Source organism: Zosterops lateralis (assembly GCF_965231275.1).
Source record: "Zosterops lateralis genome assembly, chromosome: Z".
Lineage (NCBI taxonomy): Eukaryota > Metazoa > Chordata > Aves > Passeriformes > Zosteropidae > Zosterops > Zosterops lateralis.
In genome coordinates this window covers 33,660,761-33,894,927 of record NC_139800.1, presented here as the reverse complement: position 1 = coordinate 33,894,927, position 234,167 = coordinate 33,660,761, and the positions used below count along the sequence as shown (strand labels likewise).

The 234,167-nt window shown below is 38.2% G+C and overlaps 2 protein-coding genes across 6 annotated transcripts; one reads left to right on the top strand and one right to left on the bottom strand.

Moving 5' to 3' along the window:
* Nucleotides 1-11,050: 11,050 nt before the first annotated feature.
* ADAMTSL1 (ADAMTS like 1) lies at nt 11,051-182,802 on the bottom strand (the record flags this gene model as incomplete). Its single annotated transcript, XM_083883570.1, has 29 exons — nt 11,051-13,496; nt 15,337-15,557; nt 16,436-16,545; nt 19,598-19,805; nt 22,854-23,034; nt 24,039-24,239; nt 35,627-35,761; nt 37,577-37,756; nt 42,279-42,407; nt 45,963-46,090; nt 52,233-53,373; nt 54,626-54,779; nt 56,300-56,479; nt 62,087-62,297; nt 79,865-79,994; nt 83,874-84,175; nt 92,909-92,993; nt 96,836-96,983; nt 98,320-98,524; nt 101,568-101,618; nt 110,598-110,736; nt 111,271-111,382; nt 119,144-119,301; nt 122,198-122,272; nt 129,001-129,127; nt 145,705-145,941; nt 156,051-156,096; nt 168,479-168,606; nt 182,746-182,802. The coding sequence occupies 29 exons, from the start codon at nt 182,800-182,802 to the stop codon at nt 13,390-13,392; spliced, it is 5,286 nt and encodes a 1,761-aa protein (XP_083739696.1). The 3' UTR covers nt 11,051-13,389.
* On the top strand, nt 119,730-151,349 carry LOC310922769 (uncharacterized protein). 5 transcript variants are annotated; one of them, XM_083883571.1, is made up of 5 exons: nt 119,730-119,811; nt 122,685-122,734; nt 141,388-141,641; nt 143,451-143,520; nt 150,727-151,349. In XM_083883571.1, the coding sequence occupies exons 1-4, from the start codon at nt 119,781-119,783 to the stop codon at nt 143,518-143,520; spliced, it is 405 nt and encodes a 134-aa protein (XP_083739697.1). In that variant the 5' UTR covers nt 119,730-119,780; the 3' UTR covers nt 150,727-151,349. The 5 variants fall into 5 exon arrangements, 2 of the variants coding, with proteins under 2 accessions (XP_083739697.1, XP_083739698.1); XR_014592484.1 differs by lacking the exons at nt 141,388-141,641; nt 150,727-151,349; XR_014592485.1 differs by lacking the exons at nt 141,388-141,641; nt 143,451-143,520; nt 150,727-151,349 and adding an exon at nt 131,445-131,654.
* Nucleotides 182,803-234,167: the final 51,365 nt, after the last annotated feature.

The window sequence follows — 234,167 nt, the reverse complement described above, 5'->3', positions numbered from 1 at the left end:
CACCAACATCGTTGGAAACACCCAAATGATTGGAAGCACCCAAATGAAAAGCCAGCCAAGATGTGTCATTCTTTGGCTCAGCTTAATAAAATTACTGAACCATTTAATAGCTCTTCTATAGTGAAGGAAAACTATACGCCTTGGCTATGGAATAGACTAAAACTTATCACTCATGCTCCAGATTTTCCCAGCAAAACCAGTAGATTTCTTGACTATGTTTCAGCCTCATCATGGCCTCATTCAGTCACAGTTATGCAAAGCTGTCTGGTCAGGCCCAAAGCAGCACACTCTCCTAGATGCTAAAACAACCTACGCTGCCAGTTACACACCAAAGGGCATTGTTAGATGCCTGGCTTGTTATGAAGACCATGCCCAGTTACATCTTTGAGAAAACTGATACTGACAGCTTGATTTTCTTTGTAACTTTGTAAACAAGTTGCTGGTTTCATATTTGGAGAACTCTTAAAATAAACTTAATTCCCTGGCACTGACTTTTTCTGGTTAACTTGTATGAGTGAAGAACATAAAATCCAGGCACAAGACATTGAATTTTGTTTCTCTGTATTTTTTTTAGCTTTTATCACACGACTCTTGCTCATTAATAGAGAGATGTCATCTTCCTGAGACAGTAATAGAAATATCTCTTAGTAATGAACTTTATTATTGATGTAAAGAGGGTTCAGCTATGTCCAAAAAACCAGAGGTAAAACAGGTAAATTGCACCATGTGAAGTTACATGTAAAAGTCATTGCTGGAAAACAAAGTCTGAGATCCAGCTTTTTTCAGTATTCCCATCAAAGAGACATACAAAAGGTACAATTACTGGATAAATGTTATTGAATATTGCACCTTTGTAAATTGTGCCACTGTGCTGCCCAGAACTAGGCTATCAGATGGGAGGTTTTTGTGTCAAACCTACTACTGTAGGCTGACGCTTTGTAAGAGAAGTTGATCAGTAAAAGCTCTTTGCTTCAGGGCTCTGGATGGGTACCAGAAACATCAGAGAGTTGAAATTGCTACAGCTCAACCAGCAGCTAGAGTTGCATTATGTTTTGAGTAAGGCCAGTATTATTTTATCTGACCCCAACTGTTAATTTCTGTGTCCAAAGTGCTTTCAGTAGGCTTATGATTGTTCTATCAGCACTGAAACTTTCTGACTTCAAAAGCACATTCTACTTTCCTAAATCCTTCTCTCCTTTACTCCTGGAAGCTCTGGCTGTTTCCTGAGTATTTAGCTCAAGTGCTAGCTAAAGCTGCTACATGCTTGATGATTCTTGTGGACCCCTTCCAACTCATATGGACATTCTATTTATATATGATTCTATGATTTTGTGAAAGGCTTGTGTCTAAGCATCAAAGCCGCATTTAAAGGAGGAGATGATTTTCTGTATAGAGGTATTTTAAAACTTTGGAAAAGCTTTGAAAGCTGTTGGGATAGAAATTCTTCCTAAGTGCTGGCAGTGTAAAGCCAAACACATTCCATCTGAAAACATTAATGCTTAACCCTGAGGGTGGGAAGCCACTGAACAATACCTTAGGGGCACGGTGCTTCACTTCAAGTCCTTGAATCAGTCCTAGAGGCCTTTTCTAAATATATGTCCTAGTTAAATGAAAAATTATGTTCCTTGCAGCAGGAACAACTAGGCAAATTTCTACAGATTACACTGTGCAAAAGGGCCAACCTATGATGACACTTATGACTTTACACAGCCTTCAGAAATTCAGTAATCTGTATTCTTTGGTGAGGTATTGACCTAGAGTATGTATGCTATTTTATTTTCAGGTCTTCCTATTTTACCAGCCAGTTGTCTTGAATCTTAATTTCTTTAATATTGAATTTCTACAAGAAAATACTTTTTCTTCCACATCTCTTTTTATCTAGTTGTTTTTCTGATTTTATTTATCAACCTGTAATTCTGTCAATTCTGAAATAAAATTTATATGAAAAAAAAAAAACCAAACAGCTGAGGCTGCAGCAAATATTGTTCTTTTATGTATAAGAGCTCTCCAACTGTTCTTTCAACTTCCAACTGTTCTCTTTGGTATGAGACTGGCAGGGAACACAGAGCAAGGAGAATCTAGTGTGTAAATTTATCTTTATTACAGGTTTGTGTGGATCTTCTTTGCTGGATGGAAGTTAGTCTTATCAAGCTCAATAGCAATTCAATATGCCACTTAGCACTACTAATTGCTGGGTTTTGAATATTAACAACAGGAATCTTGATTTGCAGTGGACCAGCTCACACCAGCATCAAGCAGACATGACTGGTTTAAATCCAACATTTGCAGAGCATAAAACACAGGCTCGGAGGGCTTTTTTCTGTTTTGTACTCCTATGTGTTAAAAACTTATTAAAATCAATATATGATAACACTAAAGAACAAAGTGATTTCTGTTTTGTGACTGAAGGTGTGGTTCCACAGAAATTAAGGCTGATTAAAACTTATGCTGCTGCAGTTTCACATTTTGTTCTTCTACAGATGCATGATTTCCCATTGTCCCTCTTTTGGTAATAACATTAATGCTGTCTGACTTCATGATGGGCTAAATCAGAAGGCTTACCTGGCTGGGTGCAAATCAATGTTTTAGTAAGATTAAAACCCTTTCATTTAATTTCCCTGAATGAATGCATGACACAGATGTGCAATTATCAATGTTGGTGCAGATGGTCAGTGAAGAATCACATGGCTCAAGTAGCCCAGACTTGACTTGGCAGTCCTCCCTTTGCTCAGTAGCGCATTTAAAGTAAAGCAACATGTTTTATGTCTAAAGTTTAATTTTGTTTGAATTAGGCAGTGTCATTAGAAAATCAGCATAAAAGAAACATAGATAATTATATAATTATAATTTGGAATAGAATTGAGGTGTTTAAAACAGAAAATAAAGTTGGGCTGCTCTACAGTACACAGGATATGGCTACTGTTTTCATGCAGAATGAGTTCATGGATAAAGATGAGGAAAAGGTATCTTTACCTAATGTTCATGCCAATTTAATTTTTTCTTAGAGTCATCACATTCTCAGAAAGTGGGAAGTACAAGTCAGACAGCCTGAGAAAGAGCTTAAAATGTCACTGAACTGCACTACAGGCTTGTGAAATTGCTTTTGAAGTCACACAGTGGAGGAGGAGAAAAATGAAACTATACCTGCATGCATGGCAGCACCAGGTGCTAGAGCTAGGTAAGCAAGAACTTGTTCAGAAATCTCTCAGATGCTCTGTAGAGATCTTGTGTGTTTTATGGCAAAATATGGCCCAACTTCTAGTGTCAAGAGCAGCCTTGAAGAGCTGATGGATGTCAACTGGACCCAATCCATAGGGAAGTATGTTGCCTTCCTGGGGCCAAAGTAAGAAACATCCCAAGAAACTTCCCATGCTGGTACGGCCAACTGATTATCACCTGCTGGTGGCTTTCCAGGTAAGTACTGATGACATCCCAAAAAGGCAGCTGTGGACAGTCAGGAACAATCTCGGAGCCTTGGGGTGACTGGTCAAGGGATCTGGAGCACAAGCTGTGTCCTCTTCTGTCCTGCCAGTTGCAGGAAAGGAAAGGAAAGGAGAGGAAAGGGGAGGAGAGGAAAGGGGAGGAGAGGAAAGGGGAGGAGAGGGGAGGGGAGGAGAGGGGAGGGGAGGAGAGGGGAGGGGAGGAGAGGAAAGGAGAGGGGAGGGGAGGGGAGGGGAGGGGAGGGGAAGGGAAGGGAGGGGAGGGGAGGGGAGGGGAGGGGAGGGGAGGGGAAGGGGCAAGGGGAAGGGGCAAGGGGAAGGGGAAAGGGGAAGGGGAAAGGGGAAGGGGAAGGGAAGGGGAAAGGGAAAGGCTGCCTTTCCCATGGTTTGGATTGGGTTAGGGAACACCCAGGCAAACCTAACATTTGCAAAGCCGTGGGTCTGTCAATATGCATGCAGAAACATTGAGAGATCTAGCAGACACCATAACTGGGTTGCTTATGGTCATCTTTGAAAGGTCATGGAGAATTGGGAGAGGTGCCTGAGGATTGGCAAAAAGCAAATGTCATCCCAGTCTTCACAAAGAGCAAGAACTCAGGGGCCTACCAGCCAGTCCACCTCACCTCAGTCCCTGGAAAGGTGATGGAGCACCTCATTCTGGAGGCCATCTCTATCCATATGGAGGACAAGAAGATGAGGATGGAGTCAGCATGGGTTCAGCAAAGGGTGCTTGGCCCATCTAATTGCTTTCCACTGTGAAACAACTGTCTGGATAGATGGATGAGGGGAGAGCAGGGGATATTGTTCCACCTGGACTTTGACAAGGCTTTCAACACTGTCTCCCACAACAACCTCACAGGTAAACTCAGGGAGTGTGGCCTGGACGAGGGGACAGTGAGGTGGACTGTGAACTGTCTGAATGGCAGATCCCAGAGGACTGTTATCAGTGGCACAGGGTCTGGTTGGAGGCCTGTCACAAGTGGTGACCCCCCAAATTCAATAGTGGGCCTGGTACTGTTTAACTTCTCCACCAGTGACTTGGATGAACGGGCAGAAGCCTCCTCAGCAAGTTCACTGCTGACACAGAGCTGGGAGCAGTGGCTGATACCCCAGAGGGCCGTGCAGCCCTTCAGAAGGGCCTCGACAGGGTGGAGAGGTGGGCAGAGAGGAACTGTCTGAAACTCAACACAGGCAAATGCAGGGTCCTGCACGTGGGAAGGAATAACCCCAGCCACCAGCACAGGCTGGGGGCTGATCTGCTGGGAAGCAGCTCTGAGGAGAAGGACCTGGGGTTCCTGGAGGACAGCAAGATGCCCATGGCGCAGCAGTGTGGCCTTATGGCCAGAAAGGTCATTGGTGTCCTGGGGTGCATCAGGAAGAGCATTGCCAGCAGGTTGGGAAGCTGATCCTGCTCCTCTACTCAGACCTGGTGGGGAACATCTGGCATGCTGTGTCCAGTTCTGGGCTCCTCAGGACCAGAGAGACACAGAGCTGCTGGAGCTGGTCCAGTGGAGTGACAAAAATGGTTGGGAACTGGAGCATCTCTCTTGGGAGGAAAGGCTGAGGGAGCTGGACCTGTTCAGTCTTGAGCAGAGATGACAGACAGGGGACTTCATTGTGAATGTCTGAAGGGAGGTATCTGCAGATGGATCCAGGCTCTGCTCAGTGGTGCCAAACAATAGGAGAAGAGGCAATGGGCACAAACTGACACACAGGGAGCTCCACCTGAACATGAGGAAGAAATTTCTTTACTGTGCAGTGACTGAGTACTGGAACACATTGAACAGAGAGGGTGTGGAGTCTCCTTCACTAGGGATATTCAAGAACTATCTGGACACAATCCTGTGCCATGTGTTCTGGGATAACCTTACTTGGGCAGGGAGGTTGGATCAGATGACCCCGTGTGGTCTCTAACAACCTGACCTGTTCTATGATTCTGTGATTCTGTGACTTTGCACTCATGATGCAGCACAAGATAACACTTCTCACTCAGTGAACAAATGGATGGAAAGAAGGAAATAGCTGTAGTCAACATCCTACTTTTGAAGAATGGATAATGGCATCAATACCTAAACATTGGCTGAAGTACAAAGCCTACCACCAAAAAGTGTTTCAAGAACCAAAATGAAAGGATGAAACAAAGGGACTTTGTCCTTTGGCAGGGTTGAAAAAGGCATGAAGCATGCAAAAAAGAACAAGGAGGAATATGCTAAGCAATAATGGATGAAAAATATCACTGTCAAAGACAGTTACTTCACTGGAACTGATTACTGTTACTATTGTCAATGACAAATGTCACCTATGCACAGAACAGTTTCATACATGTACATTGCACAGGCTGTTTGGAGGGATAGCTTTTACCTGCATCCCTGAAAACACACCAGCACTACTGATCTCCATGCAAAGAACAGTCTGTTTGGAAAGTCTTAAGCACAAAAGCTGAATTAAGGAGACGTGCAAACTAAATTTTAGAAGCCAAGCAGCTTAATAGAAGGTTACGAATGTTTTCTTAGCTAGAAGGAAGGCAGCATTACAGTTCCTCATTGGGAAAAAGCTGAGCAAAATTACTTAATTAGTCTGTTCTCAGTGGGAAACAAAATGAAACAACCTCAGAAAAAAGTCACCTGTAATAAAGGGGAGAGATAAATAATCAATTCAGTTTTGACTTGTATTATATCAGCCTTTCAACCACCTGTGTCTGCAAGGACTGCCAACCCCAGTGCCTTACATCTACAGGAGGTATTTCAACTGGAGAAGCTTTGCAGCTGGCAATAGGTGAGAGGTCAAAAACCCCAGTAAATTATGTACTTATGGTCTAGAAATATGAACCGGCAGCAAATTCATGAAAACTTTACCATCACAAATTCTAAAAAGGGCTTTACCCAACACTATAGATTACTTAGGAGAGTCAATTGTCAGCACCTCAAGTGTTTCAGAACTATTCAAGTGTTGAAAGATAAGTGGTATGCTTCAGCAAGAACTGAGTGTGTTCATATCACAGAGGGAAGCAATATAGATCCTAGGCATGGTATTCACAAGATAGGAAGCAGCTGAATTTAATGTGTGAAAAAGCAAACCTTTTCTTTGGAAGACAAAATAAAAGATCTTTCCTGAGGCATGGATATGATCTCCCTGAGGGATCTGTTTTATCTCAGTTGGAAGGAGGCGTTTGGGCAGAGAACTGAGTTCACTAGGATGTGAAACTTCCATAATGAATATTCTGAACAGTTTACTTTTGGCTGATCCCTCTAAAAGTCACTCTTCTCCTCTCTGTAGTAGTGTCTCTCTGCCTTCTTCCCACTTTGTAAGCAGTTTTTTTTATGACCTGTGCCGCTCTTCTTGTCTTGTAGGGAAATACTGCTTTGGCGCAATCTGATTTTCACTTCTCTATGTGGCTGCATGTCTGTCCCACATAGGTTTTTGGCTGCATTCAGAAGAGAAGGAATAGAGTAGCTCTAAAAAAGGCAATGCTGTGTTCATATCTGCATTCTCTGTTTCCACTAACTCACTAGATCTGCCCTTGTTGGTGTGAACTGTCCCCAGACTGGTGAGAGGGCTCATGTGGCAGTGGCAAATACCATTACACAGGCTCAAGCATACTACTTTGCTGGGCAAGCAGGCCACTGCTCTGCTTTGCTCTCTGAGAAAAGAAAAAGAAAAGAAAAAAGAGAAGAGAAGAGAAAGAAAAGAAAAGAAAAAAGAAAAGAAAAGAAAAGAAAAGAAAAGAAAAGAAAAGAAAAGAAAAGAAAAGAAAAGAAAAGAAAAGAAAAGAAAGGAAAAGAAAAGAAAAGAGAAAAGAAAGAAAAGAGAAAAAAATGCCTGTGGGATCCTCTCTGCACAGCTGGGTTTGATTTTCTGTTGTTTGTATGTAGCGGGTTAACAGTGAGATTTTTCTTTTTTTGGTAATAAAATCACTAGGCTGTATGCTATTACTTGAAAACTGACTCTATGAGTGTTTCAGAAGGTGAAGTGTTTTAACAAGCATCTACTAACATTACTGGCCATTTATTCAAACTAATAATTTATGCTTAAAAAAACCCCAAACCAACTGGCATGTTGAAAAGTGTAGAGGGGGAACTCTGCATATAGCCCAAAATAAATTATTCCTCAGTCCAATCATTAAGCACTTCCTTAAGAGAAGAAAAACCCATCCGGGCTCCTAACTTGGAGAGCAAGCTGTTTGTGGCCTGTCTGGTGTAATCATTCTGGTTGATTATTGTGCTTTCCCACTCTCCCTAAGGAAACATGCAAGATCTTGAAGGAAGACTACTTTATAGTACTAAAGAGTGCAGTAGTAGTAGCAGTAGTGAGGGATTTCCCATACCCATGCCATCCAAAGCATGTGTGGATAACTACATGCTTACTATGGAATTATTCACATCCTGCCACTGCTTTAAGAAAAGAGTATGCAACCAGAGTGCAACCCTCTGGTGTCCCTTTTCCTTTTAGCTGCAGAAAACAGCATTCTTTTATTTATAGCTACACAAATATAAAGCCTTTCTTTGCAAAGGCTTTAAAGGCTAGACAAAATTCTTGCTTCTCCCTTTTTTCCCCTCTCCTGAGACGTAAGCAGTGTGTTAACAGGAAGGATAGAGAAATACAACCCAAACTTGCCCTGCTTGCAGAGAGGAGTCTCTCTGCTCAGCTGAGGCCTCAGTTAATGCAGTCCTGCCTGCTGTGCTGCACTCTTCCTAAAATATCACGGATTTAGCCAAAATTAGCCTGGTCTGTCAACACAAATCCTGAGTATTTATGTGTCTGGGCAAGTGTGGAGGCACCCTGTGAGACAAGAACAATGCCTCTGGTGAAGGAACAAGCATTTTACTTGTGAAAAAGCAGATGAAAATAGAAATAAGTCTTTCAAACGGAAAAGGTGTTGATATGCGTCTTGTCCTCTTATCCTCTTACGAATCTGGATAATTTGGGTTGCAATTACTGAAATGCCTTAGTGAAAAAATTATATGAAAAAATAATAAAATGACTATGTACATGACCAGATTTAAGATTTTATTCTGACTGACTGGAGAGAAGATGTTGACTGGAGATCATGAAATGCAATGTAGGTGAAATAACGATCAACTGATGCTTTTGGTGTGAGAAATGTATAAGATCAGTAGAAGGAGATCTGATTTTCCCCTCCTTCAATTTTGTGCTAACTCAGGTATTTGACAGGGTTTTTCATTTACTTTCTGCAAAACCAGACAGTTAATATGTAACACTATATATATATACACCTTTAAAAAGAGGATGAAGGGAATTGTTAAATCAATGATCCCCAAACTGTGATTTGCAATTAATATGTACAGCCATAGTTGGCAGTTCTGAGCTTCCCATCTGCATACACTGCTGGTCTGAGACGAAATTTGACATTCAAAAGGCTTTGAAAACATCTCTGTTAAAAGTTAGGTAACTGAATGAATTAAGCTTATTTACTCAACTGCTAGCTGAAATGATCAGACACTCGCTGAAAGCTGACATTAAAAACTTTTGAGGAATTTTATGGTTCTGAAAAGCTGATAAAGACTAAGCTTTTGGTTGACTTTCTTCTACAAATAGAGGTATCAGGTGATGCTGATCTAGAATAACTGAATATATTTATGAATCAGTGTTGGCATGCCAAACAAATGGTAAGGCTTTTTTGTTCGATAAGATAGTTTGCAAGAGGAATCTTAACTTGAAATTAAACAAGCTCCAACTGCAGTCCATATAATTGCATCTAGATAGCAGAAAAAAGATTCATAGCTAGAGGTTACTTTGGAAAACTCTGGCTTCTATTTTTTGAGACCATTCATGCAGACACAGATGCCTGGAATAGTTCAGTTTTACTTACCTTATCACATAAGACAGGCTGGGAGTAGATCTTCTTTTGGGGAACCTTTCAGCACTATATTTTTCTTTTTGGTCCAGAACTGTTTTTCTTTCATGAGGAAAATTAGTCAGGAGAACAAAACTTGAACCTTGCTTTTAAGGATTTGAACGCTTTTTGACTTGACTAATAGCTAAAGCCATAAGCATAAGAGACAATAATTATTCTTTTGAGAACATATACAAACCTGTTCATTTTACACACACAACAGCTTCTACACTTGCTTTACTGAAAATGAATGATGAAATTACCATTGCCTTCAGTACTGTTGCTTGGAAGTCTTATGTCTGGTCTTTGACTTGCTTGTCTGTGTGAGGTGTTATTTGCCTGCAGTTTAGGTATCAAAATAACATCTGCAGGAACATCACACGATGGAAAATGTCAATAAATCAGAACAATATTGCTGTTCCCTTTTAGCAGAGACATATTGTTTGTTTGAAAAGGGCAGCAGCTTAGTTTCCAAAACTTAATTTTTTCCTTTGTAAAGAAAAAATGCTTTTGGCTTTATTAAATTTTTTTTCACATTTCCCCTCATAATTCAGACCATTACCACAATTCCTTCTGCACACACACCTGATGCTTCAGGTAGCTGGCAGTTCCATTGCTGAAAGCAGCAGCAACCTCTAAGGAAAGACTGAATTAACAGGTGTTTCTTCAAGCCACAGATTGCTGAGGAAAGTTATGTCTTGAAGCATTGCTACTTAAAAAAGAGGAGTACGCTTTTATTGATCTTCTTGGTCCTTGGACCAGCTTTATGCTTCTGCAGGAGCACTATGAGCAAACCATTAGCAAATAAGAATAAAGCAAGCATTAAAATGTATCTCCAAGACAGAGTGCAGAATCTTGATGACTGGAGACTTTTAAAAAGGCAGGTACATCATGTGTACTTTGTGTAACAGGTGTGTGCTGCTATCATAATACAGAATAAGGACAGAGAACTCCAACAGCTTTGCTACTTTGACTTTTGTTTAAAATTAAAAAACAACACGTCAGACAATTGTAGTTAAATAAGTAACCTGCATTACTTGTACAAAAAGTTCTATAAATACAAGTTTACTGTTTTGTTTTCTCTTTAGAGAAGGAAAGCATCCTTTTAAAAAATAACCAGTAATCCTTATATTACTGAGATGCTGCCAAGTCACAATTCAGAAGACAGACATGTGAAATTAAATCTACACTGTACAGAGACAACACAGTGGCTCCTCCAGATCAGATCCTTTGTGTTTATCCCGTGCACAGTTACACAGATACAATGGAACAGGTGATAGCTTGAACATATTTTGCTTTTACAAAAAAGAAAATACTCCCCCATGTTGCATTTTGTTAACTAATGTATCAAAACTATCCATCACATCGTCATCATCATCATTGCTATTATTATGTTATTAAGGATTTGTCCTTCATTCCATGCATAATTATAATTTCACAAGTTAAAAAATCATTCCTCCCTCATTTCATAATCTATAAAGCATTCTGTGCACAGTGAAGCAGATCCCCAATTAAATGCAAGTGCTATTAAAATTAAAAGAAATACACTATTACTGTTGATTTTAGAGGAACAAAATTCTGGGGAGATTTAAAAAAAACCCAATAGTTTTATCTGAACAAAATAATGTACAATTATTAATATTGCACTTTTTATACAAGAAATCCTAATAAATATACAGAAAAGATATACATTTACATACACAGAAAGTCATTATTCTTTTTTTTTTTAAATAAAAAGTTGCACTGATGCCTATTTCTTGAAGACCCATTTTTACCAAGAGCAATAACTCCTAGATGTGTTTTAAATAAGCCAATTTGAGACAGTTTAATGTCATGAACCTGGTACTGACCTCATTAACAGATACCCAGTTTTACTGAAAAATCCACATCATGAAAACTGTAGTATAGAAGAACTTGAACAAGATTTCATTAATTTACCCCAAGGCACTAACTCCAACAGGAGTTACAGGAGAGGCACAACTAAGCCTTTCATTTAGAGAAGGTCTTGAAGCAAAACCTGAGATCAGGTAGTTTAAAGGAGAAGTACTTTAAAATTCTTAAACGCTTTTCTTTGCAGATTTCCCTTTTTTTTTTTTTTTTTTTTTTTTTTTTTTTTTTTTTTTTTTTTTTTTTTCCTGAGCAGAGCAAAGAGTGCCCAGGAACTGAAATCATGCAGCACTTCATTGGCTGAATATCCACTGCAGCTGACCAGGAAGAAAGACTCACAGCCTGCATGCAAAATCATGCTGTGACTGTGATGTTTCAGTCTCAGTTTGTAGCCTGTACCTTTGGGGTGTTATACATGGACTTAAAGATCTGCTTTATAGTACCTGTTTTGTTGTGGGAGGCAGCTGGAAAGGAGCAAATTTTTTACAAATTATTTACATTAGTCCAATGAGGCTGATGCTAAAGTCATTCTGTTTCAACTGAATAGTAACAACATGAAAAATCAGAATAAAGCTCTTTTCTACCAGTTATCCAAAAGGCTTGGTTGCCAGGAAAGAGAAATTTCATGTTAACAAAATAAAAAACTCCACTTCCTCAAGTTCTTTTTCAAAACCCCAGGTCTGAAAGTACCAGAACTTTGGGAAGTAGTATGTCTTTTTTCTAAATAAGTGTTAGTAGGATGCAGTATGCTAACTGTCTCCTCTTTGTCACATACAATTTCTGTCTTTCCTGCCTATGCTCTCTAGGGAACAGCGTTTGCAGGTCTTTACTAAAAGCTGTCAAGCAGATCATACTTGTTCTCCTGCTGGTTAATTATTAACATCACCACTGCACCTCTGTGCTGAGGGCAACCCTTCAATCCCCAGTCCTCCCTCACAAGCTCAAACTGGAAACATTTTCAGGTGTATTTTAGACTCACTTATGTTACAGACCATTGTTCAACTTCCCCAGACTCCAGCTCCTCAAATATCAGGATGTCCCTTGCCTGGGGTAGGAAGGAGAGAGGAGTTTAGAAGTTAAAAAGGCTTCCAATCTTGGTAGGTAACAAATAAGCTTATAAAGCAAAATCATGTGCTTGTGTTCTCAAGGTAGTCTAATGGAGATGAGAGCTGCTCAGCAGAGAGACCAGGGGTTGCTGGCTAAATGTGAGCCAGCATGTGCTCAGGTGCCCAAAGTGGCCAATGGCATCCTGGCCTGTACCAGCAATAGTGTGACCAGCAGGAGCAAGGCAGGGATTCTCCCCCAGCACTTGGCACCAGTGAGGCCACACCTCAAATCCTGTGCTCAGTTTTGGGCCCTTCACTACAGGAAAGACATTGAGGTGCTGGAGCATGTCCAGAGAAGAGCTACAAAACTGGTGAAAGATCTAGAAAACACATCCTATAAGGAACAACTGGGACAGCTAGGGTTGTTTAGCTGGGAGGAGACTCAGGGGTGATCACACTGCTCTCTACAACTGCCTGAAAGGAGGTTGTAGTGAGGTGGGGGTCAGTCTCTTCTGCCATGTTTCAAACAATACAATAAGAAGTGGCCTCAAATTGTGCTGGGGAGGCTCAGATTAAGTATTTGAAAAAAATATTCACTGAAAAGGTGGCTAGGCATTGGATTAAGGTGTCCAAGGTGGTGATGGAGTCACCATCTCTGGCAGTGTCCAAGAAGAGTCTGGATGTGGCATCCAGGGATAGTTTAGGGGTGGGTATAGTAGTGCTGTTAATTGGTTGGACTAGATAACTCTGAAGATCCTCTTGGACGTTGATGATTCTGTGATTCTGTAATATGGTGCTAAGTTTTGACTCTGGTCCTCTTCCTCACCTGTCTCTTGGTGTGTTCCCCCAGGCATGTACACAGATTGAGGGGAAGCCCCACTCCTCTCATACCCATTTCTTAGTGTCATGGGTTTGTCTGACTCTTTGTGGTCTACCCTCACGACCATGTTTATCTGCATACTGTCTCCCAGATGCATAGAAGGGAAAACTTGTCAAGTCCCTTTACAATAATGATTTGTTAAAGGGCTGGTTTTTTTTAAAGGGAAATAAATAAATAAAATTAAAAAGATCATTCCATCCAGCTGTATTTTCTGCAAAAGCCTTTGCTCAGTGACGAAAAGGCTGTGATCCCCTTGTTCCTCCATTTTCATTTCGTCTGTCTTCAAGATTTTCCACAAGTCCCACAGCAACGTGACTTAAATTGGGTGAGCTGGCAGAGTTTGAGCTGCTTCACTTTCTCACAGTACCTTGTGGTGTCTCTGCACTCCACTGCCAAAGGGGAAAAAAGAAGAAGAAATGCTGAGGAAGTTATGAACAAAGGATTTCTTACCTGAGAACATATATCCTTGGGTGGCCAAGAGGAGAACCTTTGTGTTGGGAGGTCTTACTGTGAGCATGAGCGTGACTTGCTGCAAAGACCAAAAGTGGACTGCAAGTCCACAGAATCAGTGAAGAGTTGGTGGGTAACATTTGCTTTCAGAGCCTGGGGAAAGGGCTTCTGAGGCTGGTCCAATACTGTCAGTTTGTCATCTACCAGCATTTTAGAAAAGCTCTATGAGTTTCCTAACAGTTAAACCAAAGACGAAGAACTAAATGAAACTGGATACTTGTTTTAATGGAGTAATTCAGAGATACTTTGGCCAGCTTTCCACATCTGACGAGCCAGTGTGGAACAGACTGCCACCCCAGCTGACTGGGAGCTGTCTTGTGTTTTTCACAGGTCAGAAACGCAGCATGAAGATGTTAAGACACCTTTTGAACTCCTCTAGGGCTTAGGTTCTGGTATCACTTGTACAGTTTTTGAGGCCCATGGCCTCTTGCTTTTTAGTTTGGAAAACTCTCCAGTATTATATGTTACTATTGTATATTTAATATAGAACAAGAACTATTATATAACTGTCCCTGCAAGACCTTGGGATTTGGGACATTTCTGTATAGCAGAAAGAGGCTGGAGTGTAAGCAAAGGTCCTGCTTGATACCTGTCACCTCCCTCATTGCTTCAGCTTCCTTTAGAACCCTCCAAGCTCATGAGAAGTCCTGTGTAGTCCACTTTGTCTTTCCTGAGAGGGAGCACCAGGGCTGGTGTGTATATAGGCAGGCATATGTGGGTTCTGCTACTGCATCTGCAATGACTGCAAAGCAACTGGCTTGCAAAATAGAGGATGCGAGCATAATTTCCAAACAGCCACACTGTCTATTCTCTTTTGTTCATTCCATTTTTTATTTTTAAATTAGTGACTTTTCTAGTCCCCTGGCAGGCCCAATTTGTTGCTTGTAATCTCAAAGAAAGCAGTTTTGCCTGAGGATTTCCCATCATCCACCTACACACTGGATTTGGACTACAGCCGTAAGTCTGGCTGTGATTTGGGTTTTTCTTTCCGTCTGTACCATTAACTGAAAGTTAATCACAGAATCATAGAGTGGTTTGTTTTATAAGAGGAAGATTATCTAGTTCCAACCCTCCTGCTGTGGACAGGAATGCCTTTCACTGAACCAGGTTGCTCAGAGTCCTATCCAGCCTGTTCTTGAAAACCTTCGGGGATGGGATATCCACAGCTTTTCTGGGAAACCTGTCCCACTGTCTTATCACCCCTCACAGTAAAGAGTTTCTTCCTAATATCTAGTCAAAACTACTCTTTTTCAAATTGAACCCATTCTCCCATTCTGCGACTACATAGCCTTGTAAATAGTCTTGCTCCACCTTTCTTCTAAGTTCCCTTCAGGTACTGGAAGGCCACAAGTAGGCCACCTAAAAACAGGGCTATACAATCCCACTCCCCTCAGCCTTTTGTCATCCTACAAGTGCTCTCTCCCTCTGATCAACTAGGTGGCCTACTCTGGGCTTGCTCCAGAAGACTGCATGAATTATTTCTCATGCTGTTAGAAAGGGGACATAATCCCAATTGGTGACACCATTGCCAAAAGCCTCTACTATGGGCAGTATTCCTCTCTGGGACGCTGAGCTTTAGAGGCTGGATTTTGCACAGGTCTGGGCTGGAGGTTCCCCAGGATGCCCAGCTGCAAGATCCAGTGCTGTGTTTCTGAGAGACGACTCTCCCTTTTTTCCTACCCCTGCACCACTCTGCCTCCCCTCCTCTCAGCGAAGTACCATTTTCACAGGGAGTGATGTTGCAGCGCTGCCAGTTTGCTGGCCTTGGCCTCCAGGAGCAGTGGTGCTCCATCACGGGCCTGTTGGTGCGGATGTGCACACAGTCCACACGCCGCGACTGGAAGCCGTAGTTTCCGCACGTAGCCGTGCAGACGGTCCACAGGCTGACCCTCCAGTGCACACCACAGACATCAGTCCAGCAGTTCTGGGTGCTCAAGGGCCTGTGGGCAGGAGGGAGAGAGGGAGAGAAGGATAGCAAACATCACATATCCCACTCAGAGCACTGTATGGATCAGATCTTCAAAAGCTGCCAGGTGAGGCCAGCAGTTTTGATCTGCTCTCAAGGACCAAACCCTCAGTGGGTGCACACTGGTACACTAACACCAGGCTAAATGACCATTTGAACTGTTTAAGGATTTGGCTGAAATGCCCTCTCCACAAAGGGCCAAACCAGAGATCTGCTGAAAGGTGAAATGAGTGGTGACCAATGTGGTCCAGCAGGACTTTGTAACTTTTTTATGGCTTTGCAGCCAGTGGGAACAGAAACAATTCTCTGAAACCCTTCTTTTTCTTTCAAGACAGTCTCACAGAAGATGTATAGGCACACTTGGTTCATATCTATTTGTCACACATGTAGTGAAGAGGCATGAGTGGGAGCCAACAAGCCAGTTACATTAATATTCAGTCATGATCAGTCATGATTTTCATACCTGTTTCACGTAAAGTAAATATCTTTACGATGTTGACATTGGAGTTTATCGGTGGGAAAACAAAACCTGTGGAGACCCTTTTTTTTAGAGTTTGTGTTTAAATAAGTGAGAATACTGGAACCTTAAGAAGATATAGCACAGTCTTGCAGTCTAGAATTGGCATGAATAGAAGATTTTCCAGTTTTTGATCAACTGGTCTGAAGCTCCTAGGAACAAATAGGGAAGTCTGGGCAATAAGCCTGTTAAAATTTGTTACACATAGCTGTACAGGTTGCACCATGACCTCTTTGTCACATAGGGGAAACCCCTAAGTTTTCAGTTAAGTCACTAGTCCATTGAATATCTCTGAATAGGATTGTGGGTTCAGACATAAGACCTTTCTGTCCTACCTTGGTAAGGAGCTGCATTGATCAGATGACACATAAGTCCCATCTTTAGTCTGGCAAAATACCTGTCGGTGCTGTACAGCCAGTCGTGGTCCAATACAAGGCCCGTTACACTGCAAACACAGAAGGTTAACTCAGGGGAAGTAAAAGACAGGGCAAGTTCCATTTTTATAAAACTGCTAGTGAAATAAAGTGCATACTGTCGTTCAGAGACTGTTGAGGTTTCAACTGCTTTCTGCACCTCTGGAGGCTTTGAAAGCTGACTGTGTAGTCATTTTCTGCTCTATCTCACTCTCTTCCAGCAGCATTTAAACTACATTTATGTATCTGCTCTGTAGATTCATTACCTCTCCTCTTCAATGATTTAATCTATAATAATCTGTTAGGGAAAATTAAATGCTCTTGTGCCATTAGCCAAGGGCCTATGATCCATACAGGAAATCTCAATACATTACTTTTACTGTGCATTTTGCAGCATGTGAATTGGCCAAATAACTAAGAATGCATTGAATCAAGACATATTCCACTCCATTTAATAATTTAAAAACACTGAAGGACAATAGGAAGCAGGAAGCATGAGAAGCACAAAAGATATACAAGCTTGCTCCAAAATTGAGGCTATACTAACATATTCAAGCTTAACAATTGCCTTTCAGTTTAACCTCCTAACCCTCTCCTTTAGTTAAAACTTAACTTCGTTTAGTTATGCTCCCATATGAAGCACGAATTTGTGCTATTTTAAAATTACACCAGCTATTAGGAAACTGTTTTTCTAAGCATCTGGAAATTATATCCAAGAACAAACTGAGGGCTGAATAAGGGATCATTAGTGTGAAGCAGGAATTTTTGCCAGGGGATGGCTGCTGACTGATCCCTCTGCTACGTCCTCTCCCTCTTCACCACACTACCTCAAATAATACGGCCTCCTGTTATTTCTTCCCTCTCTGACAACTGGGAGAGAGAAGCAGTGACTGCCAGGCTTACAGCTGGTTCCAGTCAATTGTCTTGTTGGAAATGTCACTCCCTGGAGTGTGTGGAGCATTTCTGTGATATCTGCAGTGGCTAGCAGTTCTCATCACCAGCAAGCCTGAGTCACGAGCTTAGAAACACCATGGGATTACACAGTGGAGAACAAAATAACAAGAACATTAAATGAAGGAAAGAAGCTAATTCTAGAGATAAGGGTAGAGCAGGTAGGCTGTTTATTTTCTTGGTGAACTGGGAAAGTTGATCACTACACCAGTGCAATGGGTGACCTTGAAAGAAATGGAGTTTAAAGGACTCCTGGTTATATGTTAAAAGTTTAAAGTGTTAAAATCCCCTTAATTGTTGTATAATAAGTGTATTAATGTTCTAAATAGTTTGTAATTGTAAGTCCCTGTAGTGTGGCAGTGGGGGCCACCTCCGTGGTCTCCCTGCAAAGGCAGGGGGCCTGTTTGCTCTTTGAGAACCGACGGTCCCGCTCCCTGCGCGGCCGCTGCCGTCGCCTCGGAGGGGACAAGGGGTCTTGTTGTCCACGCCCGCGCCCCCACCGCAGCTGTCACCACCGATCCCACCCCTGCGCCCCCGGCCCCGGGTCAGCCCCGGGTCTGCCCTGCAGCCGCCGCCGGCGCCAACCGCGCGGGTCCTCCCGCCACCACTGCGGCCACCACGTGCGCCCCGTCGGCGTTTGCTGCTGGCATGGAAACCAGTGTAACACCCACGAAACCCCGCTGCAAACCAGAACATACTCAAACCAAAAATCTCCAGCCGAGACAAACCGATGCAAAATCCGGACCCACAAAAGACAGCACTGAACTGGCTATGCCCTAAAGTGTTAGTAAACAGTTGTTTTTGTATCTCGCTGTAACTTAAAGTGCCTGAAAAGGGGAAGATACCCCTGGAGCGGGCTGGCCCAAACGAGCTCTAGGAACACCTGCGAGGGCGGGTTCCCGGTTCTGCGGTGACCAAAACTGCAAAGCTGAACAGAACCTCCTCCTCAAGGGTGAATCGGGCAGAGCAGCCAAGGCTCAAACCATCCCTCCAGCTACCCCTTTGAGAGCTGATCAATAAAGGCATTTTAAGGAGAAGACATTGTCTCCTGCCCATTTTTAACAACCTGATACTTCATAATACTACCAAGCAGGTCACTGATCCATGGAGCCAGTGGTACATTCCTGACTCTGTGACAGTCTTTTGGCTTGGAGACTGGGCAGTATGCAACTATATGGAACTTGCCTTTTTTTTTTTTTTTTTTTTTTTTTTTTTTTAAGCTAGGTAGAAGAAATATTATATGATACTGCCCAGAGAATAGGTCTAAAATTCAGAAATTAATTCTGAACTGATTGTCTCAGCTGAGTATGATGTCATGGGGAACAATATAGCTCATAACAGTTTTTCCAAAGATGATTCAGTCCTTTCCTGAAATTTCATAGGGAGTGGAAATTTTCTTCTTTGATATAAAGTGATAATTCCAAGCTTAACTTGTAATACAATAACTCAGTCACCTTTCAAGATTATACGGTGATGTTTTCAAGTAGTGAACAATAATGTGTTCTGGTAGCTGAAGGCCCTTTTTACTACCAACATTATGAAAAAACCTGATGCAATGCAATCTGCTAAGAGAGAGTTTGAATATGTGCAAAGCAGCAGGAAGTAGTTTGAAAATGCTTTTAGCCCTTCATTCTGCCTTTCATCATGAAGCAAGTCGAGAAAGCTCACACCTTTTGGTATTCTCAGGCAACATCAACAACTTTGTACAACTGAATTATTGTACAGTCCTCCTGCCTTGAACCTTATCACAACTGTCAATCCTGACTCCAGCCAGGCAAGATAGAAGCACTCTCACTGGCTGGTAAGGGGAATTAAGACTTGAAGAAGGCTATATCCCAGATGTGTCACTAATCACTGTAACGAGGAACTGCAGACCTTTCTGCTGGAAGACAAAGGGGTCTGCGGTAACAGCCCTTTTCATGAGCAGCATTTCTAGTGATTGTGAAAAGCTACAGAAATCCAAGCAGGCAGTGCATCATATACAGAAAGAAAGAGCTGAACAAATTAGCATCCACTTCAAAAGTCTCCAAACTATAACGTAAAGATACTAGGTTGAAAAATCACTACCCTCATTTTCTCTTTTTTCTAGCCCACACGATGGGACTGTCCTTGGAATGCTACTTAGTTCTTTACCTGGCCCCAGGAAGAGGTTGCCCACTCGACACAGGGCTGCCTGTTACAGTTCTGTGTGCCCACAGGGCGCTTGGACATCTGGGCACAAGCCTCGTTTGACATTGGGACAGAACTGCCTTTTGCTGTCAGGCGCTGGCACGTCACTCTCCGTGTCTGTGTGCCTCCACCACAGCTCCGTGTGCAGGGAGACCAGGATGTTATCATCCACCTGGGAGAGAAAGGAGAGGAGGTCAGGGAGCAGGCACATGCCACTGTCTGCAGGTTTCTTGGTATGAACTGGTCTTTAGCAATTGGACCAAAGACAGGCAACAGTGGGTTGGCTCATTTACGGTGTGATTCTGGAACATCTGAGTGTCTCAGCCTCCCATAGTCTTCAATGAAAATTGTTTAGAGGCTGAAAGCTGAGAAAACTGCAAATTTTTCATTAATTTATCTTTCTCAAGGCTCTTAGGGCCCAGAATTAATTTTTTAGTCCTTAAAACTGTTTTTAGAGGCTTAGTAAATACTTGTAGCCCTGGCACAGGGGCTGGGCAAGTCTACTTCTACTTCTACCACAGTGCCACAGAGGCCTTGGTCACAAGGTACAGTCACAATGCTAGACTAGCCCACCAGTAGCACTCCTTAGTAGGGAAAACTATCTCTGTGTAATTGCTGGAGTAGCTCACAGGCCACTTCAAACTTGTGAGAGAACAGCCAAAAGCCTTCTGGGTCCTGCTGGTGCCTGCCTCTATTGTATCCCTGACAGCTGGCATAATCCAGAGAGGCCTGAACTAAGCTCAGGAACAGTTAGCCCAGGGAAGGAAGTACACTGTTCTTCTTTCCTCTTGAGCTCAGACCATGCATTTACTTGCTGAGGCTCTGAACCCCTGTTTACAGGCATATAAAAAATCCAGTCCAACTAGCTAAAACACTGTAAATAACAGAAAATAATAGTCTAATGCATTTTGTCATCGTAAGGATCATTAGGTGGAACACTCATGGAGTTGTCAGGTTTGAGAAAATTTTGGGTGGGAATAGGGAGAATGCAACTGATTGCTAGTTTTCTGAATGGTTTTATGGTCAAGCCAGCAGTTTGCCTCATTAAATTTATTGGCAGGATTTGTGTGGTTTTGAGAATAAAATACTGCCTATAACATCCCTCACTAGCAGTGTTTATGATTACTTTACCAAATAGGCAATAGGCATTCTCCAGTCCCATGGAGAGACATCCATTTCTATTTCTATGTCTTCTGCAGGTGATTAACTCCAGTGGTCACAGAAACAAGTATAAACAAACATACTCCCAACTTGTAAAACAAGAAGACTGGTACATTTTCATTCAGTTTGGTGAGGCTGAACCTGCAATTTCCGCACTGCTTATAAAGCTCTGGTCTGCATGTCAATCAACTTTTATTTCCAAACTTACATCTCAGCAGTTTCTCAGGAGTTGAGGGAGGATTTGGGGTTGTGTTACAATTCAGGAAAGGTATAAAAAGACATAAACCATTCCCATGGAATTTATTGTCAACAGCAAGGAAAACTGCTGCTAATGAGCGTGTTTCGTATTTCATCAAATCTCTTTTGGTTTCTTTCTTATGACTCAGCTGGCAACTTGGAAAACATTGGCCTGCAAAGAAGAGTAGGAATATATTTAAAAAGGTAATTAGAAAGAAACTTGCAATATGCCCAAGACACAGCCAGGGTGGTGAATCTGGCCACTTCTTAACAGGTTGCTTAGGACCTCTCCTTGCCTCAGCTTCGACTGTCTTTTTTTAATACAAGTCCTAAATCACTGTTGAATGAGGGAGGTTGGACTAAATTTCTCTTGAGCTTTTCACTACTTTTATGTGCTTGTATACTGAAACATAACATGTCCACATTGGAAATAAGGGAGAGGTGAGAGTATCACCATGAAAAATATGGAAAAAACATGTTTATGCATCTCAGCCAAGGAGATACTGAATTGCAGAAGCAGGGCGTTTCTAATATGGAGGAAGCATGATGTTACACTGACTCTGGATAAGCTCAGGATATACATTTCTTTGCAGCAAAGGGTGTCAGAAAAAACCCCAATAATTTTGTGTGGGGTGAAGTCAGAGAATCATTTATCTTGGAAATGACCTTTAATATCATCAAGTCCAATCATTAACCCAGCAGTTCCAAGTCCACCGTTAAACCATTCCCCTAAGCACGGTATATATACAATTTTTTAAAATACATCCAAGGATGATGACTAAATCACTTTCCTGGGCTGACTGTTCCAATGTTTGGCAACCCTTTCCATGATGAATTTTTCCCCAAATAGCCAATCTAAACCTCTCCTGGTGGAACTTGAGGCTGATGACTTTTGTCTTGTCACTTGGAAGAGGAGGCTTCCCCACCTTACTACAGCCTCCTTTGTAGAGAGTGATAAGGTCTCCTGAGCCCCATTTTCTCCAAGGTAAACAACCTCGGCTCCCTCAGGTACTTCTCATGGGACTTGGGCTCCAGACCCTTCACCAGCTTCTTGTCCTTCTTCTTGCTTGTAGTGAGGGGGCAAAAATTGAACACAGTACTTGAGATGTGCCAGAGGAAGACCTAGGTGTGGCCAGAAGTTTTTCAAGCTGTCCTGGCTCATTTGTGTTTAGCAGTAAGTAAAAGCCAGAGAACTACAAGGGCAGAGAGTTACAATTCCAAGGCAACTACAAACTAGAAAACTCCAAAAGGAGGCAGAACTCAGCCCCCTTCATGCCCTCTATATCTGATGAGAGGTGCCCATTTTACAAAAGATATTCCCACCCTGATAAGGAAATTCTTTGCAACTGCAGCTACAGCTACAGTCCTGCCCATATTGATGTTCAGGCAACAAAAGAACTCAGAATTAGACCACAGAATAGCTGCTAAACTTGGCTTCTTGTCTGATATATTGTTGGGGCAAACTGCTATGAAACCATGTGTAACACGAAAAAGAAATGATCCTACACTTCCTGGGTGACACAATTTCCATGCGTTCAGTGTTCAGAACAGGTATGATATTTATAACCAACATAGGGTGTGACTGGAATCACCCAAGATATCGCAGGCTGTGAATTCTCTTTCTACCTTGTACAGTTGAAGTTTTCCACAAATAGTGCTACAAAATCCCAACTGTCTGGATTAAGCATTCAAAAACTCCCTTTTAGTCATGACTTCTCCAAACAGGCACCAGGGAAGCTACAGTGGTGTGATGTGTTGCACAAAGAACTCTTCCACCACATCTCAAATCCATGTAAGATATTTTTACATGAGACAGACAAACCGTGAAGGGCAGTCTCTTCTGTTGCATGCCATGGGCTGCAGAGGTGGCTTGGGTGTCTCTCCGCAGTATGATGCATTGACTTCGGCCCCGTCCAGTGAGCACCTCAGCTGGGGCAGCTGCAGCCCCCTGTGGCCGCAGGAAGCTGAACAAGCTGTCAGTTTGTCCACTGACCACCGGTACTCTGCCAGGAAGTGTGGGAGAGGCATGTTAACACTGGAAAACTGACAGCACGAGCTTAGTTAGAAAGGAGAGAGTTGAAGATGTTCTCCAGGATGAGATACAAGGATTCAGTGAAAAGGAGATACCTACCCTTGCACCTGATTCAACCCCCTGACTGCCTTTGGTGGAACAAACCCAGTTTTTTGGTGCTTAGAAACATCAGGCATGGAAAATTAATAACATGGTATGGCAGTTAAGTAAAACCAGTTGCCAGTGAGCATCTATATTTTTAAAGGTGTGTTATTTAATGAAGATGTGGTTAGCTGTAGTTCCCAGCAGTATCTGTGACACTGTGATCTTGAAACACTGTGTTTCTTACCAGAGAGTTCACACAGATCATTTGTCCTGAAGATAAAAGTGGGAGTCACAACACACTCAAAATTTTATAGCAAAATTGAAGGAAAAGTTAAATTTTTCACTTCTTCATCACTGACAATTGGAGCAAAGAAAGCTGCATAGTCTGTTCCAACCCAGCTGCACCACAGTGTTCTGTGGCTTTATTGTCTTCGTTTTATTTTTAGAAAATCTCTAACAAAAACAGTTCCAAAACTTTCAGAAGTGAAGGGTTTTCAAGGAAGAAGAGACTGTGAAACACTGACCTTCATGTATTGATACAAAGGCTTCTGGTTTAAGGAGTTTAAACTCTGCCACCTCTGTCTTGAATTTCTGGACAAGAAAATAGTCTAGGCTCAACATAAGTAGAGCTTGAATCAGTGAAGTGTGTTTTATGCTCTGCAGGGCAGAAATATCTGGTGTCATTTTGGTAAAGTAAAACTTAAGACACTGTAAGGTACCCAATAGTCCTGCAAATCTATATCCATGGCAATAAATCATTAAGACATCTTTTTCCTGATATGTGTGGTGGTGTTTTCCAAGGGGAGAAATTCAGGATGAGAAAGACAGTACAGAGAATACCATGGCAAGAACTTTCCAGGGTGAAATGCACGAAACTGAAGAGTTAGTTACCTTGTATAGCCAGGGACATGAGTTGTGTAAGTGAGCCAGCCTCATTCTGAGCAAGGCAGCTGAATTCACCATCAGTGAAATCACTGACGTTGAGGATCTGAAGAATCCGTCCTGCTGCCAGGAGTTGATGTCGCAGAGTGAGAGGTTCACCAGAGTAAAGCCAGGTGATATTTGGGGTTGGATGCCCATCAACAGCACAACCTGAGAAACAGGTACATGAGAAAAACCTGCTCAGTACTAAACCTGGTACATGCTTTGAAGTGGTCAAAATTAGGGGAAATAGTCAATTCCAATCCCATTTTCTCCTCATTTTCTCATAATGATAAAAAGTAATTCTGTAATAAGGAATACCTTCTCATCATCCAGAATAAAATCCAAAAGCTGGATAATTTGCAATATGGAAAATCTCTGGTCAGTTTGGAATTATTTATATCAGACCTTCTAGGGTTCCCACTATTTTTGATTATCCTCATTTTGGTATTGAAGAAAGTGGGATAGGGAGGTTATAAACCTGGAATAAAGTAAAGGACCATGCTTGAATGTGCAGTACAAACACAACTTTCTCCAAATTTCTTATGTAAACCACAGGACCGCCTTCCTCTGTCTCATTCTTTTAAAAAACATTTAATGTTATTTATTGTTTGTGTTATATTAAAAGCCAGAAAATTTTTGTTACACACACACATACACACACATGCACACACACAAAATAAAAAAAAAAAATCTGTTTAAAACTGTAGTGGTCACCAATTTGAGATTTCCCAGCCAATGCACCAATTTATGTAGTGGGCTTAGTGCTGGCCAAATGCCCATGCACCCACTAGAATTATTTACATTTTCTGATGTGAGATAGGACTAGGCTAAGCAAAGCAGGCTCAAAACTTTGAAGGGTATAAAGAAATCTTTATTAACAAGACTAAAAGAAAGAATAATAAGATTCAGAATAAATCTTTAAAACACTTTTCCTCCCCACCAACTCATCTTTCCTTTCCTACTGACAACGTAAAGAGACAAAAGCTGGCACTTTCAGTCAGTTTACCGCTTCTAGAATAGTCTTTCATCAGTTCACTTAGGGAGAGGAGTCTCTCTTGCTATGCCATGGAGACTTCTCCACAAGGAACAGTTCTCTTGTGGTTTTAATGTCACAAAGAATCAGCCACCCAGGAAAATGGAAATCTGGTCACTGTATGAAAGTCCCTCCCCTCGACTTACAGCTTTACCCACAACTGTTTTCAAGGGCTCAGTCTTTAGCTTATGGGGTGCACTTTTAAGGATGAGCTGTTCAAAAGCAAAGGTCTTAATCACTCTCATCTCTCTCTCTGTTCAAGCTTCTTACTGGATCACAGCAACTCCAACATCTACTTTGCTTCAGTATAGATGCCCTTGCTCATGTCTACAGTTTGAACATTCCATCCCCCCATGCTTCTTCATGAATCACAGGGATATTCTAGTGTATCATAGTCCATTACCATGGCCTCACAAAAGAATTTCAGCCCAAGACTAAGGCATCTTCTCATTCCCCTCCCACCTGCGACATTTTTTACTGTGGTTCTCATATCAGCTGAACACTTTGCCAGTTTCATGATGAATTGTGGGAAATTTGTTAGACTGGTGTAAATTGGGAAAGACAGCTAAGTTGTCTTGCCTATTTCCTGGTGAAAAAAATAAGAACTAGGTGATTTCCATAACATAACTCATCCTCACCAATTGCAAGGGTGGGGAGGCATAAATCCTGTATGTGAGGGATGGCATATATCACTAGGACTGCTTGTGGTTTAAACTTGTCCTGTGCTGCTATGCATGTCACTGAAACATGAAAAGTCTCTAAGTTTCTGAAAATGCAATCTATTTTGATGGTTGATTGATTATACTGAAGCTTTATATTGTTTTGTTTATATTAATATGTATGTGCATGAATGACTATACTGTATATAAAATCCCTTCTGAAACAACTGTCCTGTACAAACAAACATAACATATATACGTCAACTTTCATACGAGCACTGTTCAAAAGGAATGGGATAAAAAAGGGAAGAGTACGAATTTAAAATACTAAAAATAGAAGACTCTTCTAAGATGAAGGAATAATCCATCAGCTGATGCTTCTTCACTGCCATCTCCATGTAATTTGATTACTATTTAGTATTTACTGAGACAAATGAAGCTGTGAATATGAAGTCTCTGTAACTCACTACACAATTAACAGATGCTGCAACATGACATTTTTGTTAATTCTATTCCTTCCATTCTTGTTTGTCCACCTGAGGAGAACCTTAACTAACATATACTGGGCGAGTACAGTTCCTACAACAAAATAGCATTGCCATTAATCTTCTCAGGAAGGTTGAAGAGTTTGATTTTCAAACATCATTAAGATGTTTGAAAGAAATTCCTTAAATCCTCGAGATTTAAGGAATGTGTTATTTTGTTTAGGAACCCTTGTGATCCTTTTGGTTATACCTGTAAACTAACACTAGGGAACTGGGCTCCTGTAGTCTTTACTTTTGTGCCTTTTGCCATTAATCACACCTCCAACTACACTACTCCTATGACAGAAGATACTCTCCTGTCCAGCAAAACTGAAGTTCTCTTATAAAGCAGAAGGTCTCACACAAGACGGAAAATGCCAGTGGTGACCTGTGGCATGCCCCAGCAATTTTCATGCTAGGGGAGATTCAGGCACTGGGGAGAAACTATCTGCTGCTTAGGAGGATAAATAGTGGGGGTCTCAGTGGGGGTCATTGATGCAGTGAGAGTCATGCAGCTGCATGAGTCTTTGCTAGTCAAACCCTGCCTGTATCCACAGTGGGGAAGGGTGTGGGATGGGTACAGCTGCCCTTTGGACTCATTCACTCTGTGAAACTGGTATTTCAGAGAGCAAGGGCTCCCTGGAAAAAGATTGACACACACGTTAGAGACTCTGCAGTCACAATGACAAAGTCACACTGGAAACGAAATAGTAAATGCAGATAAATGCTTAAAAATCAGGAAAAAAGAGGGGGAAAAGGCAGAATGACAGAGTGCAAACTGCCCCCCCTGGTTTGCCTCTTCCCTTTTTAAACTTTTATTTTTAAGGGTGAAGAGTCTGATATTTGTTTTATTTTCTTTGGCAAGATCTAATGCAGTTTTATCCTTGGCAGTTATCTCTACCCAGCACTCCCTTCCTGACAATAAAGACACTGCATTCTCTGCTGCTCAGTACTTTTGCCTAATTTTGTCTTCCCTCTATTTATTCCTTCTGTTTCATTTTTTCCACTCTTGTGCTGAAAAATAACTCATGCTTTTTCCAAGATACTCATTCTCAAGTAAATGAGTGACATGAAAGTTTTCAGCCTTATAGTTTAAAGGTTGCCTAAGTTAAAAACAATGGAAGACAAAGGAATATGGAAGAAATTAACAAACTTAAAAAGTCGCTCTATAGATTTTGCCTAGATTATTCAAATTTTTTTGTAGTTTAATTATCTTTTAAGATAACTGTAGTGATTTCCACAGGTTGGCCTATAGCCACAATACCTGAAAAAGGCATGCTGTGAGCCCAGTTTTATTGTTTGCATTTGCAAGCAGTCTGCAGACCGTAAATGCAGAAAGCAGAAAAGTCAGTTTGATGTTCCACACAGAGGAACTGAACCTGAATTCAACATGCAGATGGTTCTAGTTCATGCTGTTTTTCTTTAAAAAAAATTGTCAGAAACAACAATATTATCTTCTTAGTACTATTTTACAAGTCTTATGCAATATTTTTTCTTCCAAAATGTGTCTATAAAATATTAGCTAAAGGAACAGCCACTAATCAATAATATGGAGGAAGACTCCCCAAATCTATGGCCTAGATATGCACTACCATGAGTAATTATTACTTAACAGTAAAACTTTACTAACACCTATCAATCACATTTCACAAGTGACATGTCCTATACATTTCCCATGTGTATGAATTCATAGGCTGTGGGATAATATTTTATGGATAGTAAGTGAGAACTAGAGTACAAGAAAATCACATGTTCCATTAATATCTCCTTCTCATCTTCCAGGAATAAGTTTAATACCATTTAATGCAGATTGCTAACACATTCTATTTCCCCAACAGCTGTGGACATTGACTGTTTTATCCTTTTGAAGTTCAAAACTGATCCCTATAATGACTAAGAAGGAAAGCTGGCTTTGTTTCCAGACAGCAGAGCTATTGCAGAGCTTTTGGGTATTGGAACCCTTGGGAAGATGATCAGGGAATGCATTTTGGGACTGAGTAGCTGAAGTTCTGGCATGAGAGGGCATTTCTCCTTCAGTCCTTCTTAAGTAGAGAAAGAAATATTGCCTTCATCCCCCCTTCCAAAGATTAGTGGGACTCTGAATTCATTCAAAGCTAGGATGAGCCACCAATGTACAAAAGCTTGAGGTAGAAACAAAAATCTAATAAAAATGATATCTTCTAGTAGTGAAATTATTAATAGTTCAAGGATAACAAGGGGGTATTTGGAAAGAGAAGACTGATGTTCCATGCCTACACTAACAGTTTCTTGAGAGGAAAGAATAAATGCATATTCCAGGCCAAATTCAGCTCCCCATTACACCTTTGTAATTGTTTCTGAATGACTGCAGCTGCAGAAAGGCTCTGGGCTAACATGCTAATACTAGGAGAACAAAATACAAAGCATGCACCACTTTGGCACTTTCAGACCTGATAAAAACAGCAAAGCTGTTGATTTTAGGATTCCTTTTCTTTTTGGCAGCTTGATACTGTATGGAAAACAATGGTAAAAATGTCAAGTGAATTTTGCAAGTACTAAATACATTTGAAAATACAAATCAAAAAAACCTCACAGCACTGCCTTTAAAATAGATCTATTCTTAAAATATAGGATATTTTCATGACTTCATGTTTGTCTAACAAATAAGTCTTTAATTTATTGTTGACATGATGATTAGGCCCAGGAGATGCTTGTAGTATTTATTAAAGATGGAATGTGGATAAAGACTTCAGGCAAAGATCAGATCAAGATTTTGTATTTCTGTTTTATTTTACTGAACTCTAACAGATAAGAGTTGTGGACCACAATACTTGGTGTTAAAGCAATGAATGTAATACTCCTACAGGACTTGAAACACCGCAGTATTTCCACTCTAAACTCCACATTCAAGGAAGTAAAGTCTGCTTTCAAAATAGACACCAGATTAAGGATGAAGTGAGGAACACAATGCTTGGAATAAACTGTGGAGAAGCCACAGATCAATCTGAATAGATACAAGTTGGTGCTGAACTATTATGTTATGGCTGACACTGTGCTACTGTGTTCACACTATGTAGGTGAGATTACTGGTGGTGAGAAACACTCCCCCAGTTTCCTGTCACAGCTTATTTTCTCCTTAGCTGACTGAAAGGAGAAATGCATGTTAAATGGAATGGAGTCAAATTTCAATTTCATCCTGTATCTAACATAAGGATGAAAAATTGACAGGATGTATCCAGATTTTAAAATGAAATCAAAACAAATGAAGGTAGGTAAGATCATGTTTGAAAGTCACATGTACGTAACACCCGTTTTGCTGAAGAGGCAAAACTGAGAGATGTGTCTTTGTAGCTTTTCTTGTGGGGAAAGATCTTTCAATATACAAAAAAGTGATAGATGTTTAACTGTTTGCTATTACGCAAATTGTTTCTCAGTGCCTTCACACACTGAATGAAATAAAATTTATAAAAAGCAATGTAATCTGAAAAAAACCCTGAAAGAAATAATGTTTGTATAAATACAACTTCTACTTGTAACTTTTTAAGGCAAAGCGGATAACATGAATTTATACTAGACAAGGAAAACCATATGTTTAGGAACTTTTGAAATAAGCCAATTCAGTTGATAACGGTATCACTTAGAAAAAAAAGAAGGGCTTTTAAATAACTATTTATGGCTGCAAAGGTGCAGTTGAAACATACTACAATAAACATATGACATGGTTTTAAACAGTTCTCAAAACATCTAAACTGGTTACCCAATGCCACACATGTTGGTATGAGATATCACTTACATAGCATTGCAAATATACAAGGTATTCAACAAAAATTGAGTCAGGCTCATTCCTAGCTCCACAGTAGTTGTAAAAAAGGTTCCCAAATACACAGGCACATGGTGGGCCCGTTAAAAAGCAAGGGAATTTTCAAGCTCTGGTAGTTAATACTTGGTTGTCAGACCAAGTGTTTTCTAACACTTGGTCTGACAACAGAAATGCTACACATGTATTAATAAGGACTCTTCGGAACACAATCAGCAAAGGCAAATCAAAAATCAACGCCTACAGCAAATTCAAATAACCACCTAAGGTAACTCTGATAGGTTTATTAAGTTCATGACAAAAATGGGAAAGGAGTTAAACTGTAAACTTCAACCCCACAAGTTGAAGTTTCACTGGTTAACTGTCCCGGTTAACTGTCCATTTATGGGAGAAAAATGGCAGTCAGATGAGACTTGTAGAACAAGTGCTGAACAAGAATACCACAGGAGCTCAACAAAAGACAGAGCAAGAGCTGGCACATAGTGCAATTACCAAGTTGCAAATATCAGTGCTGCTGTAGAAATTTTTATATATTTCATAACCCAATATAACCATGCTACGTTTTGAATCAGGATCTCAGGTAATTCCCTGTGGCACTTGGAAAATAAAAATTGCAGAGCAGAGGAGGTAGAGGGAAGACAGGTTTGGGAAAGGCAGTGATGCTTGCTTCAGAGAGGCTGTAACTTCTGTCCTTCTGAAGATTCAAGGACTATCATAGAGGGAGAGGTTGGTTCAAAACTTGTATCTGAGAAGTCCTGTAGTCAACATGTCAGAAATTCCATAGTATTTCAAACTCCCTTACTCTAGAATAAATCTCAAGTTTTGCAAGAGTCTAAAAGATCTTTTATGTGAAGGAAGCTGGCAGAATGAGCAGTCTCCATATCAGGAGAGTGCAGCAAGTCTGACATTGCTATTTATCCACCAAGATTTGCTGTCTCAGTGGAGCTCTGTATTACTTTCATTATAAAAATATCTAGGTCAGTGATTCAGGTAAATCTTAGAGATGAAAGTTCAGGGGCTGCAATTCTTACAAAAACCTCAAAATTCAGCATTTTTCGCCCCAGGTGCCAGTGATATTGTTTTATGTGGAAGCATTTTCAACTGCTACTGTAGATCAGTGGTTGTCAGATTAGATCATTCATGGCATAAAACAGCAGGCAGGAAAAAACCTCAAAGCAGCAGATTGCCTAGACTCTTTTGACTCTGTGTTCAGAATTTGTCTGGACTAGTGTCTGATTGACTGAAAAACAAACACTCTTTTAGTATAGTCAAAATGTTCAACCATTCAGAGCTATCATGTAATTTTTAACCCAAAATGTACACAGTGTCTATATGTTAAAAAAGCTACACATTTCAATACAATACTACAGTGTAGTCTGACATATTTCACTGTAATCTGATGTAGAAGGAAGATAGTGAAACACTCTATTAACTTTATACAATATTTAGGATGTAATCAATATGATAGTGTCTGATGAGGCAATTAAATACAAAGATAATGGCATAATCTTAATATTAATTTTAATTCTAGTCTTTCCAGAAAGGTTGTGTACCTACCTGGAAACTCTCACAAATATTGTGACAAGGCAGACTTTTCATTGAGACAAAAGTTGAAAGGAATAGATAACACAATTAAAAGGGCAGAGTATAATATCAAATAAAGTTACTTAAAATTATTCTTTAGCATTAGAACTTCTTTTCAAACATGATGGCCAGTTTATTACAGAGAATGAGGAGAAAAAAATAACATCCTGCAGAATAACTTCTCGGATATTCACAATTTTATCTGAATCCTACTGCACAGATTCTGCAGCTGTCTTCTTCCTTAAGGGGAGCACAGATGCCACTTTAGCTGTACTTTGTAATGATTTTTTTGTTTTTTTGCTGGATTTGTGCAGATTGCAAATTATTTTGCACTTCTGCTTCAAATTTTAATACAGCAATAATTCCCAAATACAGGAAAATTTCAAACAGACTCATGGTAGAGATGGGAAGAGCAAAGGGGAATTACAAGAAAACACACTTTCAAGAAGATATACTCTTGCTCTCAAGTATATCACCAAACATCAAAAGAAATTTCTAGTGATGAGATCAGTTGTGTTCATTGGGATAATTTATTACTTTTTACACTGATTTTGAACAAGTGTCAGTCCTATGGGAGCTAGACATTGTGGCACAGTACCTAGCAAGCAATTGCAGCATCAACTACTCTGACTGTGCTTGAAAGAGTTTGATCTTGACATTAGTCTATATATCTGATCTGGTTATTCTCCTAAAGTAGTCAACAGTACATTTGGCTCACTATAATGCAACCAAGGACATGCAAAAACATCTTGGTTAATTTTTCTGTCCACTATCATGTCTAGATAACACTTAAACCTACCGGTAAGTACTAATTACAGGCTTGAAGGGATTCTCTCTGAAATTATTAAAACACCTCACCCCATCCCGAACTTTAGGCTTTGGCTCCAAGGCAGTTGGGCTTTTTAAATAAGTAATTCATTCATGCTCAAAAGGCTGGCCATTACAAGAAAGGTGACTCTTTTTTGATTCTGCTTTCTGGTTGATCCTCTTGGAACCTAAGCAATTCTACTAGAAAATGAGAGAGATATACTACTGCCAGTAAAAAAAAAATGAGATGAAATACAGTAAATTTGGTACAGAGAAATAATTTGTATCTTTGAAGTGAAAAGTTTTTATTATCACTTTGTCTTAAAAACAGCTGCATTTTGAATATTGATATTTGCAGAACAAGACTTTGTTGTGCACCTGGTCATCCTCTGAAGCAGTAGTGAAATTGGCAGCAAAGCTGCTCTGATTCTGTGGTAATTTGGGTAATGTATAAAACCAGAATGAGAATTGCTTTTTAGGACTATGTTTGCAGTGCTGACAGTAAAATCATATTCAAGTAATCATACTTTTATTGTGAAGGCACATAAATGACTGCTCAATGACCCTTGCAATGAGAAGGAAAACCTCCAAACCAGATATCTGTCTTATGACACTGATCTCTATTGTCTGCAACCCCCCTGAAATTTAAGTAGAAGAAATGCACAGTAGATGATTCCAGACAGCAAGTTAAGAATTTCACGTGGTTGAGATGATGGTGGATGCACTGCACAAATCCACTTTGTAAAATGTTGTAGTTTGTTTAAGTTCCATTGTTAGTAGGCTGTTCTGTATCCCCATTTCCCTGAATTAATGATTTTGTCCTTAAAGTTGTTTCCACCCCCTGAGCTGCCAGTTGCACCTAACCCAACCCCTTTTTCCTGAATGTTCTAAGTCAATCCTTCCCTTGGGCCAACCTCTGTCTAAATCCATCCTGGGCATTCCCCTAATCCTGGACACCCCCATTGCCCCAAGTGACCTGTTCTCCTCCCACTGTTTTTCCTTTGGTTCCTGAAGTCTGAAACTCCTCCTTGTTCTTCTCTCACATTGGTTAGAATTATGAAACCAGTGTTTAATGAAATATTGACTCCCACTTTTCTTAAACTTTGGCAAAGCCATGCATGACTTTATCTAGGTTTCTAACATAATTTTTCATCTTTGTTATCTTTAACTCCTGTAAAATAAGATTACCTGGAGCTTGCCACTCGTTTTCTTCATATTTCATTCTGTTCCTTTGCACATATCCTGTTTTTCTTTGCTACTCAACAAATCCTCATATTCCTAGATTTCCAAATACATGTCTAATTCAATGCCTTTTGAGTCCCAAGAGATACTAGTGCCTAACAGTAGCACAGCAAGGGGTCTTATGCATAGCAATTTATATACCCACAGTTCTTATACGGGACATCCAGAGAATGTAGAGCCAACACCTCAACATAATAAATTATGAAAGACTTAGCAGGATTAAAGTTGATTGAGTGTTGATTGGAAAGAATCAATGGGCAACTTTCTAATTGACTGGATAGACCATTCCATGCTGATTTTTTGTTAGAAAAAGTGTCTGAGAAGAATTTCCTAGGTTGGCATAATAATAAGGCTCAAATTCAAACCAGTAAAACCCCAATGAATTTGAGGGAACTGCCTCAAGAATGAAACTGGTTTGCTATTTTGCAATTACAACCCCATGGAATTTCCTTGCCCATGAAGTGAAGCAGCAGCAGGGTACAGGGCAACATGGCCAAATGAAATTGATCTGGACGTGGTTGTATACAGGCAGTGCAGAGCACCCTTTGTCATTCAATTACTGCTTTTAAACAATAAAAACTGCCTGAAACTCCTAAAGACCTCTTTTTGAAAATCCGAGAGGAAATGGATGAAATAGGAACATGACCCAGTCTTAAATCAGTGAGCACAGTAAAACCATAATCAAAATTATTTATTCAATGCTAATAAATACCTATGATATTTTCCCAACTGAGGATTATTTCAGTGCAGCTTTTGTGCAAGAAGAAATGTAATCCAGAGCTGAAGGCTAAATGCCATTGCGAATGTATGCAGATGTATGCAGATACTTGGAAAACTAAACTACAGAGAACTAAAAACCTAAATAGAATATGTCCATTGTAAAAATAAAATCTTAAAATCAATGTGAGGAAAGAATGCTTTTGAAGGTGCAGAGATGTATTAACACCCAGGACAGCACATCTGCAGAATCCTTGCTAAAAGTTTCAGATCTCTATCCCTAAAAGAAGAAAAGATAATTCTGAAATTGTAGGGCTTGACAAATTTTCATGTAGGCAATAATGTATTCATGAGAGAAGCTTTTTTTCTATCTGAGCCTGACAATTAATATAGTTCCAAAGCAGCCTGTGAAATGAAATAGTAAAAGAAATATACTCTGAAAATTAGAAGACAATGAGAATCTCTTTGAAAAGAAATCACACCCACAGATCTGAAAGGAGTTTACAGGATATAAAAGAACTTGCTGTGTAAAGAGGGTAAAGATATATGGAAGGCAGAAAAGGATGAAAAGAAAAGCATTCATTGGGGATGATTCCCTTATATGGCTTCATGCAAAAACTGGTTGTGTAAAATAAGAAAAAGGAATAAAATGAAGAGATTAAAACAGAGAGCTTGCAAGATCAAAATGTGTAGAGAGGGATAGGCAAAACTATGGAAAAGGCTCTGAAGAAGGATATACAACATGAGTAGCAGGCGTATGGCAAGGTGACTACTCAAATGTTGAAGAAAAATTGAAACAGAACCATCAAGATTTCTCATTTTAGATCAAGTAGCACACTGATCTGCTATGTTTCTGTGCTGAATAAGACTGTGAGTCCCCCAGGGCAGGGACATCTTCTTATGGGGTGCTGTATATATATATATATATATCAAAGGTGGCACCATGGAGCCTTTGTTCTTCATGCAGCTTTGGACTAATTTGGACTTTTTAAGATTTTTAAAAATTAATTTCTGTGGTCTAAAAAGTATTTGGCATTGATTATGACTCACAATGAACTATTGGTTTGATGTCTTTTGCCTCAGTGCCCATGTCTGGATAACCAAATCCTTAATATAATGGTTAACTAGATGCATAAATATAATATGAAGTCTAAAGACTTTTAAATCTAAAAAACCTGAAGCACTTGACTTACCTATGAGAGCAGAGCTCCCTGGACTGACAGTCAGTTTTGTTCCTGAAGGAGAAGTCAGCACTGAATGGGTGGTGGGCCCAGCACTGCTAAGCACTTCTGTCAAATCTTCTAGGTAAGGGAGAGGTCGTGGAGGCTCTGGTAACAAATTGTGAGAATGAAGTGATAAGCAACACTATAGCAGAAAACATCTTGGGATGTAGATCCCTCCTCTCCTATTCCCCCCCACCCCCCAACCCCCCAATATATTGCTGCAATTTTTACTGTGCTGCAACATTGCCATTTCAGAGGGGAAGATTACGCGACTTTGGATAACTACCGAAACTCCTGTTAGGTAAGGTGCTGGAGAAATTATTAAAATAACATCTGGATCAATGACCACAAACTAAAAAAAAAAAATCTTTGAAGGCTACCACAGCATTCTAGTTGATCCTATTCATATGTGATAGAGTTATATGGTATCAGGAGATACAGCAGCTTGGAAGAAAAAGCAAATGTATACAGCATAGAAGCCAAATCAAATGTTCATGACAATTAGTGAAAAACTTTTAGTGTCTGCTACAACCTGGATCAAGCCCTAATTAAATATGGTTATAATGCTGCCAGATCACGTGGTATACTTAGGCAGAACTCCAAAGGACTAAGAGTTCAGAGCTCAACAGGATCAGTCTATGCTGAGAACTCCAGGATTTAGTTGTTTACTAATCACAATGCTATTTTAAAATTTGAGGTAATGCCTAGCATTCCCAATTCTGTTTGTCATGAAAATGATGTGATATTTGATTGAAATGAATAGTGGCTTTATCCCCTTTCAGTTAGATCATGGAGCACACTATGCAAGTTTTCTACTGCTGATAGCATTCAAGAGTACAGGTCAGGGATGCCTGAACTGTTCTGTTTCATCAAGGAGCTAAAAGTGTAATTTGCTTACTAACTTAAGCAGCTTGCATAACTCACAGTAACTTACCATCTTTAAAAGCTAAGCTATTTATAATGATCAGAAAAGGATTCAGAGATCATCTGGGAGTCTTTATTTACAGGCTGAAACTCAGCTGATTTTTTTCCAGATTATTTTTTTAGACTGAGATTCTAGAATCGATCTGGATTAGAAGGAGAAAAGTGTGAACCTTCATCTGGTATTGTCTGAAAGTGAGAAATCTCACTGTTATATATTCTCTGGAAGCTCACTACTTATGAAAGATGACAGCTGTAGTGGATGCTGTAATGGTGTTGCCTCAGTTGTGGGGAATAGGTTTCAAAATTTGAGACTTCACCACCAAATGCACCACTAAAGTACTTAAAAAGTCTGGCTGGATCATCCATCTGCCAGGCAAGCAGAAATGATAGACTATGAGTTACTAAGAAAGGAAGCACCTTTCTCACACTTCCAGTTCCCACCAGGTACCACTTCCACTCATATTTCACAACCGCCACTCTCCTTCAAAGCCCAGATGGCCTTTCTGTCTGGTGTTTAAAAAGACAGGGGGAAGTAAAATTCACCATTCACTGAACTTGGGATGTACTTTTTAGAAGTGCACTGGTTTTATGCACCTGTTTTGAAGTGGGTCAGTATCACACAGCCTTGAATGGAGAGATGGCTCAGTGAAAACAGAGCACTCCTCAGGGAAAAAGTGGCATTACTCTCATTTTAATATACTCAAATTAAGATATGGTTAAGGAATGCTTTTCTTAGCTAGCAAGTCTGAAGAGTTAAACTGAGTATCTTGGGACTGGGAGGTGCAACCTCTGTCCTTAGATGTTTTCTCCTTATCCACTTTCCTTTTACCACCACCTTGCTTCAGCTGATGCTACCCAGAGTACAAATGGAGACTGATGCTTCTCTTAGAACAGGGCTGCCTGCATGCCATTTCCTCTTTCCACAACATCTGATTAGTGCCAGTAGCTACATTAGTATTGTTGCAAGTCCAAAATACCAAAATACCCTGGACTTACCAAGAACCAACAGCTGTGAACTTTCAGTTACTTCCCCATGAAGATTAGCTGCCTTGCAGGAGTATAACCCCTGATCTGATAGAGAAACATTTGCTATTAACAGCAACCCATCACGCAGATGGTGAGTAGAGGACAGCTTGACCTTGTTCTTAAACCAAGTAACTTTTGCTTCAGGAACACCTGGAAAAACATTGGCAAAGTGTAACTAACACAAGTAAGAATTACAAGGCAAAAAATACTTGTAAGGCAAACAGTGGAAGAAGAGATGAGAAGTTCTTAGTGAGGGCTAAAGAAAAAGGGGAAGGGACAAACAAGATTTCCTATGGCCACAGTCCTTTAGAGCAGTGACTCAAATAAAACTAAATAAATACAGAGACAGACACAATTAATATGCTCCTTGTAGGCAGCTGCTCAGACAGTCCTAGTCTAGAAAGGCAGATTCCTCTGCACTTCACTAGCAGCAGATGAAACTGGTTAAAAGTGAGATCCCCTTAATGTTGAGGTATTGCTGTTGAGTCTAAGAAAGGTGCACTCTGCCTACAAAATGTCCACCAATGCCACAAAAACGTTTTTCTGATTGTATTCTACAAGTGGGTCCTTCCTTGTCTTCAAGGAAGTAGTATTGTGTAGTGTTTCTACACTAACAGGAGATTTGTAGGTACAACTGTTCCTACAGTTTGCTTTGGGGAAGATGAGCAGTGTATGTCAATGAGCAGCAGTTTAATTTTCTTTTGAGCTCCCATCTTCAATGACACACGCAGCCTCAAGAGGGGAACAGGAGACAGCCAGCACAGGGACGAGCAAACGCATCATGTTGCCTCACTGCCGCAAGGGGTAGCAAGAGCATTTCAGTTGGCTTTGTTGGGTAACAATGGATACCAGAGGACAAAGGGCTGAGTGTTTCCCTCGCAGAAATATCGCAGAGATGCAAAGTCTGAGAGGTGCCAGCTGGAAACAGAACTCACTTTCTGGGCAGGCAAGATTTTAGGTAGTGAGTAATTACCCAGGTCTATTATTCTTCAGCTTTCCCCTCCATCAATTTACGTATATGCAGCGTAAAAAGCCTAACTGGGATAATAGCAAGCAGGATTGTGTAAGCCAGTTGAGATAATTTTGCTAAACTAGTGGCTCTGGGAGAAATGAATCATTGCAATACAAGTTTCTAACGGTGGTGACTAGTTTCCAGTGCCACAATATTCTTGAAATAATGAATTATATTTCACAACCTGGTATAGCTGATGAATAAACATGGGCCATAAATCAGGGCAAGAACATAAAACTTCCAGCATGTAGGTGAAATACAGAGAAAAGGACTGTTTAGGAGAACTGAGAGAACTGAAAATTAGAAAAAATTGCAAAAATAACCAAACCAAACCAAACCAAAAAAACCAAAACAAAACAAAAACAAAACCCCAAACCAAACCAAACCAAACAAACAAAAACAAAAACAAACACAAACAAACAAACAAACAAACAAACAAAAAAAAAACCAACAAAAAAAAAACAAACACACCCACCAAAAAAACCCAAAAAACCCCCCCCCAAAAACAAAAACGGAAAACACACACAAAAACAACAAGGAGATAAAGGACGGGAAGGTAATATATTTTAAGCCACTTCTCCAAACCTGTTCTGACTCAACAGTCACAAATTGTATATGACATTTTGCAGAATGCCCTATGAACTAGATTTTTAAAACTGGTTCCTTCTTACATGTCAAACTGTATTGTCAGTAACAGTCTGGGCCATATTGCTTGAAGCTTCTGGTATGCAAATGAATATCTGCACAATTTAAGCACTGAAATCAACTGAAAACTCCCTACTGATACTGATGTGATCCAAATTGCTCTCACATTCTATTTTTAAGTGAAATGGCGCAGAGTAGTCAAGTTACCCACACCAAAAATGCTGCTGGCTTTCTGAAGCTTGGAGCAAATCCTCCAGCTGGGAATCACAGGCATCTGCAAGACTCCTGAGTGACTTTTGGGTGGGAGTTTCCCTAGGATTAGTTTTGGAGAAGTCTGGAACTGACCACAATCACCTAACAATAGTTAAAAAAATACATTCCTTCACCTCTATCAACAAAACAGTGAAGTTATGTCAAGTGGAATATTGTTGGTTTTCAATATTGATCAAACCCACAACACTGTCTTTGTGGTAAAACTGAAATAGAATTTCAGCTTGACATAAATCATGTCAGGTGCCATTTAAACTCTAAGGCATCAAGATTGATTTTATTTTCCCTTGCCTTTTAGTTAATATATATACATTTCAACCAAGCAGACAGATTTTGACAGTGATTATGCACTGAGGTTGCTTATGCAACAGAGGTTGAAAAGCAATATAAATTTACTCCCTAGGCTTTGGTCGCATACTCTTCTATTATCTTTTATTTTTAAGAAAACTTCTCCAGGTTTATCAACACCTGTCAGCAGCAAGTGTATATTTCTGGCCCTTGACAGAAGACAGCTTTAGAAAATACCCTAACTGATCCTAAATATTCCTCTTATAAATATCTATTCTGCTGTCTTGCTGACGCTCAGTAAAGGTGTGTCCTTACATGAGCTGAGATACCAAGATCCAATACATGCATGGTCATACAGCACAGTGATAGAAACACAGGTTATATTAATGGGATTAACTGTCTCCAAACTCTGAGAACAACTCTCACTAATTGTGCTGGCTCAGGACATCCTGACATGACTAGAGAGAAAGTACTAGAAGGAAAAAAACTATAGCTTTACAAGACTGTATGAAGAACTGTTTTCATCCAGACAAGTCTCCCCTTATTTTATGGATATACTGGTTTGCTTTTTAACTGTGTTAACTTTGTTCTCACATTCTAATCTATTTTTTATTGCCAGATGTTATTGCATGTTAATTTACTATAATTCAGTAGCCATTTAATTGTTTATGTTTTCTGGGGAGCTTTAGCAAACTATACAGATGTAACATTCATCTACTCTGAAGAAGTCTCTAGGATACAACACATTTGCTGACTGCCGAAATAGTGTATGTTACTCTTATCCTTAGAATTGATTGTTCTAAGGATGATAAAATAATAATAAAAAAAGGCTGGATAATCATAAAGCTGATGTTAAAACAAAAAATGCTTATATTAGAAGGAAAATTGCATCTATTCTCATACTATGTTAGAGGTTTTATGAGATGGTTCATTTTCCAGGTGTAGGCAAAACAGTTTATAGAAATTTCTGTTCTTGAATCATTTCTCAAGGTGGTTTTTTTGTAATTGCTGTTGAATTATTTTAGTGTTGAACACTATTTTTACAAATTTGGGATTCTAGTGCCCATAAAACGTATCTGCCCTTGTTACTCAGTCTCTTATTCCCTTTATAACATCCCACCTTGTGGTTTATGATTTTATGATAATTTTAAGAGCTTAATCTCTGGTGTCAACTTAATTAACATTTTCTGCAGAGGCAGTAGCAGAAGATTTTTTTTCACCCATTGAGAAAATTAGAACTTAAAATTTCCTCTGTGTCATAGAAGATTCCAATATACAAATACTAGATAGCAAAAAGCCTTCTAGATGTGAAGACACTGCTAAAATTTTCCATTTTGGATGTTATCATAGTGGGTGAGTTTCACAAAATTGCTAGAGATTCCTCTGAGAAAAGACTTTCAATCTGTGCCCCTAACCATTTTGTGCTTATCTCCTGTAGTTTTCTGATATTAGAAATATTGTGGCAACTTTGTTTAGTCACATCCTGTTGTTTTTATGGTGCTTTTATACAGGAGAGAAATAGCTACACTTCTTAGATTAGCAATAACTGTTTGTTCGTTATGTGTTTGGGCAGCTAAGAGAACCCAGAGAGAGAAATCTAAAATAATTTGTGTTAATGTAATATTTAGTCTCTTACACACAATGTCCATGCAGATGAGCATGGTGAGGCTTGGGGAAAAAATAGGTATCATTTTCATCTTCTTCCTTGAAAGCTGCTGGACATCAGTCTGATTACAAGAGTGTCACACTATGCATAAAAGTGTAATGAATCCATGGTATGGCCCGAGGTCTTTAGAGAATTCCCAGCTCCTCCTCCTAATATCAACATCATTCCCACCAGCAGCTGTAGGACTGCCACACACAGATAAGGTCAGCCTATTTTGGTTACCATTGGAAGGAGACAAACTGTCACTGTAGGACTGAGAGATTTCCAGTCTCCGACTGGAAAACAGTTTTGGGGAAAATCCTGTTTCAGGCCTGCACTTCCAAGATGAAAAAAAAGGAAAAAAACAGAAAAAAAATAGTGCTAGCATGCCTTTAATGTAAAATAAGTTTGGCAGGAAAAGAAGAAATTAGCTGAAGTGATTTTTAAATAGCCTATCAGTGATAAAGGTAATCAGTGCATGCTTGTATATTGTCACCAAAGATGCCCAACATGTAGCCACATGTATCAGCTTTGCTCATCCACACCATACGGTCTCTTACAATGATGCCTGTCACATTGACTCAATATTTTTTTCAAGCCCTATTTTCTTAAGCCACTACACTTGCTTTGTTTGAGATGGATAAAAGGAGGACAAGTTCTATGGTAAGGATTAATGGAAGCAATGTAGTTTGCCCAAGACCTAGGAAAACCTTGCAATTTCACTCAGCTGCAACTGGAGATACCAATTTAGCAAAGAATCCCCCACAAATTTATAGCCAAAGGCACCCGTGCAGGAGAGAATAATTTTTTACCTGCAACTTGGCAGTTAATGCTAACATTTGCTTTCTGGATTGTTTTCAGCATGCTTCCAATATCAACAGTGACAGCAGGTGATTCAGTGTTGATCATGGTAGCTCTTGATGCCTTGATCAGTGGCTTTCCTGGATAAAAGAAGCACCACAGTTTATCATACCAAGCACATTGGACTCATTGAGATTGGTGGGCTGGAACACTCTTTGTGAAAGTACACACAACAGACAGGAGCATAAGGGAAAATTAAGTGTGAGGCCACCTGCTTTTTGTAATATTTGAAATGTGTCACCAAATTCCATGGGTAAAGCTTTCTTGAAAAAAGAAAACGCACACTTGAAGCAGAGACAGAATAGCATTAAAGACATACGGACATACAGGAGAACCAGCTGAATCAATAAACACCAGCACAACTGGAGGTGCAGCAAGATGCTTGTCTGGCACTGAAACTGCACTACCACCCTTTGGTAAAGACCAAACACAGGAGCCTGACTGATGGCTACAGGCACAGCAGAGAAAGTTTAGAGTAACATGCAAGCTTTTTTTACACATTAATCATTGGTTTCCTTAAACTACAAGGGAAACACTGGGGTGGGGAAGACCAGATCATAACCAGAAAGTTTTCTCATAATGGCCAGCACAAGAAGATGAGGGATATAAACTGTATTAATGCAATACACTGTTATTACACATTTTAGATAAAACAAAACAGGTTATCTAGTGGGAAGTAGTTTATCTCTAATAGAGCTACTGCTTTGCTCACAATAAAGAGTGCTTTCAGCATTAGTGACAGCAAGTCAAGGTATTTTGCTGCTCTTGTCTTTGTGGGATTACTTATGAAGCTATCCATCTTCAATGGCTCAACAAGCCTTCTGCAAATACTTTTGTAGGGCTACTGTAAAGGGATGCTAACAAAACAGGCCAGAGGTACCCAAGCTTAGCTTTGAGAGAGAGAACTAATACAGCAGAGCTGACAAGAGCTGAATTAAGGCTCTCCCCTATCTCATAGAAAGTGCTCTGCAGTCAGGATGTTGCAGGAGTAGCAAGATATAACACAATTGCTTTAAATGGGATGAAGCTTGGGTGGTTTTGGCTCAGTGTTGCATTTTCAACGATATAATTTTCCAAAAATCTATAAACACCTTTCCCCCCCGCTCCCATTTTAAATAAATGCTCAGATGCCAAACCAGATATCATCATTTGCCTCCAAAAGCTGCAGTTTTAGGCTAATGTCTATTTCCAGCTTTATTTGTATGTTAATTTGGTGCAGACTGATGAAGAAAAGATGGATGTGAGAAAAAGCATTTGATTTCATTGAGCTCATGGAGAGTTCTGAAAATTTAATTCAGCCTTATATATAAATCTCTCTATATAGCTGTATTTCCAGGGCTTTTAAAAGATACCATTCATCTGGAAATCCTGTCATATCAGTTTGGCATTTATTTTGTACATTACCCTCTTTTATTTTGGTGATTTTAATGCCTAAGAATGGCTAAGTAAAATATTACATTTTATTGTTGAAATACCCCCAAAAGTTTTGATCCTTTTTGGCAAAGTCTAAAGAAAGGAAAAATTCTTCAGCTCCCCATCAGCCTTTTATTTTCCTGATTGGTTTCCATAACCCCACCACAAGATTAAAAATATTTTAGCTATTCAACACATAAATGAGTAGGAAACCATTGAGAAAACAAAAAGGAGCATATTCCACTGTCTTTTTTTTTCCATGCATGTGTTAAATGAATCAGAAAATTCTTCAATGAAATAATTTTTCTGCCCACTCTTGATTCCTCTAAAGATGATCTCAGCTTTCCAGATTTTTTAGAGAAAATACTTCCATTATGCCAAAAAGATTGTTACTTTGTTCCAAAAACTGCTTTGTATTTCACTTTGATATTTATGGCCTCATTTTATAGGCTGTTCAGCCTATTTTGTGTTGGATGTGAGATGCAAATGTAAAGAGTTCCTAAGAGGAGTTCTGCTTGAGTCTGGGATGCATGAATGTTAATTTACCCTAAAGTTTAAATTATAGCTTTGATAATTAATTATAATTGAAAAGCTAAAAGTTTTCCTGTGCCACATGTATACCTAACACTTCATTCTTTACAGTGTTATACAAAATTGTTTCCACAACATGTTGTACAGAAGTTATGGCTTTCGCACTCACTGGAACAATGTGACAGAGTAGCAGTTTTGACTGATGATTTTTTAATCTCATTTTCAGCTTCATGCTGGTGCAACATAAGAGTTTTAGTATGGAGCTGCTTCTTCTAAAATTGGACACTACTCTAAACAGCAGCACTGCTACCATGCTGCCTGGAGTTCAGCAAAGGTACTTCTGATAGTAATAGTGTAAAAAGGATCATTCTCTTCAGTTTTGCCTACAGGTAATTTGTAGCTCTGATGCAGATTTTTTTTGCTCTGGAAGATTCACCTGTTCTGCTAAAGGACAAGACAAGGGCTCTTTCTAGTTGATTTACTGATCTTATAAGCATTACTGTTATCCACTATTGCCTTCTACATTTTTTTTTTTATGTTTCTCTTAACTGATTTTTTTTTCTGTATTTGGTGTAAAAAAATTATTTTTAAAAATTAAAGCTTATCAACAGCTATTCCTTCCTCTAGTCGTACATGGATACAATGGTAGCTGGTGGTTGCTGCCTAGGCATTGGAACCTTCCAAGAGTTTCCACACGCTGAAACAGTGGAATGGATAAGTCTGCAAAATCAGTAAGTTTTCCAGTGTTCCTGGCATATTTACCTTTTCCTGGGTAATAAATAGGATCTTCCTTCTGTAAAACCTCTCTGCCTTGTCACAATCATTAGCTGTCATTGTTCTGTTCCCCTCTTTCTCAACAGTTCCTCATTCATGTTTGCTGCTCCATTTCTGCTAGTTCTGATGTGGTTTTGAGCCTGCTGGCTCTGCCAGGGAACTGTGAAGAAGCTGGATTCATACTTCTATACTTCTAACATCTTTTGCCATTGTTTTGTTTTGTTTTGTTTTGTTTTGTTTTGTTTTTTTTTTTTTTTTTTTTTTTTTTTTTTTTTTTTTTTTTTTTTTTTTTTTTTTTTTCTGGTTGAGTTTTCTTTAGAACTGAATTCTAAACCAGCACAGGATATTTAGTCTGCTTTAGAACCTGTTACTAGAGGAATAGAAACATGGAATCTAAATTTTTGAGAACCTCTATTTGCTACAATTGAAATAGTGTCAGCCACACTTGTGATTGAATATGATAGGGTGTTTGATCCTGCAAAAGATAGCTATTGAAAGCAATTAGACAGCTTGGGAAGTTTTCTGGCTTGCCTAATTTACACCTGAGTAAGTCCTACAATTCATCTGTTATACTTGAAGAGATCAGTGTTAGGTTTAAAATGAAGCGGAGAAGTTGGAAAGCTTGGACTGCACAGCCCCTTATGGGCTGCCAATAACCAGGATAAGCGCTGTTTTAAGTGCATGTCAGATGCAAGTGAGAAAAAGCATGTCTTGCAGAGACACATAAACCTCACAAACTATCCATGGAAGCTGGACAATGCCTCAGGTTTTTGCAGTGCTCACACCCTGCGTTTTCACCAGCGTACTTCTGTTGACGTGTTACTCAGCTTTAGCAGCCATCAGTTCCCCCACAAACAACTTCTGTCCAGATTCACACAACATGGACCATCTTGCAATCAGAGAGGTTAAACTATTACCTGCCAGGGTGACAGCAATGGAGACAGAGTCAGATCCCAGGGCATTGGATGCATTGCAAGCATAGAAACCCACATCAGATTCCACAGGTGCTAGAATTTGCAAGGAGTCATCAGGCTGAAGGAGCAACCTGGCATAAAGAAGAAAGAAAGAAAGAAAGATATAATAGTCCCTTAGTCTATGTGAACATGACCATATTTACTGGGAATTTTCAGGCTTAGGTAATGTTTTTTATAAATGAGACCTTTAGGTTATATTTAAAAATCTATGAAGAAATTAAAATTCTTACACTGAGACTGTAAGTTGTGATTACTTAAATTAAATTTTAGTCTCATTCCCAGTTCCTCTACTACTGATATATGTATTAAAGAAAGATTGCTGAGTAATTAGGACATCTATGCAATGAAACCTCTGCTGTACCACTTCTGCATAATACTGACTGAGTTCCCTAGCATTGCTGTCTTCCAGTTCTGCAACATAGGAATAGCAATAGTAAGAAAAAGCCACATTATCTCAAGGGAAAAATCATGAAACATGATGAAGCTATGCAGAAAGAATTGAAGTGAACCATAGGTTCACTGTTAAAGACTGAAATGGGTTCAGATTCTTTTATTGATGGGCAGCTTGTACAAACTCGGCAGTCTTGATTATTCCCTAATAGTCAGTGAAGATAGAGAGGAATTCTCAGCTCCTCCTTGGGCCACTTTTCTTTCCTCCGCCAGTAAGAGGAGCTGAACATGAGCTCAGTGTACTGCCTATGGTTAAATGGAATTAATATGGTCTTAGTGGTCTTATGAACTGCTTCTTTTCATGGTCTGGTTTTGCAGTGGTATAACTCATAAGGTCCTGACATACACCTGTTTCAGTAAGAATTTAATCCATGGATTTGTGTCAATGCTTATGTACCCTTATTTTAATCACACTGTGTTTCCTGATTACTGCTCCTTTCTCTGAGCCTTCTTTTTAGCTGAAACTGTTGATAAAATCTAATCATACTGTTCTCATCAGCAACTTTCAGCAGCTGTTGCTGGTAAACTCTCAGTTGAGGCTGTGATTCACAGTGGCAAGGGTGAAACAGGGGGAGGGAGATGCCTGCAAAACACATGCAATAAAAGTCTGCTCACACATCCTGGAATTGATGAGTTTCTTCACACTCCCATCCCCCCATTAAAAACTCTTGTCTCATGGACCAAAAAGCCACAGACACTTGATTTTGTACAACACTGTGGGTGGTAGATCTCTAAAACAAACCAGATTATGGCCACCCAGCAAAATCTATTATAGGAAAAAACTCCAGAGTTAACATTTTTTTTTTACCCTTTTGTGAGTAATAATAAAAATAGTAATTATCAATAAAAGAGCTGCCTGTTGTTAAACAAGTTTTGTACATGCTTATAAAAATTCACATTTTCAAAGAAAATATTAATACTTTTCTCTGCTTGCACAGCCAAAAAAACAGTGGCTGAAATGATTCCCTTCCCACTTTTGCTGTCAAAGATGTTTTTCTTACCTCTTAGTCATAAGCAGGGCTGACTAGATAGCCACTGCTAACAGTAACAGTAAATAACAGCATTTTTTACTTGCAGAATTAATGTTAGCATGCATCAGTATCTCACATGTAAAGTTTTAGTTTAACACTGACTGCTTCAATCATTACATGAAATTCATTAAATCTTCAGAAGTTGTCCCAAATTATAACAGCCTGTAACATTTAAAATTCTATGTGTTCATGTCTGCAAATATAGTATGTAGGCAGATCTTCTAGTCTACACCAAACTAATGCTCACAAGACCCCTAAAATAGTATTAATTAATTTTTTCTGACATCTTCGGGTTGAGGAAAGGTCTTTCCTAATAATACACCTTATAAAACACAAAGATGAATATTTTGTTTGTTGTTAATCACCTCTTGACATAAACCTCTCTCTGTCAGCTTAAGTCCCCTCAAGATCCAGCACAAATATTATTAAAAATAGAAGTAGTCCAGGTAGATACTTGCCTTTTTAAAAAAAATAAACTCCAACACAGCTCTATCCTTCTATCCTCTCAACCCAAGTTTTAATGTCCTTCTCCAGAAACAAACATACTGTCCTCTTCTTTTCAATAATTCTGTTATTTGTGCATCACAATTTGGCATAGCTGCTTTTCTTGAAAGCACATCCTTTATTATTATTCTTTGTAAAGAATTATTTTGGCTGAATTCCCTATTTGCTCATAGATTGCTATTTTTATTAGGTATTGAGTTGCTTGTCAGGGGTGGAAAAAGAAAAACCAGCTGTAGCAATTCTTTATGTCACCAGCATGTCTTCAGATTCTCATTTATGGACTGAAAATAACACAGCTTAATTTTAATCAGTCTCATTTCAGTTGCTCCACACTACATTGCCTCCAACACAAAAAAATATTTTGTAGGACATATATCAATGTCCTGGGTTGCAGTGTAGGATGTACACAAAGTATTTATTCTATCACCATCTTCATGAACTGTTGAAACCAGGTGGGGCAGTGATTTCCCAGGCCCCCTTCCTTTGGGCTGTCCCCTGCTAATGGCCCATTAACGCCTTGCCCATGACTCACAGGTAACTCCCTCCAGGAGTTATCTCTGTTTAATGGGCCATCAAGGACCCACTTCACAACTCAACATCCCATTGTGAGATGCTCTGCCCAGGGGGAGGAGCCAAGCATTCCCACCTGGATATAATCTGGGATTTGGGACAGTACAAGTAGCCCTTACCCACTGGATTCCCAGAGGACCAGAGCTCCCAGACCTTTCTACAGGATCACTGCTTCAGGAAGAACACCTCATCTGGACTGCTTCCACCATCCTGCTCAGGCTGTATTCTGACTCTGTCAATGATCCTTTGTGTTATTGCATTTATTTTATTTTATTTTTACCTTTTTACCTTTCTTCTTTTTAAATTATATCTCTGACTTGGAGCCTCTCACTCGTTTTACTTTCAAACCACAACAATCAATGACTAAATCAGGCAGCACCTCGCAAACACCTAACTCTGTACCACTTACTGCTCACATGCTGCTTCATATTCTTTTATAAAATTTCTTTTTGTTTTAGGGAAGTTGAATTATCAAGTACCAATGGATCCCCAGTGACAGAAATTGCAGCATACTTGCAAGGCTTACTAAACAATGCATAAATTCCTCAAAGATTTTTCACTTTTAAAACTGATTCCTGAAGAACTTAATCTGAATATTCTCTAAAATAAAACATTTTCCAACATATACAGTAGTCTAAAAACATTGGTATGGATACTAGTAGACTCTGAAATAGCATTCAGGGCCCATGTTGATGTTGACACTTTAACCTTAGGAGAAAGTATGGACTCTTCTGTTAAATATGCACACAGGCTGAATATGCAGACACAAGTTGGGGAACCACAGATATTTTCAATTCTTTTGGCTATTTGTGTCATATGTTTTCATTCTGTTGAGTAACTGAAAAACAGCACTTTTGAGGGTCATATGTTATATCTTTTTGTAACTATACTTAGACTAAAGAAAATTAATCTTTGCAAGGATAGCCAAGCAATAGGAGTCATAATTTTAGGTGGATGAAACAGCTCATGGAATGGGGAAATGAGAATAAAGGTATACATCAACCATCATTACTGGACATCATTAGCTTAGACAAAATCCATGGCCACAATGTGTGAAAGAGAATGCTTTTATCTCAGTGGTTTATATATACAAAAGAGGTAGCTGTCACCCAGCCTAAAACCAGCAGCCTATACTCTAAGAATTGTAATACCAACCGAGTACTTCTGAAATCTCAGTATATTCAGTAGGGTGTCACCTGAGGAACTTCAGCACTACTTTCTGGCCATTCTCAGCAGAAGTGTCTCTCTTTGATACTGCTACAGGAAAGCCCACCTCTATTTATTTTCATATTCCTATTAAGACAGAGGTGGGCTGGAAAATCCTCTTCTCCATTCCATAGCTGGCAAAGTACAAAGAAAACAAACTGCAGAGCTGAAGGAGAGTTCAAGCATACCAGACCCCACCACATGTTTATGTCTGTGGCCTTGCAGTTTACACCAGTATGCTGTTCTTCCATTGACACAGATGACTGACAAGCAGCAAGAGCATTCTGAGACAAAACCAGAATACTGCTCTTAAAAAAACCCAACAAAAAATCCAGAAATTTTTTTTTTTTTACACACCATGATTTCTAAACTTCCATTAACTCCAAAGATATAGGTGTTAAGTTACATCTTAATCTCAGATCTTGGTAATTTCCTGCCCCACACACCAGCCTGTGGGAACTATAAATGATGAGTACAGAAGGAATTTCATCAAGCGGAACCTGCCTTAACATTTAAAGAAGAGTTATCAATGACTCATGCCACTAACTGGAAAAGAAATTATACTTTCTTGAGACTTTCTGATAGAAATTTTGAGCACACACACAACTGACTGATAATTCAGAAACAAACCACAACATTCAGGGCCCATGGTCATTTCAGCCAAACTGAATGGGAAAAAAAGATTGAAAAGGAATTGTGAAATTATATATAAAAATATCTGAACTGAAATTTCAGGAATCATAGAAGTGTCTTTTATTTCAGCTAAATTAATCTACTTGTTGTGACACCATCACAGCTTACAGGGTGTGAAATAAACTTGCCAGTTTCTCATGACTGTAATGTCTATTCCTGGTATGTGAACTTTATGTGATGTCCCTTCCCTTTCATGGATACCACAGAAGTTACAGTCATTTCAAGTAGTGAAAAAACCCTCAATTTAATGGCTCAATTCTAATGGGATAAAACCACTAGATGACAATTTATATATGAAACTTGTTTTGGGGGCAGCCTATAGTAATTTTCACAGGTGTATGTCGAAATGAAGGAAATCTGTATGTCCAAGTCGTGATTATGACTACATGTGATTTCCACCAGAGGTACATTCCTGTTCTCAGTGACCTCTACCCATTCAAAAGTTTTTTTTTTAATGTTAAATTTAATATATTAGCCTTCAGATAGAGAGGCAAGAACCAGGAAACTCAGATCATTATAGAAGTGATCTGATTTTTTCATTGATTCAATAGTCAAAATAAAGAAGGAGCTAATAAATTAAATTCATAACTGTATAGAAGGGGCAATTTTACCTATATCAAGACTTTACTGGATGATCCAAGGGCACCACACTGGAAATTAATTTTTGTCTTGACTCCATCTTTTCTCATGACCTTATGATTAAACGTATTTGTCTTAGCTGAGGTCAGTATCTTGTGCAGAAGTAGTTGCTAACAGATCCCTGGACAACTTTGTTGTACTGTGTTGCTCATTATTACTGTCTTTTCCTGTTCTTATATACTGATTTCTCACAGAACAGAGCCCAAGCATACACATGAGAAGAATGTATGTTATCAACACAGTTAAGCATATAACTTGTACTGAAAATAACCTCTTCTTCTGTGCTCTTCCACACAAATGAATGATGTGGAGTGATTGGAAAGTAAAGGCTACCTGAAAGCATTTTGTTGTGTCAGCTCCTCAGACTGCACTTGGGACCAACATTCCAGAGTTTAAACAGATGAGGATACACCAATTTACATGAGAAGACAAATGCTAAATGATCAGTCTGTTCAGATGATATCTGTAAAGCTGCAGATAGCCATGAAGTGTATTTCCACAGTTTACAGCCTTCATCAGAACATACACAGTAAATGGTGATTGTAATGCCCTTTGAGGTTTATCCTAGGGCAATTTAATGCATGGAAACATATGTGTAAGGCCAAAGCGTCATCTCCTCCATCTTCTCTTACCACAACCATGTCTGTCAGGCCCTCCTGGACCACTAGGAGAAATGTAATTTCAGGTCCAACAGAGCATGACAGCAACAATTAATGACCAGTTTTCATATCTCAATATCAATCTTCATAGCAAAAATCTCTGCCTTCAGAAGACAAACTAAGGCTCCCAATCTCTGGATGAGGAGTGTTCTGTTGACTTAGGACAACTAAAGGACATAAGCAGGCGCTTATGTCCTTTAGTACTTTACAATCCCTTCTTTTTTATTTAAACAGAAGCAAAGTTCCTGTCTGCCACACTAGTCTGACCCACCATCCAGACCTTGCTGAAGAGTTACAGTTTACCCCATTTACCACTTTACATGTACCTGCCCTTCTTTCTATTATGAAATCACACAACAGCAAAATATGGTTTTGTCCATGGGACTGACAGGCAGCAAAACATGGAGAATGATAAGTGAAAATATCAATTATTTTCTTAAAAGTTAAATAACATGCTTTACCTATCATTGTATTTTACTTCCTCTCCATTCTTAGCCCAGCTGATGGTGGGCTTTGGGTTTCCCACTGCTTCACAGTGAAGCAGCACACTCAGTGTGCCACTTGCTAGGACCACTGTCTGTCCTAGGTGGGTGACAATCTCTGAAGCAGACAGTTGTTGTGCTGCTGAAATCTTTCGGAGGATGGCAGGCTTTTGATGAGGCCTGTGCAAGCCATTTGCCAGGTCTACAGAGGCGGGAATAAATGTTTCAGCAGATGATGTCCTCAGGGAGCTGGTAAACCCAGACACATGTCTTTGGAAAGGGTACTCCACTGAGGCTGAATCAACTTTTCGTCTTGATGCTTTGAGGACAGATTCCTGGTGCTCCAAGTAGCTCTTGAAAACCTCATGAGCCAGCTTCACAACAAGATGCTCAGTGTAGATATCTTTAAGCTCCTCAGGCTGCTGTGACAAATTCCTTATGATATCATCCAAGTGTTTTTGCTCTGTGACCATAGTAAATGGCAGGCTGTGCTCCCGGCTCTGGTCCTCTTCTGAGGATGTGTTTCTCTCCATGGACTCCTGGGCTTCCCAGGACTCCAGATTTTCCCCTGGCCACCCCCTGAGCTGTAGCAGCCTTGAGACAATATTGTCATACCATCTGCTGGGGTTAGCAAGGTGCCCTTGCTTTTCAGCCTTGCTACCATTGAAGACAATCCCATTGAGATGCTTATCCTCTGTTTGCAAGGCATTGTTTAAGCCAGCTTTTCCCATTACTTCTTCCTCACTAATACCAGCTGGCTGCCCAGCAATGATCTTTCTGTTGCTTCCAATCAGTTTAATTATGAAATTCTCCCGGGCTGGCCCTGCTGTGCAAGTGTATGTCCCAGTGTCTGAAGGCTTCAGATCATGGATTTTCATGAACCCATAGGATGCAATGGTGATGTGAGCTGAACTGACAAGCCTCTTGTTATCCTTCTCCCAGGTGATCATTGATTTCCGGAACCTCCTGGTAGGGCATCGGAGAATTACAGAAGTTTTGGGTAGCAGGTAGGCATATCCACCTACAATGAAGTGCAGTTTCTTCTGCTTCCTTGTCTGAATGTAAACTTGCTTTACAGCCATAATATGGGGGCTTTGCTTATGAGCTGGTCTGTTGTGCCCTGAAATACCATTATATAATTAGTGTGATGTGATACCATCAATCAAAACAAGCAGTTTACATTGTTGTGGGCAGCATTTCATCCATTACACAGTATTGGGAAAAAATGGCCACCAGTTGCTGGAGATTAAAATAGAACAATCAAAATAGGAGGAATAACAAGACACAATTCAGGAATGTAAAAGTAGCTTAGAGTATATGCAGAAACCAAATAGCCAGGGATAAAAGCTTTATGGGAGAGGGAAAACTTGAATGGAAACATAGTTCTTGTTGTTAAAGTACTTAAACAAAGACTTATTTAAGAAATGCACTGGATAGTCAAGTGTTTACCATCCAAACCTTCATAGACAACATTTATCTTGCAGCTCACTAAAATATGGAAGGATGAAGGTCTGTCTACCTCAAGGAGTAATGTTGAACAGAACAAAACTCTCTGGGCTAGGCTTAAAAACATGATAAATATTATTAAAATGCACTAGTTCAGTGTGTCCTTCTGGTTTCCTGATCTCTGTGTCAGAGATCTTAATTATGAAGTACTAAGTTAAGCTGCATAGGCATATTATTAGTAAATACCATGCAACATTTTGTCCAAGCTTTAGTTCCAAACATCAGATCTTCTTTTCTCCCAACATACCCAACATTCAGCAGTTTCAGAGTCAAGCTGAAGCTAGGCTGACTTTCACATATCCAATTGGTTTACGGTAAACTAGGGAAGAATATACAGGGAGACTTGTGATGGGCAAAAACAGATACATAAACTAGCAACATAAAAAACATCCTCATTTATGTTGCATGGTTCATTAGAAATCTCAGATCACAGATGATTTGGAGTGACATAATGAAATAAAAAGTTTCTAAACGATCATAAGCAAAATCCTTTATCAACCATTTTCCTTGCAGCTGTTCTAGCAGAGAGTTTATTTGCTCCAGCCCTCAGGCTACTGTGCTGTATCTCTGAGTCTCTGCATTCCAGCTGTGAAAATTAGATCTAGATTTTTGGTCAGAGTTTTGAGCGAGTTCTTCCAGAAACTAACAGTTCCCTTCCAGCACACTGGCTCACATCCCGCTCCATTAGTGAAATCTGTAGCACTCCTCCACTGGCTTGACTTGTTCACAGACAGAAAAACCCACTCCACAAGACTGAGTAATACTAGCACAAAAGAAGGCTGTGGAGCAGGAAATAGCATGGATTTCTTAGTGAAGGGCTTCCAATCCCTTTTCCACAGACACTGCCAAACACCTTTTCCACTTACTTGCACAGGGGCGTATTGAACAGGGCCTGATCAAGGATGAGAATGGCAAAGGGAGGCAGAGTGAGGAATTGACGATAGCAAAGCCCCCAGTTTTCAGCATCTTTCTGCACATAGCATTTCGACTCTGCGTGCCTTCTCCACAGCTCACTGAACACTAGGAACAGGATGAGAAACATTAGGAGAAACAGAAAAGATGCTCCTTGTCACACACTCTCTCCTCATCTCCCATATCCACATTGCATACACACACCACAAGATAGAACAGTTAGTTTTCAAAATATTGCAACAGAATAAAGCAGAGCAGCATCTGACCATGCAGCTACAAACAGTGCAGGCACAGTAAGGAGATGAAACACTTGTTATTTTCTGTCCTTGTAAGGCTTAGATTCTTTCCATGCTCCCATTACCACTTCTTTTCTGTCGTATGGTGTCCCTTGTTTTAATGGTACTGTGCTACAGTTCAAAGCCAGTCTTTGAACTTTGTTTCTACATGTTTGTGTCTGCTGGCTGGAAAAATTCCTGCTCAAGAGTAGACCTCATGGAGTTGGAGATCACAGTTGCATTCTGGTGTGATAAAATCTGATCTAAGCTTAATCTTTAAGCTTTGCTGTTTCAAATCCATTTAGGAATAATAAAAGGATGAATATTTTAGCCACCAATTAATTATCTTAGTCTTGTAGTTACTACATATGGCTTACACAGAATAGTATTAACCCTCTAATACCAGAGTGCAGTGCTTGTTGCACAGGTGGATATTTTCTGATGGACATCATCACGACTATTCAGTTTCATATTTATGTATATAGCATTGTGGAAAATGAAATACAGGCAGTGCCTTTGCACTGAAACCCAAGCAGGAGTCTGTAAAAAGAGCTAGAAAATGGGTAGAGCACTGTAACTACCATCTTTGCTGCCAGAATGGCTATGTGTCCAAAGACTGTATGAAAACACCCACTAATTTGAGTAAAATGCCCAGACAGATCCTTATAAGAAGGGTGCAGATGAGACAGCTCTGTAGGTTGATTGGCATTTCTTTTATCATTTCCACAAGACAGTTTCCACTACCTTTCATGAAAGAGGACTGGAAGAGTGGTGGCATAGACCGCAAGATGTGGAATTATTTTCATGCTTACTGGCATGAATATTTGCCTTTGCTTTGACCTTATAAAGTAAAATTATATTTTTATACTATCTCTCCTCCCTTCCCCTTTCATTCCCCTCTTCTTCTGTTCCCTCCCTTCCTTTTCTATTTTCTTTATCATAGGAAATGGCTGGAGTGGCCTCAAGAGGAAAAGACTATTGACACAAGAACAGCTACATTTTGGCAACAAAGAGTGTGCAACCTAGGGTAACAAAGACAGCTATTCATCAATGCCTTGGCTGAAATAATAAGCATAGACATGAACAGAGCCAGGTATTTATTGTTTTGAGCATGACTTGTGTTTACATCAGAAGGGTCTTAATGGTTTGGCCATATGGCTAAAGCATATCTGTGGAAGCAGACACCAAAGAGGAACATGGAGCTAGTTCCCAACCAGGATGATAAGGACAGAATACAGGACAAAACTGAGCAAAACATGCTTTGTGGAGCCTGACCTTATTTGGTTCCTCTAGCCCAACTGTCTTAGGAACTCTCGAAGATATGCACAATGCTCATGCATATAAATAGCATACCTCTGTCCAGTCAGAGAGAAGCCACTCATTGGGACAGTCCTCATTTTTGCAGGTTCGTTGTGTAACAGTCCTTGGCATGGAGCAGAAGGTTTCTGGCAGCTCTAACATGCTTCCATCTGCCAGGCGCTGCTTACAAACTGTGTCTTGCTTCTGGACACCACCACCACAGGTCTGTGAACACTGTGAGCAAAGACAGAACACCACCACGACAAGTCTGTGATCACTGTGAGCAAAGAGAAACAGCCACCTTATATCACACCAGCACCATCCCACTTGCTGCAAAAACTACTTGTGAATTAGGGTAGAAATCAACACTTGGTCTTGGCGAAATAGAAAACATAAACCAAAAATTTCAGGGACCTCAAAGTAGACTGCTTTTAAAAATGCAAAAATTATTTTGGAAAAGAGAAGCAGCTTAGTTTGCTAATATTTAGAAAAACTATTTCAGCATTTCTGAAGTGTTCTGTTTTAAGGTATTGGTTCAAAAGACATGGAAACAGTGAGTCAGAATTGCAGTATGGAGGTGAAAATTTTGTCTTCTCCACCTGGAAAATGAGACACTTGCATTTGATGTTGAGAATATAAATACTAATATCTCTGTTTGAGCTCTGACACTAACGGTGTCAGAAAGAGTGGAAAAGTTTTGTCTAGCAGTAGGTAAGTTAATTGAGAAGATTAATATCCAGAGACCAAACCTCCCCTCTGTCTCTAATGTACATATCCCTCTCTGTATCCATTTTTCTAGTCAAGAAGGGTAGGAAATTTTGAGTAACCAAATTTAGTAGCTTTCCTGAATATTTTTTGTAAATTTAGTTGCTCAGCCCTTTTTTCTGAGGATCCTTTTCATGAGGCTGGTAACAGGCTCCCAGTTCTGCTCAGTTAAGCCAGTTCAACTCCTTTTCTCCTTTTTTCTAGCAAAGGAAAGGGAGAGCTGTTCATTACACTGACATGACCAGAAGTTGTTTATAGCTTGTGACATGGCAATTATTCAAGGGAAGCAGATAATAATATGGAGAAGTATTAAAAAGTATACTTAGGCAGTTAAAAACTGTTTTTAAAAAATCTTGCAGTCATGAGATCTTGCAGTCCTTCTCTCTTAGATAAGGAGCTACATGAACTTTAATGCTAGCCTGAATATTTGGCATAAATATTTTCTTTGAAAGACAGAAAGAAAGTGCAGAAAGACATTTTTATATTTGGTTTCTTTAAATGTGTAAAATTAGCTTTTGTTCTTCTTATTTAGAATATTGCAAAGCTCAAAGATTTCCATAAAATTAAGCAAGAAAAACAGTAGTTTTCAATAAAAGAAAATGTCTATCAGCCTCTCATTTGAGGAAAATTCATTCCTGAGGCGGAAGAAAAATATGATTAAAAGTATTATTCTGATATTGCCTAAGGACTTTTATCATATACAAGATAAAAGCATGGGTTACACACCATGAATATCACAAATTATGTTCCCACTGTCAATCTGTCATATCTCAGGAAGACTGCTTTGCCTTTCCAACTCCACCAAATATATGACAAAACATATATTTTCTTGCTTCTTGGACTTTATTCACTTACATAGTGTTGTCCCTGCACAGGACAGCCCCAAGAGAAACACCATGTGTCTGAAAGCATTGTTCAAATGCTTCTTGAACTCTGTGAGCCTGGTGCTGTGGCCATTCCCTGGGGAGCTGTTCTGTGCCCAACCACCCTCTGGGGGAAGCAGCTTTTCCTGATATCCAACCTAAACCTCCTCTCACACAGCTTCAGGCCATTCCCTTGGGTCAGCACAGAGAAGAGATCAGTGCCTGCTCCTCCTTGTCCCCTCACGAGGAAGTTGTCACTGCAGTGAGGTCTCCCCTCAGTCTCCTTCAGGCAGAACAGACCAAGTGACCTCAGCCACTTCTCATACAGCTTCCCCTCAAGGCCCTTCACCATCCTTGTTACCCTCCTTTGGACACTCTCTAACAGTTTCATGTCTTTCTCATTCTGTGACACACAAAACTGCCCCCAGCCCTCAAGGTGAGGCTGTCCCAGCTCAGAGCAGAGCAGGACAATCCCCTCCCTTGCCTGGCTGGTGATGCTGTGCCTGATGCAGCCCAGGACAGGGCTGGCTCTCCTGGCCACCACTGCTGGCTCATGTTCAACTTGCCACTGACCAGGACTGCCAGATGCCTTTCCATGGTCTCTCATGTGGTTTAATTTTACACTGCTCTCTACTCAAGGTGTACAACAATACAGGTTTTTCCTTACTCACAAAAATTAATTCTCTGCTAAGACTCCACAGTAAGATAAAGCACCTGCAAAAGGAGCAAACACTTATTTCTCATAAGGTCTCTCAGTGTTTTTAAATTCTGACATGTGAAGATTTAGAAGAGACATTTTATGGTGTGGTATAAAAATAGATAGGAAAATATAAGAAAATACTACCAGTTTTCCCATGCTGACTTTGTTTTAAAGTCATTGTTCTATTTATCTTTGGAGTAAAGACAGCACTCAATAGCAAATAAAGAATGTTGGTACTGACACTACAGCACGTATTCAGTAATTAAACAAAGGTGGGTGAAGATTTACTAATGGATGTCTCCCATTTCAGGTATGCAGAATAGATATTTATAGGGCCTTGTAAAATGAAAGCTTAAACTCTGCTCCAGAACCACACCACTGAAAATGTTTAAGATTCTAATGTATATAGTTAAGACACAGAAATATTTAAAAATAAATAGTCTGGAATATGTAAGGAGATGTTTTAAAATTTGTTTGTAATGTTACAGAACTGATAATTATTGTGTATTTATCTGCCAAAAACACTGGAGCTTCAAATGCATTTAATTCAGAGAAGCCTTTCTTAAAAGCATAAAAGGCTTAGAAAAGAAAACACTGGTAATTACAGTTTAAATCTCTGTGTGTTTTTGTTTTTTTGTGTGTGTTTGTGTGTCTGCATTAAACCAGTGTGAGTGAGTGTTCTGAAAAGCACCACACACTCCACTGATGAGGCCAAAGAAATGTATTGAAATCAGGATGTGTGGAGAACAGATTTTACGCTTTCATGTTGGTGAAGTTTTAAAAGACCTTCTCTAGGGTGAGGAAGGCACCTTCCTGAAGGGTCTTTCATGCCCCTGTGTGGGGAGAATCCTCTCAGGATCCTGGGGAGAGGGGAGGTGGGTCCTTTAATGCAAGGAAAGAAATCCTTCTTCAGGTTTCCTTCTGCTGGAGGAATCTACGGCAGTTTTGCTGCATTACTGGAGGTCACCTCCAGAAGTTGTCTCAACCACTCACATCCTTTCCAATTTTTTTTTTCTTTCCACATTTCAGAAGCCAACAGCTGTAATAATCCCTAAGCGTAATGCACAAGCCTCATGGTGCAGGTTTTCAGATAGGAAACCTGCGTGAGGCTGAGCTGCAAGGTCTGGCTTTCCTGCAGGGTAGAAATATTTGTAAAGATGATGGTGTTGCAAAGAAGAAACACAGACATCCTTAAAAAGTGAGAGAATGGAAATTGATTTTGATGGAGTAGAGATTTTTTTCTGGCACCATATTCATCGAAAGAGAAGCAGAAAACAGTAGGGAGATAGGAACATTTTTTGTGCTGTTTTCCTCTGGTGAAAGGTAAGCACAGGAAATACTCAGTGCCTAGCCTGAAAAGTCTGTGGAAGTAAGGCAGAAGAGCTACAATACGACTTTTGTTGAACTGCAGCAAAGAATCACAGTACAGGTTCTTTCTCAGCCCAGAGAAGATACCAGCTACCACAAGTGTGAACTTGTGAACAGTTTGTTTTAATTTCTTATTATTTCTTCTTACTAACATAGTTGTTAAGACTTTTATACATAATCAAGCTTCCTCCTCACTAAGATCTGCTAAACCTTTCAAAGAAACAGGATTTGAGAGCCCTTGAACAGTTTGAAAAATTACTTTAGACAAGTGAAAGTATGCATGTTTAAACTGTTGAAGAAGATGTTACAATCTTGAAAAAATCTGTTTGGAGATAGCTCTAGCAGAAACAATTTGGTACCATTCCAGTGTGGCCTATAGCTAATGGTCACTGTTAGCAGAAAATATATTTTTCCACATACTGTAACATATATCACTTCTGATTGTTCATGTACACTTACAGAAAATTTCTTTCTATAAGGACTGTGCCCAATTATAGGACTTAGACAAGCATAGGTACGCCTTCTAGCATATCCTAATTTTAAAATGCTTGACTACTGTTATTATGTTATGAACTAGTAGAATAATATTGCTATTTATAAACATAGCACTTATTACACCTATAGTTTAGAATTTTTCAAATGTACAACTAAGTATATACATGTGCTGAGTAACAGTAGACAAATAAAAACATGAAATATAACAGAATTGTTTTAAACAGAGGACTAAAGCCATAGGCTCTTTACCGAGCTTTGACAGACCATCAGACTGGAATAAATATTTTTTATCAGGTTGGTTGCCGAAACTCAAAGCTCTCCCAGCTTCATGCACTTACCAAGTTCATAAGTGAGTACACTGATAGTTCCTGGGCTATTAAGTGAAGACCAGATTTTATATACAGACAATGAATAGGCACTATGCAAAATAGTTTTCACATAGGACAGAATGAAGACTTGTACACATGAAAATGAAGATTTAAACAGTTGTTATGCTTACACCTACACCACACAGCAAATTTTTCCTTTAGTCTTGACAATAGTGCAGGATCCTTTCTTCCTGCAGTACTATTACTAAAAATGTAATTTTACAATAATTTAAAGAAGAACCATTAAGTCTTTTGAATTACAGAAGTATTTTAATTTGCAACCAGATTCCAGTAAATTAACTCATTTCAGGGTGCTTTCTAATGAGGGAAAGCCTTGTACTGACCCATTGTGTAGACAGGGATTTTTGTAATTAGTGTAATAAAGCATCCATCTCCCAAAGGGAAGTGTTTAACACACATTTCTTAATCTGAAGCATGAGGAATTTTTCTTGTACTAAACTAAATTATTGTTTGACAATATATGAAATACTCAAATGCTTTAAAGACTCTTTTATCCTTAATGTTTTATATTCCTAGAAACTTTGACATAGCTCATCCAGGTTCACTCACTGCAGCTGACCAATATATTCCAGATATTTTTGTTTGAAATCTATAGCCAGGTGTTAAGATTTTCCAATAACTTTGCATTAGAAATAGCTACAGTCATTATTTACCTCTGGAAACACTGATGCATTTTTTAAGAGCAAAAATGCACACTTTGCTGTTTTTTAATGGCTTGTCAGAATGACTAATGATCCCTGTTGATGGGCTAAAGCAAAACCACAGAATCATAGCATGGTTTGTGTTGGAAGGAACCTAAAAGTTCTAGTTCCATCCCATAGCCCCTGTGCCCCCCAACGTGGGCAGGGACAGCTTCCATTGGACCAGGCTGCTCAAAGCTACATCCAACCTGGCCTTGAACACTTTCAGGAATGGGGCATCCACATCTCCCCCAGGCAACTTGTTTCAGTGCCTTTAGTGTGACTACTCTCACACTAATTTTTTTTTTCCTAATACCTAAACTAAATCTACCCTCTTTCACTTTAAATCCATTACTCTTTGCCCCATTGCTATATGCCCTTGTCAAAAGTCCCTCTTCAACTTTCTTGTGGGCACACGTGAGGAACTGTAAGGTAGCTGCTCTATGGTCTCCCTGGAGCCCTCTCTACTGCTGCTCTCCAGCCTGTCTTCATAGGAGAGGTGCTCCAGCCCTCTGACCACTGAAATGTGTGCAATGAGGACTTTAAGCAGTCATAAAATGACGTTACACATAAATTCTTACCTCTTGCCATTCTGTAGGATACCAGGAGGGTGGGCAGTCAAAGCGATTACAGGCTTGCACGAGGGATGGCTTGGGTTTGGAGCACAACTCATCTGCCAAAATCACTGTCTCGTTGGTCTCTCTTGATAGTAGATGACAGCAGAAGACATCCCGTGTCTGCAAACCAACCCCACAGGTAAGACTGCAAGTGCTCCAATTCCCAATCTCCCATCTGTGAAGGAGTCAGCAGAGAAAATCTTAAGCACAGAATAAATTCACCTTAATTTTTCTCTTATTATGACAGATGGAGTGAAGAAGCAGTAAATGAGAGGGGATTTTCCTTCTTTGATGAATGCCACTCTGATAGCTGGAGGATGAGAGTAAGACGAATATTTGCAGTTCCACATTCTCATCTCTTGTCAGAAGTTCTTGGACTGCAAGTCTCTGGAATTCCTGCAATATCACAGGAAATGTTTTGTGTCCTACAGTAGGCATTTTTTTTGTCTGTAGGAGCATGGACAATATATTGCAAAATAGAGTGGATTTAATCAACTGGTTTTCTCCCCCTATCTTAAAAAAAAATAAAATAAAGGAAGGCAGTAACAAAAGTTTAATTAAAAGAATGTAAAACTGAAATGCTGAGCACAAATTTCTTTGGTATTCCTGACTGAATTTTCTGTACTGTTGAGATAGGAGGTACTAAGTCCTTGAGAGATGCAATGGAAAAACAGGGGATGATCTTCAACCCCTGGATGAACAACAGTCACTAAACAAAATCGTCTCTGAACTAGCTATGTAAATCCTGCATCAGGATTGTTGATAACCATATTTCAGTGTTCACCACCTGAAAACCAGATCTGTGCTATTTGAACTCTACAACCCGTAATTCTGTCAGCTAAACACAAAAAAATATTTTAAATAGGTCTCCCACTCATGTATGAGCTGGAAAGCACTTCAGAGATAAGTAGAAATGTATACACAAAAAATCAGTCCTATATTCAGAAGGAAAATATAAGGAAATAGCCTCCCCAACGAATTCACGCAAAACCCCATGCTGACCTGGATATAATCCCATATCCAAAATGAAAGCATGAAAGCCAGATAGTGCCATGTTTTCAAAATCTGAAGAGTAGCTTCCTTTCCATCATGACATTATTGAAAGTGATTTCTGAGGGAATAAATAAAAAATTCAGGAAAAAGAAGGCTCAGAGAACCCATCCTTGAAGAAAGCAAATCCAGGCAGGAGCTTAAAGAGAGGGATTATGAAGGAGGATACCCTCAGGCTCCAAACAGGATGGAGGCAGATGATAAAGGAAAGTTATGATGCATGTCAGCAAAATGAAGCAGATTTTGTGTAAGAAGCAGGGAAAAACCACTCCAATGATCTGAGATCTTAAGTCTTAATGGAAATAGCTTGGTGCATGTAAAACATATCATGCTAGCAAACACACTACTCAACTAGCAATTTAAGATTGTGCTATCCTACAATCATTGAACAATTCTAACCTCTTTTTATTTTATAAATTTATTTTTTGAGCATGTTTCCTCCCTTTCAAGTAACACCCTCAACAAATGTAAACACGTAAAAAATTTTTTCCTCCCTAGATGGTATCCTGATGGACCAAAAGCACATTGCTCTCCTACTGTGCTTCATCTACTGGTGGAATTCTCTTATTTTATAAAAGGAAGCATCCTGAATTTCACTATAAGCACAATGATGCTGTAGTTTGCTTTTAGACAATATTCCTGGTTCTGTTAGGAGCAATGACAACAATCTATTTAACCCCTTCTAATAATAACTGCATCTTGCATACTGAGTTAGAGGTTCCTGTGATCATTTTCCAGGCCACAATACACTGAAGGACTCTAGTCTGTACACATGTACTGGGAGCTATTTATCAGTGGAATAGGAGTGACATATGGCAGCCAGTAAGCTAAGCTGGAGTATGTTCTCCATGTGAAAGATCGAGGGGGAGAGGTCTTCCCAGATTTTCTGACAATGAAATTGTCAGAATTAATGGGAATATAATGTACTCTTCAGTTTTGGCACAATATAAAATAAGACATTTGAGTAGGTGGTGAAAAGAAGGCATTTTCTTAATTCAGATTCTATTTTCATACATGGTTATTTGCCAGAGTTTCTTCTTTTCAAGTGTTGGCAGTAGCTGTTGCCTCCAGCAACATTTTGTTTGTTATTGGTATAAGTGCAAAATATTTCTGTTGGCAATTCACATTTCAGTGGCCAGCAAGCCACATAAGCCCTTTGGACATCTTGGCTTCTTCAGAACAGGGAGTCCATTTCTTCTTCCAGAAAGAAATGCTGTGTTTCCATAAAGAGAAAGGATTTGCTCTTCTAGTGTTTGAAATTTCTGAATGTCACAGGTTGCATGTGTTGCCCTACCCATAACTAACATTGGTTTGTTCAAAATTCTTTCAAGCTTCAATAAAGAGGAGTTTCCTTTGAGGAGCTCATGAACTATTAGGTCAAACACCTCTTACCCTTGTACTTTTGTAGTCCCAAGTGACTTTTATGGGCTTTCATAGATGGAAAGTAAAGAATGTAGAGTAGAGCAGACATGTCAAATGGAGTAGAGATGTGCAAATAACTGAACCTGTAAATGATATACATGAATTTCACAGACCGAAGAAGAACAGAGAAAATCAGTGATAATCTTATAGAATAACAGGGCTGTAGAATAATTTTATAACAGCTAAAGGCGTTATAATTGCATTAATAACCCTTTGAATTAATATTATCTTACTAAATTTGCCAATTAGTTTCTAGAGTGCTTGTACTGTTGGAGATAATAATCTTAATTATATATATAAAATACTGGTTTTTTTTGTAGTAAAACTGTTTTGCACCTACTGTAGAGTATTATGACATGCTAACTGAAATATGTCCTGTCTTATTTCATGTGTGAATTCCACTGTCTATTTTTTCTTCTGGGTGTTTTAGTTGTACTGACTCCTGCAATGCACAAGGCATACAAAAGAGAATGTCCTACGTGCATCTGTCAATACAGAATTAAAATTCAAGTAGGAAGGAATCTTACACTTTAAAGGGTGAATACAGTAGTTACAGAATCAAGCTAAAGGAACCTTGCACAAGTGGAACTGGTATCTTTGTAAGCTGACTGTGGCTGCTGTTAAGGTATAGACTTTAGGAACCATTTGCATAGTTGCTGGTTTATAGAACAGCCGAAAGTCATCTTTTCAGAGCCTGGTGAAACAATTGCATTGTTTTGGTCCAAAACATACATTTTATCCCTTCTCCTTTCCCCTTCACTACTGCCTAAAGCTGTACTAACATGTGGTAACGGAGAAACAATATATTTTTAGCCTTATCATACAGTAAAAATTCGGTGCATCTATGCTTATAAACTCCTGGCTTGTCCTAGCTCTAGGTCTATCAGTTCACCAGTTGTACATCTCCACCTCCTAAATATCTAAGTAGTGGTTTTGTATGTAAGTCCAAACTAGACTTTAAAAATATTTCTAAAACTGTATATAATATAAAACAGATTTCAAAATGTTTTCCTCCTCTGCAGGATACAGATACATAACTCTACTGATACACATAAAATACATTGAATATTTGAACTGGTTGAACAAACACTGTATTAATTCAAAACCACCGAGACATTTAGAGATGGCTAGCAAAGAGAAATGTAAGAGGAAAGAGGCATTTCATAGGGCTGGATGTGTTGAAATGAATTTATCAATAATATATGTAGCCCTGATACACATATCACATGTATCACAATACTTGAACATTTTCCAAATGAACATGGATGAAAACAGCTTTCTCCTGGAAATATATAGGGAACAGAGGATGGCCTGAAAATACAACTTCTTTCAAGTATTATCATAAAATTTCATAAAATTTCATAAAATTTCAAAACCAAAACTGATCACAGAAACTTTTAACTTTCCAAATGAATGTTTTCCTTCTTTCATAAGGATATCTTAGTAGTTTTTTTAGAGTTGCTCAACTATATGGAAATATAATGCACATGAAGATAGGCAGACTCAGTAGTTTCTGAAGTAATTTTAGAAGTACCTGATCTGACTGCTCAACACAATGGTTTTCCTTTAGTTTCTCTTATACACAATGATAAAGGAAGGCTGTAGTGTAAAAACTAGACAAAATTTAATGAAAACCCCAGTGAACTGAAACATTGAATTTCTTGCATTTCCAGGAACTAGAAACTGACAAAGTGAATTAGTAATGGACAGATTTTATGAACAGAAAAACATCAGTTGGGAAACTTATCAGTCAATATGTATTATGAATTAGACTAACAATCTGATCTACCACCACTTTTATGAATTATCAGACTAATTGCTAAAGGACCAATAATAAATTGTTATTTTCTGGAACATTCTCATTAAATAAATTAGGCTTATCTAAGGAATGCTTATGAATATGCTTAATCCAATATCAACAAACAGTTTCAGCAATTATCATGGTCAGTGCATTTTAAAATGTAAATACTCACAGCTCTCCTGAATAAAAGAAAGAGAACAACTTTGAAGCTCCAATGGCCAAAAAAGTCTCAATAATCTGAAAAGGCTGGTTACCACCACAGGGAGATTATTTCATACTTTTAATGTAAATCTAAAAATGTTAGAGATTCTTTCAAAAACCACTTTATGCCATTTGTAATAGGGAAACGATCTTGACATAGCTAAAAAAAAAAATCTCTCCTGTGGTCTTTGAATTAAACTTGGGCATTTGTTATCAGCTTCAGGCTGTTTAAAAAAATTCCAACATGTGACATGAACATGTAAACCTGTAAAGCCCTAAACATCTAAATTTTAATTTAGTTTCCTTCTTTCAAAAGAAAAAAAAAAGGTATCAATATCATATTGTGCCCCAGGAGTTCCGGTGAAGAACTGGAGGGATAAGAGAGCAGGACCTTGTTCCTGGCTCTTTGCTGAACTCCAGAGGTGAGTGCACCAGAACTGCTGAAACATGGGCTACCCTGTGGGTATGGGTATATTCCCTTTGCGTCCAAAGGGAATAGTCAAATACTGGGCTGGATCATACCTTTCTCCCACCTGTGTCTCAACTTCATGTTCACAAAATCACAACAATACTTTAGTGTTATGTTATTTTCTATTTTTTAAAATGTTTTTTCCCCTGAACTTTGTCCATGCTGCCTGCATAGGTAGTAACCATATAGCAGAGATGTTATCTTATTCTTTCTCTATCAGCTAGCATAATGGGAGTCTCAGCTTGACAGGAGCCTCAAGGCATTATAGCGCCATGAATAACAGGGACAATAATGCACTGTTACCTCACTTTTGAAATATCCCTTTCATTGCCACAAGAACTGGAGATCAGACAATAATTCTACTAGCTAGAGAGACCAGAAAGTGGCACTGGCTAATAAGCAGCTACTCATGGCAAGACAAGATGCTAGAATTAGTAGTTTCCCCAGCAGGGCTACAAGCCTTCAGAACAAAAGACACTCTCAACCCTTACAATCAATCTGGAAAAAGTAAATTATGTAGGTAGAACTTTTAGTCTAGAGCCAAAGTGCCATGTAGGTGACAACTTTGGATTAGTTCCCATATGCACATATATGGTACACACCAAATCATTCTAAGGTGTTAGGTGTTATAAGAAAATTATCTAGTGATGTGGTTTAATGCTGATATCTCTTCCGCTAATGCCAACTGAACATTGCATAGGAAAAGCACACACTTTTCTAGACAAAGACCTCCCAAACTAATTTTAAAAAAAATGAAATTATTGTCATTTTTATGTGGTTAAACCATATGAAAGTGTTACAAAAGAACTCTTATTTCTAAAATAAACATTCATCAATGTGGAAAGGTTTGCCTGAAAGAATCTGATTTAACATCTGTCACCTGCCTGTGAAAAGAAATTCCTCAATGCATAAGGGCTGTGAGGCAACTGTGTGCATACAACAGGCTGAGTAAATCACATTTTATATCAATATTGGCTTTCTCTTGTCATCTGTCAACCTGTGCATTCTCCATTTGACTGTGAAGACTGAGAAGTCAGCTCACATCCCATTCATCTCCTCTCTTCCTTTTCCCTTATGAACCCGAACAGCATTTGTGGTGAAGTTTCCTGTTTCAGGTGTGAAAGACTTTCTTGAGGCTCATTTAACAGATGTATCTTTGCTTAAGTAAATATCCTCAGTATCACATCTTAAATACCATGTCAGAATGTGATCTTGAGCTCTGAACAGCAGGAAAAGATACTGTCCATTCCATTTGAGTAGCATACTTTATTGCAGTGAAGCTACAGGACTGAGATGAGAACTCCCAAGACAGTTATTGACTTTATAATCAAAGAAGTCTCAAAGAAAGTGGCACAAAAACCATGAATTCAACTACAAGTGACTTTTCATCCAGATGTTACATCACTCAGAATAAAATCTGACTGCTCCTTTGAAATGAAGTATGCGAACAAAGACCTCAACCCTGGCGTTCAAACACAGATCTGAGTTCTCTAGGAAGTTGTCTCCCTACTGCTGTGGCTCAATTTGTAGAAGACCAAACAATACAAATATACATATAGTATCCACATGCCTCAGAAAAAAAGTGGGATTTAACTAAGCTCTGAAAAAATTAATCCTCATTAAAAAATAAAAAATGAAAATGCAAAGTACTTTTAAATTCTCACTAGCAAAACCAGAAAAACAATTCATACTTGGAGTTATTCAGTGCCAGCCTGACAAAATCTACTGTACAATATCCATTGCACAGTTTTGCCACTGCGACAAGGGAACTGAACAGTCAGGAAAGGTTTCAGGAGGCTGTTGTGCACAAGGGAGAATGAGATGCTTTCTTCAAAAAGCATCTTCCTTAAAGTGAAGGAAGTCCATTAAAGATATACTGACAACACACGCAAGCAAATCAAGGGCTCAATGGAAGTGCTCTGGCAGGTGACCTGCATCCTGTAAACTTACTGATATCAATTAACACTGCAGCTCATTATAACTGATTGCGGCAGAGAGTCAGTATTTATACAACAGAGCCAAAACAAAGAACACAGATAAGGAACTCAGAAGCCCGGGAAGTACAGAGGGTAAAAGGAATATTCAGCAACTCTACAACTGACAATTCTGATTGCTAGAGTAACCCTATGACATGCTTCAAGCAATTTTTATGTTATGCACTTCAAAAAAGTCTTGCTGTCCCTTGAGTCAGAGGTAGAGAACATAAACTGTTCAGGCAGGATAGAGAGTTTGTGTTCCTCTGTTAACATTTCGTGCAGTGGGACCTTCAGGGGACTTTTGCAGATACAGATTGCACAAACAACACAGGAACATGAAAAAGCAGCTTCAGATAAGTGAACTGGTTTGGCAGGGAACTTGTTTGAGGGATTAGCAGACATACTGGGTACTGAAAAGTGCCTCACACAAGACTTTTATTCTGGTGGGTAACTGCAGCATTGAGATAATTGATACCAATGACTGTCTTTAATATGACTACACAGACCAGGTTAGGTTTGAAAAGATAAATGAATACCAGTTTAGATTTAGATGCTTAAAGCAGAAATTTGTTACAAGGATGTTGTTTAATATATTATGTGAGATACAATGAAAATAGAATCTTGGTAGGCCTTTCAAGAATGAAACAGTTAACAGGTAAGGAAAAGAGTATATCAGTGTAAAGGTGGAAAGCTGGTTAAGAAATAATATCAGGAGGTTTGAGGAAAAGAATACAAATTGTACAAGTGGAACTTGTAAAAGGATATGGCAGAAGCTGAATGAGGAGTCTGTGGAGGAAACACACTAGGAACCAGGGTGAGTTTGAGCTAATGTACACTGCCCTAAACCTAAAATGAAGCAATGCAGAAACACAAGAACCACTAATTTATGAAATAAATTTTGTAGATCAGTCTACATAATTCTTTTGCAAAGAAGCAAAGGAAAAATGTCCTTTGGTTTCTGCTCAGGTAGAGTTAATTTCTTCTCTGTAGTTAGTTGGATTCAGTGTGAGAATAGTGCTAATAACACACTGATATTTTGTTTGCTGCTAAGTAGTGTTTATGCTAAGTTAAGGACTTTTTTTTTATGTCTCACGTTCTTCCAGTGAGGAGGAGCAGGAAGAAAAACAACTGTGAAGAGGCATAGCCAGGACAGGTGACCTAAAGTGGCCAAATATTGGACACTGGAGAATGTCATGCCTGATATATTAACTGGAGAAGTTTATATATGGTCCTTTGGGATGTAGAGATGGGGCTGAACATTGGTCAGAGGTGAGCAGTAGTATCGTGCATCTCTTGTTCTTTGTTTTTCTCTCCCTCTTATTATCATTATCATTATCTACTGTAATTATTATTACTTATATTTAAATTTTTAAATCCTTCTTCTCCCAACCTACAAGTTTTAGTTTTGATTCTACTTTCCATTCCACTGAGGTGTGAGGGGGTGAGTGAAAACTTTGTGGTGCTGAGCTGCCATCAGAGCTTAAATCACAACAGACAGTTTAACATCCTGCTGCCCATGACAGAGCTGCTTGACGTTGAAAGCTCCCTAGCTCTTTTCATACTGGTGCTTTCCATGCAGGTCTATGTCATAAGCAAACACCTTTTCTTTAGACCTACCTTTACACCATATGGAAAATGGTAAAAATCCCAGCTAGTCCTGAGGAAGACATCAACAAGCTTATAGACACCAGAAGACAAAGAAAGAAAGAAAAAGATAAGCAGGTGAGAAAGATGTGCAGTCAACTGACAATTTTTAATCTGAAATTCCTTCTCAAATGAAACTTAAAAAAAATAAATAGTTGAAAATGGATGTAGATGGCACAGAAATAATATACAAAAACCTGCCTTCACAAATTGTAAGATAAATATTCATGAACCATGTGATTCTGTCCCACAGAGTAACAAGACTCTCCCTAAATCTGAAAGTCTTTGCTGAAACAATAGGAGCAGGAAAGAAGTAAAGATGTCACTGCACTGAATGGACGAAGCAAGCATTTAATGAATGAAAGAGTGTTCAGATAACAGTGACTGGGTTTCAGTAATTCTCTAGCAAGTCCAAGTTTTATGAGCAGTACTGCCACAAAAACAGCAGATGACATGACCTTCTTGCTGACCTGGCTGGCAGTATTACAGGGATAATATTTTCAACAGGATGAACTGTTCCTGAGCTATTTCGCCAGGGCAGAAGATAGAAAGAGACTGTCTCTCAAAATCAGGCATACACAGTGTTTTTCTAGTTTTGTTAGTAGGGGAAAGGCAGAACTGTAGAACTCAAGAATATATCTATATAACTATATGGTTTTGTTATTGAATTCAGGAAATTCTGCTTGCATTCCCTTGCGTTCTGCTTTGAGTTCCCTTCAATGTCCTTCTTGCAACATACTGTTAAAAAGGCAGTACAAGAACTTTGTTTCAAAGGTGCATTCAGAAGCAGTATTTATATATATAATATTAATATTTATATTATTTATATTTATTTAATGAGGAACCTGGAAAAGATCAAAATGTGTATGCATGGGAATCTCATGTAGGGTAAGGGCAACCACTGGTGTCAACACAGGCTGGGGAATGGACAGATCAGAGCAGCCCTGCTGAGAAGGACTTGGGGGTGCTGGTGGAGGAGAGGCTGGACATGACCCAGCCATGAGCACTCAGAGCCCAGAAAGCCAAATGTGTCCTGGGCTGCATCCAAAGCACCGTGGGCAGCAGGGCCAGAGAGGGGATTCTGCCCCTCTGCTCTGCTCTGCTGAGACCCACCTGCAGGGCTGCATCAGCTCTGGGGTCCCAGCACAGGAAGGACATGGACCTGTTGGAGCATGTCCAGAGGAAGGTCAGTAAGATAATCAGAGGGAGGGAGCAGGTCTCCTGTGAGGAAAGGCTGAGAATTGAACAAATGGCATTGTTCAGCCAGAAGAGAAGGCTTTGGAGTGACCTAATTGCAGCCTTCCAAGAAAGATGGAGGGAGACTGTTTACAAGAGCAAGTAGTGACAGGACTAAGGGAAATGGCTTCAAACTGAAAGTAGATTTAGATTAGGTATGAGGAAGAAAGTCTTTACCCTGAGGGTCGTGAGACACTGGCACAGCTTTTCCAGAGAAACTGGGTACGCCCCGTCCCTGCAGGTGTTTAATATCAGGTTGGATGGGACTCTCAGCAACTTGGGCTAGTGGAAGACGTCCCTGCCCATGGCAGGAGGGGTTGGAAATACATGATCTTCGAGGTCCTTCCCAAGACATTCTATGATTCTATTCCTTTTTATTTTGCATATTTACTATATATTTTGCGGCTAATAATATATTTAGTAGCTCACTCACTCTTCTCTATTAAAAGATGTTTTTTTCCACATTGACGTTTAGAGACCCAAACATACTGGTGCTCCTCACTTAGAGAGGGGAGGGTCTAAATTCATACCCACAAACCCTCAAAAACTCTGTTAAAGTAGTCAGATTCATGAAAGTATCAGGTGATTCTGACTCAATGGAAGGAAAAAATTCTATTCAAAGTGATGGTATCATAAAAGTTATGATATACATGGACAAACTTAAAGGTATTAAAAACACGTCGTATCTCCATCCTAATTGCGATGTCTACATAGGTGTGTGGGTAGAATCCACATACTACAGAATGGCAACTTAATGAACTTCTCCAAATTTTCCTGAGTGAGAAACCAGCTTCTTTGCTCTTGCAGAAAATAATGACTTAAGACATTAGAGTTTGCTTCCTCATGGAAAGGGAAATGAACTTGTCTGATGCAGCTTAAAATCTTTGTTCAGACCAGAACAATGTAAGCATTATTATTAAACAAACAAACACACTTCCATACGATATAGTTACAGCATTAGAAATCTGTGAATCCATTGAGTGGCAATTAGATGCACAGACCTCTGTATGAGTGCTACAAGTGTCTCCCAAAGCTGTGAATGAATAAGACCTACTAACAGCTGGGTAGAATATACAATACATCAGCTTAGTCACAATTCTAATGGATAACTGCACACTGAAGATGGAAATTTTCATGGACACAAATAGGTCTTGCTGTGCTTCTGGAGATGTGACAGACCTACTTGGCAGATAGAGAATTAATAATTTAATCAGTCTGACTCCCTTAATAGGTACCTAATTCACTCCAAACTGAATGGAAGTGAGGGCACCTTCTCCATTTATTTAATATGTGAATCTTTCTGATGAGTAACTACATTACACAACTGTACATATATTTTTAAGAATCAGGGCCATATTTTTATTTTTTTACACCTTTTTTTTCCATCCATAAAGGGTTCTTGGTTTGAAAGCACTGGGTATTTCTCAGACTCTTACATATTACTTCAACAATACTGTAAGTGGAAGATATAATGGTGCTGTTCATTTCTCACCTTTTAAAATGAAGATGCATTATAAAATCAACCATTTATAATACCTGTAGCTTGTTTAATATACTCACGTTGAACTGAAAAAGTTAATCCTGCTCATTATGCTACAAAATATTTGACTTCATATTTGGCACAAAAGGAAAGACTTTTTTTTGCTGCTGTTGGGAAAGCTTCTTTGGAGAATGAAATCCTGCTCCTGAGGCAGTAAATTAATACTCAAGAAGACTGAAAATAAATGTAGAGAAAAAGATGAGGAGTAGAAGGTAACATATGAAACACTGGTATGAGATGGTATTTGTTCAAAATACTGAAAAATATCAAGCGGCAGTGAATCCTAAATTCTAGCATAAGTGAAGAGAAGGGTTAGGAGAAGTGGACTGTATCAAGGTGATGAAACCCAGAAAATTGACTGTGCCAGGGAAAAAAAAGAAGAGTAAGTCTGCTCTGTCAGTAAGTCCCTAGCATGAGTTAAAGCTAATATTCATCACAAACCAAGCCATAACAAAACTGTGTGTTAGGGCATGGCAAAATTGTTTCAACACACTGGCGTACTAACTTGGAGAAATCTGTGAACTGGAGATCTATGTAAAGGAAAATATCCAGGTATACAGTGTTCTGACAAAGAACTGTGATTTATCACTCAAGTAAGAAGGATATATGGTATAAGTTACTAAAAAAATTGCAGTCTAGTATTTTATGAAGATAGTAGTCTGGTAGAAATACAAGGTGAAATGAAGGAAAATGTCTCTTAATGTAATCCTATCTAATGAAGGAACCATCATATTATTTAAAAAAGCAAAATAGCTGGGGAAGACTTCTGAAATTTTAAACTAGAAGAGCTGGAGGCAGGGTGTGATGAAGGCTCCAGAGCTCCTCTGACCCTCTGAACTTGCAAGTTGCTTTGCTTCACATTTTGATGTGACACACATGGCTGAAAAAGGTCTCCTTGGGGACTTCACTGTAACTGTAGCTGAGAAAAGGACACTGAGGAGCCAGAGAGAACAACCAGACAGAAAGGGGAATGGCAGGCTGTCAAACACGCCTTGGACAATCTCTTGAGAGCTGGAAATATTGAAAAGGAAGAGATTATATTATAGAAAAGGGAAGAGAAGAGAAATGTTTTTAGGTCACAGATTAATACATTTTAAGATTAGGGTGGTATTACAGTGGTGAGGGGTAGGTATGCAGGTAATGCTGGTAAAAGCATAACAGAGCCACCTAGGGAGGGCAGCTTGTTTAGTTGTCCCTGTATAGGCCTGTGTTTAGCATAGTAAAGCTAGGGAATAAATGACCTTATGATTCCCTCACCAAGTCCATGACTTCTGTCTAAAGGCATTTCTCAAACTAAAGGTTTTAAGTAAGGGTGAATCTGCCCTGTGTGACAGCATATTCCTTCTGATGTCTGATTCTCCAGTGTCTTCCACTACAGTTCAAGCTGTGGTCTGTGGTCCCAGGAGGCTCTGTGGGCTACATCTTACAAGGGTCTCAAAGACATTCTCAATGTGCTTCAGCTAAAAATAGACCTAAATGTGTCCAATTTAAAAAATACATCACTAACTTTTGAGCATTTGAAAACCTGTCTGTGTCACAAAGTGACAGAATAACATTTGCCTCATTAATACTGATTCTAACTTACAACTCTGAAAAGAACCCCAAACTGCAAGAACTGGTAGGTCTTGATAATATAAAAAGAACTAGTATCCCCTACCAGTAAAACTATAGTGCAATATCTGTAGACATAATGCAGATCTTTTAACCTTTTCATGAACTAAGTAGAAATGATCTAATACTTCACTCCGCCAATGCAAAACACATCTGCATCGACACCCTTCCACACATAGGTCACTGTTTAATGGATTAGAGAAGGCTCTGAAAATATTGATATTAATATTTAATTAATTTCAGATTATTGATGGGAGTATGCCTTACACTGTCTGACATATCACCAACCTAATACAAAGAAAAACATGTTGATATTTTTTATCCTTTACAGTTTAACTTTAGCTGGGAAACAGAGCAAAACAGATGACAATACCACATTTACCAAATAAACTTTAAAATAATAACAGGTGATTCATCACACAAACACAAATCAAGCCGACACAGAAGAAAAGAAAAAGACAGAGAAAAGAAACCCCCACGCAATGAGGTATAGCCCAGACTAATTCAGGCAACTAAAAGGTGTTTACCTTTTTGGTCAGGTATTGGAATCGCTCAGATGGTTTCCTATCTTTTCTTGCAAACTACAAAGGCTTAAAGTGGTAGAGTGTTAGGGTGAAATTGTGTGCTATTCCTAGAACCATCTGCTTTTTCTTCTTCTTTATTTTCTTCATTTTGTGGAATTCAGCTGTTCTTTGTTGCACAGAAATAAAAGTTCAGTTTTGAAAATATTAATGGACAAAGCTGTAAAAATTGCCTGTAATTTCCTCCATTTTCAGCCATCTGGTTTTCATTGCTTTGATTCTCTCTTCACTACTCCATACATGTTTACCAAATCTTTTCAACACGCATTGACCAAATTATTGAGCAGCTATAATTAATAACAGAGTTATAAAATTCTCTTTCACTCTTTTGTAGAGGTTATTGGCTCACCATGAGGTGCTCATGCTGTTGCTTATATAAACAAGAGCCATTATATCTGATGAGATGATGACTGTCTGTGATTCAAGCTGTGAAGGTTGAGGAAAAGACACATTTTAGATGTGAGTAATTTTTTGTTGAAAACAGCCAAGCTAACATTGAAACAGGGTTCTTCTCAATTTTTTTGTGATTTATAATACAAACATAGCAATTAGCAAAACTGAGTGATCTTCCCTTTTTTTTTTTCTTTCACTTAGAGAAGAAACTTCTAGACATTGAACAGCTATTCTGAGTTAACTTCTGGAAGACTGTGCTCTGCTCAATTATTGCAATGTTATTCTTCAAGTGGTACAGCTTGACTGACACAAATTAAAAGTAACTGAATGACTGAATTAAAATTGTGGTAGTCCTCATTCCCCTCTTTCCTTTAGAAAGCATGCTGGTTCTCCTAGTACATCAAAACAAGGTATATCCTTTTTGTAGAAATACTAAACTAAGCTAATGACAACAGATTTTAACCTGTAACTATTGTGTTGAAAGTCAGTTGTTAGCTCCCAACTTAGCAATCATCTCTGCAGTGTTTCCCATTTTCTTAATTCAGTTCAAAAAGGGAAATTTTGTTACACTGTTTTCCAGGAGAAAAAGATCTGGACTTTTTTTCTGCTATTGTTCTTGAAGGAATAAGCAAAGAACTCCCAACAAAATCTGAAACCTCAGGAGACTCAGTTGGGATTTGAATATGGAGGAAATCTTCCAATTTTTTTTGCGCAATTCTTCCTGATTCTTAAGCCTTCTTCTGTAAGAATTTTAAGTATGGGATTTTTCTGACTCCATACAGCTGTGAATATCTGAAGGCAAATTTCTGTGGTTTAGTTTTTGTCTGTCTTCCATGTATCCAGAATAGTAGTGTGCTAAGATATTAAGCCAGAATTCCAAGGAGAATTTCAAAGCATTTTCAGCTGATGTACAAGCACCATCATCTCTCAGTGTTTTCATAAATGTGAAGTATATTGCCAGTATATATTCTACCTTTTACCATATTCTATTCCAAGACAGACCAGGGCAATTAGGGATTGAAAAGATTGATGATACCATAGATTAATTTCAAGTATTGAGTCATGAAATTTTCTAGTCTATCCACATCTATTTTCAGTAAGGAACAAAATGAACAGTAACAGTTCACCTAAACTATTCAAATGAACCGAACAGCAACCTTCTATATCGTTCTTCCAAAGCATCCAAACCAAAAAAACGGATCAAAACCAAATGAAATTACTCTTCACCTACTACTTCTTCTTTCTTGAGATCCATGCCTTCTGAAACTCCAGAAAGGCTGATGAGATTCTGTAGTTCAGTGCTTTTGTCTATGTATACTTGAACAGCTAAAACAATTGTTTACAGCTTAAAGACTAGCCCTTTGGGAGATTACAGAGTAGCCTCAACACCTAACCAAAAATGCCTGTAGCAGAGGCAACATTAAGCTTTGAAGATCTAACATTTAAATGTCCTCCCTCTGCAGCTAAGTGAGATCTTTAACTGTACTAAATTTTAGACATAAGCATTAAATTCTAAGCATGCTGGGCTTTTTAAGTTCAAGAAATGTCACTAGAATAATTTCTCTAAATATATTAGGAGAGACTTTTTATTCTCTTGAGCAAGACTCCTCAGCCATTTCTTCATGCTGTGGACAATATTTCCTTGCCTACCAAGACATTCATCACCATTTCAGTTGCCTTTTCAGTGGAATGTGCCCTCTACCCACAACAACTGCATGTTCCAGCAGTCACTCACACATCAAGAATATTTTAGGAAAGCGATTTTTATAATTTTAGCTTCTGTTAAGGCACTTAAGCAGCTGGAAAACAGAAAGAGCCAACACTATAAGACTAGCCAGCTCTCTCTATAAGTCATCAGCAAGAGCTCTGGGAAGTATCAATGCTTCACAGATTTTGGAAACTCCTGTAGAAGGGATCTAAGGTCACAGCCACAGTCAATTTTTGGACCTGTCAGTGGGTAGAAATGCCTTCATCAGCATACATAAGGACATGATTTTAGCCTAAATTTCCATCAGACTCCTGGATCAAAATTTATTGAATTAGAATTCTGAAGTATCTTTTGATTTACACAAAGATAAAATCCTAATTTAAATAAATAATCCTTTATTTTTTCCTTTAAAAAAAAAAAGTATTAAAGTGGCTGTAAATAATGATCATAAAGCAAAAAAATTTTTACACACTATCTGTTTCATTAATTATACCATTGCATTTAACACAGTGACACTGGTAGGTGCAGCACTTCAGAAACCTGAAGGAAATAAGGTAATTATCCCATCACAGCCTTCCTGGGAGACACATCAACTTGCCATGTTACCTCTTTTTCCATTAGCCAAGCTGCCTGCAGTCTGCAGGCCTACTTGCTCTGACCAGAGGAGCTGTTTTGCAGAATATGTGCTGTTCTTCATCCTCGGCCTGCAGACAGGCAATTTCCTCCAGACTGAGGGGGCTTCAGGAGAGAAGCTGTATATACAGGGGAGGGAGCAATTTCCCCCCTTTTCAGTTGCAGCCCTAGGGGTGGACTAAAGCTCCTTAGTCTTCCCCCTCAGCATCAATTCCTGCTTCACAGGCTTCACCTCTGCTTCACAGGCTGGTTCTTACCTACACTATAATCCTCTTGTAATTCATGGAGGGAAATGCACACCTATGGTTGCTTTAAACTAGCTCCACTCTGTAACAATGTTACCACAGTGCTATGGATAATCAGGCAGAGTAATTCAGGAAGTATTCAATTACTCAGACTACTTTTGTAACAAAAGTCACATGAATACCAGCCTACATGAGTGTGTTTTGTTTTTTCTTAACTACTGAGTACTTATTTTTCATGTCAGAATTTGTGGTTGATCAATTTTCTACTAGCACTCCCAGTATCAGTAATGCTTCTACCTATGAACTACCACAAGAGTTCCCCCTAAAAAGTAAATTTAAAACATTTCTATAATATTTGTGTGTTATATCCAGCAACAAAGACAATTTAACAAAGTTAGGGTTGCAGTATCCTCATAAGCAATTCTACTGCTTTGGTAAAGATAGTTTAATCTATTTGTCTCCGCTTTTCACAAATTCAAAATCCTGATTACCAGTCAAACCGTTATTTATGTCCTTACTGTTATTTCATTCTGGCCATCTTTGATTTTCAGTGTGAGCCTTCTCTGCATATCCCAAATCTACTATTATTCATAACAACATACCTCTCCATAGCCTGTTGTCTTATAAATCAGACATACAACTATCAATAAATGGTCTAAGCTATATCTACCACCTGGACAGTGCTGAGTGTTTTAAATAATCCGAAGTTATACATCAATGTATTTAAAATCTGCTGCAGTGTCACAATGGAGTAAATGCACCTGTGTACATCTGGGAAAAAAGACAGTATGTGTGCAGTACATCTTCTAGACTTGACAGGCCCTATTTAAATAAACCATGAGAATGTCAGAACAGCTATTTTCTATTGTCAAGGGTGCAGATGTGTATCCCTGCAGAGAAATATCTGCTGTTTTTAGGGTCATGATTGTGGAAACTGCCTGAGGCCAGGGACAAGGAGGTTCTGCAAAACCTTTTCTGAGAGGGGAGGTTCGAGACATCTCGTTAAACTTGACAAAACTCTGGGTAAAGTTAATCCAATCCATAAACTGTCTACTTGAAGGACTGGAAGAGGCAAACTGTCTGAAGTTTGCCCTTTGGTCTTACTGCTGCCTTGTACTTCCTGGTCAATATGATTATGGCAGGAAGAGGATGTAAGCCCCTGCAGTCTGAAAAAGGCATACTTGAGGCAGTGTGTGTCTCCCGACTGAAAGGCAATAGAGTTTGGGGTCTACCTTGGGGGGCAGGGATCCAGGCCACAGGTCTTCAGCAACTGTGGAGGGTGACGGCTGCTTACACACAGTGTTTCGTCTGCAATCTCCCTGGTTTGTTTGTTCAGACAGGTCACCACAGCCTCCTGGACACCTGCACACAACAAATAATGGTCACAGACAGCTCTCTGTACCTGCGGGGTACAGATCTGCCAAGGTCTGGGGCGGGCCCAGCAGGGCTGCAGCACGTGATGACACCCAGTCTTGGGCTGGCAGCAGCTGTGGGCCTGCAGTCCCAGCTGTAGACTTGTCATTGCTTTCAGTCTCTCTGAAAGGTTTCTCAGTGCTGCAGTAAATTGTCTATAGGTTCATTCACTGCTGATCTCCCTAGACAGAAAATTGTCCAGTGCTCTCATTTTTTCATTTTGCATAAAGTGCAATGAGGCACTTTATTTTTCAGGCTAAGCAGGCTAAGGTGTGAAGATGGCCATGGCTTTCATATACTGTATTTTACCCAACAGTATGACTTCTACACATGCAAAAGCAAAGTAAAACATGGTCAGACAATTTAGCTGTTCTCAGTTTACTATTCTGCTTCTATAGGCCTGCACCCAAACTAAAGATGCAAACCTGCAGAGTATGGGTTAGAGAGAGAGCTGGGAAAGAACAGTAGCTGTTGGGACTAAGAGAAGCTGGAAGATTTAGTTATTATGGTTTAACTCAGAAATTCCTTGTTAAATCCAAAATCCTTATGGATTCTATGGCATACCAGTTACTCTCATTTTCCTATGACTAGGGGTATCATGGGCTTTTTGGATCACAAGGTTTGAAAGCCAGAACATCAGGGAGTGCAACATTACATGCCACAGGGAAGAGGACTGGATGAGAAAGGATCTATTTTACCATGGATAAAAGGGGTCTGAGAGGGGTCTGAGGACAATAATTGCCCTGAACTTCCTGAGAATCTAATCCACAGTGGTTCAAATACAATGAAAGTATGCTTTTTACATTCATTCCTGTGTTTGAGTCAGGAAAAGATTAGTTGAACTCCCAATAATTACACTGCAGTTTCAAAAAAACCCACTCATTTTTCTGTTGAGCATATAATCACAATTGTGTGCAGCAAACACAAGCATTGGATTTTCCAGAATGGAAGGCTCCTACCTGAAGAGCAGAAGAGGCTCTCTACCTGATGGGAAATGGCACTGTGTTCAAATTACTGGTCTCCCTTTTGAATGGAACATCAGTGCAAGCCTGACATCAAGACCAATTTGATGAAGCCAGGAAAGGAGGACTGCTGATCCAGAGGTACAGAAATCATGAAAGTATTTTTCTGAACTCTGTGGAAAGAAACCACTGATGCCTGCCACATGCTGGTTGACGTGTTTCTGTTTGCTAGGCACACAGCTCACTCACCTTCTGTATGTCATTCTCAGATAAAATTTTGTATACTGAGTGTACTTCCACAGCTTCAGTTTCTCCTCTCTGAAGGGTGTCACTAATGAGCTCTTGACCAATTATTATCATCAATTTAACAGTTTTCAATCTTGACTACTAAAAAGTGATGACCATGAGTCTTGAATTCAATCTTTTCTCCATTTCTCATGCTGATGGTTTTATGTTATCACATTCATATAGCCAAGCTCTGATACTACTGTTCTTCAGTTTTCAGTATCCAACCAGCCCTAAACCTCCCAGTAAATTCATTTCTCATGCTTATTTCTCTCATCTAAGGCATCTCTGATTGCAATTCCAATAATTCTTGTCCATACTACAGGCATTCTACTGTGTCTATTTTATCTTTGAAAGATCTTGGTAAGATCAGTAATCTTGCCTGATAGCATAGATATCAGAGAAAAAACTTTCTGTCAGAATATGGTTGCTAGAATATTTACTGACAGTTTTTGGCTTTAATGGCTTGTGCCAGGAAGAGAAAAAAAAAAAAAAAAGAAAAAAAAAAAGAAAATCCGTGATCAAAAATGTGATCAGAATAGATCAGAATTACTTTCTTCAGCTTCCTCTTGAATTTCACAACTATGTGTCTCAGCATAATGATGACAACTGTCCCTCTATTTTTGATTGATCAATGTGGCAAATTGTTACAAGATTTAAATTAGGATGGGTCATTGAACATTTAGAGAATATAAAAACTTTTGATCATAAATCAGAAGTTCCACAGTGCAGAGATAATTTAAAAAGGTATGTGAATTTCAGGAAGTTCATTTGCCAAGTAATTGAATTCAAAACTTTATTTACTGCACAATATTATTAGACAAAACTTATCTGCTTTAAAATTGCTTTCCTTGGAACAAAAAAGAATTCAGTTCTCAACAGGAAATTGCAGTATAAAAAAGTGTAATGGTGGGATATGAATCTAGGCAGTTTCAATTCACTTTCAAAACATCATCAAATGAGAATTTCTATGTTTATATCTACCAGGATAGAATAATTGTTACATGATATTTGATGACAGCTCTAGGAAGTGAAGCCACCACCAGCAGACTATATGACTAACTCATTCCTTCTGGCTGCTGCTTCTGAGAGGTGAAAGGTTATTTCTGCATCTATACAGTTTCTTCTCCCAGGACTCTAAAACAAATAAAATTAGTTTGACCAGTCCTGCACCTATGGCGACAAAAATATCTGACTTAGCTTCTGCTAATCCGGCAAGTTTGGAGTTGATGTCAGACAAAAAGAAATCTTGGCTAAAAAGTTTTGCTGACAATTGAAAGAGATTAAATTTATAAAGAAAAATGCCTCCCACAAATCAGTCTCAGTGAGTTACATTTGAAAAATACAAGCATAAGCTCTATATTCTAAGAAATTACTTCATTTCAAGAGGATATTTCTAGGAACTGTTCAGGTTTTGGTAGTCATAGTAAAAGTGTGATAAATTGTTGCAGTTCTCCAGTAATGAACATGACATATATTCCTGTAAGATCAGTGTTTGTCACCACTCAGCACACACTAGAGTAACTTTTTTTTTTTTTTTTTTTTTTTTTTTTTTTTTTTTTGTGTCAGAAATAAACCAAAAGTGTCAATAGTCTGATGGCTGTGAACTGGTCTAAACATTGACTACCATCAGCAAGCCAAAAGTAAGCACAGAAAACCTTTGCATTATTTTCTACTAATTTCTACTAATTGTGGTTTTCAAGACTCTGATTACCTCTGAATCTATACAGATTATTAACTCATAAAATGCTGACTTGTTTTCAGTTCTAAAATATATGTTTTGTATTTTTCTATAGTAATCCTTTCTTAAATTGCCTGAAAGTTGTGAAGTAAAAAGACAAGAGCTGGAAAAATCCAGGTTTAATTAAAAAAAATTACTGGACTGCATGTATTTCTCAGAACCAGTTAAATAAAATGATAGGGGGAAAAAAAAGAATTGGAAATGTGTGGTAATTGTCTATAGTATGTCCAGCCTGAGAAATTGATTAACTTTCAGACCCTACAATTGGCAAGCCTGTTGTTTTAGACAATCACATCATTAGTGCCATTTTGCCATAAATCTTCCTTTGCCCTGGTGTCGGAGCTGATGTCCCTTATTGATAGGAGTTAGGGATCTGCTGAGCCCTTAAAATATCCATTATTTATTTCATCTGCTTTGGGAGGACAACTTACTTTCACCTGTTTTTGCTTGCACAGAGCAAATCAAGAGATAAGAACTAAAATGACATGTGACTGTTAGCATATACCCCCAGATCCCTTTAACTTTTTTTGGTGATTCCCTTTGGGCGATCAGCTGATAAAGGAACTAAAAACACATGATAAACTGAGCACTCTTAGTGACAGTCTGAGCACAGATCTGGAAGTTCTGGGCTAAAATATGTTGTGCACATGGGATTTTTCACATTTCTTATCCATGCCTTTTCAAATGTGTTTGGGCTCAACAATCTTAAAGTTTTATTTCCTCCCTAAATCATTCCATGACTAACTAGCTATAGCAAAACAGCATGTCTATGGGTATTACATGCCAAGCCCACACTTGAAGAAGCAAAGCAAATCCAGTGCAGAAACATTTTACATTTACCTCCTCCACAGGACTCTGAGCACTCTGTAAAGCCTTCATATTCCCAGTCATAGAGCTCATCAAACTCCCGCAAGCTGCCATACAAAAGCTGTGTCTCCTCTGGGGTGTATTCAGTTGCCTCCCCAGTGCAGGGGCCACTGTAACAGGCTCTCTGAGACACTGGCTTGGGACCTTCACATTCATCAATGGGCAGATCAGCCACAGACTGAGAGAAAGAGAGGAGCACTTGACATTTCACAAGCCGGATCTGGCTGCCTACTCCACAGGTGACACTACAGGCTGACCAAGCCTCAGGAATAAACCTGTGAGAGGAAGAGAACAAGACAAGTTATGTCCACAAATTGCCAGGGGAGCAAAAGCAGGGTAGTCCTGTACAGGCCAAATTTGATTTCATGAAAAACAAGTACTTCATCTCATCATATATTTATTAAAAACACACACATAGGAGGCTCTATTGACAACTCACTGGTGGGTCTCCTCACAGCCAAGAAGAAAGATAAACCCTTGTAACACTCACCTTGATCCTAAAGTGTCTCAGTGCAAGGCGTGCAGCAATCTCCCAATGTGCCCTATGTACATGATGTTCCCACAAGCTACTTTTTGCAAGTATTCAACCTCGATAATCTTTGCCTTAGTTGTTCATGTTTTTCCCTAGTAAGTATTGAGTAGGCTGCGGTTATCAGGTAATTGGAAAACTACATGGAAAATTATTTCAATTATTATTCTTGTGTCACAGCAACTGTTTTCTGTTTTTAAGCCTAAATTTGAAGCTGGCAAAAGGTGAAGAGAATTCATAATTTCTTTAGCTTTTTTGTGTTGTTTGGTTTATTTTTCTTTTAATTTTTTTTAAATTTAAATTAAAGACAATTTAAAATAAATGAATAAAATTTAAAAAATTATTTTCCTAGGACATTTAACTTCCATTAAAAAAACTCCACAACAACAACAGTGTTTAGTTTCTATTATGGATTTGTTTATCTGTTGCACTTGGCTTACTAATCAGTAACCCTTATATGCTCCAAATTTTTCCTTCTGGAAGTCCATGAATATTTTTTTAAAAGCACTTTGCAGCTGTCATTACAATAAAACAGACTGAATTCTATCTCATTATTTTCCTCAACAGTGGAATAATTTCTCAGTTTCTCTATGTTGTTGCTGCTTTTTCAATATCAGTGCTAGGAATTGAACTAGCATTTTACTCAAAGTTATCAAGCCTAAGATTCACATTCAAGTCTATACCACATCATTACTAGTTTTTTGCAGTAATGTACCTACCACACCTTGTTTTGCAGAGCTCATGTTGAACTGACTCCTAAATCTATCCAGAAACAATAGTCTTAGGCACTCTGTCATCTGCTATACCTATGCTTTGATACCTGATGTCAGTGGTATTGGAGCACTGAAGTTATGAATACAGGGTAATTTAGATAGCTTTGTCTCTGTGGCTTGCCTTTTCCATTGGCCATCCTTCCAAGCTTTCTGTCACAGGCAAGTTCTAAGGCAAGTGCTGCATTTATACTCCAAGGACTAGAACAAAAGAATGGATAGTTGGATCTGGCACTGATCCTCACTGAACCTCACATGAACACTCTCTGTTGATAAGATGCCCTCATTTACAGTGTTTGGAATCTGTTTGCTTCTGCAAACTCAGCTTTTAAGATGTATTTTTCTTGGAAACCTGGCTGTCACTGACAGTATTCCTCTTCCTTTGGTCTTTGTTTTGATAGGCCATACCAGAGTTGGACAGCTTTGCCCAGGGCTGAAGGCAATACATCTGTTTGTTTCTACTGGTCTGGGGCTCTAGCAAACTCATTTTTTACCTTGGGAATCCCCTGAACTGTTCTGATAGGAAGAAAAGGGAAATTTAGTTTTGTGATCAGCATATTTGAAAATATTTTTACTCTCTTCTCCCTTTCACCCACTGCCTTTCTCTAGCTGACAAAATGACTTTCCCTCCACACTGAAGTTAAAAAAATCCAAAACCTAAAAGGGAAGGTAGTGTTTTCCCAGGCTGTATATATCAGGGTTCCTGAGTGGAACATAACAGTCTTTTCGAGCAGGGAGGGTACATCTCTTTACCCATTTTTTGTGGTTTATATCAAGATGTTTTTATAACATCTTGTTATAAACCCGACACCGGCTACTAGCACTATACACAGAAAGTAATGGAAAAGAAAGAAATTAGTTGCAGATATTACTATAAAATTTGAAAATATTTATCATGCTGCTACAAAGATGGGGAAAAGTCTTCTGGAGCAAAGCTTTTGGGAAACTAATGATGTAAACTAATAAAATTTTCCTACTCTTAAGAAATTTTAACTTAAAATATCAGTCTTTTTTTCCAGGATGAGATCTTTCATTTTGAGATGGTTATGCTCTTTAACAGTACAGGTAGGCCACTTGAAGACTGCAGCTGCTGTAATACTATTTTGATGTGGAAAATCTCCTGTCAGAGATTAAGGGATTTGCATCAGCCACTGTGATTTAGATATTTTGACTAGTTGAAATGTACAGTTTCTTACCCTGGAAAACTGAAAGATAGAAACCCTAATCAGATTATGGAAAAAATAAAAGTCCTGTCTTCATCAGAGTCTGTCTTTCTTATATTTTTTGAACACTGTAAATTTTTGTGTGACTTTGCTTTCTTGAAGACCTGCTGTACCCCAAATCAAAAGGGAGGATATTCTGCAAGGTATTAAAATTATTCCCTTAGAAAAACAGAGATACTTCAAATACTTGGAATATTTACACATGATATGTATCATACATGCAAACATGGGAGAAATGGGAGGGAGTACAAAACAAAATTAAGAACATTACTAAAGAAGACTGGATCCTTTTTGAAATGAGGCTTGATCTATAAATGCCATGTATTATATTATTTCACCTGAGTCAGCAACTCATACTGAAAATAATAGAACACCTTCAGGAAATAAAAACCTTCAGACCCAATTCCTACATTTTGAGTGCTAACTTTGGAAATGTGATTTAATTTTAATATAACTGTTAGCTGATAGAGAGAGAATTAGCAGAATCAAAAGAGTTAAAGTAGAAAAAAAGGGGAAACTCAAGAAAACCCTGCAAAGAAATCTCCATACAGTAATTGTCATTAAAAATGGAACATTTATATAATGTCGATGTATAACATAAATATACAATGTTTCTGAATTTTCAATCTTCCTAACACCAGAGAATTATAAAGGCTTTCAAATATCTTTGTGTTATCATTAATGTCAAATGTTGCCACATGGTGAGCACAAACCACAAAAAGCACATGAATAAAAGAGGATAGTTCATGGATTTGAAGTTATTTATCCTGCATATAGCTTATCTTCCACCAGTCAACATTAGGCATTTCTGTATGTTAACCTCTGAGCTACCTGGAAAATGGAAGCAGTAGAACAGATATACTGAGAAGTAATCTTTTAAAAAATGGGAAATGACTGACGTGTTTCAGTTGTCATTCCACATTTAATTAAGTCCCACTGTAATAATCTTCCCTCTAATAACAACAAACAAGGCAAAGGCAGTAACTCATTCTTTCAGCTAAGGACTGATGCATATTCCCCTCAATATAGCAACATACACGTAACTAGGGAAGTCAGAAGAGAAATAAGAAGACAATGCCAATGCTCAACAGTGGGAGACCTTTCACAGCAGGTCACAGTGAGTTCTGTATGAGACCCTTGGAGAGCTCTGCCAAGTGTGGAGATTTTCAAAACTCCAGATGTATGTAGCAACAGCCTTTTCAGTCTAGGACTTGGGTTCCTAAAATATGTGTTATAGAGAAAAAACAAGTCTATACATACTGGTGTGCTTTGAGCTATGGAGAAAAATAGCTATAATTCTTCACTGCTACATAATTAGAAATTGCCTTTAATTTTTATTTCTTAGTGGTTTTTTTGGTTGTTGCTTTCTTCCCTCTTGCTTTGTTTGTTTGTTTTAAACCCCCATTGGTTAAATCCATGACTTAGATAAAGTCTGAGGTTTTGAGACATGCACATACTGGTGGGGCTGAGTGTTCTAAGGCAGAGACACCCATCTTTTAAGGTTTCTAAACTTTGATACTACTGGTGAAGTGAAATGTTCAGTGGCTTCTTTGAGGGCTTTGCAATTTTCTGTGAAAGATCTAGAACTGAGCACAGATTTCTTGACTCCTCGTCTTGAGCTGAAATGCAAACTCATACTTTTCCTCCAGGATATGCCACCTTTCTACAGGTTTTAAGGCATGAGTAACACCACACGATCCTCATATACAGCACTGGATAGCTGCTGGTGTCATTGTTCAGAGATGTGAAACAGGGGTCGTTTCCACTTATCAATAAAATATCAGACTCCATCTATAAGAGTATTAACACTGGAGGCAGCTGCATAGGTCCAATTCCAATCAGAGTGATTACATTCTGTTCCACTATAGTTTCTTTTAACTTGTTTGAATATGATTTTTCCTTTAGCATCTTTATTTGATGCTGTTGGTGCTTTTCATTCACTGCTGCCTTTCTCCACATGGAAAAGGTAAGTGTTTCTATCCTGTGTTCTTATTACACATAAATCCTAAGTAGTGACTGTGTATAGTGGGTCCTTGAATGAGTAGATAGAACTCATTACCTGATATGTGTTTGCTGCATTGCTGACCTTCCCTTTGACCAACCACGTATATCAGATCTTAATATGAAGAAGTGCCCCTACACCTTCTTTTTCCTCCTCTTCACTATATGAATCTAAAGAGGACAAGCAACGGCCCAGTAGATAAAGCTATATATGTCCTCATTATCTTTTTTTTGGCAATCCAACAATCATAACATGGCGTTTTTTCTAAAGTAAACCTGTAACAGGACGTTTTAAACTTACTAACCTGTGAATCTAACCTGTGAAGTACAAAGAACATGATGGAAATTGTTCAACAAGGAAAATCAAATTAAAATAGCTTATGTGTCTTTAGAAGCATAAATACCTAATGAAAAGTAAGAAAGAGCTATTGAGTGCCTCTGCCACACTAGTGTCTCTGTCCATATCCAATTCCCTGATGGCTTTGTCATCCCTGCTAATGCATGTCAGGAATTTCCCTTTGTTTTTTACAGAACTGGCCTCATCATTATGATGGTGCCATCTGGCATCCAGATATTATTTGCCCACTCCCCCATCACTCTGCCATCTCCCAGCCACCTCCACTCTTTTCTTTATGGCTAGCACCAGGGTTATTTATGGCACTATGTTAAAAGCTGGATATGGCATTAACATACAAAAATATTTTTCAAAAGTTAGAGACAGAAGTCTTTTAAGAAACCCTCCACTACTCATAAACACAATCTCATTATGCATAGAAATCCCCATGCTTTTTAAATCTTGACTGCTGTTCTTTCTGACTCTAGCTGTCACACTGTGCTGGTGTAATGAATTCTAGCAGAAGAGGTCAGACAGAAAGACATGATGACTCCTTCCTCACATAACATTTCTAATACCTGGTGAAGGGTCACTTCAGGGATGGACAGCAATAGGAGAACATGCCCCTCAACAAAGGACAGCAAGGCCTTCTCACCCTGAACATTTGTTCTGACAAAGATTACAATACTTTGTTACCAACATGGAATATTTCACAGTAGTTCTGCCAGCAATAATAAATTGTATATAATAATATATTATCATTATATAATAATATATTATATTATTTATTATATTATATATTATTATATAATAATATATTATAAATATAATAAATAGTATCTAAATATAATAAATAATTAATATAAAATGATTATAATAAATAAAAATAAAAATTAAAAATATATAATAAATAATAAATTTAATTGATAAATTAAAAATTAATTTTTAATTTATCCTAATTAGGGGTGCAGTAGGTCAGACAACACAAACATAACTATTTCCTCTAGACTAGAAGTGGCTGAATTGGTTGTGATTAATTCTTTGAGAAGCAGAACCAATCAAGAAATATTTAACATGGATTTACATTTGAAGGCTGAGTGCTCAAGTGGATTCTCTGCTATCTTTTAAGGAATGAACTCCTTTAAAAACCTTCCTTCAACTGCGGAATTCTACTCACATATTTATTTCAGTAACACATATGGAAAACACTTCCACTGAATTTCCTGACAAATATCAACCAAGTTAGACAGAGGAGTAAAATTCTCTGTGATAATTTTATACCTCTGTCAGAATCAGTTAATAGTAATAAATTCAGACATTACTGGGAGGAGAGGAAGCCAACTGACAGATAGACATATACAGACAAAATTCAACTGTAACACTTGTTTGCATTAGAAATTCCTGAAGATATAAATAATGGAAGGCATTGCACAGATGGAATAAAATTGCAGCATCTGGTGCTCTGGCAGGACATATCAGAGAATGATCACAAATTATAGGTGGAAGGATAGTATATGAGAAATATTGTAGGGTTATAAATCATAGTGTGCAATTTCCTAACAAAAATAAAATTCAATAGACAGTTACAAAAATCAGAAGACAGCAACACAGAGATTCACAAATGTGAAAATTCAGTTCATAGAAGAAATATGCCGAAAACGTTGAGGTTTAGCTTTTAAACTTCCAAACAAATATAAACTTTGAGAAAGACAATAAAATTGCTTATAGATGAGGTTTGTTTTCTTTGCCCAAGGATGGATAAGGGAGAAAGGGTCACAGTGGTCAGGGAAGAATGGTCTACTGGCTACAAAGAATGTCCCTATCTGTAGAGGAGAATGGAAGCAGTCAGGGACTTGGTAGCATAAGAAAGCTTGGCAAGAGCCTCTGATGAAGTGGAGGAAAAGAATGAATCCTTGCTGATGTCTGCCCAAGTGGAGTAATGAAATTGGTAATTAATGGTGAGGCACCAAAACCAATTTTACATGAAAATTCACTGCTCAGGGTTCCTGAAACAGATTAGATATTCTGGACCAAGATGCAGGTGGATGCTATAGTTTACAAATGGGAATTGAATGGATGGTCCTTCCAGCAGAAGTTTTCTACGTTTTTATTTGGTTTTCCTGTCTTATGCCTTATCACCAAAATCATTCTAAACTAAACTCAAGGCATTTCCAAGCTTTGGGAATGTTTGTGTGAAGACCCTGACTTCATGCCCTTTATCCTTCCTGTTAGTCAACACATACAAAAATCTGTGCTTGAACTTATATTAAGCAGCTTTCTCATCAGTCTAAAATAAAGATTAGCAATAGTTCCAGAGGTCTGCCTTGCAGGTAGGAAACTAGTGTACAAAATGTCACCTCATGGCAGACTGAATCTAGTCTGGACTGTGGCTCACTGTCCAGAGTGGGAATAATAGTATCCCACTGGCACCATTGGAGTCTTGCAGTAGATGCAGAACTCTGCAGAAAAGGGCCTTCAATGCAGCAGAGCACCTCCATAAAATATGGAAGCGTCATAAATGCACTTGAAAATAATTTGAAATCCTTAAATCTCTTTCCTTTTAGATGATGTTTTAGTATCACAAGTAATATACCTAAAAGGTTTTCCAAAATATTTTATTAAAATATACATCATGACAACCAACTGGTTATGCCTATTCTCTACAAATCCTTCCTTGTTGATATTTAAAGCTACATATACTCATATACATATACACACATATACCCCCTCTGATACTCCTTTTCTACAGTACAACCAACTTTGTTCACAAAACTAATAAAAAAATTCTTAGTGTAACAAATTATTCCAAATATGACCATTTAACAGCATCTCTGTGTTCCCAAGGTTTCTTTACAGGTTGATAAATGAACATTTAGCAAAGTAATTTAGCATAGTTATGAGAAAAATCACAAGAAAATGCACTTTAAAAATGAAAAATTAGTATATCCACACATATCAAATTTTCTAGGCTTTGACTCTGAATTAATCAACCTATAAAGTCTATGGAACTCTGGAAGCAGGTAAAGATTTCATTATACTTTATGTGATAGCTGCTACTAATACATATAAACACATATGAATGTACATTTGTCTGTGTGTGTGTGTGTATAAATACTTCTGTATACATGTATTTATTTTATATATACATATTTTCTGTATACATATATATGTACTTATGCATATGACAGCTGGATTTTTTTTTATTTTGAAGGACTTGTTATATATGTTTCCAGCTCTCTTGCAATGCTCCAGTTTCTAATTACTTCAATTCAGATTAATCATGCCAAAAATGCAACTATATTGCATAACAAAGTTTTTTAATCTAATACATAGTTGCAGTTGTAATAAAAAATGCCACATGGAATTGGATATTGATGAGCGCTGTGTACAGAAGTTGCAATTATATCATCGTTTCAGACAAAAACATCTAAAACATAATAAGTACTTATAATAAAACATGAGAGTACTTATAATTTCTCAGTCTCATTGCTGCAGGCTTATGTGGTATGCATCACAGATTTCTAGTTTATTTTCTGCTAAACTTCATACTTTTTTTTTTCTGTAACTATTCTTTTCCTTGGGGAAGAAGGCAAGAGGGAATCATCACTGGCTTGTTTCGCCTGTTACTTCACAGGAGTATTGAGAAAATAAATGAAGTTGCCAAGCTGTGAAGATATAGTGGTAGATATAGATATATAACACAACTACATAGATGGATGCACTTTTATTATAATATCCTTGTAATGACTTTAATAAAATGTGTATATTTGCTTAAATTAAATCTGCATTTACCCTCTTTGCGTTAAGACTCTTTGCAGTAAGACTAAGCATGATACAGCCTTAAGACCATGGATTTCCACAGGGTTAGGTTCATCCTTTAATCACCAATACACTTAAGAGATTGTGCTAGTTTTCCGCAAGTCCCAGGTTCCCACATGGAAATACACAATCACAGAGGGCTTTGGATTGGAAAAGACCTCAGAGATCCTCTAGTTTCCACACCATGTGCCATGGACAGGGACACCTTCCACTACACCCGGTTGCTCAGAGCCTCATCTAGCCTGGCCTTAAACACCTCAGGGGAGGGTGCAACCACAGCTTCTCAGGATCACATAACAAGGACCTGTTGTAAGCAAATTTTTGAGACTTACGAGGGTTCTTCAGAGACAGCTCTTCCTTCCTCCAGTTCTTGGGCCTGCTTATACCATGGCAACTTTGCTTCCACGGGAAGTTTCTCTACAGAGCAAACACAAGAATGTGAAAATAGGAAGGATGGGGTAACACTGCTATGTGTGCCACCCTCCCTGTGCTCACCAAACATGTGTGTGATGTGTGGGTGCCTTCACACACATGGAAGCTGAGCAAAAACAAGAAAAAGAGAAATGAGAACACTGGGGACAGAAACAAACTCTTTTATCACCTGGACTATATCACTTACAAGATTATGGCCAGGTACTTCACCCTTGCAGATAGAAGGAATACAGTGCTCTAAAGCCAGACAGACAAATTAAAATTGTCACCTTTCAGACTATACAATGGGACTGTAAAAGTAGATACTTTGGAAAGTACTTTTTTGGAAGGAAACTTGCAAGTGTAACAGGCCTCCATCACACAAGGCAAAATGTGTAACATCTCTGTATTTACCTTTAAATTTCAGAAGATGTGCTGAGATTGGTTTTGGTAAGACTACAAAAATAATGAGAATCCTGCTTTGATGAGTGATACAACAGGAAAACTATAATTAAATGGCCCAGCTATGCTTTTCAACTCTGTTTATCAGTTCATCAGCTATGTGGATTCTAAAAAAATGAGCTAGATACTTTTTCTGTCATTCCTGATGGAAAACAGTGGAGCTGCTTTTCTCCCCTCTAGGATGTGCGCACAGGGTAACAAGTTGCTCTGCTCTGCTCTGGGGAGTGCAGGGCCATGCTTTGCAAGCCAGAGTCCACCTCCATGCAGTGTTAGAGTGGAATAGATGAGCTGAGGGCAGCAGTGCTGTTTCAGCTCTGCAGGGGTATAAAGCAAGAGCAAATTTCGCACTAAAATTTGAGAAGGAGCTCTGCACTTCAACAGAACATTCTGGGCTAGGATCAGGGGAAAAAAACCACAAGAGGTGGTGAGACTCAGACCACTGAGAAGTACCAGAGCCAAACCTATTTGCCACTCAAAAATCACCTAAGCCTTTTGGGTTTGTGTAAGGATTGACTTGTACTTGCCAACAGGAGCAGGTTAATGTCATTCAGAATAGTCAGGAATTTTCTGTGGCTCTATTGTGCAGAACAATGAGCACTTCACATCTCTCAGTTGTATCACAGAGAACAATGACCTAAAATTTGACTGAACAGCTACTGCAATTTTAGTCATGCAAATTTCCTTGAAGCATGTTATTAATAGGAAAAGAGGAACAGTAATAGAATGACTATTCCTCTATCTTAAAAACAGCTTGCCAAGCTCTTCATCTAACATATTAGTGCCATTTAAGGATGAATGTTTGCCATCACAGGTCTTACTTTATATTTTACTAATCATCCAGGATATGTAGGAAATACTTCTATTTATATGTTCTGCAATTTTGGAAAGTCACCTTACTTCTGTGATCTTTTTGCTTAGATGGAAATGCCTGTAAAAAGCAAAATTATTGTCTAACATAGCCTATTTTTGTGACTTTTAAAATACCCTTCCTTTTTTTACAGGTGTAGTTAATTATCATCTACATGGTAAAATTTGTTAGAGGATTAGAAATGATGATTTTGTACAGTATGGTTTGACAGAAACATGAACAAAAAGGAACAAAAAGCACTTCTAACATAAGCTAAGGAGAAATTTTTACCTTTGGAGATTAAAGTAAAATATTTTTTTTATAAAATATTTCCAGTAAAAACACTTAGATTACACAAAAATTAGATGAATATACATTCTCTATAAAAACTGAAAATCATTACTTAATCTAGTGATATCCTATTTTTTCCCATTATTGATGCAATATAAAGTGCCTTAGAGCTTGAATAAACTAAAATGAAATAAATTACATGAACAATTTGCCTTTTATTTCTTTTTTGCAGAGTGTGTTAAGAGAAGAGAGACTTCCACATTTTTTGCCTTGCTGCTTCTGTCAGCCTGGAAGATTTTGTTCTGCTTTGTGTAAATCCAGCTGCAGAAAAAAAAAATGGTCTAGGTCTAAATAATTCAATAGATGAGAAGTACTTCATTACCCCTACTGCTCTAAATTTCCAACTCTAGTTGTGTGAAGTAAAAAGGACAAATTTCTAGTCTATACTTAGAATAATTTGGTTTGGATGACACCTCTGGATCTAATCCATCACTCTTCTGAAACCGCTGTTTAGCCTTCAGATATATGGATATTCAAATATTACCTCTTGCATTATGAAGGGGGAACTGTGTGAGTGTTGCAGAACAAAGATGGAGAGGAAAACAAAACCCAATTAAGTCAAGTTTTTCATTCCATGTAACTTCCTACAATCAGAAATTAATCATGTATGTGCTGCAAAGGGCAGCATAAGAAGTTATGCAGGGTAAAGATCCCATGCTTTTGCAAGGGTGGACTTCCAGCAAGGAGTAATTTACTTTGTTCCCTGACAAGTCCCATTTGAAGACACTTCATGACAGATATAGGTAAGCAAAGCTTTCCTAGCTGGCCTTGCACACTTCTAAGCAGAAGTCAGTTTTGGGTGGTTTGCAACACAGGATCTCTTTTGTGTCTTGCTGCATTTTGCTAACACTGTATGATGCAGGCAGACTGCAGTTTGCACTACCTGTGTTATGGACACTATAAAACTACAATGCTCTAAAAACACCAGCTATCTGAATGAGCTCAAACACACTGGGTACCTGTATGAGGCTCAGAGTCACGTTAACACAGTCACAGGGCCTTTTTTGCATTTTTTTGTTACATCTTGCAAGGTGGATGGGGTAAGCTCATATTGGCCAGCAAAATACAGTGCAAACATAGTCACTACTTCCCAAAGACTCTGTCTCTGGGCTTCACCACTCCAGTACCTAGCAGATACCATGAATTCTTATTGTCATGTCAAAGTGGTATCTTGGCATGTATGCCTATTATCAGCCTCTTAGTGGAGAAATTAAAATTACATGTTTCACTGTCCTATCTTAGACAAGCAAAGGATCCTGGATCAGTCTTGTTTTACAGGGCTTCATAAAATGTGCTCTGAATATGTTTCAAGACAACAATTCCTTTTTTAAAAGCAATTGTTTTCTTCTTATGGCAGATTGAAATCTTCAATTTAGAAAAGTTAAGTCTATGTGAATTGCTGTAGCCCAGAGCTTTCTCTGTATTAGTCAGCATACTGGCACAGAAATGGCAATAAGAGAGTTGTACGTATGCTTGGTCCCACGCATGCTCATATACCTGTGAAAATCACCAAATACACATGTCTGTTGCACCTTGTCACTGCCTATTAATCCACCCCATCACCAGGTCTCTTTCTAACATTCCCATTTCATAAGAACCTCCAAATAAATGCAGAAATATTTTCTTCTTCTTTCAACAAACCATGGGGGTTTTATCCCAGTATTACTCCCTGTTTGAGGCCCAAGCAAGAAAATATTACTATACAAATTGTTGTATAAGTTGCTATAAGATACTTCTATCTAATTGTAACCCTGTAAAATACAAATTTTGCAGCCTAGACAGTAAGAAGAACCACATGATGAGATATGCTTGCTTCTAATTTATTTCATGCTAAAAGTTATGAACAAAAACTTTTGTAATTACTGTTATATTTATTTACCATAGGCATTATTTATATATTTCATTTTAAAACACAGGGCAAATCTAGCTCACATGCAAACAGTGAAAATACAGCCAAATTTACAATTTATTGCTTAGTCCGCTGGACCACAAATTAACTATGAAAAGGCCAAAGCTTGTAAGACACAAGAGGTCAGCACTTACTCCAAGCTGCTGGCAGGCACACAGGACCAGATAGGTGCAAAATCATAACCCAGTGCAGGTGGAAACAGTGATGCCAGCAGAGAAACAAAACAGCTGAACATGGAAGAGCTCTGAAAAATTTATGAGAAACATTCTGCCTCATTACCTTTGGGTTTGTAGCAAGGAGTGGGTACAACACATTCTTCTTTTATGTGTGGTTTTGTTTTAGTACTACAGCCTCCTGTATGCATCCCCCTGTGGTCAATGCAAAGGACCACACGGTATCTGAGTCCTTGTCCGCAGGTCACAGTGCACTGAATTGAAAAAAAAACATGAAAGGGGAAAATGAAAAGGAGAAAATAAAAGTTACACATAGAATTGATAAGTATAAGGGGAATTTGCAACATCAGAGAGCCAAACATTATGCAGAAACCTTGAAAATAAAGTATTCATATATCTGGTAACGATGGATAAGGTATAAAAGTGACAGAATTTTTTTGCTTTTTCACTCAGAACATTTACTTGATTTGGACACTTAGCCACTGGATTTCTCCTGCAGTTGTTGCCTGCAATGTTGCCTACTTGGCTTGTAGCCATCTGTCCTGTATTGGATATGCTCAGTAACACCCTGTCAGTTTCATTTGGAGCCACTCTGCTTTGCTTGGACAAAGTACTGGGGCTTATGCATCAACTAGGGTTACACTCAGCTATTTCGGAAAAAAGCACCAAAGAGAATGGGAAAATATTGAGCTTTCTTCCCTCAGACACTTTCTTAATTTTTTGTTTTGTTTTTGTTTGTTTGTTTTGTTTGGGTTTTTTTAAAATTTATTTTTCCTCTGGATCATCAACTTTTACCTCCTGCACAGATTGTTTAAAAATTGGCTGCACAGAAGATGATCAAAACTACCAATCATCTGGAAGTGCTATGGATGTTACTAATATTATTTTGCTCTTGGACAGCAGCTTTTATCTGGAAATCAGCAAACACTTTGCAATCAGTCAAGAATACCTCATCTGTAGGGAAGTCAGTCTAGCCTCTAAAGCACAATTTACTTGTTGAGAAACTGGGGTGGTGAGAAATTATATCCAAGCTAAGTCTTTGTGCACAAAGTTAAAATATTTCACTACTTCTGAGGAAGGACATCTACAAGACATGTACTTTCGTACAGAGGGAAAGACAAGTCAGTAAAGACAAATACAGGTATCAAAGAGCAGAGTCATATACAGATTTATGTGTTTCTTGAAATTTATCAGTGTTTTTGAGTTTCAATTTCTGGCTGAAATATTGTAATACAGAAATACCATTACATGGTTATGGTGTGGTGGTTGTTTTTTTTTTTTTTTTTTTTTTTTTTTTTTTTTTTTTGTGCTTTCCACTTATATTCCCAGTCTATTATTAGTAGAAGGTCACAAATTAATGTTACAGAGCTGATATATTTTTCCATCATTATCCTTGCTCATATTAATCTTATTAATATATTTTTCCTGTGTGGTTACTTTACAGTTAGACAAATAGCATAATTTAAAACAGAAGTGCTGGTAATGAGAGAAAACAGTGAATGTTCCTATTTCCAAAACCTCACTAAACTATAATTCAATATATTTTCCCTAATGTGTTAAATACAGAACCAACAAAAGCAAGTTGATTACCGGAGACCATTCTTGAGCAAGCCACTTTGGACAGTCAAATATATTGCAAGGCTGGACAAGAGGCATCTTTGGAGTATACATGCATTTCCATTCTTCCACGGGGCTGATGTGCCCCTGAATGTCTTCTTCCACACAGGAGATGCTGCGGCTCTGAATGCCCCCTCCACAGGATGAGGAACAAGCAGTCCAGGGTGTACTTTCCCATCTGGGAAAACAAAGAGGCATCAAGAAACATTACCCTTGCTGTTCCCACCCTCACTTGTACCCCCAAAATGCATAAACTTCTACTTGCAAGGTTTTTTATTTGCTTTTTTGTTTGGTTTTTTTTTTTTTTTTTTTTTTTTTTTGTTTGTTTGTTTGTTTGTTTGTTTGGTTGTTTGGTTGTTTGGTTGGTTTGGTTTGGTTTTTTTACCTGGGTAACATCAGTAAAAATTAATCATGTAGCTCTTTTCATAGGTGTCCACAGGAGCAAAGCTCCAGCTCATGCACATGGCTGGTGTCTTTTATATCACACTTAATAGCATGAAATCTCCTCTCTCCCACTAATCTAATTACTACTGCCACAGAAAATCTACATATCTTTAACTTAGCTGTTTTTTTCCCCATTTTTTTAATTGATGGGATCAACATATTTTCTTAATTTCTCATATTCTGAGGAATCTTTGTTACAAATCACAGGAAACTCAGTGTGCTGTGAGGCTGATGCCCCTTTTGCAGAATATTAAGGGGAAGAGCAGTGTTTTTTCCAATGAAGCAACTCAGTAGAGAAAAAAGAATGAAAGGTGAGAGGAAATCCCCAAAATGAAAAAGTGACTGGACTAGTAAGATGCATGTCCTCTGATGGATGAACCAGATGGACCTTGTTTCCTTACAGTTAAAGCAGTGACAGGAGCTGAGAAACCATCTTTTCTCTACAAGTGCTATTTGAGAATATAATGAAAAATCCTTAGAACAATATATGCATGTTCTGACAAACTTACTTATGAGAATAATCCATTTTTTAGTGATGCATATGCTCTAACATATGTATTCCTTTCTATATATACATGTCTGTGCATACATGTCTGTGCTCTTATATTCAAGCCCTTGTCACAGATTGGGTGTGGGACCATTCCCACGCTCCAATGTGGCTATTCCTGTATATTACTGCACATGACTGAAGTACAGAAGTATGTGTGTTCTGTCTACCTGGAAGCATTTAATGAAATTGGTTTTTACCCCAAATCGCAAATGTCTTTTTCATAAAGATATTACAAATACTGTTTGAAACAATGATTTTGGTCAGACTTCATTTTTTGAACTCAAAGAAGAGTTTTTGTGAAAAACACTCTACCTGTTTCCTCTTTCAGACAAGAAGTAAAAGAATTGAATTTCTCACTTAAAGGAAATATTTTTGTTAAGTAACAAATACACAATCCCCAAGATTGCAGTTGGGAAATATGAAAAATGCTTATTTTTCTTTCTAATTTTCCACATACCAGCCCCAGTATATGTAGGAATACCCTCACCTGGCTACTGTCCAGTAGCACCATGAAACAACGTGGAATGGCTTAAATTAACAGTTGTTTATGAGTAGTAAAGCCACTGATTATTCTGTGACTTACCAATAAGAGTGGTGGAACCATTTTTACACCACTGTGTGCTGGTCATAAGCCACATATTTCACAAAGATGTAATTTTAGGAATACTTCTACTTAAATGTGTTTCCTCTGTTTCCTGAACAAGCTTCCCAACACACAGCTAAGGTTTCTTACTACCACAAACAAGAGGCCCCAAACTGAAATATCTCCTCTCCTCTCCTCTCCTCTCCTCTCCTCTCCTCTCCTCTCCTCTCCTCTCCTCTCCTCTCCTCTCCTCTCCTCTCCTTCTGCTGAACCATCTTCTGATAAAAAATTTTGTCTTTTGTCAATGTTCATGCCCTTTGTACACATTTTTTTATTAAAAAAAAAAAAAAAAAATTAAGCTAGAGTGTTAAACTCTGTATTTGTATTTTAGCTTCTATACTCCTTACTAACTGGTTTAACTTTTGAGGCTAGAAGCTATGCATGTGGAGTTTTTTAAAACAAATAACAAAGAAAATGTTTTCCAGAAAGCAAAGAATTAGATGCAGAGGCATATTTTGTAAGTATAACTCAAAAATATTTGGTGATGATGGCTGTGCACACGAACATGAGCATTTTTCTGGAAATAGAATAGCCTAGTCCTAATGGCACAGATGTTAAAGGGTTCGAACACAAATGGCAGCCACAATGTAAGCTAGTAAATTGTTCTGCTCCTTGTCTTACTAAGTTGGAGGTTGGTTCATGGTTTGGCTGGAGACGGTGGAGTATGAACACACTGCATTTGTACATGGATGCTGAAAGTTCTGTGCATTGGGCCTCAATATAGTTGGAGGGAAGTTGTTTCCTCACTTGGATAGACTATCAAGTTACCTAGAGGGTTCTTCCTGTGATTTCACAGTCCATGACACAATAAATTAATGAAGAAGAAAACACAGCACAATGCTTTTGCATGTCCAGGCAGCATTTCAAAACCCAGAGATTATTTTCCTTCAGCCATGAAACATTTTTATCATCAACAGTCTTATTCACTGCTTTAAGAATAATTACTCATCTGATTATTTTCAGAAGAATCTTGAGTCTTACACTGAAGACATTTTAATTGTGAGGTAATTAATGATAAAAATCAGGTCTTGATCCTATTCCTGCCTTGATCACCTATTTCTTAGAAAAGTCAATGAATTAATGCCCCTGAGGAAGGCATCATCATGGGTTTGTATGATCAGAAAACTACAGTAATGTTGTCAAAATCCAAAACCTCACAAATTATAGGCATGCAAGAAGTAGCAAAATAGGGGTGAGGGAGAGAAAATCTTGTGGTTCATAACAAAACCACAGATTACAGTTCTGTTTAGATTATAGATTATAGAGAGGAGTAAATGGCAAGAAAAGGAAAGTTGTGACAGAAAAGCGAAAGCAAAGTTGAGGAATGGGAGAAAGAAAGGGAGTACACACTTAACAAATCTGCATTTCTTCTTCAGATAGGCTATAATTTCAGTTCTGCATTGACAGAGTTTATTACAACAGGTTAGCACTTGAACATCTCTACACTAATCTGTAAGAGTCCAGAGCAAGAGAAAAGAAGCATCTGTTAATTTAGCCTGAGAGCAAAATAGAAGTACAGAGAAGAATAAAACGAAAAGAAAATGGATTTGTTAAGTGTAGCGTCTGGTTGACTGTTTTACATACCGAGGAAGGGGATGGTAGAGGTCATAGGGCATGATCTGCTTGTATCCATCACTGTTAGGAACAATAATGCCAACCCTCTGAGTAGAAGGTACACATAATAAAATAAACACTAAATGATTACATTATACAACTTTTGTATATTACAATATTGTATTACTTTACACAACTTTTTGTATTATAGTATTATAAACCAACAAAACAAGATATTTTACCTAAGTTGCCATCCCACTTTAAAAAAAAAAGTTTTCATCCTACTTTTTCTGAGTAATTCAAAGAATAAATCACTGGTTACTAGTTTTTTCTTATAAATATATTTTGTTTGACAAATAACCAATCTATTGCTAAAAGTGACCCAAATATTATTTTAACTTACATTGTTATTATCTAGCACCAAAAAGAGTGTTCCTATCCTTAACACTTAGAGCTTGGATCCAAAGTCACTGAGGACAACAGGGGAACTTCTAACTGCTTCAGAGAAGGCTAAATAAAATCCTTCTTATAACTGTTATATGGTTGTTTCTGCCCATCATATAAAACCTCTGCTTTTACAGGGGTCAGGATTAGAAATCTTCAAGTTGGATTTTTGTTTGTCATAACTAGTTGGCTTACTTTGCTGTACTGTTATTGGTGTGGTGTTACAATGTAACATCTAAAAGTTATAGAAGGCAATAGCATAGATCAAAATTAGGAATTATCTGAAATATTATCATGCCAGTTATGCGTGATCTCACTGGCAACTACAGGATCTTACTGAATTGCTAGTCTGAAAGGTCATATTTTGTCTGCACTGTTTATAATTTTGACTCAACATAACATTAACCACATTGTCTCACAGTTATCAGGCATATCTATTAACATAAAACAGATGATCTTGGTGGACCTCATTTATCACTTTTGTCAAAGCCACTTGGGTATTTGGATGGGACAAGTGGACAGAAAAATTGAAGAGTGAATACTAATTGCATTAAAACAAAAAGTGTGTCTCCATCCAAGTTATAGAGAGATGAAACTGAATGTCAAAAATAAAGGTAGTTTTCAGGAGCCTTTTAGAGATGAGACGTGGTAGGTATGCTGCTATGGATTTCTGCAGGGGAGAAGGAGTGAAGGAGGGGGAAGGGAGAAAGTATTCTCCATTCTCAACACAGTTCACTGGAAAGTAATCTAAGCATTCAAAGGAGTCTTGTCAGGCCAGGCCTAAAGGGGTCTACTCTCTTTTCAGTCAACAGGGGTTTTACATGCATAATTTGTCCAAGAAAGAAGAATGGATCCTATTGTGTTTCCACAGCAAGGAGTCAGCTCCAGGTCAGCGTGCTGGAATTTTCCAGCTAAAGCACTGGAAGCAGCTGGACCCTGGAAGTGTGTGAGAGGGATCAGACAGTTCCCTCTAAGATTAGCAGCCACTGCAGTCACAGGAACTCTCTGCATGAATGTACATATTTGCATCTTCGAAGAGCTGCTTGTTTCCACAAAGATCTAAAAGTCTAGGAGAGGTTGTTTGGCACTGGGAAACTTTGGAAAAGACAAATGGGTCATTTAGAGTATGGTCAATGAACAACTCTTTTCAGAATTAGTTTGATGGGTAGACATCTGGAGAATGTGGAGTAATTGTGTATTAATATTTTAAGAAGATGGAAAGGAACTTTTTTTGAGGTTTTTTTTTTGCCCTTACTTTTGGAAATTTGCTGTTTTCCTGACTCTTCTACTACTGCTGTTGAAGTTCCACTCTGAAGCTGTTTGCACTTTCCAGCTCATCAGCTTGCTGACAAGTGGTTGAAACAAAAGATTAACATAGTCGCTTAAAAATTGAAATAATTACACTATAAAAGCATCTACTGCCTAAGAAAGAAGCAGATTTCAAAATATTTCTCATTCATTGCAGTGAAAAGTATTTTCTTTCTAATAAATGGTGTTTATGCATAATCCAGGTCTAGATGCTTTAGAATGCATTACTTCCAAGACTGTTCAGATAGAAATAACTCTACCATATTCAAACACTGTTATGAATATTAAGTGACATTTAAAAAGCACTGGGTTAATATTGTAATTGGAAATGTTTGACCCTCAAAAAAGCTTGCATGCAAAAATTGCATATCTGTGAACAGTATTGAGCTCCACAGATTTACTGACACTGTCTTTGTGCATATGTGAGGGGCTGCCAAAGGCCTTCATTCTGTAATTTTAAGAAAATGAATCACAGCTATATAGTCATAGCAAGGAAAAAGACTCCCACAATAATACACAATGTTTTAATTTATGATTTTAAAAAACAATTGTCTTAAAGATGAAACAGAAGAACAGATGGTTATGGTATTATTAATGACATCTGCACTTTTCTAGCTAGTCTTCTGTGAGGTTTTTTGTATGTGTTCCATTAAAAAAACCCTAAGACTAAGTTAGCACTTCAAAAAAATCTTAAGAGATTAGTTTGGTATATTCTTAGTTTTTGATGAGACAAAGTGGTTTAAATTCCATGAATCTATCAGTCCATCATACTCCTATAAACAAGATGGAAGAGATGTACTTTATGGGATTTATTTACTGCACATTACCCAGAAAATGCAAAGGGGATGGTGTGCTAAACAAGCAGAGGAAATAATAATTCCTTCACTGAAGTATGTGCAAGTAGCTAACAGGACTCATTCACAAGACATCAAGAGATTTGGCAGGAGCCAGAGCACAAAGCAAATTATTTTGCAGAGCTGTTCTGTCTCATATGTCTGTAATCTCCCGTGCCTTTCAGACCAACAAGTCCTGTCATATATTCTGCACATTGTTGTTTTTATCCTCCTGAGAGCTGGCAGTCTCAACACAGTTGCTCTTCCAAGGCACGTGTATGGTTGGAATGGAAGCTGCACATGCCAGAGGTTAGAGCATTGCAATCGGATCTGCCATCTCTGCAAACATTCAGCCTTCCTCTGGGATGAATTTCCACAGCTGCATTCCTTGGAAGACATGTTTGGTCAGCTCCCCAGTTGCTCCTTTCCCCCCTTAACCTGATTTAGCACAGATGACAAGCTCAAGTGCCTTTCTCTTCTACCTCCCTGATGACTGTCTTTCTGACAAGGCCAGCTCTTCCCAGCTCTCTCTCCTGCATCCTGATGAGTCTCAGGTTGGACCCTACTGAGCCAAGCAGGGGCATGAGTGCTAGAACTGAGAGGAGCCAGCAGAGAGAAAGGACATCTGCTCCCAAGGTGCCTCAGGGTGGTGTGACCCGCATGGGGACAATTTGCCACTCTCATGCTTATGTCCTGCACCCTTGCTGTTCCACTGCCCAGCCTTTGCAGGACGGTCACATACCTCTGGCTCACAGTCTTCACTTCTCCTGAGGACTGTGTTTTGCCAGGAGTGTCCTTCTCCCAGCTGCAGGGCTGCCCATGCTCCTGGGTGGCTGCACCCATTGCACCTCTTTCCGGATGCGGACCCACACACTAAGATTTAAGCCTTCACTGAAATCTGCCAGACCTGAGAGTACATGATCTGCATGGCAGGGACTGTGCCATCTAAGCAACAGAATATATTTAAGACATTATTAGCAGTGAACAAATTATAATGATAAGTTAAAGCAGCTTGAGTTGGCTGTGCTAGAAGACATGAAAGCGCTCACCAAAAAAGACACTAGTTTAGCATCCAAACCAGCATCTCGGTGAAAGCCACGATTATCACCAGACAGACAACAATCTTGTGCAAAAAATTGCACTTCAACACTTCAAATCCTGACACTTATGTGGTGTGTGATACTGCACTTCAGCAATCTCTGAAGATGCCACACTGACATTATCTTCCTGTGCTGCAAGAATATTTTTTGTGTGGAGAAACAGTTAATGAGACCCTCAAAGAGATGGTATCTGTTAATGTCTCCATGTATTATTCTGTGAATCTGTGAATTACTTTTTCCCTTCAAAGCTGGGGTAGATACAGGAACGTCAACATTGGTATCAGTGCCTACTTTTACAGGCAGTGAAACCGTAATTCTCAGTTATGCAACCAGTATGAGTTACCTTGCTGGTTTATGGATGCTATCAATGTGAATCTTGAAGAACTGCCATATATGTTTTATTTATATGTCCTTTTATATGCTCTTAGTACTTTACAGATTGGCAAAAGTCAATGTCTCCTTCTTAAACATTTAAAATGGCATGTCAGTGGATACTTTAAAAGCTTACTTATGAATGAAAAACACTTTTAAGCCATCGTTTTGTGTCAGCCTCCAAAAAACCCTCTTGATTTAAACAGAATGTCTGGCATGACAGTATCTTACCTTTATAAAAAACGTCTCATTCATGATGCAGAGATTTTAAATTCTAAGCAGCATATTTTTTAATGTTTTAATTATCATTGCCATAGACTGCTAAAAAAAATCTCTTCAGAGTGTTCGAAAGAGGTATTTCCAGTCAAAAGCAGAAAAAGTAATTCCTTCCAGTTACATGACTGTAATGTTCCTAAACATCTTCTTTTAAAATACAGTTTAATACTTTATGGTGGTTTGGATGAGCAGTGTTTGATTCAAAGAGGGAATGAGCTGATAAGTAGTTAAAACTAAGTGTCAACAGCTGAATATCCAGTGAAAATCTCTGTAAATGACCATTTACTTGTTGCAGTTTTGGTTCTTCTAGGACTTAAAGAAGACTAATTTTACTGTAACTTCATATTGGGCAGACAGATACCTGTATTTGATGTTCATAGCAGTACATGATACATTTTCCCACCTTACAGCTTGTTATCAGAAGCATCCTCGCAGCTCCTTTCTGCCTTTCTTTCTGTGTTTCATTAATATGTATTGTCCACTTAGAGCTGAATTTGCTCTGCTACTCACATCTTTCAAGTGCTTGACAAGTGCTTCCTGGCCCACCCTCTCTGCCCATTCTGACAAAATTATTTTCTGGATTAATTTAGATTACTTTCACCCTGTCCAAAAATTCAAGTTTTCAACTACTTGTGTTGAGAAGAAATGTATCTCTTCAGGCATTAGAATTATCTGCTGCTCATCTTTAGCCTGCTCTTGAGCTCAGGTGACCCTGATTATCATTACAAGAACACTGCCATTGCTACCAGCTCCTTTTACATCTACAACTCCACTTTCACATTGCCAATAATATTTTGGACTTCTCACAACTTAAAATCACTCTGAATGGTCATATACTTTTGAATACTTTTACTTGTACTTTAGTGGTCTTGTTAGGTTAGCTGAAAATTAACAAGTAAAAGCTATAATTTTATTAAAATTTAAATTTAATTTTAAGTTTCTTTTTGGCAATGCCCACCTCTGCCACCACCCAGTATGGATATTTAAATGAGAATGCTAAAAGAAAAACTTTGGCAAGCAGGAAGAGGAGTTTGCAATTTTGCTGGAGTACTCCGTTAATAGCGTATATCTCAGAGTTCCGTCAGGTCTCTGGAAGCTGAAAACCTTGCTGGAATGAGAAATTTTCCCCCAATCTCTCCACAGATATAAACATTATTTCTAGTGGCAGGCTTACAGATAAAACTCTAGGCAAACTCCAGGAAGTGAAGTATTAAAAAAACCCACTTTATACTAGAGGCTTGCTAGTATGAAATTTTTTAGACAATTGTTTTATGAATTTAGAATCTTTGCCGAAATTTCTTTTAGAGATCTTTACATGACATTGAAATCTCCTGATAAAAATGAATAGAGCTTTTGTGACTCAGAAACTCCCACATTAACATGTAGAGGCAATAGACAAAAATATATGGGAGATTGGTAAAAATGAAAGATGGCATGGCTGGGAATGCCACATAAAAGCTGAAGATGAAATCTAGAAATACTGACAATGCCTTGTGAGCAAGTGAATGATGAAGGGGGCATCAGCCTTTTTCACATTTGTCAAAATTGCTTTTTGGGGGGAAGCCTTGGAATTATGAAGCAAATGTATCTTCTGCTTATAGCACCTTAGAATTGTCCTAAATATGTGTCTAGCACATGAAGTTACGTCAAATATGAATATAACTCTTCTGTAAGCAGGGAAAAAAATTTAAAAATTAAAATATACTAGAAAAAAGGATAAAGATGAAAGCTAAAAAAACCTTTTAGCCTGTGAAATTTGGGTAGTGAAAAGATTTTCACTTAACTAAATAGGAGAAATACTAATTTTGGATTTTGTCACAGAGAAGGGGAGTGGACTAGATTGAACTGGCTGCTGCTTACATCAGTAGATAATACACATATAGACTTATTTTTGCCAGTAAAAGCAGACTGCTGTAAAATCACAATGACTGTAAGCAAACAGATCTTTCCTTTTTACTTTGTAAGGCATGAGCTGGATCCAAATTAGGTTTGATAAGTGAGACTGAATAGAGCATTGATATGTAGGGATTAAAAAGGCACTCAGTGTCATCATGTACCATATATTCTGTGAGGCAGGAATTACTGGTCTGACTTGGATGAACAGTTTATGTGCCTGCCTCTACTTAACCTGGAAAATGAGTATGTATAAATTATGTATGTTTGTTGAATAACTATCCACATACTTTCACATGTTTATTGAGACTAAGCTTTTTTACTCTTCATGATGCCAGCAAATACTGCTAATTACTGCCATAGTAAACAGAAGAGAGTAAAACATTTCGATGCACTAGACCTAAAGAGGCAACCTATTGCAGGCTCACACAGTACTTGTGACATTCATTTAAACTTGTCTTTCAGCCTACCCTTTTGCTGAAATTTTTAGTGTAAGCTTTCCTACAGCAACCATTCTCAGCTCCTTTATTCAGTGCCACTTATGGTCTTTGACCATTATTTTCTGTGGCATTCATTAACACACTATAGGAACAGTCAGCAACCACTAATCAGCTATGCCTCACTAGAACTGGGTTTGCCAGGAAAAATTAACTTTTTAGTTTTATACTAGTGCGGTGGAGCAGCTCCCACACAGCAAAGACACTGCAGAGCCAAGACACCCTTCTTGTCCATGATTCTGACCTTGTGTTTCTGCTTTGCCTACCCTTTTCCTGACTGTAAGAAATTATTAGGAATCCAGAAGTTACCACAGATTTCCTCTTTTTTTTTTTTTTTTTTTTTTTTTTTTTTTTTTTTTTTTTTTTTTTTCCTCTGAGTTGTTGATTCTTGAATTCTTTACAAAGGCACTTTTGAAAGTAGCAATTTGAAATTTGGCATACTCTGAAGATGCTTCCAAAAAAACAGTTCCTCTGGGACAGCATAGCTGTGATGGCATTTCTAAATTACTCTCCCTCCCCTCAGGGTCTTTATATCAACAACTTTGCCTTGTTATGTCTCATATAAAACTAAATTGCTTTCTGACATCTGCCCAGCTTTTTTTTTTCTTCTCTTTTCTCCCATGTACCATGCAGTCATCTGCATCACCGTTTGAGAATATGTGATTTAAAGTCATTGAGAAAAGTATGGAAAATATCCACCACACAAATTCCAGAGGAAAATTACATATTTGACCCAGAACAGAATGTTTAAAAAATAACATCTTAGAATTAAAAAAAAAATACTAAAGCAACTACATAAAATTACTTTCTCATTGACACTGTGATAGGTGACTCTAGAAGATAGATTCCATATTGATTCATATTTTTCAATAATCCTTTTCCTGAGACATTCATGTTTCGGCCTTCTACCTGATCATACCTGGCCTCTATTGACATCTGTCTCTAGCAAAATGTGCTTATAGGAACAAAGATGTATAAACTGCCATATGCTCTGGGTAAAGGTGACTTCAATGACAAAGAAATCTGAATATTAACTCCAGAAAAGGTAAGTGAACTTCAGTGAAAACTTTTTATAAGAAGTGAAATCTAGTGATTTGTTCTGCTCTGATAATGCCTAGCTACTCTAAAGCTGGTATACCTGGTTTAGCCAGCAACCATCCTCAGTCAGCTAGATACATTGCCTCACAGGTTTCTTAAGTATCCTTTTTCTCATTAGGGCATCTTTTTTCTTTGATGACCTCCAGCAATCTTAAGTGACACAGCAACGTTTTAGGTGACACCTGTTTGAACTTGCTTTATCAAACTTAGAAATAAACTAGCCTTGTGGGAAAGGAGCTGGTGATAAAATGGCTTTAGGGCATCCTTGTACTGCCTGCTGGACTATGCTTAACTGTCTTCTAACAAAGCAAATCAAGAGGACCAAAAGATTTAGATTGCACAAATAAATGCTTGCTGCTTATTGAGTGGCTGCAGATGGACTCTCATTGAAGTTCAGGGCAATCAGTGTAACAGAGAATTGGTCTTTTTTGTGGTTTTCTTTCTTTTCTTTTACATGAAAAATCTGACTATCTGATCTTACTATTTTTACTATTAATCTTCTGAGAAAGAATCCGCAGGATGTTCCACCTTAATATGAGGAAGAACGTCTTTACTGTGCAATACCAGTGAACTGGCACAGATTGCCCAGAGAGGGTGTGAAGTCTCTCTCACTGAGGATTTTCAAGAACCATCTGGACATGATCCTGTGCCACGTGCTCTGGGATGGCCCTGCTTGAGCAGGGAGGTTGGACCAGATGACCCCCTGTGGTCCCTTCCAACCTGACCCATTCTGTGATTCTGTGAGGCAGCAGAGATGAGACTTTCATGCAGGGCCAAAGGACATTGTTAACTAGAAAAAAAATCACTTATTACATTTTACAGGTTGCCATAAAGGCAAGTAGGCTTTTTATTAAGGAATTTTTTTTTAAAAATCCCATAAAATAGTTCATCTAATTGCGATGACAATAATTTTCACGCAAAAATAATTTTTTCCATCTCACTAATACTTAAGAGACATGTATTGATCATGGGGCTAGTATCATGGACAACTTGTTTTCTTATACTTGGTAACAATTAATGAGGCAAAATACATTCTGAGGGGAAGAAACAACCATTACAAATCAATCTTCGCTATGTGAAGGTGCTAAATAGAAGTGTTTTACACAGTGTATTCTTAGAATGAGAGAGAGGTTGAATTATGTAAGATAAATGACACTGTGAGAAATACCAACAGAATATTTTCCTATTTTATTTTACTCCTTTAGAGCTCAGTCTCCTTTAAAATAAAAGCCAACTGACCTTGCAGGACAAGGATCCAGATTGCACTCTTGAAGCTTTGGCTTTGGCTTGATATTTTCAGGATAATAGTGACAGTATTGATCAGCTACTACCCGATTGCTTCTCAGATCAAAGCACTCAGCAGATGTCAGCTGATAACCTGCAATACATAGAGGAATAAATAATGTGAGATGTGATGTTCTTCCTGTCTGACTCTGAAATTGATCTAAGTTCTCATTTGGAAAAAGAAAACTAATTTCAGTGCTTTTGTGCTTTTGGACATAACAACTGCTGTTTTACAGGCCAGATTGAAAACAGCAATGTAAATCATATGTAGTAGGAAACAAAAGATAACCAGTATGGTCAAACAAAAATTCAGAAGGCTAGAAAAAACAAAGAAAAAACTAAAGGCTGAGGTTTCTTAGTCACCAAGAATTTTGCTCTTAGTTACAGCTAAGCTGTAGCATTAAATGCAGACATGTAGATATCAAGAGGTATTTTAACTACAGAGTCTGGAACAATGCTGAAAATCTACAGGCTACTACCACATTGCTAAATCCCTCCCTTCATTTAGTTGTAACTACTCTTAAATTTTTAGATTTTGCCTTTTTTTAAGGTCCAATACTCAGGGCAGCAGTTGGGACAGGTCATACATGCAGATGACAGCTTCTGAAATACAGTGGTAATTCATTACCTCCACCACAGGATGCTGAACAAGGGAAAAAATCAGTTTCCCTCCATCTGTGAATGATAGGTTGGTAGAAGATGAACTGGACTGAACTGTCAGCAGCACCAGCATAATGGATCTGAAAAAGAGGTTATATCAAAGAGTGAACCTAACATGAATGCTGGGAAGAAGTATTCCACCACAAGCGTCTTGCAGATTGTACACACCTTGAAGCTTCATGAAATACCAGATATACTTTGCAATAGGAAAACTAAACACATAAAAGCATTGATCGGTGGAAAATCTTGGGCTCAAAATACAGTCAAATAAATTTCTGGATATAACCAGTGACCATTTTGAGACCACACTCTGGAATAATGAGCGCCTGGCAAATATGACTAGTGCTACTGAATGATCTTATAGGGACAGAGGATAGGGACAGATGTTTAATGAATGAGAAAATAACCTTCCACTACCTACTGTCCCTGACACATGGACATAGGTTTTAGATCTTTAATGTTTCCCAAAAAGCAGTTGTAATACACTTGATAGTATAGACTAAAACATGGGAGGCTGCACTGTGAAAAATAATAAACAGAATAAAAACTTTAATTCACTGTTTTTTTCTGGGGTGAGGTCATTCCCCATTGTGGCATTGTCATTATTATTTGTTCTTCGGCCGTATTTTGCTTGAAAAATGCTTCTTTCAGTCACAGGCATGGAATCCTGGCTGGGGCTAAGTGCACGTCTGCAAAACTCTTTAGAGCCTACAAGCCACCTGAGCTTAAAACGCAGCATGCTTTCAGTACTAGATGTGCTGAATGGATGTCCCACACAAACAAGAGCTTGTAGTGCAAGGACTGCAATACAAGAGACCTTCACACTGGTAAAGCAGCACCACTTGCACTTAGCCCAGTAAAAAAATTCTTCCTGTTTAATAGCTATGCTGGTTAATTCAGTTATGAGGACTTCAGAAACTCAGCAGGTTATCCCTTGTCCTTACCTCTATGCTTCTGCATGAACAGCTGGCAAGGGAAAACCAAAAATCAGCTAATAAAAACATCTCCTATTTGATGATTTGTCCTAGGACACAGTGTTTCAGTGCTGCTTTGTGGGGGTGCTGGAATGGTATCATAAGTTTCTTAGTTGTAGGTTTGATGTGATTTGGACTTTAACCCTAGCCAGGTAAAGTCCCTGTCTTGGATTGTGCTTATCAGAGGTTGATAAGAGTTGCCAAGACAACTCTAATCCTCTGCCCTGGGTTTCGATCATCCTATTGTATTTTCCCCCATCCCATTGTATTTCTCCCCCACATGTCCACCATCCCCCAGGCCCCAGAACCTTCAGGAGAGGTGTCTGACAGGGATTGGTGGGTCTCACAGGACCACATCCCAAATTCACCTGATTTGTTAATGTTGTGTATTGCATTTTGACCTTACCCACCTGGCCTTGTTTCATTGGTCTGGTAACTTGTGTCCACCCCTGAGATTTTGGGGGAACAAAAACCCCCTGTAACCGAGGCTGGGGGTCACTCCCCAGAGGCACAGGCCTGGAACCAGGGACTGCCCCTGAGTTACCCGAATAAAACCTTTTCTCCCTGAGCCTCCGGAGTGTCCCCTCTTTCGAACCACGGCCGAGACAGCTAAGGCAAAGGTGCTGCGGAGCCAAGACCCACGCAAAGGTACTGTTGGGCGTATCACAGCTAGCAGGGTGGCCCAGCTGACGCTGAGCTGACCTGAGAGACAGATACGCGAAGCAACACTGCTTGAGCATCTCTGCATCAGTGGCATAATGCTATCACAGTAGAGAAAACTGCCAAATCACAAGTAGACAAGATGGATCTTTCTCCAAGACACTGCTGCTCTCTGGAGCAATTCTCCCCCCTTTTTTTCAGACAGCTTAAACTGTTTAACCACTGCTTCCTTTTCCTTTTTTTTTTTTTTTCTTTTTTTTTTTTTTTTCTCTCAGTTTTTAAATGAGTCTCCTAGTTTTGGAAACACCATTTTTCCCTTACTCTTCTCTCTTTCCAAACACCAAGAGACACTGAGACACTGTCAAAGAATGGTCTGTGAAACAGAAGCAAAAACATGACAAATTGAGATGAACTTTGTAACTTGGGTTGTTTGTTTTGTTTTCTCCTGTAGGTGGACAGCAACATGATTAAAAATCAAGATATATCTTGAAGAGCAGGAGGAGGGCAAGAATATTGATGTGTGTATGAGGTCTGGTCCACTGAAACTAAGGCTGCCCTTTTCTAATCAAACAGTTATGTCAATTCTCAAAAGGATAAAAAACCCCAAACCAGCTGTAGCAATACAACTGCTTCAGCAAATGGGAGGCCTTTAGCACAGATCAATGTTGTTTGAATGCATGTGTCAGAAACAGGATACCTGACTCCTTGTGCAGGGATGGTGCATTAATTACACACTTCAGAAGGGTCTTTCCGGGCTCATGAAAAAATGTTCTGTTGTGCTGAAAGCCATCTGGGAAGGTCTCTGATCTCAATGTGCAGGAAAGGCCTTCTCTGGGGAAAATTCTGCTTTTACTCAACGTTTTTTAAGGATCATCAGTGATTCCTAAACTCAGATCTACTCAGCAGTATGGCCTGCAGGGAATCATGAAGAACAGACCAAGAGCTCACATGTGGGCTACTATAAAAAGAAGGGGAGAAAAAAAGAGCTTACATTGAAAAAAAATCAGAAAGAAAGAAGAGTTCCTCCCTCTCTGCAGACTATTCCTGTATGTCTGGAGTTATCTGTCTGTTTTGACACAGAGAAAAGACAGATGTACCATCTTTTCCAGCTTAATGTGTAAGTTACTCATACAGCCATGACAACAACATAGGTGGGAAAGAATTAAAATGAGCCACAATCATAAGCTCAAATTAAAAAAAACAAGCAAATTAAAGAAGCATATTGTGTATTTTTAAGGAGTATTGTAAGCAGAAGAGGAACAATAAATGGTGATTTCACATAGCAAAAACTTATTCTTGATTTTGTTTGACTGTTTGTTAAAGCTAAGATCTTTATCTAGGAAAAAACATCACTGGCTACTTGAGCCCTAAAAAACTCACAGTGAGACTCAATAGCTAAATGCTGTAAGAAATGTCATGATTTGACTGAACAGGGCCAACTCCCACACATTGAAATACTCAGTTCTGTAGTATGACGAAATTCTTTACCTTTGCAGTATTAGCAACACCTTTGTAGCTATGAGAAATGCCAAAGATCCCAAGAGAGATGGCCATCACCTGAGAATCTTAAGCTAGTCCTCTAACAATGAGTTTTGCACACTTAGGCAACTGAACTAGAAAAAAAGGCAATTGATCATTACATTTGCAAATAAAATCCTATCTAAATTTATTAATAGCTGAAATCAGAATTACCTAGATCTTGCAGAGCACCCATCCTTGCAATTGTGCATGGCATCTCCCCAGATATCATCCTTGACTTCCTTTAACTTTCAGGGGAATTTAGAACATTGCTTCCTAACATCAGAGCAGCCCTTACCCCTTTCAAGAATCACAGATGAACTACGTTGGAAAAGATCTTTGAGATCATCAGTTCTAACCTATGACCTAACACCACTTCATCAACTAAACCATGGCACTGAGTGCCACGCCCAGTCTTTTTAAAAATATCTACACACACAGTAACTCCGCCACCTTCCTGGACAGACAATTCCAGGGCACAATCACTCTTTTAGTGAAGAATTTTTTCCTAAGGTGTAGCCTAAACTTCCCCTGGCACAACTTAAGACTGAGCCCCACTTGCCTACATCCTCCTGTCAGGCAACTCCAGGTCCCTCAGCTGTTCTTCATAAGGCTTGTCTTCCAGACTCTTCACTAGCCTCGTTGCCCTTCTCTGGACACGTTCAAGCATCTCAATGTCCTTCCTAAACTGAGGGCCCAGAACTGGACACAGCACTCAAGGTGTGGCCTCACCAGTGCTGAGTACAGGGTAAGAATGACCTCCCTGCTCCTGCTGGCCCCACCATTCCTGATCCAGGCCAGGATGCCATTGGCCCTCTTGGCCACCTGCACACTGTTGTCCCTAAAGAATAACAGCAGCCATCTAAGGAACTGATTAAAACTATAGTCCTCAGAATATCCACTGTCTAGCTTACAGTTACTATCAACAGAGATGTCTTTTTTCTCTGTTGAAAGACCTTAGAAAAAACAATCTCTTTTAGACTGTTTTTATACTGATTTTGTTAATTCTTGTCTAGTATGATGCAAGGGAAGCACAAGCTGTCGCTCAGGTGAAGTTTGGAGTTGATAAAATGCCAAAAGATTTGGTTTGGGAGGTGTTACAGAAAGTCAAAAGGAAATAAGAAAATGAAAATTTCAACACAAAAATTGTGTAACCTTTATGAGATATTCTGATCTGCTCTATGAATAAGAGACTGCAACATCTGACTTCACCTTTACACTTTGTTGGCTTTTCCTATCACTCCAAAATTTGATAAGTTCACATAAAACCAAACAAGTAAAGTTCCCAAAATCCCAGCCATTTCCTGCTTGATTTTGGCAGTGTATATATAAACCCTTTTTTTTTTTGTTCACTGAAGAACATATGGCCTGACCTACAAAACTGCAGTAGTTTACTTGGACAGTTTCAACATTTAATCAGCACTTTATAACCAGCAGTCATAATCAAGTAATTATTAATGTTACTTGTACAGCTAAGCCATGCAAAGTGTATTCAATAAAATGTTCTCATTTTACGCAACTGGGGGGAGGTGAGGAGGAAAGACGCCATTTCTTTTTTTTTTTTTTTTGTGTGTGTGTGTGTGTCTCATGAATGGCAGTCCCTACTGGTGGTTCCTGTAAGCCTCCCGTAAGTAATGTATTTCATGTTTGCAGTCATCTGGTGGTGACTGCTCTCATTATATGGTCATCTGTAGACCCCATCTGACAGTACTGCTTCATCCTGCTCAGAGAAGAGCAGATGTGTGACATGAAGTAACTACCACAAGATTCTCTGTTTACGGTCTGAATATACACTATCAACAGAGGAGAAGTTTTAGCACAGACAAGTGAACAAATATGACACCGGCAATAGAGCAGATCAGGGGTAGCTCCTCCATAAGGGGTGTGTCCTCCTGTGAGATATTACTACTTTTATCTCTAGACCGCAGAACTAGATTTCCTAATGAAAATGGACCTTAATTTCTTCAGGATTGTATCAAACACAGGAAAGATGCATTTCTCTTCATGCGAACTAGAATTTTGTACTGAAAATATCAAAACAGAGAAATCATCAGAATTTCAGAAAAGAAGTTCTAGTGGGATTTAAGTTTACTGTCATATTTTCCAGGTATTTTGCTTTTCAAAAATTAAAGTTTACAATGGAAACTTATAAATCTCAAATTATCAATATAAAAAATAAGAACATGAAGAACTCTGCTTCTTCTTCATTTTTGTGATAACACCTTTTTCTTTTAAAACAGCTGTTTTACTGAATTATTTTACTATTTACACATTTGGTGAAAAGATTGCCAAGAGTTTTGCACATGAAGAATGAACCGTTGACTATTATACAGTAAAGAAATCCAGTAATTATACAACTCAGCTCCTCCAGGAACAGCATGAGGTTTCTTTTTGCAATTTTAAAGCACTCTATGTTACCAATAAAGAAAGTTAAGTGTCAACTCTCAGACTGAGTTTCTACTTCTGAATTATATCCAGGTGTCTAACTTGACCTGTCTGAATAAGAGCATTCAGGGTTAAGTGAAAAGGATTACAAAAATGATTACAAGAATAATTTTGGAGACAATGATTCTAAAACTAGAGTTCCGCTACATCTAAAAATTCATTTAGTTTTCTGTATTCATTTAGACCTGTTTCCATAAAAATCTGCCTTGGCCCAGGAAAATAAGTCTTGATACCCAAAGTGATCCCACTTTGTAAGGAAAGCTTACTAATACTACAGAGAAATGTTTCATCTAATTTTTTCAAAGGGGAGTACTTAAACTTCAAAACCTGAAAGCAAAATCACAATGGATAAAGCAAGTATGAAAAGCACTTTCCAAGTCTGGCATAACTGAGAGTAGCATTCTGGATTGCATGCATCTGAACACGCATCTGTGCCTGCTTATATACAGTAAAATCTAACAAAATGAATATCCAGAAGAAAAAAAAAAACTGGGTAGAAAAAAGTGCAGAATGATACCTGTGTTGCACGAAGTAATAGCTGAAGTATCTTCTATAGATGTTGATTAAAAAGCCAACTGTGATTCAGAAGCAGAAAATCTAATCCAAAGCAAAATTTAATTCTAACCTTAGAAAAGATCCTACAACCATGAATAGTTGGTTGGGAGTTTTTGGTGTATTTTCTATATCCAAAAAGGACAACAGATTTAACACTGAATGAGTCATGTTACTTTGACTTTCAAAGATGCAAATATATAGCAGAACTCAAAATACTTTCATCTCAATTCAGCAGCGTCTGTTCTACCCATGCCTAGCAAACTTGTACACTCATATTGGTCAGACTGTCATAATTTAAACAGGGTACTCCTTTTATTTAACCAGCACTTCTTACCTTGCTTTGATAGAGGAAATGCAAGCACTAAGGGATAAAGGTATTTTCCCTGTCAGAAAAGACAACAGAAAAGACAACAGCAGAAATACAAGGAAAAGAGTACAACCCTCCCATTACCATTACAGGGCGATTGGTCTACATGATTAGCTGTTTCCCACAAAAACATTATAACTAGGCTGCCAGAAATTCATAGACAGTAGAAATAAAACAAAGGGAGAAACACTGTGTTCATTGCACTGTGTACAATGCTGATGTTTACCATCCCCATATCATCTGTAAATGCCATAAATGAGTTTCAGATATTTTGAATTGAACAGTAGCTATTTTAGTAAGGCATTTTTGTTCCGCCATTCAAAGACAACGGAACATATTCCTTAGTTCAGGCTTCTCCTTGTGAATGCATTCTGAAAATTTCAATTTGCTTTTTCAGCTGCTAACATAGCATGATGAACAGGGGATAGTCTACAGGCCTGTGTTACTTGCCAAGTTAATCCATTCCAACCTAGCTCAGCTTAACTCAGGACAATCACTTCAGATATTTTCCAGTTCACTGGTCAAACCTCTAACTGCCATTAGCTCAAGGTTAAAGAAAATGTCATCTACCTTGGGTCTCATAGTGAAAAAATTACATAGTCTTGGACATGATACAGGTGTTGCAGTTTTACAGCTGATATCCTTCAAGTTCCTTGGACCTACAGGAAAAGGATTTATATTCTTGCAGCTCCTGAATGTTCATTTCTGTATGTTTGTTTTCCCACAGATTGTGTGCATTGCTTCCAGCAATGTGTTTTATATTACCTGGAAGAATAGAAAGGCTCTAATGGAAAGAAAAAAATTTCATCTTATTGCCAGTGCAACAAGATGATGCCATGACTTCTCAAGCAAAGTTATCCCATTTATTTTAGAGCTTGGGGACTGGACTCTTCACTCTCTTATAGTCTTGTGTGCAACTACACTAGTATACACCCAACAAACTATGGGCCAAAGAGATATCTTTTTACTTATCACAGATAAAGAAAACTGCATGTCATTCATTTGTAAGTACCTCAGTAATGCATATAAAAAAGTAATAAGTCTTTTCTTGGAATGAGTTAATATTTTCTTTTTAGGGCACATATTGGCTATGCTTTTCTTGACATAAGTGCAGTCTCTCTCTCCTGAAGAGTTTCCAGACAGGCTTTCATCAAATATACAACCATAAAGAATTATATGTAGAGTTCAAGGGATAGCCTGGATTAGGCTGTGTGATAAACATCTACTGGAAAATTAAGATCTAGAAAAATCTCCTTCGTCTTCCTAGTACATCTTGTCTTACTTTATGTTGTTCTAGGATGTCAATGACCAATGACCCTCACCTTGATAGTAAAGTCTGCATAGAGAGGCCCAGATATTCTTAAGATCTCCTTGTCAGGAAACTTCTGGAAGTCAATGCTAGAATTTTCTACAAGGAAGAAGCCAGTGGTGCTGAGGCTGTTTTCACTCTTCACACCTTGGAGAGTCTTAGTTTCCAAATCTGACAAATAGAAAAAAATTGTCAGGAAACCAGAGCATTACAATTTGAAGTGAGAGCAGAAAAAAACCCCAGCACAAATAGGAAATATTGCAATTCTTTTCCCATAGTTATTTAAATTTGCACACTTTGCTTTTCTCTTTTCTCTTCCATCTGCTTATCGTCTTTGTTCAACCCTTTGATTTTTAGCTCACATTCCCCTTCTCACCCATAGGTAATGTTTTTACTCTCTTTCAGACATACTAATCCATTCCTTGTTAGGCACATTTGCTGTTGTTTAACTCACTCTCAGTAAGTCATGCTCCTATGTGGAGTGTGACTCAGACCTTGGCCTATGAGCACTGCTAAGCTGCTGTACCCTCCTTCAGTTCAAAGGTGGGTCACTAACCACATGTTGTTGTAGTAAACAATTAACTGAAAGCAAGATATCTTGGAAACAAAGATCAGTACGACAGTAATCCCACTTCCTCTCCAGAAGCAGTATGACCCATCCCAGTGGAGTAGAAGAGGAAGGTGGGTGCTGAACCCTGCTGAGCTCTCCATCTGGCTCTCTCTGTATTCACAGATCCGCAAAAGTGGGCATTAATTCAGATACTGTTTTGTAGTAATTACTTCTGATACTTCTGATTTTCTGATTAAAAATAATGATAATTTCTTAAGTAGAAACAACAGTCAGAAAGTAGGTCTGTTTCATCATTCAGCTAGCCTCCCTACCAACTCCAGATTAGGCTTTACAGTACTTGCACCAGTAAACTGTTTCTGGTAGTTATTTAAAAATGGCAGGGCATTTCATAATGAAGGATTTCAAAGCTGCAAACTTTTTACATATATTTATGAATATAGGCACAAAACCTCCAACACAGCAAGGCAACTAAGGCATATTATTCATCTATAATGCAGATCAATTTTCAAAGACAAAAAAATGAAAAAATAAAAAGTTTTTATTTGCATATAATAAGTTGCTTATTAGGGAACAAAAAAAGTAATTTCAGTAATTAGGCTGCTTTTCATGATAGATTAAGGGAATTAATTAATGCAGGAAGTTGCTGAGGCAGTGCACTAAGAACTTAGGCTGTAATGATGAATTCCTTGGTTTTCAGTGAGACCAGTCTCTTTCTTTGTGCTGCACTTGGCCATCTATTGTTTTTGGACAAGGCTGCATGCATCAGGAATAAAGATGGTTTTAAGACTTGTGTATATATAAAAAGCCTCCTGTTGACTTCTCCCACAACCAAAGTTCACAGGGCAAAATACTCCCTCCACCTGCAACTGACTGTAGCTCATACATATATAAAATCCTTTGATGGGAGAACAGAAAGATTCATGGAGACTTCTGAAATAAGAAAGAGATATATTTGGACTTATTCATGTTTACACAGTGCAGTTAATCTAAATCTCAACCAGTGACTGAGACAGACCTTGCTGATTCAAATCTTTTTATCACGAAATATGATATGGCCTGAGTGAAGCTTTAGATCCATCTCTCCAGCTAAAATCTCATTTCTCTCTGAGCTCAATTTCACTGAAACAATAACAAAAGTACGACATTTTCTGCCTTGGAAGAGAACATGTATATTGGAAAAGAAGACAGGAAGGAGGGAGTGGATATCATGTATTAGGAAAGTAATATCAGCCCTACTGGAGCAGCTCAGGAATACCCAAAGAGCCACTTAAAACTGAGGTGCAGGCATCATTTGAACTTTTAACAAAAACATAATATATCTTTTCTTGGTTTATAACCTATAATTTGCTGGTATTTATCCACAGCTTTAAATCTGAAGAACCCACAGGTTTCTTAACACAAGTAGGGAGCTACAGTACAGAAGTAGTAAGTCATCCCTTATTTTGATACCCTGTAAAAATTTTTTGGCTGCAAGAAAATATGAAGACAGTGAAATGATTTGTTGTTTCACATCTTTGCTAACATTCATGTTTGTACTTATACCGACAAACACAGAAGACATAAATGGTCTGTGTTATAGAAAATTGCTCGAGACTTTTAGAAAAGGAGAAGGGTAGCCCAACTTATCTTACAATAATATGCGCTACTGAGAGGTCAAGCACTACTGTTTGGGGTTTTATTCTGACAGTAAATCATATTTACCAATACTTTATTATTCATTTGCTGCTGATGAGAAAGAAAACAGCTTGTGAGCAGCTACTGCAGTGGAAGATGTGAGAGAGGGGTGCCAGGAGCTTCTATTCATGAAATAAATGTATTTGCCTTCAGGTCTAGCAGGATATTCTCAAATCCTCAGATTCCTCCCAGAAAAGAGGGATATATAGCTGCTGGGATACACAGATGAAGCAGGAAAATGTTATAGCCACCAAGTGATGGGCTAGCAAAACTCAGGGGTCTTAACTCCCTGGAGCAGTATCACTGCTAAAGAACAAGGTTTCATTTTTGTATGGTTTCAAATCTTTAGAGTGTGATTTTGTGTATGTGTGCATGCACACAGGCATGGTGTGAGTGCCTATGTGTATCTAAGGAAGAGAGAAGAACATAACAAAAATGTGTTAAAGTCATGAGCAGCTTGATGGCTGAGCTGAGCTGCAGGGAAACTTATACTTTACTTTTCTCAATATTTCTTCTCTCAGTGGTATGCATTTTATTAATTTCAAACAAAAGCATTTGACACCAAGCGAACCAGCCAAAGGATAAACAAACAGAAATGACTGAAAAATTATGGAGGGGCAAAGAACTCTGCACTGCTGGCCAAGGTCTACTGTGAAAAGACTGTACCACTGATGTAACTGGGTCTGAGGAAAACTGAGAGCAGGACTCATCTGTGTGTTGAAATTAGTGATCTGAGAGAGGGAAACCAGACACCACTGCGTAAACAGGGCATTGCAGGTTAGCAAGGCTCTCTTAAACAAATCTACACAAACTTCTACTTACATAAATGATCAGGTCCTTTCAGCACGAGGCGAACTTGCCTGCTTCCATAGGGAATAGCAACGACTGTATCATCCACTGTGGGAAGGCAAAAATGCATGGAGTAAATAAGCAAGGAAATTCCCATCTGTTTTCAAATAAGCATTGAAAGAGGTGTTTACAAGGCAGTCAAAAGAAAAACCTTAGGGCCAATTAAAAATGCCAAGAATTATTACTAAAAATCTGAAAAAATAACTTGTTAAATGCAGTAAGAATCTTCTGCTTACAAGAATCTAAAACTGGTGATTTTATTTATCCCCAAGTCCTTCACAACTGCTTATGGTTTTCATGAGTAACTAGTAAGTTTTTATTTAATCACAGCTCCACTTAAAACTCTCAAGTATTTTGAATAGATGTTTGTGGCAAAGCAGAGAACATAAGCTTAATCTGATGCTTAACCAGAGTAGCTTTCCTATTTTTCACTTGACTTTTTCCCACTTAAACTCCACAGCTTCTTCGCGATCCTGTCCAGGCTATGTGGTGGTCCCCTACTGCTCTCAGGTATGTAATCTCTTTCACCTCGTATTTTAATAATCCTAGGTGCTATAATTCTACTTCCCTTTCCACACTACTAGCAGAAAGCCCCTGGAAAAGCAGAAGCCCATAAGACTGTCGTGTAAATAGGTATTACAGCAGGATCGGCAACTATGAAGCCTTTGGGAACTTTGCCAATTGCATTTAAACTGAGGTGTGAATTTACATCTAGGTCACATGCAGCTGTGAAAGTTAGTTAGGTCAGCATTTCTGAAGAGGCGGTAAACTCAGCAATGTCCTGAAGGCAGACAGAAAGACACAGAAAGATTATATAAAATTCTATACCTGCATTATGAAGTGGCATGCCCCGAGAATGCTGACCTGGACTAACCAGCATATTTCATTCACCTTTCTCTGTCCTTTCGGCCTCCTTCCCATATAACTTGAAGTTGGGAAAGAAAAAGTATGCATGCCTAAAAAGATTTTTCTGGGGAGTAAGAAGGTGGCAGATGTGAGAGGGACAAAGTCTCTTTCACTATTTATTCATTAGAACTGCTCGCATCTATGTCATGAAACGCCTTTTAGCAGGAGCCACAGCTCTTCTTTCAAAACAATGTTTTGCTTTGTCAGGTGAGGCTAACTCAGACAATAAAAGCATCTTATCTTTTATTCAAACATATGAGTTGGGATCTTACACTTCTGACCAGACCAAACTGGGAAAGCTGTCGGAATCGACCTAAATCAGGATTCTCACTTACTAGTGAAATAGTCATTGATGTTGTTATTTTATATCAAAGGTGTGGAGTCAACAGAGAGAGGAAACACTACCAGAAACAGGAAAATTTAAGCAATACATTTATTCTTCCAATACACCCATTCATCAAAACCCATAATATCTCAAAAACTGTGAACTTTTAAATTTTAAATTCTGTAATGCATCACAGGAATTTTTGACACTCTTATATTTCAGAGCTTTATGAGATGAAATACTCATACTTTTGTTTCCCCTTACCATCCCAGAAGTGAGGCAGAAATGTAAGCAGTCTCTCTAAGTACCACAAAGTTGTGTAGACATAAAGACTGCTCAAATTTTCAGGCACTTCTGAATAATGTCCCATTTTCAAGTTCTGATTTGATATGTTTTCTCAAACTATCCAATATTTCAGTGTCTAATTCTTTTGTAACACTGGGTTTAAACTCAACACACGTTTTGTTAATACGCACCTCTGATACCACACTGATCAGCAAAGCTAGGAATCTTTTATAACTATAGATAATTCAAATTTTCTATTTAGAAAGACAAATATTCAATTTCTAAGAAATTAATTAAAAACTGATATTCTAATACTGCTTTATTCTACCATTCTGGCATTCAGATTCAAGGTACCCAGTAGGATAAATTATTTTATCCATTTTGGGGAACAAAATACTAGAGTACAATATATCATTTCTGCAGTATATATTTAAAATTTTTTGGAATGAGTGTGGAAAAACAGTAACTTAAATTTAAAAAGTTAAAAAACCCCCAATATTAATGACTGCTTTGTAGGTCTTATTTAAAGACAGTCCCATGCCATTATTATATCTGACTGTCTCTCAGTTACAAGCTCTGTGCTGCAGAGTTAATAACTCATTGACATGTCACAGAAAACCCAGACAGTTTAAGGACCATGTGAGCTTATATTCTCAGCATGCATCTTCTGCCCCAGGGTATTGCTAGGGCTATATTTCACCTGATCTTGTAGTTGCTCTCCATTTGAAATCCTAGCATGCTTTATGTGAAATGCAAAGCTCAGTGGGATTTATGCTTATCACAGTGCTTCCTGCTTTCACAAAGCAGAAGCAGTGGGGATTGAAGGATAATTTCCTGAGGTTAACAGTGATAAGGAGGAGACATTTCCTGTGAAGAGACGTGAAAGTAAGCAGGCGAACATTTAGTCACAGCTCTCTCCAGCAACAAGCAGAGGCAGACTGTTGAGCAGTTGTGTGGAAAAGACACAAAATGCTTTAACAGGTGTTTGGTTTTCTCTGGAGACCATACATAGGGAAGCAAAGGAAGGTCCCAAATAACTGAGAGGAGAGTGCTCAGTGCTAAAAAGAAAGTGCAAAGTTTTAGGCAAAAGTTAAATGTCATGTAGGTACATCAGATTCCCATGAGAGACATGTTTCTTCTAGTGTTAGATTTTAATTTGAATTTTGAAACGGTTTGTCAGTTCTTGTGATGAAAAATGGAGTTCTATCTATCTCCTGATCACTACGATATTCAGTGGAAATCTGGAACCACATCTATTTTTGATAGCCATAACAAGAGTAATTATGTGAATATCTAGACAGCATTATAATTTCCATGAGTCTCTTTTAAAACTAATCTATTTTGCTAGTAGACATCAGTCCTGTTTTAGAGAAATACCAACTTTGCACTAGGTGATCAGCAGAATGTGCTCACAACATATGGGACTAACTCTCTAGCTTCTTGGTGAATACAAAGAAGCCTGCTTAAATGCAGCTTATCTTCACAGGAAGGACATACACAGTTTCCTAAAGATGATATAAAATAAAAAGAGAAAGATGCATTTTCTGCAGACTTCTAAAGAGCCACCCAAGCCACCTAAGAAAAAAGAATATTTCTGGAATGAATGAAGGCTTTTGTAGCTTTTTTATTATTAGTCTTACAAAACTATCGACATAGGTGCTTTCTTTTGCATAAAAATGTAGATGAGAATTCAATGTCACTCCACATCCTGCTCTACTATGTTTCTGTCTCTGATGGCACTGGGACATATATACTATCCCTATAAATAGTGAATAAGCTGTTTCTATAGGAAATGCTAAGTGTTTATAAGCTCTATGAATTTATTTCTCTTATGCCTTTGCATGATATAAACAACAGAGAGAAGGGAACTGAACGTGAGCACCAAGAGAAAATTAATTTAGACTGATGTGCTCAAGACTGTGTTTGGAATCATTCTGAGATATAAACAGCTTCAGAAACTATTGGGACAGCTCTGGAATAAAGGTCAACTGTCCAACTCCCAGAACAGTTCTCAAGATTGAATACTGTTCTTAGAGAAACAAAAGTCCCAAGCGAGGCCAAAGAACACCTCTGCTGATATCTAGTCACTGATGTACATTTCCCCTCTGGTTTTTCTAATTCTGCATGGCAGTCCGGGTTTAATCCCTTGGACAGACCACAGATAGAGCACATAACCAAATGAGACCATTGGTTAGGATTCTAATGAGGGGACTTTGGAGACTGAAGGTCAACATAGTGCACAACATCTTCTGCATGACCTAGAAATATGTAAAATAATTCCTGTGTATTTAATGGGGGCTGCTGGTTTTTGGGTAGCAAACTGTAGTGAGTGTAGGAACTTCATGGTTGCATGAAGCACACAGAAAACAGTTGAGTCTACAGGATGCTGTTCTTGTGTAAAGGTTGGGTTTAACTTGGGTCAATCAATCAGTGGCATGATTACATCCTGAAGTATCTCATGAATTCAGAGAATCATACAATCCTGGAATGGTTTAGGTGGGAAGGACCTTAATATCATCCAGTTCCACCCTCTGCCATGTGCAGGGATTCCTTCCCAGGTTACTCCAAGCCCCATCCAACCTGGCCCTGGACACTCCCAGGAATGGGGCAGCCACAGCTTCTCTGGGCAGCGTGTGCCAGGGCCTCGTGACCTTCACAGCCAGGAATTCCTTCCCATTATTCCATCTAACCCTGCCTTCTTGGCAGCGAGAAGCCATTTCCTGTGTCTTGTCCCTCCATGCCTTGTCTCAAGTCCCTCTCCAGCTCTCCTGGAGCCCCTTCAGACCCTGGCAGGGGCTCTGAGCTCTCCCTGGAGCCTTCGCTTGTGCAGGTGAACATCCCCAGCTCCTCCAGGCAGAGTTCAGAGCAGAGGGGCGCCGGGTCTGGAGGTAGCTCTGCAGGTAAGGTCTCACCTGAGTGGGGCAGAGGTTGGATATTCCTCAGCTGGCAGATGAAAAGCTTACTGGCATCAACACAGCTGTGTGGACTACAAGCTATGTCTACAGAGAAAGTAGACATAATTCTAGAAAAAGAGGATTATTTTATAAAGATAACTTGAAATTTAGCTATCAACTAGTGAATCCAGTCATTTAAATGACTGGATAAATAAAATTAATCAGGCCCTGACTCCAGATTTTCTTGTGTATTTATGTTTATAGTGACAAATAAGCAAGATGCAGATACAGATGAAGTGCCAACAGTACTGGGGAAGATAAATGCAGAAAATGAACACAATAGATTTTTGAAAGAATTCCAAAATTTTCACAGCATTTACATAAATAATTTTGAAGCCTACCTCAAAAAAAATCATATTAATTCACAAATATGGGAATTCATAACTATGTCTTTATGGTTTAAAAAAACTCAATTAAAAAAATACTTATTTTTCATGGATTCAAAGTTCCTAGTGTTGCATATAAACATGGATATTTACAGCAGGGAAGTGAATAATGCCACACAGTTTATTCAGACTGCACACAAAATCTATGATTTTCCTAGCTCTGCATAACAATTATATACAGGCAAATGTGTCTGAAAAATCCATTCTCCAGCATTTTTTTGACATTTGTCTCAGTCTAAGATCGTGCCCTCTGCCAGCTGCTCTCTTACCTATATATCATTTTTTACATTTAATAGGAAACCACTGGGAGTAGGTACTAACATTTTAGTACTGTGCATAATATATTAGGGCCTTTATCCTCAGCAGAGAAGAGATGAGCACCTTTTTACCACAAAGCAACTAAAAAACTAATTACTCATACAGGTAAAGACATTTGCCAAAAAAAAACTTCACAAACACTATTGCGTCTCAAGTGGCCTGGAGATTTCCAAATCTCTTCCTGCTCATTCCAGAAAACTTAACAATGAGGTGAAATTCCATTCCTAAATCTTTGTGAATTATTCCCTTTGTCCTGTAATGTACAATTCAGTGTCAGCACTGGAACTCTTATGAGGATTATTCCTTTCTTTCCTTCCTACAAAATAGTTTCCCTTCCCTTCCCTTCCCTTCCCTTCCCTTCCCTTCCCTTCCCTTCCCTTCCCTTCCCTTCCCTTCCCTTCCCTTCCCTTCCCTTCCCTTCCCTTCCCTTCCCTTCCCTTCCCTTCCCTTCCCTTCCCTTCCCTTCCCTTCCCTTCCCTTCCCTTCCCTTCCCTTCCCTTCCCCTCCCTGGACTTCCCTGAACTTCCCTTCCCTGAACTTCCCTTCCCTCTTTTTTTCCTCCTACTCTCCCTCTCACTCAGCAAACACGGAGCAAAACACAGTAGCACTGTGCTATCAGCTGCTCTGTGTGCCATACCCATGCAGTTACTCTTTGACAGAGAGAAGCTTTTGTAAAAAGCAGCTCTCCCTGTTATAGAAGCCACAAGTATACACACACTGCCTGCAACAGATACACTGCTATTTGAATCTTTAAAGTCATGTGCTATTCAGCAATTGTGAAGTGGCAGAGCTGATCTGATTAAATTCTAAGGCTGAGGGCAGGTTTTCAGGCTAGTACATGTGATTCCTTAGGTGTCTCTACATAGGCATGAAAATACACCTTTTAATCCTTCCTTCAAACTGATCGGACACACACTATCTCTCACCCCAAAAGTTTTCTAGTTCCATCTGTGGTGCTGTGAACAGATTGAAAAAAACCTGTTGGGGGTTCAGGATAAACTTAATGGGGCACACTAATGGTACTTTAGCACTCAATTAAAGCTGGGTCAGCATGCAAGAAAGGGCACGTTTTCCTGTAGACATCTCTCATGCCTGTGAAGGCACTTTCTGACAACTTAAGTTCCTCAGTTCCCCATAGAAATGAGTGACCATGCTGAGGATGCAGGCATATGTGATGCTAAATAGGCCTTGGAGGGAGTACTCTGCCAGGTTGGTACCACCAGCCCCTCAGGGTTCCCCTCTGCTGTAGAGCAGCATAAACTATTCTGGTCACAGCAGTGTACACTAAGTCCTATGCATAGCCAGCTAATGCAGCCAGAGAGGTGTTGAAAGGACTTGCTCTCCTGATCTTCACAGGCAATTACCTATCTGTAATGGGGAATATACTGATGACACCTTTCCACAAGCCTCTCTCCATCACCAAAACCTGGCCAACAGTCTGAGCAGGGCTGCTTTAACCCAAGAGGCAAGCACCTGCGGGGACAACTAGACTGACCACAATTATTCAGGTATCCAAAAAAGAGTGGAGTGACATCTAGCTTGCAAGAAATGGAAACTTCACTAGAAGGAGAAGGTAGCACTTTAACAGAGGGAACAGCTTACGTTTACTTGCAGAGAGCTGGGACTTATACTGGCCCCGAACCAGCCGGCAGGTGGACCCATCTCCATTGCAGACCCCACAGTTATCTTCCTTGACAGCACTTCCCAGCTGGTGGTCACAGCCAACAATCTGGCAAGAAAGAAAGATGTGCAGTTGTATGTGAGCACTTACCAGCTGACTGGTCAATCCATCTCTGCAACTAATTGCCCTCAATTTCTCTCTTAGCATCTCTTGAGGGCCATAAAGTACCTTAGCAATGAAAGAGGCTGAGCAAATCTGGAAGTGCACTGAAGTCAGGCGAGAGATAGTGAACAGGTTAGTACTCAATGGCTTTTGCAGTCCAGAGGAAGAATATTGTTGGAGGTTGTTATTTTAGGGCATTGTAAACATTTCTTGGTCAGAGTCCTATCAGAAATTTCACTTCTTAGAGTTTCACAAAGATAAAGCCTGAAACAAATGAAAAGACAGATAAGAAACAGATTGATAGATAAAAGTAAAGAGCAGCATGGATCAATAGTAACATGGCTCTGAAATTTTACCTGCTACGCAGCTGGGGAAGCCATGTGGTTTTAATTATGTTTGACAATAATCCCATTCCACACTGTCAATGCCTGTGTTCAGACATTGTAAAAGATCTGATAAAGAAGGCTAAAATGATTGCAACAAAAGAATTGAGAGTCATTGTATGAATGCAATTACCTGCTTGAAATTGGCTTTATTCCTACATGCAAAATGTTTGGTTCAAAATTTTAAGAGTTGAATAGATAAACTAGGTTTCTCAGTTTGCAAAACCCTTTTTATTCTGAAGAGAGTCAAATAGTAATTTATAATTAATACATTTAAAATTAATGGACTATTTGTTCAACACTGTGTTTATGTAGGCCTTTTACTTTATGTTCTGCAACCAAGTTATGAAATTGGCATGTAAATAATTGAAATCCAAGAAATTTAGAAAGTCCTTAAAGTCTCTTTAAGTATTACAAAATGAAAGGCCTTTTAGCATTCTGGCATGCAGAGTAAACAATGAACAAATATTTGTCTATAACTTCTAATGAGTTTGTGCTAAGGCTCTTAGCCAAACAGTGAGTGTATATATAAACACAGGGAATTTTAAATTAAGTGGTTTTTATCAGCTTTAAAATTTCCCGCATTTCTGAGTTTTAGTTAAATCAGAGAACTAGGCCCTAGAAAATGATGGGAGCAAATAGGACACTTATCATTAAGACTCATAAAAGCTGTATGTGTAACTTGCCCACTTAAACATTCAGACTAATATTTCTTATTTGTGCAAGTCTGAGTGTGCAGAAGTACACATCTCTGCTATGGTGAGATATACATCTGGCTTTGACACTTTATCTTCATTTATCTGTGAAAATGCAGGCTTTAATAACCAGTATTTTCTTTTAGCTATTCAATTTCCATTTCTAACATCATTATTTTACTAGCTGCAGAATAGCTGTTTCCTTGATTATGTCATATTGACAGTATAATTAATTTAATTTACATCATTAAAGATTCAAGCTTGATGAAAACTATCATTTTTTTTTTAATTTTACCTACTTCTTCCAAGCCAGAACCAGGGGAAACCTCCTATGCTTTTACATTATATTATGATCCCTCTAAGAGAATTAATGAATCCTGAAAATGTAACAGTAACAGCAATGATACTTTTCCTTAAAAAGCTTGTCATATCAAGACTGCAAGAGACATTTTAACATACTACAAACACCATGACAAATAATAGATAGAAAACTGAAGCAAAGATAAGTGCATCTTGACTGTGATTACTCCCTACAAAACTTTTAAGTACAGATACACAACTTATATCCACAGTACTCTGTAAGATTCACATCTATTTTTTTTTTCTGAGTAAGAAAATTCCTACAGGAGCTGAATGACCTTTGATGTACACAAACTGGTATGCTTTAACTTCCATGAATACCCTATGTAGACAACACAGTAAAAAGAATCACTTGCATGATCTGAAAAATGTATGACAATGCCTACAAATCAGATTTTCTTTCTAGTGCATTAGAGATCATTAGCACCCGCAGTGAGAAGGGTCCTGCTGGAGAGCTCAGATAACAGAAGGAAGTTTTTCATATCTGCTCAAGAATTCAGTTTAGGATGGTATAGGAATCTTTATGCCTTTGCCTATTTTGAAATGACTATGTGAACTGCTTGGATAGGAAATAGTTTGGATCTTAAATTCAGGTACGAGGTAACCAATTTCAAAAAACTGCATTTACTACTATAAAGCACTTTTAACTTTATGAGTCATCAGCTCACACACTGCCATGAGCTATACCCTCATTAAAGTTAATTTAAACTGAGCAGTTTGGAGCTAGATCACAACTTGTGGAGGAAACTACCAGGAAAATCTCAGGTGTGAAAGGAAGTTATATTGTGGCTTTTTTTTTTTTTTTTTTTTTTTTTAATTGGACAGCCATTACCAGTGTACAGCATAAAAATATTCCTTCTGTTGAAATGCTGTGTTTTGAATGGAAGTTTGAGCGAAGTGGAAGTATTGAGACCTTTGTGATTACCAACATTTCTGTGGTATGTACAAAATGTATATTACCCTACTGCATTTGGCAGTGTCTCAGATAATTTTCTGCAATTAAAAGTTTTGATGAAATTAAATTAATTTCCTATTTCTCCCCAAGGTCTCAGCAGAGATTTTTCTTTACTCTGTTAGATTATCTGTCTAAATAGATATGCAGAGCTCTGGGAATATGTATGAAATTTTCATTAAAAAAACTTAGGAATGATTAACTAATGTCTGAAATAAAAAATGTTCCCAAGTTCACCTTTTTTTAATTTTGTTTTCTTTTTTCACTACCTAGGGAAATTCTTCCTTCTTTTGAAGGTAATTACATGCACTAGAAAGGGTGCTAGTCTTTGAAATGAAGTCACTGATGCTTTAAAATGAAAAACACTATTCCAAATCTCTTATATTAGTTTTTAGTGCTCTTACATGACAACATTTTGCAGGCTGGACTCTTATGACAGCAAAAGATCAGACAAGGAAATATTAAAATGCTCCTGAAAAAATACACAGTTCATGAGAACAGGATCTTTTGTCTCTGAGCAGAAGAAACAGAAGTATGGCTGAGTTGAGAACGTCATTTCCATAACGTTATTTTCACTGTCCATCAAGGCTGCAGAGAAACCATTGACAAAGATTATGGAATGAGTGAAAATATGTCACCACTGCCCCAGAAATACGCAAAGGGTTAACAAGGCACAGGAAGGCAGAATTGTTACTTTCAGCATCCACCCATAGCATGAACAAAACACAAAGGGAAGGTTTTAAAATGGCTGTTATCAGAGATGACAAAGATGCAAGACACTAGGAGAGGCCAGCTATCAAGAAAAGTAGACTGACTTGGTCTGCAGAACTAGAAATTTGCCAAGACTCTGAGCTATGGGCATGCTCACCTGACGAGAGGTGGTTGAGGACCTTGTCCGGAAAACAAGCACCATGGAAGGCACTGCTTCATCAGCATGGTAAGCAAAGGAAACAATGAGGATACTGTACCTCCTATACACAGCTCAGAGTAATGCTTTGGGGGAAAGTTTGAAACAAAATTACGAAATTTTTGAATCAGAAGTCTAGGGAATATTTCACTCTCTGAAAATCTTTGAAATATCAACTCCTTGTCTTGGTTTGAAACTGGATCCAGTGTTGAAATCCTGAAGTTTCTGTGGGATAGAAACTTCATTTTCTAGTGCATTCTAGTTCTGATCTTAATATATCTTGGGGAGTTTAGGGAGTTGAAATCTTTTTCAATCCATAAAGGTCTGGGAAGGAAGCCCCCACTAGGAACAGAAATGGATTACTACAACAAATTGTGCCTGGAAATATTCTGAAGTAAGCAGTTTTCATACTCATTTCTATTACATGTTAAGCTTCCTCCCGTTAAAGTAGGGTAATGAAGCACAGACTTTCCACACTGAAATCTTTTGAGTTTCAAGTTGCTAAAGTGCGGTCAGAGGCTTGAACTGCACATTGTTACCACACAAAATGTCAGAAGCAGCTCCATTGAGTTCCCTTACAATCTAATCCAAACTCCATTAAAATCAAGAACGTGTACTTATAAGTTTGATAAGTTTTGGATGAAGCTTTTGTGCGCTCCTAAAGATGCTTCTATGAAGCTCATTACTACTGTAGTTAAATGCCCTTAAAGCAGTAAAGGTAGATTTTGCAGAGGTCTGGACGTCTCTCAGTGTATGGAAAATGTCAGCCGTGAAGTACCAGAGTGAGAAAATCACAAGTGAGTACCAATTGCCTGCCCAGATCTTCTTCACCACCTCTAAAGTGACCTGTTTTTTAATTCTTCTTATAGATTTAGCATAAAAAGTCTAGCAACAAAAAGCCAGAATAATAACAGCTAATCCCTAGTTGGCTAAGCCTGTATTGTTTTCTGGCATGAAGTACCACAGCTCTACTCTGAGGTAAAGTTTCCCTATTACATTTTAGGCTGAGGTCCCAGACTTCATGCTGAGTTTGACTCTTCCCCCAGGCCCCTCCCTTACTCCACTTGACAGCCCATCTTTTGACAAAACAGAAAAATAAGGATGTTCCTGACTCTGAGACACATTGCAAAATAATTTTTACAGGATGCTGTAAGAAAAAAGACAGCTATCAAGTTAGCAGATCAACTGCTTGTGTGTAGTTCAAATGCATTGGGCTAAAAGCCCCACAACAGGAGTTGGAACTAACTCACTGAGTGCGTGCATGAGTGTTATAAGTGCATGTGTTCCCCTTGTGGACTTGAACTCTGGCTCAGTTTAGCAGATTTTTCCAGAAATAAAACTGGACCAGCAATGACAGGTTCTGCTTCAGCCCTGCTAGTCTGGAAATGCCCTGAAGTAAGAAGTTTTCATAATAATTTCTATTCAGTATTAAGAAATCCTGGGTAGGAAATAATGTAATAAAGCAAGCTTGCAAATCTAGCCAATTATAAATAAATCCCTCTGTTTTTTAAAGGGCATGTCTGTAGTTCAAACAAGAAGTTCTGAGAATCTGAAAAAAACAAAGTTGCTCTTCACATAGATACTAATGTAAGGCTCAATGTGGGACTTAAGTGGATTGTCACTGATCAGCTTGAAAAAAGTTTTGAATCAGAGCCATCATTTCAACTGGGTTCAAAATCCTGTTTTACAGAATCAGCAAGAAGAGCTGCTCTACTCTTCAAATTACTGGAGAGAGAATAAGCTTGAGCCTGTACAGCAAACTGGATTTGGGTTGGTGTCTGTGACATGGGAACTTGCACCTCCTGCTGATGAGGTATCTGACCTTCAGTGCACTGACATCCTTGAGATGACATTTTACAGCCCCAGCACTTTTCTGACTCAGCTTCATGACATTATCCTGCCACAGGCAATCTTGGCCAGCACCAGGCACTAGGCAGGACACCCCCAGGTCCCCAGGAATTCAGGTGAAGGCACAACACAATCCAACTAAAATTGAAGACCATAAAACAATTTTCACAATGGCAAGGCAAACAGTAACAATGCTGGTAACAACAGGCCCAGTGACATGTGCAATCAGTGTACTTGCTTGGTATTGAAGAGAAATATGTCTTGCAACTGTTCAGGCACTGTGAAACAAGCCTCAGTTACTGATGAGTACTCCAATTGTTAAATACAGCCACTTAAGTGGCTAAGACACACCTTCCAACACATGAAACATGGCTGGCCAGCTTGTTGATTTGTGGCTGCTGATTGCCCTATCTACCACTAATTCACTGCAACCAATCTGCAGATCTTGCTCGGCATCTTCCCATCATTCTGAGCTAGCCAGAGCTCTCTGCTATTAATATATTTAAACAAAGACCCTTATGCAGCCTCATTTAACTAGCACAGCAGGCACAACACATTGAGAATCAATGGTTCAGCCAAAGCTCTAGAAGCAAACAGCAAACACTCAGCAGCAGAAGAAACTGAAGAGAATTTTCTATTTCTTAATTTCTCTCTGGGAAAAATAAACGTAAACTCATTCTGAAGCTACCCTTGACTTAACAAATAGCAATTCAACTAATTTTAAAGCTGTCACTTCTTAAATGAGGATTACAGGCACATTAAAATCTTGGATGTGGGGAAAATATAAGTCCTTACAAGCAAATTTAATTAGGAGGAATCTTCCAAGACAAAAAAAAAAGAAGTTTGAATTTTTCAGATTTATTCATTTATACCAACCAATTTGTTGTGTGGGCCACCATAGTAGAGTCCACAGATGTATGAACAAAACTCTCTCTAGTTCATTCTCTGGTGATACATAAATCCAGAGGCTGCTGCTTGTAAGAGGCAACATTTAAAAAGAACTAACTTCCAAGAGTTTATGAACACACAACAAATAGGAAGAAAAGAAGCTTCTATAATTATTCATATTCACTTGCCATTTCATTCACACATTTCTGTGGTTTTCGCTGCATTAGGTTTATATATCCATATTGAGTTAGAGTAAAAATTAGTTTCTACTTTGTCCTTACATGCTTGTAAACCCTAACTTTTTTCTCAGCTAGTGCTGTTTAGCAGACCATTACTAAATGGAATACTTGCATTTCTCCAGAAGAAATACATCGATACCCATCTATTGTATGGGTATCTTAACAGTTCCAGGGGAAAGATTTGTCAATTTTTTGCAGAATATTTAAACTTTACATCAGAAAGTGATTGCAAAGGCCATTCTAACACAAAATTCATTAAGGCAGCTCTCTCTCAGCTTTCTGGTAGCAATGTGCTTGAGAAACCAAGAGTAAATTCTGCCTGCTGGACCTATTCTTTTCTCCTAGGACATGAAACACTAATTGTAAAAGCATTTAATTGACACTTGCGACACATTACATTTGACTGTGATTCTTTGTAAGCTCTGGTGACTTCATGACATGCTTGAAATTGCTATTCAGACCTCTCTTCTGTTGGGTATACAGGCTTCTTTTGTTGGCAGGAGTCGGTCCTCTGTCGGCTGGATCAATGGGGATCCAGCTGCAGAGCTTTGTTATACCAGCGCCAGCAAAGATTTTCTGGTGCTTCGGGCAGTCACATAATCTGTGTTATCAAGGAACAGACATCTCTCACAGTTCAAATACTTGAGAGAGGCTACGTGTCCCCAGCCTACTGCTGAAACAGCTTAGCTAGTCTAAATGATATTCTAGCCTGCTGCTCAGAGTGTAAAAGGAGTGCATGCAGGCCCTAGGAGAAGACATTTAGGATGAAAGAGGAAACTATCTCAAAAGCCTGCAAAACACCTGTCCTGGGTCTTCACAGTAATTGGACCACTTGTCTTCCATGGGAACCACACATTTGCTGAGGACTCTCAAAACTGCCCAGCCATTGCAGACACGTTACCATCCTCATACAGCAATAAAGCCATTGCATAACTTTACACAACTCAGGCTTTTAGTGTGCTAAGGAAATACATGAACAGAGACTACTTCCTGGTAACTAAAAGAGAATCCTTAGAAATCGCCAAGCTGCTCTCTTAAATTTCTTATTATTTCCAATATTCCAAATTACAATGCTCCTCCCTCCCTCTGCCACCAGAACAGGGAGCTGCTCTTAGAGCTGCTGGTCAAAGACATAGGCACAGCAGACAAGCTGGTCAGCACTGGAGAACAGCATGTATTGTTTCTGCTAAAAGACTTGAACAAATTATCTCTGCAGAAGTGCTAACCTCTATTAATCCAGAAAGTTAAAAAACTCATAACTCAGGGCAGGGGAGTTCTAATAATGCAACTGAAGATTCTTTCACACACAAAAGATAATCCCATTTCCCTTCCATGCTCCACCACAAAAATCTTGCTACCTGGCATGATGATAGCAATTTAAGCATATGGCTATTACTCTTATGAATAATAAGAGTAAATAACTAGTTTTTCTCCTCCCCACTCCTTTCTATGTTCTTAAAAGATGTCATATTGGAGGAAAAGCTACTTCTTTTGTCTCAGAAAAACTGAAATTCATCAACAAGAGAACAAAATTGCGACCTGCTACCTTCAGAACATACGTTAAGTGAGGACAGTGTAAGACAAAATACTCAAACAGCAATTCAGTCGTTCAGCCTGACACAGGTTCACATGACCAACAGAAATCAAGAATTCAGTACTTTCTGAAATGTTATCTCTGCAGAAGACATCTATGTTTCAATGGATTATTAAAAAAAAAAAATATATTACAAACAGGGGGCAGAAATAGCTGAACTACACAAGACTGAAATCCCAGCATGGTTCACAAGGGGCAGAGTGGACTCCTGGTGTTCTCATTCCCCAGAACTGGAGCTGACTAGAAAGGAAGGCATGCAAAGAAATCAGATCCCAACTAAGGAATGACTAGGGGCAGCCATGGGCCCCCCAGCTGCAAATTCCTGCAGCTATGCCCCAGGTGTATCCTATATGGACAGTCAGGGCCCAGGGCAAGTTTGTAAGCCTTCAAGAGCCTGCTGAGGTGACCACCTTATCTTATTTTTACCTGTCTCATGCAGGCTTACCGTGCCAATGAGTAAAATATCCATGCACCAAACTTCAAACATTTGACATTGTTATCCTGATTAGCTCTGTTTATTAGGCCGAACTGGAAACAGGAGAGGATGCGTGCAGCAACACTTTGTATATGGAAGGGAGAAGGAGAAACTCTCCATCCTGAAGTTGTGATACACAGGAAATACAACAGAGTCACCCATGCTGAGCAGAGCAGATTTTTCCACTCCTCCAAAATGATGCACCAGTTTGTACAGCCTCTGTCTCTGATGAAAAAGTTAGAAGCATGCATACACACACAAACACACACACACACACATAGAGCCATTTAAGTACTGGTATATATAGAACCACAAAATAGAATCATGGACTAGTTTGGGTTGTAAGGGACCTCTAAAGGTCATCTAGGTTAATCCCCCAACCACAGGCTGGACACAGAATCAAAAAAAGGCCTCCAAGATCACCAAGTCCAAATTCTGACCAGCTACAGGTTACTGGAATTAGTTAAAGGTAACTAAGCTCGTTACCTGATTGAATTCACTGGGCAGCTCAGCGAAAAGAAAAAGAAAAAGAAAAAGAAAAAGAAAAAGAAAAAGAAAAAGAAAAAGAAAAAGAAAAAGAAAAAGAAAAAGAAAAAGAAAAAGTCTTAGGAATCAATAAATCAGATTTTTTTTTTAAAACTACCTCCAGTATCATGTGGAAGTAGATCTTTAAAGAGAAATTTAATACTCTATAAACATTAGACATTTATATAGGCATTTCTGGGATTCAGCTTTCTTTAACAAATAACCTCTAAAATTAAGAGAATGTACAGCAGAAAGTTGGGCCATTTTGTGAGAAGAAACAAAAGGCTGGTTTTGGTCCTCATCAACTTTTTTTTGTAGTAACAAAATTAGTTAAAAGCCTTTTTTAAAATCCCCAGTTTTATAATCATTGGATCTGATCCTACAATTAGAGCAATAATATGATTCATTGTTATTCTATCATATTGATTAAGTAATTTTATGGTCTTTAATAAAAACCCCCACCAACATTAGTAATAATAATAGTAATAATAATATTAATACCAATAATAATAAAAAAACTCATGCAATTAGGATTAGGTTTCATTTATCAATAGAAGAATAGCTTTTCAAGTTTTATGTAGAAAGCAGAAAGTAAAAGTAGAACTCTTTTAGCTTGCTTCTTCAGAGAAATTTAAGGAATCAATAGGTCTTTTACATGTATGAGAAGTCAGCTTGTATATAACTCTTCTCAAATGCATTTATCATCAATTTCTTGGACTAGTACGACTGTTTTTGACTTTTCAGCCAAATGATGTGGTTAATTGTAGCATCAGTATTTTTTTTTCAGAATTTTCTGCTAAAGTTTACTCTATCTTTCATAGACCATGGCTACACTTTTGCCTCTGACTGGAAGCCTAACACTGTTTCATCCTTTCACCAGAGAGTTCAGTTATGGCCATTTTCAGTGTCTAAACTTTCAACATGAAAACGGTGCAGCTGTCATGATTTTTCACAGAGAAGCACTGCAGTTGTCCTGAGCTATGGCTGAAACATTTAAAGCAAACTCACAATTCATACACTTCACAGCAGCTCGTTTGACATGTGGTCCCCTGGGATCCCTGGGCTGGAGAGACTGAAAGGATAGCAGAAGACTAGGGTCACTCTGGCTGTGTAAGTAAAAGAGACTGCCCAAACTGAAAGCATCTGATTCATGATTCTGACTTCAGGGAAGCAATACTCATTTTTGGCTATGATATTGATGGGACATGCTTTTGGGAAACTACACAACCATTTACTATTTGGCCACAGATTTAATGAACACTGTAACAATTATAAAAGAAAACCAAACAACCCTGATCTGGTGTTATACAGCAACACACAGATTCTGACATCTGTAGTAGAGACAGAAGGAGCCTTGAACAATCCTTGGTCACCCATTTGAGGAAGCAAAGACTTTCTTGTTCTTCGTTGCCAGAGTTAAGAAAAAGAACATTTTCAGAATTTACACAAGCAGAAGGCAAAAATTATATTGTGAGAGAATTAACTACGAATACTATGATAACAGGAAGAAATGAAAGGAGTTAGGAAAACAGAAATACCAAAAAATTAAAATGGAATATTTCCCCTGCAGCAGAAAAACTAAGAGATTGTGACAGAGAAACCTGATAACACAAAGCAGATTTTGTCTACATTACTAAAAGAAAGGAAGGAAGGAAGGAAGGAAGGAAGGAAGGAAGGAAGGAAGGAAGGACGGACAGAAAATACCCATGTTCATTTCAGAGAAGTTAAACAAGGTGTGAGCTGCACAGAAGAGAGTGTATAAATCAGTATTCTAACACAGATGATCAGTGCAGCCAATTTCCTGGTTTTGTTGCTGTGATAATCTGAACTGTGACAACAAAGAATAAGCTTGACTTCTAAAAGCAGGAGCAGGCTGTTCCAGAAGGACTGCACCCTGTGGAAAATCGACCTACATTGGAGCAGTTCATGAAGAGCTATAGCTTATGAGATGGACTCATGCTGAAGTTGTTAATGGAGAACTGTCTCCCTGGGAGGGATCCCACACTGGAGCAGGGAAAAGACTCCTCTCCCTGAGCTGTGGCAGGAACAATGTGTGATGAACTGATTTTAACCTCTGCTCCCCATCTCACTTTGCTGCTTACAGGGAGGAGGAAGAGGAAAGGAGGGAAGGGTAGAGGGGAAGTTTTTGAGATTTGTTTTACTTTTCTTTATCTTCCCCTGATTTTTTATTGGCAATAAATTCAACTCATTTCCCCTAGTCTGTTTTGCCCATGATGGTAATCAGTGACTGACCTCTCCCACTCCTTATCTCAACTCATGTGCCTTCAGTTATAATTTCTCTCCCCATCTGGTTGCAGAGAGCAGCTTTGGTGGGTGCCTGGCATCCAACCAGGATCAACCTACCACTCTGCAGCTTTGCAGCTTCAATTGTTGTTTGCAGAATTTACTTATACTCTCAAAACCCTAAAAAAGGATTTGAAGTACAGGAATTTATTTTGCAAACAGAGAAAATTAAACTAGAAACTGGAAGTTTTAAATGTGTTGTCCTCGGCATACCCACTAATTCTATCTATAAAATACAGTTCATATTGTGTAACTTCAAATCACTGTTTCCTTAATGACCATGCTTATTGACTTAAGAACTGAGGTTCAAGCTAGTTGTAATATAACAATGGGACATATTATAAGCTGAGCTAAACTCAAAATGAGACCGAAAGATCTGAGAAGCAATCTGTATTTCTTTAAAAAAAAGGAGAAAGGACACCCAAATTACATAGGTATCCATAGAGAAAGGGATTCAAAATGCTCAGGAGGAACAAGACTATTAGGAAGAAATAGAACACACTGGGATTTTTGTTTGAAAAATGCTGTTGTTTGGTCTGGGTCACTCTGCATTTAAGAGTAAAAGTACAGAGGAAAAAAATAATGTTCAAGAATTAATACCTATTAATTTCATAGGTGTTTCACAAAGAACAAAGGGAAGTTTTACTTCTCTTCATGAGAAAAATACATTTATGTTTATATAATATGGAGAGAGTCAAGGTGCCTGTAGCTTGCATGATTTCTGAACTATCACAGTCATGAGTACCAGCCTATGTCTTGAAGCCTATCTGAGTCAGCTACTGCAAAACTTCTCCATAAATTTCTCTCTATCTCTGTAAATAAAATTAAAAATATTTTTAAGAATCTCTAACCATACTCTTTGAATCAAAAAATCAGGTGTCCTGGGTTGTAGTGTAGGATGTACACAAAGTATTTATTCTATCACCATCTTCATGAACTGTTAAACCAAGTGGGGCAGTGCTCTAGTGTTCCCAAGCCCCTGCCTTTGGGCTGTCTTCTGCTAATGGTCCATCAACGCCTTGCCCATGACTCACAGGTAACTCCCTCCAGGAGTTATCTCTGTTTAATGGGCCATCAAGGACCCACTTCACAGCTCATCATCCCATTGGGAGATGCTCTGCCCAGGGGGAGGAGCCAAGCATTCCCACCTAGATATAATCTGGGATTTGGGACAGTACAAGCAGCCCTTACCCACTGGATTCCCAGAGGACCAGAGCTCCCAGACCTTTCTACAGGATCACTGCTTCAGGAAGACCACCTCACCTGGACTGCTTGCACCATCCTGCTCAGGTTGTATTCTGACTCTGCCAGTGGTCTTTTGTATTATTGCATTTATTTTATTTTATTTTTACCTTTTTACCTTTCTTCTTATTAAATTATATTTCTGCCGGAGCCTCTCACTTGTTTTGCTTTCAAACCACAACACAGGGATATAGATTGCTCTGTACAAAAAATTGGTTTTGGCTGCCCTGAACAGAATCAGATATCGCTTCTGACTTTAACTAGTAAGTGGCCAGCAGGCAAAACAAAGGCTTTGGGCCAAAATCTCATAATTAAACAAAGACTCATAAATATACCACTAAAGTACGGGTAGTTTTAAACCTCCAAACAATATGAAAAATAAAGAATAAATATGAGAGAGGGATCTTATAATTTCCAAATACTGCACCTTTTTACAAATGCATTCTTGTCAATGAGTGAAATCCTTCACCTTTAAATCAGGAGTGAGTACTAAGGCACACAGAAACCATACAACTAACCTTCAATTGCTGTAATCTGAACGCCTTGTGAGCACACAATAGGCCATGGGTTGACCCAGTCTTGCATATAAAGAAATATATTCCTATGGTTAGTTAAGAAAATTAACACTCTCATTTGACGTACTGGGAAAAATGCTCTATGTCTATGTAAATATACAACTGATCTTAACATCACTTTTACTAATTCAAGATTCTTGCACATAATTAAATAAAGATATGTTTTATGTATAATATTGTATCTCAAGAACATTAAATTCCTCCTTCGTTGCCATAACACCTGGATCAATGTAAGCTAAGAGGCTAAAAGTTGCTTCCAGTAGTTTTGCTCTGAGCAATCCAGAAAATGTTAACTCCTTGCCTTCATCGTAAGTGCAATTGTTGCAAAGGGCCAGTTGTTACAGAATCATAGAATATGCTGAGTTGGAAAGGACCCATCAGGATCATCTAGTCCAACAGCCGTGCCTGTGCAGGATACTCCAAGTATCAGAACATGTGCCTGAGAGAATTGTACAAACGCTTCTTAAAGTCAAACAGGCTGATGCTGTGACCAGTTTCCTGGGTAGCTGTTCCAGTGCCAAGCTGCTAAGCACTCTCAGAGTGAAGAACCTCTCTCCTGATACATAAACTTTCTCCCACTCAGCTTTGTACCATTTCCTAAACTCCTGTCACTGGTCATGTGAGTGTACTGGCCCCTCCTTTTCCCCTTGTGAGGATGTAGAAAGCCACAACAAGGTTTCCCCTAAGTCTCCTTCAGGCAGAACAGAACAAGTGACCTCAGTCACTTCTCATACAGCTTCCCCTCAAGGCCCTTCACCATCCTCCTTCCCCTCCTTTGACACTCTCTAATAGTTTCATGTCTTTCTCATTCTGTGACACTCAAAACTGCCCCCAGCCCTCAAGGTGAGGCTGTCCCAGCTCAGAGTAGAGCAGGACAATCCCCTCCCTTGCCCGACTGGCCATGCTGGGCCTGATGCACCTCAGGACAGGGTTGGCCCTCCTGGCTGCCAGGGCACTGCTGCCTCATGTTCAACTTGGCACTGACCAGGAACTCCAGAACCCTTTCTGCAGAACTGCTCTGCAGGATCTCATTCTCCAATCTGCATACAAAACCAGGGTTTCCCTGTACCAGTTGCAGAATTTGGCTCTTGCTGTTGTTAAACTACGTAAGAAACATACTTCACTTTTTAATCTTCAGGACCTTATAAGGAATGTACATTTTAGGAGGCTTCATTTTTTGCAGTTGTGACAAACCATATCTGTATTATTAGAGTTGTCTGCTGCACTGCTCCATGCAGTTCCAGAGACATCTCATCTCATGAAAATGTTGCTTTTCTTCCAGGATCATTATGAACCCTCATAAACTACTGGGACCCATGACTATTTTGTTTACAGTATATCAACCATTTTAGGTAAGGGGAAGCCTGCAGCTCCTACTGCAAATGAATAGAAATAATATCTAAAATCATATTTTGTCTTCTCTGAAGTTTACATGTATTCCCTATACTTACAGAAATAAGTTTATCCACGCAAATGTTACAGAGAAACAATGCTCCACTTGTTCTTCTATAACACTGTTTTCCCAATCTTTTAAATAACCTTTAGAGAAGCAAAGGAAGATCATTGCTTTAAAAGAAAGCTCACAATTTTTTATTGCAAATTCCATACTCTTTACCATTCTGGACTACTTACGCAGAACTAGCTATGGCTGCGATAGATAGTAAAGCAATTACTCTCCTATAGCATTAACTTAGGGCAAATCTAATTATGCATTTTTTAATGCAGTACCTCTACTATAACAAAGATGTGACTGGCTAACAGGGATACAATGAGACCATAATACTCTGAGTTGCCTAAAATTTACCACATCCATTTTTCACTGTGAGGAATACAGTAAGAGAATTTATATTTTAATTTATTTTGGTCATCCTCAAAAATGCAGTAATTGTAAATATGGAAAATTTGCTGAAGAAACGGAATGCTGAAGAATATGGAAAATACAAAGTCATTTATGCATTAAAAATTATTCTACCATATTACAATATATAAGAAAAGGGTTAGTTTAATTAAAATTACTCAGGGACACTAGTGCTAGTATATTTGTCTATTCTCAGGCCACAGAGAAATAACATCAGTCTTTACAGTTTTAGCAGTGCCGCTACATTCAGACTTCCAAGTAAGAATTGTCATAAGAATGCAAATGACTTTGTTTTAGTCCTAGATGCTTAGGAACTCTGTTTCTAAGGGAAAGTTTGAGAAAAAGTATGCTTCATATTTGTACTAAACCAGAAATCAGCCTGCTCCTAAATTCTGGGCCATTATATGCAAAAAAAATTTTCATGTTTTTCCCATCCAGATTTTTTTCCATTCAAGGTTTTAAAAGATTTGAAAACAGAAAACAAGACAAAAAATAGCCTTTCTCATTAGGCAGTCTAGAATTTTGAGATACATGGCCTTGGTTTAGGTCAAGAGGTCTACATGATTGCCTTCTTCAGATCACAAATGGGATTAGCCCAGGAACTACCTACTCTATTTCATTTACCTCAGGACTGCTTCTGGCTCCAAACAGAAAATCAAAGAGAAAAGAAACAGGGATGAAAACTTCCAAAAAAAAAAAAAAAAAAAAAAAAAAAACAACAAAAAAACCCAAAAAACTAAAACCAAACAACCAAAAAACCCCCCCAAAAAAACCAATACAAAAAAAAAAAAAAAACAACAAAAACCCCCCCAAAAAAAGCTCCCCAAAAAAACCAAAAGAGAGCAGTTGAAAATACACTAGAAAGCCAACAACACATCAAGTCTTCATAGATTTTAAGGTCATGATGCAATGAAACATGAATCTACACTCAACCGTTTTTGATACCTAGGTGTCTTCAGAACCTAACAGAGATGGTGAAAAAGCCCTTCCCTTCATCAAGCAATAGCTTACATGTAGTTTAGAAGAGTAAATATGTAGATAGAGTAGGAGCAATAACAGGGCACCAGTGTATAAATAAAAGGACAAAGGTAATAAAAAAACCAAATTAGGATGCAAATAAATTGGCTGAATGACCAAGAGATCCTCACACACTGTGAGATAAAGGGTCGAAAAGTCCCTCTTTCTTAGTGGTAGCAAATAAGGATGCTAAGGTCCAAGGAGATGTAGCAGCTTTTTTTCACTTTAGTGCCTGATCTCCTGCCATGTGGGTTTCTGATTTACAGGGAGCAATAATCCTCAAAGATAATGTAATTTGATTATCCTGGAAAACTTTGATGTATCGAAATGAAAAGTTACATTATTTTCTACTGGTGCTTCAAATCAGATATAAAGAACAGTTCAAAAACAGATAATAAAATCCTTCAAAAGAACCCCAAGGAAACAGCATAAAGTAAGAAAATAATCTTTGAGATTACACGTCTCCCCCTTTCAGCCCCCCCCAAAAAAAAAAAAAAAAAAAAAAAAAAGAGTAAAAAATTATTTGAAGTGAATGGAAACAGATGATTAAAATAAAGACCCTAAAATGACACAAGTATGGAGGAGGAGAGGGAGTGAGCACGTGAGAGAGATCTGAGGAGTGGACTCCTAAGGAGAGGGATTGAGGGGCTTCTCTACTTACTTGGCACAAGCCACTGATGCACATGTCCAGGGATTCAGTGTAGCACCGTGTCCCATCCAGAACTTTTGGTGCCAGCTCCACAACCAGAGCTGTTCCTCTGGCCTGGCACTTCAGTGAGCATGGGTTGTCAGGGTCATTAGAGACAGGAAGCCACTCATACAACTGCCCTTGGTACTTGACGTCGTTGTGAGCAGAGCACTGCTGGGCACGAAAATCACCTGCTTCTGGTGGGCAGTCCTGCAGAAAAGAAGGAGGAGAAGATCAGCAAGTCCATTCAGGACAGCCAGTTGCAGTATCATGCAGCTGGCTGTGTTCCACAGCTGCCAGATGGAGAGAGTTTCTATTTAGACAAAAAACAGTGATTGAAATAGCTACAGCTACACATAATTCAACAGATAATATATCTTTCTTTCTTCTTTCCATGAAACTATTTAAAGAACACCAAGACCATGTGTAAATAGGAAATAAGAAATGCACTGTACATATCTTAACCACACCCTTGTGGTTAAGCAAAAGAGGGTCACAATGCTCTTGCTGGATTTCATTCTGCTTGTGCATATATGTGGAGAAGCGTGTGTGCACAGCCACTCTCTTTCAGACATATTTTCCCCTTTAAGGAGAAATTAAAAATAACTATGTAATTTGTTTCTTTATTTAAGCTCTTGCCACTAGCTTTTTTTTTTGCCTCAGTGACATAAATCAATTGATGTGACAAGGATGAGAAGTGTTTGATACGTATTTGCATTTCTTTAATCTAAGATTTCACAGTTCACATAATTAGGGACCTGCAACTGAGAAGACTTAAAAAACCTCCTTTTTAATTCTTCAAGAAATTTGAGAGACATAAAAATCTAACTCTGAACTCAGTCTACTTGATGCAAAAACCAAGTACCTTGTTGACAAGAATTTTAGGCTTTTCTTGCCCACATATACTTTCTTGCTGCCCTTAAGCACTGAAGAAGATTAGACAGGTTCTCAAGAGAGCAAGAAGAGCTTTAAAATCATGAGTTATCAGGCAAAGTAAACATGAGTTCTTTTTATTTCCTTTTGCAGTATTTGATTCTTGAAGAATGATATTTCAAGTCTTCTGCAAGCAACCACAAGGGTAGGGTTTTCTTAGAAGTAACTTGAATTTCTTACATAATTGCAGGAATATAGGAGCTAAGCTTTATGAAAAACATTAAACATCATAAGAACTAAGAAAAAAAAAAAAAAAAAAAAAAAAAAAAAAAAAAAAAAAAAAGAGCAAATGCTGGCAATATGACTGCCTCAGATTGTCAAGATCACCGAGTTCCCCACCTTATTGCCATAAGGAAATCTGCTCCTTGATGACATCTGGTAAAATACCAGATGAAATGAACTGTTATTATACCCTCTGCCTGGGGACTATAACACTTTCTTAATCCTAAATCATAGACAATCCTAAATGCTGATTATAGACTTGGTAAAAAAAGGTTTTGATGTACACACAACCACATAACTAGACAATATATTCATAGGATATTTGTAGTCTCTGTTTGTCTTTTAACTATTCATCCTATTAGAAAATCATTAATGACAACTTTATTCACAGACTTCTTATGCTCCCAGCTAGGAAAGTCTTATTGCTGTTGAGGGAAAAGATCTCAGATTTAAATAATCACCTATGTTTCTCCAATCTTTTTTACCCCTTCACTCACAAATAGTTTTCTGCATTTTTTTAAAAGAGAAAACTGTTACAGCTTTGGATATGAAAGACATGGAGGCTGCGTGTCACTTTGTGACATTAATGGATCATTTTTTATTATTAAAATCTAAAATAAAATCTGTGTTAAAAACTAAGCTTTCAAATTTCCTCTCGAAGGAACATGGCACAGTCTTGACTACGAATTTGTCATTTGTAAGCCCTTGGTTTAAACCCAGGTTAGCCACGCTGGCCTCTCAATCACTGTTGGAATGTGATTACGGCTATTTTGTTTGAATGCTGAGTAATCTTGGATCACAACACTCCAAACCTTTCTTGTTGTGAACTATACACACATACAAGCTGTAGTCTTAGCCACAGATTGCCATCTAATTTTCTTTACCATATGAGCAAATTTTCAATTCACTTTGAGACTGATGCACCCCTACAGTAAAGGGTCAAACTACAGTCAAAAGTTCTGTGATCTAAGTAGAAGGCAATAGTCTTCCTGCTACAAAAGGTTCAATGGACTAAGGCATAAGAAAAAAAAAAGGGGGATTAAATGTAGCTCTAAAAATATATGTATCAAAGAGCAATAACTCAGTGCTTATTCTTCCTTCTCGAAAGTGGAGGTTGAAAGTCCAAGCCTGTAACTGATATTTTACTGCTGGAGAACTCAGAAGAAAGTTTTTCTATCAATATATTACAGAAGATTGAAAAAAAAAGTAAAATGCTGCAAGTATTTCAGTTTGATTATAACATATAAAGAAAAACTGAGAGTCAATCAGGCTTTTTTTATGATCTGGGCAAACTTTTGATAGAGGACAAAGTTTGGACACTGAAGTGAGCAGAAAAATACGTGGGAAATTCATTATTCCTCTACAGCTCTGTAATTAGAGAAAAAGTGGTTCTTTATGTTCTGCTCTTATACAAAAGATGAACAAGACAATTACAGCTTGACCCTAAGATCTGGTTTAGTTTTATTTTAACACAAGAAAGGAAGAACACAGTGGCCATATTTCCTACCACAAAATCTTCTGGTGCCTACCCTTCTCTGAATTTTTCTGTCTGTAAATGAATACAGTCAGGTCTATTGGCTTGGCAGATACCCAAGCCAAGGCTCGGTCACAGAAATCCAAGCTAACTTTCTTGTTTGGTTCAAGCTTGGCTCTACTTTCAGAACTTCCTGGCTTGTAACAGCTTTATTTTTACTAAGAGAAAAGGGCCCAATAAAGCACACAACACACAGAATTCATAATCCTGCTTTGTACAGGACTCAATAATATGGTTTTTTTTTTTGTGTTGGATACTGCTAAATCAAAGAAACAAAAAATACTCCTCATCATAACAAGCCTTCAGGACACGGCAGGTGACCAGGACTGATGTTAAATACTTCCAGTCTTCGGTCTTGTGGTCAAAATAAAACAATGGATTTAAATAGCAGAGCTTGTGCTTAAAAAAGTTTTCACATGAAACAAAGTGATAACATGTAAGCAGTCAGAAACAGAGACACACATACTTGGCACACGGATGTGGAAAAGGGTCACAACCCGGTGCAGTAACTTTTCTCCTGCTGAAATTCTGAATCCTAAATTTACCTGAAGCTGTTGGAGATATCTTTCCCTCAGGAAGGATCTTTTCTTCTGGTTAAAAAAGCACAAGTATTCATGTGTACATGTATAAGACCTTCACGAGCTGTATAAATTTTTTTAATGCCAAAATGTACAGTGTTGAGAAAATTTGTGGTCTGAATTCTAAATATCACTCATTTTTAGAAGCAGGTCACTGAGACTGAAAGTATAGGAATTGTACAAAACTCATTCATTCATCTGTTTTTCAGACTTTTTTTTTTTAAATTTTAAATTTATTATTTTTTGTTTATGTCAGTGGGAACCAGAGCCTCTTCATGCTGACATTTGTGCAAATATATGATCAAAGCCAGATATAAGTTTTCAGCTCATAAATAAGTATTCCAAATGCTGAAACAGAAGATAAGGCAAAACCAGTGTTTTTTATTTTCAATCAGTAAATTGCTATTTTCTTCTGAACACTTTGCACACCTTTATGTAAGGCCACTTGCTTTGTTTTGAAGCAGTCTTGCTGTGCCTTATTTCTCCACTGCTGGCTTCTGGACAAGAGAAACTATAGACTAACTCCAAAAAGTCTTCTCAAAAAAATCAGCCTGCTTCTGGTACTTGCATAGTAGTTTAGGGGAAGGGGACCCTTGGTGGCTGCCAGCTAGCACTGCTCCATTGGCCTGAGTGAAGTTATGTGTTCCTCCAGCTAAGAGTCTGATTCTGAGAGCTATGTAACAATGTGCAGCTTGTCTACCTACACAACAGATTGACAGACACTTTGAGACAGCCAGAAGTCATGGGCCAAGTCAGTGTAACTAGTGAATGCAAGGTAGTGCATCTCTGTAGTTCTGTGGGGAATTTTGCTAACCACATCTGCATGGCCTGTGTTTGGCTTGGAACCTGTGGCAGCCCTGGTATCTGGCCACAAAACTACTACAGTCCTGCTTTGGGTTATTCCAATTTTGGTACTATAGTCAAGTCTCACCAGTTTTGTTTTCTTTTGGAAATTATCTATGAGCCCCTGCAGATATGAGGAACTGCTGCCATCACACTCCTTGAAGAATCAGAAAGAACTAATAAACTTGAAAGTTTCTTCTAAGTCCATTTATCTTCAAACTTTCTATTCATTAAGACTTTTTGGGGACAAAAAATTCCAGTGAATAGGAAACAACTGTTCCTCCTTTAACTCTGTGAGTCCTATGTGGGTCTTTTATGGCTTTTAGCTCACGAAGGCTCATGAGATATTACTGAAACACTGAGCCTGTGTTGGATACCTATAATCTCTATTCATCCTGTCAGGCCAAGATTTCCTCTATTGCGATGAAAATATATATAATTTTAAAGGTCATCAGAAACACCTTTGATCTATGAAACCTATTTTAAAATATACACAGGAATTTCATCCTCACTTAAACATGTAACATGGCCCATATTATTATGGCTTCATTTTCTTCCTCACATCCTTTTTTTTTTTTTTTTTTTTTTTTACTTGACCTCCTATTTTACCCTATTGTAATTCATAAGGTCCATGGAGTTTTGCCATGTTTGAATCCCATTCAAAACAATTTCCATTAATCAACAATCGAGTGAAAAAGATAAGATGAATCCCAGATGTCCCATGACGGTGATAGGTAGATCAGATTTCATGGGACAAAAGAGGGTCAGCTTTTTTAAAGTTTACTTAGTGGGTGAAATGCAGAAGATCATATCTAAGCAGTGATAGGTGGAAAGAGTTGAGGAACTTTAAAACAGTTTACAATATATGCACTTGTGTATTTGCAGAGGCCAAGAATGATTTACTATACCTGGAGCTTTTCCTCTGTGCAAAAAATGACTAACAACTGGACTACTCTGTGCAGCATCTGACAGAACAGCTTATTGAACTACTTCCATGAAGTAGTCCCAGTGTTTCAGTTGCAGCTATGTCCCTCCTGAGAAAGAAAACCTGAAGTCCCCAAGTGTGGGCTTGTCTAAGATCAAATAAGAGCTGTAGATAAAATCACAGAGACTTAGGAGATCTAGGGATTTAAAAGAAACTTCACTCAGCCCTGAAGTCTTGTTGAACACCCTGCCGGAATTACCTTTCTTGCAGCCAGATTTTTCAAAAGTCTACTCCCATGAACTTAGAAATAACTTAGGATCATACTTAGTTGCTTATAAAAGAGAGGGGCTCATACTGAAGCTTTCTCTAAGAACCCCAAGACATTGCAATATCTGACAGAGAGAAGTTTGAGAGAAATAATAGGAACAAAGGAAATGGGGAAATATCAGGAAATATCCTTTCTATTAAATAAAAATGGCATGGAGATGAGAGTTAAAGTTGTCAGTGAAGTATAAATGCAAACTTCCATTAATATTTGTGAATACAAATATTTATAAAATAATTTTTCACCAAAAAATGCCTTTTTTGGAAGTATGTTCACATTTTGGCAAATAGTTCAATATGCAGCCTTCCATGTAATTTGAATTTTTTTTTGTCTATCTCTTTTAAACATTAAACTGAGTGTTTAAATTAGATACAAGTTTAATTTCAACAAGAAAACTTCCAAGAACTACAGTCAAAAACCAATATAAGTACATAATATTAAAGCATCCTTTTTTTAAGGCATTGAGGGTGCCGTATTATTAAAAGCTCAAAAATGAGCTGTTCAAATTAAAAAAATAATTGTCAGAAATACTGAATTTAAAACTGTGATTTACTTAGAGTCCTGATAAGTCATGAAATATTACTGTAAGGGAAGTGATTCAGGTTATTTGGGCTACAAAGTGTCTTTATACATTTACATTAAGTGGACAATGTGGGTTTTTTTGCTCTATTTCTTAATTGTCACAGATTCGCAGTTCTGCTTCCTGAGAAGATTGCAAATCCAGAAGTCCAAGCTTCTGTCCTTTGCTAGATACTAAAAGCACTTGTTTCCAAGTATGAAGAAATAATTTCTAGATGACATGCTGAGGTTTTAAAATGCAGACAATCAGAAATTAGAAGAAAGTTATTAAAATTCAGCAGTTTGAAGAACAGACTCTAGTCACAACAAATGATCTGAGTTGGGAAGAATTTCCACTTAAAAAGTAAATTGACATTAAATAAATTGTGTGTTAGTAAGGAGATACGTGTAGTGCCTGTAATTTGTTTAATTTTTAAAAACATTTTACTGCAAAATATGTACTGAGAGATTTGATTGCAAAATGGCATTTCTAATCACCACTGAGTAGGATAATTAAACTCTGCTAATCATTCTTGTAGGTCTGAAAATATCTCCTTGATGATGATACTTCTCATACACATAAGCCAGTGCTTCTGAGAATTATATACTTATATGGAAGTTTAGGTTTGACACTTTCCAGGCTGGGGTTTGAGCACGGAAAGAAGATAGTGTTATTTTGTAGAAAGAAAGATGAACAACACTCATGCTGGTGTATACAAAATGCAGCATGAGCTGATAAGAAACAGGCATGGAAGTAGCTTGTCTGAATGCAAGCCAAAAAACGGGGGATGACATTACAGCTGGTACTTCAGCCAAGTGAAGAAAGTGAGTTATATATAAAAAGAGTTGCAGGTGGTGTTTACAAGCTTTTGTTGCCTGATTAATGGTATCTAAAATCTACAAATTTTATCTTAGGCTTAAGAGCACCTTGTTGAAAGAGCTAGTAATATTGTGCGGCTTCAGTGTCAGTCTCATCTTTTTCTCTTTTTCTTTCTCTCCCTTTTTTTTCCCTGATAATTGAGAAGAAAGGTAAAGACAGTACACATTCCAACAAACAACCTTCAGAGTCATTTTCACGTAAACAAAGGGAAGAGAAACCAAAAGAGTGGCAGAAGGACTAAAAAAGAGAAAGGGCATATGAGGTGGCATGACAGTTTGGTACAAAAGCTGGAGAGCACTTGGCAACCAAGAATGCACATAGAAGAAGAAAAAGAGAATGTGCTAGCTTGGGAAAAAAAAAAAAAAAAAAAAAAAAAAAAAAAAAGAGCGAGAGAGAGAACAAGTAAAAAGAAAATTACTTAGACTTTGGAATTATATTTGTTTATTTTGCATAATGTTCAGTATAACAATCCAGATAGTTGCAAAAACATGTTTTCATTGCATTCAGAGTGATTTTCTAAAGAAAAACAAATTACTCCCTCTCTCTCTCTCTCTCCCATGATTATATTCTAAAATGGCTGGAAATATGCTTAAGTTTGTGAATAGTAAGAAGAAAAAAAGCAGATGCAATTCAATCCTAAATCATCTTCAGATTCTCTCATTCCTTCTTTTACTATTTACACATGTGGCTTCATACCCACAATCTTTCCAGCTTCTGATCAATAACAGGCAGTGCAAGTGGCAAATATACTGGTCTGGATTTATTCTTTTAAGGATAGTTCAGAAGCTTTATAGACAGCAAAACCAGTGTTTCCTACAGTATTTATTATGCAAAATTATTCAGCACCTCTGGAATAATTAATATTGGTCACTGGGAAAACAGGCAGGCCACTTTTCCCCCTTGCCTCTCTTTTTCCTTATCTCATTTTCTCCCCTTGTAATTTAATTTCAGGATTAATTAAAACCAGCTGTAGCAAAATCTTGCAAATGATAGTGCCTATAAAATGTGTTCACTGCTAGACTCCAAAACTATTCCTTCAATTCTCCAATTTCACATTTCAAGTAATTTGTTTTTAGTATATGTGACTACCCATCTTTTCCTGCAAGAGGATGGTCATTAAAAAAACACGTCAGTTCACTGAAAGACAGCTTAAAGAAAATAAAAACACTGATTATTTTATGAACATCATTGCTCAAGCTATGCATAAGATAGTGGTAATGGAAGCTTGGAATGGGAGGATTTGATCTTTTTTGCCTTCAAAGATTGTCATGTAACAGATGAAAATGTACGTCTCATAAGCCTGGAATTTCCATCCTCTGGATTTTCAGTGTCTTTTTGGATGAAATCTCTGAATGCAAAATGTGAGTTAACAAAAATACACACAGTATTGTGGACCTTTTCTAGTGCAGAATTTCACAATAAGCTATGAGCCTAATCAGTTGTTTTCAAGATCCAGTTTGTGTGTATGCAGGCTTGGATTGTGGAGACAAAAGAGTAGACTTCATTAACAACAAAGTACATGGTTTAATACTTTTTTTATCATTTTGAAAGAGACAAAGAGTATTTTAGTGTTACAGCTGCACAATTCAGTAACAGAATGGATTTTAGAGATGCAAGTCTGGGGTTCATAAATAGCTTTAGATTTACACTGCACAACCCATTCTTTATGGTTCCCCCAAAAATGGTTTGAAATCGTAAAAGCAGTCCCAGGTCTTCATGTTTCAGCAGAAGAACTGTCACTGATTTCAGCTGAAAGCTTGAAGGCTTAATTTCGAATTATTTGGTATGAAATAATTGAGTTCTGCAGCTATATGCCTCACTGCTGGAGCTGGTATTGACAAATACAAGATGTGTAAAGATATACAAGATATGCCTGACAAAACCATGCAGGGTTTTATTTTGAAGGAAAACTCTTGAGGTGCACATTTGCAAAGCACAACATAAGCTAAAAAGAACATCTAAAGAAATATTCCTTATCTGGGAAACCCAGTGATTGCACAATAAGGGTTGCAACTCAGTTAAAGGCCCAGCTCTTCATCAGAGTGATCCGGGAATATCTATTGGCAGCAGAGCAGGATGTACTGTGTCTCACTGATTTTAACATACACAAAGGCACGCCAGACACAGAAAGGGTCATAATGTGCATGCAATGGATTGAATTTATTGTAGTCCAATTAGCCTTTAACAAACAGTATCTTTTTTTTTTTTTTTTTTTTTTGTGTGTGTGTGTGTGTGTGTGTGTGTGTGTAATATAGCAGAGCTATGGCCTGCAACTTGACTAGCACAAATCAAACTTCCCATTCCTTACACAGGTGTGGTGTAGCCTAAGTTCTTCAGGAGAAAATTGGACTGCTAATCTGCCAGAAAATCTATTTATTAACTACACAAATTGCTGTCAGCTAGGGAAGGTGAAGGCTAGATTGAAGAGACATAGGCTAGACTGAAGAGACATTTCAGGAACTCAAATGATACAATGAGAACAAATTTCAGAGGAATCACAGAATTAAAGCCCCTGAATTGGAAGGGGCTCACTGGGACTATCAAAACCCAACTCTTAAAGAACTGAGCGAACTCTTACTGCATAGGAGACTCTAACTCAGAAGGAGTTTCTTTCGTTATAAACTGTGGGCTATTGAAGAAAAGATAAGCTAAATATGAGCAAATATATTCTTTTTTTTTAAGTTAAACTTTTAAACTTATTTAAACAAAGCATGCATTGAAAGGCTCCTGATTATGTCTCTATCAGGCATGAGAAAGCTTGGCCTGGTGTACGTTTGATTTCATTTTCCATCTTTACTGGTAAAACTGACATTTCTCCATGTAACTTGAGAGCCTTTACTATTCTTGGCACCCAATAAAACTTTCCATATGAAAGCCTCAATTTCAATTTTCACCAGTGAAAACACACTTCCACTTTGTTGAGAAAGAAGTTGAAATTTCATACTTTATTGTATTGAAAACTGTATTTGCCACATATAAAGAAAAGCTGCAAGAGCCTTCGGAAATGCTAAAACACTGGTACAGGCTATGTAAAACTGCTTTTCTAAGACACACAAAAAATCTAAAATGCTGTGAGGGCACAAGTGAACAGAAATATATAGAATCATAGGATCACGTATCTTCTACTAACTTGTCTTCAGTTCTTAACAGCTTAATCCTCCAGCCTGACAGACTACCCAACGTGAACCAGCTGGTTATCAAAGTACTATTGGGAACACAAAATGTCTTGATTCTGCAAGGGAGGTTGTAAAAAGGAATTCTGAAGTTCCATTGACTCTCTGTTTATGGTGGCTGTGGCTGCAATCTCTTCCAGACCGTTTTAGCATCAGGCTACGCTGCAAGCTCTACATTTTTCAAGAAACCAACAAAGGTTTGCCTGTGGTTCTGTAGTCCTGTGGTATGAAAGTAGTTTAGATAGCTACAATATTCTCACTATCACTTTAACAAACTATTTGCAGTACTATGGATATGATTATCATATGTGATGATCTGTATCACATCAAAAGCTATACTTCACTTACCACATTGCTGCATGTCCTGTACCGGATGTTTCGCCCTTCGCAGGTCCTGTGTTCAAAAATTAAAAACAAACCCAAAAACGTTAATAGCTGAATATAAAAGGCCAACACATAATGTTTACTTTCCCATATATATCTCTAATCACTATTTCCCCCACCAACCCTCTTTCCCAAAGTAACGGGTTATCTGTCCCTGTTGAGGTATGAAATCTACAACTCCTTAGTTTCCTAACTTTGCTTCAAAAATAACTTTCTAGAAGGTAGCATCAGCTTGTAAAGGAGATTAGAAGTGAAAATACAGAACTCAGCTGGAAAACAACATCTGAATGACATGAATCATGTGTCATGTCTCCAAGCAATTCCTAATGATTTTACAAGGTCAAAGCTCTGTGTCTACTTGAGCACACACTCTAGCACTGGCACGGTCTGAGCTGGCAGGCTTTGTCTTCTGAGAACAACTGGGCATGGGAATGAAGGAATTACGCCTGCAGCAGCATGAATTCATAGTACAGTTTAGGTTGCAAGGGGCTATCTACTTCCAATCCCGCTGCCATTGACAAGGACACCTTCCACCAGATCAGATTGCTCAGAGCCCCACTTAACCTGGCCTTGAACACTTTTGGAGATGGAAATCCAAAGCTTCTCCTGGCAACTTATTTCAGTGCCTCACCACTCCCACAGTAAAAAATTCTTCATAATATTTAACATAAATCTACTCTCCTTCAGTTTACATTTATCTTCTTTCAGGCTAGCATGACATAGTTTTTTCTCAATTTGATAGGGAAGAAGGAGAGCATAAAGTTTCCTCTCAATTCACTGGTGCAGAACAGCATTCAAAGAGCAGCTGGGTCCTGTGAGGTCAAGGACAGCACATACCCTGATGTGTGCTCTCCATGGTTCTCCTCTTATCCCACAGCAGGCCTATACTAACCCTGATGCTGGCAGAGCTCCCAAAAGAAAGGTCAACAGCCAGATACGTTTTTAGCACTCAGCAGCACGTACTCTGAACCTCTGACCTTACATAAAATTTCATGTATTTTATGAGTTCAGACAGCACACTCTGAGGCATGAGTATGAGGCATGAGGCCATCATGCAAATCAAAATGCAGGATTTGGCTTTTAAAATGAATCCTTCAAAAAGAACAGAATTCCTAACATTTTAGATTTCTTAATTTCACAGCTTCCCCCACTCCTCCCCTTCTTTTTTTTTGGCTAGGACTTAATAAGCACACATTCCTTCAGGAATAAATGTCTGCCAAGTCTGATTTTTAAAATCCAAACCATTTTTAACTATCCAAGGGGAAGGACGCAGCATCTGCACTGATTTTTCACTTTTTCTTTTTTTTTTTTTTTTAAAGCAGAGAAATTTTCCCATAATGAGTTAACTCCAAAATAAATGGAACAAGCTTCCTTTAAGTTATTGAGCTCATCCTCTCTGTCTTCATGATCCACAAGACTTAATAATGAATTTCATCCAGTAGTCATTTACATATCACAGTTTTTTAAACAATCACAAGAGGAGAAAAACAATAAACCTCATCACATTTTCAGAATAAGTCTAATTTGAAAGATAACTCATTCTGTTGTGTAGCATTTGGCATATGAAATTATATTAAAAACATACGGAAATATCACTAATTGCTATCACTAATTCAATGACTTTGTAGCCTTATATATTTAAGCCCAGTGAATTCTGATCTTTACAACCATGCACAGAAATGAAAAATGTGCACAGAGTATCTAGCAGTAGAAAAAATATGCTTTTGGCAGTATAATAATAAAATTGTATTCATAATAGACTATGAACTGAAAAACTTAACTAAAAGACCTAACATCAACAACAAAATACCCAAGCAACAACCTCTCACACACACACTATTCCAGTAATTCCTAAGCAATATAGGCAAGCTTGGAAAAATAGTGTGGAAACCTGTTCATATTGCATTCAATAAACATACTTTGCTAATGATAGATAGCAAATAAAAAATATATTATGCAGAATGCAGGCAGCCCTAGTGCAGGCCTCATTTACCACACTGAGTAGCTTGTTCATAGAGCTTGATACCTGCCCCATGTGTCTCTCCGAAATGCCACACAACCTGTCAGACATTACTTTGCTTCACACAGACTCACTATTAGCACAGTTTCAATTACTGTAACTCATTAATCTTAGAACCACTGAACTTGCAGGAAAATTTTAGCTTCCTTTCTATCAGTCACCTCTGAGTTTCTTCCTCTTTTCATGGTTTCTTCAAATTATCTGTTTTGAAATATAAAAACTCACTTACTTTTCACTTATTCTCTGAATTAGGGAAAATAATAGGTTCTTTCATTAGGCATATGACAAAACAATTATACCATTCTTTTCTTCCATTTTTCTTCTTGTGGCTAATAGCCAGAAGTGTTCAGATAAAATTTTCAATTCTGGATGCAGCTAGAGCTCTCATGATTCATGAAGACTAGGAAATACTCTTGGAAAATTCCTCTTATTTATTCAGCAAGACCATACTTTGGAGTTTGGTTGTTTAAACTCATTAGTTTCTCTCTTGTCACCCATCAGCCAAAAGCAGGTAAAAAGCTTTCAGCCTTAGATGATATATTTTCACAATACATTCACATAGTAGTTTGTGTTTCAGATCTATCTTGCCTCAGGATGGTATTCCAGATTCTCTTAACCACAAGTAACTGTTTTGGAATTCAAACTCATGGGATTTGCACACATATCTCAGCACGGACACTTTGCAGAATTCCACAGCACTGAGTCTTTAAGATGCAAGGAAGGATCATTGCAGTTTAGTGAGCCCATGTTGTGAGATACAGTCATCATTTATCCTCTGATCTCTGCAGGATATAAATGACAACTCCTACCAACAAGTAGTAAACACAGTCAGTAGGAAAACTCGGAAGTCAACTCAAATGCCAAGTTCACCTTGAAGGGCACAGAGAAGTAAGAAGTACTTCTAGCCTTCTCTGCTATCTACACTGCTGAGGATTTTTCAGTGGAAAAGGTAGCTGGAGGGTTTGGCTTGACAGAGAATTATTATCATGTGAATATGAAAGAAAAGCAAGCTGTTGGGAATCATGTTTCATTCCTTAAACTTAGTTACTTGTTTCCAGTAAAGCTTCTGAAAGAGGTTAACAACTTCTAATATATTAAAATATTCATTTCTCTTAATGTAAACAACCCAAACCCCTGGTATTTATTTCTCCAGGCTCCAGTTTGTAGAGGGACTTAGTTCAAGTCCCCCCCCTCAAAGGCCTCAAGTAGATGAGTATTTGTGCTCAGCTAGAGTTAGAAGCCTTGCAAAAATCCATGCCAGAAAGAATAGCATCCCCCTGCCAAAGTTGCCTTTATCTGTAATTACCAAAGCCTATGAAAGAGATTTTCAGAGGAGGACCTCATCAACTCCTGCCACTCTCAGCAGTCATCAGAGTTTGAATTGCTTTTCTTTAGAAACAAGTCTGCACATAAACAAGCAACTGTGAGCCATGGGTGGGTTATTTTTGTGCATATGAATTTTGATGCAGCTGTTCACTACGGGGTTTGGAAGTTGATGCATTGTTGAATAATCTCCATTACTTTATTTTCACAGCCCTTGATAGCCACTTTTCTGGGACACATTAGGGTTTCTGTATTGTACTTGTGAGATAAGTATGCTGTGGGTCTGTCTTTTCCCACAAGATCTTAGGCAGGCTATGGCATTAAGCCACACATGCAGAGGTAACACCATCTTGCATCTCCCTTTCTTCACTCTGTTGCTCTCACCTCTTTCTCAAATGTGGCACAGTGTTATGACCCCCTGTCATCCTCAATACAATTTCTGTGTTTGTGCTTCTCTGAGGAAGAGTCAATCTCTTTTACTCTTCCAGTGTACCCCTTTTCCTGTAAAGGAAATGAGAAGGAAGGCCCTGAACACCAAATTGTTATGAACAAGAAAAATGCATCAGGACTGTGTTGACTTTAAGGAGTTCACTTTTTGAAACTATTTAGGTGGATCTGCTAAACTATAAATCATTCAATTGACAATAATTTGCATAAATTTAAAAAGATTTTCCATATACTTTTGTTCACAAGCACTTTGCCTGACACAGTAAGTTCTTGAGATGTACTGGTATATTTTGCCATGCATCTGTAGAAATCTTTGATTCTCAGTGTTTAGAAGACTGTTTTCTACAAGTTCCTGTATGTTGAAATGTAAAATACAAGAAGAGTTATGTAAATAGTTAACTTTGAGACAAGAAAAGTGGGCATGGATGCACAAGCCAAATTTCCCTGGCAAATTTAGTTACAGATCATAAGAATATTCTTTCTTCTGCAGACAAAAAAAGCAAACAACCAGGAAGCAAAATACTGACTTGGGTCACTACATCCAGAAAAACAGAAGGCAAACAAAAACATGTGTACTAATCTTCGGCCATGAAAGACCAACTTTTTTCATAAATAACGTTTTTCACAACCTTGGTATTAGGCAATCAATAATTCTGATGGAAATGATGTTATTATATTTAGCATCAATGGTAACATGTGCACCTCATAAGGCTCAACAAGGACAAGCACGAGATCCTGTATGGCAGCAATCTCCACTATAAATATAGACTGAGTGATGAATTGGCTAAGAGCAGAGAAGGGTTTGGGGATACTGGTGGATGAAAAATTAAATATGAGCTGACAATGTGCACTTGCAGCCCAGAAAGCCAGTTTTATTTTGGGCTGCAGAAAGGGAAGCACGGCAACCAGGTCTAGTGATATGATTGTCTCCCTCCAGTATGCTCTCATGAGACCCCATCTGGAGTGTTGTGTTCAGGTCTGTGTCCCCTGCAGCAAACAGAACCTGAGCTGTGAAAGCAGATGCAGGTCATGAAAATAATTAGCGGGGTGAAACACCTCTGTTCAAGGTGGATTCTCAAGGGCAAAGTTATGTTTAACTAAGTTTCCTTAGGTAACAAGGCCAGTGATCTCATTGACTTCGCAAAGATAGAATTTCGTATAGAATTTCACAAAGATTTTAATAGAGTTGGCACAGTATCCTTCTGGTAAATTTTTATTTCCAAGTTTTTCTTTGTCTCATTCCAAGTCACTGATTGTTGTTTTCTAAGTAACCACTGGCATTAAATAACCCTTCATAAACTCAGAAAAATATGACTGGCTAGTCCACTTAAAATAACCTAGATCCAATTTAAGAAAAAATGGAAAATACAAAAAAACCACCCTGTCAGAGTGCTTTCAGGATACTGTTAATTTTCAGCAGTTAGTCTCACATATGTTTTCATCACTTCAGTATTTTTTATTTTCTTAAGAATATTTTGAGAAGTGCCTTTAGATTTGCACATATAACATGTATTGCAGATATACAGAAAGTAATTACAATTGTCAATGTTTTTCACTATGCAAGAAAGGCAGCAAAGCAAAAATTAGGGAAAAAAAAAAAAAAAGCCTTTCTGTGGGTGTTTTTGAGTTTTATGTACTTTATAGTTTTATGTACCCCAGTTCAAAATGGCCTCCAAGTTTCTTTCCCCTGGCTTCCATTTTGTTGTTTATTCCCCCCCTGACTATTTTAAGCATACAGTTGATACATTTCCCTCTGCCAGCCCTTGGAGACAACTCTCCATTGGCCAGCTTTTCCCGCCACCCATCCTTTCCATCACCCCTACCCCCCCATGCCAATCACCCTGAGGCCTGGGCCTAGGGATTGGCTGGGTCCTGACCCTCTCTCCTCCCCATTTCTGATGATTGGTTTTGTTCACATGTTTGCCACTCCTTGTTACATCCTCATTGGCTGTGCTGTTCGTCCCCTCCCCTGGGTTAGCCTGGGATAAAAGTGCATGTTCTGGTCAGCTCGGGGTCTCTCGTTCCGAGGCTCCGGACGGAGAATAAAGTTTTCCCCTGTTCCACCTCCATGAGAGTCCCTTCTCTCATTTACCGACCCTATTGTGATTGCCCTTGAGTGGAGCGTGGGCCAAGACCCCACGGGACACGAGGCTGTTCAGTGCGCCGGGGCTGGCCGGGCGAGGAGGTGCACTGCGACACCTTTCAGTAAAACAAGGATGAGAGGTCTCTTCACAACCCAAGTACAAATAACTACAATATAAAATCTCACCTGTTGTGCTGTATGACAAATATACCATATAGAACATAATGCAGGCCCAAAAATATGAACACCCCAAAGCTGAACATTCTAGAAATTGGAGGAGGATGCAGATTTTGCAGCTAGTCTTTATAAAACTAACATGCTGAACAGGATCGCAAGTTCTCCATTCTCTGAGGAAAGTTGCACCAACATCTAAATCACATGTGTTAGCCCACCTCCACTGAAATTTCTCATGTACAATCTAGTGCTTGGGTCTTCAGAGAATCGCATCTTAAGTTTCTTACAGGAATTAAGGCTTACAAAGCTCTCTACATTATGCAAAGGTCTGACTGATTTATTTTAAATTAAATTCAATCCAGGAACAGATTTATTTATGAAATATTTATGAATAGCCAAGAGCTCTTCCAGTGAACCTGGACATACGGACAGTGTATCGTCTGAGTAAGGGCTTCACAGACGTTTTTGTTTGGTAGGCTACTTCTCAACGGAGAGATGCATTTATGGAGAGCATATCCGTCACTCACCTGCAAGTACAAAGCTGAGTACTGTTCATTCTACTACACACCAGTTTTTCACTCAACACCAAACATAACATCTCTGTGTCAAGTCTAGCAAGGAATTCCATAGGAAAATAACACTAGGAAACAGTTTTCTATCATTTTAGATACTTCAGTGAGGTACTGAAGTCAGAAATTAGGACAGGCAGCATAATGTATCTAACTGGTTTTCTGAACACCACCAGCAGTCACTCCACAGACTACAATGCTGATTTACATTGCCTGAAATCTACAGCTTCCTATACTGCTGACATGTTGATCCAGATATGAGAAATGCTGCTTGCTGCTTCTACCATTAGAAAGAGTTAGAGCTTTAATCTCTCAAAAATTGGAAAAAGTTTCTCCATCAAATGAAACCAGAATGGTTTCAAAATTCCCATAATTACAGAATTCACTAATTGCAGAGTAAATAGAATAATAAATTGCTTTTTAAAATGCTGCTAGGTGGCATAGACTTAACCAGAAGGACCTACAAACTAAAGTAACTAAACATTTCTTCCAGCTATTTGGAATCATACACTATATCATGGAGAATGTCCTTTACAGAGTAAATCATCTAGATGTAGAAACTGAGGCAGAAAAACCCCAACAATTCAGATGTCCTGAAGGTCTTTGAAGGAAGCAATGTACTACACTAGTATACAGGCACAGTTTTAAACAAATGAGAAATGTAATGACAAACATCCTCCTAAATAATTTCATAGTGCAGGTCACCTAAGAATTTCATGACATTGACTGTACTCTTCATGAGTGATGTGATATGCTTCAACAGAATGTGATTATTTTTGAGGATGTATTCAACAACTTTCACAGCATTTGTGCACAAATATTTTGGTCTTTCTTCTGCAGATGGTAAACTAGAAAAGGGCTTATTCTCAAAATCCTAAAACCCCACAGTGTTTAAACTGATCATTTTGACCAATATAGGAACATTTCATAAATGTTTAAAAGCCTAAGATTTAATTTCAAAAGCTTATTTAGTAGTGCCAGGATAGAACACCATTGCATTTATATCATTACACAATGATTACAGTAATGTATGTTAGCTTCTGTAAAGAAGCAACCCTCAGCCTACATAACTGCACCACTGTAATTTTCACTCAGTTGAAAAGAACCTTTTATCAGTGTTAGATGTGAAAAACTTCAGAATCTCTAGGAATCAAAGCCCCTGAGACAGATCTGTGAATGCAGCCTGAAAATAAGGGTCACAACCTCTCACTGGGACTACATTCTAAATTCAGTTGTGAAGCAGAAACAGTAGCCAATATTTTGGTCTCAAAATTGTATACTGATGAAACTTAATCCAATATTTTTTCAAATATGTAGTATTTAAAGTAGCCTGTTTTCAATGCCAGTCAGAAGTGTTACTAACAGTTTCTTGTTCTCTTTTTAAACTTCAAACTAACATGAATAACATGCATCTTTGCATCTATTCCATCATTTTCTGACAAACAGAAACCATTTGATGTTTGATTTGTATATCAATGATATGTGTGATCAAAAATAAAAAATATTGCTCCTTAATGATAAAAATCTAATTTATTTTAGGCCCTTTCTGTTCTATGAAAAATGCACACATCATAAAATTGACCAAATTTTAGCTAATTTAGCTCTTTTATTAAACCTAACCTTCAAAGTTATGTTTTGGTTGCTATTTTATGAACCAAGTCAAATGACAATAAAGCTATTCTAACTTTTTTTTTTAAATCTGTGCTTTACTTTTTTATCCTATTTGTATCCTGTTTTGTTTGTTTTATCCTATTGAAGTGTTTTGGTTTGATTTGTTTTTAAATCTCGGACACTTTTATACCAAGGGAAATTTGTCAGGAAAATGATAATGTTGACTTTCTTCTGCTACTAAACATAAACCTCCCCACTTAATGATGGAAAACCTCCACTCTATTTAGAAGCTTATAAATTATTTCCCAGAGGTAAGGGTGATGATCTCAAATTTTGGCCCTTTAGCTCAGATTTAGTAACCTTGGGACTCCATAACTAGCTCAGCATTCTGCTGTACACTCAAATTATTCTCTGCTTCATGTTTTTTCATAAACAGAAGTAACAGTAACATGAAGGATTTCTAAGCAGTTTAAAGAATAGACTACTTATCTACTATTAGCAAAAATAATTTGCAAATCTCTAGGACACACTTATCTTCTGCCACACGCAGCCTAGCTTTAAACCAAAGTGATGGTGAATTTGGAAGATGATAGGAAAAAGAATCACAATTATCTTTTTGCCGAGCCTAGACAGAGCAAAATGGTATTGTTATTACTGTAGTACTTGTCCATATGTAAGCACAATTACAGAAAACACAGAATACTTTTAAATCAGGATGGGTGAACAAATGAGTAAGAGAATTTCTAATTTCTTTTGAAAATGTAGTCCAGTACAGGAAATAAATGCACGTGAATTTCAGATATCTAATTCAGATATTTATTATTATTCTGTTTGAGTTTGCTTGAATCAATATAGACAATTATTAAAACTTATATGGAAGGTATTTGAGTTATTATCAATTGCTATGCTAGATGACAAATGCCAGCAGTGCTGAGCAATCAACAGACTGCAACAAACATGAGTTGGATTCTAAGCAAGAGGGCAAAGTCCACGTTACAGTGACTCTCTACCTGTATTTCCATAAGCTCTGTATCCAAAGAAGCCAATAGCTAATAAAACTTCGTTCCCTATAGAAGCTCAAATGTTGGTAGTTTGTCCCTCAAGAAAAATAGGAATGGTCTATGGCTCTCTATACAGGTTTTCATGAATAGTGCTGCATGGCAGTTCATTAAAAAAAAAATAGGAAAAGCTGAAAGCAAAACACTAAAACACTCTAAAATTATAAAAATACTTAGCCCTACACCTAATATATAATTAGTCTGGGAGGTTCACTTTCAAGTTAGTTGAGACAGCACCCTGTAACATATAAAGGGAGTCTGACCTTTGTGTAAATAACAACAATATCAGAAGTTATAAAGAATCAATGTAAATAAAGAGCATGAAGAGTGTCATCTTTCGCATTTTGGTACTGTAATTAATAAAACCTTATTTTTCTGGGGTTTATTCTGCCCTTGCAGTAACCCAGCATGGGTCACTCAGCATGAGATACCAAGACATACAATTGACTTGGGCCAAGAACCCCTGTCTGCTTGTGTCACCAGCATACGCATTTATATCACTATCATATTGTCCTTAGCATAATCAGAAACAGTTGTTCTAATGAAATGTACTGGTAAATAGCCACTAGCCTGAAATTTTTGCTATTTAAAACATATGAATACAGAATTTTCTCTAACACTTTCCATTCTTTCATCACAGCTGTGAAGGCCTAACAAAAAACATGTTCCCAAAACAAACAACACAAGCACAAACATAACTTTGGTAAATAAAAGCTGGAAAGAAAGCTGGTTTCCTTTATTTAGCTATATAAATTAGTGGTCTTTAGGAATGAGCAATCAGTCTTTGTATTTCTTCAAAGCAGATGCACTAGGCTCTCTCTATTCATGTGATGCTCTGAAAGTCACCTCATACAGAACTAAAAGACATAAGGCATTTTAAACATTCCTCCCAGGATGAGAAATATTTAGGATTAATTTGTTCCAATTTGTTCTAAATGTGTTGGCAGTTTTCATTTGCTAGAAGAACCTTGTATCTTCCTTCAAACTGCAGTGAAATTACACACAACAAATACATGAGATAAACTGTAATGACCAAGAAATTGTCCCTCAGAGACAGACATTTTGGTCAAGCCTTATCAGCTTTGAAGTACTCATGTGAACAAGCATATTTGGAAACCTTTGATGAGTTTCTTTACTCTGCTCCCTCTCTGACTTAGCAGCTTAAAATGCTTGCTTTGCAGAAAAAATAATAATTTAAACTCTTTACTTAATTAACAATTGTGCATAGACCAGGGCAAATGAAAATCTATCAGATATTTGATTGAGTGCTTTTTCCAGGACAAATGTTATTATTTATGATTTATTGCTACTGGCTATCAAAAGCCACACATCTAATTAACCGTCTACCTCCTATCTTGGAAATTGGAAGTTTCCATGTCTGAATGGGTCATAGTTTGTGGTTGGTTTCTTAAGGCAGAAAGCATTGTTTGTGTCCTGATGCAACAGTAGTAAGGTAGTGTATGTGTAAACCCAGTTCCATTTGATTTGTGAGGTTATTCCCTGTTTCACTGGTGAAGTTCAGGGTCATCCTAAATAGCACAAGAATCAAAGGGAGTCCAGAAGAAATGGCTTTTACTCACATATTACAGAAGACCTTGACTACTACTACCATTTGGACCTCCCAAGATTTACCCTCGAAAACCTACAGAGACAGTTTTCATGAGGGAGGAGAGAAAGCACCTATTGCTCAGATTCCCAGGATCTCCTGATACATCTGGGTTCATGTTTACACTAAAGCAACATATTGAAGGTCACTTAAATTTTTAAGTATGGGAAACGATATGTTGTGACTACAATTCGGTTACTGTCTCTGAAATTTCAGATTTTGAGCTGAATGCAGAATCACAACCAGCCATGAAATGAACAAAGTATTAGAATCTGGTCCCCTGTTTAAAGCCTTTTTTATATATATATATATAATCCATGGGAATGAAATAGCAAAGTATAAAGTACTGGTTTTCCACTTATTTCAACAGATGCCTTTGCCTACCTTTTCTTCCAGCACACTTTTGCACACAGTCAACTCAATAAATGGGGCTACTAGGAGACTGTTCACAGAAAAAGCTAAAATACACATCATCCCATTCTGTTATGGTTCAATGCCTTATGCTGTTTCCGATTTTCACTAAACAACATCACATATTAAAATGTCAGACAGAGGAAATTATTTGGACTGTATGGCCACTGTTTGTTATATTAACATCAGGTTTTATAAGCACATGAATAAATATATGAAAGAAAGTATGCAGGATGGAAAACCGTATTAGATTTTTTTAAATCCTACAATATATAAGGTATCAGAGACATCAATACGCCCTAAAGTTTGGCTTTGGAGTTTCCCTTCATATCCTTTATCAGAAATCTGTTAATATTTATCACATATACCATGTTTACTGCAGATAAATTTTTTTCCTAAAGTGGATAGAAATAATATTTCTAGAAGTATTTTGAAGGTAAAACTTACATAAAGTAAAGAGTGGAAAAGATGTCAAATGAGTTGTTCATTTTCCATTGCAAACTAGTAACTGGGTAGGAATAAAATCTCAGATGCCTGACTGGGTACCCAGAATTCACCTTTGTACCAGACCATTTTATTTCTGTTTGTTGGGAGAGGCCTTGATGGTATTGTTGGCTTCCTACCTGAAATTTATTTGTAAGATATCCTTTGTAGAATTTTTATTTCTTAGATAGCCCAGGATGCCACATTTAACTAATGTATTGCTTTTATAGTCGATGTGGCTGAGACTGTGGGGTAGTAAATGTAGTAAATTATCTGTATTCTGGTATGAGAATGTATGACAACTCTTACTGCTTAAATGGTGAAAGTAAAGGGAGGTTTCAACTTCAGGAGCTGGCAGCCTTTCAAGCTGTCCAGACCACTTTTTTATCTCCATGGGTTCTTGCTATACTTTAAAGGGTGTTGCATTATCAAGGATGTTGGTTGCTTGACCCAATTAAAAAAAAACAAAACACCACCATAATTTTTTGACATCGAGATGAATATTTCAATATAGGTCAAGACTTCAATTGGTTACTCCGTATGGTCTGACACGTACAAGGAGGCTGAATTTTTCCATCAATAAAATAGCAAAAAATCAGCCACTTACTTGCTGCTCAGGCAGCGTCTCAGTGAATATGAAGCCCCCCCTCCACAGGTGCGTGAGCACTCACTCCATGAGCCCCAGGCATCCCACAGTGAGTCTCGGTCTTCCTCTGAGCGAGCTGTTCTGGAGCTCTGAGGAGAGGAAAAAGAAAAAAAAAAACAGCAAAAAACATTTAGGCATCATAATTGCTTAAATGTTGCATAATTGCATAAATTGCATACTGTTGCTAGTTTAACCTCTCTTTTTACTGGGTATCATCCTTGTTATTGAAAGCAGTGAATAAATTGAATAAATCCATTCCTCTCTGACATGCTTAATGGTTGACAAACAGTTCCTTAGTAGTGAATGGTGTATGAGTTAATTTTCATTTTTTAAATATCCTACTTTGTCTTGGTTTGAGGCTAGTGAAGCTGCTCTAAGAGAGGTCTTTGAACCACAGTGAGACAAAGGATTTTTTCTGACTAAGAAATGGAGTATTATAGACATTAGACCCTGTGCTCTGCAGTTTTGCTCCTGTGTTAGAAGCTATGAAAAGACATATTGAAACATGCCTTTCAAAATGCTCCTAAGGAAAAACTGAAACACAACATAGTGAATCAACATGCTAAAAAGGCATTCAATGTAATCACTTTCAAGCACTTACCGTAAGGAATTTGAGCTATTGTTGTTTCTCTGCCTAAAGATCTGTGAAACTTGCTGGACAAAGTTTCTCTAACTGTTTCATCCCTACTGTTTGCTAGCTTAAAAAAGAAAATGCACATTCCCTGAAGAGCAGGAGTTACCAACATCAGGTGCAGACCTAGAACGTGCTATTGTTAATGCCAGTGGCTGTGCTCAAACAGCTTCATAGAGAAGCAGCACTGAAGGATTCAGAAATGCTTAGCTCTTTGAGGATTAGGTTATAAACATACAGTAGTACCTGCCTCAAATAAAGCAATCATACCTGTATTCAGCATTTCTTTTTATTCATGCAAATGCACTGTAGAAACATAGATTCATAAGGACAAAAATGATTTAACTATCAAGATAGATATTGTCCCTAGTGGGCAATGTGGTTTTGCTGGAAAAACTGACTAACCTTGAAAAGTTGCTCCAAAAACGCCTCTGTCTGATGAAGATAGACAGTGTTCTCCTTCAAAGGTTGACTTGTGCTGTGGGCCAGCACTTGGTGAATAGCAGTTTTAAGTGCACTTGAAGTTAATGAGAAGGCAAAACATCGATATGAGGGAGACTTTAGGGTACAGAGGAATGTCACTGCTGGCCCATGTTACAGCAGTCAGCTTTAGCTTTCATAGCATCATAGAAGATACGAGTTGGAAGGTACCCATCAGAATCATCAAGTCCAACCCTTGGCTCTGCACAGGACACCCCAAGTGTCACACCCTGTGCCTGAGAGCATTGTCCAAACACTTCTTGCACTCTGTCAAGCTGGTGCTGTGACCACTTCCCTAGAAGCTTCCCTAGGAAGCCTGTTAGTGTCCAGCTATCCTCTCGGTGAAAACCTCTTCCTGATATCCAGCTGAAAACTCCTCCTGGCACAACTTTAGGCCATTCCCTCAGGTCCTGTCACTGGTCACCACAGAGAAAAGATCAGTGACTGCCCCTCCTCTTCCCCTAATGAGGAAGTTGTAACGGCAGTGAGGTCTGTTCTCCATCTTCTCTTCTCCAGGCTGAACAGACCAAGTGACCTCAGCTGCTCTTCATATGACTTCTCTTCAAGGCCCTTCACTGTCTTCGTAGTCCTCTTTTGGAACTCTCTAATAGTTTAATGTCTTTCTCATATTATGGCACCCAAAAACTGCCCTCAGCACTTGAGGTGAGGCTGCCCTAGCTCAGAGCAGAACAGGACAATCCTCTCCCTTACCTGGCTGGTGATGTTGGGCCATCAACCAGGACCTCCTGGTTTTTGGCAACACTAAGGGATTATTTGAGACCAGAGATAACTCAACACTGAAATAATTTTTCCTTCAGTGAAGCTGAGTAGTACTAATGAAATATGGTGAAATATACCAGCCTTGAATATTGTTATTCATGAATAAAAAAGAAAAGTAATTTTGTCTGTGAGAGATAATAATAGCCTGTACTGACACACTCATTTTATCTTACCTTTATTAAAATACAGAAACCACCTCCACAGCAATTGCAAGGGTAAAGGTAAAATTGAAGTTTCATAAGTGATCAGATTCTGATTATGACTACATGTCACCCAGTCTCCAGATTTACATTTGAGATAAGAGAAGACATGACAACTTACTGAGGTTATTTAACCTGACTTCTTTTTGAAGAGTAACTTTTATAAAATGAAAATTAATATTTGCAATTTTATTATCTTAAAATTAAAATACACGTTTGTGCTTCCTGTTTACAGGAAAACAAATATCTTCAAACTGCAGATGGGTGCATGACCTGATCATCTACCCCTGGTTGAAAGCCCACAGACATAATTTAAAAGGGCTGCAGTGTAAACTCACCTGAACCAAGTACTTCTACCCCACCACAGATTATAAGCATCAGCATAACTAGACATTCTATGGGTCCAAGTTTTTCTGACATAAATTGTAATCCCACCCAAAGGAGATCTGTGAACCTGTTACGCTCCAAAATTTGCCTTAAGACCTATATATTCCCAAAAAACGTGTGATCTCAACCTGGCACAGGCTCCAAGTTTTCTTTTAACAAGTGGAATAAACATAATTCATTTTAATGCCATCCATGTTTAATGTTAAAGAAAGTAGAGTGTTTTCCTTCCTGTGAGCTACATGGTTAAGACTGAGCTTGAAATTCTAGAAATACCCAAAAAGTAATTTCAAATCAAAAAACAACTATCCATTACAGATTTATTCCAGCTTCAAAGGATATATATACAATTACTAGCTAAGAATTCATTGTCTAGCATAGATTTTTCAAAAGTAGCTTATACTGGTAGTTAATAATTTCTACCGACTTTTGACAAAATGAACTAAAATTAAGATCTTACATTCAAGTAGCAGTCAAGAGTTCTGCCATGCAAGAACTCCTACAATACTTCTTTAAAGCCCTGAAATTCCTGTCATAAAGAGTAAAGAGAAGGAACAAAAATGGGGGGGAAAAATTAGAGAGGAGTATATGCCCTTAAAGCTGAAAAGAGTAAAGCTGGCACCACTTAAATCTTTCTTTAAGTAACAGTTCCATCACAGAAAAAGGCTTTTACCTCTGCCAGAGGTACTCCAAACTGCTGGTTCTCAAAATGCCAGTGTATGTCAAAGAAGCAAAATGCAATTATCAAGGCTCATTATGCCCTGTTGCTGGTACTGGAAGAATTTTGTTTTCCCTTCTGTCCATTCTGGTGGATGTCAGCCTGACCTTCCCAGGAAAAACCCATTTCTTTGTCCAAACACAACTCAGGATGCCCTAAAATCAAAAGTGTCAAGTCTGCAATGCCACCCTCAAGCAATTTGCTTATCAATAACCTATATAAACAAACAAATCTGCTCGCACAAATCAAAACCAGATCTTCCTTGATCTTTTACCATCTTAATATACATATCTTAATCTGATAGTGATCCTGCATCTGCCACTCCATACCTCAGCTCCTGCGGGAATGGGCAGAAGGACTCACAAAGAGTTGTCTAATGGGAAACATGAAGAACCTCTTGTGCTATTGGACCAGAAATCAAAAAGGATCACGTATAAAAAATAAAATCACTGTCAGACCTAATAGACCTAAGTATCCAATCTAATACTTTAAAAAATCCAGCTTCAGTGTTAAATAGTAATATCTGAATTTACTAAAGAGTTCTTATGCATTTATGTTATATTCAGTGGTGTTTCCTATCCTTTACACTTACAGTACACAGAAATAATTTAGACTATCTGGAATACAAGTGTCACACACCCTTAAATCCCAACAGCTATCTGGACATCTAGGAGCCGCATCCCTGATAAGAACCAAGTTTCTTTTAAAAGCGTATGTGTACATGTGCATAGGTGCATAGAGGGAGGAAAATGAAGACCAGCAATATCTCGGTTCATGTTCTGAAGTCTATAAAAGAAGATCAACCTTAAGAAAATAAATCTTAGTTGCATATTGGGATTGAATTTAAAATTTTATTTGGAACAGAATCCAACTATTTGTCAGCGTCATACAGAAGAGTGTGTGTATAAATGCAGATCATGTGGTATAATTTGTGCTCTGGTTCTGAGGCATCCTGTCTTTCTCCTCATTCAGTAAAACACTGCTGAAGTCCCTTTGTCAAGCACCAAGTTGTTTCCTAGATTAAACAGCAGATAGTGAAAAATGCAGTTAAACTCTTGTTGGACTACAGCATTGATACAGATTTTAGGCCAGTCATTTCTCAGATAATATGAACCACTGAGTTTGCTTAATAAATTTATATCATCTGGTTCTTATCATATCCCCACTATTTCAGGGTATGATGAAGTGTCGGTGACAATATGCAAGGCTCCTCTGAGGCCACTGCCTAAACTTGCCTTTAGCTACTGTAAAAATTATGTTATGGACAGAAAACTAGTGTTTTTTCTTCTATAGTGGTCTTTCTGCCCAGACTTTCAGATAAGTTTAAATGCATCCCTATATGAATTCTTGCCAAGCCACACATTCTCCTTTGAGTAATCCTTGAGCATCCTTTGATGTTAGTTTGTCATTGAGATTAAATATATACTTCACACAGTATTGAAATGCTGGCTGCAGTGAACCAGGAAGAAAATGCTATCAGCACTTCCCTAGGTGTGTAATGACAGGTGACAAGGCCAGTGTCCTCAATTCTTTATAAAACCCCTGTATTTCAAAGCCTCAACCAATGTAAATGTACGGTTTATAAGATTTCATTTGCACAATATTATGTATCTTTATTGCATTTCATCCAAGTTAACAGCTGGATTAAAGCCCACATGGGAAACCATTTAAAAATCTCTGCCTTTTGAAAAAAGGTGAGGCAGAACCAATTCATAGCCAGTTGAATTAATATCAGTAATTGCCATTAAAAAAAAGTTAACTTGCAAGATATTTCTGACTAACTGTTGAAACTTTTCAAGGTGAATATCTTGAAAACTTCATATGTAAAATATTCTGACATATCAAGATTGCAAGGCACATAAAGAAAATGTTTAATCTGTCTAGGCAAAGAGTTGCACATCATTTTAAATGGTACAGTACAACCAAAGCTCATCTACTGTTCCAGAATAACTGTACTATACTGAAGAAAGGGATTACGAATGTAAGCCTCATTCTTCTGAGGAGCACAATTTCCTGGAAGCACTAGGATTTCCCATGGCAATAGTTCTTCAGCTCCAAACAGGTATTTTTCCATTTCATGCACCTCATGAAACCAGAGGTCTCCAAGTCAGCCTTAGCAACCAATCACTTCATCCTATTTTCTTTTCCCAAAAGTCAGATTCAGGGTCAGGACAGATGAACACTGTTTAGGTGGTATGGTAAATAGCTTGTCTTCCAATTGTCTTGTCCGTATCCCATGTAAAAGCAAAAAAAGTACTTCTGCCACCCAGCCAGCCTCCAGAAGGATCACACAAACCAGAAAATCCTGCCTACTTGACATGCCTACCAAAGTAATGGAAGTTAAAAGATAAAAAGAGAAAATGCCCTTATACCCAATCTCCTTGAGTTATTTACTGCACCTGAGATACTGAGAGACTACAAGTGCCATTGCTGCCATGAACAACTGCATGCTGTTCCATATAGCCAGATCAAAAGAATGCCTACAGAACTCTTCAAAATACTCCCACAACACTGTTTTCCTTGACAAATAGCCTGGAAAGAAAAGTGGCTGCCGTGAGCATCAGACATCTTGAGATGTAAGTGGCTATTATTCGAACACTGTCTCTCCAGTTCCTTAGAGGCTAGCGGCTCCTTTCTACTGAGGATGCAACTGTGAGCTGAACATTACCATCCCAATTGCCCCAGGTGTTACAGTCTTGGAACTTAACTCAGGAATTTTTGCCTCCTTTTCACTTGCAAGTCAAAGCAAAAGGCTTCTGAGGGAATCAAGAGAGTATTTCCTATGGAAAACCCCTGGCACAGGAACCCTTGATCTGAGTGTCTCCAAACCTCAAGGAAGCCACTGGCACAGGAGCACAGGTGTGTGAGCATGTATTCTGAACTTTGGGTAATTATGCTCAGATTTTGCTATTTTTTGCAGATAAATGGCCCAGGATTTATTATTTTAGTCTGTTAAAAACAATAAACAAAACCCCCCATATCTCTCTCTGGATAATTTTTAATTTACTACTCTTCCTTCTTGCCCCAAATCATCCATCATTTGAAAGAAACAGGAAGGACACCTTGATGAGAATTGAAGAGGAAATCTCACCAAGATACTCTTGCAGTTTCCCAGTACTTATTCTGCTCCTGTGAACAAAGGGAAAGAACAATAGGTAGATTTTTCCTTACCCTAAAGGGAAACAATTGATATCCATACAGTGAGCTCAGGGACATTAGTAAAAAATTGCTGTGTCAGTCCTTTTCAGTGCTGTATTTCTTTTTGTCTTCTCTTATTCTTAGCAGCACGACAGACTCATTGGGGACAGGAAAAGATAAATTATGGTATGTTTTCCTTTTGCACAGGAAAGCAAAGGTTTTTTGAGAGGCAAAGCCTCATGTCTCTTCCTAACCATGACCTGATATGGCTATTGCACAAGTAATAGGACAAAGTGTCACACTGAACTCCTGAAACCACTGTGTCTGTAGTCTCAGTCTTGTACACAGTTGCACCCTCTTACATCAATATCCCCACACATGAATTCATCTCAGAAGGATAAGAACATTTGCAATGCCGTCCTCATAGTCCTGAGGAATTCCTAATGCCCTGAAGCAAACCGTATAGCTGTGCTCTGCATATGGGAGGACACAGCTTACAGTGTGCAACAGCACAGGGAGGAATCGATTAACAGCCATCTCAGGACATTAAGAGCTAAGCAGCCATTCCTAAACCTGGACTGGAAGTTGTATCCCAGGAGAACGGTGCCAAATGTGAGCTCATTTCTTCTCACAGAAGGGCAGCAGCCAGCTGGAGGGGCGGAGAAGGGGGTTGCTGGCAGAGGATGGAGCTGACACTGGATCACTTCAACGTGCACACACTGAGCTCTGTGTAACATTTTATAATAGTGCCTTATAAACTTCAAGATCAGTCCTATCTCTCACCCTTCTAACCCGTATGAAAAAATACACCAGGAGAGCAATGCAAGAGTTTTCTTTCTTGTTCTCACAGACTGAAGTTACAACAATTCATGGCATTTAAATCCTGCCTTGCTGATGTAAACACCAGGCATGGGTGATCCAATATAGAGCAAGTCCAATCTGGCTCAGCCTCAGACTTGTCGCCTTATTGCCTCAGGGTTTTTAAGGCTAGGACTGGTTCAGATGCAGGATATGTGAAATCACTTTTCAGAATTCAGAGCCCACCCAACAGCACAGGTTCAAAAGTGCATCTTGCACTCAAGGACTTCAGGTTTGTCTTCCACATAGCAAAACTTGTGGGCAGGGAAAAAGCCCACAAGGCACACAGAAAGATGAGAAAAAAGTAAAATTGTAACCTGTGATGAGGCCTATTAGAAAACACATCAAGTGTTTTCTAAGTGGTAAGAAATGAAAGTATGTGCTGGCTGTGTTGTTTTCATCAGCTTTAAGAAAAAATGGCCAATTTATGCCTGACACTGAAAGCTCCAGACAAGAGAAGAAAACTTCCCAAAGACTTGTTCAATTTCAGACAACATTTGCAATTATGAGCTTTATTCAAAACAAATGAAGGCTCCTATTTTTTTGATGGTCTGCCATCTCCCTCAGTTACCTCATGGAGATGTGTGTGTGCTTATTTTAACAACAAGGGGCATAAAGAGTAGAAACATTACACTTTGGTGGAGCATGAAGACTAAAAAGGAAATATTTATGTAAAAAATAAAGAGGGAGGGAGGCAGGAAGGCATGGAAGCAGAAGGCAAGAAGAAAGGCAGAGAGGCAGGAAGATATGAAGGAAGGCAGAGAGGAAGGACCAGATTTTTTTTTTTTTCCATGAATTTATATTGAACTGCCAGTATGGAAATGGCTAAACACCATCAGGAAATAAGCTGCTGCTACTCCTCTCATGGTGCCCTCTAATCTCATGTGATGAAAATATTTTTCCATTGCTGCACCCAATGGCAGAAATTACATACCCAGATTTTGAACCAGTTTTCTACACAGAAAGGATATGCATTTCTCTCTACATTTTTTTCAGTCTTCATCTCTAGTAAGTTGAAAGTGATAAGACACTCCCTCTTGACCTGGTGCTTACCAGCATTGATGGGCAGATGAGCCACTGGAGAATGACAAGACTGCTAAAGTTTGGAGTAGTAGAATTTGAAAATTAAAGACATAGCAACTCAAGTTTTTTTGTTTCACATATTTCTGTTGCAACACTTCCCTCTTCTCTTCAGCTAATTCAGATCTTTCCTTTTTAAAACACGTCTGGACCTTTAAGAGAGATCTTGGACATGTCACAGGAACTTGAAAATCCTCTGTCTTTTAAAAAGTTACAGGAAGTATGAAAATGTTATAGTATGTTTTCTTTTGCTGTAGTTTGTTTTCCTGTCCAAAAGGCATTTACAATAAAAGAAGATAGCCTTGGGCTTGTTAAGGGCCCATTTTGTTCGCCCTGAGCAACTCATGCTTTTAACAGTTCAGACTGAAAGAAATACAGAATTTCAATAACCAGTAAGTAAGTAAATAAATAAATAAATAATTCACCCATCTGATGCCAGGATCCAAACAGTAGGAGACCTTACTACTTCCGTTATTTCCTTTCATATCTGGCTCTGTTGATACAGCACAGAACGTGAATAACACACTAGCAAACTTCAAACAGGGGCTGCGATTATATCCAACAAAGCTAGAAGGGGAAATTTGACACCCACACAGTATATTCATATGGAAACAAAATTAATATATTTGTTTTATGTGACAGTTTGAACTTATTATAAGTTGCATATAATTTCCTGTCTCGTTTCTTGAGTACTCTTGGAATTTATTTCAGGATGCCTTACATTATCACACAACCCTTCCCTCTAGCCTGACACCCTCTCTGCTGGACTTCCTCCGTGAGGAGTCCCTGAAAAGCAGAAATTTTAAAGGTTGAAGCTTTGAAGCTTTAGAAGAGGTTTCATAAAGGCAGTGAAGACTAAAGTGGAAACAACGGTAAAATTAATTGAACTTACCACTTATTTCTCTGCATAGCTAGAAAGACTGTCCCCATAAGCAGTGACCAAAAAATCTACAGGTGGCAAAATTACTAAGGCTTTTACATATGCTGGCTTTGTAACAAAATTAAATCTCACAAATACACACACTGCTTTCCCTCCCCTTCCAGTTTGACCCAACTTTAGCTACTTTTATAAGAAGTTTGGAAAAGTTCAGTTACTACAGAAAAAAAGAAAAAAAGGTGGCCTTACATGGAATGAAATTGTAAACAGGGTACTTAAAAGGTACTCAGACATTTAATTAAATTATTTACATTCCCGGAGGTAGAAGGACATTAAAGTGATCAGATTTTACTAAGCTTTGACTATTATTGATCTGTGTTAAACACTATGCAGGGTTAAGGACCTAAGAGAAGATCTCACTCCATGAAATGTATATCCCTTGTTTACTTCCCCTACTTTGCCTAAACATATGTCTAAGAGTCAGAACGTGTTGTAACACCTTGAGCATGCAAAACTGGTCAGCCATCTATTAAGACAAGCCTGCTGTCCATAAAGTGATGCAAAAGATGGAGAAGCCAACAGTAAAAACTAGCCATTCTTGTAGCTCTTCTTAACTACAAGAGTTAGGAAAAAGTTGCGGCTCATACCCAAGTATGATATTCTGATGAAACAATCACTTCATGCCAATTTTTGGATTAGTTGTTGTCCTCCTGATGAGACTTATTTTAGAACTGTCCTTGGCTTGGGTTGAGACAAATAATTTATTTTTCTTTTTCGTGCTCCCCATCGTGATATTATAGCACCTTGTGGTTGGTATGCTTTCACTTTTTTTTTTTTTTTTTTTTTTTTTTTTTTTTAAATACCTTTAGCTTTTTAATTATTTCCATAAGGATGATCTTACCATTCTTTTTCCTTCCTCAGACTGCAACTTCCCATTTTTCCCATGTAATTGTTTCCCATACAATTCTGAGTTTTCTTACAAGGTTAAGAAAATATCTACAGAAAAGCAATAGAAGCAACACTACTGTCTGCAGATTTGACACAGAATATAACAATTCTGTCAATACAACAGAAACCATGAGGTCTTATTTAGACAAATAATGACACAGTTATAAGGGATTAAGATTTTATTTTCTTCAGCAAAAATTTATTCATTCATAGACTGATAGTTAGTTCTCTTCTGAAAAATTATTTGTCTGGTCATGTGGCCTTCTCAACTTTTACATTGACTCATGAATCTTCTGAGCATTGAAAATTGTCCAGCTGACAGATCTATGACTACTGGTGATCACATTCCAATCTTCAGATTCTCCCCACTATTCTATGTCATACCTTCTTTTATTATTCTTTTGCAGCCCTATGAATCTAGGAAAGTCATGAAAAGAGCACGTTAAACTTTAGTGACACTGGTGAAGCAGACCAGTAGCTCAACAGCCTACATTAAGTGCTGACTTCCTTTGATTAAAATCCAAAAGCAAAAAACTTTCTTCACACAATCTTAGTTTAGCTCACTCAAGCTTCTGGACTTGGTAGGAAAATAAATAAATTCATACTTCAAGAATCTGAAGAAAGAGGTTAGTAAAAGATGTCCAAATACAGAATTCTAGAGTAATGTCAGAACAAATTATAATCATACATACTTAGTAGCATCTAGTCCTTTCTATGAGAAATGGTTTTGTTTTATAGACATCAAATATCCGAAGCATGGCAGCATGAGTCACAAGCCACAATGGTGAGATATTTTTACTTTGTAACATGAATAAACCTCAGCTTTGTATAGCTGAACTCTGCATTTCAGTTCATCCTCACCCAACCAATGGGAGCAAATGCTGGATTGTATGTATACATGATCCTGCATGAAAATACATTTGTGTTCTTTGGATCTAATACTGGAAAAAACCCATTTAATATACCTACAATTGTAGACACAGATAAGCAGACACAGCAGTTGGTAGACTTACCTACACATGAAAGGAAAAACCATCAAGTTTTATACATTCAGATGTAAACAAGAAACATATTCATTTCACTGGCCAATTGCTCTTGTGGTCACCCAAGAGAGACCCAGTTAGATAATAGGGGAGTGTAATGCCAAAGAGCCTGGAAGGAATGGACTATTGTATTTGACTATTTTCCATGTACAAATTAGCATATCAAAAGAAAGAAATCCTGCAGAAAAACACATGTACTTTATTACAGTTCCTAGTATTACTTCTGTATCATAACAGAACAAAGAGAGATAAAAAAGCTGCTGAAAAGATGCAAATAACAAATGCAAATGTGTTTAAATGTCCTTCTGACATGACATGATTTGACTTCTAGTTCAGCTGAGCTCATGGCTGGTTATGGTTTTGGCCACATTCCTTTGAGTTAGACAACTGTGATTTGCTTGTGCTAGGCTTTTATTTTTAAACTAACAAAAAGGAAAATTTCTGGAAAAAAAAAGCCTAATTTCTTTTGTTGCTTTTAAAAATAGTACTTCCTTAGCATGCATAAGTTCATGGAGCAATTTTCCAAAGAAAAATTCTACAAATATCTGGTCTTTCTCTGGAAAGAGAAACTACCCTTTCATACTACCTTTTCAAGACAAGCACCTAAGTGTCATGGCTCAGATTCTCAAGAGTAGCCATGAAAATACTTAGTCCACATGAATGCTAGAGAAACTGGTTCTTTGCATATGGAGTAAGTTTTAGGATCGTTAACAAAATACACTAGGGACCCCCAGCAACCTTGATCAGGCACCACTCAACTGAAAATGAATATAATTTCTTCTGAAGAAGGCTAAGAACTCCAATGGAGTAGTGAGCTGCACTTACTGTTACACCACTCGAGGCAGCTGCTAGCGAGAGAAAGAGGAGGGGCTTTTGCTGTGGTTGCCTGTGGACTTGTCACAGCCCTGTGAGGCTGCTACGGCTCAATTGCCTTTAGCATTGCATGTACATAGGCTGTACATGTGCCTGGGCTGTGCAACCTCCTTCCTGAGGTGAGGATGCTGAACAAAGAATTTAGGTGATGCTTTGCTCAACTGTGTCTTATTGAAAATGGAGAAACATGTGATAAATTATTCTAAGACTGATGCTGTAAGCATTTATTGAGTAACCTTAGTGCTTACAACTGTGAACTTTTGCTGATGTTACTAGAATGCCACATGACAAGAAGCTGCTGGTGTTGGTTATCATGAGAAAGATAGGGCCTTTAGAAGAGATACAAGGTGATACACATAAATCCAAATGTTGATTTTCACAGATTTCAAACTCGTTCTATCTACTTGGCTAAAGTTTAACATCTAGAATGCTAACTACTGTGTCACAGCCTGATTTACTGACTTACTGGTTTTTTTTTTTCTCAAAAAACATCTATGAGCTTTCTACCACATCTTTGGTCAACTCATGCTGCAATAAACTACAGTAGGACTGAGTATACCAAGGTATCCCTATCTCTAGACAGAAGCTGAAAGTCAAATAATGGAATGTTTATCTAATCTCCTGCTGAAAGCAAGTGAGAGATTTTCCTGACTATGGAGGGAGCAAAAGAATGGTCTGATTCAAAAAAGAAAGTTAAGCTTGCTTCACATCACTATTCTTAAGGTACAAAGAGATTTGGTGCGAGGTGGGGGAAATCTCTTGAGGCAGAGTAAGTCATACAAATAAAAACTAGTATAATTTGGAATATAATGCATAATAGTTGGCAGTAGAATGCAGTATTTATTTTCATGAATCAGAGACTGAGAACTTAATTCACAAGCAGCAGAGTGATGCGCAAATATTATGAGTATGAGCTTAACATGGGGCCAAATCCCACACTCTTTACACACTCTTTTTGAGTCAAATCTCTGGTTGATCTTCCTTAAATTAGTCCTGCAGGATTGTCTCAGTCATTACTGACTTATTACAGTCATCAGGTTATAAACATCTCCTTTTCATAAATGAAAGAGAGTCTATGCTGACTTTATGCTGTTTGTGTGAATTCAGTATTATAAATAGAAAATAGACCTTTAAACAAAGTAAAACTTTTAGATCAGTCCAGATAGCATTCTTATTTCTAGTACTCAAATAGTATTTAGTCACTCAATATCAAAAAAGTTGTTCTTTTTTTTTTTTTAATTATACCATCATTTAAAATAAACATTTTGAACAGAGTTATCCTAATGTTTAGGTATCCATGTGGCTACTAAAAATTGCGTTAAGATTAGTTTACTGTGATTAGTATAGATTGGTTGACACAGATAAATAAGAAGATGGAAGCTGCTATAAAATTAATGTGTTTCTTAATGGTATTCTGCTATTTGAACTCCTACATTCAATCAAATCTTAGGAAAAGGGCAACATACATATGCCAATCTGACTCTGGTATCAAAGGTGTATGTATATTAATATCCTTTCTGCAGATTTTCTCATTGCCAACATAGCACTTATAAAATTAAGTATGAGTCAAAATGGAACATATAATGTCAATCAAACAGCACAGATACATCTCTCAGCTGTAAGCATCCTATCAGGGAAGTATGCAAGAAATAATATAGCAATGATCAAGTTTACTGCCCTGAAGTATACGTATACCGGATATCACAGAATGTATCTTTCTAAGGTTGGTATAAACTTGACTCAGTAATGAGGTACAGAAAAAATGAGAGTGCATTTACGCTGGTTTTAGGAAAAACTTCAATACATGCTGTACCTCTTTTCTCTGCATGTGCAAAACTGAGACATATTTTTATTTTCTTTTTTATAAGGAAGAAAATTCTAGGAACATTAGAGCGTGATACAGTTTGATTTAAAAGCAGAGAAACAGCTCCTCTCTAAATCCCAAACAATTAAATCACCATTCACAGGCCATTGCCCTCCAAGTTTAGAAAGCTGATGCCAGCATCAACTTCTTGGTTCTACCTGCAGCAACCCACAATATCAAGGCTCCAAGTCTGCAGTGTTGCAGAGAGAGTAAGGCTTCCATGACTTGTTCAAAACAAACACTCTCCAGCTGCGATCGTCTTAAGAGATTAAAAACATACCCACCCGCATATATGCACACAGACACAGTATCAGCTACAGGCGGTCCGTATTTTAGGAAAGAAAGGGCATTTACCAGGATGAGGGAAGCTAGAAGCAGGGTGCCAGCGGTTGTCCAGCGGCAGCACTCCATTGTCGGGTCGGCACGGACCTGGGCTCGGACACGCGCAAGCTGCCAAGAGCTCGACTGCCTGCTGTCCCATCCAGCTCTGGGGCAAACCTTCAGCCCCGCTTCTCCGCCTCCATCCGTGCCGCTCACATTTCCTGACCCAGGCGTGGGTGAGTGGGTTGGCGTGCGCCGCGGGGAAGCGCCCCCTGAGCCGGCGTTTAGCCAATCCCCCTCCTGCTATTCAGACGTGCTGCACAACAAAGCCAAGAGGTCTGGGGCAAGCGTAGCAGCTAAAGACAGAGGGGAAGGAAAAAGAGAGCGGGAGAGGAGGAGTAGTAGGAGGAGAGAGGCCGAATGGCAGAGCTGAGCTGAGTGCTCTGCCTGCAGCTCCCGGAGCTCTGCTTCACCACTTGCCGTGAGCTGTTCACGCCTATTGGTAGGTCAGTAGCTCTCCTGAGCGTGCATTGTTCCAGACAGGAGGGAAACTTAATCTGTGTCGATACATAACGTATAAAAGGAACCAACCGGAAAATGCTTACATTCTCCAGGGAGAATGCGCAGTTTGCTAAATTCTTGTATTTTTCACAGAAAAGTGCTCTCTTTTACACTGTTTGCTCAGCAATAAAGGGTAAAAATGCTCTACATTAAAATTGTAAAGCAAGAATTTTTTAATAGGACTGAGTGACAGACTTTCTGTAACTAAATTTTTCGGCTTTGGGGAAATTTAAAACCTAACCTATTCTGCATTGGAAGGAGAGTGAGATTACTGGAGGAAGAATTTTGTATAGAAAGGCAAAGACTCACATACCTCAGGAAAGGTGGGAACTCTGCCTTTTAAGTATTCATTTGACAGATAGGAGTTTCAAATAACTGCCCTCACTCTGTTTAGAGTTCGTTTCGTTTGCCTGCCTATGCTCCTGCGTTGCCTGAATTCTCTAGCATTTTGTTTTTAATTTTTTTTTAAACCATCTGTTTATTTTATTTTCTGAAGGAGAAATTGCAAACTGAATCCAGGAACTTTCTAAAAGCAGTAGGTATTCTCCCACATGGAGCTGAGCTGGATGCCTTGCAGTTGCAACATTTTGGTGCTGCAGGGCACATCACGTCCAGCAGGCACATAGAAAGCCTAGTAAAGTCGTGATTCTGGTACGTCAGCAAGCTCTGGCAATGGAGAAAAGTAAGGTACATGTGTGTTAGGGGTGAGGAATAGTATGCTAGCCATAAATCTTAAAAGTGACTCAAGTCAGAAGCTAGCAAAGGGAAAGGAAGCTCTCTCTGCCAAGGGCTAGGACTGGGGACCAAAAGGTAAAAGGAGCAAGGGTAGACCACAGACCATTTAAGAGAACTGCACATCAGTAGAAATTAAAACCAGCCTGGAGGAAAAGCTGGGTGAACAGATGGAGAGTGATACAGACTTTGTAAAAGAAAAAAAAACTGGGTGGAAAAATAAAAAGAGACACAGATGTTGAAAAGTATAGGAGTATAGAAGTATAGATAGGAGTATGGAAGAGTCTGGCTTTGTGTAACAGGAACAGAAACATAAACACTGAAGATATCTAAAGGCCATAATAAAAAAGATATCAACGAGATGGAGATGAGCTTTAGGAAATGAAGCTGAAGAAGAAATTCAAAATAAGAAATTAAAGTAATTAGGAACAGTGGGAGAAATAGATGTCAGCCTTCACTGCCCAGCAGTACCTTTGGACTTGGCAGGCAGGAAGCAGGGCCAGAAACACTGAAAAGGCTCAGTAGGAAGAGGCTATGATGGAAATGCATTAGCATAGTGCATTAGCAGGACTGAACATAGGAAGAATGAGAAAAGGTCTTAAACAGGTTCTAAGATCCCTCTAGTACATCTTTATGTATCTCTACAGCAACTTCAGTGACTTCTTCATGGAGGAAAGGACAGGGATGGACCACTTTGCACCATCAGAAATGAGGAAATGACCATAGGATGACATCAATGGAGAAATTATTACTACTTCTATTGCCATGGAGAAGTCAGGAAACTAAACATATAAATCTAAAACTAAACATATGAATCTAAAAATATAGCATATTTTTTACAAATAACACCATTATCCCTGCAAAGTAATGACCTCATATCTTTTGCTTCACCAGCAGTGTCAACACATGCACCAAGAGATGCACAAAAGGATTTTGTCCATACATTTCCTAGCTACTGTTGTATGTTTTCCACCATACTGTTTTCCTTTTCTACAAGACTAATGTCATTGGAAAAGTACTTACAGTAGTTTCTGGAATTCCTGTAAGTGAAATTCTGAAGACAAACTTTTATATGTAAACAGCAAGATTTGTAATATTGAATAAATGATTCATAACTGCTTTATTTTTAAGAAAAAAACTGTTGCAATTATGATTACATGACTTACAATGGATGGATCAACTGACAAAGATGTTTTCATAACCATGTGTTTGAGGTTTTTTGTTGTGTAGTTTTGTTTTTTTTTTTCTTTTTCTTTCTCTTAGTCTGACTTTCAACTGGAGATGTTACACTAACATTACATAAACCCATTTCTGAATGCCTTATTTTGGGTATTCAATCCTCGTTCAACTTTGGAAAACGTGCCTTTTTTAAAAGGAAGTGTTGGATATTCTTCTTATCAGTACAGAAGGCTCAACAGACAACTGTGTCATCTGAGATGGAGTAATATTTTTGGAATTATTTTTATATTCAATGTATTCTGCCAGTGTTCTGGTCATGGAACTCCATTGCAGCTGATGGGAATGTTGCATGAAGAATGATGGTGGGAGACAGCGGTTTATTACACAACAAAATCATAGATTCATTAGGTTGGATAAAACCTTTATGATCACCAAGTCCCAATGTTACTTTAACACTGCCAAGTCCACCAATAAACCATACTCCTAAGCACCATATCTATACATCTTTTAAATACCTCCAGGGATGGTGACTCAACCACTTCTCTGGACAACCACCTGACAACCACTTCAGTTCCCAATATCCGATCTAAATATCTGCTGTTTCAGCTTGAGGTTGTTCTTCTCCTACCACTTGTTTCCTGGGAGAAGTGACTGACCACACACCCAGTTTTAGAGAGTGATAAGGTCTCCTCTCAGTCTCCTTTCCACCAGACTAAAGAACCCCAGCTCCCTCAGCCACTCTTCACAGGACTTGTGCTCCAGACTCTCCACCAACTTCCTTGTTCTTTTTTGGATGTGCTCCAGAACTTCAACTTCTTTCTTGTAGTGAGTTGAATGTTGTGCACTAATGCCACAAAATCATGTGATCTGCAATGTTTAGACATGTTGAAATGGTGACTTAGCTTTAAAGAGCTTTGTTTATCCAAGATATGTGTTAAATCACTGGGACAGGAGCCCAATATTCATAATAGCATTGAAATATATATGAAATTCACCAGGACTGATACTTTGTTGCACATTAAAAATTAGGACCAGAGTCTAAAATGAAACTTGAATTTTGTTTTCACAACGGACTCATGCAAACCATGTGATTTTTTCATGAAACCACATAAATATCATTCTTCCAACAGTTTGGCTTTCAGTTTTCTGCACATAGCTGAACCTAGAAATCAAAGTGAAATTCAGGGAATGGAAACTCACATGAATCAAGTCCAAGGGAAAAGTCTACTCAAATTCTTGAATATAGCTTTAATGAGCAGTCATGCCCAATATCTGCCAATTTCCATAGAGCAGTATTGCATCTACCTAAAGGCTCATTTGAATTATTCCTAACTGGAAAAAAAAAAAAAAAAAAAAAAAAAAAAAAAAAAAAAAAAAAGAAAAGAAAAGAAAAAAAGAACGGAAAAAAAATTAGAAAGGCATATAGATTTACTGAAAACTACTTCAAGTCATCAAATACCTGAAAGTGTTCTGGAGCTAAACATCTCCATTTCCTGTTGTTTAGGTCCAGGACTTTATTATATTGCATATATTTATTTGTATGGAGTTAATTTATTTGTCTTGCTGAAATTTCATTCTATTTATGGAACACTAGTTTGGGAGTATAGAGTGGGATATTTCTTCTTTAGATGCACGTATACAAAAATTAAACTCTACACTTCAAAGCAAAATGTGCTCTAAACAAAGTAACATTGCCTGAAGAGTGCAAAAACTCAGGCTCTGCTCACATATGCCATACACCCTAAGTGGATACAAGAATTCAGAGCAATAAAAGACTGCTATCTGCAGCAGAAACAATACCTGAAACTTTGAGGCATATGTTAGCCAGTGTGGATGGTGCCTGACGTGTCCAGCACTGTTGTTTCCCCAGTAAGACAGAGGCTGCTTTTAGCAAAATCCCAATGCTACAGATGAAGTCCTGAGACACTCAAAATCATTTGCAAAAACTAGTAGTGGAAATTGGCGAATCTAGGATTGAATTTAGCATCACTTTCTTAATATACATATGCAAATGTGTCATCTCCAAGCCCTGACTTTACAAATATATCCCCTTCACCATCTCAAGGAGGAGTGCACAAATACACTGTGTATTGTATATATATATACACACTACTCTGTGTTCTGAAAATTATTCCTTCTACTTTCTGAAATGGTTATTCATTCCAGTTTTCCTTCACCTCTGACAGGTGTTAAATTAAATTTGTTTGCATCTGTTTGAGAGAAACAGAATTGGTCACCAATGCTGTACTCTACCTATTACAGATTATATGAAATGGAAGTAAAAGCCAAGGCTGGTGTCTGAAGCAGTATTTTAAGCTTTGTGGATTTAACAATACTTAATTTGAAAAACACACGTGCAGGCAGAGAAAAACTGGTAACATCAATATACTTTACAGCAGGAAAGAGTGAACTCAGCTTTGGAGCTGATCTCCCTGGTGAGAATATGTTACCGTTGTCACTCAGAAGACACCTGTCTCTTTCTGGTAGCTGGAACTCTTTTTTGCCATAGTCACTAGCAACCAGATTTTTTTTTTCCTACTTTTTCAGTTAGCAGTTGTTCTTAGATTTTTCTTTTTTCTCTTGTAAGCCTAGATTGATTTCTGGGAACCTGGAAGCTTGCACAAATATGGAAAGTGAGTAGCAGGAGGGAGCCAGTTCTTTATAAGGAGATATAGGCAGGATTTGCATTTATGCATGTGTGTGCCTCTGTGTGCCTTCCAAGAGCTGTGAAAGAAACTGAAAAAATGAAGGTTATAGGGACTGTGATATTCTGGAGTGTCTAGGTACAGCTGATTTAGATATACATGATGTGAGATTATGAAAGCACTTTCCTTAAAGGGTGAGGTGCTGATGCATACAAACCTTTACCTAGACCTCCAGCTTGAGATAAGACTCAAAAGTATGATAGGAGGAACGATACAGCTCTGAGCAGTAGCAAATTCCTTATTCACACCTAGCAGGGAAATAGATCCATAGTTCAGCCTTCAGACTCATCAGGTCTTTGCCCTTTACAAGATTTTACTACCTTTACTGGTTGCCATGAGCACTGGAGTGACAGGACATCACTTTGGAACAGGTGCGCTGTGATCTCTCTGTGTTCAACGCTCACATCCATTGTGAGACAAGGTCTCAAGAAAGGGATGATATGTAACATTGCTTAATTCATTTTGTTTGGCTGAACAGAAATCAGACCGATGAGATGCTTCAACACAAAAAATTTTGAGCTTTCAATATTGAAACAGTTGCTTCCTCCATGGGATCTATGGAGAAGGTTGAAGCGAATTCCTAAATGGGGAATGCTACTTTCTTGAAATTTAACTGTATTATTGAAGTCATGAGCTATAGAGAACTCACTGCTTCCTTGCTAGTTTGTTACCATTTACCTTACGAGTTATGCTATCTGTTGTACTTCAATAATAGACCTAGACCTTTGGCAGCTGTAAAATCTAAACCAAAAGTTTGCCAAAATGCCTAAATGGCTATAGACTCCTGCAGGGTTTTTCACAACAATTTAACATTGTGTTCACATTTTTTCATTGTAAGGGTGTGGCATTTTAGGGATGAGCCAAGCATCTTGAACTGACATGCTTGAGAACCTAAATTACAACAACAAAAAAGGGAAATTCTGCAACAGGAGACAGATGCAAAATTACTTCCTCCTCCAGTTTTGATAGGTGAGAAAGACAACCATTTTTTCCAACATAATTTCTCTCTCAGGCTTATTTCTTCATACAAGACAGTTTCCTGTATTGTTGTGCTGATGTATGCTCCTTTTGAAGTCTACTTTCAGAAGCTTTTTCAAGAAGCCTTATCTATTTTCATTCTTCCCATGTCTTTTGCCTCCCAGCCAGTGCTGTATCTCAGCTTGCTCTAAAACTTAACTTGCCCCTGCTCTTTGAGCAGCCCACAAAACACAGAAAAGAATCAGTTTCTGTTTTTACAAACAGGGCACTCTAAGTACAGTAAGATTAAGCGCAAATAAATAATTTACCCATGATTTTACATGAAGGCATGAACAGAGGACAGAATTGTAGATTTCTGAAGTTACAAACTAGCAGCCTTAGCTATATGGACCCAGATGGTGCTTAAGTTCCATGAGAAATCACATGACAGTAAATCTCATTTAAATATGTATGGTAAAGGGACATTAATTCCAAATAATTTCCATTTCCTTAGAGAACATCCAGATCTTGCAATGAACTTCAGGCAAGAGACTTGTTCTATGTCTATAACTCTTGAAAACCCATGAACAGTTTATAGTCATTGTTGTGTTTTTAAATCATAGGTCTGACTTCAGATGTCAAGTCAATGTGTGAGTTTTGTTTTTCATGAAACTTTCTAGGAATGCTATTTTCAAAAATTAACCAGAAAACAGATACTGACAGAATATACAAACAGGTTGCGTGTAATTTATGAGAAGTCTCATTATTCAAACTATCAAGCTTGTAATTTTAGAGAGATTACGCAGCAACCCTTGGGGGCAATGATATTGCTCTGAAGAAGCAGAGTTTGTATTTTTTTGTATCTAGAAGTCAGTTGAGTATGTATGAGTTATAAATTTCTTTACTGATAAAACCAAACTCAAATCAAACAAAGAAACCTCACAGGATTTTCAGCATCTTTGGATCTCTAATTTAGAAATCTTTTGTCTTGTCTCATTTTTCCTTCTATGGAAGTAAAGCACAGGTAATTATTTATATGGCTTCTCTTTGTAATGCAAATCGGATTCAATTACGTTTCCATTTTTTTCTTATCAAGGCTGAGGTTCTATAAGCAGGCATAGACCATCATGAATGAATTCAAAACAAATCATGTAAAACTACAAAAATATAATGAAGGAAAAAATATGCAAGTTTTAAGAATCTTACAAAGAAATTAGACAAAAAACAGGACTAGGAAGTACATTTTGGATCAGGATGCAGAAAACCCCTAAGGTGGAGGTGGGATTTGGCCAATTTGCAGTACTTAGCTCTGTGTCTGGATTCAGCTTTCCAAAGTTTCCACAAAAGGAGGTGTGGAGGAAGGAGAGGGGTTGGATTCAAAGTATTTGGGTTTTGTCCCATCTCTTGTGCTAGCAATTAATGAAAATGCCAGGACAGCAAAAGCATACTTTGAAATGTCGAGGTAGCAAGATATTTGAACATTAGAGAAATCTTTCTTTCTTACTGAGAGGATTTTGAATATCAAAACAATAGTGAAGACACTCCATGGATGGAACACCCACTCAGTCACAATGTATTTTTGTAAGCAAAAGGCACAGACTGCTTACCTCTAAGTTGGCTAAATTAATAAAATGATTAGCAATGCAGACAAACAGCAAGGATTATAGCACAAAGACACCTAATGACATTCTTGAAAGCTGGAATTGTTCTTGTGACAGTTACAGAGATGGAGCAGATATGAGGGTCAGTGTTGAGGAAAAAAGATCTTTCAGGTTAGGGCACAAAACACAAAATACAGAAAGGTGAAGACTTCTATAAATCATGAGAGTAAATGGTAGGATTTTGAAACAGCAGAGTACTCAAATGGATACAACATATACACAGGAGTAGAAAAAAGGTATTCAGCGAAATATTTGAAACATATGGTTTTTGTTTATGTTTCTTGCAAATATTTGAGGAAAGAGAACAACTCCTACCTGTATACAATTGTGCCCATGAATGCACTATTATGTTGTAACAAAAATGTCTTTTTAAGCAACCCATAAAATACTGCAAGAGATTATAAGGTTAATAACTTGGAGGCTATTGTGTTCCATATTAAATTTCTCGGCACTACAGCTCACTATGCAAAGAGCAGCAGTTTTTACTTGATGGATTAAACAGTTGCAAAATGGTAGAAATACAGGAAACAGTGAAACAAGACAGATAGTATTTTCCTTTCAAGCAAGGCAGAAAATATTCTCACTATCGGAGAAACACGTGAAAAAATGAAATAGTTTTTATTTCCTGGGCTTACAGCTGGTAGGATCTGGTAATCTAGTTTGAATTCATGACAGTTGGCAACTCAAAATTCAAGTCCATATGTGGACTGAATCATCCCAGAAAAACTTTTAAAAAACATTTAAAGAATGATTGTGGCTGATAGATTTTATCTGAGTTATCAGCTTGTACTGAGCCAGGCAAGTGAGGAGATGATTTAAGGAGCTTAATGCTTCTCTTATTTAAGGAAGAAATCAGGAATAATGTAAAGGAACTCAGTAGGGTCTTTAACAAACCAAATAGGTGAAAATTGAAGTAAAATACTATTTTTTATGATATTTAGTCTGCATTATAATTTGTTTTATCATGTAATGTGTACTCATAGAATCTGAATTTCAAAAATAAAAGCCTTTCATGCAGACTAATAAGATGATCATGGCACTAAGTATGCAAATACCAAGGAACTGAAGAAAATTCTCTAGGCTAAGAGAATTAAACCTTCCCTCTGAGAAAGATGTGATTCTCAGTCAAGTCAATTGCTGCATTAGACACAAATTTCTGAGCAATAGAAGGAGTATTTGCAATAATAATCATCACTAGTTTTAGTCATGGAAGATTAAATCCTTTGTTCATACAAGAACTTTCTATCTCTCAATTTTCATCACACTGATCAATATATATTATCAAAATGTATTAAGGGACACACTGAGAGAACAGTAGATAATGCTGCCTGGATGAACAAACAGGATTTTGTGGCTGGGGTAACTCAAAGTCAAAAGCAAATGCCCTAGTTCTGTAGCACTTTAATTGATAATAACTTTGCCAGCGTATCAGGGAACAATTGATCTCTAACTGAGCTTCAAACTAGATTATTAAGAACCATCACTTTTTTACACAGCCAGTGTGTCAAAGCCTGTCGTGGCAATATTTTTACATGGGAAAAGCAGATAAGACTGAGTTGTGAATATTCTGTAATTCAGAGCTTTAACCACAAAGTCCATTTACCAGATGAATTTTCATGAGGATCTACCCTTTTCAGCTATCTTACATCATGCATGTTTTAATCAAAATAATTATAAGAAATGTAAGGCAATGAAGGGACTTCCTTTTATCTGTACAAGAGAAGCTTAAAGTCACATAATCCTTGTATGTCACAAATTCTTTGACATCTTTTAAAAGCGTTTTTTAGCTACCTCACTTGACAGTCTCTGACAGACTGGCCTTTATTTTTGTAACATCTTCTATCTTGACTGAAGGCATAGCTATTACAAAGGTATCTTCATATATATATATTTAAAAACAACCTCGTGGAGCAATCATTATAGCTTCTAACTAGATGTCATTTGTTTTATGTTATTTATTTTATCCACTGAAATGGGTATTGTATTTCATGCATCTTTATTTTCAAAAGCTATTCCTTTGGAATACAATGCATAATCTCTCCTATATTTACCTTAAAAAGATTTTCATGGGGTTATTCTAATGCAGTTTTGTGTTAACCTTCTTTCTTTTATTTGAATCTTGATTTACAAAATTTGCTTTTATATGTCTTCAACACAAACAGTTGTTCTGACCACTTAGGTTTGTAATTCTATTTGCCTGCCCAACATCATTGAAGATGTGCTTTACTGTGTTTTTGCGAAGTGAAAGTATAAGAGGGCTGCTGGTTGAAAGCCTTTGTTCTGAAAAAAAAAAATAGCTTTTGATATAATAAGAAAGAATTGTATCTAAATCATGAAAGCCTATGGAGGAGATTACCTGAGCAATCCTAATTGCTTACTGTGGTTTTAGATCATTATTTATATGTTAAGATTTACATGTCCCTGCTACATATTACTTCTTCCCTCTCCTCACTTCCCTCCTGACTTTGACCAAGTATATTGTCTTGTTCTTCTGTCAAAGCTGAGAGTAAAAGATAATGCAAAATCAGCATGTTTGGATTGTTGGTCTACGTTGTATCTTTGTGAACTGAGATAGCAGTTTGGTTTCTTTTGTTTATTGTTTTAACACTTGTGAGCACAGATCTTCATTACATAGAGAGAGAAAATGACATTCACTGCATTGTAGAATACTGTCAGCATGTCAGTAACTTCATATGATGCCATTGTGATAAATTTTGGGTAAAAATTCGGGTATAAAATAATAACCTAATGTGTAATAGGGAATAAAATTAATAAAATTGTGAAATCCAGTATAGGGCTAATCGTTTCCCCCCCCAGCCTGCCAGTCTCAGTTGCAAAGACAGGATGAACCTCATCAAGCTAGACAAAGACACTGGCCAACCTCGATAAGAATCACTTCCTTGCCAATGCAAGGAAGAAATTCCTTCGTGACAACGATACCAATCTCATCAACCTGCTGGCTATCCCATCAGCTCTCCGGCGCAACAAGCAAAATGAAATCAGCATAAGACTAACACATGAAATTGACATAAGAAAGAGTTTTTCCCGGAATGAGACAATGAGACCTGACGAGATCTGGGAAGGCCATCAAAAAGAAATTCGGGCTATTCAGCCCATCCTGGACACCTGGACTGCCTAAGGGCAGAAAAACCCCATAAAATGCTGGACTGAAAGCTGCATCGGCGTGGATTGGGGAGTCTTGTACCCCGGTGCGGACCCCTATCCACCCAGCGCGGCGCTGACCATTTCCTATTTTTGTGGCTTTCTCATTTTTCTTGTGCTCGATATTTTGTTATTAATAAATTGTCTTTTATTTATCCGATATTTGCCTTTGCATTTATAACACCATCAACAATTCAAAAACTAGTGCAGGTAGAGTGGAAGAAGCTAGAGGTTAAAAAAGAGCTTTCATATTGGCAGAGCTATACAATTTATGCTTAATAGAGTTTATTATAATATTGATTTCTTTATCTGTATGAAATACATCAAAGACTCAGCTTTCTAAAATCTATGTGTAGGTGGAAATATACATGCCAATTAAAAACCTCTTAACTAGTGGGCAGAGGAAAACTGCTCAAAAATGCTGTACCACAGCAACGGGTAAGGTTAGTGATTTATAGCTTTGCAGTACATCATAGCAGGAGAGGCTGTAGCACCAGGAGTTTTATATATTTTAGATACCCTTTCTTCAGTGCCATCTCTAATCATTAGACTTTACATTTCTAAGGCCTTTCTGTCCAACAGAGCCTTGTTTCCACTGATGGACAGGCAGTCTTTGCTTGGATTTTTTTAAATGCAGGTAGGGAACCAAGCTTTATGCCATTAATCCTACTGTCCCAGTAATGCTCACAGTAGGGTAGCCCTTCCAAAGAGACATCCACCTCTGTGACAAAGTTGCCACAGACAAATAAGGCATGCCTGGTGAATATAGTGCACGTGTCAGCGCCACTGTGCCATGTGTCTAATTAACTACAACATTAGCCAGTTTCTTCAGTGTGAGAGTAAACAGAAGTTTTGCAATTTATGTCTATCCACTAGCATAGTTACCACCATGTTATTCAAAAGCATCTTTTATTTTCCACATTCAGGTGTGAGAATATGAGATACAGACAAGTAATGGGCATGGTATGGACAATTATATGAAAATTCTCTAGTTTATTGAAATCCTGGCCAGTGATCACCAAACCACTCTCTGCCTAATTGACTTAGTGGTAAATAAAGAAAATTCTTCTAAACATGTGCCCACATGCATGAGCTTTGTGTTTGAAGAAATGCTACAGGGCTACTTTAACTAAAAAACTTTGATTACCTACTATTTGATGCCCAAGAAGGTAAAATCTACTATTCCATCCTCTATAGTGATTGGATGTGGTGGGATAAAATAAAACTAGATAATTTTATGTGTGTGTAACATGAATATGTTTTGAGCCCTCTTCCCTCTTTTTATTAAGGGGCACCCAGAACTTCCTTTAGGAAATCCAAGGATAGCATTTTAGAATTTTATAAAACACTAGTTACATTACTAGCTTGAATTTTCTCAGCCTTGTGTTTTTAGATCCATCTCCTGAGTTATGAACATAGCAGTAGATCTACCACTTGTATTGTGAGAGACAGGGCTGACTTCAGGCTCCTTTATGTATTTAATGTTTTAAAAAGAGTTTAAAAGGAACTCTGTACCACATAATAAAAATAGCAGTTCACTCTGACTTGACAAACAGCTTAGTGATTCCAGTAAGAATGGAGTGGATGTTGTTAAGGGCAGAGTCAAACTCTGCAGCTGAGTTTCAGTACTTGAGGAAAAAGACATCCTTTTTTAGCTATATTTTTCTTCCTCATTGTATGTTTTCTTTTATTTTTATGTGGAACACTGAGTATGAATGTTTTACTATGGCATCACCATGTAACATTGTCCTGGGTTTCAGTGTAGGATGTACACAAAGTATTTATTCTATCACCATCTTCATAAACTGTTGAAACCAGGTGGGCTAGTGTTTTCCCAAGCCCCTGCCTTTGGGCTGTCCCCTGCTAATGGCCCATCAACGCCTTGCCCATGACTCACAGGTAACTCCCTCCAGGAGTTATCTCTGTTTAATGGGCCATCAAGGACACACTTCACACTCATCATCCCATTGTGAGATGCTCTGCCCAGGGGGAGGAGCCAAGCATTCCCACCTGGATATAATCTGGGATTTGGGACAGTACAAGCAGCCCTTACCCACTGGATTCCCAGAGGACCAGAGCTACCAGACCTTTCTACAGGATCACTGCTTCAGGAAGACCATCTCATCTGGACTGCTTCCACCATCCTGCTCAGGCTGTATTCTGACTCTGTCAGTGATCCTTTGTGTTATTGCATTTATTTTATTTTATTGTTACCTTTTTACCTTTCTTCTTATTAAATTATATCTCTGACTTGGAGCCTCTCATTCGTTTTGCTTTCAAACCACAACAAACATGTGGACTGTACTGCCACTGTTCCACAAAACACTGGGTTGCACTGCACACCAGAGAGCTTGCCATTTCTCCAGTTTATATACTACTGCACTCCAAATTAAAAAAAATCTTGCATATAGTTCAAGGCTATTGGCAATTTCAGTGAAGATTCATTAGGGGAGAAATAATTATAAGTTTAAGTAAACGGTATAAATTCGGATTCCTAATAGTATTTTGTATAAAGTTTTAATACTTTGATTTCCCATCTCTTAATAATTTCTTTCTGTTTCCATTGCAATGAGCATTTTTCAAGCAGTAGTTCTAAATGAATCTGTGGTTCAGGAACATTGGCTGATTGCATTTCAGGGAATCGTTTTTTTGATTCTAAGTAAGAACAAGACATAAGAGTATGTCAAGGATAATCAACTGAAAACAGCAGTTCGGCTAATTTTGACTGACCTGTTCTTAATCTCATGAAGACAGCACAGGAGGTAGAGCACTACAGAGGGGGTTCAGTTGTGTGTAGCTGGCAACCAGAGAAAAATCTTGGAATAAATTGTGCCAGATTTTCCAGCATTAGACACACAGTTACTGGCTTCTACATCATAAGATTTTTGAAGTGCTTTGTGTAATTAAAAACTTCTCATGATTTTTGAAAACGTATGACTACATGCTCCCTCAATGTGTGTGTGTGTCATCACTGGCTGTGATTTATCCTGCTGCTTCTTGTATAATGACTGAAGCAATGAATACTGTTTCAGGGAACATAGAAAGACATATATCCCAAGAAGGTCCTAAGTCATATTCCTCCTAAAAGTTCTAATCCAAAGATATGAGGCACATAAGTAGTCAATAACATGTTCTTTTTTTTACTGACTCAGAGGATTTGCAAATATATATTCATTAGAGTACTTTTGCAAAAAGTGGAATTGTCAAGGGGTGGTGGCCTGTGTTTGCACAGTTTGTTTTTCACATTGACCTGACCTGTCTGCCTAAAAGCCTGTATAGGAGATAGATGAGCTCTTCTGAAAAACCACTGAGCAGCATTAGGGTCAGACTTTATATGCTTTCTATATTCCTGGTAAGCATTTCCAGTTATAAGCTTCTTTGGGAAGAATATCTCATCTTTGAACTACAGCCCCAGAGAAAATTAAAAAGGAGCTGCCTTCATAAACAGGATCATCTAGGCATTTGCATGACAGCAGATTTACAACCACAACAACTAGTAATCTGCAAACCAAATCATCAGTATTTTTAGTGCCATCAAGCCTGCCTAGTAAACTCTGTGGGCAAAACAGTTTAAACCCAGACAGAATATTTAATGTATGCCTGCAAGAAACCACATACCTCATTGACAGTGAAGGGCCCAGAGAATGGGGCAGTTATGGCAAGGAGTCATTATGGTGATTGCTTTCAATAGTTTTCACAGTATTTGTTGCACTGTAATGTAGAAATTGTTGTTGAAACTAACTCCCTAAAATGTTATTGCATGCTCTCTGTCATACACATTGCTCACACTTTTAGGCATGATCACTGGTTTTTAAGGAGTAATTTATTTGTATAAATTTTGAATGATAAAGTCACTACAGTTTGTCTTATACTCACTCATTCCCAAAACAGTCTCAAGACAGGCCACTAGAAGCCAGTAAGGCATTAATCCTGCACCTCTGCATGCCAGCATATAAGTGTATGGCAGAGGAAAGTACAAGAATCTGATGATAGTGAGAGACTTGCTTAGTACTCAGATTAGCAGTTAACAGCTGAGGAGAGGCCAGTAGTTCAGTAGTCTCTTTTAGGCTATGCCTAAAAGTTCAGGCATGGCATAGCAGCAGTATCAGAAGCAACTTGGAGTGGATGCAGGGAAGAAAAACTAACAGACCAGCCAATAATGAACCCCCAAATTTCGATTGTACAGAAAGAAAAACTCACCTGTCCAAAAGGGAGCACTCCCAGGTATGTTGGCAGTTAAGGTCCACCACCCTCCCAAAATGTCCCCTAGGCACCCCATGAAGGGCCAGTGTAATTACAAAGTGAGAATCAGATCTTTCCCAGATTATAGAGCTGAAAGACAACAAGCAGTAGAAGAAAGTATCCCCACCACAGGAATGTGAAAATAGCTATAATAATTTAATTTTATTCAGCTGGGATATTTACTCCCAGCTGTTTGAGATGAGTAGCAAGCTGCTTTGCTAGCCTGGGTGGCTTTCTCCATAAGGGTAGCATATTTGTTTCCACAGGTGAAAACAGCAAAGTTGTTCAAGTTACAAAATGGACAGTAAAATTGACATAATGGGCTCTTTAATGAGCTCTCTTCTCCCATCCTTGTCCTTTCTCAAAGAATTCAAGAATCCAGGGGAGGTGGTGAAGCACCCTGAAAGTGATGCATGTCCCCTTCTCTGAGGGACAACTGGGGGCATACACGTTTCAGTGACAATTTTCAGTGCTCGGTGTAGCCTGTGTTTCACACAGATGCTGCTTTCTAAGTAGTACTGAGCAATGCAAATGTCACATGGTGCTCTGGTATTTATTAACATGCCTCTCTTGCATTGTTAGGTCCATAGCTGTGTTTGTAATTAAAAGATTGCTTCTGAGAATAAAAAATGAGAAGTACTATGTGCCACTTTACTAACCATTCAACATAGGCTAATCACTTTTGTTCATGAAACTTAGTATTCAGGGGAAAAAATAACTGTCAGATTCTCAGTATAGCGCTACTAATTACATGTCTTCACCTGGGTGTACTTGAATTCACTTTACTTTTAAAAACCAAATAAGCAAGGTGCTCCCATGAAGTCATCCCAATAGAAGTGAAAGAACTTCTTTAGATGTTCTTCAAACTTCCTCAAAGTATGTTCAGGACAGATACTGAAGGTCTCATCATTTAGCAAAATAGCGCTAATCAATGCTGTAATATGAAATAGTTTAGATTTTGCCTTCAAATGAACCTAAATGAAATCAAAAGGCAAAGGCACACAACATAGAGATTTGATTTTAACACAGATGAATAGTGTTATGGACTGGTTTGGATTGGGAGGGGACCTTGAAGACCATCTAGTTCCAACCCCCTTGCCATAGGAGGTTGGAAATAGACCTGGTTGCTCAGAGTCCCATCCAACTTGGCCATGCACATCTCTGGGGATGGTACATCCGCAACTGTTCCCTGGGAAGCTTGTTCCAGCACTTCACCACCTTCACAGTAAAGACTTTCTTCCTAATATCTAATGTAATCCTACTCTCTTTCAATATCAACCCATTCCTCCCTGTCCCATCACTACATGCTTTTGTAAATAGTCTTGCCTCATCTTTCCTGTAAATTCTCTTCAGGTATTGGACAGTAACAATTAGTTCATTCCAAAGCCTTCTCTTTTTCAGTCTGGGCAATTCCAATTCTATCAGCCTCGATAATGAGTAAATTACTTCCCTCACAGGAGAGGTGCTCTCTTCCTCTGATCAACCTTGTGCCCTCCCCTGGACACGCTCCAGCAGGTCCATGTCCTTCCTGTGCTGAGATCACAGAGCTGGATTCAGCACTGCAGAGCAGAGCAGAGGGGCAGAATCCCCTCCCAGGCCCTGCTGCCCACGGTGCTTTGGATGCAGCCCAGGACATGTTTGGCTTTCTGGGCTGTGAGTGCTCATGGCTGAGTCATGTCCAGCCTCTCATTCCCCAGCACCCCCAAGCCCTTCAAGCATTCCATCTGTTCATCCCCCATCCAGTGCTGGTTCTAGGGCTTGCCCTGACCCAGGTGCAGCACCTTGTACTTGGTCTGAGTAAGCCTCCTGAGATTCCCGTGAGCCCACTTCTTGAGCTTGTTCAGATCGCCCTAGAAGCCATCCTATCCTTCAGGTGTGGCAAACAGCATCACTCAGCTCAGTGTCATCAGCAAATTTGTTGAGGGTTCAAATTCACACTCAATCCCTCTATGTCACTAATGAAGATATTAAATAACATTGATCCAAATATGGAACCTGAGAGGCAACTTGTCACTGATGTCCATTGGGACTCTGAGACATTATCACTGCCCTCTGAATGCAATTATCCAACCAATTCCTAATCTACTGACCTATTGAATCTATTGTGCTCCAGTTTTGGGAGAAGAATGTTGTGGGGGACTCTGTCAAAGATTTTACAGAATGGTATCTGTAGTTCTTCCCTTGCCCACTGATGTAATCACTCCATGACAGAAAGCCTAAGGGTTGGCCAGGCACAACCTCCCCTTACTGAAGTCATGCTGGTTGTCTTGAATCACCTCCCTGTCCTCCGTGTGCCTTAGCAGAACTTCTGTTCCATGATCTTCCCAGGCACAGAGGGCAGGCTGACAGGATGGTAGTTCCCAGGGTCTTCCTTTCTTCCCTTTGTAAAGATGTTTTCCTTTTTTCAGTCTCCTGAGATTTTGCCTGACTGCCATGACTTTTCAAACATCATGGAGAGCAGCTTATCAACTACATCAGTGAATTTCCTCTTAACTCTGGGCTGCAGCTCATTAGTTTCCACAGACTTGCTCAAATTCAAGTTCCTCAGGTGGTCAAGAACTTGATATTTACTTAAAATTGGGAGAACTTTGACCCCCCAGTCCCATCCTCCTGTCTATCCCCTCAAGAGATGTGAGAAAGGAGCTGTCATTGAAAACAGGCAAAAAGTTTGTGAGTACCTCAGCCTTCTCCTGAGGAGTTATTACTTGTTCTTAGTACCATTTATCAGAGTTCGTACACCTTCCCTTTCAACTTTCTTTTCTGATTGCCATACTCGTAGAGGCCCTTGTGATTCTTTGTGTCCCTTGCCATGTTCAGTTCCAATTTTACTTTGGCCTTCCTCTCCCCCTCCCAACACAATTGTGGTTCATGTCTGTACCCTCCCCAGGCCATCTGTCCTTTTTACCACTGTCTGTGCATTTGTTTTTCTTCCTTTAGTTTGACCAGCAGTTTCCTGCTCAGTCATGCTGTTTTTTGCCTTCATTGCCCATCTTCTTGCTCCTGAGGATTGCCAGCTCTTGTGCTCTGTGGAAGACTCCCCTAAAAATCCACCAGCTCTGTTCTGCTCCCATGTCCCTAAGGGCAGTTTCCCAGAGGATCTCACTGGCAATCTCCCTGAAGAGCTGGAAGTCTGCCTTCCTAAAGTTTAGGGCCCAGCCTTGACTCCTTAACTGGCCTATATTCCTCCACACTGCAAACTCCATCATCATGTGATCACTGCCCCCCAGGCTACCTCCAATATTGACATCCCTCATTAGCTCACTTATGTTAGTGACTTTTGTATCTAGTATTGCATTTCCTCTGGTAGGTTTTTCTATCACTTGGCTTAGGAGGTTATTCCTCATGCCCTCCAGGAGTCTCCTGGATTGCCTACAACTTGTGCTACTTTTCCAGCTGATGATGGTGTGGTTGAAGTCCTGCAGCAGAACAAGACCTGCAGGCACATCAGAGAAGTGATTTTCCTGCTTAGATGCCCTCCTCTGTGGAAGACAGAAGAGTTTGAAAATGCTTGTAGAATCAGGAAAATCCTTCCTCACAGATATTTTGTCAGTTCTGGTGGCTTACATACTGCAATTCACTTGCGAGCTGAGATACTGCATGTCAAATGCTCTCTGGAGCAGAGCATTTTTTATTCTTTGCTGGCTCTGCCAAGTATACAGATTGCAGGCATTAACTGCAAACAAAAATTACACTGATCAGGTTTTGTTTGAAATTTCTCAAAATGTCAGTTACAAAGGCATTATTGCAAAGCATTTATCTTAATAAAGCAAACAGGGGACAAGTATACTGACTGTCTAAACAATTTGACATTGAACAGTATGAGGAAAAAAAGTGAAAATATGATCCAGACAAAAATTTTTTAATAATTAAAGAATGTCCCTGTCTTCAGTGATGTACAAGTCATCAACTGTATTGATTTATGACTGCTACATACAGCACTATAAATCAGAACTCCAATTTTTGTTTTTGAATACAGATTTTAAGGTGAACATACTTTCTCAATGCCTGCAGGTTTTACCCTCTTGTGCTCATTCAAAATAAAAATCCAAAACTAGACTCTCTGTATTATTTTTTCCTTTTGATACTGTTCCACAGATTATTTCACTGGTCTTCTAAAAAAAAATAAAAAGAAAAAAATATTTTAATGTATGTTTTATCATTAGACGGCTTTTATTATGCCTACTTTCCTTACACCTTTTACTGTGTCTCAAGTCATAGAGATTTCATAACAGCTTTTTTACAGATACAGTAGAGTTAAGGGGTTTGAGAAGGTAACAGAGTGGGAGCTGACAGAGAATGTGAAGAGGAGGAAAAAAAATGGGAGAAAGTAAGGCATAGACCCACTGACCTTTTACTGCCCCTTGCCCCCTAAGTGACCCAGGCTGGTTCTCTGCCTCCTCTTGCCTCTTCCAGAAACCACTCAGCTGATTATCTCTTGTGAGATAGTAAAATTTTTCTAACTTCAGGCTGAGAAAAAAGTCATTCTGCCTTTACCCATGAGGGATGGGGAGGTGGGAAGATAAGGTTTTGCTGCTGGAAGGTAAGTTTCTTTGCTGCTGAGAAGTCTGGAGTTAACTCTGGAAATTGTCATAAAATTTATAAAACACCAGTACAATGCCTGCATTCCTGCATATTTGAAAGAGAGGGAAAAACATGTGAAAAGAGATTTGACTCTCCAGGCATTCCCTATGTGGAATTTCCATCCACATCAGCTGGAGTTCAGTATATGAAAGGCTCACAAAAGTAAATCCAAAGGGGCATGTAAATGCAGTAGATTTTTTTCATGTGAAACCTGAAGCATTTAGCTTACTTCGTGGAATAGACAGCTACCCTGAAAGCTTCTGTTAGTGTGACTCATCTTTAATCAAAATAGTAGCCAGAGAACTAGAAAGCCAGAAATATTGTTTAATTTAAATTCATCACCTGTGCTCCACCCCTCACCCTTCCCCCCCCGCCCCCACCTTCCCACTCAATTCAACATCCCTTTTTCCTACCCCTGCCACATAAAATTCCTCCAAAGGGAGAATGTAAACTGCTTTTTTGAAGATGGTGGAGAATTCTATTATACCACAATGTGGTCATTTATTAAGCAAGGAAAACAAAATTTGCTCAAAAAGCAATATAGTATGTGGTGGAAACTGTAAAACCCATTAAGTTAAATTTAGAAAGTCTAAGCTTGTGAATTCAAAGCACAGTTGTGAATATTGCCCAAAATAGTTCCAGCACTCCACAGCAGCAATGGACACAAAATTTATCTACTTATAGGAAAATAAAAAAATGCTTCCAATACAATTGTTTACCATTTTATGAGATTACAACTTGATGTGCAACACATACTAAGGAAAAAATATTGGCTAAGCCCTAAATTCAGTATACTGCGTCTGACTTATTTTGACAGAGTTTAAAGGCTCAAAGAAATGCATATTACAGAGCTAGCACAGAAAAACAGTATCTGAATGATGAATTCTCCGAACTAATGTTTTCAGTTGTGCTTAGAGGACTAACAGCAGGCACTGTGAGGTTTCACATATAATATGCAACTACTAAATCCAAGCAAACAAATCCTAGTCTAATTCAGCAAAACATAACATAAAATAACATCTTGTTATAAATGACACGATAATGCTGGGGCAGGGGGAAATGCATATACTGATACCTGGAAATTTATCAGTATGAAAACACAGGAATATATCAACTAAAAATATCTTCACCAGAAATGTATGCTGTTGTGTAGCAGTAATGGCAAGCTGGTTTGGTTCTGGCAGCTTATCCCACAGACCACTCAGCAGCTTGGACTGCTAAAATTTTGCCTAAGAGAAATTTCTGCCATCCACTCCTGAGCATTGGAGACTGTAGGTTTGGTAAAGCCTGACTCCAGACAGCTGCACCACTGGCTCTGGCTTCAAATGGGGCCTTCTCACTTGCCTAAGAGCAATGCACAGGTTTCTCTCAATAGCTGCCCTAGCAGAGCAAAGTAATAACAAAAAAAAAAAAAAAAAAAAAAAAAAAAAGGTTTAGAGTTTCCTGAGAATGTTCTAATTACCTCACCATGTAATTCTGAAAAGCAGTGAACTCAGACACAGTGCCGAGGGAAAAGACTATTGTCCAGTAATTTTGGCAAATTGTTCTCAATTGATTTACTATTTTGTGAATGCTACTTACTTCATTGAGACACATCATCTCCAATATGAATGTTACATGCAAGACATGCTGTAACATTTGGGAAATTCATCTATGACTTTGATTAAGTAAAAGCCTGCATTTTTTGCCCACGCATGGTGCTGTAAAATCATAAATATAAACCAGCACCCACTCTGTTCTTACATACAGCCTTAAAAGATTATGACAGATTAAGTGTCATGAGTATTTCTAAGTTTATGTCTGCTTTGAAGTGCCTTTTATCACTTGAGATATAGAAGTGTTTGTCTTTTGAGGAAGATAAATATGGTTTTCTCTGACATATTATGACCAACTTAAAGCTGTCACATAGGGAAATGTTATATCCATTTCTCCACATAATCCATTCACATTCACAGGTCTAAAGTTCTCTAAGGAGTGTCACAAATCCAGATAATTCTCCTGTAGGCAATGTTTTATGTTTGCTCTGCTCCTTCAGCTTATACATTTGAAAGGACAAACAAAGTATCTTATACACACATATGCTCATTAATTCAGGGTATTTTTTTCACAGTTATGTTAGTTCAGTCATTATTTGAGATCATGTTTTTTCTTGAAAATACTATAATAGATTTGATGTGCTTTCTTCCATAGTAGTCAAATCTACTTTAGTGACTGCTGTCTACCTTGACATCAAGCTCTACTGATAAGAATGTTGAAAATTATTGAGATGCAGGATATTCAGAAACCATTGGAGCTTGGTATCATGTATGTAATAATTTACCTATTCAAGAAAAAACAGCAAATATTGTACTGACAAAAGACTGTTTTCCATTTCTTGTTGAAGAAATTAAATTCACATAATTTCTCTGCATTGAAATGTTAGTGTTCCTTTCATCTTTTTGTATTCTCTGAATCATAAAAACTACCCATATTACTGCAGCAGTTATAAAATGTTTGTTTTAAAATGTCAGTGCTATGTATCCAAACACTTTTTTAAAAGATGAAGTTCGTTCGCTGTGTATTTAAATACAACCCAGCTGCATAAGAAAAACAAATTTAAAATGAGCATACTATACCTGAGAAGCACAGTAGGTTTGCACTCACGTATTAAAAAGGCATACAGTTTCCACAGCCCCAAATCCTAAAAAGCAACTCACAGAGAAGTATTGTGTGATTCCGAGCTTCACTTTTCATCAGTTAAACATGATCCTACTGAAAATTTCTGAACTGCGCCCAACATTTCTGAAACAGCTAGGCTGATGTAGACTTCTTGTTATATTTCTCACCAATTCTTCAAGAAAAAGCTAGAAAAAACAATTACGTGCTCAGAGGAGACTCAAGTATTACATGTAGTGTAAGGGAGAATGAATAATACAAGGCAAAAAGGATTAGACCTCATCAGCCAGGAGATCCACAGGTTTTAGCAAAAATTACAAAATTTTAACTAAACATTTATCTGCAAGAGAAGAGACTCATATAATCATAGAATCATTTTGATTGGAAAAGACATTTAAGATGATCAAGATTAAGTCCAAGCATTAGACCAGCAGTGCCAAGTCCACCATGAAACTGTGACACCACGTCACATCTACGTGCCATTTAAATGGGAAGCCTGTTTCAATGCCTGACCCCACCTTTGAAAATATTTTCCCAATATTCAATCTAAACATTCTCTGGCACAATTTGAGGCTGTTTCCTCCCTCCTATCATGTTTTACTTGGTAGAAAAGATTAACCACCTCCACACTACAATCTTCTGTCAGATAGCAGTGAGAGCAATAGTCTGTCTCCCTTGAGTCTCATTTTTCACCAGGCTAAACCTCTGCAGCTCCCCATGTCACTTTTTAAAAGACATGTGCTCTGGACCAGCTCTGTTGACCTTCTCTGGACATGTTCCAACACATCACTATCTTTCTTGGAGTAAAAGGCCCAAAAGTAAACACAGTATTCAAGGTGTGGCCTCACTGGTGCTGAATACAAAGGGACCATCACTGCCCTAGTCCTGCTGGCCACATGATTTCTGGCCAGGTCAGTGGTCAGGATGCCACTGGCCTTCTTGGCCACCTGGGCACACACTGGTTCATGTTTGGCCATGTGCTGCTGACCAGCACTCCCTGGTCCTTTACTGCTGAGCATCTTTCCTGACACTCTTCCCTAACAAGATACCATAGGAATGCCCTTAAACCCTGTATTTTAACAATTTTATTTAACTGTTAAAAAAAGTCTCAAAAATATGACTGTATAATCATGCGCTAGATAAACAGATAGAACAATACAGTGGTGCACTGAGTGGTTTCAGAGATCCTACATATTGTCCTTTCACTTAAGGCTGTGCAGCCTTTTATTATGGAGCTGGTTATTGCCATATAAAGCCAAAGCCAGCTGGTAAGTTGCAGGCCCAGAAAATGCTTTACTACGTCTCTTCTGTAGCTTTTCCCCATGTCCATACCCTGTCTGTATGTTGCATTTTGTCATTGTATCTCTGTCACAACTCTTCTACTTAGACAAACTGATCTCCTGATACATCTGCATACAGGTGCAGAATGTTCTTGTGCTTGCAGGAGGCTGTGCTGCAAGCTGTCCATTTTTAGCTGTGTTTCTGAGCATCAAATTCTGGTCATCCTGACAGGTTCACCTTGCCTGCAGTCTGTGACCAGTCTTCAGGTTAATTGAAAACCATTTTGCTGATTTCCTCACTCCAGCCAGGAGGTAGCATACTCCCATCATCAGGTCACCTTTACTGTGCCTGAAGATCTTCCGGGGCTATATTCAGGCTGCTTGTGAAGAGGATAGTTTTGTCCTGGATGTCAGGCTTGAAAACATAGCACTTGTCCCAGTGAGGGTAACTGTGACAAACCTTTAGGTCCCCTGACTTCAGGGCAGAGGGTGCTGAGAAAATAATTAGAAGTGGGAATGACAGTTGGCACTATAAAAAGAACACTTTAATAATGGATAAAAGAAAATAGGGACAGTGTCCCAAAAATCATGCACAGTATCCAGGAGAACTCCATGGTAACCAATTGAAGACTCAAATCTGAGGAAAACATGACATATATTGTAGGTAGGTCTGAGGGTAAGGGTGCAATCAGAAACTTGAACTGGGAACATAACCATATTTACACAACATAACTGACCAATCATAAAAACATAACCTTATATGGAACAATTTCATTAACATGCAAACTCCCATGAACCTTTACTACTCACCACAACTAGAAAGGGGTTTCCCATGGCCTTAGGTTTATAGTTGCTTTGGCTTGGCCGACTCCCACAAGCGCTATAGCATTTTGTTCACTAGCATGTTTTGTCTTTTGACTGTGACTTCTTTTGTAACTGCTTTCTGCTTTTAATAGATGTTATTTTAAGAAAAGTCTTTAATTGTGGATTATTACTGTCATTAGGCTGAAGGAAGTGGTGATATAGGGTTCTTGACATGAACATAGACCCATTAAGTGGACACTGCTTATACAGGGAGACTAAAATCCACAACTTATTGGAAAAATTACTGGTTATTCAGAGAGGCAGGTAAAAATAGATGAGATAATAGATGAGGACAGAAAGAGAGTGACGGAGTGTTGGGAAAAGCAGCAAAACCCTGCATTTTTCTGATGTCTCACAAACACAGCTCATCAAATGACAGATCAGCATGTGAAGAAAGATGTACCAAAATTACCCCAAAAGGGTCAAGACAGTACGAAATGAAAATCTTTTGTCTTTTGATATCACCTATAGTCTTGCCTTGACATCCTGATTGCCCTTCTACAAAGGACAGGAAAAACATCTCCAGACTTGGGGACTTTCTTTCTAAAGAAAAGGATCAGACTAAAAAGAAAGATAAGAAAGAGAAGGATATATCTGAGTTCACTTCAGTTGTTATTTAAAAACTTTTTTTCTTTGATATTATCTTGCTTCTCCAGAATCAAAGCAGATATGTAAATTCCTGTTTAAATTAAACAGAAAGTAATTTATCTCTATGAAGGAATAAAAACACCATGAAAATTGGACATGTATGCAGACTTTTTTCTGCAACACAAAATGCCTGTAGACCTTAAGGATGTAAGTGAAGCACGCTGGAGGAATTGGTTAAAGTGGGTTCCAGGAAGAACTGGGAAGCTGATACAGCTAGCCGGCATGAAATAATTGATATAGAGTTCCCTTATAAGGATCTTAGAGGTATGAGATTCTAAAGTCTTGCACAAATGCTGGGTGGTTCATTAAGCCTTATACCATGCAAGTAGTAGCATAAATAGTAACTGATAGGTGGTATTTATCCTATAGCCCAGCTTTCTTTCCATTAAATACTTCCTGTCTTTTCTCAAAGGAAACTTTAACATTACTTTACTAATAATTAAAAAAAAGTCAAGTACACTTATATGTACATTTATCTATCAAAATTCTATATGATAATATTATTCATTTCCTATAATGGTTTATTATAATTAAGGAGTAGTCTTACTACTGACGTATAAGAATGCATTGAGTAAAGAGATTAGAGGCTATATTTGAGCAGGCTAATCGATAATTATGGGCAAAATATCGAGTTACAGGGGCATTTCCTTTCAGTAGAGAAGGGCAAAAGTTTGCAGAATACTTATCTGCAAGTCATAGTTTTCCTTTTTCTAAGTGTGATACACAGAAATGTATCCGACTAGCCATGGGCAAAAGTTACATGTATCACAGTTGATGTTCCCTTTATGTGAAACTGATTAGTTTTGGGGATAATTTTTTCCCCTTTTTATCATCAGAAAATTATTGTACTCTTAGTTATTCACTAAAACTACCTGAATGGAGTTTTGAGTCGTTTTGGTTTGGCTAAAATAACAAAACACCACTTACAGGATCTTAGAAATGAAACTGGCAGTTACATGTTAGAAGCTGCTGTTTATTAGTCATATTTTTCTTCTAAAACAAGAGCTCACAGGGGTATTTTTTTCTGAGTGTACATGTAATCATGCAGAATATTAAGTCATCAGTCCATTTGCAATACAATGATACCCGCGCTTGCATGTGAATTTTTTTGCCTATCTTAATGTTTACAATATGATTGTCAATTTTTTTTAAAATCTAGCTAGACATGCAGTAGGAATCAGTAGACATTCCTGTAGGAATGTATTAAAAATTATCTGGGCCAAAACAAAGGTCTTCTTTACTATCCTGCCTCCAAAAACAGCCAATAGCGGCTGTCTAGAAGAGAAGATAAACACAGCAACAAATGTAAGTGTACATGTATGTGCTCCTTACCCTAGCATGCCACAAATATAATTGCAAATATAATTAGTACTCATAATACAGATTATGTATATTTCAATTTTTCATTATAATGTAACTGTCCTTGTTTTCCTCATGAACACAAAATTAAAACACAATAAGAATATATTCAACCAGTCTTTTTTACAGATCATATCTGAGTTAAAAATCTGACACAGAGCCTTGTCAATAACTCAAATTTGGGAGTTTTTAAAACACAGCAGAAAATTGAGTATTTTCTAGTTTGAACACATCTAGTATGGACAAGACCATCTGATTTATTTTGGTTGCAGATCAGACATTCCTGATATTTGCACCTGATATTCTGCTCTCTGCTTTTTTATGTGTTTTTAATTTATTCCTTCATGTTACAATCAAGAAGACTTCTTAAAGTGCCTGTATAAATGCCGATAATAATGTAAAAATATAAAATTTGAAACAAAACCAAAAATAATAACTTGCACGGTTTATATGAGACATTAGATGCTTGACAGTGTTTCATTTTAATATAGTACCTATGGATGTGGTTTATGAAAGAACTACAGATCTCATTTCTCAGCATAAAGCAAAGAGTTGACAGCTTCCAGTCATTGTATATCATTATGCATAAGGGGAAGCAGTTATTAAGTGACTGCTTCCAGGCTATCTGTATAAGGGCTGAATTTTACCTAAATTTTAGGGGAAAATGCATAGATTGGGTTTTAAGTGGCCTGAGTTTCAAAGAACATAACTGTAAAAGAAAACTTCAAGACTGAACAATCTACCTACCAATGAAACGCTTGAAGATAGTCTCTTAAGATGTCCTTATAAATATCGAATTAAATGCCAAGAATTAACACCGAGAATCACTTTCAAAATTCAGAGGGCAAGCAGCAGCTGCAGAGATTCTCCTGCTTTCAAGTACAAATTGCATTTTCCAAGAATTAAACAGAGTGGTTAGAAAATGAGTAGCAACGAGTTTCAAAACTAGATAGAAGGTAGGAGGGTTTTTGCTAGGCTTTTTTCAATTAAAAGTTCATTAGCAAACATACTTCTCAGTAGTAAGATTTGCTTAAAGTATCATTGATGTTCCTAAGTATCATTGCTTGTCTCTCAAAATCTGTGTATTATAGAGTATTTTTCCTAATTTTTAAGAATAATTTAGTATTACTGAGCAGTAACACACTCAGGACACAGAACAAAATACCCCAAACCAACTGTGGCACAAGTATAAAGATATTCTCTGCCATATAGCTTTTGCCTGAAAAGAGAATGGATCAAGTCCTGTCTTCTCAATCCCAAATAAAACAATCTTGAATATATAATCATCCACTAAAATCTCAGAAACAGAGGACAGGAATAGTCTTGTTTGCCTTGTTATGTTCTTTGACTTTTCTCCAAATAAGAAAACGTTTTTTCCAATAGGATCCACAGAAACATAGGCCAAAATATAACATAAATATAAAATAAAATACATAAAATATAACATGCAGATTGTACAATATGAGAAAGGCACTAAGACTCCATTCTGGAAAATAGGGTATAATTTCTTATTTTTTAAATGATGTATTACATCAAGCCATATAATCTTTCCATCAAATAATCTTCAGGGGTTTTTTTTTACAAATAGCAAATAAATTTCCCATCTTCTTTTGAGGAAAGTTAAAATATTTGTCTATCAATTCAAGACTCCTGAGCAACGGAACCAGAGGAGGTTGATTTCTCATACAGAGCACAAAGAATCTATTAAGAGAAATGTCATGAGGCAGGGTGAAATGGTAAGCATGTAAAGAACTAAAGGTGTAGTTATTTAGGATCAAAAGAAGTAAGGGCAGAGGCAATGAAGCCAACACTGTCTGTTGGGAGGGTGCTTCCACCTGATGTCTTCTAGCACATGACTGTTCTGTGCATCTTTTTTCATTAAATATCTTCTAATCTGTTGCCAAAAATTACATGGAAGGAGACTGACAAATCAAGAGATTTTTCTAGATCCTGCTTCCAAATGTGTGCTAACTCTATGCTTTGAACATCCAAGACCAGAAAAAAAAAATTTAGTCAGTATGCACAATACCTGACCTTAAGGAAAGCATTCAACCATAACATATATACTGTAAGAACTGGAAAGATTATTTCTGTTGAATCAGATAATCTCTAGCAGATATTTCCTTGCTTGCAAGTTTCAGTTATTCCTGACTTCCTTTTTTTATGTATACTCATTTAAAATGTACATATGTTGCTTACTTGTTGTAGGAAAATGAATAATCAGGAAATAAACCTTTGTGTTACCTGTTTCAACAACAGTACGGAAGTAGTTCTTTACATGCCCTTGAGTGTTTGATTTCAAGTATGATTGCATTTATTTGAAACATGTGAATGAAGTCCCATTATGACTGGGGTCCTTTATGAGCTTTCCAAACTACAGAAAGGGTGGTGAGTGGATATGTTCTGCATGTGTGTGAGTTTAGGTACTTTAATAGCATCTTTACAGCCAGATCCATGCATATTATGCAGTTTTTAGCAAGCTATGACTGAAGAAATATTTTCTGCTTTTAGGCAAATGTCCTTTTCAAATCATTTTCACATCAAAATATGTCTTAAAAGGCATAAACTGTGATTGCTCTTTTTAAATGTGAAATGCTTACTTTGTCTGCTTGTTCTGTTCTTTTCTCTACAGTCAAACTGAACAATCCTATCGTATGCTGAGCACCAAAACATTCTGGTCCTCCAGCAGGCCTACGAGAAATGACAAAAACTGTATATCCCATATGTGACAACACTGGGATTGATTTTATACTGGCAAAGGTGTGCCCACAGAGTTCTCATAAATACACTAGTATTATATACAGCTTGCATGAATAAATGCACTATAATATATAGTTTGCATGTGTGAGGAATTACACTGGTCTCTAATTCCTCAAAGAAAGGGAGGGGAAGATGGTATTTTACATATGTAGGCTATTGCTGTACCACTTCCTTTGGTGTCAGATGCTAGTGAGTTGTGCTTACGGAATGACTAAAAGGTAGCAACTGAAAATTTTAGAACACTAAACAAGGCATTTATTTGGAAAGCTAAACATAAGTACTACAGCTACTTTCTTTACACCCAAAAGGTATGCTACCACTGCTGACCAATTTCATTTGCTATTTCAAAGTGTTTATTTATGATTCCTCTCTCCTCTCTATCATGCATGATATGCATGATAGGTGGCATATCATGCCACCCTATTATTACCATATGTTCTCTGATCTATTTAGAAACATTGATTATTTTGGCAAATTCAATCCAAATTTGTTTGCATTTCTACTCCTAGCCTAGAGAAAACTTTATACGTTAGTTGTTAGGGAGATGATTCTCCTCTTAGGAATGATTTACACAAAGAGATGCATACCACAGAAGTCAGAAAGTGTTTAGACTTCACAGCATTAGCCATTTGGCTTTGTGGTAACTAGGTCTCAGCTTCTCACAGTCTGAATGCTTTCTCTTTGGTACAGCAAGGTGGCAAAGGTCAGATCCTTGGCTAGGGTAAATCAATAGTACATTCCACTAACTTATCAAAAAGTTAGTTAATACTGCTGAAGATCTGTCTTACTATCATTCGGTTGACATACAAAACTAGGTAGATGTTCTGCTTAGAATTAGTGTATAAAAATAATACTACCATAGAAGTGCTCTAGGGTAAAAAAAAGGATAGCATTCAGCACTCTGTTTTTTGTGTGTCTCTGAAGGCAAACCAGAGTTTAGTTGGCTCTGACTACACTGATATAAAATTTTCCCAGTCTTTCTGCCTCCTTTGAGCAAAGCGGACTTGGAAAGATTCAAATAGACTCAGATGGTAAGATCTAGAACAGATTTATATTAATCCTATATAATTACGTACAAATTTAATGTGACCTATATTTTGAAACTAGCTTCACAGGACAGTACTTCTTATTTTCCATGATGTAATTTGTTTTGGATGAACTAATACTAAACCTGGAAAAAGCTCAGAAAAAGTACAAAGGAGAAATCTGACTGACAAAACCATTCAGGGAATTACTTGAGTTGTTTACAAAAGCTGAAACTCAAACCTACCTGAATATATAGCCCTAAACTCAAGGTTCAGTCTGATCATTGTACCTTAGACTACCATATAGATGAACCATGGAGAGTATATTCAGAATTACAACACTTCAGTTTTTTCTTCTAATGTGGTTTATATATAGTAAGTATAATGGGAAGCTTTCTTTTGGCAAAGAAACTGATTAAGTGTTCAATTTAATCACATGATGCAAAAAATGCCTTCTCCAAACAAAGCCCCTGTTCCTTTTCTGACTAAATGGAATTCTGTCAGCTCTTTTATTTGTACATGTACAACCTGTACTGAATCAAAGGGAATAATGTAATTAAGATACACTGAAGTAAACCTTTTGCTCACTAATACTGTAAGAGCCAAACATCTTATCTGCTGCCTTCTTCCAGCTTTAGCATCTGTTATTTCCCACACACCACTGCCACAGTAACCACACTGTTTTAAATTAGATTTCTTGAAAAACATTTGTCTGCTTCCACAGATCAAATTTCATCTGTGATGCATATACTCATCCTCATATGATGCACTGTGACTGCTAGTGTCAGAGCATGTAGATCCATTTGAACACTGAAATTCATGTTGCAGAATTGCAAAAAATGTGAAATTATAAAAATACAGAAGAAAGATCTATTTCTAGGTACAGGATCTATCTGTTGGTATTGAAACTGAAAATTAAATTTATTCCAAATGCACGGTTGTCTGTCAGTGTGACACCAGAGTTGGCTGGTTAGTGGTGGTATGAAGTCTTAGAAACAGTGGTCTAATCAGTCTCAGGATTTGATAAAGCACTCTGTAACACGTGAACTATAGAGTAGTTGAAGAATTCTTGTCCTGTGCAGCTGAAGATGTATGTGTCCAAGTGTGCCAGCATAGCACATCAAACTGTGTACTGTGAAACCTATGCCATGAGGCCAGCTCTGTCATATTGGGGCAACTGAGTTTTCTTTTTTGCTAGTTCTTGACACCAGTTGAATAAAATTTGGTTACTGAGCCAGCAATCCTACAAGGAGAGGCCTACCATAGACATCAAAGTAACATGTGGGAATTTTTTTTTTTTTTTTTTTTTTTTTGGGAACTTGTATAGCTGTCTGGCTGTTGACAGCAAACCAGCTTACCAGTGCAAAAAAGTTCCCATGTTTAAATCACATATTCCTTGATATCAAGCTGTTAAAAAAAGAGGCTCTGATGATCCATTGAGTGAAAATGTTTGTGACATCATCCCAGTCAATAATTACTTAGCCAAAACTTTGTAAAGAGTCTATGCCTTGATGTCAAACAAACCAGACAGAGACATTGGCTCAGCAACATTTAAACTTGGGCACTAGACAAACAGGAGGGGATTTCTGAGCCAATGTAAAAAGAGTTTATGCCTTAGCTTTATCACAGCAAAGTAGTTCTATTTACAGAAAAAAATCACAAAAGCCTGTACTTTGGCATCCGTCCAGAAATTGTGAATTACTAAGTGAATGAGCTTAGGCCATTATTTATCCTTCCAGGAATGCTTAACAGTACCAAAGTGAAGAAAACAGACAGGCCAAAAGTCTCCATTCCACATTCTAACACTGGGAAGAGCATAGCATTTTAAAAATGCCCCTTTATTTTTACTGACCACGGAAAAAGGGGTTAATGACTGTTCAAGGTAAAAGAATCTCACATTAGAACAGAAGAAGTAGCAGGTGCTCAATTTCAGGTTTACCCAAATTCCAGAACATTTTACTAGTAAAAAGAATACAACTATTTAATTGGAATTTGGTTCAGGCTCAAAATTCTCCATTTCTTGTCCTTTTTGGGAAGTCTTCCTTCCCATATTCCCATATTCCCATATTCCCATTTAACTTCAGTTCCTTCTTCTCTCCAGGGTAAGACAACAGAACCTCTCATTGACTTGAATTAGTTGGGGAGATGATTTTTTCAGTTTTCTATATTAATTCATAATAGCATTGTAAATTGCTGACAGAAATTAAAGTGGTGAATGCACAAGTAAATCAGAAATGTTTCCATTTCATTACCACATCTGCACTTATCACATAGCAAGCATGCACATGCCCCTCCATGGGTTATCCTGACTCTTCTTCATCCTATACTATGAAAAATACAACAAATCTTGCCCTAACACACAATACAATGCAGTGCACTGCAGAATCTCATATGAAGTAATAAGTACTGACCTCCCTTTCTCTGATTGATTTAACAAACTGGAAATCCTGCAAGACTCAGTTATTTTCTTACTCTCATTTAATCTGCACATTCACTGCACCAACTTTTACACAGAATTTTACTGGTTTTGGAGTCCAAGAAAATAGATAGAGTGGTTAACTTCTGAGTGGCAGAAGGGAAGAGCAGTTTGACCTAGTCAAAATGTTATATAATTAGAATGCAGGTGCTGTTTTCCCTTAACTTCTACCATGTCAACTTTAAAACAGGGCATAATGTATTCTAATTTTGAGAATGTGGACTTGTAACTAAAGACTTTTTAATATAATATTTTGTATTATATTTCAACAACACCAACTTTGTGTAAACAAATCAAGGAGGAAAAAGTTTGAGACTCATTAGTGCCATTGAAATCATAACTTAGAAGTGAGCTGGTGTGCTTCATTCTCATGGTTTATCTGATTCAGTGTCTGTTTTTAAAAATGGATTAAGTAAGTATTTTTTATATTATATCTTTTGATCCCTTCAAGTTATTTCTTTGCTTCCAAATTGTAGTAGAAGGAACTAATATTTAGTAGCAACCAATCCTAGAGGAATTAAGCCCATGTCTAAGAACACATGTTGTGTATTAAAAAGAAAATGCAATTTTATAACCCAGACACAGTAGGGTTAGCTCTCCTGACTTAACCAATACTATCACCCCATCAAGGCTCCTGGAAACAACTGCAGTTCAACACTTTTCTAGGAGACATACAGGAGACCCCTTTAGAAGATTTACTTGCATGTTCAGGACTTTTTCCACACACGCTGAAATGTATTTCTCGACATACATGAGAAATACATTTACTTTTTCAAAAGGAGTCTGGAGGACAGAAACTTGATGAATGCTTTTTTTAGTCAAAGTATCACACTAATTACACACTCATCTGTCTAACATTTAGTCATACCAAAGTTCTGTGCCTCCAGCACAGCTAAGAAAAAATATCTAAGAAAAGTTCTATGGTATAAATTCCAGTATGTCCTCTTAAATTTTAGAAGAGACCAAAGTAACACCAAGAAAGTGGCAGAAGTACTGAAATTATGATTTTTTTTTTTCTTTCCCAAGCAAAGACACACACAAAATATTCAAATATTTAGGATAAGATTAGTGATCTTCAGGCTGATACTGCACTCCTTCATTTTATTTGCACTGCAGTCAGGTTCTTTTAAGTCCCTTATGTTCATATGAAGTTGGGCTTCACAGCAGTGTCAGTTCTCCCCTGGATTAGTAAGCAAGCAGATTATTTCATTAAGAATTGGACACTATATTAGTGCTCTGTTATTTTATGCAAGTACATGATTGGCAACTCACCTGAACGTATGAGTGCATTTATTTCAGCATGGGGGTTTACATGCTTATAGGAGAGAGAGAGAGAAATGTGGAACAACTAACAAAAAATGTTAAGGTCAAAAGTATGCAAAGCGACAGACATTCCCAAATAATTAAGACAAAAACCCTGCTACTATTTTCCTAGGGCTTCTCTCCCATGCCATGTATTGCTAGTTAGCAGCTCTGATTGTAGCAAGCATTAGAAAAAGCAAAATGTCAGCCAAGTTCTGCTTAATAGCAAAGTCAAAACAAAAATAAAAATGGCCTTCTTAGGAGCTAGGAACTGTGTGTTTTTTGTTGTTTGTTTTAAATGTAATTAATAGTTTTCTGGTTACTCCAAGAATTGCAGCCAGTGATTAAAGAAGTTATACTTCTTCAAAAGGACTGACAGTCCTAGATCAGCTCTCATTACAATAATTTCTTAGCAATTAATTTTCGTTTCTAAGGTTACCCTGAGGTCTTCAGTAAAGAAGCTGTTACACGCACAGAGTGGCATTATGTTTCTCTCTTATTATAAGAAAAATGGATGGAAGTATATAAGGGATAATTTTCTGGCTTTTAAAAAATCAGGCAAAACTACTCCTGCCACCCCAAGAGGCTCATATTCTTGATATGGCTTGTGTAACGCCATTTATTTTGTTAAGATAACTAAAAGTCTGATTTTGGGGTTAGATAACTGAATGACTTTATACTGTTAAAACTTTAGCAGAGTAAACATCCTGTTCTTTGCGTAATACAAAATGAAACTCTTCAAATGAGCTCAAATACCTCTAAGAATTGCATCTGCTATTTTCTGCAATTTTTGTTATAGTATGCATGAAATACATTATGAGAAATGTGGGTGGCAAAAAAACTTGTGTGTAAGTTGAAAATTATATTGGACCTTGAAAAGCACATGGTATAATCATAATAATTACAAACACATAGAATATATGCAAAATGTCCTATGCTTTACAGATATAGGTCAGCATGAAAGTTACTAAAAATGCTTCTTCAAAATGCTATTTGAAATTGCAATCCAAACAAATGTGAAAATAGATTTTTATGGTAATTATTTAAAAATCAGTTTAAATAATCCCATTCAATCAATGAAATTATGTCTTGGCCTGACATAACATGATACTGTTCCTGCTCCACGGAACACTTTGTGCTGTGTGACACTATAATGTCCTTTCTTCAGAGTATTGGTTCAAATACTCCTTTCCAAACACTGCTACCAAGGCATTGTAGCATTCTGATTGTTTTGGCAGACACTATGTTATCCATAAAAAAAAAAAAAAAAAAAAAAAAAAAAAAAAAAAAAAAAAAAAAAAAAAAAAAAAAAAAATTATGCTCTGACATAAATAAAGGACCATTTGCCCTGGGAATTTTTCATCCATTCAAATCAGTAAAACAGTTGTCATTCATTACAGTGCTGCAAAGGCTCCTTATGTGCTTTAGATTTTCTCCTAATTTGATACATATTCAGATTATTTTTTCTATGTGAGTGGAATCAAAGAGTAAGAATTGCAGTTATAAATAAATTTTCTCCTCCCGCAGAAAAAAAACCCAGAAAAATGCAGACCCACCTGCCTAATTTTTTTGTGTTGACTTTTTGAAATAAACCACAAGTAGATGTGTGTATGTTGAAGGTGTATGTATGTGGAGGTGTATGTGTTCATAGGTAGGAGAAAATAGAATAGTTCAGAATTATCTTAGGTGTGAATTTTAAGCACAGATATCATTCCAGACCCACTCTACACTGTAATTTAAATTTACAAATACTTGTCTTGAAAAGAGTTGGGAGTAGGGTGAGGAGAAAGGGTAAAGAAGTCAACATGTGCTCTAAGCTCTGTGTAGCAACAGGTTTGGCAAACAAAATGTTGATACCTCACAGATGAATTTTTTAATTCATCCTTTACGCCCTCACATGCCTCTGATCAGTGTCCTTTTTTATGCCCACAACAACTGAGAAAATGTTCCTATAGCCAATCCTGTGACTTTTAACAGCACTGATCAGCACTGATCTTGAATTCTGGCAGCAGACAGAGTTGCTAAATTCTGGACTTTTCAATAATGTCCACTTGCTCCCATTGTGAAGAATTAACACCTGCCAACAGTGAAAACTGGAAGCTCACTTTCAGCAATTACCCAGATAAGGATTTTAAAAAAAGAGAAGGGTGGAGAAAGGAAGTGCACATGCTACCAAAAAAAGCAAGCTAGCAATATAGCATATAACTAATAGGTGTGGGAGTGAGCCCACAATGACACGACGTTTCTAATTTTTAAAGGCATTCTACAGTTGGCAAGAAGCTGAGAGAGTCTCAGCTCCAAAGAGAAAACTGTGAATTGAAATCAGCCAGAAATCTTATTTGTTTACTGGTTTGAAAAGAAAATATGCTTCACAGGATGGAAGAATACGTGGATGACATTTCAGCACTTCCACTTGTTAGAGTGAGGGAAAACCTTTGCTCTATTTCAATCACTACCAAATTTATAGAAGTGGAGAGAAAAATCACTACAGTTCTCTCCCCCTGTTGAGATTACACCCATTCTATCTCTGTGGCAAACTCCCATTAAACCATCTCCCATGAGTATTCTCTGGGCCAGTTAACCTAACAAGCTGGAGGTACTCAGACCACAATCACATGTAGATTCCAAATGCTCAGGCTGCGTTTACAATGTGACTTTAGCCCAATGTACTCCACAAAAGACCAGTGGAAACCAATACTAAATAATCAGTTCATAAACACTATTGGTGTCTTGATAGCAGAGTAGTAATGTCAAAGTAGAGAGAGAGAGATTGGGTTATATCACCTCAGAAGGATGTTCTGATATATCCTCTGAACAGAGATATTTAAAACTAAAAATGGTCTCTACAAAGTGCCTCATTTAGGCTTTTCCTTATACTTTTGTCATATAGGATCTTCAACAAATAGCCAGCTTTAAAATAGCTGGAAAATACTAAATGTAGGTTAAATCAACTGATATTAGAAAAATTGTACATATTCAATTTTGTCTTCACTGCTGTATCCCATAAGATACAATTTTCTAAGATCAATCCCCACTCCAGTAAAAATTTAATCAGGCAACCTCCATTAATCACAAAGGATGACACAGCACAACTTGTCAATGCATTAAAAGGTAGTTAAAATAGGAAATTTTCATACATATTTCAGCAGTGTGCAGAAGATTTTCTTTTCACTACAGACACACAGACCTTGGGTAAGAAATAATTTTTAATTCTCACTACACCCTGGTATCACATACTTCTTATAGCTGATTTGATGTTTCATTCTTGGTTTCACTTACTTTTTCTTCTTTTATGGAGCAAAGAATAAAACAGAAAGAGACCTAGAACTTATTTCTCAATCAAATCTACCCAGAAAAGTGGAAGTTGAATAATAAATACTATGAGAATTGTAATTTCTGCTGTACAACCCCTGGTTGAGCACAACTCTAATTAGTGTGATTCCATGCATAGGAGGTTGCACATGTTTTGACTAAAATAAACCTTCATTATATTTCTGGCCTGAGAAATTGGTTGAATGGTAAGTTCGCATCTGACATATCCCTACAATTTTTCCAGCCTAAACTTACATGAAAAAGATAATGCTTTAGATGCTTGGAATTTACTGTACAAAATGAAATGCAAAGGTAATATTCTAAAATGTATTTTCTATGTATAAGCTCAGGCATAGGAGGTCTAAAAATCTTTACATGTGAAGCCATCAGCAGCAAACAGGGAAAATGTGCAGTGCAGCTTAAGCTGAGAGGAGACTATCAGGAGAAAACAAGACATAGATATCCCACTCCTTAAGCATCAGTGACAGTGAAATGCTTAGTGATGAGAGATAACCACTCATCTGCTCTCCAGAACTATCTCCACTCTTCTGGTTGCCTCTCCCCTCACATCCCCACCTGCAATCTCTAGTCTGCTCCCTTGATCCCTTAGACACAGCACAACTCTGGTATACAGCTTTCAAATAAAGAAAAAGTGTGGTACTTGCTACAGCTGCCTCAGAGTTCGAAGAATCCACAGCTGAAAACAGTATATAAATGACACCAAGTCACAGCTGTGTGAAATCTTGAGCAAGTCTATAGTTTGACATATATCTTACCGTAAAAATCTCTTTTTCTGCTATAATTAAAAAAAATGAATTATGAAATTCTTTTCTCTCTCGTAAAAGGCACAGCTCTTTTCAAACTTGCAATAAAACTGAGATTACCCATTGGCCCTTCAGGAGAAATTTACTTTTGACATAGAATGGTGTGTATTATCTACATATAGAACGTGCATTTTAAGGGCAATATACTTAACTTTTAATGCAGGAAAAAGACATTTGTGCTCTAACAGAGACTTAACTGATTTGTGATATTTCAGTAGACTTGGGGCCATTTCCAAAGCTCAATCTGTTCAGACTGAATTTTCTGTTGAGTAACCAGGACATTTAAGAGAGAATCTTCACTGAGACAAATGTGATGAAGAACGTAAGTGAAGTTCTAAAGACATGGATTCCCCTTGGCCATGATCTGCAAATGTTTCTCGGTTCACTTTCAATCTCTGTGCCTTCAAACCAAAACAGCTCCTGCTTTAGAAAACAATATGTAAAAGGTTTCATTTAAATTCTGAAACCAATATTAAATTTGGCTCCAAAATTTAAATGGTGGAACATGAAGTACTGGAAGATTTTTTTCTTTCTCCCTAAAATGCATCAAAGAGGGAAAGCAAAGTGGTTTCACATCATGGCTTAAGCTAGCTATACCTTAATCCAGGTAATGGATCAAAAAAAAATAACAGTACTCATCCCCAAAATGGAAACAGCTTCTAAAATATGCCTAACTCAACAACAAACCATACTACCTAAACTAAGAACTTATGTATATACATTAATATGTTTTTATTAAGGTAGTACCTAAGTTTATTGGTCAAATCAAAACTTGCCTGAGTAATAAAAAAATAAAATTGCTTTAAGTATAAAACTAACATACTAAAGCAGAAACACTACCTTTTTTTTTTCCCGAACTGGATATACCACAAATGTATGAGCTCAGATTGCAAAGCAATCACAAACCACATCTCCATGAAATATCCAAGTAGTAGAGGATAAGTGCTACTATGGAAGGTTGCAATTCCCAAGCAGGAAATAATGATGTTCAATGTGCTGATTACAATACAGTTTTAGCAGATAACATATTAAGTGTACCCATGAAGTCTTCCTTTTTACCAGTTTTTCACATAAAATAAAGCCAGATAAAGGGCATCTAAAAGCTCTTTGTTTGGTCAGGACAGATAACTTCTGGTTTAAACATAAAGAATAATCTAAATAGTTTTTTTAATTAATTTTCATGAATTTTTTCACAAGGAGTGTGCCACATAAATTAGTAGAGATCATTCTGGGAGACAGACTGCAGTGCACACATACCTAACAAAGTTTTCATCTCTCCACACATGAACCAGAATCAGGAGGCATAAAACTGAAATTCATGCTCACTTTCCATGACACTGGGCCAAGAGCTCTGTGTTTCAGTAGTTCAGAAGACACCTTCCATTTGACAGAACAGCACCAACTCAAATCATAATAGCTGCATAAATAACGAATTAAAAGGCTGTATAGGGGCATGGCATTGGCTATGGCACTTCAACACCAGATCACACATTTTTCCTTACTAGCCAATGATATAAGCCTGAGCCATGAAGATAAATACAACATGAACATCAAAGTAAGAAACCAAACAGAATCTAAGGATCTGACTCAGTAATTTATAAGTCTCGTTGGGCATTGGAACCTGGTTGAGGCTTTTGAGAGTTTTGGCTCTCAGTCTAATCTTCAGTAGAAAGCAAGAGAGAACAGAAAAGCTATGCCTAGCATAGTAGTAATTGCACACTCAAAATTAAAAGAAAAAAAAAAAACTAGAAAAAGATCTGAAAAGGCAATTTCTTTTAATAGGATACTGGTGTGTTGTGCTGTATTCAAAAAACTGAACACTTGGCCAAAGTTAACACAAAAACAGCAAATAAACTCACAAAATGTTTGCTCACATTCATCTTGCTGATTACTGCATGAATTTCTGTTACCCCATGATTATTCAAACTCCCTGGCTGTTACAAACCTGAAGTAAAGGATACTGTCATAAATTATGTCTGTCACTTCATTTGTCTCTTAAGATGACTGAAATTTAGGGGCTTTCTTTGGACAGCTCAGGTTTCCTGATCAGTCAGCCTGTCAGTTCTTATCCAGCTTTTAATGTTCTTTATGTATTAAAAGAAGAGACTTCATCTCATTACAGACCACATTTCTCAGAGATTTTACCAGAAGCCTTATCAGGCAGATGTGCTGTGAGTGGCTAAACTTGGCTTTTGCAAGTAATGGGCAATTAATTCATACACTAAGATTAAAAGCACATCCTCTATCTATAGAAAAGAATATTAAATCTGCATAAGAAAAGGCTGTGAAGTGATTGAATGGGAAGATATAAAGCATTTGCTAAATAGAATATTAAATATACATTTTTAAACTTTAATTAATCTTTTATTAAATAATTAGCACAGTGATTTAAAATAAAATCTAAACAGGGTCCACAAAATAAGAGATAATTGCTTGCAATGATCTTCATTATTAGTTACATGAAAGTAATTAACAGAGGCTTAGTTTTGATACTTCATGGCAATGGAGCTACAGGACGATACTGCCAAACCCCTGTACTGACCTGATATTTCCAACTGACCAATTATAATATTGTATTTTCTCTGCAAGGCACTAGAGTGCTAGGAGATTTGAGCCTTACCCGCCAGAATCCTCTGGCCTTTTGCCATAGCTTTCATTGTTTCTTTCAGCTTTTCTTGAGGTCATCTCACATTGATCATTTGATCTTGTTGCACCACAAGCTGATGTACAGTGCCCGTTGCCTTCTGTTGGCCTGATATTTGAAGCTTCTGAAACCTATTTTCTCCTAGTTCAGGCATGTTGGTGGCTGTTCTAATTGAACAAATATTTTCTCATAATCCCTCCATACAGATTGTTACAGTGGCTCAACTTTTACATCTGATATTACAACAAGCTTTAGGGACCTTGGGTGGAACAATGAAATGAGCGTGCTTGTGTTTTTCGAACTACAAATTGGCAAAGCAGATGGGACTATAGTGTAGATGTTCTACATATTCACACGATAAATTCCTCATCTACCAACAATTGTAAGCCTATCACAAATTACCACAAGGTCCCACTACCTGTCAGAGTTGAAGTTAGCTGTATAGCAAGATCAAAGCTGCTATTTAAGGCTTGTATTGTACTACATCTAGGAGCCACTGATTGTTCTTAGGCCCTTATTCATCCCCTTGCCATGCCTGGGCTGTTGATAGACCCTGTCATCAGTATCTAGCTGCCTACTCTGGTTCAGCCCTGAAGAACTGTGCCTGTCATTGCAAGCAAAGTCTGTGTTGGAGTTGCCATCAGCTCCCAGCTCAGATTCCCTCACGGGAGCACTGCTTGCTGCTTTCTGACAGTGTCAATGCATATTTATGTCTCACACAGCTCACTTGTGGAGTTATTTACACACAGTTAATTACACAGTTAATTAATTAATTAATAAGCATGGAAAAGAAGCATTTATTAGAGCCTTGCAACAAATTTACAACTAAGTTTTGTTTGGGAAATCTAGTAAGTAATTGTAAGTTAACCTAATGTACAGTCTTCAGCATATTTCTATGGCAGATACTTTACAGCTTTTTCCTCTTCCTCTCTAATTTTTCTGCTACAGCATTAAAGAATAAAATGTGATTGTTCATCATATGTTTCTGATGGTCTTATATTTATCTGCTTTCAGACCTTCTAAATCTGCAGGACACAGCAGTGCACTTTCTAAATATTAAGCAGACCTAATATTTCCAAGGGAAAGGAATGCATGGGACTGTACACACACAAGATAGAGAAATATGGGTCAACTGAGAAACAGCACAGTGTGACAATAAAGAAATTTCAGAAGAATGAAAAAGCGAAATGCCTCTTCAGGGACATAAAACCAAAATTCTGACATATGCTTCCAGAGGGACCTGCTGAGAAGGACTTGAGGGTTCTGGTGAAGAAGATACTGGACATAACCCACCAATGTGTGCCTGGAGCCCAGAAAAGCAATGGGTGTTCTGGACTGCATCCAAAGCAGTCTGGCCACTGCAAAGGAGAGGGTTCTGCCCCTCTGCTCTGCTCTGCTCTGCTCTGCTCTGCTCTGCTCTGGTGAGACCCCACATGCAGTCCTGCAGCTCTGGGGTCTCCAGCACAGGAAGGACAGGGACCTCTTGGAGTGAGTTCAGATGAGGCCATCAAAATTATTAGAGGGATGGAGCAGCTCTGCTGTGAGGGAAAGCTAAGACAACTGGAGTTGTTCAGCTTGGAAAAGAGAAGGCTTCAGAATGACCTAGTTTGGGCCTTCCAGTATCTGAAAGGAACCCACAAGAAAGATAGAGACACACTATTTGTAAGAACATACAGTGACACGGCAAGGAAAAATGGCTTCAATACAAGGAGAATAAGCTTCAATTAGATGTTAGACATTAGGAAGAAGGTCTTTATTGTGAGGGTGGTGAGGCACTGGCACAGGCTGCCCAGATAAGGGGTTGTGGATGCCACATCCCTGGCAGCAGTTAAGGACAGGTTGGACAGGGCTCTGACCAAAGTGATCTACTGCATCTCTGCCCACAGAATGAGAACTGGGACTAGATGATCTTTAAGGTCCCTTTCCAAGGGATTCTCTAGACTCTATATAGACAAGTCTTCGATACTGACATTTTGTTACATAGGAATTCACAGGTTTTTTGATGACCACATCTAATAGGACACAACAGCACTACAAATTCCTATAAAAGAGGAGTAACTTAAAACAGAATAACTTAATTTATTGAGGTATACAATAACCTAAAGACTTAGAAAAGATATAGACAGGATATAAAGGAAATCTTAGTATAGTGATCTGGCCTGTTATTTCATTACATGAAGACAATTTTTATTGGTGCAAGGAAAGATACATGGGGACCTTGCCGAAGAACTTTGTTACCCAGAATGTGATGGCATGTTTGGGTTAACAGCATGGTCATCTCAGGGCACCTTAAAGATACACTTGGTCTCTCCCAGTACAAATCTTTTTCATCCTTAGAGAAGTTGCAATAAAAAAGCAAAGTAGCAACAGGATGAATAAGGCAGTCTGCCTCTCAAAGTATGAAGATTTGTTAGTGATTTTGTAAGTTAATAAATATATTGGGGGTTCATAATATTTTTCTCATACATACATGTATATCATAAATTTGAAATTTGTCAATGTTTATTTATCAAGGAACTTGTCAATATTTATTTTCATGTTTTGCATATCTACATCAAACTGCTACTTGTTTAAACATACAGTATCTTGAAGATCTGATTGCAAGTTTACTATCTTCTTTATTTGGGGACATAACTGTAAATGTGGCTATGGTTTTTCAATTTTGCTGCTATCTGCATCCCTGAAGCAAATCAGAAAATACCATACTGGATTTCAAGGAATAATAACATAAGAGTTGAACAAAATGCAGTGAATCTGCATGGAATAGTAACCCAGCTTCTCTAAAAGGTTTATTCAAAATTCAGTGAACCTATTTTACTCAGGAACTTGATCTATTGTGCTATCTCTTAAAGCTTGTAACACTTAAATGGCGCTACAGGACCTCAAAGAACAGAATACATTAGACAACATCTATTCTTAAAATAAAAACTTAATATTCAAAAAACCTGAATTTCTATTTCTCCTGAGTACACCCAAGTTCCTGAGATAATATTACATAGGTTATATACTTGTGTCTTCCCAAAAAAGTTCCAGTCCTGGTCTTCCTGGAGAATGCCAACCAATCATAACTTTAACCTCAGTTTATGTGGCTGCTACATAGGTGGTTTTATACCTTAAGGCTAAGATGCTAATGGGTTTTCGTAACGTTTTAACACCTAATTGCCCTTTACTCCCCTGAAAATTGCAATCTAGAAATGCCAAAAATTTGAAGGACAATATACATATATGCACACATCTTAAACACAAGTTCTTAGAACTACATCTGGGCATTACAGCCAGACATCACAGTCAAGAAAATATGCCTGCTGTAAGGGACCTACTCTTCCTGAATATCAGCACAGACTTTGTCCCCAGAATTCACCATGAGGGTTGGTATTTTCTCAGTGAGGATTTGGCAGTAGTGCCTGTATTCATGATATGAATTTGAGCAAGGATTAATGCACTCATTAGGTGTGGGAAGTAATGCAGTCTCTTCTGTAGCTCAGTATAAAGGGCCTCCTAGTATGACCTGACAATTGTACCAAATTACATATAATTGTTCCTGATGAATTTGCAGTGATGGCTAGAGTTTTCTAGAAACTCAGCTGAGGCCACAAGTTTGTGTTGTGTTCAGTACTTTTCTCACTAAACTACGAATACTTTGGGGCATTTTTTTTCCTACTTTCAAAATATTTGAATCCCAAACCAGAACCTTTCACACAACAAATGGAATCACTATTATACTTCTTGCTTTGTCCCTTCCATTTGCGACAGTCAGTGGGAGAAGTCTTCATGATATGCTGTGAAATCACACTATCACCTATCTTGTGGAGTCCCTTGAGCCTCTAAGAGAAACTTCTGGAGCAATGCCTTGGAAGAATCTACCATAGGCTTCAGGAATGCCACATTGCTTAGGATGAGGAAAAAGGTTCATCCTAGGGTGTTCTGCAGCACTATGTTAATCTACCTCAGTTTTGCTTTTCCCATGGTCCTTGCTCATCTCTATTGTTCATATATGCCCCCAGTTTGAAAGGTTTCTCCTTTCCTTGTTTCCCCATTGGTTGTGGTATTGCTGACGGTCTGCCCTTATGTTCCCTATAGGTCATTGCCCTTTGCCATGCGATCATACCGCCCCTGTGCCCTCAGACCATTGGCTCCTGACCCCCATATCTAACCCGGGACATTCCTTTGATCTTGGTCTTTCTGTCCCTGGACCCTTCAGTATGACTCTGTAAAATAAACTTTGCTGGAATTCTATACAGGAGACCCTTCCCATTTTTCTTTATTGACTTATCTGTGGTGTGTGTGAGTGTGGACTTGAGTGGCTGCCTGTTTGCCCACCTGAGCAGCTTCTTGAGAAGAGAGGCTTTTCAGGGAGAGGTAGCAGCAACCACCATCCATCTCCATGCTGCTACACTATCTAGCTAACATTAATTGTTACAAGCCCCTAAAATGGTTTGGAAGAAGGAAAACCAAAATTACCTATTACTTAATAACAACTACAATACTGTGTTTCTTTTTTTCCCATTATCTTAATGAAAACAGTATCAATTACTTATGTAATTGATAAATTTTTAAATAGGAAAGAATCCTGACAAAAAAAATCAACCTTATTTTAAATTCTCATTTTATTTTTGCTTCACTTATGATGCAAACTATATCACAGAAAATAGAACTACAGGATTATTCAAATATGTTACTGACAGAAAAGCAAAAATATCCTAAACAGCAAAGCATCAGGTAAAAGGTAATTCATATTTAAAATGTTATTTTTCCGTTACCCATTTGACCTTCTGATAGTATGTTTCTCTTTGTTTCCTTTGTTTTCTGTGATAGTGGCCCAAGTCTGCATGGTTAGCTACTACTTTTGACTCTATGTCATACCACTGTCACCATTTGCATTCTGGACACGTTTGCATTCTGGAAATGCAGACTGTCACGTTTGCATTCTGGAAAACTAGCAGTGTTGGTAAGTTTCTGGGAAGCTGTTTGATACAACAATCAGATTACCTAGAAGTGCCTAGCTCTTACTGGGATCATGCAAAAGAAATGAACAAGTATCACAAAAACAGTGAGGCTGTGAAAAAGACAGCAAGGAGTACAAGGCTGGGTGAGAAAGTATTAATCAGATCTTTAATGGAAATATCAATCTATGTAAAAAAGGACTAACACATCCTTTATTCCAAGTGACTGATAAGTGATGATGACAAGGTAGGAGGAGGGTTATCACTAGTGCAGACATGTAAAATACATAGATTAATACAGAATTTCCCCAGACCTTTTGAGTCTTACTTTAGCTACTGGAAGAATTTGCACTGCTTTGCTCTCATGTTTCAGTGCCAGGATCCAATACTTGTGGTCTGATGGCAAAGCCAAGTAAAAGTGCTCCCTTTCTGCTCAGGCACCAGCTGTTTCCTTCTCTCTCCATCTGCCTGAGAAAATAGCACATACCATGGTACTTCAGATTACAGGAGCATGGAAGCTCAGGTCCATTAGGAGTGACAGACATGTCCGAGGCTTTGTGAAATGCAGGCAAACACTTTGTACTGCCTTTAGCACCTGTACCTCAGCCCTGGGAGAAAAATAGAAGTGCTTTTTAAATCTTACTGAGAGAGTACCTGGTCAGCATTCTACCCACTTCTTGCACAAGTTCCATGCCTTTCTTAATTTGGCAAGGGCACAAAGCTCCCACTCATTAGATTGTCTCAGCATAATGTTTAAACCAAACTCTAAATTTGGACCCTTAAACTGCATGAACTCTGGGGCACATAATACTGTTTGTCCATGTTAGTGGTAGGAATAGCAATGATATTAAATCAGAAGCAATTCTGTAAACCTTTCCTCCTAACATATCTTTTTTTTCCCCCCAAATCCTAAAGATGAAAACTGGAATTCAAACACTATACATCTTCTTAATCTAGTTATTATTTTTTAAGAAAACAAGAAGATGGCTGTTATTTCTCAGTGCAGGAAAGACTAAATCCAAATGCAAAGTTTACTTTGCAGAGAAGAGTACACAGGTGTCTGATCTTGACAAGCACTCACAATCTGAGCCACACAGACAATTGATGATGACAGTAGCCAATCACTTGAAAATAGCTTGTAAACCAACTAAGACCTGGCTGGTGAAAAACCAAAAACTGCAAAACAAAACCAAAATAGAGCAAAGAAAGATTATGATTTTTAAAATACAAACCAGAAGATTTTGACAAACCAAAGATACTTATGTTCTTCTTGTGAATTAAAAGAAATAAAGGAGACAAAAAGCAAAACAAAATAAAAAACCTTATTTCAGAAACCTCTTTACAGCAGGACTGTGAAGTCCAACAATAATATATACATGTTTAGGAGGCTGTCAGCGCACCTTGACTCTTTTTCCAAATCATTATGAAATGCATAATTTCTCTATAGAATAAAAGAGGGGAGGGGGGAACTAAAGCTAATTCAAGCAATTACTCCACTGAATACACATAAAGATTTCACTTGCTACAGTCACACAATACAATACACAACTTTTTCACACAGTATGTCATTCTGCCACCAGCAGCTCTGGGTTTTACCTTCAAGAAGATTTAATTAGGTAACTAAGCATAATGTGAATGTAGATGGTATAAGCTTCTCTCCACCAAACTTCTTTGGCCCTTTTAAGAGAAGAGTTGAAGCAGAGGAAGCCTTTTACCTGGGACCCACCAGTCTTCAGAAACAGAACAGTAATAGGTTTTGGAACTAAATTTTTAATACAGCTAACAGTTTTCCCTTTCTCTAAGGAAAATTAATTGACAGTCTGGAGCTCACATGTCCATCATCAGCAGAGAGGAACCCATTTCAGTTATATGGGTGGGTAATATGACTGCTAAATAAAATCGCGTAGAGTAGATTTGGCAAACAAACAAAACAAAACAAAGGAAAGAAAAGCAAAATAAAATAAACCAAACCAAACCAAAACAAAAAGTGGAAACAAAATTCCTGAAATGTCTGTCATCAAAGAAACACATAGAAACACATATGGAACACTCCCCAATAACATAAAAGAAAGGTGGATATAAAATACTCAAAACATTCTGTGAAAACAGAATAGCTTGGCACAATTTTGAGCACGCGTTTTCCTTAAAGTATGTTTTCAATAAAAAGGAAAATAATTTTCTTATTTAAACTGCAATTCACAGTCAGAAGTACGAAGTATTTTTTTCTAGATTTTAATGCATATTTTTCCTTCCCCTCTCCAAATTAAAGTACTTAACAGACTACAGTGAATCAAATGGCCAAAATATCTTTATTTAGAATGTCAGAAAGCATTGATTTGTCAAGTGTCTTATTAATGTTCAGTCATAATGACTAAGTAAGAGACAAAGATGAAAAAAAAATTGGTTTGCCTTTTTTTCTGGCTTTTAAACACAGGTAGTAGCATAAGAAATTTTCAAACTATGATTAATTTACTGGTCAGTCCTATGGGCTTTCTGATAGAACTTACAAAATGCCCGAATGATTAACTCTTGTCAACTCTTCCATGTTTGCAAGAACTGTGGAAGACTTCTGAAGTATGTCATTAACCTTAGAACAGACTAATGATGGCCACTTGGCTCCTGGATAAGATTCATATTGCACAGGACAATGGTAAAAAAGTGACTTTTATTTTAAAGAATGGGCATTCTGGAGTACTCCTGTATTTTTTGCTTCTTTCTTCCCACATAAATCAACACTATTTGTAAATATTTCTATCTTTTTGTTCCATTTTAAAAATCTTGATTTATTAATTTTTTCTAAAGCATTTTATCATAGAACTGTGTAAAAGAGAAAGAAAATATATAAAGAAAAGACATTTTTTACTGACGAAAAATATCCAGATCTTGGAAGATTTCTTCAAGTCCTCTAGTGACAAGCAAATAAATAAGATTTTATGGGAAAGAAAACAAAGGCAACAACATTTCTAGAGTAATGGATTAATCTTCCCTGGCATAATTTCATTAATGTTCACCCATATTTGGAAGCAGGTAGGCACAGGTGTTTCATAATTTCATGAAGAGACACAGGCTAATTCAGCTTATCATCATGCTCCGTGTTTTCTAACTTCTAATTGTGGGATTAAACAGGCTGGGTTTTTGCAATAAAGTGGCTATACTTTCACAAGTTAGAGGTAACAGTGGCTTTGATTTCACTGGGCAGTCGCAGATCTTCTGGGCACAATCACTTTTCCACTCTCAAATGTGCTCTTTGGCATCCAAATGAGAAGTTACACATTCCTGCTATACTTGATAGTGGTGCTGATTGTACTATTACAGCTTTCTCAGCATGGACAAGTCATTGGCCCCTGACTCAAGCTGCTAAAGGTCTAGCTAAGGTTGGAGGCCTTTCTATTCCAAAGCAATGTCAATTTTGTCACACTAGAGGGCCCTGAAGGTCACACACTGCCACTGTGAAACCTTATGTACTATCACTCTCTGCTACTTTGTGGGGACAAAGTTGCCTTAGCCGAAGAGGTCTCATGTTGGGAAAAAAAAATTATCATGGGGGCTACTGCTGAGCAGCATGTACTAGCCCTCAGATGACAGATTGTCCTGTGTAGGTGGACCAGTGGCCCTTATCTTGGGAAAAGCTGCAACATTTTCACCAGTTTATATATAGTATAGCTGCGTATATAATAGCTGCATATATAATAGCTGCAATCTGGCCATATTGTTCTCACAACTAGCCCATGGAATTTTCCCCTTTTTGTTATTCAGAACAAGATTGGAACATGGCAATTGCTGCACAATCTTTAAAAAAATCAATAATGTTATTGTGTCTGTGGGAATTCTGGACCCTCACTGTTATTGATTTAAAAGATTGCTTTTTTTATACTGTGCCACTTTGTGGACACAATGCCCCCCTGATTTGCATTTTCTGTGCCTTCCATCATCTCAAGTGTCCACAGTCCTGGATTTGCAAAAGCTCTTGGGTACAATTAATTGGGTATGCCCTTTATTGGGTGTTACAACTGAACAACTCTACCTCATTTTCCAGTTATTGAAAGGGAACCCTGAACATAATTCACCTTGCACCCTGACACCCCGAGTAACAGGAACCTTAGAACAGATCACATGCAGCTCCACAGGCTCATAGAAAAGTTGATGGTATCCCTGTCAATTTTTATCTTAATTTTATCAAAAACACTTACTGTTCCCCAGTTCCAGCTTCTAATGCCTGCACAGTGTTTACAGATGGCTCTGGAAAGACTGCTAGGTCTGTGATAGTGTGGCAAAGTAACATACAGTGTTACAAGATATAAAAGTAGTTCATGGTTCTTCTCAATTGGTAGAATTAGCAGCTGTGGTTAGGGCTTTCAAAAATTTTCAAGAAGAACTTAACATTATTATTGACTCTGCTTATCTTGCAGGTATAGTGACAAAAATAGAAGCAGTTTATATCAAAGAAGTAACTAACCCATTGCTCTTTTCTTTATTACTGTGTTGGAGTTTTGCAGTGCAGCTGCATATGAAAAGGTATTATATCCTATACGTACGTCCCCATATTAGTCTTCCTGGCTCTGTCTGTGAAGGTAATGCCTGTGCAGACCAGTTAGCTGGCACTGTTGTTGTACCAGATTTTTTTCTCAGGCATGTCTGTCACATGGGTTTTTTCGCCAGAGTGTAGCAGCTTTCTGAAAACAATTTCAGCTTAGACATGAGCAAGCACAGCAAATTGTGAAGCCTGTGCCAACTGTCAACAGGTAGCACCCTTGCCTACCCTTGGAGTTAATCCCTGGGGACTTGAAGACCTAAAAATCTGGCAGACTGATGTTATGCATATCCCTGGATTTGTTAAGTTGAAATATATTCATGTTACGATTGGTACCTTTTCATGTAATTTTGCCTCTGCACATACAGGTGAATGTGCAAAGGATGACCAGTGTCATTTTTTGTCCAGTTTTTCAGCCCTCAGAGTACCTGTATCCATAAAGACTGATAATGGGCTGGCCTATACATCTAAACAGATGGTTGATTTTTTTCATTTATGGGAGTGCAACATGTCCCAGGTATTCCACATTCCCCTACAGGCAAGCCATTGTTGAATAGGCCCATAGCACTCTTAAGTTCATGATGTTCAACCAAAAAAGAGGGAGTGCAGGAATGGGATATACCCCCCACAAAAGCCTGCGGAAAAACCTATATGTTCTTAATTTTTTAAATCAATTCAGAAAAACCAATCTCCCACCCAAAGATATTTTCGTGAATCATAGGCTCACTTAGATAAAGCTAAGGTACTTGTTAGGAATCTTGAAATTGGAAAATGGGAAGGCCCCTTTCCATTGATAACCTGAGGGTCAGGATATGTTTGTGTTTCTACAGATTCCAGTCCGAGATGTTTACCCGAAGAGTGGTCCGACCAGCCTTGGATACTCCACCTTTTTAATTGGCTTGTGGGGAAGATAAACTCTTCTGAAGTCATGTTCCTAACTGATGTTAATAAAGTTTTTAAGCAATTTTGTAGGTATTTTAGGGAAATCTTCTCAGGCATGGCTTGACACTTTGGCCAAGGCTGACTGAGGATTATACCATCAGACTCAGGTA

Bases quoted from the DNA above. Each gene is read 5' to 3' on its own strand.
- LOC310922769 (XM_083883571.1), top strand. From the start codon at position 119,781: ATGACCCATCCCAGTGGAGTAGAAGAGGAAG. The intron at 122,735-141,387 runs GTATGTAATCTC...CATGACTCACAG, and splicing joins TGGTCCCCTACTGCTCTCAG to GTAACTCCCTCCAGGAGTTA. The intron at 141,642-143,450 runs GTTGTATTCTGA...CTTTTCTTCCAG, and splicing joins GCTTGCACCATCCTGCTCAG to GATCATTATGAACCCTCATA.